The following is a 212,172-nucleotide window of genomic DNA, read 5'->3' on the forward strand; positions in this document are numbered from 1 at the left end:
GTGGGGAAGATGACCTTGTATAAGAAAAACCTTGATACAGTATGTTTATGTTATGATCTGACAAAACTTCTCCTTTCTGCCACCTGCTCCACTTAAGTCAATCTTATTAGCAACATAATGTTGCTAATAAGCTTCAACCCTGTCATTTTAATTTGCCTCATGTGCATGTCTCCTTTTCTTCAGTGCCAACAATGGCCATGTCAAATACAGAGGCGCGGTGGCACTAAAATTTGATTTAATTTGATCTGATTGGATTGATTGAAGGAAGGAAGTAATTGGATAATTATATAACTATTTACAATGACAGAGAGAAGAGCGAGAGAGGTAGACAGAGAGAGAGAGTGAGAATGACTCATCCTTGAACTGGGTTGGGATCGATTGTGTCAAACCGAGAGGAAAATGTGTTCTCCCTGAGGAGAAGTAAAAAGGAGTATAGGACGGAGAGGAGGCGGGAGGTGCAAGAAGGAGAAAGTAAAAGGATTCTCCCAAAAACAAAGCAAAAAAAAACATGCATACACACACAAAAAGGTGCCTACGAATGCACCTATTAAAACACATTCTGGTTTGAACACAAGTAGTGTGTGTGTACGCAGAGTATATATTGTGAGCAGTGAGGTAACACTTTCAACCCTCATGGCACCTTCTGTGCAAAAAGCTGAGACACGACCTCAGGTATGGCATTCAGGCAACAAGCAGCCTAGCTCATCTTTGTCTTCTTCAGATGCACTTCCTCTCTTTTTGAGAGTTGTCATCACCTGTGTGTTCACCTAGAGATCAGCTGTAGTGTTTTAATGTCCCCTCTGAGACTTCGAGCCGTTTCTGCACACTCACTGCTAGATTGCAATTATGCAGACTTTGCTTGAGGGAATTACCCACAATTTGTAGACTTCTAATTTTAAAAACGGTGATGATTGTGGAAGTTTAAAATCATTAAAAGGTCAAATAGCTGACTAGAACAAGTTTACACCTACACATAGCACTGTGTCTTTGTCAAATAAGGGCTTGAGCATTATTTGTTTCATCTGATGTGGTCGAACAAAATGCAAAACAGAGATTTCTCCCACTAATTACAGTATATTCTTATTAACTAAGCTCAACTGTTACTAATACTTTGGTTCTTCTTTAAAAAGGACCGGACGTGTTAATTTGCTTTTGGGAGGAATTTTCACCAGCAGTAATAAAGTTGTTTAATTAAACAGCACATGTCTGAACAACAATCACAAATTAGCTAACAACACATATCACCTCAAATTAAATATAACATCAAATGATCTCCTGTGACATGATGTGTGCAGCTTGAAGTTGAGGGTTGCCAGATCATCAGGTCGAGTATCTCACATATCCTGCTCCTTCACTCTTTATCATAATAGTGCACTTTTTTTGCAGAAAACACATAATCCTGGCAACTCTGCAGAGATCTTACTGTTAAAATTATGTGGAGTTAAAACAGCTAGACTGTTTGAGATTGTCACTTCCAATATTTTGACCAATGAAACAACACCTTTGGGTATGCATATCGTCCATACCCAAATCTACGCCCATGAAAGGACGTCAGACTTACTGATTACTGTTCTTTCAGTAATAAACAGCTTTGAATTGTCTGTTTCATATCTATCAGTCACATTCTGTGAGTCCCTGACGCTGCAGCAGATCTATAATCAGCATTGGAGTGGCAGTTATCAGGACAACAGGTGTTTTTCTTTGAAACTGTTGCTGTTAATTATTTTCAACACATTTCCTGGTTGATTACCACATATTTGACAGCTGAGATGAATGGCTGCGGTCTCGTCTTTATGACGTTGGAGTAAGCAGTTTCTATGGTGAATAAAATTCCTCACATCTCTCTGTGACATCCCTGCTGAGCCAGTGTATGTCTTGTTTTCATCATGGACTCCACACTCATCTTCCTCCCAGTGTACATGTATAGGCTGTGCTGCATTTAGCTGTGCCACACAGCAGCCGTAATCATACAGCTTCAGGTGGTGAAGATGATTTTGTTCATTTAAATTTCATCTCTTCATAGCTTTTAGGTGTTGGCAGAGACATTACACTACCTGTTTGGATTCAGGCATGACAAGCAGTGTAAAATATGTATTAGTTTGTGATGCTGTTTGTTTACTCGCCACACAGAGCTGTCGATTCATTTCAGCATAAGCAGCGTGTGTTGTTTCGTGTGCCGAACTGCACTGTAACAGTCACGTTTTAGAGCGCACCCTACTTTACTCTTCACATTTTTCTTTCTAAGCCAGATTGACTGTGATTCCTTCGCTTTATTTATTTTTTCCTGCCTGTTCTGATGATGCCTTCTTTTTGACATTTCCCTGCCGTAGCCCTTTAACTTTGTTTCCCTTATCTGACTATCTTCACATGCTTGTCTCTTTGACCAAATACAAACTGTTTTACCACACCACACAGTTTGCTCAATTTGCACTTGAGCACAGCTTTCTGAGTACGTCTTCAGTGCTGTATTTTTTTTCACAAAAAGGTATTTACAAATGCACCTATTAAAACACACAGAAACACACTCTGGTCTGAACACAAGCAGCGTGTGTGTGTGTGTGTACGCAGTGCATTTAGTGTGAGCAGTGAGGTAACACTTTTAACCCTCATGGCACCTTCTGTGCAAAAAGCTGAGACACGACCTCAGGTATGGCATTCAGGGAACAAGCAGACCGGCTCATTTTTGTCTTCTTCAGATGCACTTCCTCCCTTTTTTTTGAGAATTTGTTTTCAGTTGTCATCACCTGTGTGTTCACCTAGAGATCAGCTGTAGTGCTTTAATATCTCCTCTGAGACTTCGAGCAGTTTCTGCACACTCACTGTTAGATTGCAATTATGCAGATTTTGTTTGAGGAAATTACCCACAATTTGTAACCTTCTAATTTTAAAAATGGTGATGATTGTGGAAGTTTAAAATCATTAAAAAGTCAAAGAACTGGCTAGAACAAGTTTTACGCTCATACATAGCACTGTGTCGTTGTCAGCGAGGGCTTGAACACTGTTTCATCTGATGCTGTCGAACAATACCTATGTGTTCGGACAAAATGCGGAACAGTTTTTATGAGCAGCATGGTTACATACAAAGTCGATGCAAAGACGCTAGTGGACGCAAATTCACACTAAGATGCGTCCACGTGAGTTGAAAATGTTTCAAGCGAATTTAAATTAAATTTTATGAAACGCACCTGCACCTGAATCTTTTGAGTAACTGCTGAAAATACCAGAAGAAGAATAAATTGTGCACTTACGGAAGTGAGTTACAACAATAACATTTAGCTAGCTAGCAAAAAACTACCCATGTGTTAAAACAACCACATGGATGAATTGTACGTATGAACCACAAGCTTTAACTTATGCCGCGTCCTCAACCATACAGATCATTTAATGATTGAACTGATCAGGGATCGGATAAACACTATCAACAGCTTGGTACTCCTTCTGTATGACTGTATGTGTTGAAATCACTGGAGCTGCTTTCCTCTGTCATTTTAATGAATATTACATCTGAATTATGAATGAATAATAAAACAATTTTGCAGCTTTTATCTACTTTTTCCTCATAAGGTAAAAGATGTTTCTTTTCTTCCTCTTCTTATTTTCTGTTACAAACATGTCTTGGCTCATTCAGGAAATTCATACACTCCTATACATAACCACTCTGTCACAGTTATTATTATTATTATTATCTTTATAATATCAGCTTGAGTCTGAAAAGGACGTCAGACTTACTGTTCCCACGGTGTCTCACAAACTAATCAGACTATAGACATTTATTTGCAGCTGCTTTATTTCCTCCTCGCGTTCATTCTGTTCTTTCAGTAATAAACAGACTTGAATTGTCTGTTTCATATCTATCAGTCACATTCTGTGAGTCCCTGACGCTGCAGCAGATCTATAATCAGCATCGGAGCGGCAGTTATCAGGACAACAGGTGTTTTTCCTTGAAACTGTTGCTGTTAATTATTTTCAACATATTTGATAGTTGATTTCTACATATTTGACAGTTGAGATGAATAATTACAGCCTCTTCTATATGACGCTGGAGTAAGCGAGGATGTTTCTATGGTGAATAAAATTCCTCGCATCTCTCTGTGACATCCCTGCTGAGCCAGTATATGTCTTGTTTCCATCAAGGACTCATCTTCCTCCCATTTACTGCCTCTACTTAAGTCCGTTCGCCATGCATTTCCAAAATCTAATCTTTCATTCCACGTCTGCCGTCCCTCACCTGTCCTCTAGCTGCTGCTGCTAAGTTTCTCACTCCTGATCACCACCTGACCAATTAACCTGCCTGTTCAGCTGCTTCCTATATTAGTCGTTTGCCTCAGTGTACATGTATAGGCTGTGCTGCATTTAGCTGAGCCATAATCAAACAGCTTCAGGTGGTGAAGATGCTTTTATAAACTTTAATCTTTTCATAGCTTTTAGGTGTTGGCAGAGACATTATAGTACCTGTTTCCATATGGATTCAGGCATGACAAGCAGTGTAAAATATGTATTAGTTTGTGATGCTGTTTGTTTACTCGCCACACAGATCCGTCGATTCATTTCAGCATAAGCAGCGTGTGTTGTTTTGTGTGCCGAACTGCACTGTAACGGTCACGTTTTAGAGCGCACCCTACTTTACTCTTCACATTTTTCTTTCTAAGCCAGATTGACTGTGATTCCTTCGCTTTATTTATTTTTGCCTGCCTGTTCTGATGATGCCTTCTTTTTGACGTTTCCCTGCCGTAGCCCTTTAACTTTGTTTCCCTTATCTGACTATCTTCACATGCTTGTCTCTTTGACCAAATAAAAACCGTTTTACCACACCACACAGTTTGCTCAATTTGCACTTGAGCACAGCTTTCTGAGCACGTCTTCAGCACTATATATTCTTTTTGTTGTGAAGTGACCTATAAATAGCTTATAGGTAGGTTACCTCAGTTACAAGGACTAAAAACACCTCTTGTTAACTCAAGGTGAAACCGACTGGCCGGGACACAACTGTTAATGGAAACGCTTAAGGTCTTGCAGGGATCAAACATGTGACCTTTCACTTTTGGGACGTTGCTCCTGACATCGCTCCCTGCTGCAATAACCTCAGAGTGTAGTAGTTGAGGTATGAAGAGAGATAACTTTGGGCCTGGTGTTATTGATTGGCAGAGCGAGCATCTGGGTAATGCTGTTTGCCAGGTTCTGTTCTCTCCTTCAGGTGGAAGAGTAGAGTGAAATTGTTTGCCTACTACACATCTTCTGGGAGGTCTAAGGCTTTATTTATCCCCTGTTAAGCCTTTATCTGACTCTGCCTCTCTGTTTGCTTATTCAAACAAGGATTCTCATGACCCAGTCTGCGGCAGCGATGAGCAGGACAGCCGATATATAATTCACCGACGGCTCAAACACATTAACTGGACAGGACAGGGAGGAAGGTGGCTGGCCTCATGCAGTACTGATCCCCCCTATAAGCAATATGGAAGTCAGGTCGAGTGGGAAATCTCAAGGTAAAGCTCCCTTACCCTCTCCACTGGGTGCTGATCCACAACCATAATATTCAGAAGGAAGATTTCAATCCCTCAGGTACTCAAATGTGTTATTAAGAGGAATATTGAGAATATGAAGTCATCAGAAGGAAAGTAATCATATTCTTAGTGACCTAGAAGAAAAAAACATTAATGTGAAGCTAATATAAAACGTGACTGAATCTAATAAGCTGGGATGATTTCCATTAAAGTCAATACAACCTGAGTTAAATGAAAGATAAGATTTCCTCCTTGCCTACTAACCAGTGTTATAGAAGTAAGTCCGGTATGTCAGGGGAATTTGAAGAAAATTGAATATTTGTACACAAATTAGTAATTTACGCTCTCAAATCAAACATTTATATGTATGAATTAAAAGAACATAAAACATTTAACATTTTAACGCACAGTTGAGGGATGTCAAAGATCAATTTAACAGGCACAATCCAAAGTATATCAAGGTATCTCTGTCCAACATTAAAGGAAAACTGCATTAGAATCCATGAATGTGGTGAGGAAGCAGTATTATTATGAAGAAACAAAGGTACTATTTATAGTCACCTCAATAAAGAAACACAGCTGCTAGCCAACACTGTTGCTTCTCCCTGACTGAGCTGAGTAGCCACAACAACTTGTTATTAAGTTTCTGCTGAAAGAGTAACTTGAAACAGCAGGAATTGTGAATTTCTATGTCATGCACCTTAATTTTTTATTCCTTTTTTTCCTGAGACTCCGTAAAGTGCCGCTCAGAGGCATCGCATCAAGCACTGACGTAGGAGCGTAGATAGTTTTTCTTCTTAAGTTTCCTAGTAGAGTGACCTTTCAACAGAAATTGTAGGTTGGTAGATTCAACATCCTTCCTGTAACAAACAATAGCAATGACAGAGTGACTGAAATGTTCAGGTTTCCTGTAATACCCATCCAGGACTGGGATACCCATCATATGACCATCCTGGATGTGACTAGTAAGTCTAAAGATTTGTACCCCCAGAACTAATATGCATCCATTAGATAAAATGTACCTTTATGCATAATACCAAGCATGCAATATGCATATACAGTACATATTGTGTGTTGTACCATATTGTACCAATGAACAATGAACGTCAGCTAAGAGTGCACCTTTCAACTGTTGACATTTCTCAGTATTAACATGTTAATCATCTAAACTCAGAATAACCTTGAATCCGTCTTCGGTTCCTGATAATTCCACAAGGTCGCAGGTGAATAGAGCTTCTCTCAGCACGCACTAAGTAAAAGGAAGAGAAACATTATAATACTAGACAATCTTTCAGTTTTTCACTTCACCTGATTTGCATGTCTTTGGGCCGGGAACTAGAAAAACCTGCACAACCCCCCTGCACAAAAGGACCTGGACAATGATTCACACGCACAGCTTTGCCAACACTGCCGAAAAACGTTATTTTATGTTATTGTGTGGTGCCGGGTGCTCTTTATTGCTTCAACCTATTCTCTCAGTTATTTTCGGATCAAAAATTGTTCCATTTCTCTCACCCGGAATGAATAAGGAAAGAATTGCCCACTTCATGAATCACCATTGATGGCCCACAGGGGAAAAGAAATCACATTCATGCATGAATATATGACAGCTCCACAAAAGAAATCTGAAAAGGGTGAAATAGAAAAAAAAAAGAGTATTTCCCCAGCTTATTATTAATTTCAGGGCCTGGGGCAAGAAGTGCCCCAAGCCCTTATTAATTTCTAACCCTGATGTTAACCCCTACTAACATTTAATTGGCTGTGAGATGAAGAACCTGCAGATTCTGCAAGGAGAAGTTGAAGTGGTTTGAAGTTTTTCATCCTCCACACTTACAATTACACAACCGCACCTGGTGTGCTGCTCAGGAAAACACTCAAACCCTGTAAACGTGGAGAGAGAGCAATTTCTTGCCGCCTCTCTGAAAGCCTCTTACCTGTCACATATAGAAACAAGGAAATCAAATAGTCCCAGAGGGATGCTAGTGTCTCCGCAACCGTTCGAGTGAGGTTTATGTGGAAACGATATCCTGCTTGTAATTGAGCATGTCGGTAGTCTTATTCCTTAGACGCTGAATGAATAATCCAGCTCGGTTGTAACCTCTCCTTAATTGTTGCCATGGCAATCGAAGCAAATGTGTGCATTTTGGTTGCGTCATAGACTTTTGAAGTGGGGGGAAAAAGGCTATAGAAGAGCTCTTTGCTATTGTAAATTGTTGCTTAATTGGTTATGATGCTTTTGGAAACAACGGTCCGTGCATGAAGTGGAATTCATTTGCAGCTGCTCACGTTGTATAATGAAAAACCCCACTTTTCAGAGTATTTCCAGATTCCAGATACAATTCAGCACGCTTAAGCGTCCGGTTACCCAGCTTGTACAAAGAAAATTGAAACAGTCGAGAGCTGGAAACAGAGACAGCTCGCCTTCAAAGTAAAAGTTGCGCGTTTTGAAGCGTGTTGGCCGCAGCTCAGTTTCAGAAGAGCTGAACTAAATAAATAAAGATATAGCCTAAATAATGAACATAATTCATAACTTCTTTAACACACTTTGGAGATAAAAATATGTTTAAAAAAAAAACATAGTTGCTGCTCCAACCTTGGCTTTTGCACATCATTTGGATTATTTGCTGTGTGAAATGTCGACATATATGGGAGAAGTGAATTAAGTGGACCCTCTTCAGTCATATATGTAGGGATCAGGGGTGTTCTGACATGCATTATTAAGCTCACAAATGTTACCAGCAATGTGTTTGTGCATGCAGACTACAAAGTAGAGACATATAAATAATATAATAAATGTCATGTGTCCTATTTGACAGGTGTTGGACCTCCATTGGTATGCTGATGCATAAACTCATCCAGTGAGGATAACCTGGACACAGCCAGAGGAAACGAACAGCTGGTGAGTAGAGAGCAGCCATCATTCAGACAATGAGACATTTAAATTGTTTTGAATGAAAGTGATGACTTGGTTTTAAGTATTTTATTTTTTGTGTTTACATCCATATTGGGTGAACAATGAAGCAACTGTAGTCCACTTTTTTAGGTAGTCAGCCAACTGTAGGACAATGCAGGAGGAGGATGATCCTAAACATACAGCAAATGCAGCCGGGGAGTTTTTTATGACCCAGCAGTGGGATGTTCTCCACTGGCAGTGTCATTCACCTGACCTCAGTCCAGCTGAGCAGGTGTGTCACTCGCTGAAAATCAGACCAAAGGCAAAAGTCCAGTTTATAGTTCAGGTCTGACATAGAATCACCAGGAGAGATATAAGTGTCCTCTAGGATCACAGACTACAGACAGTCAATGACGTTAGACATCATGATAAAGTTTGTTTTAATTGGCAAAATGAAATCAATGAAATTACAACACAACTAACAAATATGTGTAATGGTGAAAATAGTCTTTCTTGAACAGTTTTAGCAGTCGTATTACAGTTCCCTTATTAAACTTTTGCTGGTGCACAACTTAGCATTACGTATGTGGCTCTACTGGAGTAGACAGACAACATGTTAGGACTTTTTCAGGGAATTTTGCCTCATTGTTTTTCAGGTCGACTCACTTGTGCCACCACACTGACTTCCTTTACTTTGTTCAGCTGTCACATGCTGGCAAGACGTACCAGCACTCAGATTCACACTGAATTTACTTTATTTATTTAAGACATTTGTTTTAAACTTAAAACATTTTCTTTTATTACAGAGTTCCCAGAGGACCAGAGCGGAGAGCTTGTGAGACACCAGGGAAGACGTCTGTTGATGGAGTGTCGCTCACCTTGAATGCTTTTACTGCGGTTTCATGTCTGCTGTCTGAGTTTCTAACTGTACCTTAAAGACTGGCTTTCACAGCCAAACATACACTCACCGAGCACTTTATTAGGAACACCTGTGCAATCTAATGCAATCCTGTACAACAGCTCTGCCATAATACTTCTACAAAGTCTGTACATATTCTGTCCAGCTTGATGCGGTAGACAAAATATTAGGAACTCTTTTCAGTGTAATGCACTCCAGCACACCACCACCCACTACAACCTCATGTAAACAAGCAGAATTATCACCTGTCTGACAATGTCAACAAAAACTGAAAATGAACTTAATTGAATTTAGGAACTTTAGGAACTTTAAACTATAATTTACAACCTTTGTTTGGATGTAAGACTTAATGTTTCCAAAACAGCGATGTCACTGAGTCACTACGGATTAGTCCTTCAGGTGAATGATGTGTTTATTGATAATGTCAGGTATTTTATGAAGTGATCTAATAATACTGGCAGTCTCACCCCGATTCTTCAAGATTCATAACATTAAGTTGTTCTGGTAGAAGGCCAAGTTTGGCAGAATTTAACTTACTGGAAGTGAAATGTGGTAAAAGAGAGTTCAGACTTGTTTAACCCTATCTGGGCTTCACCAGACCCATATATACTGTCAAGAGAATTATTGCAATTTCAAAGCCTTCATAATGGAGTATGAGTAGCATGTTCGGAGACAAATTTAACAGGCAGATCACACATTATTAAATGTATCATGGATCATACAGCAGGCCTCAAATGTTGCAAACATCCTTCATTTTCTAATGAATTCTTTCTCATCATCTCCACTGGAGAGGATCAACAAGAAGGGGCTAGTATAATACAACTGGACTAATGTTCACCACATTTACATAGAACTTTGAACCAGTTTGTCATATAAATCAATTAATCATTAATTCATAATCATCTTTTTTTTAACAGACTCTGTTGTTTAAATTCACAATAGTGGAAGGTCACAGTTCCCAGTGAAACATTCTACTGTACAACATGTTGGATTTTTATGTCATTAAGACTCAGTGAAGTGTTGAAACAATTCAATATATAAGTATACATCATACATATAGTAAGTGATACTATCAAACAATTTGGATGTTTTTTTTCCCCTTACATTGAAACAAGGTTAAATGTCCCTGTCAGTCCAAACCTCACTGACCTGCACTGAGACACTCAGCTGGTTGCATCTTCACAGTGAAATGAGATCAGAGTAACCGTCTCTCTCTTTACTCGACATACCAGACTCTCTGGGTCACACTGGACAGAATCTGTAACTAACACATTGTTCAAATTCATCACTTATTGTAATACGTTTAAAATACTTTAAATCTTACATCTGGTCATGTTCATTGGGTTGTATTTATATACCACCAATTTGATAAAATCTAAACAACTGATGACATGTGATACAAGGAATGCTGCTGTGACTGTGCTGTAAACTGAAGACCTAGATATGGTTTCATATTGTGAGCGTCGCCTCAAACTGAAACATTAGTATGCACATTGATAACCTAAAGTCCCTTAAGAGTTTCAAAATGCCGTAATGTGATACCGAGCTAATTTAGTGAAAATTACAAATTACAATGAATAATTTGCGTACTTACTGCAAATGTGTTGCATTTAATTACCACCCATGATTCATAACAATACACATCCTTTATTTGATTTTAAGGAGGAAAAATATCATTTAACACATTATTTCTTTAAGTTAGCGGGTATTTATAACTCTCAGACATTTAACAATTTATTTATTTGTTTGTTTATTTAACAGGGACAGTGCACATTAATAAACATTGCTGTAAATGCGCCAGAGTTAGCCAAGAGGCTATTTTTCATCTGTAGTCCCTGGACAGATGTTACAGAGTCACCCTGTAATATAGATGGGAACATAAAGATGGGAGAATGGCAGAAAGAAGGCACAATACACAAGTAAAATTAACTTTACTTCATTAATTGTCATTTTTTTACTGACAGAATTTGATCATGTTGTGTACATCATCACTGGTGAATAAAAATCCAACAAAACAATACCACAATGATTTATGATGAAGAATTCACTTTATGGGACCAGTATGAGCTACTGTACATGTTTCATGTGTTCACTGTACAAAGATTAACCATCTCTTCTAATCATCCACAGGAAAAAAATGTATTCAATACACTCAGGACTCAAAGTGTGTTGGATTTCTTACTTATTGTTAACAATTGTTTGTACTGATATCACATATCTTGTCATGCTTTGATAAGACATCTGGTGTTTAACCGTGTGGTGCCTCTGTTGATCGCTGTATTCTTTCAAACAGATGAATTAGGCCAGACTGTGTGTGTAATCACTAATTAATATACATTCATTTATTTTTAAATTTCCAATAACTGCAGCACCATGTGTGTCTTAGTCCTTTGCACTGAAAAGCAAACTGTGTTCGGCTGTGAAAGCCAGTCTTGGTAAGCACAGTGTGAGACTCAGACAGCAGACATGAAACCACAGTAAAAGCATTTGAGGTGAGTGACACTCCATCAACAGATGTCTTCCCTGGTGTCTCACAAGCTGTGGAAACTCTGTAATAAAAGAAAAACAGATGTCTTAAATAAATTAAGTAAATTTAGTGTGAATCTGTCAACTTAAACGTTTACTACACATCCCTCCATGCCCCTGAGTGCTGGTACGTCTTGCCAGCCTGTGACAGCTGAACAAAGTAAAGGAAGTCAGTGTGGTGGCGCGAGTGAGTCGACCTGGAAAACATTGAGGCAAAGTTTCCTGAAAAAGTCCCAACATGTTGTCTGTCTACTCCAGTAGAGCCACATATGTAATGTTAAGTTGTGCACCAGCAAAGGTTTAATAAGGGAACTGTAATACGACTGCTAAAACTGTTCAAGAAAGACTATTTTCACCATTACACATATTTGTTAGTTGTAATGAAACTGTGACTATGAGGTTAATCTTTCCTCTTTACCTTGATGGTGTTTACATCCACAGATGAACAGTGTAGGAATTGTAGCTTTAGTTTTTACTTGTAACTAAAGTCCTCCAGTTCTAGCAGACCAAAGATCATTTGACCAATTAAAACAAACTTTATCATGATGTCTAACATCATTGACTGTCTGAAGTTTGTGATCCTAGAGGACACTTCCCCCCTATCTCCCCTGGTGAGTCTATGTCAGACCTGAACTATAAACTGGACTTTTGCCTTTGGTCTGATTTTCACCTGCTCAGCTGGACTGAGGTCAGGTGAATGACACTGCCAGTGGAGAACATCCCACTGCTGGGTCATAAAAAACTCCCCGGCTGCATTTGCTGTATATTTAGGATCATCCTCCTCCTTCATAGTCCTATAGTTGGCAGACTACCTAAAAAAGGAGGCTACAGTTGCTTCATTGTTCACCCAATATGGATGTAAACACAAAAAATAAACTACTTCAGAAGTGGAGGTTGTGTGAATCGTGCAGCTGACGTTGGGACTTCTGGAGTACTGCTTGCAGTCACTCTAGCTGTTGGATGGTCAGTAAACCCCTCCAAACTGTATCCTGCCTGCTTGTCAAACCACAAACGTCTCATTTTCTATTTCTACATGTGTTAAATACAAAAGATGCAGCGTGTGGGTGTGGAGGGTTATGAATTATTGAAAGGCAACTTTGACAGAGCTGATGCCTGAATAAATAAAGTAAAGTAACACATTACTTTTGCAATGAGTAATGTTTAATCAGTAATTGATAACTTGACCAACACTGGTTTGCAGTAAACTGATTGCAGAAAAACAAAATTATACTGAATAACAGATCAAATATCACAAAACAGCTATAATAAAAAACTTACCTTCAGATAATGCTCCTGTGATTGCATTTGGAGAGCAGATAAAAGATGCCTGTTAATGTTGAGAATACTTTAAGTTGTAGCTTTAATCTGCAACTATTAAATATAACAGTTTTTCTTACAAAAGTACTAAACATTCTCTGGTTCCTGTTCTTCTAATCGGTGTTTATATAAATGTAACTTGCATATATTTTATTTTGGACTGTTGGTCAGACAAAACAAATAATTTTAAGCTACCACACATTTGGCATTACAGATATGTGATGAGCAGGTTCAGCAGTTTAATTGACAATAAAAATAATAGCAAGTTAGTTGCAGTGTTACTTTGAGTGCAGGTTTGTTGCTCTGCGTTGGTTATTTATTGGATTATGCTGTGAAGCCATAAATGCTTTCAGTTATACCAGAAACTTAATTTTAATTAAAAAAAATTGAATTATTTACTTTATTAGTATATATATGAAATGATAAAAACCTCATGAACATAATTTTGGTGATTTTATTAACAAGTTCTGATTGATTTTCTGTACAATAATAAAGAAAATTCAACAACTTTTACATTTATTAAAGCCTTTCAATGATAAACTGAAACATCCATTTGCTGCTTCTGTCAGTTACAGCACATTTCACCCAACAACACCAGACTGTGAGTCTGTCTATCTCCTCCGCTGCTCTTCTGTAATCACATGCCAGCACTCGCCAGAGGTCAAGGTGTCATCTTGTGCACTGGAGATTGGAGACCAAAGTGTGTGTATGTATGTGTGTGTGTGTGTATGTGGCGGTGGTAGATGTGGGTAATGGTGTGGATAAATGGATACTGATGCTTTTCCCGACTCAGCCACTCACTCATGGCGAAACAAGTCCCCTGGCAGGGCGAAAGAAAGAACCCGAGAAGGACATACAGAAAGAAAGAGAGCAGAAATAAACACAAACCAACTCCCTTTCATCTCACTCTGTCAATTTCACTCGTCTCCCTCAATGAGAGTTGATCAAAAAAACCTTTGATTGAAGGATTTTTAGTTCACCCTCGTCTCCTGTTGTTCTTTTTCCCTCGCTAGCCTTCCTTTGCTCCCCTGTTCAATCATCAATTTATCGGCCTGACAGCAAGAAACTCATCCAAATGGAACACCAAACACATTTCTTTTTGATCTCTTTGATGAAAGATGTCTTTGGTCAATCTCAGTTTGATGCCGGGCTGTTTTGATAAAGTGGTGTGTGAGACGATAGGATCCATACCCTAAGGAAGTGACTTGCATATTGACTTTTGCATCAGTGAGCTCAATGTTATATTATTTTTTTATATGGATATAAACATCTAAATCACTCAGAAATGATTCACTGTCTGTCCTTTTTTTTTAAAAAAAAGAAAAAGATATAAGATATAAAGAACTAGTTTTAGAAAAGGGTTTTTTTCTTTCTGATTTTGGTGCCATTTACAAAAAGTATGATACACATTGAAGAGGCAATAAAATCACTTTTTTTTCATATTTCTTAACATATTTTTTTCAAATATGGTCCCTAACAAAATATACTTCCCTCATAATCCCTGCTTTTCTGCTACATGTCCTCAATCCCTTCACTCCCGCCCACCTACAGAAACTTCTATATAAGTGTCGAACCATATATACATATATATATATATATATCCTGTTAAAGAGTGGAAAAGATTCAAGAGCTTTTATTTTCACATGCACAGCAACACAGAAGTCAACAGCATTGAAAGCAGTGAAATTTGTTCCTATTAAAGTATATAATATTTACAATTATTTAAAAAAGGAGAGAGAGGCGAGAATATTGCATGTTGGTGCATATGATCACCAATTTAAAACTGGTAAAAAAAAAAAAAAATCAGCTTTTTCAAACCTAAAAATAGATAAATAGCAGAAGCGTTTCATGCTACATTACTTTGTGGGGTTACAGGTTGTTTGAAAGCTCCGTCAACAATACACTGTGAAGTATTATCTCACAGTATGAAACCTGGTCCTGGATGCTACATAACGTTAGCGGCTATGTCTCGCTCTTTATTGGATTACACTCCAGAGTAACTCCGGAGATGGCGTTACGTTCTCGTACTTAAATCCATTTTCATTGTCATGTTAAAAATGAGACATGCTATTTGAAAACATACAATAAGAATACATCTAATTTGTCTTGCTTGTGCAGTTATGTACAAGCTAATAAGCATCCAAACAGTGTTATATTAGAATAAAATATGAGTCTGATTCCACTTTTTCCCCCCATTTTTCCATACTAGGATTAACTAGCTGACCGTAATACAAGAACAATAATGTTTCTTGTCTTCTACATGGATCATCAACAGGTCTAATGGTGACTTTTTGTCCGGGACATGCAGCGTTAGCGTCAGTCTTTTAGCACAATATCACGTATGTAGTCATAAAGTTTTATTTTAAGATCAGGATTCCCTTTTTAATACATGTCAGTTTGCCATATTTAAAAGTCAGGAGATGATGTTTTCAACCAACTCACGGAGTTACAGTTAGCTTAGTTAACTAGCTAACTGATAAAACCTGCTAGTGACAGTTAACATTTCAGACCCATTGTTTCAAAACTGAAAATATTTGAGTAGTAAATCCTTCCCTATTATCACTGTAAACTACATACATGCTGCAGGTGAATGAAGCAGCACTAAGAGGCTTAATGAACTGCCAATTCTTTTAAAAAGTCTGAAGGTAAAACTTAAATAAATAAGGAAATAAGCTGGTATTTTTTGTTGTTTGTTTTAAGACATAACTTATGTGATTTATATGTGACTTATCATCTAATATAAAGCCTGTGGTCAGAAACTTCGGAGTGATTTTTGACAGCGATCTGACTTTTGAGGGGCAGGAAAAGAGAGTCGTGCAGGTTTGCTTCCTTCAACTGAAGAATATATTAAAAGTCATTTTTTATCTCACACTGATTTAGAGAAGGTAATTCATGTTTTTATTTCATCTCACCTAGACTACTGCAACTCTTTTTATGCCTGCCTCAGTCAGAAATCACTCTCATGTCTCCTTCTTCTTCATAATACCACAGCTGGGAATGTAGAGACCATATTACCCCAGTCTCAGCACATCTGTACTGGTTACCAGTTAGATTTAGAATCGATGTTAAGATTTTATTGATAACTTTTAAAGCAAGGCAAGGTCTAGCTCCTACTGCTCACCTGTTAGCCCTTTATGAGTCAGAACGTAGTCTACGATCCTCAGGTGAGGTCCTTTCAGATGCTCCAGAGTCCAGCATCAAGACTAAAGGTGACTCTATTAAGGCACCTAGACTTTCCTGAGGAAGTTAGCCTAGCCTAACCAGTTTCATCTTTTAAATCCCTTCTAAAAAAACACACTTCAATGGACAGGTTTTTATGTGAATCACCTCTTAAGCACTGCTGTTCGGGAGTTCGGGGCCACTGAGGTCTTTGTGTTTTCCACGAAGTTTTATCTGTTTGTTTTTGGATCTTCTTATCTCTTGTATGACCTTTTTTCCTATTTTTATTAATACTAATATTGTTGTTGTTGTTTTTTTCTACTTTTCTATTATTCAGCTCTATTATTAATTTAATTGTGGTCATTTTACATCACTGTCTTCTTGGGTTTTATTGTATGCAAAGCTAAACAATGATGTTTTCCATTCTTGTCCTCTGTAATTGATCAAAGTAACTTTTTCACACTGAAGACAGGAAGTCCTGTTAATCCCGCCTTCCTGCCCTAACACTTGTCACTCATCTCGATGCTCTGAACATGACATCTCGCCCCGAGGCTGAGATGATCAGCGTCCATGAAGACACGCCAGCGAAAGCGGCAGGAGGAGCAGATGGTGAAAAGCAAAAAACATCTGCAGTACAATGTTCAATCCTGAATTAACTGGGACTTGTTTGCTGTATATTTAGATTTTTTTTTTTTTTTTTGGTTCTTCCTGCTGTCTGCCATTAGTTAGCTCCCAGTAACCCGACACAGTCTTCAATGTACATACACATCGCACACATCTCTTAACACAGAGAACATCAAAGAAATCTGGATTAATTTATCCACATGCATCTACAGTCTTATAATAAATCCTTCTTATATATTATTAATGTGGAAAAGTTGCATATTGTGGCTTTGATTTAAAAATAAGTCATTCTATAATTAATCCACGTAAGGCTTTGTTTTCTCACATTGCCTCTGCGCGTCTCCTCCACACATCCAGAACATATTTCCACCTCTGTGCAGTAAAGCAGCTCTTTCATATTGTACCTGAACTTATGCCGGGGGGGGGGGGCTTACAATGAAAACAAAGCCTGGCCCCTACATTCCTCTCAGTCTTTTCAGTACGGAAACAACAGCTTCTCACCTCCTGTGCCCTTTTCTGTTGGCTGTCCACCTATGCGGCACGCCTCTTTCAAAGCGCATATCTTCTGGGTAGCTGTAGAAATGACAAAGCTGCTAACAGTGTCAAACGGTCACGACACCCCTCTCATTACAGCACATGACCATCTTCACTTTTCAGCTCAATAGGCATGTGCACATGTGCAAAATTTAAAAAAAAACAAATGGGAAAGCTCAGAATACAGGCTTTTATAATAGACACTCATTAATACTGAGGTGACTGGATGAATAGTGCCAAGGCCGGCCTCTTGTTGCCGTGTTCACCTCGATTCAATCTCCATCTGCAGTCCTGCAATCTTTTCTTTTTCTGTTCTCGTACTTGTTGCCCTCTTGCCTGTTTCCCTGTCTGTCTGTCTGTCTCTCTGTCCTCCTCAGCTCGAGTCAATACACTTTAATGGCACGGCTCTTAACTGTTAATGAACAGTATTGGCGAAATGCCCAAAAGCCGCTGGAGATAATCTGATTAATTAACTGACCAGATGAATAAATATCTCACTAAATAGCTAAATAAAAACATCGCCCTCACTCTGCATCACATCGTGCCCATTTCATTTCCTCATGTGTCAAATAAATACAATACCCCCTTTACACATGCTATACATCCATTTAAACGACCATAATTGGAGCGACAATCAGTAAACATAAAAACAGCACATTTATCAGAAGGTTGCAGGCTTTTTTTCGAATCCATCTCATAACCTTCAGCTATCAAAACCACTTTGATGTGTTACACATGCTGAGGTAATGTTTGATAAGTGATTCAGAAGATCAGATTTAATTAATTCATACCACTTCATGGCACCACTTGACCTAGAAATGACAGGGATTGTGCCTGCTGTGGCTGCAGTCACGTTTTTATCCTCCGTCTCCATCTGTTTTAAATTGCCTGTATTCATTTTTATGCACTTTGTGGCTCAATTGTGACCACGATTGTGAGTTATGACTATAGAAGAAATCTAAAAAAAAAAAAAAAAAAAAAAGGTCCAGTTCTGGTTTTAATCAAATACTAGCAATGAATTGTTCAGGCACACTGGCAGAGCTTCAGGTAAAGCTAGAATTTTAATGAGAAGACATTTAATGAGATAAAAATCTTTTAAATCATGGAAACCAGCCAATGACATGTAAAAGTTAAAAAAAAAAAAGATTATATATGTTCCAATAATCAGTATTTTCAGATGAGATGTTGAGTCAGTTAATGAACTATGTAGCCAGTCAGTCAGTCAGTCAGCCAAATAATCAATACATTTATCAATGGCAGACATGTTTCAACGTAATCAAGCCTGACATTGATTATGTTTTCATCATTACTTAATACGAGCGAGCCTGCAGCCATCTTTCCTCCTTCCACCTCACCTCTTGACCATCAACCATAAAATTTCACACACGCAACACTCATCATATCTTTCTGAGTTATTGATCCAGGTTCCCTTTTAGCTGACCGGTAACAAGGTGCATCATCCCTGCAGGCTCCAGTCAGATTAGGCCGGAGGCGGTAGTGGTGGTGGTGGTGGTGGTGGTGGTGGTGGTGGTGGTGACTGACTGCATGGGGATGATTTTAGCTCAGCCGTTAAAGCGTAGCATCACCGAGCCAGACACCGTATAGCTTCGATTTAGTACTGAGCTGTTTGCAGCTTATCATAAAATATTGGCTTGTTTCACTTCATAATGTTTTTTTTTCCTAAAGTCTGCACAGCGTGTGTGTGTGTGTGTGTGTGTGTGTGTGTGTGCATAAATACACAGTTCAGTTAAAAAAATAAAAGGAGGGGAGAGTGAGATTCAATTTACTCCTGAATTGCCGGGGTTTACCTTTGTGGAGGGAGCTGAGGAGTCAGGCTGGAAGGTGAAACGAGGTTGGTTGTCACACTATGATTCCTTTGATTCTGACTTGCAAGTTTGAGCTTTGATGATTTTCTTTGAATGTCAACAAACCTCATGCTGACAGATTTCCTCATATCTCTCACTCACACACACACACACACACACATATGAACACATACAAACCTTTTACAAATAAACTAAATGCTTTTCATTTCTGTTTCCCTTCAAGAAATTCTTAAATGTTCCAAACTTTCTGAATTGATTTTTATTGCTGTGATGCTTTAAGTAATTAACTGTGTTCATTTCCTCTTTGGTCAATGGAGGGAATAAAAACTTCTATCTACAGTTTATCAGTAATCATTTGATGATTCTAATAAAGACAGCTATTTATTTATAACACGTATTCCTGAGGCTGATTTTGTGAGCGTATCAGCGGAAACAAAACATCATAGAAGTTAACATTTTCTGGCTTTATCCGTGTTAATAAAGGACAACCAGCCTGATTGTCAGAGTTATTTAGGACATCATGTCAGAGTGTCTTTGATGTTATAATGTCCTTCACTTTAAAAAAGTGGGAAATATCAATTTCACACCAAAACTTTCTATTTATTTATTTGTTTATTTGTAACTCTCACAAATCCACATGATGGCAAAAAGTAGGGATAATTTAGTACAAAGTTGTAAAAATACAATCAAAGCTGATCTTGTTGCATGAATCTGATTGTGTAGCTAAATGTGTAATAAAAACTATAGGAAAAGTACAAATTCCTTTTAATGTCAGGGACATCAATCCCTTGTGAGACAAAAGGGCCGGGAGTGAGTCCTATACTTAAGTTTTTATGAACACTGCTACATTTTTTATGAAGCAAATTTCATTAAATTCGCTCATTTTTGTTTAATTAATAATTCATTTCTCAACGGAGGTGCAAGAGGGCATCTTTGGGTAAGATTACATTTGAAATCAAAGGAAGAGTAAAAGAAACCCAGACATGAGGGATCGCTGGAGCAACACGTGTGTCTATGTGTGTATGTGTGTGTGTGTGTTTCAGTGCATTACCTGCATAATAAATATGCACGGCCTATCGTTTTATCTGGCTGTGCTCACGAGAAAATTATATCATAGTTGGCCCTTTGTTCAAATGCTTAGAAGACAAGTGACCTCGTGTTTGTGCAAATAATGCAGCCCAGTGTTCCTACAGGAATCATGTTCATATCCAACAATGCCGCACCTCATGTTGTATGTTATCAGAGGTCTTTGCATAAGCTTTTAGCTTCCTGCCTCTCCTGGCTGACTATATGTAGGTAAACGTGTCCTTTTATAATATGTAATATGTATGTATGTCCTTCTGTGCAATTAAATCATATTTGTTTTACAATAATGATAATAATAAAAATAATAAACGTGCCCACAATCAGTGCCAATGAGTAGTTTTCCTTTTTTATTAAACATAAATACAATCTTTCCCAAACCTTAACCATACCTTAGTTTCTATGTGCAGATATTGTAGCAAGAAATCATTTTAAAAGTGTTTTTACTGGATGTAAAAATAAAAATAAATGTGTTGGAACGTAACTCAGGGTTTGGCAGAATCACCCAAAATTGCTGTTCTTGTCTTGAATAATGTCTTCCCACCAACAGCCAATAATGTTAATATTGATTTCTTTGACCCATGACCACAAATGTTCCCTATAACCTTAACTAGGTGTTTTATTTTCATCAGAAAAAATCAATAAAAAACCTGAAAAGCAGATATTGAAAGTAAATGCTCATAGATGCTCGTTTCCTCATCGGGAGCTTCTCTCTCTGAGCTTTTGAGTCTTCAGCTCTGAAAATTAAATCATTTCAGAATCAGGACAAAGATTGAGCCTCTTTGTGTCAGGTCACATAGAGGTGAAATCACATTTTCAAGCATTAAATGTCAACAACCAACACTTTGAGACGCTCAGATGTGTTTCTGTCTTACAGCTTTTTGTTTTCATTTACATTATTGGCTTCATAAACATACAAATTCAGTCAGACATACAAATGGGAATAATTTTATGGGCAGACACAGAGACATGACACTCCAAAGCTAAATTCACAGGAAACATTGTGTTTCAAAGCAGAAAGTTGTGTTATGACCCCAGTAAAATAGAGAGAGAGTTGGTCAATGGACACCAGGGAGCAGAGGTCATATTTTGTTTCATGCTTCAGCAGAAAGTGTTCAGTGAATATTCATCGTGTCCTGGAGAAGAGTTGTTTTAATTTTTAATTTTGGTTGGTACCATGTTTTTAATCTTAATCAAATAATTAGTCCCTAGACTTAATAATAATAATAATAATATCTTTATTTATGTAGCCCTTTCAAAACAAATGTTACAAAATGCTTCACAAGGCAATAAAACAGACAGAACAGCACTAAGGAAGATCAAGAATAAATAAAATAATAGAATATTACAGAGATGAAACAAGGTGATAAAATCAAATGAAAACAATATAATAAACAGATAAAAACAAATACGTGCACACATGAATACATATCTACACAGAAACACACACATACATGACATTAGTACATCCTAAAAAAAGTAAGTTTTTAACTGTTTTTGAAATGTTGACACAGATGTTGACAGTCTGATGTTTATAGGAAGTGCGTTGCAGATGCTGATCCCCTCTGGTCACAACACTGAACCTGGAAACAATGAGGAGTTACTGATTAGATGATCATGTTCAGGCTCACAGAAGAGGTCTATTATATATTCTGGGGTCAGTCCAAGTTGGGCTTTAAAGGTAAGACATACATATTTAATATCATCTCTAAAATGTGAAGGGAGCCAATGCAATGATGCTAAAACAGGTGTAACGTGGCTCCTTTTCTTAATATCCATTAAAAGCCTGGCAGCTGAATAGTGAACCAGTTGTAGTTGTGACATTTGCTTCTGATTAAGGCAGGAGTGCAAAGAGCCGCGATATAGTCAAGTCTGGAAAAAGATAAAAGTGTGTACAACCTTCTCCAAATCACTGAAGGACAGAGAAGATTTCATTTTTGAGATGGTTCTTAATTGGACAACTTTCTTGACCTGCTCCTCAAAAGGTGAGATTAATATAACACCTACATATCTAGCAGAATGTGGGAGCCAAAGAGCTCAGCTGCTGCTGCTACAGTGTGGACCAATTAATAGTAGCTCTGTTTTTTTTTTTATTATTGTTTAGCTGCAGGTAGTTTTAATGCATCTACTCTTTGATTTCAGTTGAACAGTTTTGCAGGTGGGTTAGGCTATTTGTGGTCCTATAAAGGTTAAACTTAATTGAACCTTTAACCATAGAGGTGGCAGAGCAGAAAAAACATTCAGTTTGTATAAAACCCTCCGGTTTAAACCTGAATAACAACCAAGAACTCCCTTTGAAATGGTTCACTGTGTGTCTGTGCGCTCCTGTCAAACACACACACACACACACACAGAGAGAGAGAGAGAGAGAGAGAGAGAGAGAGAGAGAGAGAGAGAGAGAGAGAGAGAGAGAGGATAAGACAAGGACGTCAAGTAAGAATAAGAAAGAGCAGTGAGACAAACATGGCTACTTACACGGAGAGAAAGACAGGTTTTTAAGAGGCGGGCGATACCATTGATTCCCATGCTTTTGTCGGTTAATTAGACTTCCTGACCCCTTGACATCAAGCTGTGACCCAAACAGCCAATAAACCTATCTATCTATCTTGATAAAAATCTATCTTGAAATAATGATTAGCCTAGATAAGAGAATTTCATATAAGCAACGGAATAAACCAGTCCATGTCCCTCAGGATATAACATACTGATCTCTTGTCAGGCAGTGTATGGATTCCCTCCCAGACATGACAAATCGGTGATTTCTCTTAATTAAATGTATGTAGCTACACAAGTGTTTAGATCGATCACGCAGACGTTCACAGGATAATGTAAGAGAAACAGAGTCTGGGCTTGTAGACCTGCAGCACAGCTGTTGAATCATGTTTTCCCTTAATTTGCTGTGGGCTCCATCCAAATAAAACATCGCTGTGCAATGTTTTCATTGATGGTGCAGTTCTGGTTGATTGAGAGTATCATATGCATGCTCACAGATACACACACACACACATACACAAACACACACATATCTCCACCACCTTGTGTTGAGGGTTTCTGTCCCCCAGCGCGTTAAAAGGCGCTGTGGGTGATAAAAGCTCAGGCACACTTGGAGCTGAACCGCTGGCCGCGCATGAAAAGAAGCGCACCTCGCCGGACCCGGAGCGCACGGCGGAGGGGCGGATCTATCATGACACTGACATCTGCTCTCTGAAATCTCACTCATTCGCCAAGTAGCTCTCTTAGACAGGGGATCCCGGCGTTTTAGAAATTAATCCTCTTTTCATTAAAAGCTGATACATGTGCGCATGGTGCAGCAGAGGACTCCCCCGTGCGCCTTCGCTTCTCCAGATGGGTTGACTGAGTGAGAAGCACCGAGACCGGATGGTTCCGCCCCGCGGTGCAAACTTCGGGCTGGTCCAAACTTCGCGGCTCAGCCCGGTATGATCGTTTCCAACGTGAGCCTGAGCTGTGCGCACTGTCCCGGGGGAGGAGCCGGCGGCACGGCGGCGACGGCGACGGATGCGTACGAGGAGGTATCCGGTTCTCTGCCTCCTCCGTCCCTGAGCCCGACAGGGCACCTGGTGGTGGCGGTGTGCCTCGGCTTCATCGGCACCTTCGGGTTCCTCAGTAACTTCCTGGTACTCACGCTGTTCTGCCGGTACCGGGCTCTGCGCACGCCCATGAACCTCCTGCTGGTGAGCATCTCGGCGAGCGACCTGCTGGTCAGCATCCTGGGCACCCCGTTCAGCTTCGCGGCCAGCACCCAGGGGCGGTGGCTGATCGGACGCGCTGGGTGCGTCTGGTACGGGTTCGTTAACGCATGTTTGGGTAAGCCGGTTTTCATTCTTCTTTTTTTTTCTCTCTGGCATGTGTCAATGGAGATTTAATGACCCAAAGTAACACCTTTCCGCTCATTTAATCTAAATTAAATCTTATCTTTCTTTCTCTGTCTTATTGTTTCTCTTCTTCTCACCTCTAACAAGCGAAAAAGAGATTAAATATTGATTCTGCCTCTTAATTCCAGTGCCAGTCATAGTGGCTTTGCGTAATTTAGGATGTTATCCCATTAAGCTTTCTTTTATCAACATATGTAAGAAAAACTGTAAAGATCTTGTATCTTAAAAACGTTACGAACTCCTTACTTTTAATTTCTATACATCAGGCACATTTATTCTAAAAGATGTGATTTCAAGAGCATCAAGAGTCTCAACATGTCATCTTTAGATACATTTAAACATTTAAATTGGCAGAAATTTAAGGTTTTCAGGTGTAGCAGCATGTTCCTTTATAATATGATTGATTTGCCCTGTTACTGCATACATATACATACAGAATGTCATGAAGAAAATATGCATCTATCGCCTGCAGCGACATAAAACTCACTCAAATCATAACATGATTAAAACCCCGTTAACTCATTTCATTCTCCAGTTAATTTCAATTAACATCCTATTGCGTTGCGAAGGTGTAATGTGTTGCTCACTGCTGATTATATGCTCAGCTTGCAAACTGAGTTTTTTTTTTTTTTTTTTTAAACAGGAATAATATAAACTGCATTATGTCCCAGAGGTAACAATACACTTTGAGGAGGAAGATAGATGCAGAGGAAATGAACACTAAAAAAATCATAAAACATGGAAAAAGCATTTCTGATCATATTACATAATAAATCTGCTCTTGTTAGGCTCTTATCTAGATCCTCAGAGGTTCTGTGTCTTGTTCAAATTTGGACACGCAGGACTGTTGACAGAGCTCTTTGCCAGTGCTGGGAAATCTTTGACCTCTTTAGTTTGAGGACAATCACTGTGATTACTGCTAAGGATTGATTACTGTCACCCCCTCTGCTCAGAAACTAGGATCCTAATTTCTGAGTCATTGGAGATGATTATTGGGGGGTTGTGCTAGTTAGTGTTTTCATGCTCTTACTGAATTTAGACATTTTTACTTCTGCGGTTAAAGAACTCCATGATTGAGCGGAAAGGAACGCGAGTAATCAATCTGTTAATAGACTCTCGGTGCAGACCTGTCCTCGTCTTGACTCACCTTGTCATCATCTATCTCTGTCACTTTTACTGCTCTCTGGAGTTCACGTTGTTGCTCTTAAATCAGTTGTTTTCTCTGTGGAGTATGATGGACCTGCAGAAAGGTGTCTGCTCTTCTCTTTTCAACTTGTTTTCTCATCTTTTCCCATCAAAACGTAAGAATTCTGAGTAAATTCCTCCATAAGTCCACTATACAGCTACTGACGGGGTTACACAGCTGTCCAATACAATCCTAGATGCTACCAGCAACACCTTTCAACACGCTGGCAATTCACACTGTAATAAGACATGTACAATTTATATCTAATCTGCAGTTTATGCATGACCTGAAGAACTTTAGCTATTAATTTTGCAGTGTTTCACTGTGGAGCATGTTCAGGTGGACAGCCAAAGAATAAACAAGCAATAGCATTAAAACTGTATGTGAGAGGATCAAAAGGCTCAAAAGACCTGAATTAGATGTTTTAGAGATTGAATTCTGGTCTGGTCTGGTTATTAGCTCTCTAAGACTATTGGAGTGGACAGATGGGCACCCTGGCATCAATGATTGATGTGAGGACTTGGTGACTGATTGTCAATATTTTGGCAGAAGTGATGAGATAGTGGAAAAGCAAGGAGAATAATAACTTTTCCTGCCAAGTCAGGTTACATCCTTTTCTGTCCAATGGAAAGAATAATAATGTTTGGTATTTAAAGGGGATGTATCGCACACATTTCCAGGTCTATATTTTTGTTGAGGGGCTCTGCTGGGATATCTTTGCATGATTTATAGTTTAAAAAACTCCTTATTTATCTTATAATGGCTCTTATGCAGCCGCTCAGTTCAGCCTGAAACAAGCTGTTTTAGCTCCTGTCTCTTTAAGGCATCCCTATTTGAGCATGCTCTGTTCTGATTGGCCGGCTCCGGAGTCTACGTAAACAAACAGTGGTTTTCTCGCACTTTACTCAAAATGTTCAACTTCTCGAATACATCCGTACATGTTTGAGCCCAAATTCGATCCCAAATATGCGACAACGACAACTCAAACAACCTTAGAAACAAAGACAGCGGTTTGTGGGCAAGTTGGGGAAGTAGAGCAAACTTTGCTAACGCAGCGTTCAGAGCATGCTGATACCCTGACTTTTGACTTTCAGGGAGAATTTTACCTCAAGTTTCCGGTGCTTTTGACCATGTTTAACATAGACATCCAACATCAAAACAGTATAAAAATGACAGAAAATCACAAAAAGCATGTTAGGTCCCCTTTAAGTAGAGGTAAGAGTGAGTTTGAACTCTGCAGAGTTCACACTAGATTGTGTTTTAACTGGAAAAAAAATGCCACCTGAGGAGGAGATTTAGCTTAAATTGCATAGCCTCCTTAGAATGCCATCCTGTGTGTCTATTGGTCTTAAAGCACATTTAATTTTTGCAATAGTTGAGCAGTTTTTGCATTCAAGTGACTTCCCAGTATTTATTTGTTGGTATAGAAGTAGAAACTTTAGATAATGTAGCTAGGTGGGTAAAGCAATTAGGACGTTTATGGATAACCAAAGACATTTATAACATCTGATTAGAAGTGATTCCAACTGTGCTGAAGTGCAAGATTTCAGTATAGAAACTACAGAATTAAACAAAAATGTACTCCAAAAATGAGAACAGAAGCAACTGAGATAAATGTAATCAGCTACTTCCATCACTTATCAATATCTTACCAGCAGTCAGTCTAATAAGACTAATACTGTATCACCGCCAGGTCAACGAAAAAAGTAACATATGTACTCAGTTTGGCAGGAATAAAGTGCAAACAGCACCGAGACCTCTCATTTCACCTTCTGCCCATGAGAGAAAAGATATAATCCAGTCCGTTTGTTAATTTACTAATGAGACATTGTCCGCCCCACTGCAATTACCCAGACAACATCGGAGCTATTGTACCGTGCAGTCAGGCACTGTTGGGAAGCTGGTAATCAAGCCTCGGGTCACTCTCACTGGAATTAGATCTTCATGAGTCATTGAGGACGTTTTTTTTTTTTTTTTTTACCCCCTCCCTCCTACACTGTTATCCTCTCCCTCAAGCAGTCCACCATCATAATGCTATGATGGGGGGTAACAGGTGCAGGATAAAAGAGCACTTTTTAAACTGACTTCAGGGGAAACGGTGAGCATAAAGAGGAACACATAGAGTATGTTTACATGCACACATGAACCCAGGTGACTAGAAGAGATCATGTTATACAGCAGATTGGGCAATATGTTAACATACACTGTACCTGGATACTGTAAAATCCTTATATACAGTACAGGCAGGAGGTCAGTTACAAGATTTCTATCCTTATTTTTTAAGGGTATTAGTCATAAAAAACAGTCCATTATAAGTATTTTTTGATGTTGTTGTCAGACGATTTGGACTCACAGTGCAGAAAGAAGCACAAATTTTAGAAAAAGTCAACTTTTCAGCGGTAGATGTGGCTAGTTAGTATCATTTTAAGTGTTAGTTGGACTTTAAATACAATTATTTGAGGCTACTTTGCTACATTTATGTTGCTGTCACGGTGGTACTTTCCCTCTCTGAGGTTTTTTTGTCTTGCACATGCACCCATGTAAAAAAAAAAAAGAAACCTGGTTACATGTGTACACTCTCATGGATATCAGCTTTCTCTGGAAGAAATCTAACTGGGATATCAGGTCTTTCCAGTGGTTGAAGAAGTATTCAGATCCTTTAAAACATCCTGTAAAAATACAGTAGTCTACAAATACTCCATTACAAGTAAAAGTCCTGAATTCAAAATGTTATTGAAGTAAAAGTACAGAAGTATTATCAGCAAAATGTACTTAAAGGACCAGTATGTAGAATTTAGTGGCGTCCAGCGGAACGGACTTGGCAGAGATGGAATATAATATTCATAAGTATGTTTTAATTAGTGTAAAACCACCTGAAAATAAGAATTGTTGTGTTTTCGTTACCTTAGAATGAGCCCTTTATATCTACACTATTCTACACTTCTTTCACAGAGGCCGCAATATTGCACCAACATGTTTCTACAGCAGCCCAGAATGGACCCCTATAACTAGATATCACTAAATCCTACAAACTGCACCTTTAAACTATCAAAAGTGAAAGTACTCATTATACAGACTGGCTTCTTTTCTTTCTTTTTTTTTTTATCACTAACTAATACACAAAAGAACATTTTTAGGAACTTTTGGTAGATTGATAGTAATAGTACTGAATTATATTATATAAATGTATCATGTTTTTATAATGACAATAATAATAATAATAATAATAATGATAATACACTTTATTTATATGACACCTTTCACACACTAGTACAGCTCAAAGTGAATAACAAATATTTAAAAAAGGAAAAGAAAAGAGAAGACAATTTAAAAACAGTTAGAATATTAATCTGAAAGGTAACTAGTATCTATAAGTGACAAATAATAAATAAATAATAAATAAATATAGTGGAGTAGAAGTACAAAGTATAAAATGTAAATACTCAAGTAAAGTACCTCAAATTTGTACTTTAGTCCAGTACTTGAGTAAATGTACGTAGTTACTTTCCACTGCTGGGTCTTTCTAACTCTCTTCCCTGATTATGGAAACCAGGTTTCTCATTTACATGATGTTGAATACATCAAATTACTGTAGAAAACTGATAGTAACCTGGTTACCTGCAGTAAGTGCAAGTCAACACACTCTATTGTCCCGGAGGTCCAGCTGAGTGGACAACTGGGTAATACTCTAAGAAATTAATCAAAGAAATGGATGCGAAACAAATGAGAGAAAAAGAGATGGAAACAAGGAGGGAGGCAGAGGTAAAGTAGAAAGTAAAGAGGGACGCTGGGAGAAAGAACATGAGGGTAATAGAGAAAGACAGAGAGAGAGAGAGACTATAGAAAAGACAAGAAAGGAGAGGGAGAGAGAGAGAGAGCAAAAAGCAAGAGACAATGAAGGATGATTACCTCCTGTGCTGACTCAGGTCTGGGACATTGGGTCATTTGTTTTACCATAAATCTATTCTGCGCCACCCTGGAGTTGGGTGAAGAAGAATCAAGCCTCAGGTGAAAAACCCATTAAAATGCATGGTGGAGAATCAAAGTGGGCCATGTTTGAATCAAAGCCAACATTGGGGGCAGATATGCTCCCGAATCCCCACCAGGCTGAGAGTAGAGACTGTGCAATCATTACAGAAAATGAATAGAAAAACGGTTGCCGTTAAGAGAAGTTGGCCTGTTGCTGAGGTAGCAGACCATTCATATTAAAAAAAAAAAAAATCCACTTCAGAAAGCCGGAAAGGTCTTGGGTGTCATTAGCTTTAAGCTTTGTTTACCCAAGATTACTTTAGAGTAGACATAAATCAATCTCTGTTTGCTGATTACAGATAATAACACAATTATGTGAAGATCACAAGATCATTAAATCAATTATAGGGCAAGCAAACAAAACATTAAAGCTGCACTGATCAATATTTTTATGTTAGTAATGGATCAGACATATGTGTAACGTTAGAGGGGCCACTCAACCGTTGCAGTGTCTCTCAGCTCTGCACAGCATTTTAGCCTCTTTTAGCTCATTGTTTTGGATTTCAGGTGCACAAACTCTGCTCTCAACAGAGCGTTACCTTACGTTTTCAGCAAAACATCTCTAATATCCTACTGTGTGCTACCTGCTGAGCACCAAACTGCAAACAGACAAAGTTAGCAACTAGCTGGTGAACATAATGGATCATTTAGCAGCTAAAGAGCCAGATATTTTTCTCAGGAGTTGGAGGCGACCAAAACAGAGTTAAAGGGTAATGAATACTGAAGAGAAATAGGACTCCTTATGAATGCTAAATATCCTATTATTTGGTAACATGTTTGACATTTTTTAAGGGTTATAATATGTCAAATATTGTTTCAGTTTGTTCCAATGTCTCCAATTGGCCAATTAATGATTGAATGAAGCTTTAAAATAAGTACATTGCAGCGTTTTGTCTTTTCTTAAGCAGTTTGTTACAATTGGTTCATAACCTTTTCGGCTCATGACCCTTCGTAGCCAAGCAGTCTCCTCTTGCTCGGTTATGAAGATCTCGACACAGGTTGCATGATGTCTCAACAAGAGTGATGCTCCCATCTCAGATGTGTAGCCTGTGTAGGAATATTACAAGAAAATGCATACTTATAGTTGATTAAAAAGAAAAAACACAATACTATTTGATACATGCTAAAAACACATACTATAAATGAGCTTTTTCTTATTTCCAAACTTATTCATTATCCAGCAACTCTTCTGATTTATGCCATACAGGTGGTGATATTTTACTCACACTAATGTTGCTACCTCTATACCCTAATAATTTTGTTTTGTGATGTCTGTCCATCCTGGAAGAGGGATCCCTCTTCTGTTGCTCTCCTGAAGTTTCATCCACTTTTTCCCCATTAAAGGTGTTTTTCTTTATTTGAATCAAGGGTCTAAAGATAGAGGATGTTGTATTGCTGTACAGACTGTAAAGCCCCTTGAGGCAAGTTTGTGATTTGTGATACTGGGCGACAATATCACAAAACAAATACAAACAAAAATTGACTTGTTTTGAATTCATGTTGTATGTGCAGGGTTTAAAAAATTCCTGACTTTGCCGACTATTAATGGAAGTATCAAACACTGAAATGAACATTAACAAAGGTTTTTTCTCGCTGTAATCATTCTCACTGTTCTTAAAGGCCATTAAAAGATCCATTTTTAATGTGCTTTCAAAGTAAGTGATGAGGGGAAAAAATCCACAGTCCTCATTTTATGTAAAAAGATATTCAGAAGCTTATCTGAATCTAATATGAGGCCTCTGTCGTCCAAATTAGTCAAATGAAGTGGATGGTCCTGTCTTTGGGAGATAAAGGCCTGGATGAGCACAAATTTCCTCCAGTTAAACAGCAGCAAAACTGAAACTCTGCTCCACAGACACTGCACACCAGATTCAGTCATCTCCCGTACCTCATCTCACCTTTGAGGGCCAGGACATCCTCCTCAGTCACTAATCTGGGCGTTAGGTTTGACCCCCAGTTGACTTATGATGACCATATAAGACATCTATGCAAAACCTATTTCTACCATCTCAAAAACATCTGTCGCTCCTCTCTAACCCAGTCAGATGCAGAGAAACTTCATGCCTTTATCTCCCCAAGACTGGGCTACTGCAATGTGTTCTTCACAGGGATCCCTGGCAGGAGCATCCAGAAGCTCCGGTACATTCAGAACAGCGCTGCCAAGATCCTGATGAGAGTGCGAAAACACGAACAAATAACACCAATTCTGTTTTCATTACACCGGCTCTCTGTCTCCTTCAGGATTGACTACAAAGCCCTGCTGCTGTAGTGGAAAATTGCTTGATCACCCAAACACACACAAAGGGAGCATTGTCAGGTTTTGAAACAATACAATCAAACAATACAATCAGAAGAACAATGCATCATATTTCTGAGAGAGAGGAGATACCACTTAGATTTACCTTCTCTCTCTCTCTCTGGTGATTTGGCACTCATATAAGTTCTTCAGTACCCCTGTATAGGATCAAACATACCCATAGTTAACCCTAAAGGTTAGTGTACGACCCTCAGATAGAAACAAAGGTCAAGAGTTCAACTAGTCAAGGAGTAAGATTTCTTCTCAACCATATATGCCAGAATGACAGCACACAGGTGTGGACCAAAGCTGCATCTGATGACAAAGTGACACTAACACATTGACTTAAAGAACAAACAACAATGTCCTCTAAAAACTTGTCAGATCAACACATTAAAGAGACATAGAAATCTACATCTTACCACTGGCTCAGACAGAAGTACAACAACATAAACTATCTGTTAAACAGAGGCTAAATAACTTACATGTGGTCAGCTATCTCATTTTACACAGCAAGGAGCTAAGTTTAAAATAGACACAGTGTGTAGAACAGGTGCTGAATAACAAACTGACCACTTAGTTTGAGGAACAACCTTTATAAAATATATACATAATATATACAAGAAATACATCAAATGATAACCACTATTTAAATCTCTCTCACACTGCTTGCATACAAATCCATCAACAGACATATGCCTCCATACCTACAGGAACTGAACCACAAACCTCCACCCGCACCCTCAGATCTGGCAGCAGCTTGCTCCTCCAGGGCCCCCAGTACTAAGCTCCTCGCCATGGGGGATCGAGCCTTATGCTCTTGCTGCATCACGCTTGTGGAACAGCCTTCCTAACCATCTGAGCGCAGCAAAGACCCTACAGTCTCTTTTAAAAAAAGGCCTAAAAAAAAAATCTCTTTTTCATCTTAACTCTCATTACTATTTTCTTTATGTTGCGTGTACTATATTATTAATACTGCAGCACTTTGAGTTTCGCCAGTTTTGTACATATTTCCCTCTTTTTTTGTTATCATCTTTCCTCAACAGGGGACACAAAGAGGCACTTTTGTACTAAAAAAGACTTGAACTTTGGAAGACATCCACTTGATTTGACTAACACAGACAGCTGAAGCTTCATAAACTTCAGATAAACCTTTAGATACATCTTTTGCACAAATGATGGACGAATATCTATATATAAATATATATGAATATCGTTTTCAGACAGAGTTAAAAACAATATGAACCCATCCTTTAACACGGTATGTTAATTAAGAATCTATTTGACCCGTAAGGGTAGACCTGTAGAGTTTGCAGGCTTTATCTAACTAGAGTGCATCAGTAATGAATAGAGAGAGCTCTTATTCCCTCCTCATCCACCTGCAAACACGCTCACACACATATTCACAAAGCTTTTACACTGATATTCAACATGCACACACTTACTTATTACTTACTATTTGCTATTCAAAATGTTCAACACATTTCGCGCCCACGACCCCGGCCTACTGTCCAAACCAAACACGCTACGGTGTCAGCCAATTAGGGACCTCTGTTACGCATCAGCGGTGATTGTGTGTAATCAAAGTCTCTGTTCCCGGTAGACTCGGTGTGACAGAGGTAAAGTGCCCCTGAACCACCACTTTAGCCGGTATATGCTGATTAGCCTTGATTTAAGACTTAGTCACCTCAGCAACAATTCACTCCAATCGAACGCATTCAACAATTAGCAATTAATATGTAGAAAAAGATTGCACACGGCCGCGCTGCTGTCTGCCTCCGCTCCAATGCAAATCAGTGTTTCGGGGCATTTTTGTTTCATTGTTCATTCTTCAACAGGTAACATGGCCGCTGATGATTTAACAATCCATTAAGCTCACAATTCGAGTCAAATCACGCTACAGGGCTCAGAGTTTGATCCATTCACGATGCTTTTAATAAAGTTTAACTGAAATTTAATAATGTTTCATTGAAAATAAACGATTAAAGTAGAAAGTTTCTTACGTATTTTCATATAATGTGCTGCTATTATTTTTAGAATTGATTAATTGTGTCATTTTTCAAACAAAAGTGCCAAAAAAGTGAGAATTTGCTGCTTTTCATAGTCTTACAGAGTCTGGAGAGAAATACAAGTAACTGAAGTTTAGGGCTGCAACAAACAATTTATCTTAATTATCAATGGATGAATTGTTTTGTCTTAAAAATGTCAGAAAAAACAGCCAAAGGTAATGTATTCAAATTGCTCATTTTAAATCAACCAACAGCCCCAAACCCAAAGATTACAGTTTCCTTTCATATACAGCACCAGTCAAAAGTTTGGAGACACTTTCCCATTTCAGTGAATGGGAAAGTGTCTCCAAACTGACTCACTGGGCTCCAATTTTGAAAAAAGCTGCTGAATGGTGCTCCTTAAAGCCCCAATACTGGAAGGATTGAGTTGTTATTGTGGTTCAGCTCCTTTTTATCATGTGAAATATCATGCCATGATTTAACCTTGTATGTGTTAATTAATTCTCTGTATTTACCCTCCCCAGGCATTGTTTCCCTGATTTCCCTGGCCGTTCTGTCCTACGAGCGTTACTGCACCATGATGGCAACCACTATAGCCGACGGCAGAGACTTCCGCCCAGCGCTGGGAGGGATCTGCTTCTCCTGGCTCTACTCCGTGGCCTGGACTGTCCCTCCGCTGCTGGGCTGGAGCAAATACGGGCCCGAGGGTCCCGGCACCACCTGCTCGGTCGACTGGAAGACCCAGACACCAAACAATATCTCCTACATCGTTTGCCTGTTCACCTTCTGCCTGGTTCTGCCGTTCAGTGTCATCCTCTACTCGTACGGCAAGCTGCTGCACGCCATCAGACAGGTGCGATTCTGTAAATGTAAATGTTACATGAAGGAGTTTGTTCCAAAGTGAGAGAATTAGCCTTTGGGAAAAACATAATGCTGACTCTGTTATGAGTTATAAATCCCTGAGCAGTTTTGTTTTTTATTAAAACAAATTCCAGCTGTCTGGATTTGTGCCAGTAAAAGCACTTCAAGGCAGATTTGAGATACAGAAAAACACCAGAGAGAAAGTGTTATCATAAGTGCTTTGAATGCACACCAGTAGTGCACTCTTATCTATCACTGTCACTGTTATCTGTGACCTTAACTGTATCTGTAAAGCCTTCAGCCAGCCAAAAATGCTTTGAATCTGGGGCTGCAAAGTTGACAAGAAAAGGAGAGAATATTCGTTGATACATTTGAAACCTGAGAAAAAAAAAGAAGCCACACATCAGCTGACCATCATCTGGTCTCAGCAGTCCCAATGGGCTTTGACATCTCAACACGGTGATCTATTAGAGCTGCCGGCACCAATTTCTTCTCTTGTCCTCTGCACTATTTCTGACTGTCGGGGCCACTGTGAGATTTCTCTGAAGTTCCTGAAGCCATTAACCTGACGCGCCAGATGTTTTTTTTTTTTTTTTTTTTTTTTTTTTAAACAGAGAACCATCTGAGAAGTTGTCCTTGGAAACTGTTTGGAAAAGGGCAGGAGGCACTTTTTAAAAAAAAAAAACTTGGCATGTGATTGGATAAACCATCTGTCTATCACGGCTAACTTCAACCAATCAAATCAATGAACTGTATGATGTAGTAAGAGAGCGCCGAAGAGGAAACAACAAGCCGCAGTCTGAGGAACTTTGAAAGCTAGCAAGCAGGTCCGTGTAGCTAGCTATGTAGTTATATAACTACTCTCCAGTTCTGATATAACTGATGCTATAGCAGCATTTATGCTAACCTCTTCAGGAGCCGCCATTGTTGTTTTCGAATGACCAGTCACTTCCTGCTCTCATCACACCTAAACCCCACCTGTAGCTGCCAGTAGTTCCTCATAGGACGCTGATTGGTCTGAACACCAGTGGTTCGGCTACAAGCACTTGAATCCTGACCAGATGGATTCTCGTGTGATCTTGCGAATCCAGCCACCTCGCAAAGTAATAAAGCCACATCCTATTCGCAAGAACAGTTGACACACTGATAGATGAAATAGTTAAGACATGATCCAATTTGTGCATAACAGTCATACACAAACTACCCAGAAATTGCTCTCTGACAAGGTTTTTCTTCTCCTCCTACGTTTTCCCCAACAGGGATTTCTGCTCAGTATGCCATGCATAGATTTGAATCACCAGCAGCCTAACTTTAGCATTATCTCTGTGTTTAATGAAGTTTGAACTTGTGAGGTTGCAACAACCCCCCATTCCAAGTGTGCAGGAGAACCTACAGTGACCATGAAACTCACCAAAACCGCGAAAGGCCCTCTCTAGAGTCTGTGCTTGGTTTGTCTATTCTGGACTACTGTAGAAACATGGCGATGCAACATTGCGGGCTCCATGGAAGAGAAACTGCTCCATATGTAGATATAAAGGGCTCATTCTAAGGTAAAGAAAACGCAACAATTCTTATTTTGAGGTGATTATACACTTTTATATTATATTCCATTTCTGCAAAGTTTCTTCCACTAGATGCCACTAAATTCCACACATTGGACCTTTAAGCTACAATTAGTGGCTCGTTTGAAACTTTAATGTCAGGACTTGCATGATACAAACACAAAGGAGAAAGGGTGAAAGTTTGGGAGAAGGCACATAAGGTATGTCATTACAAGATGCAGTTTATTTGTGAGCACACATGCTTGCTTAGAAATAATGTATATTTTCGTTTCGGGTGTGAACTTTCTCCCCTCACTTGACTCATGAATAAAGTATTGCTTCGTACTTGAAACCAGGGATTTTGATTGAAAGAAAAGTACAGCAGAGAGAAACTAAACAGGAACTGAAACTATCAACCACAAAGTAATATTTGCAAAAACACGGCTACAGAGTTATCTTATATTAGGATAAATGGCAGCCTAATTTGAAAATGCACCTTTGGCTCATATATGTGAAAGTTACTTCTTGACCTTGGAAATAGTTAGAGATTCACTGTTCTATCTGCTCCAATATAGACCTCATTAAGCAGATTGGATATCGGCCAACCCCGACAGATCCACATTTAAATACTTTATTATTTTCCTGTTCTGCTATGCTCATTTGCTGCTGCGAGGTAATTTGGTTGCATTAAGCTGCTGCTATTACTCATCACTTCCTGCTTAACAATAAGTGCATTGTAGTGTGAAGGCAGTGTGGTGAGCATTTACTGTGAAACCACAAATGGTGACAGGGCCATTTGTGGTTAGCTAACATTACCAAACATCAGCTCAATATATCTTTTTCTAAAAGTACACAGAACAACAAAGCTTCAACTGGTGATTTATCACCTCGTGGTTTTTAAAAGTCGATATCTGTTCACAACACCAGTTATCCTAAAGCACAACTTGTGTGTGTTACATGTATTAGACAAGTGATCTGTCCTCAGGTCAGGTATACATTTAACTGAGGATTAGGGATTATAACGACGCACCCTCATCTAGGTCAGTGTAATTAAAATATGCACACGCCTGCATCTACATCTCCACTTACACTTAAGAACTTATGTTTTACACTCACAGCCTCATGATAAGTTGCATAAGAATGATCCCAATGAGATGTTATACAACACTGTGGATCAACTGTGTTGTGTTTAAAATGCTTGGTGAGAGGAATTAAATTTATTTAAGAGATTTGATGGATATCTGAATCGGTATTAGGAGAGAAAATCTCTATGATCTGTGGTCCACATTAGCTTTTGCCAGAGCTTTCAACCAGATCTCCTGGTTGTCGTCAGCAGAAGGAGTTTGCTCATATATTCTTTCTATAACACAGACGTGACCAGACTAATGTTATGGCATATTGTGTTAGTTCAGACAGAGCTCTGAAGTCGGACTTTCATATAGATGATTTGCATCAGCTGACTCAGTGGCTCATTCATCAGCCTGTTAGCTGACAGGTAACATCCAATCATAGTCATACAGGTGTAAAAGGCAGCCTTTATAACCTGTTACTTCTCACTATTACTGTGCTGATATGCTACCTCCCCCACCTTAACCTTCTTATATATTAAAAAGGGGACATATAATGCTTTTTGTAGGACCCAAATGCACACATAGACCAGGAGACGCAGGAATGGTTAAGGACAGTTTGTTGTAGCTTGAGTTGAAGATGGTTCTGATGGCTTAGCTGAGTGTTTTTTGGTTTTGGATGTGGCAAAGGGGCTGGGAATGGCAGAGCAGAGCAGGCAGAGGGGCTCAAGGCAAGGCAGAGCAAACAGGGGATCCACAATCCAAACTGGCAAACAGCAGCTGAAAATGAGGTTGACGTGGCAGGTGTACTGGGAGCTGGAGTGGTGAACCTGAGGCACAGGCAGAAAACAGAGTTAGCAGGTTAGCAGGAGGTCAGAGAAACAAACAAGTAGCTTACAAGAACCACATTGGTGACTGGGTGATCTGGCAAAGGCTGGAGAGATGAACCGGGGCTTTATACAGCTGTAGCTTGTGGAGTTGATTAGTAGATCAGTTGCAGGTGCTCAGGTTGAGTGGGAGAGGGAAACCAGCAGGCCAAGCCCAGCATACGTCCCCCCCCCCCAACACACACACCCACACACACAAACACAGAGAGAGACAGACTGGGCACAAACATGAAACACTAGGAAGGGAAAACCATGGGAAAACAAAGGGAAGGGGGGAGTATAACTGATCTCCTAACATTTTGTGATTTTCTGTCATTTTTATACTGTTAAACATAGTCAAGGTTCCAAATCTTGAGGTGAAACATGTAAAACTGCTCCCTGATAGTCAAAAGTCAGGGCTTCAGTCTGCTCTGAACACTTAGTATGAAAAGTTACCTCTACTTCCTCTTCGTGATGACATAAGATTGTTCGTGTATGCCCACAAATGGCCGTCCATTGGTAGACTATTTTACTAAATTTGTTCCACAGGTTGTTCATGTTGTCCTCACATGTTTCAAATTGGATTCGGGCTTGAACATGTACAGATGTCTTTGAAAAGTTTATATTTTGAGTAAAGAACAAGAAAAGGAAGTGAAGTTGTTTACCTCTGGAACAGGAAGCAGGAGGGGGACCTTATAGAGACAGGAGCTGTTTCAGACAGAGGCTGAACTGAGGAGCTGCATAAAGAGCCAGTATAAGATAAATAAGGAGTTTTTTTTAACTGTAAATCATGCAAAGATATTCCAGTAGAGCCCCAGAATAAAAATATAGACCTGGAAATATGCATAATACATCTCCTTTAAAGTTTTGTTGACTTTACAAAGATTTCAAGTTTATGTATGTGTTTGTTAGGGGGGATCAGTTCTCTCAGTAGATGCTCGTCGCCGCCCAGATTCTTTAAAAGCTCCCTTAAATTGCAGAGTCCCCCAAATATAAACATAAACATTTGCTATAAATGGCCGCTTGCCTGGCGTAAGTGCCTTCGATTGAAATGTTGCTTTTGTCGGCGACATGCTGCTAAAATTACAAGTAGTCAGATTTTGCAGGCTCAGTCTGAAATTACAAGATGAGATGAGTTGGGAAAAAAACAGGTAAGAGAAGGTCAGAAGAAAGTTGAGAGCAGCTGAGAGAATTTCAAAGACTCGAGTAAGAAAGCTGAAAGTAGTGATTAGGGATGGAAGTAGAGAGCAGCGCAGAGTTTCTGTCTGCAGGCTGGTGTTAATGACAGGATTACAGACGACTAATCACAGAAGACAAAAACTCATCATTTCATTTAACTGTGTTTGTCTGTGAACTGTATGCATGTGTGTGTGTGTATGTGTGTGTGTGCAGACCAGGGCTGTACAGTAGCTGCCACTGATGACACCGAGGGCGTGTCTTCATATTGTTTCTGGGGATGCAGAGGTTTTAATGACCCAAGGAGGAGTTTACATCCTACAGTTACACACAAATTATACGTGGTTGGTTTTGAAAGTTCATTGTAATAGTTTTTATACTCAATGTCTTTAACTTTTAAAGCAAAAATGATCATGTGTGGAAGGTTTTAAACAGGTTGACCATCATTTTAGGAGATGATATTGACAAAAAAACATATTTGACTTCAGTAATCTTAAATCCTGTGTGACACTTTTTGCCATCAGTCTGATTATACTATAAGTATTATCTCTCATGTCTCATATGTTAATATGTTTGTCAGCTACATGCATACAGAGCTCACTGTTTGCCTGTGTGTCACACATCTTCTCCTTACTTTGTGTGGGATGGTTAAATGTGTTTGTTCACAGGCCATAAACTGCACTCTGTTCATTTCTGTGAGCTCTGGGTGTTGATGTGTTGATGCTGTTTGCACAAGAATTTAATTTACCACACCATTTGCTGGTTCCTGCGCTATGCCTCTGTGGGTTTCTGTCATGCCTGCAATCACGTTGAAGTTTTCTTTGTGTCTTTGTTTTGTCGAGCAGGGTCTCCACAAAAGTATAATTTATAGTTTTATAAAAAAAAGTTAAAATTTCCTCAATATTGCAACTATTCTTGTATTCCTCGGAGGAAAGCATGAATCCACATCAGCTGTGCAAAAACGTATATTACTACTAAGAAAACTAATCATTTCTCTACAAACTCATTCTAGTTTTCAAGTGGATGGTTTATTATGTTACTCGTGGGAGTTCACTTTTTTTTTTTTTTCTTGTACTATTTTCAAGTTCATTTGAGATTTAAGTGACAGTCAGAATCCAAAATAAGAAATATGTTTAAATCACCTCAGGCTAACATGAAAATATTCATGTGACTCAAGGATGATTATGGAAGGAAAAAAAGCACAACGGTTCAGCCAGCGGTGATGAATTATGTTTAATCAGATATAAGTTTTGCACTTGAGTTTTAGTTTAAATCTCTTTATGCACAAGATGATTTCATATCAGACAGCATACCAGGCACCTGAAATTAATTTGGGCAATTTTCACTCAGAGGGGACGGCCTGCTCTTCGCAGCTTGGATTTGACCTTTAGACTGGTAGGATGGCTGCATTTCCTCATTTGGTGTAGTTTTCAGTGCGGCAGATGATTTCACATCTGCTGGAAGTCATTAAATGCTTTAAGATAGATGGAGGATTAGAGAGGGAGTTGAGACAGAGAAAGTGATGCTTCAAACTTGCTCGTTTAGCCGACGATGCCTTTTCAATTAATTAAACGGAGAAACCGAGGAAAACGGAGCCAGATGTAGTGAGAATTCTCTGTGTCTTCTTGCTTCCTGTCAGTTAGTTTAGGAGCAGATGGCAAGTATGTTGATGGACACTCATAGGTGTATAGAGGAGGAGAAATAAACACAGAAAAGTGAGATGGGATGGTTAAATTGAAGAGTTATGGCTGTGGTTTTCTAGTTTATCAGGTTGGCAGCCAGATCCTTTTATCATTATGTTTTTAACGATACAGGTGAGAATTGTAGACAATACACAAATATTCTGAGGTTTAGGTTCACTTTAGGTGTGGATGTGTATTTCTGTATTTGAGAAGACAATAGACTTTCTGCTAGAAATACTCTCCCAAACTGACCTAAAGATATTTTTCTGGTATTTTATTATATTCTCAGGACCTTTTGTGTGGCTGTAGGTGACTATAAATCTTCCACAGCTCATTTTACTCTCGGAGTACCTCAGGGATCAATCTTTGGCCCTTTACTAATCTCTGTGTACATGTTTACTTTTAGGTTAAAAAAAAAGCACCAAATCATTTTCCATTTCTATCCTGACGACTCCTAAATTACTCTATTTCATCTTTTAATTTTATTTGTTCAGTTTTATTTTATTTAATCATATTTGCTTATATTTAATTTAACTTGGATCTATGCATTTCTCAGTTCTCTGTTTTTTGTAAGAGTAGCACAGAGTAACTTAATTTTGAAAGTTATTTCTTTACAAAGAGTAGTGGGAAGAGAAGAGAGTGGGAAGTTACTTGTTTTTGCTTTTTGGGGGATTATTCTATATTTTTAATTTATTTGCCAACCACTCTATCTTTTTAAAGCTGCTGTGATAAATATTTTTATGGTAACAATATATCAAATGACTATGTGCAACAAGTGCAGCTCAGAACTGAAACTCATAGCCAACTCTGCAGTTCCTCTCAGCGCTATGTAGCGTTTTAGCATCTTTCAGCTCATTGTTTTGGTTTCACAGCCCACAACTTCACTGTTCTGGTTAACTCTCACTGCTCTCATCATTGTAATTACCAGGCTCAGCAGGGAGCTGTTTTTAGTGGGAAAAATTTTGATAAACCCTCTGTATGTTACCGTTCCAGCATCAACGGCAGGCACATAAAGATAGAGACTAGCTGGTGATCATTTTAGAGCATTTAGCAGCTAAAAAGTCAGATATTTATCTCAAGAGTTGGTGGGGACCAAACCAGAGCTAAAAAGAGAGTAAATATTGGACTCACATTCATCACGACTCCAAATCAATGAATTTGTTGCACCATGTCTGCTGGATATGTAAATAGGCAACTGTTTGCTAACACATTATCACCTTTATAAGGTAATAATATGTCAGTGTTGTATTTACCACTTATTGTGGTAATTTATGCAGATTTAAAGAAACCATATGGTGTGTTGTCATATCACTGCATAATGCAACACTATACTGGTGTGATTTCTTTGAGCTGGTCCAATTCAGTAGGTGAACCACTAACTTCTAAGCAAAACCAGTTCAGTCGCATTTTTGCTTCACCAAATTAACTGCTGAGTAAAATAAATAACTGAAAGCAGTGTGCAGTTTTAGTTTCACATACTAATGACATTGATGGGGAAGGTTGAGAAGGCTGTTTGTGATTTTGTTGTTTGATAAAACCCAGTTTTTGCAGAGTTGTCAGATAAGCGTCTTTGTCTCATGTATTTGTTTTGTGTTTGCGAGTGCCTCAGGTGCTTCAGGTTGATTGGAGTTGTATCCAGCACAGTTTAACAATTGATTTTAATCCTCAGTTCAAGTGGCAATCCACTCCAGGTTATTAAGCTATCATCCAAAAATTAACAAGTGATTCGACTCATTAAAAGAAACACGTTGCCAGAATCTGAAAACAAGAATTGTTCAGATAACTGCTTCAGGCAATGAACTGGCAATCATCCTAATCACTTTCACAGCTTTGTTATGATATGATGGTTTTATTATCTAATGTTGTGTGAGGATATTTGGGAAAATTGTTGAGCAACCACCATAAAAATCTGACTTTATGTGGAGGAAGACAAGAGAAAATGCTCAAGGTGATCCAGATTGGCATCAGGTGGTCTGCACACTGTATATACAGTATATTCATGGATTTGTGTGTGTTTCCGTTTGCATGTGTGTGTATTATTGTCTTTTGGCAGCCGAGGTGTAAGGTGACCTGAGGGAAAGATAATCCTCAGCTTACACAGCATGCATTTTTCTCACTTGCAGGGCACACACTAACATCTCCATACACAGAAAAACTCACCTGCAGAATCTCTTTCATTTCTCTCGTGCATGCATTTGGTGTGTGCATGTGTCCATCTGTGTGTGTATATCTGTCTGCAGCTAATCTCGCATACTACTGGACCCATCAGTCCAATATTTTTTTGTGCACATTTCTAGCTGTATGCTCAAGTACCTCTTGTGGTTGCGGTGATTCACAATTGTTGAAAAATCTATTTTATAATGCGTTTGACTCCTCACTCCTCTTTACTGGCCAGTGATCAACAACTGCAGCAAAAGGCATTTCTGGTGATCGGCTAGGCTAAAAACAAGCCTGTTGCAGGCCACATTTTGACCTTTTGTCGTGGCTCAAAAACTGACATTCATAGAAAAGTTTGGTCTCATATTGAACTGGAGCATCTGCAGATTAATTCCATACCGGATATGTTATGATCCACTAAAGTTAGGCATGATACGAGATGAATAAATCCATGTTTTTGTTAGCTTCGCAGCCATCTTGACTGTAAGGGAGTCTGGAGGGACATTTGAGTGAGATTCAACTCTTCTTGGTTTGGGAGGGGTTTTATTTTGTGTGGTGTGTTACAATAAAATGTTCTAAATAATAATAAAACTTTCTAAATAAATGATAATGTTTAAATTGAGAGGTTTGGACTTATCATCCCATTTATTGTGACCTTAATAACTTTATATAATTAGGTGAACCCAGGACGCTCGGTTACAATACCATTACACTATTCTATGCATCTTAAAGAAAATGACAGACACACCAGGAGGAGATCTGTATCCTACTGAGTGCAATCTTCTAGTCTTTTTATACTTTTGCAGATTGGAAGCAGAACATTTTGAGAATAATCCAAAATTGATCCAACCTTCGAACAGGCATCTCGTGACGGTCTGACATGCAACTAATAACTGTGAAATTTTACTTTTCTGACAATCTCACTACGTTACCGACTGACACCTTTCTATCCTGGGACCCCCTTCACTCCTATCTGTGTCTGTCCCTGTGATTTACACTAGTCTTGGTTATTGCTGATTCCAGCAACAACCATCGCTCTTTCCAATCTTATTCTCTCTCAGGCGGGCAGAGTCGGCTCATACATGTGTCTTTGTAAAATGAGAAAGAAGCTGCTTCATTTTCCAGGCTGTCCTTATACATTAAATATATTATAAATGACACACATAATAAAGAATAGGGAAGAAAATCACGACTTTGTGGGACTTTTACTGCCAACGCTTGCAGTTTGTATGGAGCTGGATCTACTCATGCACAGCAGGAAGTCATGGGCTCCCTGAAAACAGCTCAAACACAGCAGCTCTGACACATTAAATATCTATACTCCCTGCCATGTTTCAAGGCGCCTGTGCAGCCCCCGGGGCCCCTCAACGTTCTGCCTATGCTTGGCCAATTTAAGGGCTAGACTTAAGATTCATGGTGTACTTTCAGGCTTCTCCTCTGCACAGAACTGTACAAATTTTGTCCCCTTAGTCCTTTCCTTCAGTATGATGGACAATCAGGATGTAGACCTCCCACCTACTCAGGTTTTCTGCTGATGCGTAGTCTTGTTTTTTTTAAAATTGTATTATTATTACTAGGATTGAATTGAAATTTTGGTATGATTGGTGAAATGCACATGGTTTTACCATGAAGAACTGATCAAACTACATTTAGAAGGAATTGAAAAATTATTAAATAACGTGTACTAGAAGTTGTTATTTATATGTTGTATTATTGCAATCCCATGTGAGACGGATCATTTTTAATGGTATGACATGAAAATAAAAATGCATTCATTCATATTAAATTAGGAGATACATTTGGAGCTTCATATTTAAAGGAATAGTTAAACATTTTGGGAAATATGTTTACTTGCTTTCTTGCCAGGAGTTAGATTAGAAGCTCAACAGCAGAGAAGCTCGAGTTTCGATCTTCTCATTTAAATCTCTGCAAGAAAGCTTATAAGCGTATTTCACAAAGTATCAAACTACTCCTTTACAGGCTTGCCTGTCTCTAATTCACTTGGAAAGTTTTTTTCACACTTGTCAGAGCCATGTCTGCATGACAATCGATAGGCTACTAATTGCATGGATTGTAGCTTTTTCTGTTACCTATCATTCTTATTGACTCTTGGTACCCTGATAGTCCCAAGTGCAGCATCACTGATGTTTGGCAGACCAGCAAGATGATAGAACACGTCCTTGATAACGTGACAGTGCCTGGACCATTTTTGACCTGACACATGCCATATTATATATATATATATATTTTTTTTTTACATCTTCTGTACTCTGCCAGGCGGTGGTCTGAAATATTCTTAAAACATCCTTGACATCTTGCTGACACAGCACCTGTCACCAGGATGGAGAGAGTGCAGTTTGCGTAACGTTGGGTAACGTATGACGGATGACAGCTGTGTGATTTCATTCTGCAAATCATCGTTCAATAGATGGCAGCTCAACAACTGAGACCTTATGGGTTTTTTTTTTGCTGTGATAGAACCATACAGACATATCTTTGATCATACATCAATTCATTTCCATCAAGTGTCAAGTGGGATGCCAAACCGCAACCTTTTTAAATGACCACATTGATTTTATCCTTTTAACAATGTTTGCTTGTTTGATAGATTTATAATTGTATTATTTTTCAGCTCTGATGTTTGTTCAGACTTTCTGACAGTTTGTTGATTCCTTGATATGGGAGTTTTTCAATCAGCTGTTCATTTTGTCCACTTGCATAATTCAATTTGGATCAAACATGTACGGATGTTTTTGAGGGTGGCTTCTTGGAGTTAACCAATCAGAACAGAGTGGGCTCATTAGGAGGGGGGTCTTAACGAGACAGGAGCTAAAACGGCCTGTTTCAGACAGAGGCTGAACTGAGGGGCTGCATAAAGGGCCAGTATAACACAAATAAAGAGTAAATCATGCAATGATATTCCAGTAGATCCCCAAAATTAAAAAAATGTGTATGATATGTCTCCTCGTACTACAACAAAATTTGGCCTAAAAAAAGGTAAAGACAACACATTCTGCCCTTGATTAGCCATCCCACATTTCCAGTCTCTGTTATTGAAATTGTTTTTCATAGAATCCTGGAAAAGAAAGATAAAATATGTAACTAGAGGGCTAAAACATCAGTATGAACCCAGCCGAGAAATTGTCAGCAACAATAGCTGTTAGGCAAAGACACATTTGCAAATTTACTCAGAAACCACATACAGTGGGGTTATGTAAAGGTGGAAATTTGCATTCCTGGGCATTTATGGCATTTTTTTTTTTTTTATCTTGTTCTTCAACTCAACAAGAGCCAAGTTTATTTATGGGGCCACTGGGAAAACACATGCAGACACAGCTTTATATTAAGCTCTGCGTGTAAATGGAGAAGTCATGCATAAACAAAGCTGCACATGATATTTTTTTGACTGTTTGTGCAACCAATAGCTACTTCCCTCAGAGGAGAGTTGGCCTCAGTAGCGCTGGGTATGTCTCTACTTGTAACTCTTAGAAATGGTTACTGATGCGTGAGTCCAAAGGAAGCTGCACAGCCCAAAATCACAGCCCGAATCTTCTCCTTCAGTCTCTCGTCTGTTGACTCTTGACTTTAAAATGATATTGCTATACTTATGAATATTTAGGATTCCTGAATGAAATATTTATGTTGGCAGGATCTGATTGTTTGGGTTTAAATGTCAGTTAAGCCTTTGCAGCTCCTGCATTTCAATAGATGTAGTTAGCTTTTTCCACTGCCAAGCATCTGTCTGCCAATCTATTGATTGATCAATTGATCCTATGTCTCTCTTGCTCACACTCCAGTGCTCGCTATTGACAGGCAGCTGTTTCCAGAAGAAGCAACAAATGGGCGACTTACCCCTTTTCTACAAGGCTGTGACCATCTTTGTGGAAAGGATTTTGCCTCAGTGAGAATGAGAACTACGGCTCAAACTGTGTCTTAAATCCAGTTTTTGGAGGCTGGATGGTTAGAATAAAAAACAAGCAAACAAGGAAATACAGCAGGGATTCAGGCAGGGGGCATGTTCATGCTTGCAGGCTCCTTCTGTGAGACAGTGGGAGGTCCACTGCAGTAGAACCTGAAGGATGTCCCCCTTCGAGCTGGTGTAATTAGAGAAACTCTGGAGAAGGAGGATGTCAGTAGCGGCCATCAGATTTCAGGCACTGACACTATCAATACGTCTCTACTGTGACGTTTTGAAGGTTGGAGTTTGCCATGAGCTTTGTCAGTCACTGATTTAACCGACTGACTGGTTTCATAACTAATAAATGGAACGATAACTTTAAAAGTCAGCATCGATCATTTTTCAGAAGGAATTTAATATCAAAGGTTCAGCATATTGTGAAAAAAAAAGTAAAACACAAAAAACACAATTACTTTTCACTCACAGCCGTGAGGGGCTCTGTATTAAGTGTATAATAAGCAGGAAGCAGCCGTCACCATAGATACTGATAGACGCCTTGCTCACACGGTTGTTGAGTTACATTATGTGCTGTTTCTTTGTAAATGTGTAACATCCCCACAAAACATGCGCTATTGTTTCTGAAGTGACAATATTTTAAGAAAAAGTTGTAATATTCCAAGAAAAATATACATTTTAGGTGTTAAAATTACTATCTGAAGGTAGAAGAAACCTTTCATTACCTTTGATTTATCTTATACTACAATAACATGACAGTTACTCTCATATAGTCATTGCAGTTTGTTGATTAATCGATTAGGGAAAAAAAAAAAACAGACAGATACTGTAAATTGATAATGAATGTAATCGTTATTTGCAGCCCTACATTGCAGTATATCACGTGTCTTTTCATCATGTTCGGTTGTTGTCCATATTGTTTAGAAATAGTTGTTTTTAACAACTACGACCTGCAAAGAGAGAATTACGTGCAGACCAGGGTAGCAAAGCTAGCACCTATGCTAGCAAGTTAATCTGCTAGCTTGTTTTACTACGGCCTGGAAACTCTGCAAGCTGATATGTCGTCTTACAGTCCTGACTGTGGGTTTGCCGATGCTGATTTACAAACTTTTAATAAAAAATATTACAATTACACATTTTGGTTGGAATTTACTGTTAAAAATGACATTTGTTACGTTTTTATTTAATTGTTATTGAGGTTTGTCCTTGTTATTATCTGATATTTCTCTGATCAGAGTTGATAGAAGTCTTTTACTGGGTGACAGATCCACACATTAAACAATTTGATGGAAAATACTGTTAACAGAACTGTGAAAAGTAACAAAAGATCCTGACCTGAATGTAAAGGTTTGTTACACATCTGAAAAGTTGTCCTTGGAAACTGGCACTTTCAAAAAATACTTGGTAAGTGATTGGATGAACCATCAGTCTATCACTGTCTTATCTTGCAAGGCAGCTGGATTCACAAGATCATGCAAGAATCCTCATAGGACGCTGATTGTTCTGAACCACCGGTGGTTCAGACACAAGCGTGTAACTTGAAGCCTGACGAGATGGATTCTCCTGTGATCTCGTGAATTCAGCTGCCTCGCGAGGCTTTTCAAAATCTGATAAATTAGACATCATGTCCAGTTCTTCAATCACAATGTGTCCAAACTAAACAGAAGTGACAGAAGAAACACAGCAGGTTGATTAATAAACTTACTTTACCTCCAGTGACAGCTGTGTTTTGTTCCTCTTGACTGTTTCCCTTATAATACAGAACAACTAAGCTAGCAAAGCTAGCAAAAACTAGCCTACTAACGTCTTTCTCCGTCCGTCACGTGATCCTCTCCTTGCTGGTTGTAGTTGTGCGTTGAGAGTTTCCCATGTTAATATCTGATCCTGGGAAATTTTCAGTAAGGCAACTCTGAGAAAGTCACTTGACGCTCATTGTTAGTGAAAAGTTAAAAGTTGAAGAAGTCATAGCCGAAACATCTGTGCTAAAAATCTGCTAAATTTATATACAAACCCTTTTTTGTACATATTGGTCAGAATTATTCTCAAAATAATCTGCTAATACTTCATCATATGATGAATTGTGGGATGTGGGCAGTCGTTTCTGCTGGTAAGTTGAGACAATAAAGCCTGTGTTTTGAGGCAGGAAAACAAGTTCTTGAGAGTATTGTCCATAAACTGACCCCCCGGTAGAGTACACAATGACAGAGAAGAAGATTTGTCTCTTAAACTGTTGATTTTTCAGGCTGATGGGATCATATTTGTGTTAGTTTTTTTTAAATACTTAATTACAGGAGTGCATTTTATGTAGATTTACAGTTGCTTACATAGGATTGCATTCATACTTATAGCATTACATTACATTACAATATGTGTATATTTTATATTGAAAATAATGATAGTAATTTAAAAAAGAAAACAATAATAATACTAATTAAATAACATAAAAAGGTAGTATGATGGTGAGTCATGACAATGCATCAATAGTTTTTTCCCTCTTGCTGTCTCAGGTCCGCAGTGTGAGTTCGGTGGTGACCCGCCGCAGAGAGCAGCGAGTGCTGGTGATGGTCGTCACGATGGTGGTGTGCTACCTGGTCTGCTGGCTGCCTTACGGGGTGGCGGCTCTGCTCTCCACCTTTGGCCCCCGTGACCTTTTAACCCCGGAGGCTAGCATCACGCCCTCGCTGCTGGCCAAGTTCTCCACCGTCATCAACCCCTTTATCTACATCTTCATGAACAAACAGGTGAGGTGTTCTTTGTCACCGCGCTATCGCTCGAACAGCCGATACTCGAACAGAAGTCATATTTTTAGGGGAGCCGCAGATTAATTAACATTTGGCGCACTAGTTAGGGTTTGCAGTTCATGAGGGATCGACTCACAATAAACTACAGAACTTGAATTTATCATCAAGGTATACCAAACTTTTGCTACACACACATTACTTGTTAGTGGGATAATTTAACTGTTGCTTTTGGTCATTTCATTAGATTTTTTGACAATAAGAAAAACATTTAATATCACCACCAACTAAACTAAACTACACTTCTGTGTCTAACAAGAGATCGGGTCTAATTATCTGCTCTGCCTTGTAATTGAAGTCATATGAGATTCACATCCAGGGGAGGTTAATGTAGGTGCAAGCAGACCTCCATTCTCCATCTGCTTGCTCCTCATTTACGCCTTCAGATAGAAAAAAAAACTCACTCCCGTATCCCACTACAAAGCCAGAGATAAAATACAATGAGATTGAGGTGCGACATTATTATCACGGTGTCAAAGCCATAACGGCATCAACGTACCACAACCCTCGCCTCTCCACGTGAGGTTGCGACACACGTCACTGACATTCAAGGACACAGCACAGGGAGAAAAAACAAAAACACTAGTGACAAAGAAAGAGGAAGTAATCTGGTCAATGCCACCACTGGCCTTCTGAATTGACATTGACAGTCATTAGTAGATTAGTGTAATAACTGTAACCAAATATTAGCATCACAGAGAGTTATTTTACTCTGCTTGAAGCTTTTCCAGTTCAAAAAATGACTCAGAAGTATTATTTATCTTTATCTAATCATCTCTGAATATAATGTGATTATTACAAGTAATGTGACAGCTTCAGTAAAGACACAAACCCTTAAGTAATAGGCTGGATTATACTCAATAATAACTGTGTATGGCGTGTCATCAGGGTAAAAGTGTTCATGGTTTTTCTGACCAGCTGCACTTAACGGCGGGGTGAAAATCTCGCTGTTACAGAGAGGGGTGACGTGCAATAATGGTTTAAATACAGGGATGAGTCACACAACATACATCGTGTTGCACTCAGATGTACACGTGAGACGTGACGAAGTACTGAAGTTGTAATGACAATTAAAAAGAGAGCTTGAGAGATGAAGAAGACGTTCAAACCTGCATGAAGAGGGCCTGAGTGTCGTATTGTCTCCTCCAGACATGTTTTAAGATGTATATAAAACACTCTACTTTGAATAATTACAGTATTTGTGTCTAATATGGTTTTTACACACAAAAAAAGCTCAATTATATTGATAAAATCCCTACAATGACATATATACTATACTCCTCCCTCACATCACATCTGTGTAAGTTGAATACTGGCCCGTGATTGGCTCAAAACTACTTTTGTTAGCACAGAGAAACTTCAGCAGATGAACGTGAAAACAAAACTTTGCATATATATCATTCTGCACAGTGAAGCGCCAACACCCAACCGAAGGATCAAGAAGCAAAACACATTATGAGTGGAGGGGGGCTTTAAAGAAATTGGGGCAGTTTTAGACGTTGCTCAATCATCCGACAAGCACCTCGGTCGGAGCGTACCGGCACCGCGTCGGTGCTACTGAACAATTCATGACAGAGTATCAGAAAATAAAAGAAAAAGAGAAGAAGCAAGGACAAATTTTGGATGGAAAAACAGAATTTATTGAGGACAAAGGGGGACTCAATAATGAAAGAGAAGAAAAGAGATAAAAGGTAGTGAAAAGATGGCAGAAACAGGAGAGGAGAGAGATAGAGCAAACAGAAAGAAAGAAAAGAAAGTAAGATAGGAGGACTGCTCGAAGGAATTAAATTGGATAGAAATGGGGAAGACAGAGAGAAATGGATGGTAGGAGGAGGAGAGGAAAGGAGGATAAATAGCGAAAGGCTAAAAATAATTAAAATAAAGTCAAGCGATGGAAGAAAAAAGACAAGTAAAGAAAAAAAAGACACAATTCTAAGAAAGTTTTAATGAAAATGTGGCAGGAAGACGGGAGGGAAGAGGGATAGGCTTTCAGGAGAGAAGAAAGGAAAGAAAAGAAAAGGTAGTAAAAGTGGGAATAGATGAAAGAAAGGACTAAAGGAAGGACATGAAGATGAAAGACAGGTAAGAGAGAGAAAGGTGTTGGGCGGGGAGAGTAGAAAGAAAAGTTCTTTTTAATCTCCAGAAGCTAACGTAGCTTTGATTTTGATTAGCATGTGATGATACTATCAGGGAAGGACACACGGAGGCGGTGACCTTTCCTTCTTCTCTCACACATTCACACACACTCTTTTATCTGTCTCTGTCTCTTTTTATCTGCTTCTACCTCAGTCTGTCTCTCAGGGTTTGTTTTTTTTTTTTTTTTTCCTGTTGGTCTGCCTGTTTCTCTGTCACTTTTGAGCTTGCAAGACATTTAACTTTCTTTGATGATTGACTTGTTACGACGGCGCTCTGTCTGCCGGTGCTGTAGTGAAGTTTTTCGGCGTGTGGTGTGTGTGCGTGTGTGATGATTAAGCTACTAACTGAGCTTTCGGCGCCACAGAGGAACGCGTTGGAGGCCGCGCTGTGTGGCGCTTTCAGTCTTCAGTTCCTCCCAGCCCATAACTATGGCAGCAGTGTGTTGAGGCGAGTTGAAGACTTCAAGCGCTGCGCAGATTCACGCCCCGGACCCGAGCTGTCACCGAATAAATTACACCTTTACAGTTCTTAGCATATTTCTGCAAAAGGTGGCGATGTGGACGTCATGCTGTGAATGTAATTTTCCAGTATTTATAGATTTCAAATTGGTTATGTTTAATATTTTCACCTCATCTTTGGTTATGTTGCCATAAATGTTGCAGGAAATTTCTGAGATTTAAGCAATGTTTCCATCAACTGTGTTAACGTATTTATGTGGATTACATAATTAGTTTTACCAGGCAGTTTATTTATATGACACATTTAATACACATGGAAATTCAAAGTGTTTTAAAGATGCAAACTTTTCACCTTTTGGTGAAATTGGCTCAAAGTGAAATGAAAATGAAATTAGATGAAAATAAGTCACCTATGAAACTCATGTATTAGGGTTTGATCAGGTTAGATGTTCTTCACCTCAGAGTTGGTTCAAGTTGTTTAATGATGCAGTGTGTGTGTTGGTCAGCCGATCTCGTTTCGGACTTCCCGCTCCGTTAACGTTTAAGTCTCTGAGTGACAATAAACTTCACGTTCGTCTTGCAAAGGTAATTATTTAGTCATTAAAACTCTTGCAAGCGCTGTCTGTTTTGAAGATGAACTCTGGTGTGTGCGCGCTGTAGGGTGATGCACTGCCCTCACAGTTGAGTTCTGCCTTTTTTGTTTTTTAATTTTAATTATTTTTAATAATCAAATAAACTTTTTTTAAGCAAAAATGCCAGAAATGTGCTGGTTTCAGCTTCTAAAATATGTGTCAAATGTGAAAATTTGATGATTTTCTTTGACATACACTGTAGCAAACTGAATATTTTGGGGTTTTTGGACTGTTGGTTAGACAAACAAGGACATTTGAAGACATCATCTTTGTGAGAAACAGGCATTTTTTTTTGCTATTTACTGACATTTTATAGACTATCAATTAATGAATCAAGAGTAAAAAAAGCAACATCTGCTTAATGTTATTCAAAAACAGCTCCTCCGCTCCATTAGGAGCTGTAGAAGTTATCAGATGCATAAACTGTATCTGGTGAAATAATGGTAATGACCTATTTTCCATCTACATCTGCCAAAACACATTTGCATTTTTGAGTTCTTACAGTTTAAATGCAGATGTAGAGCAGGAAACTCTTTTTTTACAGATGAACCAAAGTGGCTTGACGCTATGGGCTGGAAAAGCGTGTGCGGCACTGAGCTGCAGATCAGTGTGTTGATTATTGATTCCTTTTATGTGTTTTATGTAGGGTAGTTTTACCCCGTAATGACTGTCGGAATTAGTTTTCAGGCAGATGCAAATATACTTAAAAGTAACTAGAAATGAGCATGTGAGCATGAAATGAGCAAATGAATATCTTTCAAAATTTTCCCCCTGGGAGACCATACCCCCGGACCCCCGTAGTGGTGGCAGGTTTTCTCTATCCACATGATGTTCACAACTTACCTGTTTGCATCCCTGTTACAAAATGCAAAAGAATATAAGAAAAGGAACAAAACCAGACTAAAAAGAGGCAAGTAAAATTAATAAAACAGTAAAATACAAAAAAATAGATGAAAGTAAAGTATTGAAAAGGAAACATAAAGGATAAAAATAACAAAGCGCAGCTTTAAAATGCAATTAACAGCCATGGTAAACAGATTTATCTTCAATTTAGATTTAAAGGACCATTCTGAAGCAATGCTGACAAAATATGTTTGGCTCAACAGAGTATCCTCACGTTGGCGTTTATCAGACAGAGCTTAAAGTGATATTAGTGTTGGTCTCGAGTCGGGCTCGGGCTGAAAAATTGCAGACTTTGTCAGGCTGGAGTTTTTTGGCCTGTGCAGGACTCTGTCTACAGCCAGTGTTTGGTTTGTCCGCTCTGGGCTACTGTAGAAACATGGTGGTGCAACATGGCGGCCTCCATAGAAGAGGACCTGCTCCCTATGTAGATATAAAGGGCTCATTCTAGGTTAATGAAAACACAAAAGTTCTTATTTTCATGTGGATTAAACACTAATGAAAACATGCGTATGAATATTATATTACATTTCTGCCAAGTCTGTTCTACTAGATGCCACTCAATCTTACACACTGCACCTTTAAGTAACCAGACCGGACTCATCCTCTGATGACAGGAAGGCTTTGTGTGGAAACACATCAGCAGATTCATCAGCCTGTAAATAAATCAAATGATTAAAAAAAGTGCATGAATAGATGGATGGAAACATTCATTCGTTCAAGAGATTTTACTGCAGATACATATGACACAAATGCATCACAGTACTGTCATGTGTGTGTGTTTGCTTTAAAGACACAAAGATTAAGAGTGACAGGTGAGGATTTGGACCCTCCTCAGTCTTAAGATCCCAATCTGTGCCTGATATCAGCTATAATCCCTGATGACGTCTGCTTGTCCTCCTGCTTCTTCTTCTTTTCTTTTTTTTCCCTATGTTCACCTCAAACATCCTTTTCTCCTTCACACTTCAACTTCACACTTTCCTGAAGGTTTTGCTTTTAAACCAACAGCTTCTTCTTCTTTACAAGTACAGTAGATTAATACACTGGGACGTTAGACACTAGAAGATTTAAAAAAACAGAGCGCTAATTTTGAAAGCCGCATAAGTTCCTCGGGGTAACAAAAAAATAATTGGCTCATATATGATGAATTGTCAGCCAAGTGCTTAAGTATCTCTGTTTAAAAAAAACCCACCACAAACTGGTCGGTCTCATTTTGCATATCAGTCACTGCACGTCACTTCTTTCAAAGGGTGGAATCATGCTGGAGGAAATTATTCACTATGATGATGTAATATGAGAGTTGTCATGTTTCATGCAAGCACGCCTGTTTGATCTGCGGCGCCCTGGGGAAATGTAGTAGACTTTAAGTATACGTGTGGAACCGGAGAGTATACTAAGTACACTACGTTTATCCAGGGGAGCACGCAGCCTGCTGGACTCCCAACACGGAGGGAAGAAGGATCTAAATGATAAATGATCTTCTCTTTATTTATGTCTTTATCTGTCTGTCGATCATTTATTTTCTAACAGAACTGTACTATTACATAATATGATATCATAATTAGTGTTATAATTACTACTGCTGTTACTTCTAAACTACTATTATTACAATGTCTATTAGTATTACTATAATTACTACTAGTTCTTCTACCTCTATCACTGTTACCACTAGTGCTACTATATTATCACACTATTATCATACTACAACTACTAGGTGTTGTGATACTATTTCATGTGCTGGTATTTGATTACTGCTATGTGTATTGTTAATATTTCTACCACTATAACTACAACTACAACTCTTAACTATCCCACTACTACTGCTTCTACTTCTATTTGTATTTCATACAGTGTTGCTTGTACTTTACCACTACTTCCACCTCCTCTTGCTACTACTAATAACCTACTTTTAAATGTTGTTACTAGTGCTAGTTTTGATTCTACTTCATATATGATATACTGCTAGATCAACAATTACTATTTCTACAACTACTACCACTTACTAGATCTACTACTAGTGTAGGTTTACTACTTTTTCTGCTACTAATACTACTACTGAACAACAACTATTACTTCTACTACAAGTACTTATAGTGCTACCATATACTTAACTTTCTATTGAAGTTTCTGTTACCTTGATACTACACTAATTAATACTTTAAGACTGCAGCTACTTGGTATAACTTTGTCCTCTGCTACTACAACTGCTGCTGTTATTACTACTTTCTATCACACCCACTACTACTTTTTCTACTAATACTATGACCTTGATATTACTAATATAACTTATATTGATATTAGGTAATATACTATTATCTGACTGCTACTATTACTTCTTTTTATTTTTCTAATATTGCCATTATTGCTATGACTATCCCGCCACTACTCTTCAACTACTTTTGTTAAAATTTTAAAGGCAGAAGGAGGATTTGTAGTTGTGTGTGATTTGTTGGTTGCGGTTAGTAAATACAAAATTCAAAGGTTGACGCCCAGAAATGTCCTAAACACAGAAAAATAAGAAAATACAGGTAGAGGGTTTCTGTAGATATATACACCGCCACACACGTCTAGGGAGTCAGTGATGATTGAGAGGATTATTTTTGTATGAGTCTATACATCCTTATCATTCTGCCTTTAAGTCCCCCTACTTATAATCAGTATATAAACAGTTAATACCATTGACTGTATATAAATATGGACGTCATGACAGCTCCCCAGAAATGAAGGTTGGCTGCAGTATAGGTCATAAGTCCCGCCCCCCTCCATGTTAGCGGATGGGACATGAGCCAAACTTAAAAAATCAAAGTACACATCAAATAAATTTTTCCCAAAGATGGTTTCTGTCATTTTCGGTCGTTCTTATCATGCTGATGTTTGTCCAAGTGCTCATTTTTCTGATAAGTTTGTTTTTAATTAGTTAATTTATGATGTAAAAAATTAAATAAATAATCTACAGTCTTGTTCACTTGTGGTGTCCTTTCTGATTGAACAGTAATTACATTTACAACCATATAATCACCACTACGAGTCGCTACTATTTACAACCTTTTAAAATAATGATACTAATCCTGCATATGTGTGTGTTTGTAGTTCTACAGGTGTTTCAGGGCGTTGGTCAGCTGCTCCACCCCCGAGCGAGGCTCCTCCTTAAAGACATTTTCGCGGGCGACCAAGACGCTCCGAACCGTCCGCCAAGAGAAGGAGCACCAAGTGTCCGCTGCCGCCCCCTGTTCAGTCATGCCCACTCCCAACTCCATCCACGGATCCTCACAGGGAGCAAACGACGTGACTCTGTCTCCATCGAATCCGGCCTCTGTCGCTTCCCACATCCGTGCTGCTGCTGCTGCTGCTAACAGCCCCAAACCCAAACTGATTCTGGTGGCTCACTACAGGGAGTAAGAGCTGGGAAACAACAACAACAACAACAACAACAGGGGACGAACATTTGCAGAAAGGAGAAGGAACAATGAGCGGGGGGCACAGGTCTCCAATTAACAAAAAAAAAAATCCTCATAATAGTGAAAAAAAGCAAGCTCGGTGGGAGTCTTAAATACAAACTGGGACATTTTATTCCCTTAACAGATTATCATTGTTCTGTGAAATCAGCAAACAGGGACACATGCAAAACGCCAGTCTCACCCTGCTTACCGGAGGCACTGTATACAAAGCAGGAGGTAGAAATGAAGACTAGGGCTAAACATAGTGCTTCGTGTTAAGATTACAGACTTCTGTCATTAGAATGTATCCGCTGTAATCACATCCATCACACAAGAGCACAAATGTTGCGTCGAAGCTCACTTACCTCTGCCGAAAAATTAAGCAAAAAGGGCCCAGAGGGAGGCATCCAGGATCACGAACATTTAACAAACTTGTGTAGTTTTGTCTTGGTGTAAAAGACGACGAAAGGGTGGCCGTTTGCTTCCGCACATCAAGACAAATAATTTTAGTTTGACGCGTGGGGGAAAAAAAGGTCAGGGGCTCGAGGTGTCAGAACGCAGCCTACGCAGAGCCAACATGAAGAGGCTGATTACAAAATGACATGTCCACTGTTTTGGAGGGGAAAAAAACGATGCCTGCTTTTACAAAATGCTTGAAAGAAAGTGACGTTGTGGGTTAGTACTGAAGTGATTTCTCACGCCGGGAGAGGTCCGCTTACAAAACTACATGTTTATAAGGACAGGAAGATACATTTGATGCAGCGAAGGTTTTGGAAATTAAGTGTTTTTTGGAATAAAACCCTTTATTTGTGAATTCAGATGTGTATATTTTTAGAAGATTTGTTAATGAATGTGAAGTGTGTAGCATCTTAAGGGGAGCGTGTTCACCGCGGGGCCGAGAATCATCACGTTTATCAGGCCCGGCGTTAGCACGTTAGCGATGGAACTAAGCACGATAGCACTTTACTGATTCAGAGGAACCAGATGGAGAGGAAGACGTGAAATTGCATTTGCCGCACCCCATTAATTCAATTACATACTCACACACACACATACAAAAAAAATAAATATCCACGTAAATAGGTCAAGCCTTTTGCTTGTATTGATGAAGTATATTTGTTACGTAACTAAATAATGTTCTCTCTTAATCTGAGAAATAATTCAGGAACATTTTGGAGAAGCATAGCGTTCTTTGGCGGAGATTTCATAAACTGTTTGGTGGTGAGGTTTTTTTGTAAACGGAGCAATGAGATATTTTGTCAGCTCAAGTGTGTAGCTACTGTTAGCAGGATTATTCTCCCTCTTTTTTTCCCGATGATAATTCGGTTGAAGAAGGGGGTAAAGCGTTTTCTCCTGACCCCGTTTCCATGGCTGATATTTAAAGATTTGATACAGAGTATTAAAGGTTTGTTAGCAGTGTAAAGCAACAATTTATGCAATTTAGAACTGTCAAGGTTTTTAATTATGCCTTTATTTACACTTTGCGGCGTACAGGCCATCTGTCATCGATGCGGGGATTGTTATGAAAGCCATTAAAAGGGACATTTCACAAGGTTATGAGGGACATGTAAAGAGATTTCACTGTTTTAAGTTGTCTAGATGTTTCTGAAGCTGCTGTTTAGTGGAAATGTGGTTTTGTGTTTGTGTGTCTCCTAATGTATTTTTCTTTGCTTATGTAACATAAATGAAATCATGTCACAAACAGATTTGGACGTCTCGATCTTTTTTCTGCTTACTTCATCCAAAGTGTGTGTCTTCCTTCAGAAAACTGGAGCGCACTGTCACTTTCTCTCATTCTTTTTTTTTCCTCTTAGTCATACTCAGATGTGTTGATTAATCCATCAATTATTAACGTGGGTATTATTTACGGAAGGGAAGCAGATTAATGTTCTAAATTACAGCCTTCGTCGCGGTGAGAAACAAGCAGCATCTGGAGAGTAAGATTGGAATATTAACTGACGGCCATGAATGAATAATGAGCCGAGGGCTGCAAATACACCTCAGCTGCTCAGAGTAAACCTTTAATCTGAGAGTAATACTCCACCCAAATGTGGTGTTTTGGGTTTTCAAGGCCTGTAGGGTATTAAAGATACCTGTGAAAAATTGTAGTTGGCTTTGTCATGTGTTGTGACAAACAGGGCGTCCACAGAAGAGTTTTAATTAAGTACTTGTATTTTAGTTGAGTATTTCCATTTGATGCTACTTTATACTTCCACTCTACTACATTTCAGAGGGAAATATTGTACTTTCTACTCCACTACATTTATTTGACAGCTTTAGTTACTTTTCAGATGAAGATTTGACACAATGGATAATATAACAAGCTTTTAAAATACAACACCTTGTTAAAGATGAAACCAGTGGTTTCCAACTTTTTTGGCTTCCAAAAAGCAGTGTGTAGTCAGGGTCACATTTCAGATGTCTATGAGTTGTTAACAGCTCCACCAAATAGTGATTTTTCCCTCTAAACTTCTCACATGGTTTCATTTCAATAAATGTTCAAATGATCCAATATTTCAGCAAAAATCAAAGATTTGAGAGAAAGTCCAAAAACTGAAAACAGATTTGTGTATCAGAACTTTGTTTCTTCTTCTTTCCTCTCCCATTAATCATCTCACGACCCCTCAGATTTATCTGGTGACCCTTTGGAGGGCCCGACCCCTAGGTTGGGAACCGCTGGACTAAACTAGCTAACTGTATATAAAGTAGTTGAAACTAGCTCCACCTCCAGCAGCTACAACAGTAACATGCTGCTCTAACACTGATGCTTCACTATTAATAATCTAATGATGTCATATATAATAATATATCAGTCAGAGGGACCAAACCACTACTTTTAATGCAATACTTTAAGTACATTTTGCTGCTAATACTTATGTACTTTTACTTAAGTAGGATTTTCATGCAGGACTTTTAGTTGTAATGAAGTATTTTTACATTGTTGTGTTGGTAAAGGATCTGAATACTTCTTCCACAGCTGGCCACAAGTCATGTGGTCATCTTGGATTCACAGTTGTGGATTTCAATATGTTTCCACAGCAGAAAAAAAACAACAACTTCAAACCAGCACCTGCATAATCTGCCTCGTTATATATCTCAACATAACTTGGAGGCCAACAGCTGACTGATTGAGTGCTAAAGGAAAGTCATTATGGGTAGACTTAATGCAGTGTTCTCACCAAATGAGATGAACAGTGTGGATACGACAGATTCCAATGTTTTGGACTCGTTCACATTATCAGACAGTTGTGTGATTGCAGAGTTGGTTGTTTGGGGTTAAAATATTGTGCATTGACAACTTAACACTAGATCCATGAAGTTTAATTACCTTGAACGACAGACTTTGTCCAATGTGAGGCATTTTCTTGATTTTTAGGAACTTCCAGAATAATTTGAATTATAAATCGTAATTACAACTTGGATGTTGGAAGATGTAGGAAATAGGAAAGTGGGTAACTACTCCAATGTAAGACACAAATTACCAAGCAGCACTGGAAATTTAAATTATTAAAAAGAGCGACAACATAAAACTCTGTTTCTTTGTAATTCGGATGAACTGTACAAATTGGCCCTCATCTTTCAGCATGAATATACCAAACAGCAGGCCTGCTTTGGGCCTCTGTGTGTGTGTGTGTGTTTGTGTGTGTTTCTATGTGTGCTTGAGTCTGTCTTTCTAGGATGCAATTATAAACACTAAAGGAGTGAACCAACCATGGCCTTATCACTTGCAGAGACACAGATTACATAATCAAACAGACTGATTATCACTTCCAGACATCTCAAGCTAGCTGCAGTGCCCTTTATATAATACTGTATTGTATATGGTTGCTCTGTTGTGATGGATTGTCAAGACACAGTACTCATGGCACGCCCTGATCGCCTACTGGTTAAGACGCTTGCCACATAACCTCAACGTCTGCGGTTCGATTCTGCCAGCGGACCTTTGTTGCATGTCACCATCTCTCTCTCCCCCTCATTTCCTGTCGACTCGCTCCACTGTTGCAAAACTGAAGCGATAAAATGTCCCCCACCACCCCCCCAAAAAAGACACAGTGCTCACATTTGAATCAAATTATACAGAGAAGTTGCAAGCAGTAAATGTTACAAATTGTGGTATAGGCATAACACTGCTCAGATCCAACTGGTTGTATAATATATTTTATGTGTTGATCATCCATTTGACTGATTAATGCTTAAGTTGAAACATGCACTTTTTGCATTGCGCTTTTCTTTGCACAGAGGAGACTCTTTCATTACATGTTCCAACAGTTCAAATTTGATCACAACACCACACAGAATGAATTAGTGTAATCTCATTTCTTGGTGTCACCCATATCCTCAAAAGACTGCTGGCTGTGTCCATATTTTTGGTTTGGTACATTCAAAATTATGTGTCCTTACTTGATTGTGAACGGCCAAGTATAATTTTAGCATGAAATGATTTGTCACCCATCCTTGGACCCCTTTCCGCCTGAGAGATCCAGCTGATGAACTAACACAAAGTTTGATAGGTTCGGTGCAGGATCATTATCAACGCCAAAAGTTTTCTGTGATAGCGGCACAGACCCTCAAAAGGATGCAGTCAAGCAATATATTGGTAAGTTTAATTTTAGAGTTACTGGATTATGATACCTGCCCCGTTAGCACAATTTAGCTAAAGTAGCTAACATTAGCCCAAGTGTGAACCACTCTGTGTTTTCAGTAAGCTAGCGTTCACTTCTGTCTGAGGTAGCAGGGCGTGTTTCCCGCACCCTTATTAGGAAGGTCCTAGCTTCAAACGGAAAAGATGGCGTTGACCATAAGCAGCACCTCCGGTTTTCAAACCGACTCCAATGAAACCAGCAGGTGACATCAGAGCTCGCCTCATCTATCTTTATATACAGTCTATGGTGAAAACATTGCACAGCTGTTTATAATAATATGAGACAGGATTTTACAACTATGGAAAGTGGCGACAACATTTCAACCTCGCTCTGTCATCATGAGCTAAATAGTGGAATTACTCTGTTCATGTTACAGTGTTACAGCACACAAATAGCTGTAACTTGCAAATTGCAGATACATTTATGAGTCTTTCAGGGCTCTTGCATGCTTGTGCCCCAAATATTTTGTCTGTTTTATGTGACTGAATCAAGTTGCAAATGTTGTGAAACAGGCCCCAGGCTCAACATTTTAGCCAGACAACATTGCATTTTTTAATTTGTTTGTTTGTGTTTTTGTTGGAGCCCTGAGCATTGGCACCTGTTATGCCTGCGCAGTGATGTTATTGAAGTGAATGAGGTGGCAGCTATTTTTTAATGCAGCTCTATTGTTGGTCTGAACACAGTTTGAGGAATTGACAAACATATTTAAACCAAAGCTGGATTACCAAGCAGGCAAATAAACCAATCAAATACAACATAAACTAACGCAGGTCCTGCATTATTACCTTTTAACCATGTTTTATAGAGGGGCTGTGTGTCAAAACTGAATTTTAAGATGTATTTTATGTGTTGCGTTAACATGGACAATTGTCCCCAATAAAGTTGTGTGTAAAATTACCACACGCTAATTGACACACAGACTCCTGGGGCCAGGTAGTATTATTCTGGTAGGTACTTGGTTCGTTGGTTTCAGGGTTTGTGGGGAAATAATGAAGCTGCAATGTATAGTCAGCTGTGTACAAGTGTGTGGTTATCTACACAAGAAAGGGGAAAAAAAACCCACAAAAGTTAATTAAGTACTGAAGCTCATCAATTTCTACATACAGTAAATATAACCAGTTTACTCTCCAGTTTACTCTCCTGTGTACTCTTGAGACGTCAAAATTATGAAGAAGCACAGATATGATGTTCCCTGTGAATGATATGAAAATTAAATGAACTGGTCTTTTACTTGGGAGTCCTCCAAGGACTATTAATTTTACCACAGCGATTACAAACAAATGTAGATAAACACTGGTCTGCACACAAACACACACACACACACACACACACTGAAGATGGATCAGAAAAGATAAATGAGCTCATTTCCAATGTCCTTTTGTTGCTAGAAAACACTTAGCAAAGCAGAAACAATAGGAAAACACCTCCATTATTAACAATTGATTATTTGACGTGTCCTTAACGTGTCCCCTCCTCTGACTCACTTGTAATTGGATTGAGCAGAAATGTCCTCACATCACAGCGCTATCTCATTTGGTACTGGACCAAATCCAACCCTACCAGGAGTCGTATTGGAAAAAGCGAGTACGTATCTCCGCTAAATCACTACATGCATCCTCATTAGTGGCTTGATAAAGAGAGCGAGTTTCAAATCGGTTTTATAATCACTACATTTTCAGGATGAATGTCCGTGTCAGTTTAAGTGAGTCAAACAGTTTGTAGGGAAGAAGATGCCAATAAAGCCCAGTGGTTAGAGACTTAAGTGAATTCCTTTTTACATCTTCTACTGTAATTCTTTATTGTCTTCAACTGAGGGATTACACGCCTATGCAGAAAATACTCGTTTAGAGAACTCTTAATCTACAGGTGTGAAGAACTGCTTCTACATCAATATACATGTCTTTTCTTCAGTAATAGGGTTAGTTATGTTAAATTTGCCAATCCCATTTTGATTTAAGGTTTAGATTTAGGTTTCTTGACAACATTTTGCAATATCAGAGTCCTAGATTTATTATTTCCAGACCATCAACCATTCAACAAGATGGAGTTCATTGTTTGACATGAAGAAACATCACAACACAAGCACCAAATGTAGAAAAATGAATCCCAAGAACAAGTAATCAAAAAGGTTTTTAGGATGTATTTTAAGATAAAAGGCAACATATACTCACATAACATCACATCATAAGAGACAACATATAGGACACTAGTTCAAAACGCAGTGATTAAAAGGTTAGAGATGAAAAACATATCAACATACCATCAGTCTATTCAGGAACTCTGTCTAGTAGCCATTATTTTGCCTTTGCGATGACACCTGAAGAAGTTAACTTCATCTGAGTTTTCTTGTGAAATAGGTGAAACTAGATGCTAGGTGATGTGGTGATGTGGTGACTGCTTAAGTGGTGAACTGCTGTAGCTTTTTATGCACTTGTCAGTTGTTCACACTTTGTATGTACATAGTGTTCTGTTAATAAAGTTCACACAGTCAATTGAAGAGGTGTTTTGTACTACCGACCCCTGTCTCATGACTGTCTTCAATTCATGCTTCTGTTGGGAGAGGAGGTTAAATTAAAGTGGACGGTGCAAAACAGCTAATAAGTTACGGTAGCTTCTCCTGTTTGGAATATCGAGCTCTCCAGTTCCCTCAAAGGTTGGCACTTCAGTACAGGTCAATGACACGCATTCATGTGTCGAATTTAAGTCGATTCCATTGAAATGAATTGGTTTCACCGTTTAAATGCTGCTGTGAGTGGGCCTGAAGTCATTTATTTTATTTTAATGAGACTTTCTGAATCCTTCTGTGTATGCTTTTGCTGAGAAAAAAAACAAACCAACTTAGGTTCCACTAATTAACTGAGGCCAGGTGAGCTGCAATGTAATCAACCAGGTGCTCAATGAGCAGCAGCTGCTGCTTGTTGGACTCTATCAAGTGGATTGAATTGGAAGAGAATTATAATGGGTGTTTTTTGCTCTATTTTCTTCCTTCGGTCATGAGCAGAGATGTAAGTAAATTAAATGTTCAAATCTTGTGAAAATGTGATCCATAATGAGGTTGAGCTGCTTCTCAAGTAGAGTTACATTTGCTTTTCTGTGAACTGAATCATCCCCGTTGCTGATGTTAATGGTACACTCCAAAAGTATTTAAACTCAGGGTTTGGACAGTGGCAGAGTTTTGACTGTGAGCAGAGACACACTCAACACGTTTATTTGGAGATATTGTTTGTGCTAAGATTGCTAGCACTGACATGGTTTCAGTAAAGAAAAGCACTTTGAAGTTCCTCCATTCACATAACATCCCAAAACCTAGTTTATCTCTGTGCATTCTTGGATATGAATCAAGAGAACTGGGATCACATTACAACCAGAGATGTATCACAAGAATGAAAACATATTCCTCATTGTACGGCAATGAGAGCTCAAGATCATAAAGATCCAGCATAGTCATATAGTGTAAAATAGGGCAACCGTAGAGTGTGGGAGCATTTTATTCTATAGTGACTAGATTCTTATTTCCAATATGAACCACCAACTAATGAGTTAAAAGGCTCCTTGTGTGCTTGTGAGTGAGTTACTGTGAAGTCTCTTCACAATTGAGACTTTCAAAGGTCCACTCAGTACCTTTTCTTGAGCTTTCAATCGTATTACACAATACTTCTCAGCAGATGGAATTTGCCCAGTTGCAAAGGAATAGCAGTGTTCACATTTCTTCTTTTTTTTTCTGAGCACTTAAAGGACCTTTCATCCATGTTGGTTTCTGAAAAGATTAAAAGAGTCACAATTGTCACAATCTGTTGGGGTTTTAAGTTCTCTAATAATATGCAGTTTTGTGTATTTATATGTCAGTAGGAGGCAAATGGTGGCCCTCCAGCAAAAATATTTGGCCCCCGGATGAAAGCTGAAGTTTCGACTTTCATAGTTCACATCGAAAACATATTTACATATTTTTTTCACGAATTTGCTGCATAACAAAGTTCATACAAGGCTTGAGTAAATCCCAATGAATAAAACCTTGTTTCATCTAATACTGCCACCACATGAGGAGCGTTATTAAAACATGGCTGTGCTGTCTAATGCTTAAAGTAAGTCTAAAACCTACCAGAAATTAAATATTATGTATATTATATATTATAACCAATAAAGTATATCTCCAGTCTCAAAGTGCAACACAGAATATATATTCACATTTGGGTCTTTTTTTCTTTTTCTTAGTCAAGTGAGTATTAAAATGAGCTATAACTCTGTCAACCCTCACTTACTAATGAATGACTGTCCTCAGATACGATCCTTAACAGTGTTTTAAATCAATTTTATTCTTAAATGAAGAAAGAAATGAAAATATATAGGCCTTTTGTTTCCACTTTGCAGGTCAGCCTCCCAATGAGAAATCCTGAAAGTGTTTGTGTAGGTGTGTTTACTGTAAAATCAATCTTTTAAATCAATTTTTTACATTAGTTTGCTGAACCACTCATGCATTTTGTTTGCATCCATCAAAAGAATTGTTTCGAAAAATGCAGGATGGAAATGATCGAAGGGTTACAATACATGTGGTTCTTCTGTAAAGCATTTAAAAAAATCCTTGACATGTACCGTTAATACAGCACATACAGCTGTAGAAATGGAAACTTTTAGAGTGTCTACCGTGTACTTTTATTCAGTCCATCTATGCTTCACTTTATTTAATCCCTTCTATGCTTTTTTTCACCTTGAAGAGGTTTTGTTGGCAGGGAGAGTCAGAACACCAGCCATGCTTTCAAATCGCACGGAGGGTTTTTACCTTAAGTTGCTGAGCGAAGGTTCACTTCTTAAATCATTAGTGCAGCATCACCTCTCTCACAAGGATAGAGACCTCCTACTAACAAATGACCCTCATACAGCACAGCACTCCACTCTACTCCTTGTCGATACGGAGAGGCTCTGGTGGAACGCCACCTGAGACAGACAACGAAAACACAGAGGGAACACTGATCACACACACTTCCAATAGCTGCTGATGGGGAATCCATCACAAAGCCACTGTTCAGTCAGACAGAACTGCAGTGAAAATTTATGGTTTATGTTGTCAGGGTGGAAAATTGATTTCTCCACCCTGAGCGCATTAGCTGTTGGTAGGGAAGTAGGATTATGGGTGCTGAAAATCTGCCAAAAGTAAATGACAAATAGGGCTATTTATGGTAAACAAATTTATATTTAAAAAAATGATACTAATACACATATTGGAGAGAGTGATGGGGAGAGAGGAGAGGAATGAATGAGAGAAGTTAAGAGAGCGAGAAAGGACAAAGATAAGAACAGAGAAACAGACATTAGGCAAATTACTTAGTTGGTTTAAGTAAGTTTTATATTTAATGAAGTCTCATTTGTGTCATACACTTCCAGGGGGTAGACCGACTTACCTCCCGCTTGTATCAGATTGATCATAGATTGCCATGGATAAGTGGCACCTGTGTGCCTTGGCAGGAGGGACTGCAACTGGGCTATCAGCTCCTGCAGGGTTCCTCCTGCTTCTCTCTGCAGAGCTCCTTGTGAAGGGGGGAGGCTGTTTGTTGCTGCAATATCCAGGAAGTGGAAGAACAATGTCCGGCACCAGCACATGCTCTTGTGGTGTACAGAGTAGTACTGGATCAGTTGGTCAGACAAATCTACCCCTCCCATTGTACTTGTTATATTCCATGATAGGTTTCGGGCATGGAATCGTCTGAGTTTTGATTCTCTTCTGCACAGTTGAATGCCTTGTGGATTGTAGAGCAGACAGTGACCTCACCTGTCGTTCTCAATGTCTTTCTCAGGATCACTCGTGGATGTTCCAAGATATCACCAGGTACCAGTCCCATGGCATGACATTGGCTGGAAATGGTGTTCTTTTTCCAGTAATCCTGGATTGTATCCAGTTTCACCAATGCAAAGAAGAAAGTCAGTCCCACATACTGGGAAAAACTCCTGGATATTGATAGTCCATTATGTTTTTTGGCTTTTGCAATGTTTTTAGCAGCTTGTTTATTTGTGTGTTGACAAAAACACTGATGCTGCAGTCTCTCCTACAGCCAGATACATCCCACCTAAATTTGTTGACGGGACAGCAGCATCAGGGGAGCTTCTGCCAGGTGAATGGAGGAGGCTGTTTACCGGAGACAGCAACAACTGCAAGGACAGCGTGGGCTGCAACTACAGTACGAAACGACCTGAATTTGTACTTCCAGACATCATAGGGTCTTGTGCCCTGGCAAGACACAGTCATTAGGAGAGGCTGTTTGAACTAGTGATGTGTTTTTTTGTTTGAGATCATGTTGTACAGAACCACAGGACTCGGGATTCTCAAGGTCCCATCTGAGTGCAATTCTTAGATCATGAGCTTCACAATGTGACTTAAATATACAAATACTGTGCTGTTTATATATATCAACTCATGTTTTTCTTATGTCTTTTTGACATTTTAATTGTTTATATGGAAAAGAAGCATGGCAACACCTTATCTTTTGAAAATGATGCTTCACAATAAAAGCATTTGAAACATAAACATATCAACTCACTAGCATAATTCCACATTCAAATGGTCATGAATATTTTGTATGTGTAAACATTCTTGGCCATTAAAGATTAGTCTGATTTATCTTTTAGGAAGTCAGCTCTGCCTCAAATAGCACCTGGTACACTTTAAATTTCATGTCCCGCTTACCTGCCGGGTGGATGTTTGCCAGCATGTCTATGATGACATCGGCAAACCAAACATCTGCACTGTCTTGTTCAGCCAATTTCTCCCTCATTTGGCCCAGGTGTGCCAGTCTCTCCAGAAGAAAATCATCTGTGGTGCCCTCCTCTCTCAGGCTGGGTGCTAAACTAAACTTATTTTCAGCTTCTCACACAGCCTCTGAAGGCTGTTCCAGCAGTCAGCACTGATGCAGCAGAATTTTGAATGAATTGCAGCTGATTAATTGAGTTCTTCATTAGACCATAAAGGAGAGTGTTACAATAGTCTAGCTATAGTAAATGGACTGCATTTATACATCACCTTTCTAGCCTTCTGATCACTCAAAGCACTTTACACTACATGTCAACATTCACCCATTCACACACACATTCATACACTGATGGCAGAGACAACCTGCTCATCAGGAGGAGTTTCTAATCATTCACACACCGATGGCACAGCCTTCGGGTTCAGTATCTTGCCCAGGGACACTTCAACATGCAGACTGGAGGAGCTGGGGATTAGTGGACAACCTGCTCTACCTCCTGAGCCACATCCACTCCATGAGTATGCATCAGTCTCTCAGCGTTGCTCAGAGAAATGGCCTCACTTTGGGGATGTTCTTCAAATGAGAAAACGTGGCAACCTGCACATGAGCCTTGAAATTAAAATCGGAATCAAAAATCACTAAAGATTTCTTGCTTCTTTGTTCGGGTGGAGTCCTAGTGTGTTTAGTTTGGAGGCCAGGTTCTCTCTGAGCCCCTGAACCAATGATCAGTACTTCTGTTTTATCCTGGTTGAGCTGTAAAAAAAATTCTGACATCCAGGCCTTTTTATATCTAAAATACAATTTAAAAAGTTAGTCATTGGCCCGGTGTCATCAGGAGACACAGACACATAGAGCTGAGTGTCATCAGCATAGCTGTGTAAAGAGATATTGTGCCTCCTGATGACACTGCCCAGGGGTAGCATGTACAAATTTAAAAAAGTAACGGTGCTAAAATTGATCCTTGTGGTACCCCACAGTTAACCTCCATAGTGTTTGGAAGAGTGGTCATCGATAGATACGAAAAAATGTTATGCCGCAAAGATAGGTAAACAGTTTTTAAAACAATTCCAGACAGGCCAACATGCTCGCTTAATCTAAAAGTATCTGGTGGTCCACCCAGGCAGACCAAAACTGAAGGATTGTTGCTGTCAAGATTTGTTTTGATATTGTTCACTACTTTTAGCAGGGCTGTCTCTGTGCTGTGATGTGTCCTAAAACCTGATTGAAACATTTCTAATTAATAAACTTGTGAAAAAAAAAAAAAAAGTCTTGATCATATAAAATTCAAGAAAAATGCAGGTGCTCTTGAAGATGAGGGTCATCACATAGAAGGGAAAAAACAAACTTCAGGCACTCATGCGTGGAGCAGGAATGGGAAAAACTCTGAGATTAAGTTAAAAAGCCTTTATTCAACATGGCTACTTACAATTTAAAAAAACCGACCGGTTTCGACCATAAAGGTCTTCATCAGGGTACTATACCCTGAAGTTTGTTTTTTTTCCTTCTATTTCTAATTAATGTTTGAGTTAAAAAGGCACTTAGCTGATTAAAAACTAGTTTCTCTAAAATTTTGCTTAAAAAAATGAAATTGGTCTAAAATTGCTGGGTGTTAAAATATCCAGGTTCCCTTTCTTTTAAAAGAGGTTTTCCTAAAGCAGTTTTAAGACCAGTGGGGGGGGGGGGGGGCACCAAGCTGTAGGGAGTGATTTACTATGGCAAGGATGTCTTCAGATACAGAATTAAATAGTTTTTAATAAGGGAGGTAGGAATTGGGTCAAGGGAACACGTGGAGGGCTTCAGTTCTGTTACTACTATTCAACCAGGTCAAAACGTTCCAACTCTAAATCACTCTGTACAGAGGATATAGGTAAAAGTACAGTCTGGTTGCTCTGCTGGCAGATATCAGATCTAATGTTGATTATTTATTTTCTCCCTGAAGTAGCCAGCAAACTTCACATTTAGATCCTGGAAGCTCAACACTGTAGTTGGTTGTGAGATTTACCAGAGAATCTATTGTACTAAAAAGCAGTCTGGGATTGTGAATGTTGGTGTTTATCAAGTTTGAGAAATATCCATGCTGTGAAGTTTTTTGGTGAGTATATTGTGATGTATTACAGTTTTGTTTTTTGCCATCTGTGCCCAGCAATTTTGCAGTCTCTTTTTGGCTCCATGGTTTGACTATTTTTCCATGGGGACAACCTTTTTTTTTTGTAATTATTTTTCTGGCTTCAATTGGAGCAACTGCGTCAAGCAAGGTTTTCATTTTATGGTTAAAATCATTGACTAAGTCTCACAGGCTGACAGTAAGATATTATTTTTGTAGGTTGCAATATTTGATGTGAGAGTTGTGGCTGCATCAGGGGTAATGCAGTGTTTTTCCGATAATACATTCAGTGGTACTTGGCAGAGACTGATCAAAACTGTTAAACACACAGTGGTGGTCAGACAGTCAGATCAGTGACAGAGGATATATTGATTTTAGACCATATGATATAATTAGATCCAAGGTGTGTCCATGTTTGTGAGTTGGTATGTTAACATGCTGTTTAAAAGACATTCTATGGCTCTGATATCTGCCAGATTATCAACATTTATGTTAAAACCACCGATTAAAATGCAGGTATCATAGCTTGTGTGAACAGATAGATAGGTCTGAGAATTCTGTTTAAAAAAAAAAAAAAAAAAAAAGGGGACAGAAAATTTAGATCTGTATACTGTCACTGCAAGGAAGTGAGGCTGAGAATTTTAAAAAGTAGCATTTTATTCAAAGGTATGAAATGTGCTCAGGTCCACATTCCTGCCCTGCAGTGTCTCTCTGTAGATTGCAGCTGTCCCTCTTCCCTTCTTTCACTCTCTGGATGAATAGGAAAAAGTGTAGCTGGGTGGACAGGCCTCAGTCAATGTGGCAGGTGCATCTGTTCCCAGCCAGGTTTTAGTAAGAAAAAGACAGTCCAGATTGTGATCATTGATGAGGTCATTGACATTGCAGTTGAAAATGAGTTTCTGTTCATGGGAACTAGAACCAAGTTATTTATGTTTCTCCCCTTCATAGTTCTGTTGGCAGTGTTGAGTTGAGATGATGGGTTTTATAAAGTAAACAGGGCTGGATGAGGTAGGTAGTCATGGTGAAATACATTGCACTATGTTGCGGCTGAGCACCTTAGAGCCCCTCTATTTGGGGTGCAATCTATCACGCTTAAAGAACACAGGGCGAGGCAAGTGACCTTAAATTTGTCACATGCTATTTTTAGCCATGAATTTAGTCAGAGCAGACCACTGAATTTTTTTTCTATGCCCCTTGTAAGTTGGTAGGGATCTTGAGATTGCAATGTTTGTTTTTTCCAATTGCTTTAAGGGTGTTGAGAAAAGTTTTAAAATGTTCCCCTAAAGTTTCGGACTCATGATGAGAAGTATCATTGCTGCCAATGTGTTGCCACCACAGTATTCAAGTTGGCGTGTTTTTCCAAGCATGGCTGGAAGCTGTGTGTTGAGGTCCAATTTATGGGCTCCAGGGAAACAGTGGACCACTGCAGCGGCTCTGTGGGAGAGGAGAGAGAGCCCCCGAATGATTGAATCACCGATCATCATGGTGGAAGCAAGCCATGGTGGAGGGGTGGGTGTGTGCAGTGGAGGGATGGCGGTTAGTGGCTCTTAGTTATGTCCATAAAGACCACGTTTTGTAGAAAATCCTAATATTCTGTGTAACTGTAATATTTAACATGTAGCTATGTATGTAGCTGTGAAACCATTTGGACTGTTAATTCAGCAGTTCAATTTCTTACATTCAGGGGTTGTATGATTTTATAAATGACAGTGCCTTTACATTAATTGTCTATGTTGGCTATACTTATTCAATGAACATGACTCCAAGGTCTAAAATCTGCCCAATCTTTCTCCAATTCTCTCCTCAATTATAACAGTGGCATTGTTAAACAAATAAAGTTGTGATTGACAAACTTGGACCACTGTGAAGAGTAATCCATTTTGTATGACCTCAAAACCTTAAACCTAAAAACTATCATCAATTCATTGGTACAAAGTTTGTATTTCTATTTGTTACATTTATTAGATTTAAATATTAAAAACAAACCACATCTCATATGCCCATTAAGATGATTAATACAATGGAAGTTATGTGCACAGTAGTCATTATTCTCTGAAGAAGAAAAATAAAGAAAAAATATTCACACCGAGTGAAAGTTTAGTTCTGATAAATGTATTGGTTATTTATTGGACAAATGCAGTGAAGCATAAAAAATACATTCTTGAATGCCATCATCAACAAAATAAGCAAAACACGCAACAGTAATCAATGTGATTAACACAATCTGTCAGTCGTAATGGGTTCCCACACAATAGGTATGCTCCATTTCCAGCAGGTGTGTGGCAAGAAAATCTTGTTATGCAATTGGGCATATAAGGCACCTGCAGAACCTGGTTTTGACCAGCACCAATTGATGAAGTCATAGTTGAGAGACGACAAACATGCCATCAAATTACACGTGAGCAGAGAAACTGCTGAAAGACTTGACAACTGGTGAGTAAAATAAGTATACCTTAATACCATTTTATAAATTTGAATGGCAGTTATTAAATGAGATCTGTTTTTACAGATAACAAGTGTGCCACCAGCATACTGGAGCAAATAAGAGCTGCAGGACACAATCAAGGTAATTTTCCTTTTTTATTATGCCAAACATGAATATTTAAATGCATATGGATAATTATTTTCAATTGTCTGTCTTTCTTTCTCTGCAGTAAACCCAAGCAGTGTTGTCACCCAGCCTCCTGTCTTCCCCACTCCTCAACCTCCAACATTCACCCAGAGCCCCACTCCTATTCCCCACCCCCGAGTTTCCACCATGCCCACTCAGGTTCGGACCCAGCCTGTAGCTACAATTACCCATTGCCCCACTCCTATTCCCCAGCTCATAGTTTCCCCCATTCAGGTTCTGACCCAATCTATAGCTACATTCTCCTGGTGCCTCACTCCTGAAAAAAAACATATTACCACAGCAGTCATCCTCTTCAGACTGCTTTGTCCCATGTCTATCCTGCCAGACAGAATGTCACAAATCCCAGACAGGCACAGTGATTGTTGAATCCTTAACAATACTGCAATGTTTTTACAGAATTCTGCTGACCAGGACATGCCAACACCTATACAACTGGAACAAAATAGCCTTTTTACAAGAAAATGGAGCAAGCCTTCATTGCTAAAGGACACACATTCACAAATGGAAGAAATGAGGAGAAAAAACTGGGCAACATGCTCACCACACACAAAAGGGCTAAAGACAGATCTCGGGCAACAAGAGAAGGCAAAATTACCTGAGAATATTACTCAGTATGTACTTGCTCTGTATATACACCTTAAATTTTAGTGGGACTTACTGAAGAGTATCAATCTTCCATTTTTCCTGTTCAGTATTTAGCCCCCCACTATTTAACTACTGGGCTTCATCAGTGCTTCATAGTTGCAACATTGGTAAAGGGGGGAAATTAACACAGCAAACAAATGTGAAAATACCAATTTGTACCAGTCTGATTTTGACTGAAACTCTGTGTCTTTTTACAGCAAATGGATGAATTATTTGGTGGCTCCAGGGTGGGGAGTGGACCACTGGGCACCATTATTTCCACACCACTCTTGCCCAGTCAGACTCCCCGGTCTTTATCTGTGAACAACCATGTGAAATTGAAGATCAACAGCCTGGTCCCTCAACTGTCATTCACACCTCACGAGTGACTGGTCAAAAAAGGGCAACAGCCGACCACCATTTACCAGTCCCATGCTGAGTGGAGGACAGCTGCTCTGGAGTCACTAGTGAGGCCGTAATTGGAAAGGTGGAGGAGGATTTGAAAAGAAAATGCTCATATACATGGGTCAAATATTGACCCAATTAAAAGGAGATTGGGAAGCAGCAACAAGAAATAACCGAGTTACTAAAAGAAAGCAACATGAAATAAAAATGTTAAACAGTATTATGTGTTTGTCTTTTTGATACATCTCATCAAGAAACTGAAAAACTCCACATAAGGGAGTAGTGGTTGGCTGGTTCACATTCACAGCTGTGACTGCCTCTTGGGACCACTGATACTCTGAGATCCCCTGCTGATTTCGCCTGAGTTCTTACCACCCAGTTTCCATGAGCTCCCACTTGGAGGCACGGCAGAAGGTCTTGACGATGTAGAGGCACTTTAATCAAAAGGTAATTAACTTAATGCCTAAGAGCTTTATCAAATATTACAAGGTGGTAGTAGTAGTTGATTTCCATGATAAACTTGGCATTTGACTTGAGGTGCACATGACCCTATGGCATACTGCACACCAGCTCACAAATATATTCAGAGGAAAAATGTAGTGAAAAGGTGTATACTATCTTTTAAATGTGGGCACAAATCATGTATCTGTACTCAGATGAATCTTGGTTGTTGGGGTGTGGATCATCAATGTCAATCAATGAGTTGATAAAGATGACCCTGCTCATCTTATCAAGTTGGTCACCTGGACCTAAACAATGTTGTGAAGAATGCAACATGCTGTGACTGTTGCACTGATATTTGGCACTTTTTTCATACGCAGAAACTTAAAGCATGCTCAGTGGTCACACAGGCTGCATTAAGCTTTTTGTTAAAGCATCCCTGCCTGGTGGTTAGATGCCCATTATCCTTGTAGGGCTTCATCAGTTGCAAACAATGTGCATTCCCTCTGGGACCAGGGCCTGGGGATCTTCTTCCAGTAGCCGTGCAACATCTCTGTTGTGAAATGCTTTGGAATCATGACAACTACCAGGGTGACCTACATTTATATGACAGAATCACTGTTCAAGGTCGGAGAATCCGGTGAGGATGACGGAATAAAATTGTTTTCTGTTATAATAGGCTATGGGATTGTTGCAATGTGGTTATACAATGGGAATGTGACATCCATCAACAGCACAGACTGGATTTGGAAATCTGAAACCTTAATTGCAATGTGCGAAGTGCTTCCTCTGTAGGCCACGAAATGTGATGGGACAGATGTATTGACCAGGGAATAAAAGTGATGTAGATGTGTTGACATTGTATATTGTAAGATGTTGAATCTGTCTGCTACACCCCTATATGACTCCTGGTTCAACAGAGTTCACAGACAGGCGAGAACAATGTAAGACACTGATAGAATGGTCCCAATGTGGTCATAAGGTCTCACTTAGCAAAGAAGAGAAAAATGATCACACTAACATGCAAATATCAGTGATATGAGCACTCTGAGTCTGATGACGACACAGTAATGTCGATATTAAAGGCCGCAAATGAATCAGTGTGCTCCAGTTCCTTCTGTTTTTTGAAGTCTGCTGTCCTCAGATGAATATACAGACTTATTTTTATAACGATTAGGCCTGTAGTAAACCAAAGAAAACCTTGGTCGACTGAAATTCTACCTACTCTTCAACCAGTCAATTTGTAGATGGGGCAAAAGTTACGTTCACATAATATGAACAAGCCAAGTTAGCCCTCCAAGCTAATGCGTGCTAACTACTTAGCAGGTGATATCAAACAAAAGCCAGAGAGTATATCATATTGAGTTGCTGTGAGCTGTAAATTCACCACTTCTTATCTTATGTCCTCTAAGATATAAGATAATGTTATCTCGAACCTCACAGGCCCCGGCAGGGCCTCTCTTCCTCCAGGCAGCTCTCCTGCTCCTGCCTCCGTCTCAGACTCACCTTTTGTCAGCAGGTGTCTCCTGGGTCTGCTGCTGGCTGTGCAGCACTATCTTCTTTTTTTCCATTTTATGGCAGTTGGCAACCAGCATCAAGGTGCATTACGCCAGCTATGTTAGAATGAATTAATTTTATATAAATACCAATATCAGCACCTTTTGTCCAGAAGCTTATTAATATTTCGGTATTGACCAGTCAGGAACCAGTACCAATTTAGTACCGGTTCTCGATACCCATCCCTATCTATGACAGTATTTTTATTCATTTATTTATTGAAACTTCCTCTTCGACTCCATCAGCCTGACAGCATTCAAGCCACAGCGTAACCTTTTACTCATTAGTGTTGTTTTCACATCATGGCCCATAAATTAAAAAAAATCATGAATATTGCTGATTCCACCATCGGTCTCAGGTCAGCAGTCATGTATTCATCCACTGCTCCGTTAATTTTGGCACTTTAATTATATCAAAACTGCTGGATCTGTCTGCATACTGTTTAGTAGTAATTATGCTTTAGAGTGAAATAGTCTCATTTTCATATTTTTATGCCTCGTCCTTTTTATGTCTCATTACACTCTATTAGCATGGAGATCTGATGCAAATGATTTACTAGTGACTTACATTTAATGTCTTTTTTATCCCCTCATTTCACCAGTAAGTTGACCAAGTAAGAACGTTTGTGTATACACTCCCAGTATACAACAGGAAAACGGGCCATAAGTTTTTGTTTTTTTTTCTGTCTCCCCTCATCTAACCCCTTTCGTCAGTGCCTGGGTTCACTGTTTATCTCTCACCTCCCTGTGTGATCATTAGCACATAGCACACTTCATTGCTCCTCACGCTTTACTTGCTCTTCACCGCATCTGTCTCTCTTACTGATAAATATCCCTACTTCCCCCTCATCACTTGTCTGTTGTGTTTTTTTTCTATCCTGCCGCTAAGTCTGTGTCCACACTAAGCTGGCTAAGTCTGATATTGCCATTTTTTATGTGTGAAAACAAGTAGTGTACACTTGCAAACACCCGAACAATATGAGAGCTGCTAAAGGCTGGGCTATGCTTGAAACAAATCAGTTAAAGGCAGAAGGTGAGGCAAAAAGCCTGCCATGTGACGTGATAATTAATCAAATGGGGATAACTGCGAATTAATCTCTGTTGTACACACAAAATGACAGAAGCAGTTGTGTGAAGAAAATGAAAACAAAACGGATTGAGAAATGAAAAATCCTTCCTACTTTCCCACCTCTGCATGCCTGGCCAGTAGCTGTGAGAGGTAGGTGTGCGTATCTGATGTTTTCAGAAAGTTACAAAAAAATGACGGACGTGGCTGCCTCAAAGTAGAAGAGGAAGGGGTTTGAGACACTGTTCAACAATCCAACAGGCACTTAATCTGAAGCATAGTAATGTGTTAAATCTCTTTATCCTCCTCCTTTTGGTCCACAAAGAAAACTATGCCCCACAGCCAACATCTGCTAAGGAGTGGGACAGACTTTGAGTCTCAGCTCACTTAAATCTCCGTTCTTCCCCTTCCTGCTCTCCATTATCACCTACAGTCCAGACAGTAAGTAGTAAGTATATTTTGTTCTTCAGGCTCTGTGCCTCAGCAATCATTTGAAATAAAATAATGGATACTACATTATAGTCTCAGCTTTAATATGAGTTGGTTTACATCAATATAGAAAGAACTGTGTGGGAGATCTAGCCCTTTTAACATAGTTCGACTTCATTGTCAGACAAAATAAATGTAAATCCAGGTTATTGTCACATTAAAATTAGTATGTCCTTGTCTGAAAAAAATGTGTCATCTACACTAAAAATGCAGCATTTTCAGATTCATCCACAAGCTTCTTTTTTGCGGTGTAAAAAATGTTGGAATGCCAAAACGAATTGAAGGGCATAACGGATAGAAAAACACCTGGTTTATTTGTATTTGCTCTTTTATCATTGCATCCATGGCGTAGATGAGCACTAAAAGGTGGTAAATGTGTTTGTTTTGTAATATCTTATCAGTGTTGACTCATTTTTCTGTCTCATTGTCCTTCCCTCTCTCTCTTTAATGTAGTGGCCATGTGCTGCTAGTCTTTTGGCACAGCTGTGACCAAATATGGTTTTGCTGTAAACAAGACTTTAAAGTACACATGCACATACATATTCATGCACGTTCATTACTCATTTTGTTTGTCTTTTCTTCTTAGGAGCTCTGAATGAACCTCCCAAAGGAAATGTCAAAGGGCATGTTGAATAATGAGAATGTTCATCACGCACAGACACACATATGGACTGTCTGATCCACACCTGGGCGCACACATGCAACACGAGCACAGAGCCACGTGACACTTGTTTATTTTCCTGCCATTCACTTCCATCCATCATCTCTCACCTTTTGTCCTTCTCTCCATCCAGCAGCTTATCACAAGGATGAAGACAAATGCTGCTGTTTATCCTCACCTCATAAAAAACATTCTCACCAATATCCTTGACCCCCCCTAGGTTCCGCCTGAATGAGGTTGTTGTGTCTCTCTTTGCCCTTTGCTGTTACTCTCTGACTCATCGTTTGTTAACCTTGCGTGAGAGTTACAACATAGTGTGTGGCTGGGATACACAAATGGTGTGGAAACAAAAGAGTTGGTGCTGCTCAAGAGGCAAAAAAACAACAACAACAAAGAAAAACCGGTAAGAAGGCTTCCAGGAATGCTAAAACATAAAGGCACAAAAATACAATAGATACAGAGCTGCTCAAAAGGCAAAATATAATGAATAATGAGAAAGAAAGAAATGAAAAAAAATATAAATATTTATCGGGTACCTTTGTTTGTTTGTGGCTATGTTTTTAGCTTTCCAGTAATTGTTTACATTTTTGCATTATTTGGGGCCATTGCATAAATTTCTCATTTATGGAAACTAAAACTATTGAACGAGTTTATCCCTACATAATATATGCTTACCAGCTGTGAGCATCATGGCAAACAAAAATGATGAACAAGACAAGGCAAGCAGCGCTCAGCTGACCTGTGATGGATCCTGTGGGGAAAATTGTCAGAGACTAATAGGGTTTTTCCATCGGCACTTTTGGCTGCGCTGAGTCAAACCATGCCATGTTGATTTGCGATTCCATTACTAGTTTTAACGTGGCCGAGATGGACCATCTCCGGAGTAGGCCAAAGCACACCTGACCTGCCTCCAAGCGGGTTGAGGTGACGTCTCGCCAACCACGGCCAACCCATGATGACCCCCCTTCTCCTGCATCTCCCCCTCAAAGAAGCTGTGTTGTGAAAGTTAATTTAACTATATTTTACCCATATCTGACAGCGCCCTCAGTTGTTGACTATTCTCACATGATAGCTGAGGTCAAGAGCTCTCTATAACAGTTGTTCCCATGTCTGCAGCCCCTTTTTGTTGCTGAATTATAAGCCTTCAAACATGCACTGAGATCAAGGTTCAAATGTCAGTATTTCAACGCAGGAGCCATTAAGAATCAGGCAGGTAGTTCTGGGTCTGAAAAGTGAAACCAATGTGAAGTGCCTCAAACCTGTATTCTCTCTAACGGCCATCAGGGGGCGACGCCACTAGCTCCAAAAAGAAGACCAATTGTATAGAAGTCTATGAGAAAATGACTCTTCTTCTCACTTGATTTATTACCTCAGTAAACAATTTCCTAATGAGTTTATGGTCTCAATCACTAGTTTTAAGTCTTCGTCAATACAACATGATGATCATTTTGTAAATTAAGGTCCCATTAATTTGAATTCGACGATAAAACAGGGTATGCTTTAGGCGTGGCAACATTGTGATTGACAAGTTGCTACCATGGCGACAACGTTGGTTAGGTAACGTAAATGTGGTGTAACCTCAGTTTCACAATGTTTTCAGAAAGTTAACTAACATTTTGGTCACCTACAAAGACCCTCTAAAGGGTCGGATGTTCAGTTTTTCCAGAAAGTACATTTTGTTTTAATGGTCTTAAGCCTGTTTTTCACCAGCAAAAATTAGCATTAGCATTATCACAGTTAACCATAGATTGTAAATGCACTGTTTTAACCAAGCTACAAGCTAGCATTGGGGTCATGGACACAAGCCACCTAGGCCTAGTTTCAGAGAGCAGAGAGCACTTTAAAGACCCGATATATAAAATTAAGCTTTTTGGTGGCTTGTTTTTTTCTTTTTTAGTGGAAATACAGACCAAAATGACTCACCTTCAGAGACAACAATACTGCTGACAATCTAGAGTAGGGATGCATAATGTTGGATTTTTTTGCCAATATCTGATATGCCGATATTTTCCAACTGATTTTGGTTGACTGCCAATATGCACATATTATTTTCCACCTGGCTGAGGAGACTATTACGCATGCAATCACAGATTGGTCTAAGTATGATCAAGAAAGACGTGTGAAGGAGGAACTTATGAAGACTGGAGTTCAGGAGCTCAGTATTAAACTTTGATGAACCTGCCAAGTGGGTCGAGCAGTAGAATTTTCTTTGTGTTTATTAGACAGATTAATGGGTAGGATTTAATCTGTGGTCCACACTCCAAAGCATAAGGTGGCAGTAATGCACCTAATATGCTGGCTGCCAACCGCCGTTAAAAAACAAAAAGAAGGAGAAGCTTTTTTTCAAACAGAGCGGTACATCCTGTCAGCAGAGGTGTTCCATATCTGTACAGCAGCTCCTCCTCGGTTCACCCTGCTGCTTCCTCAGCTGGCTTCACATCACTCAGCCGCTCGACAGACTTCTTCCCACTTTAAGCCGGAGCTAGCTCGGAGGCTAGCATGGCCAGAGGGAAGCACAGCTAGCTAGCCTCTCTTGGCCTCCCAGCTGACGTGGACGCAGGCCAATAGAAAAGAATAGGCAAAAAAAAAAAACAGAACAAAACAAAAAACGTAGGCATCTCACAATTTTTGAGCCATTATTGTGAAACTAATATGATTTGCACTATGGATTAACGTAGCCATTACATACTCTGATATGTCACTGGGTTGGGAAAATACACGCGTAAACACTGTGTTGATTAAAAATGGAAGCATATCTTTTCTGTGCGTGAGACAGAGGACTGAGAGACATGTAGATATGGCGTCAGGGAAAAGTCAGGACTCTCAACTCTTATTGAAAATATTTATCAGATGTTTAATAAATAAAGACCAGAAGATAAACCGATCGATGAAACCGATCTGAAGGTTCGTGTACATGAGCACATAAAAAAAACTATAAATTTATTATTTTTTCCCATTTTGTCAGAATGGTGTATTAGATCGATTTATGGCAAATTAAGAGAATTTCAAATGATGTCAATAACACATCAAAATGTGGAAAATGTAAAGAGGTGAACTCTCCGTGAAGACATTATTTAACAACGCCACTTCTTCATTTCCAGCGGGAATCACAGGGACACGAGGCTGAATATATCAGGACAATTTTTCATGCTCACTCTCTCCCCTTCTTACTAGAAACATGCATGTTTCAATAAACCTTGCATCAAACAAACTCATGTAAAACAGAAGCAGTTCAACAACAACCTAATCAAAAGCACATCAGCTCTTTTCCTTTATAGAAAAGGGTGACATTGCTGTGGTTGTGTTCATGTAGACCTGTTTTAATATACTAAAACTTGCACATTCAAACACTTTGTTTTCAGTGTTCCTTCACGAGTTCCCGTCTCGTCCCTGAAGTCTTTCTCTCACCGTGTTTTCCTGCTGAATCATGAACTTTGTGATGATTGTTATCTGAACTCAGCTCATGTTGGACCAAATCTGAATACAAGAGGGAAGAAGTGTGAGAGAGAAAAACATCTCTTCTCCCAAACACCTTTATTGGTTTCTACATTTCTCCCTCCATGAAAAATGTATTTCAAAATTCATCTTTTTTTTTTTAAACCTAAAGACATTTTCGAGGTCTACTGGAAGTTGAAGAACTTCACATTCATAAATAGACAAAAAACAACCTTCGCCTGTCTAGTCTAGCAGATTATAACTAACAAATCCACATTATTAAGCCCACAGATCTAATGAATATTCTGTGTACATTAAACTTCACTACATCAATTAGCTTATACAACAAAATTTTTTTAAAAAAAAGCAAAAGCCATCAAAGTAAATATTTAACATTTGTCTATTATGACAATATTTATTGTTTTTAAATTATTGATATTCTTTTACATCATCACTTCCGTATTGCTGTGGCTAATTTTCCGAGCGAAGTCCAGTCTGACACTCACAGATTTCCCAGGAAGGCAAGTCCGAGTCTGCAGTGACGTTTGGACATTTGTGTGTCACTTCCTCCATGTTGGATTGGTTCTTTCTTTTTCCTCACAGGTTGGCACTATGAAGACAGTCTGCAACAAGTCATAGTCAAACAAATTTACTTCGCATTGCAGTTATTCCATAGTGATGACATTAAAAGCCTATTGGTCTAAAATTTTCCAGTTTATAAATACAAGTGAGACTGAAATTTTGGCATAAACCATGGGATTTTATTTAGCAACTGACTGAATTATTTCAAATTAAATTTAGGCCTTAAGAGTGTTTTAATAAAAGGATTTGATTATTTTAAAATGCTGCCCAATTTGCCACCTTACATCATCTTAAACAACAATTACCTTTTCCTCCCTCTCCTCCGCTTCCTCTCTTCCGTCAAGGGTTAAACGTGAAGGGCCTCAGGAGAGAGGAGGAGGAGGAGGAGGAGCCATCTGTTGCTGTTAAACAGCTGCTCTCCACTTCAAATGTCCACACACACACACACACACACACACACACACACACACACACACACACACACAAACCTGAGGCACGGCTCCAGATGGCACAGCTTCATGGCCAAACATGGAAAGTCTGGAAAATGTACACAGAGACACTCCAACATTAATACAGAGACACACACATACACACATACTTACATATTCAGATCAGTTTTATTAGAATGGATTTTGTCATGGCCGGCAAATAGCTGCTCTGCTTTCATGGCCCTTCAGATTTAATTTTCGGAGCATTACTTTGTTTTAATTAAATGTGGAAAAAGGAGACACACACACGCACACACAGCAGAGCAAATGTTATTACTTTCCACTGCTAGATGGAGCAAGTTTGGATAACAGTCATTACCAAACTGGACTTGCAAAAAAAAAAAAAACCCAAGACAAACGCACACTTTTGTACATGAACACACATGCCTGGCAGTCTTTTTAAAAAGTTATTAATATTTAATCAGACGTGCTGGTAGCGAGGGATGTGCGCCCTTTGATGAATGAGTGCTCATGGCGAAGGATAGCAAGATAAACACCAGAGCATCCCCCAAGACGTCAGCGGAAGGTGGGAACATCTATCACGCCAAGGTTGCAACCTGTCGGCGGTTGTCGCCAGGCGACCGCTGCGAGCCGTGGCCCTCAAGCGACACGTTGCAACGGATCCAACTAATCACCGAGTTATACAGCGGCGAGAGGAGGAAACAAAAGCAGGGCAAACTCTTTCCTTTCTGGGTTTGTTTTTCCAATTGCCAACAACCAGATGAACCACTCTTGTACGCCTCAGACGGGGGAACAGAAACAAAATTACATTTACATAATAATGTCTGCATGCGGATCGTATAATTGTTTCCAACATACCTAATATCTCTAAGTAATTAATAGTAATATTCATGTAAATTTGGTATGAAATTAGTTCATGGCTTTTTGTCTCTGAGCGACCCTGCTTCACAATGATAAGAAAAGCCAACCGCATCTCTCTCTCTCTCTCTCTGTATCTCTTTCTTCTTTCTCCCCAGTTTTCTTTCCCCCCGTCCTTGTTAGAACACTTTCTCGGTTTCCCCGGGGAACAAGAAGAACATTAACGACTGAACTAGAGAGAGAAACGACCCAGCGTCTTCGGTAATAAATGCCCACACTGCAAAAAATCCCCATCTGAATATAGTGTAAGCAAAATTTTCTGTAATCTTGAGACATTTTCTCTACTAGATTTATTTCACTGATGGTTTTTGTCCAAAGTGGTTTACAATAGGTGCTTTTAACTTCAACCTCCAGAGGAAGAAGAGCTAGACATCATGCATCCCTATTAAGCAGCCTGTTCAGTGTTTTTAAGGGGTTTTTGTAGGTTTTTGTTAGATGGCGTAGTCAGAAAAAGTGGGTTTTCAGCCTGCAATGGGAGGTAAACCAGTCCAAAATGTCAGTGGGTCCACCGCTGTGGGGTCAGAACAGAGAAGAGGTTTGCCAGGTCAGAGGGTGGCCAAACGTCCAGAGGAGCACGATGGTCGTGTTGGTGTGTAGGGTTTGACCAATGGCTTAGAGGCAGGAAGAAGCTGCTGTTCACTGCTCTGTAGGCTGGCACCAGAGCCAGCGTAGTGAACAGAGAAGAAGAGAGGTGAAGGAGAACTTGGAGAGGCTCAGCACTAGATGGTCAGCATCATTCTGGACCAGCTTCAGAGGCAAATCTGTCTCCTAGAAATTATGTTTTCTGTTTTGAAGGAAACATAATGCCGGGCAAATTACATTTTCTGTCAACATAATGAGAAAATATTGAACGTTTTGGTAGATTCACAGGTCGGTCTCTAAACACTTCACTCATAGAGACTGAGAACAATCTCCCAGGTTTTGTTATTAAACTGAGTGAAACAATTAGAAAGTTTTATAAAAAAAAACCTGCATTGCAGAACCAATCCAAAGTCTTTAGGGCTGCCCTTCATACTGGGGCGGACACATGCAGTTCACTATGGAGGAGAATGTGTGGGGGGGGCATCATTCCCGGTAAGACATGTCCTTGACTAAATGTAAGGGGCGTTCCCACCTTTCAAGCAACCAGTGTGCATTTAGAAATCCACAGACTTTGGCAGGTGGAGTTCTTCGATGTCTTGTATCACAAGACCAACATTTTGGCAAGTTGCGAAAATGTTGGTACTGAAGATAAGAGTAAAACTTTCAATGCCAAAAAATTTGATCTTGCATCACCACAGTGTTGCATTAAACATGCTCAGTCTTGTCCAGGTTGAGCTTTAGGACTCCAAGATGTCTGTCAGGCAAGCAGTGATGCACGTCTGTACTGATGTGTCAGATGGGGAGGTACACTGAAAATATTTCAAATAATTTTAACAATTTATTCTTTACTTTTTCACGAAGTTCTAATCTAATATAGTATATAATAGAGTACTTAAATGCTCTTTTACTTACTGTTTTTGTGACACATGATGTGATATCTGATGTTGGTTGTCATGCAAGCTGAAGACAAATTTCCACCTTTGTGCAACAAAGGTGGACAATAAAGTTGTTGTGATTTTAATTCTTGAAACTAGTGTTAAAATTAAGCAACAACGACACACTCTCTGACCTTGAAAATATTTTAAAATACACATTTGTTTTTTCAGTTCAATTCAGCTGATTTTAGGAGTTACAATTCCTTAAGACATGAACTCTTCTCCTTACACCTGATATAAAAGACGCCTTTTTAGATGAGAGGCGAAACATCCCGTTGCCCTTGACTCAGCCCCTCTGGATTTTTTTTGCAGTGCAACATAATTAAGAGAGCAGAAGCTTACTGTACATGCCTCTCAGCTTCACTGGCATCAATCGTTTCGCTGCAATGAAAGTAAAGTGTATTTAGTGTTAAAAAATGATCTGTACTCTTGAGTGTGTGACCTTGACCAAGAACAAAAGGAAAGTCAAGCTACTAGAAAAGTTAGTGAAAGAGAGGGACAATAAATTAAAAATACTGAATAATATGGAAGGTAAAAGTTTCCCTCAGATCCCCTCATATTAATATTGTGGACTATTCTTCAGTCTAATCCTGCAGATACAGAGCCTGTGTAAATCTGTCTCTGAAAACTGCTGACTCGGTGTTCCTCTGACCTCCTGATTGTGAGCCAGATGAATCTACACACAGTGATGTATGCATGAGGCTCTCACATATCCCAGACTCGTAAAGTACACACAGTATTTTCTGCTGTGTCCTCCTACTTTAGATCTTTGCTTAGACAAAATGTAAACACTACAAAAAACATTTGTATTTACAAGTTATTAAGTCTCATATTCAGACTTCATGAATAACTTTTTGTCCAAACAAGAAAACAAATATTTTCACTTGTTGGAGTTGCTCTTGTTTGAAGATCTTTTCATGGTGAATCTCAGTGAGTTTTAATATGACAGATTTCAATCCTGAAAGACCAAATTTCTATCACAAACAGATAAAATCGGAGCGCCATGGTAACCAAATAGTTACAGTGCGTGCCACATAACCACAACATCCCAGGTTCATCTCCACCTGGGGACCCTTGTTGCATCACGTGCCCCTCTCTTTCTCCTCCTTGTTTCCCGCCTGTTTCTCTACTATCAACTGTCAAATAAAGGCAAAAATGCCCCAAAAACACAACTTTAAATAATAATAAAAAAATAAACTTCACTGTAGGTGGTTTTCACTTGTTCCTTGACAATAACGTGAAATGATTTAAAATAAGAGTGATGTAATTTGGACAATTAACACTGAGTTCTTGAGTAAAAAAGTCACCTTTGTGCTGACATGAAACATGCTGCAGTAACTGACCAAATATGCCGCTATAAAGCTTATATTGATATAGTGATGTTTTGTGTACATTAAGATTAAGACTTTTTTCTTTCTTATGTGTAAAGCATCTTTGAGTACCTTGAAAAGCGCTCTATAAATAAATGTATAATTAAGACAAGAATTGACAACAGACTTGGTAGCAGGAGCTGTACTGCTATGTATGTCACTCATAAACATGTTACTTTTTAATACAGAAATGATGTTTTGCTATTTATTTAATTTGCTACTTTAAACCATCATTAACCTTTAACCCCAGTTGGCTGCTGTGGCTCAGGAGGTAAAGCGGGTCGTCCACTAATCAGAAGATCGGCAGTTCGATCCCCGGCTCCTCCAGTCTGCATGTTGAAGTGTTCTTGGGCAAGATATTGAACCCCAAATTGCTCCTGATGGCCGTGCCAGCGGGTGTGTGTGAGAGTGTGTGTGACTGTGGATTATATTAAATCCTGGTGAGCAGGTTGGCACCTTGCATGGCATTGTCTGTCGAATGTGTGAATGTTGACATGTAGTGTAAAACACTCTGAGTGGTCTGAAGACTAGAAAAGCACTATATAAGTGCAGTACATTTACCATTTACAGGGTTAATAAAGTTTTATTTCATGCCAAACTAAACTATTTTCGATTGGTGCACCCATGTGTTGAAGTTGGATATAAAGTTTTAAAAGGGATTTATTATATCGTTGGACTTCCAGATTGCTTTTGAAGGAAGAGGTTTTAGATTTATAGTTTTAGTTTTATTTATATTCTCAACACTGTGCAGTTTATCTAGATTATATTTACCTGCTTTTAACGCCACTTTTGTAGTTTATTTACTTAAATGTCCATTTACTTTATGTTGGTCAGACAAAATGTAATCTAAAACTTTATGAACATAAATATTCTATTCTGAATCATGATGATAAGTTTCCTGTAGAGAGACATTATGAAAGTATTCAGAAAGGTTATTACAGAGAGAGTGTTTTTAGATTTATCTTCATAATAATCTTAACTTTAATATTTTATTTTAACATTAATAACAACTGGCTGGAATGAAGGTTCCTCATCGTCCTTCTTTTTGTAAAATGACTTGGTGAGATTTGTTTTTGTTCCTTCTTTTAATGAGTGTTGTTTATAATATGAGTCCTATTGACTATTGCACTTCATTATAATATTCACATTCATATTCATACAGCTCACCTGTGCTTAGTCGTGACACTGTTGCCATTTTGCACACTGAGGAAAACATCAGTGCGATGCCTGAATAAACAACTTAAGCGGAAAGCTTTCCTACTAATTTTTGCCTTTGAGGATTCAGCATCTAAACACGCTGAGGATGGGCACGTTGATTCATTAGCTTAATTTTTTTCAACCGGGTATTCTTTTTAAAAAACGACCACAATTTCATAAAAGATGAGTGAGAACTGAAGTAACTTTAATGCAAGTCACTGTAAAATGATTTACAATTGAAATATATTAAGTCTCTCTGAGGGAGATTAAACTGATACCAAAAAAAAAAGAGTCTTGAGGAACTTTCATTGTTTTAAAAGGGCATTTATCCATCATGTGTGACCTTTATCGACCCTCCACCGCTGACCACAAAAAGAACATCACTTCTTCTCTTCCCGCTGACCAAGTCGCCGCTAACATGCCCAGATAATACAGCGCGGTACGTTTCTGTGTGACACATATTATATTCCTCTCTGACTTAGAGAAAGGGGGGAAAGTGGATAATTCAATACCCAAAACCATTTCTCCTCTTCACATCATGACGTCTTATAATCACTGACGTGTGCTGGAATATTCTTGCACAACGACACACTCTGTGAACTCTGCCTTTTAGCGAGACGCCTGCTGTGTGTATCTCTTTCACACCCTTTTTCTTTCCTCCCCTCCCTTTTCTCCTCTCTCTCCCCCTGCACTCACCATCTTCCTTTGTGTATCTTTACCCTCTATCAACCAGTGTCTTCCCCTTTTTTTTTTTGCTCATTCTTGCTTTACTGGACTCAAGATCAGTATTTTGTAATTGGAAATAAGAGCAGAGGTGGATCCCCCTTCCCTCTCCCCCACCGAGGCTTCATCACTCCTGGTACTGGATGCCAGCTCTGAATAAAAAAAGGTGACAGAAGTTGCACCTTATTTTAGGTGATGCATCATGCTGACATACCATTACAGCTTGTGATTCATATCTTGCTGTCCATCATGAGGATGACCTGGTCTGATGTGATTTTTCTCAAATTCTATTTTATTTTTAAGTGGCTAAAATTAAAGCTGCGCAAATCATATCAGTCCGACGTCGTTATCAGCTCCACAGATGTCCGGTTTGACAGACAGAAGAGTTCTGACAGGCTGGAAACCATCGGAGCTATCCGTCCGTTTAGCCAGTAGAAATGGGGAGACTTTTGTTGGTTTTTTTTCTTTATTTCACTTTAAACGTTTCCGTCCACGCTGCTGCATTCTTATCACAAAAAGAAATTAAGTGATTCAAGAACAAAACAAAAAAAAACATTCTGTCTAATTTCTGTCAGATCAGAGATGGATCAGTGTGGCTGCAGACATGGATCACACGATGAAGGGATACGCAGCCCTGCTCTGACCCTGTATTTGCCCAAATTAAATTCTGGTTTTAACTTTGATCACTGGCAGGATAAACAGCAGAGAAAGCTGAACTCGTCCATATTAGATCTTCTACCGCTTATCCCTTTGGTATTCTTCAAAGTTACGTGATCAAAACCGACCGGGTTGAAAGTGATGTTTTTGTTCGAGCTTGTTGCTATAAAAGCCAGAATTCAAATAAAGACAATTAGTGAGCAAGAAAAGTGTTTTGTCTATGTAAGACGAGCTCCGAGCAACAAAGTGGTGAGAGTAGCGTGGCTTTATTGTTGTTATGATGGAAGTTGATGCAGTAGAAACGTCCAATATCCTGAATTTATGGACGTGTTAAGTTTTCATCAACAGCGAATTAAAACACAAGCACACAGTTTTCTTATGATTTAAAAAAAAAAATAAAAGCCTGTTTCAAACAAAGACCTGGTTCTGGCTGCACTTGACCGCTATTTCAAAATAGGGCTGCAAGTGAATCGACTATTTTCTTCATTAATTGATTAAAAAAATGCCATTCACCATTTCAAAGAGCCCACACTGATGTCTTTTGTTTATCTAACAGTCCAAAACCTTTATAAGATATTCAATTTTCTCTCATATGACAAAGAAAACCAGCAAATCATCACATTTTAGAAGCTGAAACCAAACAACAGTTGGCATTTTTGCTTGAAAAATGATTGAAACAATTAATCAATTATCAAAATAGTTAATAACAAAGTTACAAAGTGCTTTATATGATTAAAAGATTTACTACAATAAGGTTAATGGCCAATTTTCTTTTGACTAATCAATTAATCAACCAATCATTGCAACTATGTTTGCAAATTTATGGTAAAACTAAATGTCTTGTGTGAATAAAAGTCAACAGCTAATAAGGGGACAGCGGTGCAGACGACGTACAGTAATTAGTTTGACAGTGTGATCTATTGTTAGTCTTCAACAAGTAATCAGCTTTTGAGTGTTGTTGACAGTGGCAGCAGTGACTGACATTCACCTCGTCTCCTCCCGAACATCAGCAGCCACAAGAGGGAGTCCCGTGTTTAATGCACCGTGTGTGTGTGTGTGTGTGTGTGTGTGTGTGTGTGTGTGTGTGTGTGTCAGACAGTGCAGGGGGTATGACTTTGTCAGCAGCTGGAGGCAGACTGACTCAGATATATTTAGGGGTGAGGATTTCTTTCTGTCAAACACACACACACACACACACATACAAACACATACACACACAAACAGATGAGACACATGCCATCACTCACTTCTACATCCACTTGGATGGAGATCGTCTCATGCTGTCTTCTCTTTGATTTACTCCTTTTTTACTGTCTTGTGCCCTGCAGGAGTCTTGAACACAGAGGTAAAAATGGAGCCCCCCCTTCAACCCCCCCCTCCTCCCCGAGCTTTTTCTTTTTACAGCGCTGTGCTTTATCCATTTTTCTCTGCCCTCTCCTCTGAAGCAAACACAAGCCTGCACCATTAGTGTCAATACACGCTACAACTGCAAACACACATTTAATGTGATGACCACCATTAGTGTCACTGAATATATCTTTATATTATATGTTGTGCTTTCCGAGGTAGTTGCAGCAGCCTGGTCGAATTACAGAATCATTAACCATTCTTCTCTGTATGTTTATATATTATTTTCCTTTTAAGGTCGCAATAGATTTACACCTCAACTAAAGGGGTTTCAGCCAAAATAGGGTTAGCCTTAGGGGTTAGTTAATCATTAGGATTTTACCAATACTACTACTCTTATCAATACTCCTTATTAAAAATATATTAGTTAAAAAATTATAAATTCAGAACAGGATTATAATTTAATATTCTAAACATAATGAGATATCATTTCTAGAAGAGCAACATAAAGTTTTTATGAGTCTTTGCCTCATAAAGTCTATATAAACTCAATAATATTTCATTGGAAACAAATCTAAAATGTCGATAAAATAACTAAAATCCCTGACATCAAAATACTGAGTGGAGTTTGGAAAGAGGACCTGCCTGGTGGAGAGGAGCGGCTGGTTCTCAGCTGAGGTTACAAGAATTTGCCACATTTTAATATATGTGGCAAATGAAGGTAAACAGTTCGGCCACATGCAGACAGTTTTCGTTTTAGCTTGTTTTATAATAAATTAAGTTTATAGATTTATAAACGAGATTCGGGAACAGAGACCACGCCGAGTACACATCCCACTTCCGCACAACAAAGTATTTAGGCACACCCCCTCCGTTCTTCTCCCCTCGTCTCGGTTGCAAGTCCCTCCCACCCTAACCCCTCTCTTTTCATCAATCATGCTCTCTCCTCTGTTTTAACACAGGAACGGGGGGCTCTAACCAGGAGATAGACTGGAGAGACAGTTCCCCCGCTCAGAGTCTCAACCTCTCCCCCCTGTTCCCTCCCACCTCCCTACTGTCGGCAGTGGTCGTCCAGTCGACATACCATTATTCATCCATCATCGTCCCACAACCCTCCAATCTATGTTCCTCGACTCTCACATCTCACCCCTTTCCTCCCCCCATCGCTTCATCCGTCCATCCCTAATCCTTCATCATGTTCTCCAACCCATCCATCAACATATCAGCTCTCTTTTATTATCTTAATTAAACTATTGAAATCTAATGTTCTCAGAGTGGTCTCGGTTAGTGAATTATCTATTAGCTTAACCAGCATGCTGTGGTTGTGTGAAACATGCCAGCGGTGGATAGAAGACAGCAGGTGAAAATATCTTTCCACGTTTATGCTCGTTGAACAGGTGATTTGATAAACTACCCTAATTGGCTTTTTACTGGCAAAGGTTTTATGGCAGTTACAGTAATGAGTTGTTGTTGTTAACTCGTGTATAACTTTATCTTCACTTCACCCGCCCTCAGTCAAACCGACACACAGACGGAGAGAAGCTGCCTACAGTTACACCAAACATTTCAGAACCAGGTTTTGGGGGGCATCCCTAGTCATATGTAGGTTAAACCTGCAGTGCAGAACTTTTTTTTTGTTGGGGATGTTGGTGAACACTTCTGCCAGTTGATCAGCGCACACCATGAGAGCCCGGCCTGGTATACCGTCCAGCCCTGGAGCTCTGTGGTGGTTGACCCTTTTGAAGGACCGTCTCATGTTGGCTCTTTCTAGGGTGAACGTGGCAGCTTCATCGTGTGTCGTCCACATCGAACCAAACATAAAAGATGTTGAGCTCGTCTGGGAATGATGGTGGGCTGAATAATGTTCCTGTTTTTTGTTTTTTTATGATGCAACATATGCGTCTGGGATCAGAGCTGTGGTAGTTGGACTCCACTTTGTCCCTGAAGGCCCTCTTGGCATCCCTGACGGACTTCCGGAGGTCATAACTAGCTGCCTTGTAGGCGTCAGAGTCCCCCGAGTTGAACGAGGCTGTCCGAGGCTGTCCTGGCTTTGAGTTTAGCGCAGATCTCCCAGTTGACCCAGTGTTTCCGGTTGGGGAAGGTTCATGTATTCATGTAGCTTATGACAGTCTGTGTATAGGCTGCGTCCTCAAACATCTGCCAGTCAATTGTCTCAAAGCAGTCACTTTCTTACATTTTCAAGATGAACTGCAGGCACTCTCAGGCATTTTCAGATATTATCAGAAATTTAATTTCATAAAGACGCAATATCCTTTAGAGCAAAAAATTAGATAAAAGAAAGAGAAGAACAGAGACAATAACCAGCCCTGTGAACAGAAAGGAGATAAATCAATAATGTGCCGTCATGAGTTCACTTGCAGTAGAAATTCTGTCAGACCAAATTTACAGTAACTCCTTGGCATGAGGGGCTTTCCTACAAGAGAAAAAAAAACAACAAAAAAACACCGGGAAAACAGGGCAACACTTAGATCCAGGATGAAAAAATGACCAGAGACATAATTACAAGTTTGAAACAAGAGCTACATTTGGTTTCTGCTCTTGCAGGTGTACGATGAAAGAGTGAAGGGGGGGAGGGGGCAGGATATACACCGATATAAACAATGACTCCACATTTTATGGGCTTCATGGCCACCGCATATATCGGCAGACCACTGACCATAAACCTTTTAACTAAGTTTACCCCAACCAGACCTGCTCTTCTTTTTATTTGCCTTCCTGGAACTCCCTCCGCCTTTACATTGATTCTTAATGTAAGTTATTACCTGACAACATTTATCTTTTCCAGCAAGATGTTGAGTATTTTGTATCAAGAAAATGCTAAAATTACACAATTTAGTGTACACAAATGAAAGAGACCATAGGTGTGGTCCATATGTTTTTATTCGCATTTTCAATTCGTGCATGAAAAAATATCACAATGTTTTTTATGCTGTGAAAAAGTGCAATTCAAACAGATTCGGTGAATAAATCATTACATACATGAAACGTGACTTGAACGTCCAGTATGAAGCGTTCAGGATAAATACATGAAACAAACTATAGATATCATATTTCCATCATATGACAGTCATCTTGTTGCGCCTTCTTCTTCTTCTTCTTCTTCTTCTGCAATGCTTTAACGGTCCTGTCTGGAAAAATAACACCACAAGTTGTTTATCTTGATGAATTGTCTGATTTGTAATTTCTGCTGTGTCACTGTGTCCAATACTTGTTTTTTTCCTCATGTTTTTCAGTTGCTTTCAGTAAAAACTTCAAAGACCAACTCCTCGTCTTTGATTTTTATTAGAAGTATGTTTACCACTAACATCCGAAGTGAAGGCAGAAGACTGTGAAGACTATGAGTGATGTGACGAGATAAGACAAACAAAGAAACACTGACATAAAGGATCGAATACATCCTAAAAAACTAAATTCAGTTAACAATACCACAAGCTACAGCCTCACAAAAGGTGGTTGGAGTTTCATTTTGGACATTAAAAGTATGCTGAAGAGACCATTTACTCTTTATGATCTCAATAAAAGCACCATAAATCTACAGCCCCTTTTTTACTGTAATCAGCATTACAGTATCACTTCCTGCTGTGATTATTCTTTATAGAGGTCTGCTTTATAAAGGGTGAGGAGCCCCTGAAGGTTTTTATCAGACAACTGAAAAAGTAAAAGTTCCCTTTCAAGGACTTGTCTTTGCCTGGACACCAACGGTATTGAGGTCTTTTGAACTCATCTCCTAAAGGAAACTGCCTCCAAAAAGAATTTATTGTTCCCATTAACTTTTGTTTTTACCGTTTTACCCGTTTTTATTACCTGTCTAGGTGTGAGAATGCTTCTTTGTTGTTACAAACAAACGCTGGTTCTGTCTTTCAAGACACTAAAGAAAAGTTGGACCCTAGAATTAAAAAATAAAAAACACTATAGTTATTATCAGTTGTTTAAAATCTCTTTTTGTGTGTGTGTGTGTGTGTCAGATTTGACTTTTTTTGAATTTCATTATCTAAACCGCGTTAAAGGTTGTGCTGGCATTTCACAAATTCTATCAGATAATGTAATAGAGTAAAAACGTTTAGGTTAGGTGTTCTAAAGAACAAGACAAGTAGGAACAAATAAAGTTTGTCCATCAAGACAGAAATAGGCCTTTTTTTTTTTCTTTTTTTTTTTTAAACAGATGACATTTTGATTAAATTACGTAAATCTATCTTTAGCAAAAATTCAAGCTATGACAGGTGTGGAATTGGTTACCGTTTTTATCCTGCTTGGCAGAGTCCAATTTGATTATTAACTGTATCCTTCAATAGGATTTTGAACAGTGGTGACATTAATTAAACTGTGGTGAGCACATTGACTGTCAAGCAGGTTACTGCTCAGAATATTTAGCTCTTTACACACAGCCCTCTAAAAAAATGTCTGTTATAATATTTAGAGAAAAGTACCACACCTTACTTTATCTTCCCTTGTCTGTTTTCATTTAATACTGGTATATTCAAAAACCAATAAACAGTTTAACATAATAAAAAGTTAAAAAGCTCAGCTTATCTTTGGCAGAAATTACATTTTTTGTTTTTTATCTTCCCTGCTGAGTCCCTCTCTTTTATCTTCTCTTTAACACTAATATGTAATGACACGAGGAGTCTGAGGACATTTGAAACCAGCCAACTGTCCATCTATCAATGAAGAGACTTTTATTTATTTATTTTACACATTGCAGAATTCAATGGAGACGGGAAATATTGACATAATCGAAAGACATATGTAGGCTTCCTTTTACGACCCAAAAATGAAACCTGAGGTAAATTACCCAACTAAATAAACAAAACTAAACAAAACCATAACCCATCTTAATCCCCAGTCCCTTCTCACCTGTGCACCACATCATCACATTAATGTTTTTAGGTTAGGTTAGTTTTAAAACTTGTGTCTGCTTGAATTGGACTGAGTTCGTTTTCCTTCTTGGTACGATTCATTCGGGCAGATCTGAACACAGCAGCCCAAAACAACCACACTAAGACCCTTTAGATGACTGGTTTGTTTCTGGTGGGAAGGTGATCAGACCTCAATATGACCTGCATACTAGGATACAAATTCAACACTTGCTAGCAGCCAGCGATCCAGGTCTGATCTGGTTTTTAAAGAAAGCTAAAGTCTGAAGTTTTCAGTAACTGTCCAAACACACTACAAGAGCTTCCCTGCGGATGCCTGAATAGCTGGTGCTGTTAATGTGTCTGAGAGCTCTTGGATCAATAAGGTCGAGCCCCTGTTCTCTGGGACCCTCCTCACGCTGTGTATTTGTAGCTGACTGAGAGAGCCGACAGAGCTGAGGGTGAAGTCAGAGGAGAGCGGAGAGGCAGAGAAACCCCTTTTAAAAGAAACACGTCGCGGACCTGTCTGTTGAAGTTCAAGACTTGGCTGACAGGTCAAGCCTGAAAATCTACTTGTTCCTGACATCACAATGTAAGAACTTACAATGTAAGAGGTTGAACCTTAATACTGAATGGAGAGGAAGAGTCTCCTTCCAACTACTACCTGCCAAGAAAAAAGGAACATAACCCCCTGCAAAATAGCAAATTGTTGTTTTTTTTATGCACATTTCAAGCAGGTGGGGTACTACATGTTAATGTTATCTATGGAGGTGCTGGTGGGCAGATTTTTGTTTTACCTTTGGACAAAGGCAGGTTAACTGTTTCCATGCTAAGATAACCGGTTGCTGGCTGTAGTCTTAGAGAGTAGTATTGATCTTCTCATTTAATTCTTCACCAGAGTGAATAAGCAAATTTTATTCCTATAAGGACAAGTGCATTAACCAGGTAGGGAAGGTCTATGAAAACACATGTTGATGGTTGCATAATAGGAAAGGTATTTGGAATTTGATCCATACTAAAAGTGTCTCTTGTAAATCCCCCTAATAGGTATAATACCAAACCGCTGGATCTTTAATTACTGTCTTGTGGCAAGTTTACTTCAACCTACATCTGTCATTAATCCCGTGTTGCCTCAGTGTGGTTGTAGTGCCAAGATGTCAAGATTCAAAAGAACATGAAATGCAAAAACAGCTTCCTAGAGCTTTTTATTAGAACATCCAAAATGAAAAAAAAAAAAAAATCTTTACATAATCCGTCACTGACAAAAAGCAAAACAAACAAATACAAATGGGAGATGCATAGATACAGAAGCAAAGCTGAGCATTTAGAAGTCATTACACATTCGAGTGGTTTGAGGTGGAAACTGGAAAGCAATAGGCCAAAGCAACAGGTCTAAAGCAGCTAAAGAGATGAAAACATTGCTGGAACACCCTCTGCTTTGTAAGCGTGCTCCTACAGCTGGAAGCGACGTGTAGAGGTGTAGGTGGAGAATTTTAAAGACGTCCTCTGTGACTCGCTCACTGGGTCCATAGACTTCTTACGTGTGTCCCATATCCGGTCCAGTTAGGACTTTCTGTGCGCTGCGTGAGACGGTCAAGGGCTAAGCTACGAGAACGCACGGGACTGTGTATTCATGTCCATCTGCATGCATGTATGTTAGTGTGTTTATTTCTTGCGGTAGTCTTCTGCATAAGATCTGTGATCATCCTGCTCAGGGAACTGGTCTCCGTAGCGCCTCAGTATGTCCTGGAGGCTGGGCATACCCTGTGAGAGTGGCGGGTAGGACATGTGAGGCTCCTCCTGGCCGCTCTGGAAGGGCTCCGTCTCGTACTGCTCCTGCTCCGGCTGCTGCTCGCTGTGTCCTGCCCCCTGGTTGTGATCCTCCTCGGCGTGATGCTCGGGCTGGGCCTCGGCGTGGCCCTGCTCAGGCTCGTAGCGACGCAGGCGGCAGTCGGGGTCGTACTCGGGGTCGCAGTGTGGGTTGGAAGGCTCGAGGACTCCGTTGCGGGTGCCGTCAGCACTCACGTGGGGCTCGTAGGCCTCTGCGGGGAAAGGTATGCGGCGTTGAACTCCGGAGCGAGGCTCGGTGGGCTTCACTGGGTAGCATTCACGATCGTAACCGATGAAGCAGTCATAGCCCTCCTTGGTTTTACCTGGGGGGCCCAGAGGGTGGCGCTCTTCCTGGGCAGGCTCCTCATAATTCGGCTGGGCAAACGGAAACTGCTGCCTGGGGGTGGGAGGACCGCGGCGTTGCATGGCGGCCGCAGCCTCACGGATTGCAGAGAAAGGATCATTGGGGTTAGACTCTGGAGCAGCCTCCATGCGTGGAGCATATGGGTCATTAACTTGAGCTTGGGACATGTATTGGCGCAGCATGGCATATGGATCATTAGCTGGAGGAGAAGCTGGGGCGCTAGCTTGGCGGTACATAGCGTAAGGATCAGTAACTCTGTTAGCGTTAGCATAAGCATCCCTAAACATGGCATAGGGGTCATTGTACTGCTCAGCATCTGAAGGGGCAGCACGAATGGCAGCGGCCTCCTCTTTTTCCTCATTTTTGTACGCCTCTGGGGGAGTGGCGAATCTGGTGGCGGTAAGAGGGTTGCAGTTATCCTCAAACAGAGGGTTGCAAGATCCAGGGCCAGCAGGGGCAGGGGGGTTAGGGGCACGGGGTGCCTGTAGGGACAAATTGAAAGATAAAGTCATGATAATCACGCCATAGATTCAAAATGACAATTTGTCTATATAATAAATAAATCATACCACGAGGGAGGCAGCATAGGCACAGAAGGGATCACGAGGATCGCAGTTGGGGTACTGCAGGTAGAGACCAGAGGGGGCTTTCTGCACCAGTTTGGGTTTGCAGTTGGGGTCTTTCTTTGGGTCACAGCCGAGGTGGGCGTAGGAAGGGAGGGACCCAGCGGAGGGTACGTACCCGTAGGCAGCTCTCAGATGGTACTGCAGACACTCGACGTCCTCAGCGGAGCAGATACGCAGCAGCTCTGCCTTCTGCTCCTGAAACAGATTCAGATGTGGTTCCACGGGGTTATTAAGGCTAGAAACACAACTTTGTCTTGCAGTTTAAAGACACTTATTTGAGACACATCTATCCTCCTGGAAGCAGCGGACACTGTGCCTCAACAAATTATGATAAATTATAATACAGTACATTATAAATCAATACTGTCTGATTGCGTACCTTGGAAAGGAAAGGTGCTGCAGATGGAGCGTAGTAGTAATACCCTGACTTTGGATCCTTTGCTGGAGCAGCAGAGCGGACGTACAGAGGGGCTGGGGCCTTGGCTGGTGCAGGGGCGGGGGTGGCAACTGGGAGAACCAGGGGCAGGTACGGGCTCTTGCCCTGGACCAAAGCGGCATACAGGCAGTAAGGATCCTTGGTTGGGTCACAGGTTTTCACTGGTGCAAGTTTGGGTGGCTCAGGTTTAGGTTTGGGCCTGCTAGTGTAGGATGACACGCAGTTGGGGTCATCAGAATCTGCGCAGGACTTGTAGATTTCCCCCAGGTGGCGCAAGTAAGCCTTGTAGGAGCGACGTCCCTCAGCACGGTTCTTGTTCTGGAGGTAGGCCAGGTAGATGCGGTCCATCTCCTGAACCTGAGTTGTGGGAGTTTATTGGTGAGCCAGTCAGATGATGAATGGGAACATTTTGGAAACAAACAACAGAGCAAAGACACCCCACCCAAATTCTGTTTTCGTATCAAATATCCGTTTGTTGGCTTGAAAGGAGGTTGTTAAATGTGTTTTTCTTTATGACGCACTGCAGCTGCTCTCAGCTTGAATTCAGAGCTGTTAGTTGACTCTAATGATAAGTTTGAACAGCAGCATAAACATTAAAACATCCATAGAAACATATCATGAAATCCCTGCAGCAACAAAGCCACAGAAAGGCTAAAATACACCGCTTATCTTGTCATAGACAATATTGTAGTGATGAATTTGGGACACAAAATATAGATGCTGGTTTTTGGAAGTTCTATGGATTTTACACCTGCATTAATTGATTTTTTGGCCAACGTCTGACAGTGATGAGTGTGTTGAGAGTGAACCAAAACAGTAATATTGCAGGCCGTAAAAACAAAACAAATCAGCTTAAAGTTGCAAAGTTTGGTGATAATTCTGTTGGTTTGTCACATAAACATATAAAAGCATTGATTACATCAGCTTGAAAGCTTATGAAAGCTTATTATTGGGATCTATTGTAACCTCTTTGAAAGGGGAAACTGTTACTAGCAGCTTTCAAACCAACATGGGTGAGTGTTTGATACTATAAAGACAGACTTGAGTGTCTCTTTAAGACTTTCATTAGGCAAAGTAAGTAGTAAGTTTAGTATAAAGTGAAAAAAAACCCCAAAGATAATAATGTTTACTCACTGCTTCCTGGTTGCCATTGTCAGTGAAGTACTTGTACCAGCCCCAGAAGTCAGAGTGCTGTTTGTACCAGCTGATGTTCCTGCGGTTGCGGATCAGCCTCCTGTGTGACGCTGCAACTGCCGCCCTCTCCTGGATACTCTCTCCCGCTGATGGCAGCAAAATAAAGAGAAGACACATGTTCAAGGACTTTCCAGTGACTTTGAAAGTTTATAGCATCATATTCAAGGAGTCAAACTTGTTATATTTCGGGGGTCAAACCTTATTAAGCCTTCTTTTTTCTTTTTTTTTTCTTACTTGTCAAGAAAATTGCTGTTATATCTATCATAGGGTTGAGTGTTGATGCTACATAGAAGCAAGGTGAAGTGCAGTGATGAATGTGGGTGTTACTCTTTTAATCAAAAAGTACTTTCATGGCCGTTCACACTCATTTTTCAACGATTCAGCCGTGGCACTGTGTACCAAACAAACATGTGAGTACATGCTCAGGTACAAATCACATATTTACCATCTCCTTTGGCCCTTTGCGCGATCGGTCCAGCAGACAAGAACGCTACAAAAAACAAGACGGAGAAAAGCAAAAACAGATGTGAAATCTAAGTTGCTGAAGTCGAGGAAAAAAATCCTGGAAATTGCTTACTGACTATTCTGACTTTTTAAACGTGTCTGTAATATACAAGTGATAATATGACATTAAACCTCAAACACTTTTTTTAGGCAGATATCATTCATTAAATAGGGCAGGGGTAATTGGCTCTGCCTGAAGGGCCGGCGACTGCAGCTCTTTGTAGATTTTATAGGAGCCTGTAACATCAAACCTCATGCTGCGTTTTCAAAGAGCTGTGTTTGCACTTGTGTGTGCGTGTGTGTGTGTGTGCGCGCACATACGTATGTATGTGTACTGTTTGACCCCCATGCGCTTGAGGGAACAGTGAATTCAGCTCTGCTCCCGGTTTCTTTCATCTCCACAGGGAAAAGGTGTTAATGCTTTACAGAAGGAGAGGAAGAGGAGAGGGGGGGGGGAGGAAGAGAAGGAGGAAGAATAAGAAGGGGAACAGACGACAGGTTTAAAAAGAGAGATCCAGAGGGGATAATTCAGGGTTACGTGGCGCGTGTTGGAAGTGGGGGGAAAAAAAAAAACATCAATCTCCTGATGTAAAAAAAAAAGAAAAAAGAGTTTTGATAAGCTTTGATGGAGTAATCAGAGAGACGCCGGGCGCAATGTAGCATGTAAGGTCACAGAGGAAGGGTAACAGGCAAAGGTATGAATTTGTAGGGAAAGACAGAATTTTTTTTAAAAAGAAGCAGGAGAAGTGAAGGTGACCCACGGTGATGGAGTGATGCGAAGGAGGAGGAGGAGGAGGAGGAGGAGGGTGGGCTAAATGATGCTGTCTCAGTGTATCCGCTGTATTGGTTTTTACGAGCCTGTAAAGAAAAACTAGCTGGCACATCTGGAAACAGCAGAGCTTTAAGAGGGCAGAGGAGGAGGAGGTGATGCTGACAGGTACTAATTTTTTTACAGAACCAGGAATGATGAAAGAAACTCCTCCTCCTCCTCCTTATTTTTCCCCCCACTAAGTGTCGTTTTAAAAATTTTTAAAGGTAAAGATGAGGCTTCCCTCCTTTTGTAAATATGCCAATCACGTCTTAAGCAAACTAGAGCCAGGTGGCGGAGGAGCAACCTGTCTTCACGTCGTATTCAGATGATATATGACCATCACGGGCTGTGTCAGAAAGCCACATCATGATAATATATGGAGCACATTTGAGTTACGGCCACCTTTTAGCAAGTGCTGCAATGACGCGAGTCTGTGTCCATGAACTGAGAACAGTGTAGCTCACCTTTTAGCCTTAACAAACAAACCTTGAAAATGACTGTGAGGCTATAACTCAAAGTTAAATTTATTTGAAAAAAGCTTTTTAAAGAAGCAGAGAGCCGACAGAGGAAGAAAAAGCAGACTGTGAAACAAACAAATAAAACGGCTGCTTGTATGTTAAGTGAAAAATTTGGGGGGAAGATGGGAAAGAAAAGTAACAGTGTGTGTAAGAGAAGTTTGATTATGTGAAGGTATTATAGGGTTTATTAGCCTCCTAGATCTATACAGTGCATCTTTGAGAAATGAGACATTCATGAATAGCTTCATCAACAGTTGCCGTCGACCAGTTTTGAATGATGTTTAATTACTGTTACATGAGCTCTTTCATCATTATCATTTTGCCATTTTATCAAATTGTGTCCATGTTGTCTTGGAGTAAAAGCACTAAATTATAACCATTAAAAAGACCATTAAAAAGAAGAAAATCACTGCTGTGTCTGTTTAAAAGGGGACATTTTTCATCAGTGCATCAGTGCGTAATAAGCAGGACTTATATGATTCACAGTCGGACGAAGTAAAGTGAGATAATTTGGTATATTTCTCAACTACTCTATGAGTCATTCTCCATTCATTATCATCAAAACCTGAACAGAATTTATCTTCTTTTCTGATTTTTTTTTTTTTATTTTGTTTCGCAACAACTTACATCATTAGCTGCACTTTGATGAAATGGTTTGTATTCCACCACGGTGACCGTCTGGATCTCGTAGTGACATAGTTAAAGAAATGACCTCGGTTATGTGACTGTATGTGATGTATGATCCCGCTACAGAGTCCCACTGTGTACTCACCAGGCAGCAACATCACAGCCAGCAGAGCGGTGACCATCACACCGGAGAAACCGGCTCTCCTTCGTCCAGCCATGACTTCACCTCCTCTTCTTCTCCTGTCAACACCGAAAACTGGTGTCAAAATGGCTTAAAATTATAAAACACATCTTTGTCTTCAAACATTATGACTTTAAAGATGTACTGTAGACACATTCTTTGATTACTGCTGCAAAGAAATCAAACCACGCAGGGTAAGAAAGTGACATTTTTATCTACCGCTGTGACTAAATCACCACCTATTTTGTCAATTTTACCATACAGCTGCATTTTAGAATTGGATGCTCTCTCCAAAATAGTTCATTACCTGCAAGAAGCTCAGCAATCCAGAGGAAAAAAAACAGTTACAAGGTGTTAAATTTTCACTCCGATCACAACCTGAGACACCAGACTTGTGCTAGTTTTCACCTGGAGAGCAGGACGTGACCCCTGCAGCTTGGAAAACTCTTGATTTGGAGGCTTTAAACAAACATGTTGCCACAAGGCTTCCAGCTGTGTTGCAGCTACTGGTTTGTCATCATAAAAAAAAACAGAACCAGGTGTTTTTCCGGCAGTCAAACTTGACTTCAAACCTGAACTTGAATCCTTTGGTAAGTACCTAAATCTACCAAGCTAAACATGCAGCAGCACAGACGTCACTCCTCTTGTGTTTTCTGGTTTCTTACCTGTGGTTAGTTAATCGGCGTGTCTGTCTGCGGATCCAGATGTGGAATCTACACAAGTGTCTGTGTTTGTTTGTGTGTGTGTGTGTGTGTGTGTGTGTGTTGTATAAAAGAGACTCCTGGTGCACCCTGTCCCTGCGGCCCTTCTGACAGACTGCCCTGATGAAGGGATCGGTCGAGGGTTTTAAACGGAGCCCGTCATCTCTAACACACACACAAAAAACACACCCAGCAAGTATTCATTAACGCTACACGTAGAAAAACGCACACAGGGACACAGGGGGACTACCTGAGGGGGGTCAAGGGCCAACTCAACAAGACGCCTGATTGGTTGAAAGTTTCTGAGAGATCGGACCAATCGGAGGCACCGTAATTAAAGGCAGGAAGAGAGGGAAGGTGGGAGGGCTCGAGGTAAAGAGATGGAAACGTGGAGAAACGGGGTGAAGGCAGTTTTTTTTAATTTGAGAAATTGAATGATTAGTAATTTATGCTTCAAAATACAGGTTTTAAAGTTCTGTGTCTGTTTTTGTGGATGCAACAATAACTCCTGAGCAAGTAAAACAAAGACAAAGAGGGAAAGATGAAGTGAAACAGAAGGAAATAATGAGGGGGAGCTGAGGTGCCACATAAGCACTTCTCAGAGACCTCAATGAGGGCCAAACCACAGCTTCTGTCTTAACGTGAAAACACACACACACACACACACACACACACACATAAAGGGACAGCTGGTCTACACATGAGGAATTTGATAATCTACAGTTTCCTCCTCAGTTTAACTGTGTTCAGGCATGCCAGCCTCCTCAGACACACACACACACACACACACACACATAGACATGGACAGCGGTTTCAGCCAGTTTCTGAAGAAGCCGTATAGCTGTGATACATGATGCAATATCAGTACATCTGTTTGTCTGTAGTCTTATGAAATTCATGTCCAGGCTCCACTTCTGAGGAGGTTTTACTAGTTTATGCAGAAAGTGAGATTTTGACTTTGAAAAACATCCGTTTTTATGCACCAAAAGTGATTTAACCCGAAATAAATCATGATTTTTTGGGGGGGGAAATTGCCTTTTAAAAATCAGACTTGTGTTGCAGTTTAAAAAAACACATTTATTTTATTATTTTTGGATGTATTGAATTTTGGGAAATAACTGCCACTGATTAACCTTCTTTATGGACTTTTTAAAAGTGAGACACGGTTTTTAAGTATAGTTAACATACTTTATGTACTTTTAGCAATATTTTTCATAGTTTGGCCCCTGAAAACATGATTTTCAAATCTTTTTCTTAGTTTCACTTTAAAACATAAAGGTTTTTGTGGCAGCCGTTCTTATTTTATGTTCAAAACTGGAAGAATCCCTGTTAGTTGATTATGAAGGAAAACTTCCTCAGTATTAATGTATCAACAGTTTAAGTCAAACACTCAGCTCATCTGCTGCATCAGGACCATGAGCAGGTGCAGTCTGATCATATCTGACTGACATCAGATTCTGATTCAAATATTGCTCAGATTTTAAGAGGTGCACATATCAACTTCTTTCCAATGAAGCCACATCTACTTCCAGTCAGTGAGAAGAGCACAGAGAAAAACACTAAACACTATGAAACAACCACAACTGTTCTAACTTGGGAAGAAAATTCTCTCCTCATGTAGACTCCGGCTCTCTGGCTTCTGCTGCAAATTATTATAAAATGTGCTTTCAACTTTTAGACTCTTTCCTGTTTCAGTGTGAAATTGCACAAGTTGCTTATGTCGCACATCCAACACCTTTTGAGATGAAGATCGATTGCTCATCCCCCCAACATCAGCGCCTGACTTTACTGATGCTAAAGCCATAAAACGTAAACTCTGTCACTCTGTGGTAAATGTTCCTGTGATATGTAGGCGGTATGTATGTCTAAATGTGTTAAGTTTTCTGCAGGGTGTTACAAATATTTCATTTTTGCAGTCATGTAGCTGGTTTATGTGGGTCTGCATCATATAACAGAAAATCAAAAATGAATACAATTAAACTTTTAAACATTTCATACAACAAACATTTGAGTTGTTATAAATGAACAGTAACATGTTTATAAGATCTGACTCCATCTCTACAGACTTTAGCTCAATTACTGTTGACCTGACAACGAACCGTTTTACTACCCAAACGTGAACGCTTCATTTACTGTTGTTTTTTTTTTAAGTATTTCCACATTTTTGCAGCCCCTCTTTTCCTGTCTCATCGTGCCCCAAACTGAACATTTAGTGGTCATGTTAACACTGTATCTCGTATGTAATTACGTTTGCTAACAGGTGTTTCGTAGAGCTCTCAAACCTACAATCCAGTCGGGAGCAGATTCAAACACGAACGACGCCAAAACCATACTCATAATTTTCTCCAAAGCTGGAATGTAAGTGATTCTCAGAATTCACAGACACCTGGTTCACCATGATGGCTTTTTTTTTTTTTTTTTTGTAAAAACAAAAAGGCTTTATTTCAACATGGTGGTGAGTGACATGTAGGAGGGAGGAGGGAGAGGAGGGAGGAGAGGAGGGGGCTGTACAATAAAGAGAGAACTTGTAGTCAGAATACAGTGCCAGTTTTTATATGTACATGTTCACAGAAACATTTGCAGGTGTTTCGCTGTTGTTGTCGTCACTGCAGGTCGTCGTCATCAAACAGATCCTCGAAGTCTGCAGATAGGAAAGATAGAGGAAAGAAAAGAGACAAAAAGAGGGAGATAAAAACAGGGAAATCATTAGCTCAGCTGTTATTTCTCTTCCTTGTTTTTAAGCTGCTGAGTTTGGCTGATTAGTGTCAGTAGCATGTTTATGTGATTATTCAGTGTGTAGATATAAAAAGATAAGTGGCTAAGCCCCATTAGAGGGCTCTGTGATGATGCAGAAGAGTAAAACAACATTAAGTTGTATTATTTTGGACACACACTGTATGTTTTTTTGACTATGTGTACCAGCTGTGCTCCACATTGCACGGTTTTATTAGCATGAAGAGCGTTTGTGGATCTCAAATCCTTGTTAGTGCCATGAGCGAGGACATGCTGGATGTGAGAGTCGCTCTGCTCGAGAACTTAGAGGGAATTCACTGCCTGTCAGTGTGAGCGGTGTTAACAACCTTAAGTGATCTAAATGTGTGTGTGTGTGTGTGTGTTTAAAGCAGCTGACTGGCGAGGTGTCCCGCTGCGTTTCCGTCTGACAGCAGCTATAAACTCACTTTACCATCCTCTTCTCTCCTCTCTTTCTTTTTTTCTTCTTTCATTCCCCTCTTTTTAACAATCAGCTCTTTTTTTTTTTTTTTTTTTTTCTAGGTCATGTGCTGCTGAGCCAAAATTGTTTTTGCCTGAAGCCGACGCTGCAAGACGGAAAACAGATTAGCTTTTTTTTTTTTTTTGCGAGCGTCCTCAGTATACGTGTTCACGTGTACATAAACCGGTGTTTACAGAGAGACAACAGAGGATTTATGAGGGTTAATGTGAGGAGATGATGTGGTTGATGTAAGAAACAGTAAAACTCTTCTCCTCCACATCATTCATGGTACTCAAACAATATGTTTTATGTGTATTTAAGTTCATTTGATTCCACAAGAAACCTTCCTAAAGATACTGAAGATAAGATGCTGCCACTTTAACAGATGTTTTTTTTAAAGTTGGAGCGTTTGGACTGACAACACCGTGAGAAGACAGGCTCTCAATTTAAGTTGGTGTTTAATTAAAGGCTAAACAACCAAGTAATCAGGTTTCTCTAGCAGGACTTATCCTTTGATCATTAAGGGGAACTGGGTTATTTAAGTGAGGTTGCAGATATCAGGTTAAAGGAATGTTCAGCTCACGTAATGTAAGCAAGTAAACACAGCTGTTCATGACTAAAATCCCCCGTGTCTTCCTACAAGCAAGTGGGAAGATGGAAACAAATCGAGACACAGGAGGGTTTTTACGTCTTCCCCTCACACGTCTCTATCTGACGGGATCATTAAACTGACAACGTAGTGTTTAATATCCTCTTGACTCTGCACACATTACAGAAAGGTATAGGAAAGAAAAAGAGGAAGACCACCTCACCGTTAAAGAAATCAGAGTGCACTGCTTTTTCATTTGCTGCCAGGTCCATCAACAGGCCGCTGCTGCCTCCTGCCTGTCAACACACAGAGGTACAACCAGTTTAATGGCACCAGCAGAGAATACACACATACACAAACACAGTACTTTACATTCCAATAAATGATTCAGGATAGAGACGTAATTATGGGAGCAAATAATAAAAGAAAGATGGGAAAAAGGATAGTTATTTATCATTTATTTTCATAAAGGACAGGTTCACATTTCTTCATCTGTCTTAAAACAGGCAGGAGCTCATATGAAAACTGAAAGAGGTCTTCACTGGAAATAAGAAGGAAAGTAAAGGATCCATAAATAAAGTGTTGCCTTTCATTTAGTTATAATTTGACCATATTATTGTAACATAAAGGACGATAAAGAGAGTCATCATTTTGTTGAAAGCTAAAGTCCACTATTAACCAACGCACAGTCAGTTCATGTAGGCCTAACTATATTTCAGCTTTTCAGAGTGATGAAAGACTCTTCTTCATGTGGTCTGATGAGGCTGACAATAATGATATCTAGAGCGGCAATGATTAGTTGATTAATCCATCGACAGAAAATTAATTGGCAACAATTTTGATGATCAAATAATCGTTTTAGTCATTTATTTAAGCAAAAATGACAAACATTTGCCGGTTGCAGCTTCTCAAATGTGAGGATTTGAAGCTTTTCTGTGTCATACATGATAGAAAACTGAATATCTTTTGGTTTTTGACTGTCGATCAGAGAAAACAAGACATTTGAAGATGTCACTCTCTGCTCAAAGAAGTTATAAATAGACAAAACGATCATTTGATTAATTGAGAAAATAATCGTCTGATAAGTCAGTAATGAGAATTCATTGCAGCCCTAATGATATCCTAATTGATGTAGTTCTTTACAGCAAAGCAGAGTGTACGAATTAGGGCTGCAACTGACTATTTCGATATGGATTTCGATTTGGTATCGGTTACTATTGATTATTTTATCAAGAAATCAGTTAGTTGTCTAGTAGAGCAAAATGTAACCAGCTGGAATCCGAGAATTCGTTTTTTTTACTGAAAACAATAAATTGATTATCAAAATAGTTGGCAATTAGTTTAATAGTTTGCAACTAATTGATCAAAAACGAAAACAGCCCCCGAATAACTAAATATAAGCCTATTACTTACTGGCTAGAAAAATGTGAACATAAATTAAATTAGAAAACCCAAACAAAACTGACATTTAATGACTGCAGTTCGGTCATTTCAGAGTATTTACAGCGTTTGAATTGTTAGTAACGGTAACTGTTAACGTAAATACATTTTAAACACATTTTTTTGTCATAATGCTACATTTTAACGTTAGGTTAGCTAGCTTGTTAGCATAAACCAGGATTTTAATAATTGAATATTGCTATTTTTTACTACAAATCCGTCAACCAACCTCGTCCAGATCCACATAGGGACCAGCTCCTTCAGGAAACATCTCATCCACCGCAGGTTTCATGTTGTTTTAGTTTCAGCTCAACAGCAGTTAGCTTAAAAGATGCTTTCGTTTGTGGCTAGCTGAGTTAGCAGTGCTCGTCTTGTAAACAAAACAGTGTGTGCAACACTACACTGTACCCGGATAGCCAAATGTTGTTGTTTTTTCCTAGGACGGCGAAGTCATGGCCCGCCCTACTCTGCCTCTGATTGGCTGGTAGTTTAGGCATGAGGAGTGCGATTGGTTAGAGTTAAGGGAAGAATATCAGAGTAAGCCAATCAGAGGCGGAGTAGGGCGCTTTATGACTTCGCCATCCTAGGAAAAAATATCGCTCCCAGGCAGCTTCTTCTTCGTTGGTTTTTAAAGGCGGTTTGTATCCAAAATGTTGCATTACCGCCTTCTACTGGATTGAAAATACAACTCAATTCTCCTATCCAATCTAAATTATTATGTATAAAATAAATTGAAATGAAAATAAAAATATCAAAAATAAGTAAATAAAGTTCTTCCTTACCTCTCATTTCATTCCCTAATATAGCTTCTCAATTTAGTCTCGGAGAAGCCCTGAAAGCCTCCAAAATCCACAAGCCTCCTTCTGTGCAAAAATGTATTAAAAGTTTATTTGAAACTAAAATGAACTTTCAGCCGCCCAGATGAATCAAATCAAGTTGACATCTTTCAACGTTACAGTCTTTTTAGTGCCAAAGTCCCTCCTTCTGTTACTATACTTCCACCGCAGCTCAACAGAGAAACACTGTCTGAGGAAACACAAAGAGGGAATTTGATGCTTAAAAGACTGTAAATGTGGCAGATATCCACTTGATATGACTTTTAAATACATTTTTGCACAAAATGACTGTGTGGACACACTGTGGATTTTGGCCCCCATCACTTATATTGAAAGCACATTTGAAGGGGATCTTTTAATAGTCAGTATGAACAGGAGAAATGATTACAGCAAGGAAAACCACTTTCAGTATTCGTATGAACACCTGACTGTTACTTTACCCATGCATACAGTTACTTTAGTGTAGACTGTATACATGGGCTTTACAGTGTAATATTGGTAGTTTTGTTAAATAATGAAATCATTTTATAGACATCATTGCATATTTGAAACATGTTTGATTTATTTGTTGTACATTACATGAAGATATCATACATTCCTACAAAAAAAGCTACCTTTATATATGTGTGGCTATGCTATAATAACACACACAGTGTTATGCTTGGAGAATAATTTGCTATCTTTCCTTTATTTAATTTTCTGCTATTTTCTAAATTTTAACTTCCTTCTTTCTTAATGGTCTCCTCTTTCTCACAGCATAAGACATTTATTTACTTTGAAAATCTCTCCCTCAGCCCTTTTCCTCCCTCTCCCGGCTCCTTTCACCCCCCCTTCAGTGTTCATGTCCCATGTTGGTCTCGTATCCCAGGGTGTCTCCAAGGTGCTGGTGGGCGAAGAAAGCCCGGGCCATCTCGTTGATGTGGTTGTAGGCGCCGATGGATTTGAAGTATTCAACGTAGTTCCAGAAGTCAGAGGTGGAGTAAGGCCAGTAGGGAACAGCCGGTGGTTGATCGTATGGCACTAAATACACAGCGGTGAAGGGAAGGGCACGTTAAACCCACATTCCAACACTAGCACACTGTATTAGTATGACCTATCATCGAGCTGTGAGCTTCAGCAGATTCTACCTGCAATTTACGGATGATGTGTTACAATTTTTGCTGCGCTTATTTTCTCTAAATCTACATCTGCTGCTTCTTGTTAATCAGCCTGTTGAATATTTTCCAGACGGTCTTTACACAAGCTTCAGTGAAGAGGCGTGAACTTGTAGTTTATACAGGTGAAAAGAGATTAAGAGCAAGTTTTTCCACTCAAGAGAATGAGAGTCACACCTGCAGTTAAAAACACAAAATGTCCTGTGACTGCAGCACATACAGGTCTACTGAAACCTCTGCTGAAGTATCTCTGTAATGAATTTCTTGATATTTTTCGTTTTTGGGCCCCTTACGGCTTGTGTTTTAAATCACTAAAAGCCTTGTTTGCTGCTGTATCTGCAGTGAAAAAAACCTTAATCTACATTTTGAAAGTTAAACACAATAATAAGAAAAATAAAATGTGCACCCTTTAAACTTTTTATGATATTATACTGCTTAATGGCAAAATAATACTCTTAAATTAGCTTTGGGAACAATTTTGACTGTATCATTATATCCAAAAAAAGTATCCTGAATTCACAAAACAACTTTTAACTTTAAGTTTGGTACATTATGCATGTACTCACCGCTGATTAAGATCATTTTCTGCATGTAACCAGTATATTTAAAACATGTTTTTTGCAGTAGCAGAAATTAATGACTGAGCTAATGAATTTTAAGTGTTTTAAGTCATTTTTTCAATGAAAGGAGATTCTGCTTTAAGGGTAGAATGACTAAGGAATTGTCAAAAATTGTGCAACAGCAAAATAACTATTTGTGAAGCATCTTTGGTTTTCTTGCAAAATATGAAGGTGTCTAAAAGGGGACTGTACCTCCTTCTGGGATGACTCTGGCCTCTGTGAGGAGGAAGAAGGGGGAGAGAGGAAGAGAGAGAGAAAAAAAAATTAACATTCCCAAGCATTCCAAGGCTTTCCACGTACAAAGACGGGATTCAGGTCCGGAAAACTCAGCTTTCTGCCAGAGGATCGCAGGATACCTGCTCGCTGCTCAAAATATTATTGCTGACCATTCACAAGAGCACGTACACACACACACACACACACACACACACACACACACATACACACACATACACACACACAGCAGAAGGAATTCATCATCGGACAGAGTCCCCTTTGTACACATGCAGTGGCCAAAAACAAATGCAGCACTGTCCCATCTGTGAGAATCAGACATGATTCACAGCTATTTTGATAAGCATGCACATATCAAACTGGGTTATATTACTTCACCCCTACAGGTTTTTACTGCACAAACATCAATTAAAACGCATCAGCTGTTCCATTCAAGAAAATATTTCAACTAAAATATGATTTACAGATTTTTTTTTTTTTAAAAAAAGAGAAACTCACCACTGAGATGACAAGCAAAGAGGCAAAGAAGAATACTGAGCCAGACCAAACACTTCATCTTGCCCTCCTAAACAAACAAAACCACTCATAATGCTCTAGATTTTAGTTCCAATATTAGTACAATCTCCAGGTTTATGCAATATAATATATAATATATAATGATTCGTCCTAAAAAAATGGTTTTCTTTGTAGCTTATAATGAATTTGTGAGAGTAAAATTACATGAAAACAACTGAAATTTGCAATTTTGTTTACCTGTAAATGGTTTGTGCAGTCTTGCAGAGATGCTTCTGTTCATCTGCTGGTTCACTGTGGTCTGTGGTGTGACGGGCTCAGTGGAGGGAGAGCCAGTGGACCTCCAGCATACACACACACACGCATACACACACACACACACACACACACATACACACACACACACACACACACACACACACACACACACACACACACACGACCAAGCTCAGCCAAGCCTTGCCCAGTTTATACTGTATCAATACAGGAAGGTCCTTCCTTAATATAGAGTTTAATTTCCGGGTGGTATAAAGTTATTTTTTACGTCTGAGGTAAAAAAAAATTTAAAATTCTATAGCTGCATATAGACGTACTTCTCTCAGTGCCTTAAACAACAAATTTGCTTTTCTCTTCATAATGAAATTGCATAGATTTGCACTTTAAGGCTCAATAAAGGATCATTAAAAGGTTTGATTTGTGACATATATTTTATTGTGAAGCTTAAATTGAGTGTATACGCTTAAGCAAACAAATATTGGTCCACGTGTTTGTCATCAGAGAAGATTTCACATCAAAAATCTGATTTTTTTAAATGTATTTTTTACGTTGCTGAGTACACTTTAGTCCCTGTTTGTGAGGAGCTTCTACTTGAGGATGTGTGCCTTGCTCCAGAGCACCTGGCACATAAAACATTATGGCCAAAACTCATTTTACAGAGACATTTATGACCTCATGTGTTCCCGTAGTTAAAGCTGTTGCCTAAAATGCTAACTATTATCTTTTACTGATGATAAAGTATTATGTCTTATATGGTTTTACTCCTACTATTGAAACTGACCTTTAAACACAACATGTCTTTAAAGTGCATCTTATTTGTGCACACAGACAATCACTTAAGCATTCAAACAGCCTCCTGTCTTTGTTCTTCTTTATTCCTCAATGAACAACGTTCACCACATAAACACAGTTAAACCATTAATGAAAACAGCTTTAATTGACATACTGTAGAACCCACCTCCATGTTTTTTCAATCACCAAGAATATGACGTTTAACTGCAACATTATCCACCACGTTATTTTACATTAGGTAAAATGTGGTATAAGAATATGAAAAAAAGAAAATATTACATACCGTAATTGCAATATGTATTATTATATAACAACAAATTTAACTGAGCACTTGTCTTGATGTAGTTTTGACAAATTCAGTTCCCCTTTTAAAGCACAGAGCAGCTACTGCAGAGATAAAATAGAAAAATATATCAAAACAATGAGTGAACTTGTTTTTTGTGAATATATTAGCCTGTCAGAGATATGAGAGACAGTTATAATATACAGATATTTAGATTATACTGTAAAAATTAAAGTAAATCATACTGAGATTTGGTTGCTAATGTAATTGCGATATGAGCTGCAGTATTGATTTAATACAAAAAAACACATTTTTATATCAAATAATCAAATATTCAATGTGTATATGTTATTAAGTTACTGAATATATTTTTCTCTTCCCATAATTTATTTTTTAGCATCCCAAAAATACAAAAAATCAAATTTTGGTGAGATCCAATAGAAATTTAAATAACTGAATATGAGTAAAGATTCTGCAGGTCAGTATCTTGCTCTCTGACCCAAATCTGCATCTTCTCATAATAATATGAGGAGTCCAGTATGTTTATGATACACAGTATAATCCCTGTAGGTGGAAGTCTCCAGGACTCCCTAGTTGTCCTTGCAGCCTTTCTGATCCGTAGCTTTCATCCTGAACAGGTCGATTCCTTCGTTGATCATCAGCTCTTTGGCGTAGCTCACGGTCTCGTAGGGCAGGAAGCGTGAGCGGCTGAGGATCCAGGCGTAGTCGATGTGGAACAGGCGGAGGATGTCGATGCAGGAGTACACGACGGCCATGCTGGTGTAGTCGGTGGTCAGAACCCAGTATGGGCTGTAGGGAGTAACTGGGAGCACAGAGAATACATTAGAATATTTTACCATACATCTTTTTGTAAAGAAGAGTTATAAAACTGACTTACGAAATATATCAACACAGCACAATTCAGATACAGAAAAAGAGGCATTAAAATGAAAAAAATTGGAAAATTAGACTTACATAAAACTACTTTATAATTAATAAAAGATGATGGATCACACTCAATTGGATAACTTGATCTTGATCTGATTGTATTCAGGTAAAACATTCAAAATGCTCCATGATTTTATAATGATCCACCCACTGATTTAAAATATTTTACAGTAAATGTGTGTTTTGTGCTTTAAAGGGGACGTACTGTACATTAATACGATCATTTCCAGGACTGCCTTTATGTTCTGAGGCTCAACTGGAATATCTTTCATTTGGAGGGGACAGATACAATATACATAGAGAATTGCAGAGTAATTATCCAACGCAATGCATCACAACATTTATAGCTACTGTTAATGTCCAATGTCCGTCCCTAGAAGAGCCTTTAAAAATCATATTCACATGATTTACAGTTACAGTCCTTATTGACATTATACTGGCTCTTTGTTAGCTTATGTAAACAAGTTGGATTTAACTTTTTTTTACCTTTGTCTATGTTTAACATAGACGTCCGACATTATAACAGTATATAAATGACAAGAAATCACAAAAAGCATGTCTCCTTTGTTTTCATCTTTGACTTTTGAATGGAAATTCGATTTCAACTCAACTGTCAACTGTTTATACTGTAAATACTGACGGTGTTTTTAGGGGTATTTTAGATCTGAGTCTTAGTCTCATTGAGTTGTTTCAGATATTTGTTGTTTATTTGACTTATTTTTCTCTAGACAGGCAGCAGTTGGGTCGCTTATAAGAAATCTTAAGTTGTCTTGAGGATGTAATACTTGAAATGACTTAATGAGAAATTTCATTCCTGATTTACACTGCAGCGTTTTCACTCTGACACTGTGATGTAGTTTTGAGACGTATATTTCTGCTTTATGTTGTTTGTCTCTCACTCATCGTTGTTGCTTCCCGTTACGGCTCAAGTCTGTTACGGAGGACAGAAACTTCTACTGAGATGTACGAACACCAGAATAAATTATAATGATGATTCAAGGCTTCCACAGACAGACAGACTCATTGTTATAGACATTACAAATGCAGTGAGGCTGCTGCATCATGTGTCAGCTGTTATCTTCATCATTCACAAGGTATGTGTGCTCTCAGATAAGCTCAGTGATGAGTGAAACGGCTGCTATGTACGAAGCAAAAGTACATGTTGCTTTTCTGTCCGATTTCTGTCTTAATTCAACACTTTCTACAATGCAGTAAGGAACTACGTTATATAATGATTCTAGTATTATAATTATTGATATTAAATGCTTGATTCCAACTCATTTTAACAATAACAACCATAAGCACAAGAGGGCTACAAAGGAAAATAAAGAACAAGAAGAAGAGAAGTGAAGAACTCGAAGGAGGCGACGACAAAAACAAAGACTTACAATAAGAGAAGCTGACGCCAAGTTTGGCCGGTTCTCTTGGGTCATGAACCACTGCTGTCCCCTCTGCCTTCCTCAGCTTGTCTTTACTGAGAGACAAAGACAAAGAATACAAAAATTTAAACATCCTTTATTGAATTGCTACAAGGGAAACAACATATCAGCAGATGTACATGCTGACTTCTGCAAGTGAGGAGCAAAGTCAAGGTAACTGCTGAGGTAAATGCTGATTCAAGACTCCAGCAAACCCAGTAAGACACTATCACTGTAAGGACTGAATTAAGTGTCTGTCTTCTCCCAGAACATATGAACATTTTACCTCCTGGTAGAATCCAAAAACAAATAGTTAAAACCCTTTGTGTCTATTCATGGTTATCACACCTTGTACAATCCTCCATCTGAGGTCAATAGAAAACTTGTGCAGGAGCTTTGATATTTGCTAGTGAGCATTGATTTAAAGGAATAGTTTGACACGCTTTTTCACTTTCTTGCCGATAGTTGCATAAGAAGATTGATACCGCTTTTACGTCTATACAGTAAATATACAGCCAGCAGCTGGTTAGCTTAGCTTATCTTATCTTGGCAGAAAGACTGGAAACAGGGAAACAGCTATCCAGCCTCTGTCTAAAGGTAACAAAATACACCAACTAGCACCTCTAACTAATTAACATGTTACATCTAATTTGTTTAATCCCTACAAAAAGTGCGGTTTTAGAAGAAGTTTTAGAAGAAGTTGCAATTAAAAAAAATCCCTCAATACTCACTAGAACTGAGTGTTCAGCACCTGGATGGTACCATCTCTCCTTATGCCGTAGTTGGCCTCAATGCACTTTCCCCTCTCGAAGGAAGCAGGAAGCTTCTCAATCTCGTACCACCTGCCCAGGTACTGTCAGAAAGGTTGAATAATGCAGAGAGGTCAGGGGTGGATAGACAACTGCCTGGGACCCCCAACTAAAGGGCCCCCAACAGCTGTAGTTTTATTATGATGTTTAGATATGAAAGATATTGAATTATGTTACTATTCTAACTCATTGCACCTCGAAATAACTTACAAAAGGCCCCCAAAGCACTTTAAAAAACTGTATACTTCTACTTCAGAGGAAAACACTGTACTACTACATTTACCTGACAGATAAATGTTACTGGTTACGAAGCAGATTCAGATTTTACTCATAAAATATAACAATTAAAATAGAATTAAAAGCTCTACGTTGAACAGATGTTAAGTAAATATAAGTAATAATACTTCTCTTTTATTCTTCACTTTTAAATAAAAAATTGAATGCAGGACTTTTACAGTACTTTACTGTGTGGTATTAATAGTTTTACTATTGATAGTTAATAGTTTTACTTTAGAAGAAGGTTTTCGGTACTTCTTCTATCACTGCCAATACCAACATTCCCAGTTAGAGGAAGGGTGTATATTCAAGCAAGACATGTTTGCCTGGAGCCCCTTAATCACTAAATCTGCCCCTGAAAGAGGTAACATGATGTCTGAATTGTGTAGTGTGTGTGTTTATGTTCATGTGTCACCTGCTGAAGGTTGAAGCCGGGCTGCACCTTCGGAGTGGGACAGGGACCCCAGTGATAGGTCTGCGCTGAGACCAGAGGGAGCAGCAGGAGGAGGAGGTAGACAGTAGACATCGCTCCTTCAGGAGTGGAGGGGAGATTATAAAAGCTAAAAATGACAGAAATTATGTGGCTGAACCTGTGAGGCAAATTAATGGATATAACAACCTTAAATCCATCTCTGTGTAACCCCGGTGTCTGAGGTAAGAGAGTGGAATGGACAATAATTTAGTTTTTAAATAAATTTAGATGTAAATAGTTGAGTGTGGGATTAAAATTTATGAGTAAAATTGCTGGTTTTAAGTCCTCTCCACTCAAAAATATGTTTTTTTTCTTGATGGTGGAAAGTTTCTCTGTGCTGACCTTTAATCTCAGTTTGAGCTGCGTACCCACTAGCATGATATGTGACATCACAACTAGCTTGCAGCCAATCGTGGTCCAGTATGCAGCTTATAAAAGTGTGATGTGGAACCTTGAACCTTCAGTGCACTGAGAACGGACTTCTCATTGATGTAGGAATCATCTTGTGCCCAGTAGTCAAACTTTTTACTACTAATTACTCTACTAATGTAATATTTAGATATTCTGGACTTTTCTAAAGGAGAAGGAGGAGATGTAGTTTTAAGAATGTTTCACAACACTATTGGACTTTTTTTTTTTTTGTGGGAGAAAAATGCTCCAATTACATCAGATACAATTGATTATTACAAGCAGATGATTTTTATTTATTCATATATTTATTAATGTCTGTTGACATGAGGGGATTCTTGTAAAATGTTTTGTATTGTGAAGATTTTCCCGAGAAATTAATTTTGGGTTATTTTGTGAAGTTAACTTTGAGATTTTGGGTTTAAGTTTGAGATTTATTCATGTGCTTTTTGCTGGAACCAAATGAATCATTGCACATCTACACTGGTAGGATTATTGATATTTTTAGGTGTTTTATTACATTTTCAAAAGGGTCAAATTTCAGATAACAGGACAACAAAATACCACCTGTCTGTCACAATCAAGCTTCAGTTTAAGGGTTACTGTTTTTTTTCTAAATGTAAAGTATGACTGTGTGTGAACAGGCCTGACTATGGGGTGTGTTTGTTCACTTTGGAGGGTTAAACCTAAAACATCATTCTTATCTAACTTAAGTCCATACTGGGTGCTGATGTTCTCCATCTACATACCTGAAAGCATTTACATTTGATCTTCTATTGTTACCCAGAGAGATGTAAAGTGCTCGACTGGGCGTAAACGGTTTTACACAACAAGATAATAGTGGAAACACATGCCAGAAGAATTTCTATCTGTTAGTGGTTAAGCACAGCTTCATCCTCTTATTGTCTCTTCACACAACATCACATGTCGCCACACTTGTTCTGCAGGTTTCACATAACACTCTGCACCTGAACTCACATGTCAGTAGACTTCTTTACATTATTGTATAATAACAAAACAAACATTAGCCTTCATAGATTTGTTATTTGTCACAATATTTCAGCATAATGACAAGGAGACAAGCTGTAGTTGAAATATTATAAAATATTATATAATAAAAATACAAATTTAGGATCACAGAGGATAAACCCAACACGTAAATCTCCTTAAAAACAGTATCATTTAAATATCATATAGCAATAAAACTAAAACTAAAACAACATTTACCCCTTAACTATGCAGTTTAGTATAATTCCCATCAACCTTCACTCCAAACACCTACCTCAGGTGTGTACAGATGTCGGGCGGAAGACGTCTTCACTCTGTCCTGCAGCTGTAGAGAGAAACTGGCTGCGCTTCTAAAGCTCTGCAGTCAAAATACAGGTTGGGAGCTCGTTCACGTTACGTCACAACGACAGCACGAGGCAGCTCATTAGCCAAATTGTCATCATGTGCACATTCCCACACACACACACACACACACACACACACACACACACATTTTGGAGTGCTTTATTGGATGACGTGGCTCAATATTAATTGAGGAAAACTCTATGTTTTAAGAATAATGATATTAATTCTTGAATATATTATGGATATTAAATATATATTACATTTTTATTTAGTTTTAATTACAATTATGATCTATCTATCGATCTATAATACATCCAGGGGCCTCTATTGAGATTCTTTTGTTTTACAACGACATTTCTTACGCAAAATCCTTAATCAAATAATTGTATATTAATTGCTTTCACATGGAAATAATAATAATAGTCAATTAAAATAATGACAATATTCATGTTTAGTATGCAATATGCACACAATAACCAAACCTATTCTGGTTATGTGAGGATATATAACATGTTTGACCCTCAGGTGACCTCACAGAGCAAACAGGCTATTTAACTGGCTGCCTTCACTTTATTGTCTGAGGACCTTCAGTTGTGAGGTTACACTTTTATAAACATCTGGAACACAATATGTACAATTAAGATTCTATAAGCAACATATTATATTTATCTGTAATCTCGCAATACGAGAATTCACAGTCATACTACATACGTAACCAATAACTGTAAGTAAACAGTATGACTGAGTATTTGTGCACGAATTTTACTTTTATTATGTATTATAATAAACTTTATTATTGCACTGATGGTTTATGTTTATCTCCTCTCAGCTGTTACTGTGTTCAATAATTAATAATAATAATAATAATAATAATCAGAGTTGTCTCCAGGCTTTGAGCTTCACTTCCATCAGAATGAACCTGAGAGCAAAAACAAACATTACTTTTGTATGATTTTTTTTTTTTTTTTTTTTTTTTAAAACATGGACTTACTTTAAAAACTCCAGAAAAGTGTTTGAATGTTCGGGTCAAAGGTCAAACTGTTTCCTTATACCACCGTGGAGATGTCGACACTGCTACACTGTGAAACTCCAAAACTATTCCAAACCTTCAACACACTATCAAAAACATTCTCTATAACTATCCTAATCTTCCTCAAACTATCAAAAACATTCTCCAAAACTATTCCAAACCTTCTCCAAACTATCAAAAAAATTCTCTAAAACTCTCCTAATCTTCTCAAAAAATATCCTACTAACCTAATCTACTCAGAACTATCAAAAACATTCTCCAAAAATATCTTACTATCCTGATCTTCTCCAAATGATCAAAAACATGCTCCAAAACTATTCCAAACCTTCAACATCAAAACATTCTCTGAAAGTATCCTAATCGTTTTCAAACTATCAAAAACATTCTCCAAAACTATTCCAAACCTTCTCCAGACTATTCCAAACCCCAGTCATTTCACTGGATTTGCTGATTGTGATTGAAATCTCTACGTATCATGACATGAATATATTTACAGTGAACTCTGAAAAAAGGTGAAATATTTGTATGAAGTCTGGTGAAAGAATGTAAAAGATTAGTGAGGCTGCAGCTGAATCAGAGGAGGATTTCTCTGTAAATCAGTGAAAACATGTTGTTGTGTCTGTAATCTCATTACTTATGATACTTTTTGGACTTTTAGAGCAATTTAAGAAATGAGAGAATATCTTTTTGAAATGGTGTCTAACATGGCAGTCCGAAATCTCCCATAGGTGTTCAGTTGGGTTGAGATCTGGTGACTGTGAAGGTCACAGCATATGATTCACATCATCTTCATCCTAATCAAACTGTTCAGTGACCCCTCGTGCCCTGTGGATGGGGCCATCGTCATCCTGGAAGAGAAACTCCCATCAGGATAGAAATGTTTCATCCTATCCAATACAACTTTGTATTGATTAGTAGTGATCCTTCCCTCTGAGGGGACAAGTGGATCCAAATCATGCCAGTAAAATTCCCCCCAAAGCATAACAGAGCCACCAGATCCCCTCACTGTAGGGGTCAAGCATTCAGAAACCTGGACCAGTTTTTCCTTTGATTTGTCACCTGTCTGTACCAAATGTTATTCATTAAATGTTTAATTCTTACATACTGTTCTCTTCACAGTATCTCCTCATAATTAGTCAGAGAGTTCAGAGAGAGTACTCTTTATGTTTTACACTATTTGTTTATGGAGGAAAAAACATTATGGTTGTATATTACCTAAAACAGGAAAACTGAATTTTAAAAGTTTTAAATAAATACAAGTCCAATTTAACCTGGAAAACTCTCTTTATGTATCAGCTGCACAAACAAAGTTGAAATATTTCCATTTTTGCATATTTCTGTGTGGGAAAAGTTGTAAAATTCAGGCTAAACAAATTATGTTTTGGATATTTTTACTGCTCTTAAATGTAAACAAAAAGGGTCAAGTTTGACCTGAACAGTATGTAAATGTTAATGTGTTGTTTTATAGACCAGTAATTAGTTTGTGTCATTGATGTTTAAACTACTGCCATCTAAGGTCGTTGACTAGTATATTATTATTATTACAATGTATTATTAAATCAACAGGAAGGAATACTACAAGACCTTAACAGATGTATTACGTTTGTTAATTAGTGCTCCAGTAAAAGCAGCAATACTACAATGTAAAAAATACTTATTCAAAAGTAACAATCTGAATATTCAAAGTTTACTTCAGCACCAGGTCATACAACTGTCAAATTATGGTCAAACGTTGTTTTTTTTTACATTTCCAGATGTCACAAGCAGCTGTCAGCTTTCAGACATGTTTACTCCACTGCAGCTTTCTAATCTTTAATTTATTTGCATTTTAATTTGAGTTACTGTAGCAAATTTACAGATTGACTGTTATAATGTGGCTTTATTAGTAAAAAGGGGAAGATATGTAATAAATTCTTTTGTATTTTGGCATTAATTAGGAATAAATCATTTCCATGTCTATTATTCTTTCCAGCTGTTGTTAGTGATATGAAACAATGAGACCAAACAGACACGACAATCTAATAAAGATTATTTATTTCCAGTGTTTGTTGAGGGAGGGCATTGCACCCATGATCTGCTGTACACAGGCGAGATGTTCACTGTTCAGAAAACGTTGTCTCATGCAGTTTCAAAGACAAAGTTTTTTTCTCCCAGGTTTTAAGCGCCCATGCATTTTACTGCACTTGAAAAATACAGATGGGGGGGGGGGGGGGGGGGGGGGGGGGGGGTAAAAATGAAGTAAAACTACAATAAAACACAGACATTGATGTAAATTTCAATGCTGATGTCGCGGTGAGAAACTAAAAAACAGAAAGGAAAACAAAACAAAAATCTCTGGAATGCCTGTGAGATTATGCTCTTCTAAAAATTTATTTTTTTTAAAAAATTTCCTTCTTGTCTTGACAACTGTTGGTAAAAACAGTTTAAAAAAAAAAAAAAAAAAAAAAGAGGCACTTTTTTTTTGAGATAAAAACAATTCACACATATGTAAAAACTTACTTTTTGGACTATAAATGGACACAGTTTGGAAATAAAAACTACTGTACCAAGCATTACATACTCTAGTATCAGCATTTCATTATGTTTTTCAGTCTTTATTTGATAAAACTATAATAATCCTCCAGTCCCTCAAGCTAATATCTGGCTGTTGTGACTGTGCTGTGAAAAAACAAAACAAAAAAACAAAAAACAAAAAACAAACTTCCCACAGCACCCAGCTCAGAAAGCAGCCCTCGATTATATCAACATACTTCAAGTACAGGCAAAAAAAAACAAAAAACCCAAAACACATACATATTATTTTGAAAATGACGATACTGTCACAAGCAACTAGTGTTAGTCCAAATACGAAAAGAGTTATACATTCTTCATACCGCTTATAATAGGAAGAACTGAATGATTCCTTAAAAAAAAAAAAAAAAAAAAAAAAAAAAGGCTTCCTCCTGCAGAGTCGCTAACGGATTCTTCAGTAATAGTCAATTCATTAGTGCTGTAAAACATTCCACAGAGTTCATGTCTGTCCTATTAACATCGTCACATATCGACAGCGAAGTCACATTCTTGCGTTAAAGGAGGAAGTCCCGTGTTCTTTCCGTGTCTGTTCCAGTACGGCCAACGAGTCAGTGGAATTACATAAAACATCTCTTCAGCATTATTCCAGTAACAATCATGTTGTGAGCCTATACACAGTATGTACAGTAGATACATAAAGTATACTTTGTAGAAAAAATATTGTGCAGTAACCTTAGCTAAAATACCCACATTCGTACAATTACGCATTCATTCTCTCATGTTTTTTTTTTTTAAACCCCTCCCCCTCTTTCGCAGACACACTAGACAAGACCGCTCTTGCCGTTTCACAGATACTGGTAGAACCGTGAGCGGACGACTTGTGCTCCAGAGAGTTTGTGTGGGTGCGCGTCTGCTGCCCCGATGGAGGCTTTGCTTTTGTTTGCCAGCCCGCTACCGTTAACGTGCTCCCCCGTTAGCGGCTGCGCGCCCGGAGACGCGGGAGGAGGCGGTCTTTCGGGAGCTACGTCCGTCTGGGCTTCTGTGTTGTCGTCCTCGGGGACGGCTTTGGGCGCGACCACCTCGACGCTGAACTCCGAGCCTCCGCCCCTGCACCGCTCTCTGGTGATCCAGTCCCGGATGGATAAGTCCTGAGAGGAGCATTTGGGCTTGAGTCGGTCCAGGGCCGACAGTTCGGCGGCCTGGTCCACTCCGCCCTGCTCCCTCCAGTCGTTGATGACCGCCAGCTCTGCGAAGTCTCTCTGCCCGCCCATGGTGTGCCTCCGCCGGATGTTCTTCTTCTTGCCGCGAGCGTCGGGAGTGCGGTTCTTCTGGGTGAACATGTCATCGGCGGACGTGCGTAACCTGAACTTGAGCCGCTCGGTGATCTTAAGGTGCCAGGCCGGTTCGGGACGCTCCGACTCGCTACGTGAAGACGAGCTGAGGCTGCTGGTGGACCGCCCCTTCTTCATCACCTCCAGGACTCGGGACAGCCGCGTGGAAGACTCCGCCCTACCCTCACTGCGCTCTCCGCTGCCCGCAACACCTTCCACCGATGATTCACTGTCGGTTTTCTGTCTTAGGGACCACCGTCTGGAGAGGGTGTCGCACTCGATCATCTTGTGCGAGGGGAAGAGGCGCCGTGCTTCCAGTTTCGGTGTGGTGCTCCCTTCGGCTGCTCCGCCTTTTACTTCAGTCTTTTCCTGACTCTGCTCTGGGCAGGGCGTGGACTGGCTGTTGCCGCCTCCCGGAGCGAAAACCGGGAAGTCGCTCTCGCTGTCTGTCTCCATGGGTCGTCCCTCGCTGATGAGCTCGCTGCGTTCGTCGTCCGCCTCCTCCCCACCCTGCAGCTCCGGGCTGAGCGCACTCGACTCTGCTCCGGTCAAGAACGTGATGGAAGAAGTGGTGGAGTAGTCCGAGGTGATGGAGCTCACCTCCGCACCGGCCGACGCCCCCGCACCTGCTCCCAACCCGGTGCACGCTCCCGCTGGCAGGTCGGGGGACGTTCCTCCGGTCCACTTTTTCGGCCGTGACCGCTGCACCGACGCTCCGGAGCTCATGGTCCCGAGGTCGGAGGTGTTTTCATCCAGCTGGGACGGGGGATCCGACATGGAGGATTTCCCTCCGGCGACCGTTTGGTAGCTGATGTTGGGAGAGCCGGAGATTTTTGGGGACGGGGAGGGGGAAGGTGAGGGGTGTCTGGGTGGAGTCTTCTCCTTCAGGAATGAGGAGTTTCGATGCTCTCTCTTGGCTTTAGGTGTCAGCTCCACAGTTCTCCCGTTCTCTTTCCTCTCCTCCGCCCGTACTTGTTGCTTGGCGTTGGGTTTCGTGTTGGGGCTAGGGCGGGTCTCGCTCTGCGTCTCGGTCTGGAGGCTGTGGTGGTTCGGCTTCTGGCCAGGGATTTCCTTCTTGGGGAAAACTGCATCCAGATCGTCATCTGAACTGCTAGGCTGCGGCTTCTCCTTTGACTTCTTTCTTTTGCGGCTGGCTGCAGCAAAGATTGAGGAGACCAGGAGCTCTCTGCTGCACTGGTCCTTCCCTGAACCCCAGGAACCCTGCAGAAAGGAAGGGACAGGAAGAGAGAGAGCAGAAAAAAACAAAAAACAAAATGAGGATTTATGAAGCTGAGAACCAAGAGGAGGCACATCACAGAGAAAAAAGAACCCTTCACCGCTGTCTGAAAACTTAAGTCTGTACTCCACCTGCTCCCGTGAAGCGCCACAAACCAGAAAAATGGGACAGAGAGAGGAACATTAAGAGGCGTCATTGACAGGGAGCACATTATTGATTCCATGCCAGCTTTAAAGCAGAAGCAAGAGAAGCAGCAGCACAGCGTGAACTGATGCAACCCCCTGCAGGAGCCCTGAGGAGCTCTGAGGAAAAGCAGCCAGATAGCAGCGGTGCAGCGATGAGATTTACTCGGATTTATTTTTTTCCCATTTATCTCATCACAAGCGACTGTATAATCCCGAGCTTCTCAGCCACAAGTATTGAGTTTAATGTGTCACGAAGCGGGACTTTCATGACAGATTGTAGCGTTTTAAAGGCGTTAGCGACCTTTTGACATGAAAGACTGTGGCTCACTGGACGTACAGTAGGTTTTCGTCTGGTCAGTTCTCATAGACTATTCACAGCATAACCTCAGTTCACCCACATTACAAAGCAACACAATGTCTCATTTAACTCCAGTGCTTCATAGTCATGCAGATAGTTTTATTCCTCTGGGAGATTTCTGCTTCCACCTTAATACAACAGGTGTTGATTTTTTGTTTGTGGCTCACAGCAATGATAAAAAAAAAATCCCTTTCTTAAATTACAATTAAACACAATTACCTCTTTCCAGAAATAACTGTTAGTTTGGATAATCAACAGTTTTCAGAGGGACAGTTTCTTCTATGGGCAGTAATTTCAATAAACACTGTTTACACTGAGGTTAGTGTGTTATTTTGGAGTAACTACACACTGTGCAATAACAGTTTAAGCTATGTTGAATTGTGTAATTATATGACTATGATATAAAAAGAAAAAAAAAAAGTGGATTGGTAAGGAAATTGATGCCATGTCTCTGTTGCATCACTCTCATGTTTTGAAAGTTCAGTAAAAACCACTGTTTTTTCAAAAAAGTTTATGACAGTGTATCCTGTGTCATTTCATGCCGAATTTTGATGAAGATGTGGGTTGTGGTAGCAATCACTGTGGGAATTTGTTCCTCGGACACTCAGGTTATCTTTGGGAGATTCAGGATAACGGTTTTGGTTTGAAAACTTGAGATTGAGATTTTGTCTCCCCATTCAGTCAACTTTTATCTGGTAAAGCCTAAAATCACATAGTGTATAGAGGGCTTTCCTGGAACATTGTTTCTAGAGAGAGTATTGCTGCTGATTTTCTTAACGTTGTACCTTATCAATGTTGTGAGTAGCACAATTCTCCTCCATTGTTTTGAGATGGAAACAGACATCTAAAAGCTGGACACATGTAACCATCTGACCATTTACAGTGTAGACACCACTAGAGGTAAATGAAGAATGTGTTTAATTTTGTTTTTAGGGTGAAACTGCCTTTTAACTGCGCTGCGATAAGTCTATTTGATGCTGATCTCGACTGGAGGCTTCACCTACCTCCTGTCATCCTACACTAGCAGTGGCCTGAGAAGGTTCACACTGGGCACACACACACTCACCTTTGACTTAGCTGAGTCACTAGTCGGTGAATCTGTAGGTAAAAGAGAAAACAGAAAGACATGTTAGATGATTTGAAAACTGCACATCTACTGTAGGACATGGGAAAATGAATTGGGGAGGGAAAAAAGGAAAAGAGAACCACGTTGATGAAGAGGATCATGTAGAGTGAAAACACAGAGCAGACAAGACTGGCGACACATGTGAGATACACACACATACAGTACATGAGCAGACGACAGGCCATGCTGCACACACAGGACAGATGAGCTCTACGTTACACTCAGGTCCACATCTACATCATGACAAGCAGCGTTCTTTCCCAACCCTGACACTAACCAAAACATCCAGCGTCCAAGTCAAATAAAAACAGAAACTGTGTGGTCACAAAATCCACAGAGATATCGTTTCTTAAAAGCTATTTGACACAGAAGATGTTATCAACAGAGTGATACTGAGTGCAACTTTGGCGATGAACATACAGATGTGTTTAACAGCAACGGAACAACAGAGTGAGTTGTGTGCCATGCAAAACGAGAATGATGACTGATTTTGTTTATGGATAAGGCTGCTGATATTCTAGGATTTTCATATTGTCAACAAATCTCATGCAGAGCCAAGTGAGTAAAGTGTGTGCATCCAAAACCTGATATAGCTTATTCTTCTGTGCCATGGACCTCCATTGTGGCCCAAAAACTATTAAAAACCTGTCAATGAGCCACACTGCTCCACTGGGTGACATGTTCCTTCACCACAAAGTGTTTTGGGCATGTTAGTTTGTTTAGAAATGGCTCTTAAGACTAATAACAATCTAAAAAGAACTTCAGTGCTAATTCAAGAGGTTGTGTTATGTAGCACAACAAGCCTTACACAGAACTACTCTCTGGAGAATGAAAATGTGATCACTGTTATTATTCTTTGGAGCCGTTTTTAAACCAACTACTGTAACCGTTAATCTCCATGGTGAAGAAACACGTCACCTAGTGTAATGTTGTGACTCACTAACGTGTTTTTAATAGTTTTTGGCCAACAAAGGAGGTCTACGGAACAGAGGAATATGATATATCAGGCTTTGGATACACACACAATACTTGTAAGAGTGTTTAGTATTTTCTCATTTATACATGACCAATACAAATGTAGTAACATCTATATATAAAATAGAAAAGGCTGAATTGGCTGTTTTTAATCTTTTTTATACAACTGTCAGTATGATGCCTCAGTTTTGTTACCAAAGACATACAATCAGTCGCACAAAAACTCTGAAATAAAACTGTCTAAAACATCTTTTTTTAAAATTTAAATCAGGAACTATCTGATTGAAGACATTTCCGTCTGCACCAGAAAAGCACTGAGGTTTGATATCAAGCTCCACAGATTGAGCTCCTTATGTCTGACGATGCTGCTCAGCTGAGCTGACGAAGCAATGGCGACGTTGCGGTATGTGGTGACATGAGTTGCCATGACAACAGTGACACGGTGATGACAGAGGCGGCTATGGAGGAAACCAAAAAAAACAAAAAGAGAAGTGACAGGGGAGTCACAGAGGGGCTAGCTATATGAAAAGAGAGGACACTACATGAGAAAGAGAAAAAAACTATAATCAGTCCTCACCTCCTCATCCTCCGTTTTTCTAGCTAAAATTTGTTTTTGTGTGACATAGCCGAGCCCCCCTATACACCCCTTACAATACAGATGATGGCACGATATGCAAGTGCACACTGACTGGTGACGTAGAAACCATACCATGCTATCTCTCCTGTTGGCAAGCTTGCGAGACAGTGAGGAGAGACAGCGGAGAGCCTTTCAGACAGTAGCACCGGCCTGCGTAAGGTATGTTCTGATAGAAAAACCCACAACACCGGACACCGTACAGTACCGTGTAGCCGCTTCGCTTCCCCTTTTCGTCACGGTTTTCTTTGTTTTAATGCTTTTTTTTTCTTTTTCCTTTCTTTCTCTTTGGCATTTCTTGCGCTTAAAAGACCTGCGGGTTCCTGCAGACTAGGCAGCTACACTGGGGGCAACAATCCTCCTTCTTCCTACAGTTCCAGCTGTCCATCACGGACATTATAGAGTCCATCAGTGACATCACGGTGTGATAGACTCCTCCCACTTGGCCTGTGTCAAGATCAGTATGTGTGAATGCTGGGAAAGCCTTTAGGACACCCGACAGAGCCTCACTAGAGAGAGGAATCAGAGGTCGCCTTTCACTGTAAAAACATCTATTTTCTGACGTGGGAAAGAACGTATTAGTGCAACAGTAGGCAAGATAAGAGGGAGAGTTCGATCAAAAGGATGTATTAAAGTGGCAGAGGGATGGTTAAAAAGGGAAAAGGGGCATCTAAGTTTAGTAAGAGTCTGTTTAAAAGATTAACAAATACCGAGGGAGGGTAGATCTATTAAAGCAAATGGAGAAGCGTCACAATTTATTGCATCCCTTCAAGTTTCGGGGATGCAGATAAATTGCCCACTGAAACCCACACAGGCGTTTGGAGTCATGGTTAGCCATAGACATTCCTATCTGATGGCAACAGCCAAAGAAGCAAAAAGGGGAAGCTTGGCCTAGGGAAGAAGCAGCGTTATCATCAACATTTGTTTCTAGTTCACACACGCCGGCCCCTCCTTGATCACAGTGCTCAGCAGTGAAAAGGTTAGAGAAAGGTTAACCCACCACAGAGTCGGTCTGCCAAAGGCAGCGTGTTACCTGATACTTCACCCTGCGATGTGCCTGTGCGACCGATGTTGGTGAGCAGGTGGTCGATGTTGGGGACAGGCTGAGACTCCACCGCGCTCTCCTCATGGGACACGGTCTGGAGGAGCACAATGATAACAGAATCACTGAGACTGCTGTTTGAACACTTTAATCTCTATTTGTAGACTTTTCTTGAATTTAATACTGAGCTAAAGTCTACAAACGTCTTTTGACACCTTGAAAAAAACAACATACTGCCCTGGAAAAGCTCAAAAATGTGTTCTGACTTATTGTAACGTCACGTGGATTTTTGACCTTCAGTGTGCAGAATGATATATTTGCAGAGTCGCGCCCTTTAGACGAGCCAGATAATAACATCTTAGTCAGAATATGTGTCAGATATCAATCGGAGGCTGTCAGACTGTGCTCGTAATGCACAGTGAATCATTCATTTGCGGAAAGTTTCTCTGCGCTCACCGTAAATCTGAGTTTAAGGCGTGTACCAACAGGCATGATTTGTGACATCACATCTAGTTTGGAGCCAATCAGGGTCCAATACGCAACTTACACAAGTGTTATGTGAAAACCTGAAACCTCCAGTGCACGTACACTGAGAGTGGACTTCTTAATATTGTGTTTAATATTTAAAATTTCATAGATTCTGGATTTTTCTGTGAGGGAAAAGAAGTAGATGTAATTTTAAGAATTTTAAACTAAGTAATTCAACTTTTTTGTAGAAAAGCCATATCAGATACAAGCTATTATTCTGACAAGACTAACTTTCTATGTCTTAAAACCTGTCTGGAGGGAATCTTTAAGGTCAAATATAAGACAGGAGAGAGACAGAGGTAAAGAATCTCATGGCAGTGATGCCTGAACCCACCACTGGATCTCCGTTTCCATCTTCAGTGAAAAACCAGTCATACTGGAATTAAAAAAGACAACAAAACAAATTAAGTTTTGTATTTTACATGTGAGAATTTGGTTTAATTGAAAAAAAAAAAATCCATGAAGGGAACACTTAAAATCTGTTACTCACATTTTGAATGAGGGTCTCTACTATCTTGTACTGGTCTGGCATGTGAGTCACCATATGGGTCATGTTGTCCTCTGTGGTGCGCACCAGAGTGGGACCAAACACGATGGCCAAGTTCCTCGGTTCCATCTAACACACAAGAAAACCAAGTTTTTATTGTACATTTTGCAAATAAACTAAACCAAAGTCAGTTTAAAAGAAAAAAAAGTCACATGCCTTATTCTTCTCTGAGTTTTCAGCAACAGTTTTTAGATGAGCTGAGAGGAACTTGAGGGTTTCATAATGATGATCAGGTAACTCATGAAGCTGTAAGGAAACAGACATTATACCACAACTGTAGACATGAAGGTTGGATCAGAATGAAACAGAAAATGGCAAAACAACTCACCAGCCTCTTGAGCACTTTAAGTCTCTCCACTGGGTCCTCTATTCTGTTGGCCTCTATGAAGTCTGTGTACTTATCTGCAAATACCAATTAACAATTTAAAGCAAAGGAAGGAGGTAAAACACAGTCAACATGCTGCAAGGTTGTAGTTCTCATTTATGGCCAGTAGATGGGGTGCAGAACCTTTAAAAAAAAACTACTTACCGTTTGTGAACAACGGCTCTGGAAGCTTTCTGAAGAAGGATTTAAGTAAACTGCTGATCACGTTGAGATCCCTCCATTTCTGTAAAACATGATATTAGGGAATGATGGGAAACTGTGCAAAGAAAAACTGGACTTCTACTCAACATGTATAATGATTCTGGGCTCACAGGAACATTTTGTCACATTTGGAAGGACACAAGCTCTGAAATATGGATATAAAACTATAAAACACAGCTAAATGACACATTACTGGCAAGTATACAGTGTGGAGAATGTCAAAACACTGGCATGAAAACATCACTTATTCTGCGGGCTTGAAAAATCTTTCAGCTGTGCACACAGCTGCGTTTGTCCCGAACACATGAAAGGACAACACTTGAGAATGTGAAACTCCATTTCATAGTTTAATTAAAGCAACGGCGGATCGATTAAGTGGCACTCACATCGTCCTGGATATCGATGTCGTTCATGCCCTTGTTATTGAGCTCCTCCTGCATGTTGGAGATGGCTGCGTTGTTTCCAGGGACTCTGTAGATGCCTGTGTACTCCAATCCTCTGTCCTCCACCAGCTTACAACAAACCTCCACGATCAGAGGCACGAACTAAAACACACGGAAATACAAAAATGTTTAGCTCTAAATCGGCAACATACATGAAAACCCTGCTGGATTTTATATTTTATCTGCAGCCTTGTTACCTTGTTAGTCTGTGCGGGAGGACAGTCATCCAGTCTCACTCCGAACGTGACTCCAGGAGACGGCTTCTTCTCGAAAGGTTTCCTCATCAGCCCCGGGATGCCCTTCCTCCACGTCCCTTTATCCTTGGGAGGGCTGGTGTCATCTGGTGTCAGAGTGCAACAAACCAGGAGAATATATAAGATAGAAACAATGCAACTCTTTACGCTCAGATAACTTTTTTTCTTTAGACACCAAGAGCTTTGACAGAACAAAACTGTATCATATACACATTTTTATTCTTTCCTACCTTTGTGCATGTTCTTTCTCTCCTGCTCCGGTTTGGGCGAGTGTGGACTCTGTGCTTTGGTCTCTCCTTTACCTCCCAGCAGCGTCTGTCTGATGCTCAGCGACTGGCGTGACGGTTTGGGTGACGGCTCTGTCTTGCTGCCTGTCGGGCTGGGAAAGACGCAGAAGTAAACGCGAAATGAACTCGGGTTGGAAGATATCCACTCACATCTGACTACTACACAGCACTGTGTGAAGTTCTCCACAAGTGTGAGGACCTCCCTCCTCCCTCCTCTTCCTCTTACCCCTTACCTCATCAAGGTGTTGTACTCCTTGATCTTCCGGCTGATGAGGTCATGGCTGGTAAAGGCCGCGTTCTAAAAAAAGAAAGGAAGGAAGGAAAGGGGAGCAGACGACACAAAAGATGGTGGTTAAAGTATAAGATGCAACAACTCCCCTCACCCCCCCCAAACAGGCTATAACGGATCTTTATATAACCTGCTGCTATCAGGTGACACAGGTAAGACCATTGGAATGTCGTAGTAAGGACAGTGTGGTTAGGCCCTCAAAAGAGAGGAAAGACGGGATTAAATTTCTAATGGTGGGAGACCCGCCTATAATAAGACACAGTGGAGAAAGCATACTGCTGATAATGATATACCCAATACATTCACTCATTATATGCTCAATAACGTTACATTTATGAAAGGTCTTATTGTTAGAAACGCTAATCAACAGCAAATAAACTAAATCTACACACTCCTTTCAATTTTATGAATGCATGAGGAGGTTTATTTGCAAGATCAACACCCTTAAAGTGCTATATAAGATAAGCTATAATCTGTTCTGCTCCATTCGTGGATAAGTGTCCTCCATAGAAAAACATTACCAAAAAGTAAACAGAAGAACGTTAAACTGCGGAGCTTCGAGTCCTGCTGTTGGAAGTCAGCAGGTTTAGCAGTGCCAGCAGTCGTATTAGTGGACTCAAAACAATTAGAAAATATTAGTATTTCAGCTGCCAACGACTTGTCATCAGAGCAGTGCTGTACTGTGATAGAAATAAGGTGGAAATGATTCAACATGAAGTTGAAAAAACATCCCAGTGAAGCAAAGTGGGCCATGACTTAAACGTGAGGAGGCCAAGAGGACACGACCGTCAGTTAAATGGACAATAGACTGTTATATAGTAGGTGATGGGGCTCAATGTCTTGTGCCTTCTAACCTCCTCATCCAGGTTGCTGTTCTCCTGTATGACTCTGATCCAGGCCAGCATGTCCTCTCGGTCCTCAGCCTGGAACAGATACTCGCAGTCCGACGTCGTGAGCCGCAGCACGTTCTTTCGCTTGGTGTCGCTGTAGGAGATGTCGATCAGACAGGCCTTGATGCTGATTGGCAGGGGTTCGTCTACCGCTTGACAGTTGGCGTGAGCCTGCCCCTCCTTTTTGTCTTTATACAGGCAGAGGTAGTGGCCTCGCAACACGGCGTACATCTGTTTCCAGGGGCGCATACCGCCTCCGACACGCTGCGGAAAATAGGTCACGAGAAAGGAGGTGAGTTTTGCAAAACAAAAATAGAAGGAATTAACTCTTTTTTTTTCTCAGTCAGGTCAGAAACGTTTTCTATTGTTGCCATCATAACACATAATCACTGCCTCGGGGACGATAGAAGACCTCGTACAACAAGGTCAGACTGGTCACACAAGTGAAACATTCAGGAGGAAATAAAACAAATGTAAGTGGATACACTCTGCAAAACAAGGGCAGCCCTGCTAATGTTTAGAAACCAAGTTAGACAGTAGGTCACATAATGCTTCCTTATTTATGTGAGTGAAATAGAGCTCGACTGATAAATCTGCTGATATTATAGCTCTTTGTATTGTATTGGTGTATGTGTTGGCTAATAAGTAACAAGGAATTACTGGACATGAATGCCAAATTAGATTTCAGGACATTTAAAAACAGTGTCACCATTATTAAGTTTGCAAAAACACAAATCAAAGGGATCCGAATCAAGATTGTTGTTCATATCAAAATAATTAATATCGGCCCCTATATCGTTATCGTTTTATCATTAACTTCCAAATGTCAAGGTTGGTATCTGCCTCATAAATACAGTATCTGTCAGGCTACGGGGGATACAAACATGTTTACGTGTGTGCATGTTTGAGTTATATGATGTTTTTTAGACACTACACACCTTGCCCTTGTCTGTGTTAAGCTGCTTGAAATGCAGCAAACCTTCCTTGGTGGCGTCGCAGAAGACATCCGATGAAGAATCTCTCCTGGACCCTGAATCTTCTGACGACCTGTCAACAGCCTGTGGTGCATCAGAAAATGACATGAAGCTTAGAAAACACTTAGAAACCTAAAAGAGTTTCCTAAATACATGGTGAGATCTGTGACTATTGGCGCAGTAGGAGAGCTAATTATGCAAACTACACCCTAAAAATCAATCATTAACCAAAAAAGACTGATTTTGTCTGTTAAAATATAAGTTGTTCCTTTTACAGCTGTTTGAATTTTCCATAATATATTCAAACGTCAATAGGAGGACTTTTATCTTCTGGGTGTGAACTAATGAGCTGATAAACCTCAAAGCAGGAAATGCAGATAAACCAGTCATATAGCAGGTGTGCACAGCTGGCATTGAGCTGGCAAGCATACTCATGTTTGATTACAGATGCAGATAGTACTCACCTTCTGGAGACTTTTCAGACCAGGTATTAAGGACCTCCTGAAGGAAAGAGACAAAAATATTACAGTACTGAAAGAGAGAGAGCAAAAAGGAGCTGATATATCCATTATTTTATCCCAAAAAACGGGTATAAAGGGTTTTATTTGCTTGTTTTTTTGCCCTGAGCAGTCTTTTATACTTCCACTGCGATGACACCGTTGTGGGTACAACCTACCCTCTGCTTTCTTCCCGGTAGTTATCCAGACCTTCGTCGTAGGACTTGGACCGCTCAGTTTTAGTACCAGAATCTGACTCAACAATTGTGAGACGGAGAGAATCTATTAAGAGAGGGTCATATAATTATTTGAAACTGTCCATCACCTGTAATGTTAAATTCAGTAATTGACTTTGGTCTAATTTATCTGCTATAATATGAAAAAAAAACCAAACCTTGGTCATGAGACAGCTGGCGTCGGATGAGAGGGGACGGAGAAGGGGGGCTGGGTGGGCTGGTGGTGATGATGGGTGCTCCAGATATCACAGCTGAGGCAGGAATGTGTGCGCTCTCCTGGTCAGTACCGGGACTAGATGGTTCATCTGAGGACAGAAACAGAAGAATTTAGGTACAAAGTAGGAGAACGCTTTATATTTTGGGTTAGAATTGTGATTAAAGGATGAGAGGAGGAATAACTTTAGCCTTAAAAAGGTACGTATCATACACATTTCCAGGTCTGTATTTTTATTCTGGGGCACTACTGGAATATCTTTGCATTATTTACAGTTAAAAGAAACACCTTATTTATCTTATACTGTCTGAAAAAGGCTGTTTTAAGTTCCTGTCTCTTTAAGGCCCCCGTTGAGCCAACTCTGGGCCGACTTCTGGCGGCTCGGGAGGCTGCGTAAATAAACTATAGTAGTAGGCTTTCACTTCTTTTTCTTATTCTTTACTCAAACTGGAAACTTCTCACATACATCCATACATGTTCAAGCCCAAATCCGATCTGAAATATTGAGCGGACAGCCATTTACGGGCAAGCTTGAGCAATCTGACATCATCAGGAAGTAGAAGTAACATCGCAAACAGGATGCAGCCCAGGCTTATGACTTGCAGGAAGTGTTTTTACACACATTTTTAACAGACATCCGACATTATAACGGTATATAAATGACAGAAAAATCACAAAGAGCATGTCATGTCCCCTTTAAGTCAGCTGTTAACAAATATCACATTGTAAATGTAAGAATCAAAAACAACGCCCAATTCATCGCCGCTATCTTTACTTGGATAAACATTTCAGCAGAAAGCAATAAAAGGCTTCGATAACAGCTGATGGGGCGAAAGAAAAGTGATGCAGACAGAGACGCAGTCAGCCAGTCGATAGGTTCTTCTGTTCTCATAACTTGCTACACACCTTTCCTTTTAAATAAACATACGTAGAACAGTCATCTAGCTAACATTACATCATCGCAGACGAGCTTGTGTCGTAACGTCTGATATGCAATATCAGCGCAGAAGGCGAGCCCTAAAAACAAATGAAGAGAGGCGTGCGATGAATCATATCTGCGACTGTGATGATGCAGGTGCACAGGTGAGACCAAATGTGGCACTAGTTAACACAGTGTCCCTGAATAAAGTAGAGCGAGAGCTGAACGCGGTACTTCGTTCTTGTTGTTGTGCGATGCAATACCTTCTTTGTATTATGGTTTTACAAATTAATCTCAGGAAATATTTACTTAACTTTATGAAAAACCCCACATTCACTTTCATTTCCAAGTACAGGGCCAAAAGAATAAAAGGGAAAAAGATCGAAAAGATTAAATTCCTCAAGATGCCAAAGCACTGATGCAAAACCTTTTCTCTCAATGGCACAACTTAATATGAAACATCTGACCTGCTTGTTAGTTGTGTACAAAGTACCCCCCCCCCCTCCTCAAAAACCTCAAAAACAAAATGTTGCCGAGCCAGGCTGAGTCCTATTTCTTTTAATCATTTTTTTGTAACACTCCATCGCTGTTGCTGGGAAAACTGTCTGACACCACAACTATACTGGAAATACACTTAATCACCCATTTGATGTTGAAGATTGCATTCTGACCCATATAAAACTTCAGCTATCATACATAATCAATATGAAAAAAGGACAGAAAAGATTACTGGCCTTAACCACAGATTAATGGGAAGTGGTAAGATCTAAATCTAATCTAACCTACATTTAGATACAGATAAACAAAAAGTGAGAGCTGAGGAGGGTGTGTGTGTGTGTATATACTGGAAAGCAGTGCCGGAAAAGTTTATCCAATAGAGGTTCTGGGGAACTGAGAAACACAAAAGCTGCTCTGATTGGTTAGTAATGAGTCACCAGTGAAGACATCAACGAGGATGTACGGTCGAGTTCAAGCTTGTTAGGTTTATGTCAGCTGATAAGTCGGCTCAGATGTGGAAAAAAACAAAAAAAAAGCCACTTAAAAAATGCAAGAATTCCTCCTCATCATAAAGACGGGACGTGACATCTTGCATGTACTTCAACTATGCCAGTTGTGTTCTCTTCCCAGTATAAAATGTTTGGCAGACACTTAATGTACAGCAGTTGTTCCACTTATTGTTTGGAACTGTAATATGAAATCTAATTGAAGCAGATTTCTGCAGGAATGCTCTTATTTTTTTTCTGTTATGTCACAGTCCATTAGGACAATGTTCTTAAGTTTCTCTTGCTGTACAGCTCTGAACACTGGGGGATATATGAGACATTTGAGGGAGGGGTGGGGGGGGTGGGGGGGCAGTGGGGGTATTGAGTTGGAGAGCAGCTCTGTGTGAATGTGCGTGTATCTAATGACTGTATGTTTCTGTGGGTTAAATACGTCATGGTTGCCTACAGTACAATGTCACGTAATCACACACCTGACACGATGTCATCCTAGAGTTCAAAATGTCACCAGGAACTAATACAGTTTAAATATCTCTGTAACTTGTGTCATGTACAGTACGTATTAAATGACCTTGAACAAGCCGTTTCATAGCATGTTGATTTTTTATTCTAATAAGTGTCTTCGTCATATTTTCTCAGGGAAATACCCAGACAGATGACACCATCGTTACCTCTGATGATCCACAGTATATTCATGAATAGATCCCCTTGTAGTTTGATTAGCAGGGCAACAATGGACGTGCTTACACTTGATTTTCAATGCATTTTTATGATTGAATGCACAAGTGCCAGAAGGGGAAAGATGCTTTTATTTTGTTAAAGGGGCACTCCAGCAAATTAGCATTGCACTTCTATAACGTAGGGAGACTTAAAAGCAGCTGATCATACAAAGAATGGTCAAAATAAAAGCAGCAGAGGGTAAGATATCCTGACTTTAGTCAAACTCCAGACACTGGATCCTACATTTCCCATAGTGCAACCACTAGCATATTTCATTAGACCCTCCCTACCTGGTGCTCATGTGTTTCAAACTCTAGGATCCGAGTTCACAACACAAGCTGAAATATCCATTAAAATTTAATTTATTTTCAAGCCCAGGTTGAGTTTTTTTCCCCCCACTTGACAGAACTCCTCCAGAGCCACAGAAGACATTATACAACTGTTTAAAATCTGTGAAATGCCCCTTTAAGTGTCCACAGATCAGGAGGACATCCCACACGTCCCCTACATACTGTATGTAATACTAGATGATGGATGATTGGATGTCTAACTGCCTCCAACATGCTATACATACAGTACACACAGACACACACACCCGCCTTTGCAATTTGAGTTACTCTCTCATATGCTAAAGCTATTAGAGCATGTAAAACCCCTCAATAGAATTTCATGATGGAAATAATATTTAACAATTGGAAATAACACCCACTGGTCATGTACATTCACTGTATATAGAACTGGATATCTTATGGGAAACTTCAATACTGGTGCCACTAGGATACTCTTTTCTTTTTAATGTATTAGTTTGAGGAATATAAATGTTTTCATTTAAAATTTCTCAATGCATCAGCAGTTATTGTTATCTAAGCACAAGAAGCTATAAACGGGGAATTTCCCTAAATAAAATACACAAAGTATTTCCTGATGTAGATAAGAAAATCAGATGAAGAATCTATGCAAGTATTTAATGCCAACCTTTGTTATCAGAGTTTATGGTACTGCTGTATTTGATACCAAGCCCCAACTGTATGTCAAAACATTCATATCCAGCCACAGTAAATTTGCATTAAGGTGCAAATGTTTATCTCAATGCCTAAAGAGACAACAATGCTTTCATGCATAAACATGCTTTATCCCCTCACACAACAACATTTTTCACAGGACCCTCCCCTGTTATTGCTATAGAAACAGGAAAAGGTTCAAAGGTCGTGCAGAGATTAGTCTTACCTATGAAGGGGATGGAATCCAGGGAGTCATCCAAGTTGTCGGAGCCAGATTTTTGCCGTGTGTCTCCCAGCCTCTTTAGATGCACGTCTCTACAGCTGTCATTCGATATCCAGCACATCGCTCCGTCTGCGGAGCCTGCCTTCACCAACGGTGGTGACATATGAGTCACTCCTCCTTGGTTGTCATTGACGGCTAGAACGTATGAAGGAGGGCGAACGTGAAGGGATGCAGAGTTTTTATCCCTTCTTAGGACCACTACTGTTGCATCAGGTCCTTCTACGCCATCTGCATGACCCCCATTAGTCCGTACTGGGGTGTTGGCGGAAATGGAGGTTTCTTTGACTTTTGGCTTTTGGGTCGTAGCTCCGTTAGTGGTGGAGGAACCAGAAGGAGAGGGAGCAACTCCGCTTTGTAGTTGTCTCTGCACGGGCAGTTTAGAGGAGGGGCCAGAGCAAGAAGAGGACCTGGCTGCCAACCCAGCCTCCGACCTGCTCTCCATTTTCAGACTGTCAGCTCTGCCCCTGAGCTGCAGATGCAGAGGAGAGGCGTAGCCCAGGTGGTTGCCGATGATGTTAGCTCTTTGGTCTTTAAGAGGGTCTGTGGTTTTAGTGGTGGATAAGGCAGGTGAGGGGTCTGAGATGGAGTTTTTGACGGGCAGACGTGAGGGTCTCACAATGACACCATCTGTCCTTAATGGTTGTGCAGAATCTGTCGTACCTTTAGTAAACACAGGAGCAGCTAAAGGTGAGTTAGACATTCCTCGCCCTTCTTCCCCCTGTCCAGTGAGACTCCTGTTCAGATGAGGTAAAGCTCTCAGGCCTGATCCCTGCCTGCTGGCTCTAGCTTCCTCTCCCCGGCACAGCATCAGGCTGTCTTCCAACCCTACCCTGTCTCCAGGGACGACACCACCCAGCTCTCCAGGATGGTGGCCCAGGTAGTCGCAAGACCGCGCCCGAGGTTTGGCGATCCCTGTAGGGGTGGAGAAAGGCAGAGCATCCTGGGAAGCACTCCGAGGCCAGTTCCTGGTTGGTATCGTCCTCTCCGCCCCACCTCCGAGCCTCTCCTGAGAGGCACTTCGTAATGGAGTTATCGCGGCAATATCCTGGCTAAGCGCATCCACCCCACGGTCATTGGAGGAGCTCCTCCGTCTGACCTGAGAGCCCAGCACTCCTCTCTGACTGGTACTAGGAGGAGGCGTTGTACGTTGCTGGGTGTAGGCAGAACTGGAACTGGCGGCGGCACGCAAGCTGTCCAAGCGCTCCTGGATGGTGCGGCAGCCGTAAGTGTGCAGCCTCTTGGCGTCTATGTAGTCCTTATAGGTGGTGTAGTTTCTCCAGTCAATGTTCTGGTGTGGAGAGGTGGAGGGAGCTGTTGGGGAGGGTGAGTAGTGGTTGGCGTTGGGGGAGACGGCAGTAGAGAATGTGTCCGGTGAGGCAGGGGTGAGAGGTGTCCGTACAGGTGGGGTTAAGGTGTCGGGATAGATTGGGCCGGGTCTAGAAGTTGAGGAAGGGGAGTACACAGGGGTCTCTGTGGTGCGGGAAGAGGGATACTGCAACTGTGCGCCCCCAGGTACTGAGGGAATAAGGGGTCTGGGTCTAGCTGATCCTGGGTCCGCTTGAGGACTGTGCCGGTTCTCCTCTGTCCTGTGGCTGGGGCCAGCCCGAGCCAAGCGGGACCCCCTGTCAACTGGATCAGGGGGCATGGCTACTGTCCTCACATTGTCATTACAGACGCACACCACTGTCTGAGACTTTGACGTCTGTTGGGGTGGAGGAGACGGTGGAACAGGGATTTCCACCCGGTAGCTCTTTTCTGTCACCCCCCCACGTCTTCCTGGTCCCTGAGCCGGCCCTCGGGGGGTCTCACTGACTGTGGCGGGCTCTGATGCCTGGGCCATGCCCGCGGCCTTGACTTCTATCCGAGGGTAGCATATGGGAGGGGGCTCTGGGATGTTCTGGGCATTTCCGCTGTATGCCTCATTTCCTTTGAGGTATGCATCCTGGGAATACGCCTGCAAGAGATTATAGGATATTATGTCACTTCATTTGCTCAGAGGTTGGCGCGCTAAAATAGATCACAATAAACCCCGCGAGAGCATCACACGCAACCAGGGACAAAGTACATTTCGAAAAAGACATGTATGGAACAGGCAGCGCTTCAGAGCTACTGTGAAATTTCATGTCAGACTTCAACAATAAAAACAACTGCTGCAAATGCAATCCTGAAAATAGCAAGGAAGAAGACGACTATTTAGATAACCATGTATCACTGTAAATGGATAAATACAGTATACATGTACTGCCTCCACCATTACAACTATCACTCTTATGATACTGAAAAACCTCAACTGCATTGTGGCAATATGGTTTTGAAAGTAGTGAAACAGTGCTAATCTCTGGTGTCCTTCATTGACAAGTCTTTGTGTGAGCTGATGAGATTATCAGCAAGACAAATACTGTCACTGCATTCCCTCAAAGAACTGTAAATGACAGATGAGCAGCTGGAATCAGCCTGCATATAACAATAAAACAACAGAATGCTAAAAGTAGACACAGTGTTCCAGTATGATTTCCCAAAACTAAACACAACTCTATTAACAATCTTTTCCAAGGAAACGGCAAACAAATATTACAATTACGACATGATTCAACAGGAGAGGGGAAAAAAGGGACAAGCAGGGAGGCAAATAAAGTAGAGAGAGAAGGTTGGAAAGTCCAGAATAAACCCGTGGAGCCAGGAGTGAGGATTAAACTGGCAGGGGTTTACCCACCTTTGGTACCGGAGAGTGTGCCCTGAGGCATGAAGACAGGGTGAACGGGGGACGCCTCTGTCTGCCGTTGGCAACTAACGCTACTTCTGTCAGCATGGCTCCAAAACTCCACTGTTACTGTCGCAACTATGATATTTTCCTTGATTAAAAACCTGGTAGAAAAACACTTATCTTAGCTAGTAATAACCCTACTCGCTCTCCAGTGAAGGATCCACACGGACGGCTTCACAGAAAACTCCTGGTTGCATATTGACCGCCCTGTGTTTCCTCATCCTTTCAGCACACAAGCTCTTGAGAAAATGAAAAGGAGAGAGTTGTGGTGTTGGACTTAAATCGATAGCGCTCTACCTAAGGTGTCAGGTTACAACTGCACTAGCAGCAGCAGCAGCAGCAGCAGCAGCAGCAGCAGCAGCAGCGGCAGGTCTGCTGATTGGCGCCTCCCTCTTGATTTGCATAAGGCATACAGCTAAATAGAAACTGTACTGGAAAGTACAGACCAACAACTTTTAAGTACCTTCTAAGCTTTTCCACCCCATGTGTACAGTCATCTTCCCATCCACCCACCAATAAGGAAAAAATAAAACATATGACTTGCATACGGCAAACCGCAAAGGAAGTAACTATGTTTGGGGATTTAAGGGATTTGCCAACTTCAAGATGTGCAAAAATAACTTTGATGCGTCACAATGATGCCGACAAGAAACAGAATGTAAAAGGAAAGAGATTAGTTAGTATAGTTTCCCTTCTTACCAGAGCAGTGATATCCCTGGAAAACTGCAGTCCACATGTTAAAGAAGGGCAAGCAGAGAGAGAAAAAACAGGGAATAAAGACAAGTAAAACAGGTGAGAATAAAGAAATGAGACGTACAACGCCACCGATGTAGGTGAGACAGGCAACTTCTCTCACTTTAGCACAGGCTAAAAATACATCCCGCTGTGGGAACGCTGAACAGAGGCATCACAGAAGTCGGAATAGAGGGAATAAAAGAAAGAACAGAGGAGAACTTCAGCAGCGTCCTTCTAAGAGCTGAACAGCTTCCTGTGTTGCTGCTCATCATGATTTCCTCCTCTTCCTCCTCATCTACATCTAGCTACGCCCCAGCTGCTGTCAGAACACATTGTCAAATGTATACTGCTGGCTTTCTCTCTCTCTCTCTCTCTCTCTACATAGTCAGCATTTCTCTCCTTCGCTCTGTCACTCTCACCTGTTGATTTTGGTACCTCCCCCTCTCTGGTTTCTCAAGCATTTCAATAACACTTGCACACTCCTCTCTGTCAGCGTTGCCCTCATCTGTGTCAAACGCTGCTCTATCTTATGTTCACTTTAGAGTGAGCATAACAGCACGCTCGCCTGATCTGCACAAGCTTCCTCCCTCGCTTGCTCCTGTAAATATACAGTGTACTGAGAGCAGTCAGCTGACTGCAGCTGCACTCCCTCTGGTCGTTTGTGGGTTCGATGTCTCCCGAAGCAAAAAAAACAACAACACACAAACATGAACACATGTACAGAAACTGAAACACTGTGTTTATGACGGTGTCACCGCATGCCTCCGTTCACTCTTATCAACCAATATTAATAAAAGTGTTTCATTTTGAACTCTGCAGTAATAATTTCATTTGTTTGAACATTCTCAAGGGAGAATGAGCAGTAAAACCAAAATATTCTCACTTTTCTTCATCTATGAAGCGGATAAAAAAAGATAATTGTGTATAAAAATGTTCAAACAGCAGGAATCTGGGTTTTTGACAGATATGGATTATGTGACACAACATTTGTCAGTGAAATCACATCTCTACTATCCTCAATTCTACTTTGATGCACATATTCAGACACGTATTGCATCACGGAATAGTTTGAACCCATGAATCTGTCTCGCAGCCAGTCAGATTCTTAACAACTGTAAAACAAAAAAACAATCTCCAGCTGGAAAATCTAACTGAAATCAACTTTGGGGAAGGAAGAGCTAATTGCTGCTTTTGAAAGCCGTCAGCCTTGTGAGCACTCAAGACTCATTCCAAAATGCCAAAAGCAAGTTTCTGTGGTTTTTCGTGAGCTGCAGCCCCAGCGAACTAGCTATGTGTGGAATTTAGCAACACAGTGGGATCTGACTCACTTCTCTGCTTCGGCAGAGAATTTCCAAACAGAGGTGAATAACGTGTGGCAACTGGTTTTGACGTGGTCTGGCGCTGTTTTATCGTCTGTGGAGCTCTGGACCCTGACTGATGGCGTGGGCCGGTTGTTTGCATCGCTGAGCTCATCGGTGTGACAGACAGAGGGGCTGTGGAGCTGTGGCATGAAGTCTGGGTCTGTGCCTCGGTTATTTTCACTGCCTGTAGAAGTTCACATTTTTGGCAGTGAGCCCCCCCCACACACTAGTTTAGATGATCAAGGCCAGTTTCAATAGTCAGGATTAGAAAAAAAAGGACTTGACAGCCTTTGTATCCATTAGTCATGTTGAGACTTTGTTTCAGATCTTAATGATTAAGGAGGTGTCTGCTGTTTTCTAAGCCCAATGAACTGTTTATGATTCACACAGACTAGTCCGTGAGCAGCTCATCTGCAAAGTGAAGCAACACTTTTTCTCCGTCTCTGTTAAGGAGGCAGACTAGGAAGTTGTCTGGCCTACTAGGGGAAAAAAATAGTTCCACACTTGGGCAAATATGTTTATTTGCTTTCTTTCCAAGAGCGTGTTCAGAAAATAAACCTCAATCAAGCTCATATCTAGGGGCTGCAACCGACGTTTATTTTCATTATCGATTCATCTGCCGACGATTTCCTCGATTAATTATTTGGTCTATGAAATTTCAGAAAATAGTGAAAAATAACTCGAAGGTGACGCCTTCAGAGGACTTGTTTTGACCAACAGTCTCAGTTCAGTTTCCTATCGTGTATTACAAAAGAAAAACACAATATTATTACATCTGAGGGGCTGAAACCAGCAAATATTTGTTATTTTTGCTTTAAAAAATGACTAAAACGATTACTCCATTATCAAAATAGTTGCATATTAACTTTCTGTCAATCGACTGATTGATTAATTGACTAGGCTCTACTCATGTCTGTGAAATAAGAGCAAAACTGGACTCATGATGTGTTGTGTTTAGCTTAGCTTAGCATAAAGACTGGAAACAGCTAGCCTGGCTCTGTCTGACATCACTAAAGCTGATAAACTAACATGCTGCACCTTGTTTGTTTAACCTGTCCATAAAGAGAAGTGTAAAAGTGTGAATTTGTGGGTTTTAGGTGGCGTCGCGTGCAGCCGGGTGCAGTGACTGAACACAGCATCCTCAAGTCTTCACAGTGAAGTTGCTAGATTTGTTTACACGGGAGAAAACTGAAACCTGTGCTCACCAAGCATATCTGACAACCTGCAGTACAGCCAGAAACACTGTGAGGATAAACTGATGTTCACAGAGAAAACTCCCCCTAAAAAACACAATTTATTAATTTTCCAATCGCCTACTCACATGTGGGTTAAATAAACAAGATACAGCCCTAGATAAGCCATTTTTGGCTACGTTGATAAAAGACATTATTAATTCCGATAAGACTTAAAAGGCTACTCCTCCACTATTAAAACCAAAAATGACTGCGTGGTTTGCTTTGAAGAATAATAATAAAAAAAAAAAAATGCATTTTTGAGAGCGCTTGCAATATTTACTGACAAATGAATGCTTACCAGCTGCAAAATGTCCTCATCCTTTGGCATCACACAGAGTTCCAGTGAGGCATCACTAATGGATAAAACGGTGGCAGAGAAGAAGAGAGAGAGAGAGAAAGAGAAACTGTTGGTAACACTGGACCTTTACTGTATAAAATATCATCAGAACACTAAATAGCTGCGGTGTAATGGAGCGTGAAATACTGTTACATGTGTGCTCGTCACTGATAAGGAAACTGAATGTGTTTGCTCCTAAAGAGTTTCACAATGGCTCACACTCCTCTAATGACTCTGTCTCCATTACGGTGTTATTAGGAGAGTCGGCAGGGAAGAGATTAGATGAAATCTCGGGGCATTCGGGTCTAAATCAGTTAGGACTTTTTGCACCCCACCCCTTTAGCATATTTTTCTAAAAATGAAGCATGAAATTAAAAACGTGGAAAGCTGGCGGGGTCTCACCTGTTTTGGATCAAGGCTATGACCTGCGAGTAGGTCTTTCCGATGATGCTCTCTCCGTTGACCTTCACTATCCGATCCCCTGCGCAGAATAAGAGAATAAAAAACACACACCTCTGTTGTTAACTTCTAACAGCGACATGACAAATCAACTCTGCACGACTGTGTTTCTGCACCCAGCTGTACCAAAAAGAAAGGGAATCTGGAGTCCAGTCAATAAGTTTATTGACCAAGAAAACCACTTTGGAGCTTCCAGCACAAACACATATCTGTGTTTAGATCAAAGTGGAATAAGTAATACCAATACTTGTTTATTTGAAAGGCCCCGTGTAGGCGTCTTCATTCAAGTTTTCCCGAATAACTTACAGGAAGAGAGGCGAGGTGAGTTTAGGAGAGAAACTAGATAATTGTGGGAAAACAGTGTACGGTCTTGTCCCAGGAGAGGAGCGAGAACAGATAAAAGGAGACAGCTTAGAGGGCTTGTCCAGGCCACTTAACATTTCCTGTAATACAGAGCGCTAACCTGGCAATAATGCTGACAGTACGTTGCATAAAAAGCTTCGGTTTTCACCTCAGTTTCAGGGAAATTCACAAGAGGCAGGTTGGTTTTTTCACCAGGTGGGAGTTTGTTCCAAGTATTTTTATCCTTGCTGCTTTAAAATTAGAAATGATTCACATACTAATAAGTAAAGAAACAAAGAGGGAGACTTGGAAAAACAGAATCACGGGCAGGTTGGAATAACAGTGTGCATATTACACTTTGTTCAACCTCCCACAAAGGAGCCATCTGTTATTTTGTAACTTGTATCTGTTTTGCCTGGCGTGTTACAAGGAAGTGGAATTACCTACAGACGTGAAGAAATCTTGGCATCGGATGTGGCTTTTTAAAGGTCAGATGTGAGACAGGCAGAGTTAATCATAAGATCTATCGGTTTATCAGAAGGGGTGCAGCGGTCTTATCTGTGTGTGTGTGTCACGTGTGTGTTTGTGTGTGTGTGTGTGTGTGTACCTGTACAGAGTCCAGCTCCGTGGGCGGGGCCTCCCTCCTTCACTTGCTTGACGAAAATGGTGTCCATTGGCTCCAGACGGTTCCTCTGTCTCCCTGGCAACGAGAGAGAGCGCGCATGCACACAGGCGATTGGTCACACGGTGAGGAAGAGCAAGAATGAGGCTGTATTGCACTAGAACGGCTGAGACAATATAAATGCTGCAATGTTGCAGTATATTTTAACTGTGATATGTATGAGACTGTACGGGGATGTTTCTCACTTTGATGTATATTGATTAAAGGATTTTCTTGGCTTTGAATAACAAAAAAACAGGCAACTTGAGGCTGAAATATGAAGTCTTATTTACATGCTGTATCTACAGAAAACAGTTGTATGTATAGTAAAGTAAAGCTGCAATCGATTAGTTGTTTGGTCTATAAAATGTCAGTAAATGGTGAAAAGTCGATCACTGTTTCCCAGAGCTCAAGGTGACCTCCTCAATTGTCTTGTTTTGTCCCGACCAACAGTCCACAACACAAAGATACTCAGTTTACTGTCATAAGGGACTAAAAAAAGCAGAAAATATTAACATGAGAAGCTGGAATCAGAAACATTAAAACACCGACTATGTGCAGGTTTCACTCTCGTTCTCTCTCAGCCTGACCACTCAAGGCAGATGGCCGCCCAACTAGAGTCCGGTTCTGCTTGAGCTTTCTTCCCGGGGACTTCCAGGGGAGTTTTTCCTGCTGATGTCGCCCAGTGCTGCTCATGAGGGAGTGTTGATTCCACTGACTCAAATATGAGGATTTTATCGTACATGATAGTAAATTATAGCTATTTAAAGAGATCACTTTGGGTTCTGGGAAGTTGTGAAAGGCCTTTTTCACTTCTTTTTGACATTTCATGGACTAAACAATTCACTGAGAAAATAATCTGCAGATTAATTGATCATGAAATGAATTGTTAATAATCGCTGCAGCTCTAATACATAGCTATGCCTCTCTGAACACATGTAGAAATACATTCACTTATATGGGCAAGAAGAATAAAGCACATGGGAAAAGTCATTATTTGTTCTTCCAGTACATGAAAAAATGCTGAAAAAATAGAAAAAAAAAATAGAAATCATTTACATGCAGCTAGAACTAGAGTTTGCATGTGCTCCCATTCACAATCATAACAAGTAGACTTACTACACAAAGGATTTCTACTTCTCACATTTAATTTACACTGTTTTTTTCAGTAGTTTGGTTATTAAAAGACAAAAACTGGTGTTTATGAAACAGGTGACACGAGAAAACGAATCCTTCCTCTTCCCAAAACACATCCATACATCCCCTGAACCATGGATCAGTCTTTTCCTCCCTCTCTCTCTCCTATCTCGTCCCCTGTCCCTCCTGTCTCATCCTTCAACTGACTCTACTCTGCTGTCAGATGTGTCCTGAGCTCCAGAGCAGCGAGGAGAGGTCACAGTGTGCTGACAGAGCGACACGCAGGTGAACCACGAGGGGCTTTGGTTTCATGTGGCGGAAAAAGAGACGGCACGCGCCATGTTGTGTGAAATACACGGGGTGAGCTGGAGAAAATCCGACAAACTGAGACTATATAAAGCTTCTTTAAAATGCATAAAATGTGTGTTTAAAAACAGTGATTATGTGTAGCGACTGAGTCTGACTGAGACAGTGAGAGAGAGCAAAATTGCAACATCAGAGCATCATTACTGCTGTTTTGTGTGGGGGGATGCAGACGCAGGGTCTTCCCATGAATCCCCAATCTTACGTTTACACAGCAGACACAAGCACTTATGACGCAGAGTTGCTGCTAGTTCTGGAGAATCCTGAACAGCTGGACTGCTGGAGCAGACGTGGCTTCATTGTGTTTAATCATCACTTTACTCAACGTTTACTAGGAATATTATAATCCTGAACTATTTTCTCTAAAAATCTGGACTATTTCCTGCCTGTCGCTGCTTTGAAGTAAAAAAAAAAAAACAAACTCTGTGCTTTTAAATTCAATTAAACTATCACTGATCATTCTTCCAAAAAATCTCATTTGAGCTCCTATTGACAGAAAACATCCCAGTGTTTCCAGTATGGGCTGTTGTACAGTAAGCATGTCACTTCAGATATCCTTTTCCTTCTCCAGCCTGTCTATTCAACACTCTGCTAGCTCCCTCCTGTGGCTGAAAATGTTATTGCAAAGGATTAACATTTGTAAAGGTACAATGTTTTAATTTACAGATTAACTGTATAATAGGATATAACAGCAACACAATCTCTAAAGGGTGTTTAAAAGATAAGTGACTGATAGATGTCCAACACTCTGGTTCTCTTATTCAAACCTTTCAGAAACACTGTAATTACCACCAAAAACTGTCTGAAAATCTATTCTGAAAACTGAGGTTTGATCCCTTTAACGGCAAATCTGTGCTTTTAAACCTGCTGATTCATTGTTAAACCCACTGTGGAGTCAGCTGAGATGTCAACAAGGACTTGTAGGCTTGTTTTTGATCCAGCAGAAGGCAGCAAAGCACATCAAATGTCTGTTATCTCTCTCACTGGGAAACAGTGTGAGATTTGTGAAGGGCAACACTGTATTTCCATTCATGCTCTCGCTGGTTATGATCTAACTGGGAAGCCCGGGTGGTCGATCACATGACAAAAAAAACATGACATATAAAAACTGGCTCTACTGCAACCCCTTTTCACATTTATTACATAACATGTTGAGAAACTGGACCGATGCATTCATGCGCGACAATGTTAACACAGTATACAGATGTCAACAAATGACCCCCCACATCTATGCCTTTCCTCAGTATGTGTGTGTGATTGTGTGTGTGTGTGTGTGTGTGTGTGTGTGTGGGTACTGGGCAGATTCCCAATCCAGAGCCAATCTCGCAGAGCTCCAACTCTACAGCACAAATTGGATACTGGAAGTTTCCGTGCCCTGCCTGCAGCTGGATGAGCAGGATTAAATGTGGAAATCTAAAGCTTTGGATATTTTTAATGCTCCCAACTGTCTTACCAAAGCATAAACGACTACGTGGATTAATGAAATACATCAGTCCGCTTCAAAATGACTTTCGGCCGTTTCCAAAACACAGAGTTAAGAGTTGAGTAACCGCAGCTTCTCTTGGGTGGTACTGAGGGCAACGTTTTACTAGTGGACGAAACACTCAATACTGCATGTTTATATGGTTTTACACTACGAGAACGCTTGTGCAACTAGTAAGCGAGAGCGTGTTTGAGGCAGAACTTGGCCTTAAAGTACATTGTGTTCAAACTACATGTGGCTCAATATTATGGTTAACAAAAACTATGTTGTGGTTGTTTCAGCCAGTTACATGAACTCATGTGGTGAATTTTATCCCCTTCAGCACCTAAAATAAACCAGAATAATTTATTCTGGCCCTAATCTAACGTTTTAATGATTGTAATGATTATTTTCAGAACCAATTTATCTGCCGATTATTTTGTCGTTGACTTTTTTGTTTTATAAATGTCAGAAAATATATCATAATATACCACAGCCAAAAGCTAATGTTCCTAAATGTCTTGTTTCCTGCAACCATTAGTCCAAAACTCCTTGATTCTCAGATTATATATTGCAAAGAAAACAACATCTGAGTGAATGTTTTGAACGTTTTTGCATGAAAGACTGAAAGAACATCAAAATAGTTGCAGTTGAGGTTTTTCTGCTTATCAACAACATGATTCATTGACTATTCATTGCAGCTTTAACTACAACCCACATAACTCCTCATATTTAATCAAAAATCTAAATATTGATCATGGAGCTGCAACCATTAATCACCAACTATTTGGACTGATGAATCATCATTTTAGTCATTTTTTAAGCTAAAATGATTTAAGCTTTTCTGTCATATTAAACTGAATATCTTTAGATGTTGGATTGTTGGCATTTTTCACTATTTTCTGACAATTTATAGACAGATAATGGAAATAATAGTTAGCTGCAGCCCTAATTGATAACTGTGCAATTCCAAAAACTTTGTCTATCTTCAGAGTTTGAAATTTGAGTCTAAAAATATAAAGTTTGTTGGCTTCTCCCACATTTTTTGAATTTTCAGGCACAGAAAAGCAGAAAAATGTCTCAACTCATGTCTAGTTATACAAGACATTTCTACTCCTTACTGCAGATTTTATACAACCCTATCTGATCCGATCTAGCGGTGTACAGCGAATGACCATCTACCTCCGTGGCTGGGTGTCAGCGCTGCTCTCTGGCCTGGACGAGCTCTGGTTTGGCTGTGGTCCCTGACTGCACAGCTGGGCCTGGTTGTGTGGGCCAGATCCCCGCTCTCCCGTTGTTTTGGGTTAGATAATGTTATTCTACAGAGGGCTGGGCCCGCTGCCCACTGACTGCATTAACCCTGGCGTAATACCTCTCCGTCCAAACTCGCTGTTCTTTACCGTTTGTATCACTCTCACATTTACAAGTACCGCGCCCACACGGACAAGTACGAGTATACAAAAACACACAAAAACCTATGCAGATGTGTCGCTTGTTCTTGGTTCTCACACAGAGGAAGAGGTGTTTTTCTCCAACTTTCCCAACACTTCAAACACCATGTGTGTGTGTGTGTGTTTAGATGGTTATCTATGTCAGGTCTGCTCCAGAGGAGAAATATGAAAATGGGAGGCACATGATCCTGGCACAAGAAGGTCCCCCCAGAGTGTGGGAGGGTCAGAACACAAGTCCATTTCGCCTAAATCCCTAAACTCCAAACTTCCTTCAAGAGCACAGCATGTTATATTGTCAAACTTCTGCTCAAAGAAAAAGAATTGCTTGAACACGGCAGATGAAAATAAATACTGTAACTCTGTCTGTTTCTCCCCGTCCTATGAAGAACCACCGACTGCGTACAGGTTCACACACAAACTACTTCCAAGCACAACTTTACTTTGAAAACTTAAAACTCTGCTGAAACACCTGCGTACCTCCGTCCTGACCGCCGCCAGACACTTTTACAAACCCACATCCTTACAAACTGTGTCAGATGGCGAAACCATTTGTACGAAGGTGCCGGTTTCAGACGGACGGGTCTCGTTTCAGTAATCGCTGCGCTTTGCAAACAGCCGCGGCTTTATGTCAGAAGCCTGAGCACACACCGGAGAGAGGGTATGTCAATACACCTTAAAGCTCCTGTCATCTCCAACAGTGTCAAGTTAGAAGTTAGTCCTTGCATGTAAGTAAATATTTCATGCAACGCTTTACTAAACAGTTATTACAAAGTGTTTCACAGAATGAAGAAGCCTATCTGATACTGGACTTTTGAGGCCAAAGTGATAACAATGAAACCTTTTACTACAAACCTGCTTTGATTGCATATGTTTCCCCATTTATTATACGACAAGGGCTGCAACTAATGGTTAGTTTCATTATTCGTTTGGCATATAAAATGTATGAAAATAGTGTGAAATGCACATCACACTGTCCTAAAGCTCAAGCTCACGTCTTCAAATTGGTTGTTTTGTCTGACCAACAGTTTAAAACCCCCAAAATATTCTGTTTACTATCACATACGACAAAGAAAAGCAGCAAGTTAAGATGTAACATCATTATAAACTACCCTAACCCTAACCCTGAGCTATAATAAACTATTCTAAATCGAGCATGAACTTCCGAAACAAAAAAAATCTGAACTCTTAGCTTTTTTTTTTACTGCATTTTCGACTGTATCTCCAGTCTGTCTCAGCGGATGTTGAGTTAACTCAGTTGTCCTCATGTGACCCATGAATGAAACTTCCATTCATAACTGATGCCAAAGACTGTTTCTGAACAAAGACAAGCATCCAATACAATCTCCACCCACACCACCACCTGTGATTGAAATTCCACACTTGGGTCACGTGACGACAACCGAGCAAACTTTTTCTCCCCGAGGAGGAGATGTGGTTAAAAGCTTCGGACCTGAAGGTAAAAAAATCTATTGTTTTTCATTCCTGTACTACAGTGTCTTGTTCTTTACAGGCTACCATGTTCACAGATAGTGATATAAATGTAGTAAGACAGATCAGGCTCTACAGAGGAAATAATAGAGACAGATAAAACATAAAAACACGGACAGAAGGTGTACAAACTGCAAAAAAATGTCATGTGCGACCAAATATGTGCTTGTAACACCCAGCGGGGTTAAATCTCGGAAGGCCTGGGATCATTTCAAAGTCACTTCCAACACATGCCTGTCACCGCTGCTACATCTGTCCACTCATCTGACCGCTCGTCACTGCAACACACAAACACAAAAAGACACACACACACACACATCTGGTGTTTTTTCCACCACAGAACAGGAAGGTGGTGTAGTACTTTCCATCACTTTTTTTTTTTTTTTCTCTAGGAATTTCAAATACCAAAATCCACCCAGGGGAAAGAGGATATGTACTGACATTACTCTGACCACACAGCAAAAAAAAAAAAAAAAAATCTTATGTTTTGTTTTCTTTCTGTAAAACAAGCCAAACATTCTCCCAGGGGGGGGTTTAAAGGGAAATTTTGGGATTGTTCAACCTGGACCCTATGTTCCCATCGTTTGTGAAATTGGTCCTGAGTGAGAACGCTTCAGCCAGCGGCCGCAAAAACAGCCTTCAGGGTAATTGCAATCCCGTCAGTGCACGTCCGCTAAAAGTGCTCGTTGTTGCCATTGACGACCTCGCATCGTTATCAAAAGTTTCTGATTGAAATCTTGTGAGAGTGGAGTTGCTGCTGTAGGACGACGGTGGAAACATGAGTGAGTGTTAGAGAGAGGAGTGCAGGGAAGATTTTGTTATGTATCTCAGTGTTATCTGAAATGTTATTTAGCCGTCTTCCTGCAACAAACCAACTCTCACAAGATTTCAGAGTGATACTTCTCCTCCAGCGAGTCTCGATTAGACACGATAACAAACAGACCGGATCGACTGAAAGGTAAAGAAAAAAAAAAGGTTTTTCTCTCTGTAGAGATCCTTTCCATAATGTTGTCAGACACTTATAAATCTGGACATCTGGAAACAGATGGGCTGACTTTATCCTAAAACACTGTCTCTTGCTTCTATAAATTTGTTTAAAGCCAAATGTAATTGGATATTTGCTTAAAGGGGACGTATTATGCACATTTCCAGGTCTATATTTTTTTATTCTGAGGCTCTACTGGAATATGTTTGCATGATTTACAGTTCAGAAAACAACATATTTATCTTATACTGGCTCCTGTCTGTTTAAGGCCCCCCCACTCTGTTCTGATTATCCTGTTCTGGAGGCTACATCAATAAACAGAAGTGGTAAGATTTCACTTCTTTTTCTTGTTCTTTACTCAAAATGAAAACTTCTCAAATATATCCGCACATGTTCGAACCCGGATCCGATCCAAAGTGTGAGTGGACAACGTGAAAACCTGTAGAACAACCTTATCAACAAAGGTAATCAATAAACAGCCATTTTTGGAACTTTAACAGTTGTTTAACATGGACATCCGGTATTATAACAGCATAAAAATAACAGAAAATTGTAAAAAGCATGATATGTCCCCTTTAAAAACAGGTGTTAAGACTTGATACTTAATGATAATGATAACCTAGATGGGTGGATGTATGTCATAGCAAATAAACAAGTTGTCAGATTTACGATTACACAGAAGATAACTATTCTGTATACAAGACACCAGAATGAGACAAAAGGAAAATATTTAAACAACTAGATCTGGTGAGTTTAGTTTAAGGCCTGATAGAAACAAACATAATGGAATAGTAGACATCACACAAAAGCAATCTTAGACAGAACAGGGAGACGAGTTCTATAACAAGCCTTTATTTGGTCGGGCATATTGGTAAAAACAGCGATGGTTTCGATCTCACAAGGTCTTCATCGGGTCAGAGACAGTTTGTGCCGGAAGAAGGTTTTCTTTTCTGTAACTAGTTTTTTCATCTTCAAGGTTTTTTGGACTCGCTGTCTCTCAGAGAATTAGGTGAGAACATTGAAACCACTCTCATATTTGTAAATATGAAGCTACAACTAGTAGCCAGTTAGCTTAGCTTAGCATGCAGACTAGAAACAAGGGGAAACAGCTGGCCTGGCTCTGTCTAAAAGTAACATAATCCTCCTAACAGCATCTCTGAAGGTAATTAATAAACATGTTATACCTCATTTGTTTAATCTGAACAAAAACCAAAGTGCGACAGCAAAATGTGGATTCAGGCACTGGAGGGTTATGTTAGGGGACTGTTCTTGGCTGGACACAGTAACTTCCTGGAGTTTCCTCACTTACCTTTAGACAGAGCCAAGCTAGTACTAGTTCTTCATGTTTCCAGCCTTTATACAAAGCTAAGCTGCTGCTAGCTGTGTCCTTAATGAACTGATATGAGAGTGATATCGATCTTCTTATCTAGCTCTTTCTCTTTTCTCAAAATGTCCAACTGTTGCTTTGAGAAGTCAGAAAGTTGTAGTGGGGAAAGAGAAAGAGGTGGACAGGGAGAGGAAGAATGTGAATACAAGAAAAGAAAGACAAGAGGGGGAAAAAAGAGAAAACAAACACTAATATTTAGTGCACAGCTTTGTTAAAGAAGGTGGGGTATTAAAAAGGCAGCTGGAGCATAAAGGGGAATTCTGTTTGCTAGAGCTTCCTTCCCTCTGCAGAATTCATGGGAACAAACCAAAATCTGAACAAAAAAAAAAAGAAAAGAAGAGTTGGAGAAATAAAGCTGGTATCTGCAGAGAAAAGTGTTTCACGTTGAATGAAAAATAAATATTTGAACAGATGGAAACATTTTTATGTTGCTTCTCTTGCTGCTCTGAGGTATCACAGCTTCATAAGCGTAGCGCAAAACGCTTCGCTCGGGTTTTACCCTTCGACAATTTGCTAAAATACACGACTGAAGAGAGAGACGGGACATACAGGAAAAAAAAAATGGAGACAGAAGAGGGAGGGAGGAAGAAGAGGAAGTGAGATAGAGAGGAAGATTTGGGATAAAAGCTGCTTGGTATGTACACAACCGCTGTGAAAGGAAATAAACAGATCCATACTTGAGACGCACGCTGAGTAAGCAACATCATCATGTTTCCACGATGCACCTACATACTGTGCGTTTGTTTATCTGTGTATCTACGTCAGTGCGTGCGGGACCGTCTGTGTATTTTCTGGAGGTTTGAAGTGTTTCCAGCGGCAACACCCAGCTAGTCAACATGCGGTCGACATGCCCCCCCCGCCCCATCCCCCACCCCCTCCTCTCTCCCTCTCTCTTTCTCCAAACACCAACAGCCTCATCACACACTGGCCTGGAGTCAAGCAAATAAACTGCAGTGCAGCGCGCTGGGGAGGCTGCAGTGAACATCACAGACCTGACTGGGGCAGAGAAAACCGGAGAAAACTGCAGAATGCGACTTTTTTTTTTTTTTCCCTTTCCACATTAAAATAACTCGACACATGGGATGTATTATCTGTCTGTGTCGGTGCGAGAACGACGATGTTACGGATGTTTTTTGGGGCGTGTGCCCCTTCGCTACAGTGTGCTGGAGAGCTGCAGTGAGCTTGGTCGTCACATAGCAACGTTAACAATTTGTAGACATCAGTGAGGAATGTTGAATGTTAAAACACAGCTCCGATCTCTTTAACGCCTGGTTGTTAGTTCCCCTCAGTGTCTGGCTACGTGTTATGTCATGACAGCATCTTCTCTCTCCTACAATTTTATTTGTTAATTTGTCTTTCATTATTATATTAATATTGCAAGAACGCTAGAAATATAAATACCATCATATCTAACTGAAATGTAGATCTACCTTGTGCATTCTTGCAATTAATTACGTATCAATAAAAGATAATGAAAGCCAGAAACAAACAAAAAAAAAAGCAAATATGGATGCCTTCAAAAGGAGAAAAACTAATAATTTGGTACTTTCTTCCAGTAAAAAGGCTGCTTTTCATCAGCTGCATGTCTGGTCATGAAAGGAGGATGTTAACACAGAGAGACCAGGGAGGATGATTACTAAATGCACATGTGCTTCTGCTTATGCTTGAGTGAAAAATCCTACAGTAGTTCCAAGAAAATGTTAAATATCCAGCAGATACAAAAAAATTTCTGACTATTTAGCTCACCTCTAATAACTAGAGTCACTAAATACTTGTTTTTATACCTCATGCATGGTTCCCAACTGCAAAATACACTTCAATATTTGCAATAGTGCTTATTAATATCATAAATGTTTTGTGGCCCTTGTTCTGACGTGGCCTTACAAGGAAATTCTTGTCGTTCCTGATATCCGTTTCTGACTGATGCCCTGCTACCTGTCAGCGTCGTCGCCGCTGCTGCGTTTCCGAGCATGCTGGGAAGCAAAGAAGGATTTATGATCAGCTGGAGGCGAGCCAAGTGACTTCCTGTGGCAGAGGAGGTGGGTGTGGGGGCTCTCCAGACACCTTCTATTGAGTTTGGAGATGAATGCTCGTCATGCACTCACCGCATACTATTTTATGACATCAGCACGCACCGGTTTTACGTGACTCCTTTCAGGAAGGGTCGCGTTAAGGAATTAAAAAAAAAAAAAATAATGCCATGCAAGAATGTGTAGCCACGCAAATCTCCCTGAAGGGGTTTTCTCTTGCCACAGCGGGACCCTATGTGTGTTGTTTTATGTTTTTGAGGCCTGTGTTGAATGAGGCGGGAGGACATGGAGGGGTTAAAAATGGTTAAGGGTGTGGGGGGTAGGGGGGGTAGCGTGAGGAATGTGACACCAAGGGCCAAGAGGGATGATGAGGGACACTTACAGGAATCTCTCAATTTCCCGTTGAGAGCTGTTTAAGAGTCAGATTTATCACAAAAGGGGGAGTGGGATTTATCATCCCCCACCCCCCCCACACACCCACACCCCCCTTAAACCCAGGATGCTTCCCTTTCACTGCCCACTCATGCCATAACAATTCCCTGAATCACACCTAGTAGAGCTTTGGATGCATTTCAAGCCAAACTAACAGCTGATGATGATAATCCCCCCCCCCGTTTATTTCAAACAAAAAACTGCTGTTTCTGCCAGAAATGTATCAAGCGGTTTTTGCTTTTTCAGAGAAAGATCTATGAGACACTTTGCTTAAACGAGCAAATAAAAATGCCTGCATAAACTGGCGCCACATCACTTGAATACACAAAAAGTGTATCTGTTTAAATAAAACAGATTTTCCAGGACTGTGCTGTTGCTGTTTCAGTTGAGATACAAGGAAGGTGTTGTTGTGTTATGATTGCGAGAGTCTCAGTGCCACACGGACATGTGATGATGGGCTGTTCGAGAAGGCTGCTGATGAAGCGCAGCAGAGCGATCCTCCTGCATTCACGCTGGGCTGCAGACGTGAGCGGAATACTGAGGGACTGGAACGACGAGCCGGATGCTCTGAGGAATGCTGAGGCTCTGCCAAGCTAACAGCACAGCGCTGACTGCCACTCCGAAGAGCAGCAAAAGACTACGGCTTAAAAACGCAACAGACACTGCCCGTCTGCCTGCCTGACAGCCTGCAGAAAAAGACAACTTCACCTGCAACATATTGTTTGTACTGGCTGTTGCACCGATCCTGGGGTGAATCAGTGCATTTAAAAAAAACACTATCAATGGGATTGGATCAAGCTGAGCAAATTAAGCTAATGAGACACAGATCCAGACACAAAGAATCATCAAAATGCATCTATTTCATTCTATAAGGAGTCAGAATACATTAGAGTAATGGACTGTCAATCCTAATTTGATCTCTGGTTTTCTGTGCCGCAGTCTTTTTACTATGCTCATCACAACACCTGAGGTCTCAGCTCACAGTGCACAACACATGCAGCAGTTAAAAAAAAACAAAACAGTATATCTTTCCACGCTTACCTCGGCTGCCGTTCTCTTCATCCTAGAGGAAAAAAAAGAGAGACGGTAAATGTCAGATGTTTTGTTTCTTTAGATCGTCTCTTTACTGGTTTTGCATGATGATATTCACAGGTAGATGCAAAACAGTTCATTTGAATGTACCGTGTCAATATATGTTGAAAGACTAGTGTTACATCATACTTTAAAAACACATCATTTTCATTGTCTAATCCCTAAAACCGTCCCGCCATCTACCCATCCCAATCTCCAAAACCCTCCAAATGTAAGGATTTGCTGCTTTTTCCCTTTTTTTAAAATAATCATTATAAATGGAATATTTGGGGGGGTTTTTTGGACCTGCACTGGCAAGCTTTATTGCCGCTTCAAGGATTGTTCTCTGCCATTAGAAGAGCCAGACAAAAACCAGATTTAGCTGAATAGTTCAAATTGATGACAGACGGTTGCTTCTTGTGAATCTCTAATAGCGAGGACTAATAATTACTAAGAGACGTTTTATGAAGTTTGATCTAATTGATGTTTATAAAGGAAGGAACCTAACAGGAAGCAAATATTTCTACAATTTATTAAATTGAAGGAAAATGTGCTACGCTATTTAATGAATATTAGGATTGTGGACTGCTTTTGGCAAGTTTAAGATCACCTTGGGCTTTGAGAACTTGTGCTTGGAATTTTTAAAGCGTTTTCTTTGCCATATTATTCTTTATTGTTTCCAAGAAAACCAAACAAAACCATGAAGCAGAAAAGGCACAATCGAGTCACAACAAATAAGAAAAGACCAAATAAAGACACTCGACCCTACAACTTATTCCAACATTTCATAGACTAATCAATTAATCGAGTCATCAAAACAAAAACAAACTGTTAGGTGCAGTCCTAAAATCATCTCTGAGCATTGAAGGAGGGACGAGATGATCCATAGAGACAAACAGAGGCCTCATTATCATTAAACACATCTACATAATTGGAGCGGTTGTGTGGCAGAGGACAGATGGGGACAAGAGCGGTCCAGAGCCATCCATATGCCAGTTTGGACATAAAAAAAAAGCCACTTCATAGCTCATGTTTGTGTTTTTTTCCCCCCCTGTTTCCTCAACACATAAAACCTTCATTTCCATCAGAGCCCCCCCCCCGTTTAAAATCCATACTCCCGCTTTAATCCACCTCCCCCTCAGTGACACATACTGTATCCTTTAAGACTCCCCTGCTCTCCCACGGCTTTCCTTAAGACAGCCTGACCCTCTTCAAGCTAACCCCAATATCCTCAAACTGTGATTAGTCAAGAGCTCCCATCCAAGACCTTAAAAGTAATTACAATTGAATGTGATGAATGTACAAGGATGAGGATTTTTTTTTTTTTCCCTCTCCCCTTGCTTGCTGCGGTTATGTAATGGGAGAACTGGTTAGGATCTACAGTGACTGTGACCTGACTGATTTAAATCCAAGGTTTTGAAATATTTCCCAGAATCATGTCTTATGATAAGAAGGCTGCAGAAAGACTGAAGACAGCTACAAGCCAGACACATCTTGCTGAGCAACAGCTTGTTTTAGTTGTGTAATTCTGTATACCGATGCCAGCTGCTAATGGCTAATGGATGCTAAACGGACCTACCAGTTTATTAAAATGGATTTACTGCTTTAATTTTGTTTGGTATGCATCTTAAACCGCTGAGTTAGGGGTTTTTAAGATAACAAACTTGTCTACAAAACCTTCAAATCAAATTATTAAGTTACAGAGAGATCACAGAAGCACATAGTGGCCCCGGATTGTACTTAAAAAGTGTCCAAAACAACATTGTGATAACCAAGAAGGCCTCTGGGAGAAACTGTCTCTCTCTTTGATTACACAAATGTCTGAAAATTCAAACTGCTGTGCCATAGTTTCTCTTTCAACACGCGGAACCGAAGCCAAAGGCTATAAACACAACATACTATGCTAACGTTGTAGGAAATCCTTCTGTGCAAACTGAAGAGGTTGTCAAAATACACTTCAGAGAAAAGTAAACTGAACTTATCATGAATTATCACCTACAAAAACTAATACGGGGGAGGTCATGATAAGCTTTCAGATAGCCGACTCCGAACGCCAGCACATTTTCCCGTTAAAAGTGTGATGTGGTATTTACCTAAAGCCCTTTAGTGTGTGCTACTCTGTGCCCATTAGGAGGCGGAAGTGCTGTAACGTCAGGATTAATACCAAAGGGCAGATTGGTGCTGATGTTATCCAGAGGATGGCTGGCAGACTTCCCAGGTTGGGATCATCACCCCGTTGTTGTAATAAAATTACTGTTACACTGCTACAGAGCGCTACGCTTTAATGTCAGTGATGGTCAGAAGTGTCAATAATGACTCATAAGTACAGATATTTGAAAATTGATTCCTATTTTCTAACAAAATGACTATAAAAATCTCAACTTCAAAGAGATTTGAACAGATCAAATATTGATTTTATTTCCAAGTGCTTACATAATGTTTACAACAGTTACCAGTGAGATAAAACTAACCTTCCTCCCAGTTCCATGCAGGTTTTAGTGAGTAAACACACTGAGTAGAACTATTTTGATTATAGATCTTTGATGCTGTTTTTTAAGCAGAAATGGAACATTATGCTGGTTCCAACTTACAATTTACAAATTCATTTAGCAGCTTTTATCCAATGTGACGTATATCTGAGAGCAACACAAGCAGGGATCCAGTCAGGACAGAACGACGTCATAAAGCTGAGCTCAAGTCAGACAGGAAGTAGGTGCCAGCAGGCAGTGCACAGAGGCATAGAGTGCATGGTGCATATTTTTCAGTCAGCTCAGGAGTTTGGTAACTTGTTCCACCGCCGGGGAACTAGAGAAGAGAAGAGTCTGGCTCTGTTGTGGTGGCAGAACCAGACGCCTTTCGTTGGCAGAGCGTAGACCTGAATGAGGGAGTTCAGGTAGGCGGGAGCTGTTTTTGTTGCTGTTTTATAAGCAGGCGTCAAGGTTTTGAATTTGATGCGGGCAGTGACTGGGAGCCAGCGGAGGGATATAAACAGTCGGGTGACGTGTGCTGTTTTGGGCTGGTTGAAGATCAGACGTGCCGCTGTGTTCTGGATCATCTGAACGTACATGTGGGGAGGTCTGCCAGTAAGGAGTTGCAGTAGTCAATGTGTGATAACTTCTCAAGTCTGAATATTAACAATTTTTCTATGATAGTAAACTGAATATTTGGGGGTTTTAGACAGTTAATCAGACCCAAGAAGACATTTTAAGATGTTACAGTGGACTCTGGGAACTTCTGATCTGCTGACATTTTACAAATTTCACAATTAATCGAGAAAATAATCTGTAGATTAAGCCAAAAATGAAAACAATGGTTAGTTCCAGCCCTGATGAACAGTACTGTCCAGTTTATTGCACAAAGGATACTGAGGAGCTGCTCACAGCTGGAGAAAATTAAAACAGATTGTTGATCGTGACAAAATAACTCTCAAGAAGATATTTTGGAAAAAAAAAGCTTTTTCTTTGTAAAGTTTAATTAGCAGTGGCTTTCCAAAGCTGCAGTTTGATCAACATCCATCAGCACACATATTGTGTTGCATGATTTCCAGTTAGTACAAAACAAAGTACATTGATTCCTTGTATACTGTCAGCTAAAACAGTATAGTATGAAAACTTATTGTATGTGATTAGTAAACAGTATGGAACTGTGGCACAACTCTAATGTCCCGACTGCACTGAATGCACCGGTGTTTGTCTAGGGCCGTGTTCAAACAGCAGCTGAGAATCATAATTTTGATGATGTTTTTCCCTCGTGTCACACAAATCTGATGTTTTCTAATCATTGTGGACACTAAAAAGCTAAATAGAGTCACATTTTATGATTACAATCTGGAACGCTGACCAGTAGTTATAATTTCTGGGCTCTTGACAGCGAGGCCAGAGTTAGCGTGGAGGACAAGAATCAACAAAAGGAGAGAAAGCAAAACAGTCAAAGTGGTGTTTGGAGAAAGGCCTCGATTCAGTCCGAATTCAAGAGCACACGCAGTAATAAAAAAAAAAAAATCTAAAAAATACTTCACGGCTCTCTTTGTAAAGTTCTGCTATCAATGTGATACAGAGGCATAAGGCCAGCTATGTGATAATGCATTTCAGTCCCCAAAAATTGTCAAAAACATGTTTCATTTCCTAAAATAAATGTAAAAACCTGCCAGTGCTCTGAGATTATTTCATCTGTTTCTAATATAATGTCCCAGTTGACACAGATTTTTATGACAGTGTCTTAAATTAAAGTAGATCCTCCTACTTGCCTCCGGCTTATATCACTTGATTCAACAAAAGTTTATTTACTTTGGAAACACGAGTATATTTCCTTACCCCGAGTGTCAGGATCTTTTTTTTTTGCTTATTTAAAAAAATTATTCAGCTCTAAATTTGATTAGACGTGTTTTTGTTTATTTAGGTTCTAGCGTAGTTGGGGAAATGATCGAATGAATCGGCGTTCTACCTTCAGAGAGTTGTGGACGGCAGACTCGGGCGGGTAGACGATGAAGTGTCGTAGCGTGAAGCCGAAGCCCTGAGAGGTCCGGCGCAGGTGGAGCGTTTTGGGCCCCGGCCAGGAGAAAGGCTCCTCCTCTGCCCCCGGAGAAGCCGTAGCCGACGCCTCGCTCTGATCGCGCCCATCCTTCTGCTTGGCCTGATAGGGAGACAAATAAACAAAAACGTCAGTAGTGATTTTTTGAAATATACACAGTAAGTAGAGCATATACAGTTTGTTGACACGGAAAGAAACAGGAAAGGATGGTTACATTATTAAAGGGGATATACGTGCACATTTCCAGGTCAATATTTATATTCTGGGGCTCTACAGGAATATCTTTACATGATTTACAGTTCAAAAAACTCTTCCACCAGCTTCAGAGGCTACAAAAACAAACAGCAGTAGTCGGATTTTAATTCTTTTCTAGGAATATAAACTTCTCAAATACATCCGTACATGTTCAAGTCGAAATCCGAGAGTGGGCGACGCGAACAACCTGCAGAACAACCTTAGCATCAACTTTAGCAGTGACGGCTACAGAACGGACGGCTGTTTGAGGGCCTGTGCGAACAATCTGATGTCATCACAAGGAGGAAGTGAAGGCAGCGTTCAGAGCAGGTTGAAGCCCTGACTTTTGACTTGAAGGCACCATTTTTTTTTTACATATGTTTACATCATGTTTTGTCCTGTTTAAGAAAGCTTGCACCATATGTACTTGGTTAACCAGATTACTCAATCTCATACAAAACAACAGCACCAGATTAATAGTTCCCACACTCTTTTTTTGGGTTGTGACATCTTAAAATAATGTCTACTTGTGACCCCTCGTTACAGATCATGACTTTAGTGTGCGCATGAGACGTGAGCAGTTTCATTTGAAACGAAAAAAGGCCTAACAAAGTGATATTAACAAGAAAACAAAAGCAAAAGCTTGACAAATGTTAGAAAAATACACATAATATTGTGCAACGGGAATATTTTTTTCCCTCCTTTTCCCTTAAATCATCATCATCATCATTCCCCTCAGGTTTATCTTTTGGGGGGTCTCAACACCCAGGTTGGGGACCCTTTGCTTTAAATGATGCACAATGAAGAAATCTAAAAAGCATTCAGTCACTCGGTTCGCCTCACCCCTGGTAATTACGTAAAGCAAAAGGGTTTTTTTTTTTCTAAAACAAAGAAAAGTGTGTTTTCACAGATGAAACAGCCCGTGGCTAAGCATAGATATTATAAATCAACCTGATTTAAAAACACAAGAAATCCCCTGTTGGTGATTCTTCACAGTTACCAGAGTTGGACTGCTTGTTTCTGCTGAATAACAAGGTGTCGTTTTTTTGTGGTGAAGGTCTGTGTTTTCAGGAACAAGAGGACAAAGTAAACAAGAAGGCTCACTGTTAAAAGATAGGTTTGTAGGGGTTGTGCGCTGTTGAGTAATACTACATAAATAATTCAACGTTTCGGTTCTTGACTACGACTTGAAGAAAAGGCTAAAACGTTTTTGTTTGAACGTTCTTTTTTTTTTTAAAGGAAAGTGCTCGGCTGCTTTTAGAGCTCTCCAACTAAAATTCACTTCAACGTTTCATGTTTCTTTTTTCTGTCAGCACAAATAATATGGCAGGTTGCGTTTGTACCGGTGTTATCAGTGGAGGATTTACAAGTGTTGAAGTAGCACTGAGGCCTCCTCAAGAACAGAGAAGCTGTTTCCTTTCTGCAATCACACAAACTCACAACACTTGTACATCATATCAAATGTCTTATTTTGTCCAAAAACAGCCCCAAAACCCCAAAATATTACATTTATGGTGATGTAAGACCAAGAAAAACAATTCATTTTCACATTTGTAAGTGTTCAAACAAGCAAATATTTTGCATTTTTGCTTGAAAAATTACTTAAATGATTATTAAATTATAATAGAGCAAAACTGCCAAAACTTAGATGGCTCTAGATTCTAAATTATGAGGATTTGCTGCTTGTTTTTGTATCATATATGATATTAAATTAAATATTTTGAGGTTTTTGGGACTCTTGGTCCAACAAAACAAGCAATTTAAGGACTTTGGGCTCTGGGTAATTTTGACATTTTTCACTTCTTTTTGACTTTTCAGGGTCTAAACAATGAATCGAGAAAATAATCTGCAGATTAATTGATAATGCAAAGTCCAATTGAACTCCTCTGCTACTGTGATGTCTCTCAACAGTGAGGATTATATCACATCCACTAGAAACTGTTTATTAAGCCATCAGATGAGCGTCACGTACCTTACATTGGGGTTTTTATTCATATCTACAGTAAAGCTTGTCAGCAAATACAGAAACACTTCATTACACTTGAAAAAAACACAGTCATATAATTGAGTTTTTGAATTATAGTTGACGTCAATGATTATAATATCTGTCAAAATAATCAGGATTGTCATTTAAGTCATATTTGTACTGCCCCGAGCTTCACACAACTGTACATATGGCTTCAGTTATTGCACATTTGGGGCTTTGCAAGGCTATTTGGCGTGTTTGCATGATGACAGACTTATCTTCTACACTCCTACTGTGACTAACGCAGGATAAAAACAACCCTTAAACGCTGACAGCTTTAGCTTGTGTAACATTACGTTTATGCCTACATAACACAACACATGCTCCACATCGGCCGTGAGGCTCGGGGGGTTTGAAATGTTCTACAACAAAAGCTGTTTATGAAAAGTGTTTTCGCTGACTCGGTCTCAAACGGCAAGCGGGAGATAAAGTGAGTCGATCCGGTCTGTGATAATGATTCTCCGAAGAAAAAACAAGCAAACACAAACATACAGAAGGAGCGTGAGTGGTCACGTCTCAGATCTACCGGGGAGGTTGCGTTGTGATGAAAGAATGATCAACATAACGTGATTTGTGTGACATAAATCGTGTTTTTTGTCGGTCGGTGTTAGTAAACATAGCATTCAAAGTTAGCCCCTCCTCCCCTGGCTCGACCGGGGCGAGCTGAGAGCAGAGAGAGAGAGAGCAGCGGCGGTCGAGCGAGCTAGAGAATGAATGAAGAGAGCGAGCAGTGCTAGCGAGAACAAAGCCGTTTCTAGTTCTGAAATGAACCAAGAAAAATAAGCAGCATATTAACCAATAATGACAATTAGAGCTGAAAGATTAGTTGATTAATTGACAACTACTTTAATAATCGATTAATCATTTTTCTTGTTTCTTCTTTGGATTGTTGACTGTTGGCTGGAACAAAACAAGACATTTGAGGATGTCTCTCTGGGCTTTGGGAAACATGTAACGACATATCAATTCATTGTGAAAATAGTCAACAGATTATTTGATAATGAGTATAATGATTGCAGAATAATTGCAGCCTTAATGACAATAATTGTTCATTTCAGCCCTACAAACTATAGGCTAATATTTTCTTTAAAGTAATTATTTTTTGTGTTTAGAGTCCAAACATGCAGTAGATGATAACATCATCACTCATAACACATAATTCAGGACTTTAATTGCATTCTAAATCTCATTCTCAGATTGTTTTAATTCAAAGCCTTTCCAAAACCCACAGCCCTTTCCTGGACTGCAAGCTATGCTGAGAGTTATGCCGGATGGGGTTTTTATAACCCTGGCAGTTGCAACCGAACCGGACAGGTCAAGGTGAGGAGGCGGTCCCCGGTACTCCCCGGTTGGGCATGAGGTTAACTACCCCACCCTGGAAAATTTGTGAGTTACAGAAACTCTGACAAGTGAAAACCAAAATCACACACATGGTTGAAGAAGGTGCCCCAGTGAGAGGGACTATGACGCTTCCCAGTCACACCTGCAAGGGAAGCCGACACACCTTCTGACGCCAAAGAAATCCATCCCTGCGGGGACATGGAACATCAGAGCCATGCTCCAGGCTGGCAAGGCTGCCATGATTGCCAAAGAAATGGTGTGCTAGGCCCTCGGGAGAAGCACCCAAAAACACAAGGAGTGAACAAAACCAGAAACCCTCGACACCATCCAACAGAGGAAAGAGTTCAAAGAAAAAGTGAACTCATCAACAGACATGCTCTACGGCTTCTTTGGGAGAATTTGGGTAGAGAAAAAGACACCTAGAATGGGCAGAGGGACACATTGTGAAACTGCCAAAGAAAGGTGACCTAAGAAAATGTAACAACTACCGAGGGATCACCCTACTTACTGTACCCAGTGAAATTCTCAACCAGGTCATCCTCAGCCTTCAGGAAGAGGCTCTGGGACCAGCAAGCAGGATTCAGGAAAGATCACATAGCAACACTAGGAATCATCATTGAACAGTCTATTGAATGGGACACGTCCCTGTACATCAACTTCATCGACTATGAGAAAGTGTTTGACAGCTTAGACAGGACAACACTGTGGCGCCTAATAAATATGTAATTCCCACCAAGATCATAAACTTAATGAGGAACTCGTATGATGGGCCCTCATGCAAGTCATGCATGTAGGCCAGCTCTCCCAGAGCTTTAATGTCAAGACGGGTGTCAATCAGGGATGTCTACTGTCACCATTCCTGTTCCTCCTGGTGATTGACTGGATCATGAGTGAAACAACTGAAGGGAAAAGAAATAGGATACAGTGGACAATGTGGGAGCAGCTAGATGACCTTGACCTTCGGATGACATAGCTCTCCTTTCACACATAGATACAAGTGCAGGAGAAAACAGACAGACTCTCACAAACTGCGACAAAATTTCACCCAATACAGCAAAGACACATGAGATGAATATCCACTCCAAAATCAGCAACCTTATCCTCATGCACAGCACTGCCCTAGAGGAGGTAGAAACATTCACATACCTTGGCAGTGTTGCGAACACCACCGGAGGGACAGATGCCAACATAAAAAACAGGATCAATAAGGCTAAGGTGGTGTTTAATATGCTCAGGAAGATCTGGAGCTCGAAACACATCTCATTCAATATGGACCTGTGGAAAAGAACAAGCCAGGATCTCACTGATTTCCAAATTTGAAGGAAAAAGTGGAGTTGGATTGGAAAACCTGCCACAAATATCACCTGACAGGCCCTGAAATGGTCTCCCAAGGAACAGAGGGAGAAGAGATGTCCAGGCGGAAATGTCTGGGAGATCTCGAAAGAACCGCCAACAACCCAATGAGGTGGAAGACATTTATCAATGGCCTATGTTCCGTAGAGGAGCAAAGAGCTTAAGTCAAAGTAAAACAGACAGCAGGAAATATTCTCTGTTGAGATAGCAACTCTGCTCTCTCCTGCCGCTGTGAACCGTCTGAGCAGTGAGACTTCTGTCACATCCATCATCAAAGTCATGATGGAGCTGAACCACTGCACCACAGGGCGTGCGTTAGCGGTTAATACTAACACTACCATAGATGAATCCAGGCTACGAGAGCCTGCAAAAAAAGAGTCTCAGCCTCGACTCAGATCTCTCCGCAGGCTCTTCTCCTAAAAAAATACATCTTAGGTATGGATCCAAAACAAAGACTCCACCACCCCTCTCTGTCTTTATCCTCCAGGCTTCTCTATCCACACTTCTCCTCTTCTTGCCTGTCTGGGAGCAGCAGATGTAGAGGCCTCCAGAGAGAGAGAGAGAGAGAGAGGGATGGGTGTGGGCTTAATGGTATGACTGGTGAAATCACCACCAATACCCAGTGGTATGGGCCTGGAAGTGAGCAACAGTTCACGATGTAACAGAGAGCAGAGAGGAGGGGAGCTGACACAGTCCAACTCAGCTGTTTGTTTTGATTTCATGCTTAAAATCTAATGTATTATGCAATAGCTAAGCCATTTGGCACCAATGTCCTATGACTGAGACGCACACTCATTTTCCATCTCTCTCTCTCTTTCTATATATATATAGCATGTTGAATTATCCAGTAAGAGAAGCAGCAGTATAGTACACTGCTGCTATCGGTTCCCACAATGCCTCACAGTCATATTCAAAAAAGATACAATACTGTAAATTTGATCCACACTAGCTCACACAATTACTTGATAAATACTACTCACTTATGCATGCAATCTGCTCATCAAAACAGTCACCATTATGTGCACAGAGGGTTTGATCTGTGTGCTGCCATATGGTGCCATAGCCTGCAGGATGGTGCGTTTGCATGCCTGTTCCTGCTTCTTTATGCATATGAGATCAGAGTGAATTTGAATGACATTACTTGTTGACTCAGCTTTTCTCCACGGTGTTATTTTTATTTATTTTTTTTTTTTTGTGTTCATTTGTGAGTAACGAGTCACTCCTGGGTGACTGACCTCATAGATCTTTCACTCCCTCCTCTCTCGCTTTTTCTTTCCAAATCCTTTCTCCCTGTCTGACCACAGGCTTTAACATTAGTCACCCTTATTCCCTTAAACATAGGAAAATATGCCTTTAACTCCCTAGTTTGGTCCGGCACTGAACAATGACTGACTTCATCTGCTTCAGTCTCCGCACTACACAGACAGTGAAGGATTGTGGTGATATTTCTTTTTTTTATTTGAGGCCACACCATATGGACTGTCGCGTACGTACAGCTGGAAAAAACAACGATATCGTCGTCTGACAGCATACTGCAAAGTGTCATTCTGAGACTACCGTAGGGGCCAACAATAAACGAAACCTAAAACTCCAACGCACAAAGACACACTCACATTACAAAAGATATCGGTCAGTGAAACAGGACTACCCTGTCGCTGGAGAGCAGGATGACGCACACAAAATTCCTCAGACAGCACAACAAAGTGTAGCCGCCCTTAACCTCTTCTCCCCTCTCAGATGCTTCCTATGTAAACCTATATGCCTCTGCCAGACACTGATAGCGAGTCAGAGTATTACTAAAAGCCTCTAAACTGCCACGCTTGTCCAGGAAGTTGCCTAGCACCTCCCCAAAAAATGTCAAAAATCACATGGATGCTCTCCATTTTTCTCATACATAACTGTTCTTACCCTAGATCGGACACAGTTCTTTCTGGAGGCTTCTCGTAGCCGAGCCCAGGACACGCTGCGGTTGGGACTGGTGAGTCCAAGTTCCACTTCTCCCCAGTAGGCTCTGGCCAAAAGCTGGAACCAAAGACAGTACGGCTCTGACAAACAGCCATCCACCCCGGCCAGTCGAGCCCAGGGGCAACCTCCAGATGACGGGGAAGGAGACAGGGTGCAGCACCCTTCAGCGCTCACGTCCACATCCCGCAAGTCAGGGTGGTCCTTCAGAGGAACCGGCTTACAGCCTGGAGGTAGCCCGTTCCTCTGGGCTAGCATGGCATAGCCAAGTCTGAGGTGGTAGGACCAGATGGCAGAACAGATGAAAACTATCCTCAAAACCCGTCCACTTTCTGTGTCTTTCGGTCTCTCTTTTCTTCACCAACTCCAAGTAGTCTACTATAACTTTCTGGTCGAGTCCATCTTGCTCCCTCTTTCTCCCTCAGTCCGCCTTTTACTGTCTGTTCTAGTCTCGGCTCGGAGAAACAGGGCTGTTCCTCTGGGCGTCCCACAGACACATGATGTTTCCACTCAGCCGAGAGGAGAGCACAGCGGCTGAGTGCGCTGCAGAGAGCCCAGGCCGACTGACTGACGCACCCACCCACTCACCACACAAAACTCTCTCTGAAGTATGCGCACACACACCAGGCAGCCTTAAGTGAATTCTCTTTCTCCCTTTCCTGTCTCCTCCATCGCCCTCTCTCTCTCTCTCTCTCTCTCTCCTTCTCTCTCTTGCTCCCCTCTTCCGCTGCCAGCCGTTAAAAGCTCCCCAACACACACGCTCTCACTGACAGACTCACGTGTCGGGGCTAATCAATAAAAAATGAGAACAAATGAAAAGGAGAAGACAAGACGCACACACAAGTCAAAGTTAAATATAAGGAATATTTGAAAAGTTTTTAACATAGAAAGCACAGGCGTGTTATCTGCCAGGAGACGGGAATAACCTGGATTGTTTTCACTGCTGGTAGAAGAAGTCAAGTGGGGCTCATGCAGATAAGGAAGCATATGGGTTCTGTAAAATCTATAAGGCACAAAAATGTACCACCGACCCACCCACCTCCGCATGCCTGCAGCTCATCTGGCACCTTCAAAAGAACTAATGCTCGGATGGCAGACGTGGTAGTCGGCGAGAATACCAGCAGTTACATAAATGTATCCTAACTGTTGTCCAATATAACAGATATGACAAATCAAAAGACAGATGTTGGAAAAAAAAAAAAAAAAGATGATAAAACTACTATTTCATGGATGACTTCCTTTGTCAGAAGATAAAACATAGTAAAGTGCAAAAATTATATAATGAAAACAGTGACGTGGCGTTACAGAGTATTGTTTTTACAAGAGGGTTATTTATATAATTTTGCTGATTTGGCGGCGGTACAGTCCATGTCATGTGACAACAAAAGCATGGAAAACAGAAGACTGCTAGCAAGCAAACATGTACTTAAATGAAAGATTTTAGATATCAAAAAAAAAGATCTCTCTGTAAATGTTTTATGAGAATTGAAATGCACTTCAGGGACACACACAATGAGTCTTGGTGAGTAACACTAAAAGTAAACATAACCATTTATACTGATATTATCTCTACCTTTAATATGTTTCAGGCCATCAATGATTCAACTGCTTCCAGGAATTATTGGTTTTATAAGATTTCTACATAAATGTGATGAAGCAGTCACAATGTTAATGATTTCACAAAATATGTTGGTATTATAAAATGATTTCTATGGAACATTTTTCTTGGGGTGGACTAAAACGACTGTACTGAGACCATTTGAGGATGTGGTCTTGGTTTGTTGGTAGGAATGTGATCCGACCTCGAGCCAACCCGACTACAAGGCGTTTTCTGCGAGTTTGAACTAAACAGCTCTTGTAGACAGTTGTGCTTTGTATACTGGGAGGCAGATGAGTGAAATCAACAGTTGCTAGCAGCTAGCCGGTGAATGAATCCTGGTCCAACTAGCGAAGAACACTGTATTTGGCCAGAAGACCTTCCTTGGGACTTCCCGATGGACTAACCAATGAGCAGAGAGAACGTTCTCTGACTTGTAGTGATGCATTTTGGTTCCCTTGGATTTTTCTCTGTATGAACAGAAACTTATCCACTGATTTTTAACCAGAGCAAATAAACTATAGGTTTGAAAACGCCCTTGATACTGCTCACACCTACTCTTACTCATACAGGTGTTGTCACTAACGTTGCCTGATTAGACCTTGTTTTAAGTTTGACTGGCAGCTCCCTCAATCTTATGGTTTTGTTGCACCTGTCAGGGCAGGACAATTAACCATATTATTATTGTTATTAGTTCATAGTTAATACTTATGCCCAAACATGGCTCCACCCGACTTCAACTTCATTTGAGCTCTTATCAGTCAGAGTGAAAATGAAATTGAAAATGCCTTTGCAGGTGTGGCTGTGCAGGGCCTTAAAGCACAGCCAAATAACACAAAAATTAGAAAAAACATCATAATAATCTACTTTCAGAAGTCTGAAAACGATTTACTTTCTTTTCTTCTGTGATAAACAAGCTCTGACATATTCTGACTGTGTTAAGACACCAACAGGAATCATGTAAAAGAGAGTTGAAGTCTACTGGTGCAAACCTTAAGACAAACTCTAGTATGTGTCAGCGTGATACCTTACCTTCAACCCTCAGGACAATGTGCTCTGAATTAGAGCCTAAGCAAACATGCGAATCCAAACAGTGAAACCACCTGCAACCAACCTATTCTCCCTTCACACTCACTGCGGTGTGTTACATAAGAGGGCCGGCCAGGCCACAAGGGAATACCTCCTCAATCTTTAAAAAGGTAAACAAACTCCAAAGAGGCTTGGCAACTGCCTTTATTCCAGGACCGGTGAGATGATTGGGAGCCAGATGGGTTCAGCCCTGATACCTTTTTTTTTCTCTCTCTCTCTCTGGTAGACAGCAGGGCCAAAATATCAATTTAATATTTAATCATATTTTCATCTCAGAGCTCTCTGGAGCGTTTGTGCTGCTCCAACAGCAACAGCAGGGATTTGTGCTGTTACATGGCCCCGTCACTAAATGTTGAATAAGTCACAATGGATCCGTCTTTAGTTCATTCTGAATTTAAACAGCTCACTATACCTCCAGGAAGTTGGACAGATTGTCCCGTAATCATAAGTGTACTGGTTCGCCGCCGGCATCAGCTAATGCATGTCCGTCAACAGCCGGTGTGGTTTGTAAAAGTCGCTCCGGATCAGGTCGTCTGCTAAATGGCGAAAACGTAAATACCGGTCTATTTTGATTCTGAGGATTATTTGCCATCCGAGACAGCAGCGACCATGAAAACAACATCAGGAACCCAGTCGTGGAATGTTCCCTCTCAGCATTTGGTTATGAGCATCTTGTTACCACATTCACTCAGCTCAATATAGCATGTGGTATTCCGTATGGAAAAGATGGCAGAAATAGAAGCCCAGTTGAGACACTTGACAAGCAGAAGCCAAAACAAGGATTAAATGTTACAAGAATGGTTATATTTGAGAAGCGTACGTGGGTCGACTGCGTTATAGAAAGTGAATCTGTGTGTTGCTTCCGTCTTTATAAAAGCATTACAGGTACAGTTACCAGCTAAACAATACATCTTACCTCCACTCATGCATTTCAGACTGTTATAGTGTTTCAAAACACATCATATATGTCTCGAAATTCCTGTAAATCTAAAACACATGATAAGGAAAAAAAAAAAAAAAAAAAAAAGATCCTGAGGCAGGAAACTTGAATGGAATTCCTGTTGGCTAGGAAGTGGATTTGGTGCCATGCAGACACAAAAACTAGACATGCCGCCCAGAAATATTATGCCGTCGTCGTGGCAACAAACCTGACCACAACAATGTTAGCCACTGGACTGGGGTGTTCTCTGTGGTCGCTCATGTGATTTCATGGTTTGTGTGTGTGTGTGTGTGTGTGTGTGTGTGTGTGTGTGTGTGTGTGTATCAGTGTATATAGTGTGAAGGAGGTGATTCGACTTCCTCTGACTTCCTCTGATCTGAGAGAACACCGTTATCCTGTCAGATTTGCCACACGTTGGAGTTCCTGATATGGCTCGATGTGCAAATACAGAGAAGAAAAAAAAGTGAAAGGAAGGATTTGTGTGTGTGTGTGTGTGTGTGTGTGTGTGTGTGTTCTGGATTTAGCTGTGCGCTCTGTTTGTTTTACTAGCGGCAAAACTGGGTCGTGTTTTAATGTTTGGGAAGGATTGATAAAGCTTTAAAGGATAAGTCAGGTCATGTCAGGTATTGAAGTTGCAGAGCGAGAGCGAGGCGAGCGGAGGGGTCACGTTCTGGTGTGTTCATGAAGGAATTCACCTGTTTACAGAGACAGACATCAGAAGGCTTATAATATACAAGACTGCAGCTAAAATTGATCTTCTATTACTGATTATACTTTTGTTTAACAATTATAAGTTAATCCTTAAAGGGGACATGCACATTTCCAGGTCTATATTTTTATTCTGGGGCTCTACTGGGACTGATTTATAGTTAAAAAACTCCTTATTTAACTCATACTGGCCCTTTATGCAGCCCCTCAGTTGAGCCTCTGTCTTTTTCTGGTTCTTTACTCAAAATATAAACTTCTCAAATACATCCGTACATGTTCGAGCAGAAATCCGATCTTAAATACGGACAAAATATAGTCAACGCCAACAATATTAGAGACAAAGGCTACAGGAGGGACGGCTGATTGCGGGCGTGCGTTAACAATCTGACATCAGTTTGATGGAAAAGTAGAGGTAAGTTTGCAAACAGAGCATCCAGAGCAGACTGAATCCTGGCTTTTGACTTTCAGGGATCATTTTACATAAGTTCACCTCAAGTTTTGGATCTTTGAACATGTTTAACATAGACATCCGACATTATAACAATACATAAATGACAGAAAATCAAAAGAGCATGTTACACCCGTCACAATTTCCCAGAGCCCAAGGTGATGTTCTCAAATCACTTGTTTCGAAATCCAAATGTATTCAATTTACTCTCATATGAAACAGAGACAAGCAGAAACAGGTTAATGGGATGATGTTCAAACACAGATCTTTAACACCAGCGAGGAAAATGCTTTGAAGAACTTTATGAGATAACATACAGGTGTAAATTGTAAACATCGCTGTCTATCCCCCCCAAAAAAACCCAGCAATAACATAAAACCAGTGTGATCCAGTTGATAAATACACTGGAGTGTGGCCACAGACGCCTGAGACATTCTACCGCTGGGTGTGGAGGGTGGTGCTATGAATAACTGACCAGTAGACAGAGAGATGGTTTACTTGACTATGTGTTGTAACATTTAGGAGGTCTTTGTTGCTACACTTGTTGTTACCGCTGGTGGCTGGACCCTACACAGTGCAATTTGGTCTTGGAATCCCGTCCCCCCCCCCCCTGCTGATAATTCTGCAAATGGCCTTGTGGCTTCACACAACATCTCATGCAGGGCCAAAGACAACATCCAAACTGCGGCTGTGGTGAAATAAAGACAAGGATGGAGAGATCGGCGAGTTTTTTTAAAGGGAATGGAGCGGTGCTTTTTAGACCGCTCGTGAGTGTTTAAGCTGAAATCACATTAGCGGCAGACACAAGTCCAGTTTGCGGGTTTGGAAAGGCGAGGGTAGCAAAACTGGTTAGAGGAAAAAGTTCAGTGTTTTACATTTACATTTCAAGCGGTATGCCAACACTCGCCACAGAAAAAAAAAAAAATCCTTAAAATCCCAAAAGCTAACAGCCAAAGTCGTGTCGCCCTGAGTTGTGAAACTTGTTTCAGATGTTTACATTTCTGGTGAAACACAACACAATGAAAACCAGGTTGTTTCATGATGCCGTTTCATTTTAATCCACTCAAAATCTTGGAGTCTAGGATTTATTAGATGATTATCTGCAGCTCTGATTTGTGTAACAATGGGGGGAAAAAAGGCCCGCGGTCTGTAAGCAGCTGACAGGATCTCTGGATGGGGATTAAAGACACAAGGCACCGACAGGGCTCTAAAAACTACAATAAGTAATTTTGAAGTCTCCGATCGGTGCTCGTGTGTGACTAACTTTATGTATCTGCGGCTGTGAATGGGTGTGTGTGTGTGTGTGTGTGTGTGGTGCGGAGAGCGAGAAAGAAGAAAAGAAAAAAAAAAGTCTTGCAGGAGGATTAGGCTCGATTCATGGGTGGCTTTTCAGGACTCCTGGCGGGTGTAAGATCTAATCTGGACATGCTGCATCTGGGCTCCGCGAGGTATGGCTTACTGTAACAAAGGACTGGCTAATGAGGGCCGAGGGAACAGACTGCTCCCACTACGCGCCCACACCGCTGCACACCCATAAAGCCCTTCTTCATACGGCCCTCGGGGGGTACCGAGGGGTATGAACCCCACAGTCGACTACGTTGGGGTAGGTAAGCAGGCTGCCCGGCGCTGATTGAGGCAGATACTGAAGCTTGTTTCAGACACTGAAACGCCTCAATCTGAGTCCAGGAGGCATTGATGGAGGCAGGTTCTGTATCTGAGGAGGCCTATAATATAATTTTACCGCACTCTCATCTGCCAGTACGTTAGAAGGGGATGAAGGGAGCGTGTTTTGGTGCGCGAAGCCAAGAGTTTCTTTCCTGGAGGGAAGAAAAATAAGACAGTAAAGGAGGAAAAATAAAAGTGAATGAGAAAAGCTGTTTGCATCTGGGATTATTATAAACAGTCTGCTTAAAACAATGAAGAAATAGAAAATCTGAAACAGGCTGCACGACAAAACTAAACTGAAAAAATTGTATTGGTAATTTCTTAGAAGCCACGTCTTCCAGGTCAGGCCAGGTCTTCAATTTACTTGTTTTGGTCTGACTAATGTTCTCAAATAAGAGATTCACTTCACCAGAAACTGTTTGGTATTTCTGCTGAAAAACGACTGAAAATGATTATATGATTATTAAACAAGTTGCCAGTTCATTTTCTGTCCTTCAACTTATCATTGCAGCCATTCAAACATGCATTTAACAGCTGAAAAACTTATAATAACTGACTAATAAATTCATTAAACATACAGTCAAAATGTAGGAACTTTAATTCCCAGTTTCCCTCTCTATCTATCTATCTATCTATCTATCTATCTATCTATCTATCTATCAGGTGCAACAAATGTCAAGCTCCCATTAAAAGGCTTCAAGATTAAAATCCACTAACGATACAATGACAGTCTTTCGTCATGCTTTTGGAGGACAATGTTGGCGCCAGCTTTGTTTTCATTTTAAAAAACTCAATCAGCAACTCCGAAAGCTACCAGCTTAACTCCCTGTGACTCATGCCCACGACATACAGTATTTATGAGCCAGCGCGTCGCTTCTATTCCACTGGCAAAAACAACAATCAAAATTCACAGTTTGCTATGGAGACCATCTGTGTAGTGCAGAGAAGAAATACACCGCCAAACTTCCAGGAGAGAAAAAAAAAAAAAAAAAATAGAGGGGATTTCCTTCAAGAAGGAGCTGTGGCCAGAGTGAGGAGAGGCTGTGGGTTAGACTCTCACCCAGAAACTAACGGGGAATACAAAGGAGGAGGGAGGTGTGTGTGTGTGTGTGTGTGGTGGGGTGGGGGGGGGGGGGGGTTTGCATGAGCTTGGTGTATTAGCGAGATCCCCCAGTAAAGGAGCCCTGCTTGATCTGGACAATTGTCTCCAAAGGTCCCTAGACACTTCTAGACAAATGCCTGTGCCAATCAAGCATTCAGTAGCCGGCTCATTCACTCCTCAGCAGCTGCTCTCAGACAGCAGAAAAAGGAGCAAATATGTTTCTGATGACAGCCGTACCCCCCACTCTCAACTCAAACATCTAGTGAAGAAAGAAAAAAAACCCTCTCTGCTGATGCTTAATTATTGCATCTCTCCTCCTCGCCCAGACAGTTTCCCCTCAGGGAGAAAGCACATGGTTAAGGAGAGGTGATAGGAGGAAAGAGCATGGCAGCTTTTCTCTGCTTCGAATCATCAGAAAGCGTTAATGAAGACGCGGTTATACAGCTTTCAGACTGACAGAGTGACGTGAGATGAATCTCAAAAGGTCAACATGTATTATGTGACCTTGCTTTGCAACCCTGCTCCGATACAATGCAGGTCTAACACTGCTTGGTTTAGGTATAAAAGGGTAAACATGTATTTTTGATCAATTAATTGACATTATTAAAGGATTGGTGTTAATGTTGATACATTTTTAAAGTCATTTATCAATCAGAACTGCAAACTATTTACTGTTCCTACTTTAAAAATGCAGCAATTTGCTTCTTTTCCTCTTTTTTTATATAATTGTAACATGATTGTTTGGATTTTAGACTGTTGGTCGGACAAAACAAGCTCTACAAAATTATGACAAACAAAAATCAAACAATTGATTATTATTTACTGGAAGCATCAACCTCAGAAACACTTGAGCCTGATTTAGCGTGTTACTTCAACTCTTCATAAGGTCCATTTGCTATGATTTATCTCTTAAATAATACTTAGGCAACCACTTTTAAAAAAACTTGACCATTCTGTTTAGCAAATGTATTTATATCAGGCGTAGTATGATCATATGTTTAGCGGCGGTTTGAGTTACAGTAGCAGTAGCAGGTGTTGTGTGAATGACCAGGGGTTAACCTGTGAGAGCGGTGTGGTATGGACGGCTCGTGTTTAACATGTCTGACACAGGGTATATATGTGTGTTAAAAGTGGTTTGGTTAAACCTCCAGAGAGAGAAAAAAACTCAACTAAAGCAGGATTCACCCTACATAAAAGACACCTCTATTCATCCAGAACCAACCTAGCGCCACAAACCACCCATGTCTGGAAACTCGGCGAAGACATCATCAATCAGATACTGAGACATGCGGACAAACACCTGATTCAACAAGCCGGGCTACTGAGCAGCGAGAATAAGAATATAGACTAACGTGTACCGCCCTGAATGTAAACTCAGGCTTTCCAGGCCTCTGAAAGACTTCTTTAAGAGACTGTGACACTACTGTTGGCCGACGTGTGCTCCATAAAGAGCCCATATAGCAGCGGTGTAAGATGATCTTGGAATTCCCTCAGCTGAGGTTTGAGGTTGGACTGCTGTAGGCTCGGAGGGTGGACGGGGGGTGGAGGGTCCGCTTATACGACCATGCATGCCTGATGGATGCATAATTACGGTGTAATGGGTGACAACACGTGTGGACATACTGGATGCATGCTGTGGTGTTCAGCATGATGAGATCTCAGTCGTTAAGATGTTGATTTAGTAAAATAAGGATGAAATAGTCCAGGTTTAAATGATTAATGAATGCAAACAGAGTGGTATGATGAAAAGTAAACCACGTTGGTTTAATGACGGGTGACGGCGTTAGCTCCTGTCTCTTCAAGACCCCCCCACCCCCCCCTTGATGAGCCCACTCTGTTCTGATTGGTCAGCTTTCCAACAACAGTAGAAGGATTTCATTTATTTTTCTTGTTCTTTACTCAAAATAGAAACTTCTCAAATGCATCCCAACATGTTTGAGCCTGAACCCAATCCAAAGTATGCAAATGGACAATGTGAACAATCCATAGACCAACCTTAGCAACAAAGGCTACCAATGGACAGCTGTTTGTAGGCAAACTATCCAACGTCATCACGATGAGGAAGTAGAGATAACATGCAGGTTAAAGCCCTGGCTTCTGACTTGCAGGGAGCATTTTACATACGTGATCTCAAGTTTTGGAACTTTGACCATGTTTAACATTGACATCCAACATCATAACCGTATAAAACTGACAGAAAATCACAAAAAGCATTATATATATATGTCCCCTTTAAGGCACTGTTGTGTTTATTTGATATTATGATACTATAGAAAGGTAACACAGGGAAAGAGATGAGGTGATGACATGCGACAAAGCTCCCCGGCCAAAATCAAATCTGGAACGTCACAATTACATATAGTATGTGTCTTAAACCACATGTCTCATCCACTAGGAACCCCCCAATATCTCTGTTACATCATTATAAACTGAACAACTGTGTTGGGCTGATAAAACAAGCAACTTGAACTCGCAAAGGACATTTTTAAACTATTTCTAACAGAGCAAACAATGAATTACTTTAAAAAGAATGTATCGATTAATCAATTAAGAAAATAATCCTCATCAACCCCACAAACAGGCTAAAACTAGGAAGGAGAAGTGCGCGAGCTTCTAAGACCGCATCCACTCAGGAAATACCAAACATGTCAACTCTTCAGCTTCGGCTCAACTATTCTGGTCGACTTGTAAAATATTCATAACGTCCATTTAAAATTCATAAGTGACTGGAGAGATGCTCCTTAACTCTAAAAATACTCTTTACAGCATACGGGAATATGAAATATTCATCATGATATGAACCCTTTCGCCATGTCTGGCAATCCCGTGTTTACCTCTCTCATGTGCGGAGGCTGTAAGCATGTGTGCGAGCCGCTGAACAACGCAGCCAAAGCAGCAGCTGCTATTTCTCTTGATAGCAATTATTGCTATTCAGAGTCATCCCAAATAATAGAGGGTTGACACAAACCTCCACAGAGTAAGGATGGGTCTGCATGCAAGACTGGCCTCGCCACTTTTAAAGCTTTTGGATATCTGATGTGAGTCTTTTCATGGTTTTCTCTTGTACTGAAACCATAGGTCAATAAGTCAACCGACAGAAATTTATGCATGCTGTATAAATGTGTTATTCTAAAAATGGTGTATTTGAATATTTCTGCATACTGCGGTCCCTAAACAGTCTTGGAATTGCATAAATTGGGTGTGGCATCATGTGTGATGGTTAATCCCCATATTCCATTGTAGTGAGACCATTTTTTAAAACTTGACATCACCGTATAAAATGAGCTATTGTGATCTTGAGGATAATCACAGCCTCATGAAACTTTACAACCACAAACTAGAGACAGAAGGCGTTCAGAGGATGTGTGGCTTTCCCTAGGTATATTGACAATAAAAGGGGTTTCTGAGCCAATCAAATGACAGCATGAATTTCTCTGTGGTGTTTCTGAAGGTTTTGGTGTCTTAATGTGGTATTTTGGAGGGATTTTAACCATTTTTATCAACTCTCAAGTGGTCAAAAATGGTTAAATTTTGCACCAAATCTGTGTAACAAATCATATCAACCCAAAAATTGCTGCAACAACTTATGAGACATAACTGAGTGCGGGAATGACCATCATGTACTTCCATCATAATGTTCTAAGCCCTTATACACTCTAAACTTTCAATATTAAACTGGTGCCTGACTAAAACACAGTGTTTTTTACAGATTTATGACTAGAAAAACTTGACACATAGTGCGGCATCTCAAACTAATCTTCAAGTTCCCAGCTTTCAGATGATGTATACCATCCCCTGCCCCGCCCACCCCTAAAAAAAGACAGAAATGGGTCTATGGTAGGGAGTGTGGGGGGGATGGAAGAGGTTAAAATTAAATTAATTCTTGATTAATCATTTAGTCAATGAAATGCTAAAAAAAATAGTGAAAAAAAATGGCATTCAAAATTTCACAGAGCCCACAGAGATGGCTTCAATTTGCCTGTTTTGTCTGTTTAACAGTCCAAAACCAAACCCAAAGATATTCAATTTACTGTCATATTTAACAAAGAAAAAACCACAAATCATCACATTAGAGAAACTGGAACCATACACGTTTGGCATTTTTGCTTGAAAAAAAAAAGGCTGAAACCATCATTCGACTGTCAAAATAGTTGTAAATTAATTTTATTTTGATGGAGTATTAATCGTTGCAGCTCTACATTATAAATCTGCAACATTAGCGCCGTTGCGTTATTGTAAAGGCATTCGGTGGACTGTAACAGATTTGGTATGGGACAGATCTGGTATTGGTTATGGAGGAGAGGCGCTCTGCACTGGAGCCAACACTGATGAGAGCTGCGGGACACGCCCTTTAAACAACACACACACACACACACACACACATAACATACACAGCCCCGTCCTGACCAAGAGCTGTAAATTACACAGCTATTATGATCCAGCAAGAGGGAGTGGGAGGAAGAATGGAGAGAAAGAGAGAGAGAGAGAGAGAGAGAGAGAGAGAGAGGACAGAACGAGACAAACAGACAGAGAGAGTGAGAGGTTAGAGTTTAAGATAATTGAGTCATTGTGGATGCCCGGAGTGTCTGAGAGAGGAATGATGGTCCTTGGAAAACACCGTGGTGCTTTCCCTGTGTACACATGGTCCGAGCTGGAGCACATACAGTACTGTAGAGCTGCCCCCCCCCCCCCCCCCCCCCCCCCCCCCCCCGCCCGCCACCCACCACCCCCTTCTTTCTCTGCTTCCCTTCATCCTTCACTTTCCTGCCAGTGGGTGTGTCTTCTCCCCCCCCTCCCTCCCTCCTCCTCCCTCGTCCTCCTCCTCCTCTTCTTTTTCAGGCACTCTGCTGCACTTCATCAGACCATCTGAGTTTAGCCGCAGTGGCTTCATCAATTAAGACGTTGACATGCGCCCAGAAACTCAGTCGGTGACATCATGTTACATTTCATCAAAAGGACCACAGTGGTGTGTGGTTGTTGTATGGTTGAGATCCTCTTTCTGCAGATAAGCCGACGTGTCAGCTGTGATGTGGCAAGTAAAAAAAAAACAAAACTAAAATGTCAGGACCGAGGAAACGAGATTCCCCGAGAAAGGATCACAGTTTGATTTCAGATCCATGGGTAGAAATTTATTGACATGTCAGATGCTTTTGTGTTGCTGCCGGTGAAGGCGTTGCTTCTGAGCTCATTTGGCAGCATCCGGGAGAAGATGCGGGTCTGATTTATGGACCGCGTAATTCTGTGGATCAGCTCGACTGTAATCAGAGGGTAAGAGTCGCTGTGAGAGCAGGAGGGTCTGAGGCTCGGCTGCATACGGTTATCACTCGGGTTGGGTACCAAACTCGGGACTTTTAAGGGTACTGACCAAATTATATCAGGACTACTCACCTTAGATCAATCGGTGCCAAATTTGGGCGCTGATTGGTCAGACATTTCTCTCATTTACTGCTTTGTTCTCTTTACCGCTGCTCCCTCTCCTCGCTCTGTCTCTGTCTCTCTCTCTCTGTCAGCTCACTGGCGCTATCTCTCCCTTTTTTCTCGTCTTTTTTAAAATGAGTCATCAAGCCAACAAAGCCTTTACTTTAAACGTTATCGAACAAAGAGAAATGTCCTCCCGTTGTCCTAAATCGATACTAGAGTACTTCCTTGTTTTATGAATGAAGCAGTACACAAGTTGTAGCAGCCATGCTGTGTGTGTTTGACCAATCAACGACGGTCATGCCTGCAAACCCCCGCCCCCATTAAGGTGGTGCTATCTGCAGTGGAAAACGAAATCCAGAAAAGTACCTGTGAGTACTGAGTTGAGTAGAGTCAAGCCAAGCAGGTACTATGTAGTGGAAACATACTTTCTTGTTACTGCGTATGGTCAATAGCACTGGAGCTGCCGGTGGGAACAAAAATAGGGGATAAGATCATGAGGTAAGCAGCTGGGAATAGAGACAAGAATGGAGCAGAAATGAGAAGCTGAGGGTTAGTGTCCTCAGAAGAAGAGGGGGTGCCAAGAGAAGTGAGTGAGATAAGGGCGTTTGAGGGTGAAATAATGGAATAAAGATAAACTGTGAGCCCCAAGAGACGACGGACTCAGTGGGAAAAGACGATGGGACGGTTCCTGGCTGCTGCTGACGTCAAGACGGGACTGCTGTTTAGGGTGGGGTTCAAGAGAGTTCATGTGACCTGCTGCAGACATACAGACAGACATGGGATTTATACAGGGCGGGGCAGGTGTGACCGAACAGTAATGTCCTGTATTAGCTGAGCAGACAAGAATGTCGTCTTTCAGCTGAGCGCTAACATCACTTAGTGGGAGAAGAGATCTACGGTTGATGTTATGGTCCAGAGATATTTGTGCGAGACTCCCCCTGTTTGATGTCTGTCTGCATGCTAACGAGAAGCCAGCCACATGTGATTTATTGACAGAAATCTTACATCCTGAGTGAATCTCGTTTCATTCAATAGAGTCCGTCGCATAAATATCAATCTGGATCAAAGCATTCTTTCGGCGCAGACTGTTTACCCGAGCAGCATCTCCTTTTAACAGCTGACATCAGAGGCTCTTTACAGCTACAACATGTCTTTGCTTTTCTTAGGCCTGTTCTCCGTGTGTCTGTCCAACAAAAGCCAGTTATGTAATAAGGACCTGGACCAGATGAGCTGAAGAAAAGGCTATTTAGCTCTCCACCTCTCTCCCTGCAGCGCGGAGCAGCTCAGCCATTATTCACTGGAATGTTTTCCTCCCATGTTTGTCCAGGGGGGCTGAGACCCCGAAGCCGCGAGGGCTGACGAATCAGCTCTCTGTGTTAGTTTGTGTTTGTCTGCCTGTCTGTTGGTATTTTCTTCAACTGTGCTAAACGAGTTAACTGATGAGTAACCGTTTAGAGAAACCACTTAAGAATAAACGTGTAACTAAAGAATACAATGTTAATTTCCCTGTTACACACACACACCCTTTACTTGGCTGTTAAAGAGCCAAAGCACCACTGTTGCATCATGGGCCACATCTTTCCTCGCTTGTTTTTTTGAAGGTAAGCAGATGTAGATAGTTGGATCTAGACAAATAATCGATTTAGTGCAGACAGCAATGACTGTCTACAACTGAGCTGCCAAGAAAAACTAGTGAACCAACTACAGATAATAGAGACCACGCCTCAAGTTACATTCTTCTACTTGTCCATCAGTTATTATATGTCCAGCTTGAGTGTCCTTAAACATGACAGTTAGCTCCAACTTTCTAAGTCACTGTCATTTCAGATTAATGCAACAACTCAATGCCTAAAGTGTGACCGTAAATGCTTTCAAAACTTTTATTATGGGCTTCCCCCTGAGGACATCCTGTAAAGATGCACCTCAACACTACTGGAGGGCAATAATACGTCAATAATATGGCCATCAATCATGTCATAGGCTCAGCGTCAATAAACTCTACCAAATCAACCAGCCCAGACTGTTACCAACCTGATTGTAATTACTGCATGTTCCTAAAGACAAGAACTCCCAGCAACTTGAAAAATGATCACAAAAAGGAACAGAATGATAGGAGCAGAAGAAAACTGGCCGTCGCTACGCTGCACAGCTGATCATTTGCATTTCCTCCCGTCGTCGAGTCGCTGACGTCCGTCTACTGAACGTCGCTCTGACGTCTAAAGCAAATCTTGTCTCCCAGAACTCATTTGAAATGAATGAGTACTTGTCACTTTGCATGTTGTTGTCATGCTGGTGTGAACACACGGTCGGTGTGGTTTAGAGACTCTGACCTCAAGGGGGGAAAAAAGTGCAAAAAGGCCCAGATATTAACAATTTATGAGGCTATTTCAAAAAAAAAAAATCACGTAGGTACTTCATGTTGGAGGAGGGAGGGGGCCGGACATGTAGAGATGGACACTCGTTTCTCTTTGGGTGTTATGGACAAGCTCCTTCCAGAAGGTGTTGAAAGAAAGGGAAATCATGCACTGTGAAGGATTTCAGGTCCTCTTCAATGCACTTTTCTGTCTAGTTTGGGACTTCCCGTATTTTTGCTACGTTGTCATAATCAACAGTGAGACTGATACACAAACATTTTCTGCTGACATGAAAACTAATTTCTAAGAGAGGCTCAACAAACACCCCAAATTTTTACTCATTAACCAGAAAAGAAGGAAAAACAACTACATCAGCTCATCATACATAATCAGACTCCTGTTGTTTTTATTGTGCAATCAGAGCAAGCACCAACCAGTCAGTAATTCAGCTGGTGCATCCTTAAAAGATCGCTGAATAACGCCCATTTCATGCACCGATGCAATTACATCCTTGTAGCAACCATTAAAAACACAACATGTACCAGTTGAACAAAAGTTGACTCAGCAGCTGTTGTTTATGCCGAGATGTGACACGTGTGTGTTTATATGTTACTGTAAGATGGAGAGAGAGAGAAAAAAAAAGGGCTGTTGGTGGTACTGCAAGCCCAGATTGAGGGCCAGATGGCTTCACCAGCGAACTCCCCTGACTGCCACTCGCTGGTGTGGGAGGGAGGAGGGGCAGGAGTGTGTGTGTGTGTGTGTATGTGTGTCATGTAGGAGAAGAAGTTAGTGATGGTGCTGAGCTAGAGTAGTGATGAAGTCAATGGCGGGGCTGAGCTAGAGCAACTGATTAAGCATTAAATCTAATCTGTTGGTGGGAGAGTGGATGATTTCTACTGGGGACAGAGAGTACTCTTACATCGCGTCCAGATAGAATGATGCTAACCAGAAAACAGTGGCGGTAAACACTGACATATGTGCACACACACACACACACACACACAAATACACACACACACATGAACACACATTGAGCTTTCACTGGCAAGTTTAAAAGGAATTAGGTTTCAAGGTTAGGGCTAAAGGTCAGGGGTTACGTGTGAGTAGCACTAGACAAGACACTTAGCCTTAATGGAGACTTGGACAGATGAAGCCGTCGGCTCTTTATGTTATGTTGCACTGACTCAGACCAGGTGGGTGGATGTCTGCAGGCTCAGCAAACACCCCTTTTATTTCAGAAACCTGCAGTGTTTCTGCTACTACTTGGGCAACTTGGCGAAAAAAGAAAATACTGCATGTCATAAATCTACAAACAGGCTCAAACCACAAATGTGCTTTTTATATCATGTCTGGCTTTCTACAACTTTCAGAACTCACTGGCTCTATCCTAAGCATCAAACAGACAGGACTTCTTTCTAGCTATAAATGCATCCTTCCCAGAATAGGTAGTATTACATCACAGTAAAGAGCTTCTTGCCTTTAACCTGTCTGATTCTCTAGCCAAGGAAATGGTTATAGAGTTGGAGGCAGTAAAGAGAGCGGTTAGAATAATTTAACAGTTTCAAATCCTATCAATGGTATGTGGATCGTCTCTGAAGTGGACGTAAGCCTGCCAAGTGGCACCAGTGAGAGGGCTGGGGATTGTTGACAGGGCAACAAGTCAAGTGATTAAATGGCTAGCAAGGTGAAAGTGTAAGGAGACACAAGAGACAAAGTCACAGGGAGTGAGGTAAATCCAGAGCTCATTAGTTGAGCACCGTGCCAGTCTAAATTTGCAAGGACAAAACCCAAGTGTGTGGATGAGATTGCAGGTGAGTGCGGGGCAGCTTGGCTGACGTACAGTCACAACTTTAAGCTACCTTGGCAGCCATCAAGGGATGCCCAGCGTCTACCCTATAGGTACAACCACTCTAATCCTTTTAGCACAGCCGAGATCAGTTTCTAAACTGAGCAAACCTTACTCAGTCAATCCCATTGACAGGACTGTTCCCTCATGGCGTCAGGAATAGTGGCAAGTGTCACTCTATATCCCTGCTCTGCTGCCTGCGGCCTTCACCACAGTGAATTGATTGCAAATACTCAAGTGATATCTTTGCAACCAAAAGGCCAAAACAGGTGTTCATAACTTTGCTTTTCACAGGGCTGTCCCCGACTCAGGGTGTTCAGTCGACTCAGAGTTGGCACTTCAGCTCAATGCATCAACTCAGAAGGGGGGGGGGGGGACTTTGCAACTACCTCCCAAAGTTTACGAGAAATGTTATTCATGCCTTTGCCCAATTACAGTACAATCTGCAAAGCAGCCGCCCCACACTAAACTCCTAATAGCCTACATGAGCCTCATGTTTGTTCATCATCTGTGATGTGAAACATCAGATTTCCACTTAATCAGAGAAATAAAAAGTGTTCCTCTTGGTATTTAGTTATAAAATCTCTCCTGCCTGGCTGCTGACAGCGCTGTCAGCAGAAGAGTCTGTCACGCTGGACGGTAGAGGAGGTTGTACAAGCATCTGCTTCAGAAGTAGTTCAGCCGACTTCGCTAACATTCAGCACTGAAGCCGAGAGCGTCAGAGTCCGGAAATGTGGTCACTCGGCTCCGCGTCGCGCTGTCCTCCGTTTCTATCACAGTAATGTATTTAGGTAATTTTAAGACAAACTCTAAAAGTTTACAGCCTGTCTTGCTGTCACTCTGGATTACTCTGCCTTTTGAAAATTTATATTACGCAGTGATTCGACTGCCAAACTGTGAGTCGACTCATGAGGCTTCTCAACTGATGCATCGAACCATTGACATTTAGAGGGCAGCCCTAGCTTTTCCCCCATATAGCCTAACTGGCAAGTCTCTCCCTTGTCAGTGTTTCCACTCCTTTCTCTTCTTCTTCTTCTGTCTTACTCTGCCTGCCAACCAGGCATGAGGGGGCAGCTGATGAGCTGCACGTCATGCCATATTTTGGGAATCTAAACCACACACTCGACAAGGGGGAATACAGAATAAGACACCACAGCGGTGGGGATGAGCTCTGAGGAACAACTCAGGACTATGTCCAGTCCGATTCCGCTCAGAATATGTGAGACTATCCCAGACGTTTCCTGTAGCGCGGATGTGTTGTGACCTTCACCCAGGGCGTGCGCCCTGCGAGTATTAACCCGATAGGCCTGCTCTGAGAATGAGGCAACGTCAGCCCCTGTAATGTGAGACCACAGCAGCGAGGGGGAGAGGTGATGAGGGGAGAGAGGAAAGGGGAGATTAGTACTACGGTATCCAGGTAACAGTCGTAAACACTGTCAAAGCAAGACTGAACACGGAGCGAATCAAAGCATGAGACTGTATAATGACAAGCTGACAAAGACCAGCTATTGTGGTATGAAAACAACTGAGGGGATGAAATTACTCTGCAATGTTGTTGTTTTGGCTACTCTGCAAGAAAGTAAGTGAATACTACACGTGCCAACAGATTCCTTGCCATTACAGTCTCTTGGTCTGGATGCATTTTCACATTAAGAGACATCTTTGCAATATCTCCTCCTTCTCCCACAATTTCCTCCTCTTTCCTAGTAATAACTAGATAAGACGTGTGGGATGCAGATTAGACTGATGCTGGCACTTCCACGAGGGCTGATACACACCGTGCTGAGAGACTCCATACACATTCTGCACATATTTTGCCTTATGGCCCACATGTCCAAAAATCAAGACGCTCTGTACTCGGTGAACTCAACGTTACAGACATCTGAGGAAAACAAATTACCTCAGGTTTCTTACTAAATTGCATGTACACCTACATCTTTCTTCAGACTGTAAAAGCACATCCTGCGATGACGCTCTCCAAAAGCACACAGTGCTCTTTTCAAAACACTTGGAGCATGCAGTCTGACGATGGAAAATGTTAGCTAGTAAAACACTGGAAAAGTGAGAGCCTTAGAAATGCATGCGCCGAATACGGCAGGGCCAGTGTAGCGCGAGCCGTCCAGCACGGGTCTCTGAGGAGGGTGACGCAATACAGGACGCGAGGGGAGGCTGAGAGGATGGAGGAGAGAGAGAGAGAGAGAGAGAGGGGGCACAAATATGTTGACTATTTCGAGCTCAAGCCCCCTCCTCCTCCTCGTCCTCCTCCTCCTCCTCCTCCTCCTCCTCCTCCACCACGTCCGCGGCAGTCCCACCCAACGCTGAGGCCCATCTGGAGCGCCTCGTGACCCAACTGATTAAAAGCAGTTGGGGCCTTCGGTGAGATACGGCCAGTGGAATGTTGAGACTGTGGAAAGGCCCAGAATAAGTGTGTCTAAGAGGTGTGTGAATTTCCACAATGTGTATGTGATACTCAAGCGAGCTGATGCTGTGTGTCTGTGTCCGTGCATCCGTGTGTGTGTGTGTGTGTGTGTCTTTGTATCACGTGTGTGTGTGTGTGTGTGCAGCCACATGTCCGTTAGTGGCAGTAATCAGTGATCAATCAAATCTAAGAAGAAAAAGCCCTGAGCGCGGTTGATGGATGCCCCCGCTGGGACTGATGGGATGGCTGGACGGGAGCATCTCCGCACCTGAACCAAAGCTCTAGACCTTCCTTGACCCTGTTAGCCTGCGCACAACAGCACACACTGATGTAGAGTTCAGGATTACAGCTATCAGCGTTTACAATAATCACAACCAGTAGAAACCAAATGTCTCCTCCACTCAGGCTGATATTTCTTTTTTCTGGCTCTATCTTTCCTTTTCTACTAACCCATCCCTGTTTCTTCCAACCCCCAGACCTAGCAGCTCTTGCAGTCGCCCCACTCCAAACCAGAAGGTATTTACTAGGTGCACCCGTTGAGCGGCATCATCCTCTTTCAGCGGTGGTCCAAATGGAAACCAGTCTGAGAGCCTCATCTCTGCTGATGGAGCATGATACAAGAGCCCACGGTTGATCTTTACTGCTCTCGTCCCAATAGGGGATCCTCGGTGCAGTTAACGTTTAAGCCTAACATGTGTTTACCGCTTAATTGAATAATGAAGCGATGAGAGAAGAGGAAAAACCACATGACCCAGGACTGCACCGAAACGCTGCCAGGGGGAGGATTGTGCGGTTAAAAGCAGAATACTTTGGTTTTAAAGCGGCGTTTTTATAAGCGCTGTGGCTACATGTCTGTCAGCGGCACTTTCATTATCTTTCATATATGCCAAAACTAAATCCCGCCAAGAGTTGAAAAAAAAAAAAAAAAAACACAAAAAAAAAAAACTGACCACCCCAACTCTCTTTGTCACACTCTATCCATCAAAGTGATCGCAAAAGCAACTGTTTTAAGTGTAGCATTATGTTTTGTAATTGAATCCATGCTGCATAATTTAGTTTAGCTAATATAAGCCAATTCGAGCCATGTTAACTGGCGTTTTCACTAATGTAGCCTTTTCACAGTCCATCTGGCTGCCTGTTTTCTTCCCGTAACTGTTTGGTTGTTTGGCTGCGGTGCTCGAGACGTCTTTGTTGCTTTTTCCATCCTATTTGTGTTGAATTGCATTCAAAATGTGGTGCAACACAATAACAGGGAATGTCTGCATACAAAATGAAAATATTCATTAATTTCCACAAAAAAAAAATCAGAGGCTTATTTTCTCATTTGCAAAAAAATCTGTCATAGCGATAGTTGTCATAGAGAGAGACAACAGAGAGGAGGATGATATGGATTTATAACAGCTTGGATATAAAGTACTGATGAAGTTAAACCGGTGCCACCCTACCTCAGCTGTTCATCAACAGAAAATAAAACATGTCAGAAACTGCTAGTAGTCACAGCAAACACTAAAAAACTGAGCAACTGTCGAGTTTGATTTACAGGATTCCACTTGTTGGGTATCTTAATAGTTTTATAGATCATCCTGTAATGGAAATGGTGCTGTTTTGATTCCTGCAGCAGCTGATGCATATCCTGCAGCCCTAACACCGCCGCTGCGTACTCACAATCTGCCCAGAGATCCTCCAAATGTAAATAATATCAATGTGAAATACTGAAATAATCACACACACCAAAACAATTATATCACCATTAAGTCGAACACGTGCGGGACCATTTGCGAAAACAAAACACACAGAGAAGCCATTTGGCAGATGGGTCAGAGACTGCGAAGGAGGACTCGGAGCAGAACTGAACACAGCAGGTCTCCAGGCCATGATGACCACACCCGGGCCCAGCTGGAAACAATAAAAAACACATACTCTTCATCTCTTCCTCTTTCGCTCCATCTCCTGTCCCCTCTTCTTACTCCTTCTCGCTACACTTTAAATCTTTATCGTCAAAACTTTAGGATCTCAATTTATTGTCTCTTTCACCTTCTCCTCCTCTCCTCTTTGCACCCATCTTCCGTTTGTCTGGGTCTATCAGACTGTTTTCTAATCATCCTTGGGCCCCATATAACACAGAGGGAGTGTCCACTGCATTCTCCATCACCACAATAAACACTCAGTGAGCCATTCTCTCTGGCATGCACGCACAGGCCCCTTTAAAAAACTAAAAGCCAAAGGAAAACAGCGAGGGAGAAAACAGATGGATGTCATTTGTGTTATAAAGACGCACGATGGCAACAGAATAGATTTCCTCGGGCTGGCGGAGAGGTATACGGTTTTTGCAAAAAAAATAGCAAATTTGGCACCGTCTTCCTCCGGTGACCTCTCCTCTGACACTGTCAGATTGCTTTCGCTTGCAATTCATCACTGTTGATTAGAAGAAGAAGCACTTTATTGATCCCCATGGGGGAAAATGGGGATGGCCCGATTGATCCTCTGCGTTTGACCCATACTATACACACACGCTAAGAGCAGCGGGCAGCCGAAATGCGGCGCCCGAGGATTAACACCAGTTCTTTAGCCAGTGCGGAGGAAACCGGAGCACCCGGCGGAAACCTACGCAAACTCTGGGAGAACATGCAAACTTTCACGCAGGACCTTCTTGCTGTGAGCCACCATGCTGCCCCATTAGAAAATCAGAGCTCAGCCCATCTCAGTCACGCTGTCAGAGGTGCGGAGGTGCTCTGAATGCAAACGCGGTGTCATCTCATCAGCATGGGAACAAAGCTGCGTGTGCACGCTGACTGACAGAGGACAGAGGGCATCATTATCACCGTCTGTGCCGCTGTGAAGCCTGTAGAGCCTGGCCAATCACGTGCTCTGGCACTGAACGGGCAGCCAATTAACGCCTTTTTTACTGGGACGCCTCGGGGCTGTGTGAGGAAAACAGGAAAATATGCCGTGCTCACCGTTTTATTGAAGAGCTGGAGGGAGAGGAGAAGGGCATGGTGGAGTTTTTTTTATGTTTGGGGTTGTCAGGATCGGGGATATTGCGAGCAAACTATTCTCTTAAAGTCACTGAGCCGTCTATCTGGGCTAAATGAGACTGCGAGGGACAGGTCTGATAGCGGGAGCGGAGAGGGTCGGAGTACAGAGAGGGTGACCGACACACACCAGTGATCTATGGATTCTCTGTCAGAGCTCTGCAGAGGGATTATTCATGACCCCCCCCCCCCCCCCCCCGCCTCCCTCCCTCCACCCTCTGACTGTCTTGCATGACGTAACTGCTCTTAGTAGGTTGATCGAGTTTAGATGCACCGAGAGCGGCGATTCTATCATTCAAACAACAAGAAAAAAAAAAATCACCATAGCAACCCTTTTCTCTTACAGCGTGCCGGTGATATTTACAACATCCACTTGAGAGAGCCTGAAGGTGGGGGGGGGGGGAGTGGGAGTTGGGGGCAAAAGAACCAATGTGTAAACACTTAAAGATGAAAACAAAACAACATCTCCCCGACAAACACGGTCGCCCGTGCTCTCTTGAACGCACATTTGCATGCACGTACTGGTGTAAGCTCCTCCCAGCCCTGTCTGCATTGCACCAAAGCGAGCTGCATCTTTTTCCGAGACAGTTTTTCATCATCCTCGCCAAGGAGACTCAGCAGCATCCAGCTACTTCTTATTCACATCCTCTGCTGTCTTCTCTCACTCTCCCCCCCCCCTCTTTTTTTTTTTCTCTTGTGGCTTAGAAGAGTAACCTACTTGAAAAATGATAAAAGAAAGACGTCTTTATATGCCGGCTTTTTTCTGTGTTGCCAAGGTTACGCTCCAAGGACAAGGTGTTTCTTGGTTTTGCTGAGCCAAGCCTCTGGAGACTCAGCTTGTTTTTATGTAATTTTGCCTTATACAGACTAAACTACACAAGCAGCATCACTGTACGTGTACTGCAGCGCTGTGCACATATGTCGGAGGGATTATGCGTGTGCGTAGATGGGCGGGGAGGAGGGGGAGGGAGAGAGAGGGGTTACTGTGACAGTATGAGGTGAATCAGCATTCTGTTCACGCCGCTTTTCACTACAAGCTGAGCCAAAACGCTGAGGGCTACGGTACGTCTCGAATTTACAACCGCGGGCAGACGTATCAAGAGTCTACACTGAAGAAAAACCCTCATAGTCTGCAGCAGCTGTACCGAGCGACAATGACACAGCAACAGTTTTGAAAGGAGAAACTCAAATGTGACCTACTTTTGTAGGCGAGTAACAAAACGACACGCTGATTCATCAAAAGGTGTTCAGCACGATCATCGTTTTCATAACTTTATTGATATTTTTCCACTCAAATTTTTGCTCTTTCAGTGCTTGTTCGTCCCACATTGCAGGTTTAGCTGCTTCCTGTGTCCTGCTACTTTAAATACAAATTAAACAAACTAATACCAATAAGCACCGACTGGCTGCTTGAAACAAGATCCTGTCAATATGCATGCAGACGCAAAGTCAGAGGTTCAGGTGTCTGAAGATAATCTACTATGTCACGGGGCTTAAAACTGCCCTGTGTGTGTAAACATTAACCTGTCCCAGCGGGAGGTATTACTTCATGCTTTAATGCCTCAGTACATCCTTGCTCACTGAGACAACATGCGTTTTACAGCTTGTTATGCTGAGCTGTATGAAAATGCTTCTTTTCCTCTCTCTCACAACTCTACCTTCACTTCCTTTCTCTGACCGCTCATCATACGTGCCAAATATAGCCGATCATATGATACAAATATTGTCATTGATCTATTTATATTTATGTTTTCAGACACCGTCATTATCAAAACAGACAAATATGTCTGAACCAGAAGTCCTAAATCACATCATAAAACAGGAGGACAGTTTAAAGTGCGTGCTGAGACTCAGCAGAGTAACCAGGTCAGTCCCGCTGCTTCCAAATGATGAAAGGAATGCAAAATTTGTTTTTGTTTTTTACCACCATGAAAGGAAGATGAGCTATAGCTGTTTTTCCATTTTGTTTTTGTTTTTTATGTTTCAGTGAGGACGACATAATTCAGAAAAAGAAAAAAGGCCTGTAAATATCATGTGGATTCAGGCCTCGTTTGGGACCACATTAAGTTCTCAAGACAGCGAAGCAAATCCTTTAGATTGATTGATTTTATGCCGGCGACTGAAAAGAAAAGCTTGTCAATATTCACTGACATCAGGCGTAACAGTTCCACTTTAAACAATGTCCATGAATAAAACCTCAGGAATAAAGTGGAGAAGAAGACTGACTTAAAATAGAGAATAAATAACTTTGATAAGGGGAAATATCCGCCACATAGCTGCATGTTCTAGCATGAGACTGATTAAAGTTCTGATGTCTGCTTGGGACTGATTTTGGAAGTTTTATGACTCTCCTTCCCTCCCTTTTTCCCGCCTCGCTCACTGCCCCTCGGCTGCTTTCATATGCTAATGGACGAGCAATTGTGCGGGCCAACAGCCTGGAATTCCTCTCCACAAAGGAGAAATGGAGATGGAAGGAGAGAGAGAGAGAGAGAGAGAGAGAGAGAGAGAGAGAGAGAGAGAAAGGGACAGACAGACAGAGAGCAGACGACACTGGGCCGATGCACATCAGAGGCCCAAATGACTGTCCAGAGAGGGGTTTGCTAGCATAAGCAAGAGCATCAAAAGCCCAAGAACGGCTTTGTGTTGGAGCGTATGTTAGTGTAGGGCGGTTTAGGGCTGCCACTTTATTAAATTATCCATTACTCAGTCTATAAAATGTGAGAAAGTAGTAAAATTGATTATTTCCCAAAGACCAAGATTTCATATTCAAAATGATTTGTGTGACTAACAGTCAAAAACCCAAAAGATATTCAATTTACTGTCATAGAAGACTGAGAAAAACAGCTAATAAAATAAAATATTACGTTTACGATTGACTGATTATAAGAATTGTTGCTGATTAATTATCTGACTGGTCAATTCTTCATCAGGTGTTTTACCTGATGAAGGTCTAAGGACCAAAACATTATATCTCTAATAAGGTTTAGTGCAAGTAAAAGGACAGTGTGCAGGAGTTCTCTCTTCTCTTGCCTGTGGACATTTCCTCCTACACACCCGCTTAAAAGAGCCTTTAAAGTCACGATACAGAATAATACTGAAACATTAAATCTATGAATTCATCGGCTAGAGCTGCAATGATTAGTCGCCAACTATTAAATTAATCGCCAACTATTTTGATAATTGATCAAGTTTCTTTTGTCTTCTGGGATTTTAAATCTGATTATCTCTGGGTTGTGGACAAAACAAGACATGTGAAGATGTCATGTTGGGCTCTGGGAAGACATTACTAAACATTTTACATCATTTTATGGACCAAACAACAAATGAATTAATCCAGAAAAGAATCTACAGATTAATCGATAATGAAAATAATCGTTAGTTGCAGCCCTACATCAGTCAAGAGCATTTTATAGATCAAACAATTAATTGATAAGTCAAAGAAATAATCTACAAATTAAAAGATAATGAGAATAATATGTAGATACAGCCTTGTTATATAATTTTTCATCATTCTTGCATGCCTCATTGTCTCTTAACCTAAAAAAAAGCAATGGTGGGCACACAGGGAGCCCTCCCCTCTGTGCTGGGTGTGGTCCGTTACCACACGGATGTCGGCCGAGGTGGCTACCAGCACGCCGCTGAGGAAGCCATCCCCCCACGTTACAAGGCTCATCCGAACAAAGAAAAGACACACCGCCCCTACATCCAGCCAGCCACCTCGGCCAACCCTTCAGGGAGTGAGAGCAGGTGGGCCAATTAGAGTCCCCGGAGTCCCTCCCCACCCAGATGCGAGCAAAGGCCTGTATAATTGGTTTCCTCATCTATGAATTATTAATCCTGGTTGCTCTTTGAGGTTTTTGACAGAGTAGGGTCATGACAGTGCGCCCTCTGACACACACACACTCCTGTTTAACCCCCCAGTGCCGTGTTAAAACTCCTCAGAACAAAGTGGAGAGACTCAGACGCGTCGGAGAACGCACATGACAACCAGAGGTGAACTGATTCTCTCTGAGCTTCTGTTATCTCCATGGATGAGAAGATACAGGAAGTTAACGTGACATTATCTTACTTTACACCTGTTAGCGCAAAACGATGAAACCATCTAAGCTACACTGTTTTAACTGGTTGTTTTGTTGTTCATTTCCCGGAGACATGAATGACCGCTATTGTTCACGAGGATGCTAAAGATCAAACAACAATAAACCAAATATTTTCAACGGGCCAACATATTAATAGAGTTGTGGCCTTGCTGTGTTGTTGTAGTTCCCTGGCTCCTCTCTCTCTGTCTCACACCAGGTGTTAGCCTGTAAATATTTCATGAGGCCTCGACGCTGTGCTACTGGCTCACACAAAGGCCGTTTTCAGCGGGCCTCGGACAGCGGAGGCTCTCTGGAAAACAGAGGCCTATCAGTTCGACTTGGGACACAAACAATTTTCAGCACTGCTAAAATTAAATTAGGGGAAGGGGCAGGCCATAGAGCAGCGCCGCCGCATTGCTCGACACGGCGAGGCTTCTTTACTCCTCACATCAGGCATTCCATGGCGAAATGAAAAAAGGGGAGAGGAGGGGAGGAAAAAAAAAAGAAAGAAGAGAGAAACAATGAGCTGTCTGTGTGAGTTTTCAGTGAAGTGAAGGCATGTCAGAGATATGAGTGTTAGTAAGGGTGCCAAGTTGACTTGTGTGAATATAGAGACAAATGCACCACAAAGAGCGCTGTATGTCCGTGTTAATATGCTCAGATGCACACACACATACGTCATTCTCTCAGCATAGACAGGCTGCGACCTTTGCGCCCTTGTACTTAACATCCAACCCATATTAAAAGTGCAAAGCTTCAACTGGATGTTTACCAGTCAGCCTAATCTGAGACTACAAGGAAATGTAGTTTGGATTATTTCACCAGTTTCCACTCGCATTTGCAAGATTTTTCTTCTTCTTCTTCAAAAAAGTAACAATATCTTAAGATGATAACTTCTCTTGTATTGAGATAAAATCATTGATTTTCGATTGAGGTCAAGAGACTCCCAAGAATCACTTATTTAATAACTCGATAAGACAGATTTCCTAAAATCAAATTTAGTGTCGAGCCACCTGAGGCTGCATGAGGCACTCTGTCTGCATGAGCAGGGACACTCAGAGGTCAGCATGCCAAGCACTCCACAGTCTCCAGTTCCACACTGCACTACTGAATGAATGCTGGCTATTAATACTTGAGATGTCAGGGATGCCTTTCCTGGAAAACTCCAGAGAGCAATAGGGGACAGAGGAAGACAAGCTTATAAAAAAAAAAAAAAAAAAGGCTGAGCAAAATCTACAAAATTAACAAAACTGACCTGACTGTTCCAGGCGCAGTACAGATTGCAGATCAGATTCCAGTTGTTATTAATCATACAGTCGAGAACTTTGAGATGAGCCATTTTGAGCTGCTCTGAGGAAATACAAGCTGCCCAGACACCTGCCCTCAGCTGTGTGTACCGAACCCTGCCGTGCCCGGCGGCGCCCTGCTGGCAGCGACGCTCCTCGATGCCACCTTGACACGGAGGAGAGTGCGAGGAGGCGAGAGGGAACCATCAGCAGAAGGCGAAGGGTGCATCTCCGTGCCCATCTGCGAGCCCAGCGGGCGTCCTGTCAGCTGTGGCCATCGCCCAAGTCACGCTTCATTAACAATATGTTAATGATTCATGCCGCGCAAATACTCGAGGGATTATCTAGACATAACATTAAAAAGAAAAAAAAAAAAACAGCCTTCCTGTGAGAGGGAAGCAGCAGAAAAGAGTTATCAGCGGTCCGGAGGAAAAAAAGTCCACCTGATTATCAGCATGCAAGAGAGGCGTCACCATGGTTACGCCGCAGACCGGCGGAGGAGAAGCCTGCTGTACTTTTTCCTTGTCGTCGTCTGCCGTTGCGTTTTGGGAGCCCCTGCTTTTTATTTCTCTCTTTCAGTGACGGAGTCTCGCCCCGGCTGGCTGTGCCTCCCTGTGCTCGTCTCCGCGGCGGTGCCAGGCTGAGGCAGCAGCAAAGCCTCGCTCTAAATCATCATGCATCAGGCCGCATTGCAGGACTCAGAATGATTTCTCTCTTCTCTCACCAGACTCCTCTGGACAGAGCAAAGGAAAGGTTTCATTCGGACCTTTCTCCGCTTGTGACACCTCAACAACACCTACAAAGACGGCTCACTGCCTCTGCCGCCAATTCCAAACCTGACTGATTCTGCATTTTGCCGGCAATGCAGGATCCTGTGCAGCCTTATTTATTTCATTACTCTGCAAAAAAAAAAAATCTTCCCTCTACTTTGCAGGAGGAAGACTCTCTTGCAAAAAAAAAAAGAAGAGGAGTGCCGCAGCCCCCACCACTGCAGAGCAAATTCCCACATCGGAAGTCAGCTCTATTAAGTAAAATGAACATCAAGTTAAAGACTTCCTCTGTAGTCTCCATCTCGCCATGGGATGTCAGAGACATCAAGCTATTGAGAGAGGGAAACATGCCGGAAATTCATTTTCGCATGCGAGAAGAGAGAATTAGCAAACTACTGGATGCCAGTAAATAGTTGTCTGGGATTGTTTATGTTCCTTCCACCCTTTGATGCTGTATGACGTCCAGATGGTTGTGATTGTGACATTAGCTGTGAGGCGGCTTCATCACTGAGATGCTCTGAGCTTACTTCAAATGAGAAACGCCATAACCAATTAGCAGTCAGGAGTAGCCTGAGGTGGGGTTTAAGATATTCATACATTTTTAAAAAACGCTTTAGTGCTACATGTCACTCTGATCTTGGCTTTTTCGTCTCTTCGGGGTTTCCCCTATAATTGTACGATGAGAACCTCCGCCAGCCCAGAAAAATATACTTTTTACTCCAAAAATAACATCAAATATCCATTAATTCATGAATCAATAGCGTTTGGGAGCCAAGTCGACCTCTGTGCCCGGTTGAGAGAGTGCGAGCAGCAGAATAGTGACGGTGAACGCCAGCGCAGCAGAGGAAAAAGTTAGCAGGAAGTTGTCAGTCGGGCAGTAAATGTACAGTACAGACTACAGTGTGTCTGTTAATAAATGCTGCAGCTTCTCAAGAGAAAGAAAAGTCTCGTCTGTTGTTTTCCTCAACTGCTGGAAGGGGGTTAGCGCTGAAGTTAGCAACAATGGGTTAGCCTAACCTGTCCAGGCTCACTTTCTGCTCTTTCTCTAAATTACAGGGACACTGACCACAAAGACTGAATGCCCAATGTGGATATGTCCAGCAAAAACCAGTATACCACTGTGACAACTCTAGTAATAGTACAGCTGCAGCAACATGTGATCATTACTTACATTAAGTCACTGTTAGCTTTCATTTATTTGCCGTCATACAGAGACAAATGAAAAAGGACGCTAACGGTAGCACTAGTAGTCTTTTTGTGCACCACTTCTTGTTTATCTGCTGTAAAATACATAAAATACATAAAAAAAAGGAAAAGACAGGGTGAGTGATAACGCAGACACTAGAGTCTGAGTCAGGTCACGAGGCTACACACACGGTAGGGTGAGAAAGGTCAGCCAAGTCCCACAGGCCAAACTTGGTGACCAGACATGGCAACCCCGGGCCCCACAACACACAAACAACAAACCAGTTGGGGTAATGATCACTCAGTGCTCTGCTTTACATGCCCCCCCCCCTCCTAACTTTTACACCGCCTTGAGCTCACCCATTATCAACACTCTTCCTTAACTCAGGAGACCAAGCTCCCAGCGGGTAAATCCACTGAAAAAGGTGCTTATTCTCATACTGAAGTTCAAAAAATAATGTCAGCGAGACGGATTAAAAACCTCGCTTTTGTTTTTGCTTTCATCACATCAGGGGAAAAACACGTGAGACAAGCTCTAAGAGACGCAAGACTGAAACTGTGATGTCAGTCCAACCCGCCCAGCTGTCTCAAACATTGCTAGTCTGCCTCTGGCACAATGAAATCCATCAAAGTCCCAGTTTCACCATCTAACACTTAAAACAAAACATGACAAATGCTTTACAAGTCAAGGGGATTAATAAAAGCAAATCTGCTGCAGAGCTCTGCAACAACAACGTACTGGTCCCAATATGCTGCATATATATATATAGACCAGAAAAATCTAACAAAATCTAACAAAACAACACCTAAATGCAGGACAAGTGATAAGCCTTATCTAAATGTTACCATTAAATCTATAAAATACTCATGATGAAGAGCAAAAAAGTGTGTAAAACACTCAAAATTGTGCAGATATTTGGGAATTGTAGACATCACCTGAGTTCAAATTATTTCATGTCGGAATAATTTCAAACTTCAAATGTTGAATAAAGAAATAAGATACAACTGTCTGAATAATATCTGCACAGTGAATTGCTGTGACATCATGCATCAACATGTGTACAAGCTGTGGCTGAAACCCCCCCCCGCCCCACATCACAAGCCAGAAATAGACCCAGTAAAGAGTAAAAGCATGTGCCCTGCCCCCACACTGAAGCCAATATAATCCAATCAATTGTGATCTTATGGATCTCGTGGCGCGCACACACATATACACACACACATTCAGTGCCACACACGCCCTCCGATTCAAAACAACAGTGAGCGCATGCAGGATGTTGAGGTTTCTCTGACAGGAAACAGGGCAGAATTTATTAAGCCTGCAGTGCGTCCATCAGCTGTCAATGGCATCACACTTATGATCTTGAAGGCTTCGACTGAACATTATTTTTTATTATTGATTGATCTGCCGATTAACATCTTCATGTGATGATTGTTTTGTCTACAGAGGAGTCCAAAAAATATAAAAAAATATCCATCAAAAGTTCCCAGAAAATGTTTTTTCCAACCAATGTCCTAAAACAAAAAAATTAATAAATATAAAAGAAATTCCATTGATGCAAATCCTCATGTTTGAGAGCCAGGAACAAGTGAATGTTTGACATTTTTACTTGATTGTTGTTTATTTTTTATGTCAAAAACAATAATTGATAGATTGGCAATTTGTTTCACTAGTAGTAATAAATCCAGCTGATGTAAAAGGTATTCCTGCGACACACAGTGTTGATTTTAGGAATAAAACTCTGTTCTCAGTGCTGAATGTGTCTTTTTTTTCACACTATTACTTATCCAACACACACTGAATCCACTTGTTAGCTTTTAAAATGATTCACATTTACATGTTCAAGGCTCTGTAGAAAAATAATATTTTCCAAAACTCGACATTCATTCGTTTTCACTGACAGCTCTTTGGCCTTTTCTTTAGATGACTTAAATCCAGCGGCTTTTCCACTACCGACTGCTACTCCACAATTAAGCAGTTGTGGTCAATTTAGGCGTATTATATTTACTGTCTGGGAGCACTTTTTACATCCAGTCCTTCCATGCCCCATTGCAGAGAAGCACTTGCTCCTGAAACACGTTGGCTTCTCTGCCATCCGTTCATCATGAGATCATTCCTACATCAAAGTGCTCTTGTTCATTTCCACTGCTGACGCTGACAGGAAATAATGCGGTTACCTGCCGAGACCTCAAAGCCCACACTAACACCGCAGGTTAAGATACGTCCTGATAACGCCTTGTTACGTAAGGTTCGATTGAAAACAAACACTGCCTCAGACGCACGTGGTTACGTGCAGCTTCACATACAGAATGTAAAAGAAAAGTGAAAGCGCCCCCAGGAAAAAAAACCCTGCTTCTTACAGGAAGAAGAGGCAGATATTCCTCTCCACTCACACAGTTATCTGAAATGTTTCTGATGCCTGCAGTCTATATAGTCATTATCCACCAGCCGCTACACAGTGCATTACATAATCTGTGGCTTATGAAGCCCGTAGGGTGTAAAATGACAGGATGGAGGGAGGAGTGTGAATACCGCCATAAGAAATTAGCTATGCAGATAAACTGAGCGCTTTATGCACTTCACACACACACACACAGACTTGTGTGTGTCATGTCTCGGAGCCAAAGATAGAGCCAGATAGGGGGCAAGTGTTGAAGGAGACGCCTTGGGCATGTGTAATGGATAGCGTCTCAGCCTCACTGAGCATTAGACTGGTTCTGCTCTGCTCTGCCTGTCTGTCTGTCTGTCTGCCTGCGTCTGCAACCCTCCCCCCCCCCCTCCTCTAAACTCCAACCTCTCACCGTCTTCTTTCTGTCCTCCCTTTATCTTACGGAGGGACAAGGGGCGGTGACATTGAGCCAATTTGCAATAGAGATGAACAAAAAAAGATGAGAAGAAAAAGAAAAAGGGTGGCATTTCAACCCCCCCCCCCGGTGGTTAAACCCTCGTCTGCCTTGACACTCCCTTGCCCTCCTCCTGCTCCCTCCCTTCCTCTCTCCATCTCTCCATCCATCAATCATTCATCCATGCTTGTAGCCGGCAGAATGGCGTCTAGTGTGACTGTGGCCAGTCTGGGCTTTTAGCAGACTGAGGGACGACATGCTCGGGGAGCCATGCTGAGCATGAACGTCAACCCTCCACGAGAGGAAATGATAAGGTAGCCTGCCGACACACACGCACACATATTTTGGATGACCTTGAGTCCGACGCAGCACGCGTACAGATTTCCCTTTTCGTCTTTTCCAGGAAAAAAATAGCAAATGGCTGGGAAGTTTAATTCCGATACTAATGCCAAAACACACACTTCATTTCCAAAGGGGTTTTTTTTTTTGGTAATGACGGTAAACTGTGAGGCAGATCTGGTGTTTCCAAACTGGGGAAACCCTTCGGAGAGCGTACTCCTTGTGATTCCCATGACACTCACTCTGTGTTGAGTGTATGTGCTAAGACAGAAGTCAGGTCACGTCCGGGTCACTGTCTTGTTTGCTGAATATGAAAGAAGCACGATGTGCTGCACGAGGCGCATTTGCTTTTCAAATGTATGCAAATCAAAATGGTTTTGTCGCCGCTCTGATTGATGAACTGCCGCGACTCTAAACACTGATAAATCAGGAGGTCGTTTCCTTTTGGAGGAACTGTAATCTGTTCTGTGAGGTTTTTCTTATCCTTACAATGACTAAAATAAACCATCAGGCTTTAAAAAAAAACATGAGATCATAGTGAGATTAATTAGGGGCTGGGATGTGACACTGGAAATTTAAGTTGTCTTTTGACACAAAGTGTGTCCAGCTGGGTACGTGTGTGGAAAAACTGAAGAGATCGAGATTGGGTCTTCCTTGTTTCCACAGAAAAAAAAAAAAAAAATCAGCTCTCACATGGCACAAACTGACCACTGTCGCATTCCCCGACCCCTAAAATTATACCGTCCTGACCGACGTTCACATACTGACGGCTTGTAGCTGCGTTCAGCAGAAAAAAAAAACAGTGATTCCAGTACAGTGATTCCATTTTTCCCTCTTTCCACGGGTTAAATATAGCATCACTAAAAAACACGCGGGAATAGAGGACGGGTGAAAGACAAGCATGTGGATGGTGGAGAGAGAGGAAAAAAAAAAAAGAGCAGGGGGTTTATAGAGTAGGGAGGGGCTATATTTAGAGCAAAGCAGAGCATCACCAGCACTCTGAGCGCCGCCATGGGTCTCATCCAGCATGAATGAGGGAGCTGATCAATACACGCTGAGGGGAAAGGTTCAGCGTGGTGTGTTTGGGTTGTTTTGTCCATTCTTTTTCTTTTTTTTTATGCCTCGGCAGCATTTATTTTAAATTAGTGTCCAAAAAGCTAAATGAAACTGAAAACTGAACACTGAAATCGCATGAAGACGAGAGAAAGAGGAAGAGAAGCACCAAGTGTTTATAGTGGCAGATATTGACTCCTATTTAGAACTGCAACTAATGATTATTTTAACGATTAGCCTGCTTATTGTTTTTTCCTATTGATCGATTAATCATTTTGCCTGTCAAATGTCTTGTTTTGTCCCATCAACAGTCCCAAATCCAAAAACATTCACTTTATGATTATGTAAAACACAGAAAAGCAGCACATTTGAGAAGCTGGAGCCAGAGATTTTTGGAATTTCTGCTTAAAAATGAATTCAACAGCTGATTGATGTTGGCAGCCAATATGCTAACAACAAAATAGCTTCTTTTTTTTTTTTAAATCATCTTTTTCTATGGGCCTCAGCTGTTTCACAGCTAACCAGCTAATACGAGTGTGACAGCAGGTCGAGTGAGGTGGGGAGTGTGACCGAGGCCAAGACAGAGAGAGACAAGCAGACGTTATACACGTGGGGTGTTTTTCTCTTCGTGACTGGGGCAGCTGTGCCTAAATTACCCTGGCGTTGCTATCATAGCTTTGGCGGTGGCGTGTGTTAGTTGGGAGGAGGAGGAGGAGGAGGAGGAGGAGGAGGAGGGAGGAGGGTGGTGGTGGTGATGGTGAGGGGGGTCTTAGAGAAGACGCCCCTTGCAATCTCCCTCATTAGCGAGGGAAGATGATGCAAGGGAGAGGGAGAGGGGAGCCTGGGGTCTCAACTCTCATTAGATCTCAGGGAGGAAAGCAGTTCATAAGCAGTGAAGCTTGAAAATTGAGAGAGATTTGTGTGTGTGTGTTTGTGTTGAAGAAGGCATCAGGTAAGATAAAAAAAGACCCGCCTCGTTCTCACGTCGAGCCCCGGGCTTCAAACAAATCAGGCTAAACATCGGCACTGACTCACAGGTGACTCGCATCTCCTGCAGCGATGCAGAGGTGTGAAGCAAGATCGTTCTGGTCTCACGTTTATTCAGAAACAGATGAAATCATATCTTATTTTATCAGGGCATCCTGCTAACTCAGCAGGCAACCATGCACCTGCAACTCCCTGTTTTTTTTACATCTGTTGTGCTTCAGCATCCTCATCTATCCTGTGCTTATTTTCTACTGCAAAGCTGAAATGCCTCAGCTGTGAGTCTCCGCTGATTTAAAGCTGACTAAAGCTCAAGAGTATCAGAGTCTGAGAAGTTAGCGGACAAGAGGCTTGTGTTGTAAAGTAGTTGATGTATTTTTAATGCGTCTGCTGGCCAGCTGGGAGTTCGCTAGGCTGTGGTGGTTGTAGTTAAGTGATGTTACAGAAAACACTTATTATTATATTGTAGAAACTCAAAATGCGAGGAAAAACCGCAACCGCACGCTGACACGTAACGCGGCCAGAGAGAGGAAAGGAAAAAAGTTTTATCTTTTCATATCGACCGCTCTCCGCTGTCTCTCTTTATCTCAAGAGATTCCTGTCTCACTTCCTCAGATAACTCGCTCAGGCAGTACATACGACCCTGAGAGGAAAGCGGTGCAATTACCAGACGTCCAGAAACAACCGCTTTCAATGACGCTGATGTGTTGCTTACTTGCCTCTTTTAATCCTGCTCAGACTTCTCATTAAGATTTATTTGAAACAAACAGCGGTAGCAGACACCTGCGCCCTACGCTTCCTCTTCTTACTCCATCGACCGTTTCGTAAACTCCCTGCCTGCCTCACCCCATTCCCAAAGATTTATGTTGTCCATCCTCAGCTAGTTCTGACATACTAAGAGGATTACACACACACACACACACACACACACACACACAAACAGAGCACTGTTGCCATTTCCTGATGGATTAATCCAAAACATGCCACCGCTGCAATGCTGTTATGACATGCATGAAGCCTAGCTGGACTCTGATAATGATTAGGATGATGTAACCGCTGAAGCTACCGTGCATAAGAGGAAAAGGATGAACTCTACAATGTGCCATTTATCAGAGTTTGGCATGCAGACCAACAAAAGACCCAGTAAGATTAGCGCTGCAGATATAAAACTCTCTTTGTGTGCTGTTTGCACTTAAACAGTTGTCAGAGTGGGGAAAAAAATGAACCCTGTCACCCCGAACACTGGCAGATGTGATGGTGCTGTGCGCCGCAACACTTAGCTCACACTCACTCCTCTCTCTCTCTCTCTCTCTCTCTCTCTCCGACACACTCAGTAACTTGTGCGGCATGATCACGAGTTTTCTGAAAGTGATGATACCTTTGAAACACCGCTGATAAAGTTACAGTCCCTTTAAAGTAGTCTGATGGTTTTCATGGATGCCTCGCATGCATCCAGCTGACAGAGCGGATCCTCATGCGAGTGTTTTGCAATCTGTAGTAGAGAGCTCGCCTTGTCTCAAAAATGAATGATGCATACAAATTTTTTGGCGAATAATTTCAGTGTTATTGTCCGCCTTATTGCCACTGCCAGAACGTCATATGAAACAAATGAGACGGTGACCAGCAAAACAAGAAGAACTGCACAAGCATGCACATTTAAAAATAAAAAAATATGCTTTGACAGGCACATTCTAGGGTCCACTCAGACACATCTCTCTCCAAGGTCCTACCTCGCAAGACGGAGTTATGGCTCTGTGTTTACTCTCTTCATTGTCCTGTGGTGAATCACTCCAACGTGCTGCCATCATTTCATTTCAAACCGCTGAAGAGGAAGAAGTCCTTTAGAGCCCACATTGAGGTGAGGAGGGTGAAGCCCCAAACAAAAACAAAAAAAAAACAAAAAAAAACAAAAAGAAAAAGGAAAAAGATCCTAATCCACACCGTCCTCCTTCTTCATGTCAGTGGCGGAAATCTAAACAACAAATTACACAGGTTAGTGAGATAAAACTGCAGGTTACATAGCCACAATCATGTGGAGGGACACTCAAGCCACGGTGTATCTCTTTATTTTGATTCTGACTGATGATGTCTGCACAATGTAGATGAAAATATACTGAAATGCATTGTTGGAAGATGGCCAATTAAGTCCCTGAATTTATGATAAGCCTGGTCATCTAAGGGCAGCCTTGCATCTTCACTGTCCTTACTCTAAATGAAGATATTACGTCAAAAGTATAACTTTCCTAACCTTAAATCCTTATTTATCTACAGATATCATAATAATATCAACGCTGCTTTAAAATAAAGCACACTGCAGTCAATACAGAGACCTAACAATGATGTTAAAGTGACGTTTTTTTAGGCAAAATTAACGGTAAATATTTACCTAATAGTCTATTTCTGTCCAATTAATGGAGCGTGTATTTGGCTCTAAGTGAGTAATAGCAAGTGGAAAAGAGGTTTTTTGTTTGTTATTTTTGATTAAAAATGCCTGACGACACCTGTGTAATAGTATGTGAACACCATGGGGAGGTAGGGAGGGGAAAGAAAACGAGACATGCATGTCAAATAAAGCGGAATTCATGAGTCTCTATGGGGAGAAAGTGCACAACAAGACATTAAGGATTGCCGTGTAAAAAGCGCCACACCAGCCATCATGAATCAAGCCACACGCTAAATATAAACAGCGAGGACAGGCTACTAAATGCTCTCTCTTAGGACACTGACACACATACAGCATTAACGACCCGTTTTCTTTATTTTTTCCAGTCGCTATTTAAGCAAGAAAAATGCCCCTGTGGTTCCCACTACGCGTTGCTGTTGAGAAATAACTGGCTAACCAGGCGGACGACAGGTTGTTGCTGTGTAGCTGTAATTGCGAACAACACCAAAAAAAAAAAAAAAAAAACCTACCTGTTACAAATTCAGAAAACTACTCCGAAAAGACAACACATTGTCCATATTTCTGGGAGAGAGAGAGAGGTGGGGGGTTGTTGTGTTTCTTGAAAGCCTCGGTGGATCCGAAGAGGAGTTAAAAAAGGCTGTCAAAGAGATTACAAAGCGGGATATTCAGTCTCCTTTTAGAGCTACACTGACTGACCGTTGAAGCTCACTACCTGTTAGTGAAAACACACTGGAAAAAACATGGTAAACGCCCTTCAGTGTGCATTTCTTCGCCAGACAGACCCGACGAAAATTATACCTCTGGTGTCCATTCATTTCCCTTCATTTCAGAGCTTCAATTCGATGCAAAATTAGTCAAAATAGACACAAAAAAAAGTAACGTGTACTCCTACGTGGTCCCGGTTGGCGGCGCGACAATCTGTATATAGATTGACGATTCTCCCGACTCTGCTTGAGGCCCCGCCCCTCCGCTCGCCCTCTCTGAGGGCGTCGTCCAATCAGATCGTCAGTTTAAATTTGGAATTTTAAAGCGAGCCAATTGGAGATGTTGTTACATAACATTTCCAATAAAGAGTGGAAGCTGGTCGGCACTGGTCACTGGCTGAAAAATCACCATAGTACTCTCATATTATTTCATGTAGTAACTTGGTCTTTTATGAGGTATTCAGCTGAAAACAATGGTAGAAAGTATATATTCATGATACTTAAACCTTACTTTCCATTTTATGCTGCTTTATACTTATACATTTCTACTACAGATGAACATGTAATTGTTTGATACACTATATTTATTTGTCAGCCATAGTAACTAGTTACTTTACAGATACAAAAAATTCACACAAAATATGATCATTATATATAATATGATGAAAATGTGCAACACTATATAAAGTACTTCAAATTTTCTCATGCTTGACAGGTTGAAAATGCTGGTTTCATAATAATAATCCAATAATATAATATAGCTCAATCAATCGTTTTGTCTGTAAAATGTTGGAAAACAGTGAAAATGCACTTTATAATTTCCTAGAGTCAAAAGGGATGTTATCAAAATAATTGCAGATAAATTTTCTGTCAATCAACTGATCAATTAATTGACTATTCATTGCAGTTCTATAATATATGAAATAATATCAACCTCTGAAAGGTACCATTCTGCATGATGAGTGCTATTACTTTTGATGGTTTACATATTTGCTGGTTGAACGTTAATATGTATTTATTTGGTTTGTAACTAGTTAGTTACTCTGTAGATTCAGGTTTTAGATCTACTCAACATTATATAAAGCAGGTAAAAGTTAGCTCCACCTCAACCAGCTACAACAGCATCTGCTTACATGTTAACACATCAGTAATTACTATATAATAATATATACAGTGTATGTAATTAACAAGTATATGTATATATTTATATAATACTCAGAAACTGCACATTCTGCATAACAAGAACTTTTATTTTTGATACATTTCTGTTAATACTTCTTTATTTTTACTTGAGTAAGATTTTAAATCCACAAATTACTTGTAACAGAGTATTTTTACATAAAAGTATTGCTACTTTTACTCAAGAAAAAAGATCTGAATACTCCCTCTTCTGCTACCACAGAGGCAAACTCACACAATACATTTAAATAAACACTTTATTCCCACTCTCAGTCATTAAGACCTTTCAGGCCTTTAAAGTGAGCAAATGAAATCACAGGGACATCATTGTAGACTGCGAGGAAAGCCCTGAGGCCCGCACATATGCTGAGCTCTCCAATTTCCTAACGTTCAACTGGTGAAACATATTTGCCTATCCATTATCAACTGTAACAGCAGTGTCCTTAACTTTATTATGGTGACATGTAGGGCATGGCAGCCACATGGGACTCTGCAGAGCATGAAAAAAAAAAAAAAAAGGGTTGCACAGCTGATCCGGGCAAAGACAAAGGCTGACAGTGTTCTGTTTGCAGGCTACTCCAGCAGCACAATAGAAGATAGGACAATAGGACTCTTTTGACCCATACTGTGGCGAGGTTTCCCTGGTTTCAGAGTGGAGCTATTGTCTAAAGAGCTGGTGCACCCTCATCCAGACAATGGAGAACTTAAACTGATGTAAATTGGACTCTGCATTATGTGTTGGTAAACATCAGGTTCATATTCATTTAATGCAATTTGTTTATTGAACCCATACCACATTTTTAATGCAGCGAGAGGATCGTATTGATTTGACATAACGCGTGATTGTGCATCAGAGACATAATGACAACTCCACAGTTAAGCATTTAGCATGATAGCATATGGGGTAGACTTCTGTTTTCCCACACAAACAGCTCACAATCTGTATTTCTCAGGATTAAATGTGTGTATAAAGAATAGCAAGCAACCTATAAAAATGTTTTTACTGGTTCACGAAGTTAAGAGCCAACTGTGATTGTTTCTGTGGTACTTTCCCAAAAAAAGCACTTGGCCTACTTCAGTTACTACAACTCTCCTGTGTGAAGAACACAGCTTAAGGCACGCATGCAGCTCGGTGTTGTTTTTATGAATGTCAAACTGAAGACAGATGATGTCAGATGAATGAATGAGATTGTAGTCAGTCTGTAGTCTGCTTTAATGACTGGATCCATGTCTACTGTGCGGTTGTTTCTACATTTCATGGTCCCTTGTTCTTTCCCCAGATTTTTTTCAAAATAATTTCTGTACGTTCTGCTCACATGAACTCTGTATGAACATTCACTGCTGATCGCTTTGTGCCAAATGCTTATAGCTGCAGAGTCAGAGTGATTTAAACATTGAGGAGAAGAGAGATTACGAGCTCTCTCGTGGCAGTAAAATGTTTGGCTGGATTAGGACATCACATGAAGCCCAAGTTCAAAGCCCAGCGAGCGTCAGGATTAGGACAGGTAGAGATGACTCTGCAGCACAGCATGCAGAGTCTCAGGTTTTCAACACTCCTACGTGCGCAAACACTCATCAGGTAAAACACAACGTATATATTTCATTCATTCAAGGGGTTTTGTAAGCTGCAGTTGAGAGTTTAAGAGGATGAGGATCACTCCCCACTACAGGTTGTATAAGTGGATCTGGCACTGAGTTTGATGACTGGATGAAACCCAGCAGCAGTCAATCTATCAAGCCCTCTGGCCAGCCAGTCCCTAATTGGAACACAATGAACACTGGCGAGGATGTTCTTTCTATTTGTGTACCGAAATGCGTCATTGAAGCAGTATTTATTAAGTTCCAAACTGGGAATGAAGAACATAATCTTTTAGTGTCTGGTGGCTCATTTCTAGTCAAATAAACTTTCAAATAAAGGAGGTTTTATTCATCTTAAAAGTGCAACAGAAGCACACATAAAAGCTGTAAAAGTGATGTGGCTTTGTCAATGAAGTGGTCTAACCTTAGAAGAAATAGTTTGACAGTGTGGGAAATATGCTTGTTTGCTTTCTTACTGAGGGTGAGATGAGCCTTTTAAGAGTGGTATTAATCTTCTCATCTGACTATTTCCCAAAATGTTGAACTGTTCCTTTAAAGACAGCACAATGAAATAGATTTCAGGAGTAAACATGTTTTGTCTGTTGTGCCGTTGATGTGAAATCAAATCCTAC

At 40.7% G+C, this 212,172-nt stretch overlaps 6 protein-coding genes and 3 long non-coding RNA genes across 13 annotated transcripts; 4 read left to right on the plus strand and 5 right to left on the minus strand.

The window, feature by feature from the left end:
• The first annotated feature begins 22,926 nt into the window (after positions 1-22,926).
• tmtopsb (teleost multiple tissue opsin b) lies at positions 22,927-59,314 on the plus strand. The gene is made up of 4 exons (XM_067578222.1): positions 22,927-24,207; positions 34,320-34,648; positions 49,566-49,799; positions 57,073-59,314. Exons 1-4 carry the CDS (start codon positions 23,820-23,822, stop codon positions 57,379-57,381), a joined length of 1,260 nt encoding a protein of 419 aa, XP_067434323.1. The 5' UTR covers positions 22,927-23,819; the 3' UTR covers positions 57,382-59,314.
• A 5,763-nt stretch (positions 59,315-65,077) lies between these two features.
• On the plus strand, positions 65,078-68,459 carry LOC137173625 (uncharacterized). Its single transcript, XR_010925220.1, has 2 exons — positions 65,078-67,883; positions 68,107-68,459. It is a non-coding gene; the product is annotated as an uncharacterized lncRNA (long non-coding RNA).
• A 3,085-nt stretch (positions 68,460-71,544) lies between these two features.
• On the plus strand, positions 71,545-74,992 carry LOC137173205 (uncharacterized). 2 transcript variants are annotated; one of them, XR_010925128.1, is made up of 5 exons: positions 71,545-73,336; positions 73,413-73,469; positions 73,558-73,673; positions 73,932-74,146; positions 74,378-74,992. It is a non-coding gene; the product is annotated as an uncharacterized lncRNA (long non-coding RNA). The 2 variants fall into 2 exon arrangements; XR_010925129.1 differs by having other exon boundaries at positions 73,571-73,673.
• Positions 74,993-97,032: 22,040 nt separating this feature from the next.
• Positions 97,033-104,756, minus strand: and1 (actinodin1). Its single transcript, XM_067578466.1, has 7 exons — positions 103,603-104,756; positions 102,902-102,996; positions 100,742-100,786; positions 100,237-100,382; positions 99,046-99,459; positions 98,610-98,861; positions 97,033-98,522 (listed from the first exon to the last, which is right to left on the minus strand). Exons 2-7 carry the CDS (start codon positions 102,972-102,974, stop codon positions 97,512-97,514), a joined length of 1,941 nt encoding a protein of 646 aa, XP_067434567.1. The 5' UTR covers positions 102,975-102,996; positions 103,603-104,756; the 3' UTR covers positions 97,033-97,511.
• Positions 104,757-106,169: 1,413 nt separating this feature from the next.
• cops9 (COP9 signalosome subunit 9) lies at positions 106,170-109,290 on the minus strand. The gene is made up of 3 exons (XM_067578394.1): positions 109,108-109,290; positions 107,662-107,734; positions 106,170-106,279 (listed from the first exon to the last, which is right to left on the minus strand). The coding sequence occupies exons 1-3, from the start codon at positions 109,168-109,170 to the stop codon at positions 106,242-106,244; spliced, it is 174 nt and encodes a 57-aa protein (XP_067434495.1). The 5' UTR covers positions 109,171-109,290; the 3' UTR covers positions 106,170-106,241.
• A 961-nt stretch (positions 109,291-110,251) lies between these two features.
• otos (otospiralin) lies at positions 110,252-112,632 on the minus strand. Its single transcript, XM_067577931.1, has 4 exons — positions 112,476-112,632; positions 112,221-112,287; positions 111,681-111,704; positions 110,252-110,734 (listed from the first exon to the last, which is right to left on the minus strand). Exons 2-4 carry the CDS (start codon positions 112,276-112,278, stop codon positions 110,547-110,549), a joined length of 270 nt encoding a protein of 89 aa, XP_067434032.1. The 5' UTR covers positions 112,279-112,287; positions 112,476-112,632; the 3' UTR covers positions 110,252-110,546.
• A 789-nt stretch (positions 112,633-113,421) lies between these two features.
• Positions 113,422-119,294, minus strand: apodb (apolipoprotein Db). 2 transcript variants are annotated; one of them, XM_067577896.1, is made up of 5 exons: positions 119,200-119,294; positions 117,453-117,597; positions 116,684-116,805; positions 115,923-116,008; positions 113,422-114,409 (listed from the first exon to the last, which is right to left on the minus strand). In XM_067577896.1, the coding sequence occupies exons 2-5, from the start codon at positions 117,561-117,563 to the stop codon at positions 114,177-114,179; spliced, it is 552 nt and encodes a 183-aa protein (XP_067433997.1). In that variant the 5' UTR covers positions 117,564-117,597; positions 119,200-119,294; the 3' UTR covers positions 113,422-114,176. The 2 variants fall into 2 exon arrangements, with proteins under 2 accessions (XP_067433997.1, XP_067433998.1); XM_067577897.1 differs by having other exon boundaries at positions 117,453-117,568; positions 119,200-119,255.
• A 3,023-nt stretch (positions 119,295-122,317) lies between these two features.
• Positions 122,318-209,010, minus strand: LOC137173773 (rho GTPase-activating protein 21-like). 3 transcript variants are annotated; one of them, XM_067578849.1, is made up of 25 exons: positions 208,589-209,010; positions 207,406-207,647; positions 163,512-163,700; positions 159,039-159,060; positions 147,209-147,301; positions 146,203-146,281; positions 145,762-145,816; positions 139,312-141,322; positions 135,389-135,535; positions 135,174-135,276; positions 134,962-134,998; positions 134,462-134,581; positions 133,488-133,787; positions 132,578-132,642; positions 132,288-132,436; positions 132,001-132,143; positions 131,747-131,905; positions 131,304-131,382; positions 131,103-131,176; positions 130,931-131,020; positions 130,718-130,843; positions 130,562-130,603; positions 129,691-129,796; positions 126,989-127,020; positions 122,318-125,363 (listed from the first exon to the last, which is right to left on the minus strand). In XM_067578849.1, exons 2-25 carry the CDS (start codon positions 207,481-207,483, stop codon positions 123,657-123,659), a joined length of 6,006 nt encoding a protein of 2,001 aa, XP_067434950.1. In that variant the 5' UTR covers positions 207,484-207,647; positions 208,589-209,010; the 3' UTR covers positions 122,318-123,656. The 3 variants fall into 3 exon arrangements, with proteins under 3 accessions (XP_067434950.1, XP_067434948.1, XP_067434951.1); XM_067578847.1 differs by lacking the exons at positions 207,406-207,647; positions 208,589-209,010 and adding an exon at positions 170,461-171,945; XM_067578850.1 differs by lacking the exons at positions 145,762-145,816; positions 146,203-146,281; positions 147,209-147,301; ... (2 more) ...; positions 207,406-207,647; positions 208,589-209,010 and adding an exon at positions 142,082-142,366.
• On the plus strand, positions 127,937-128,247 carry LOC137173774 (uncharacterized). The gene is made up of 2 exons (XR_010925238.1): positions 127,937-128,024; positions 128,056-128,247. It is a non-coding gene; the product is annotated as an uncharacterized lncRNA (long non-coding RNA).
• Positions 209,011-212,172: the final 3,162 nt, after the last annotated feature.

The sequence above is a fragment of the Thunnus thynnus genome, chromosome 21 (genome assembly GCF_963924715.1).
Source record: "Thunnus thynnus chromosome 21, fThuThy2.1, whole genome shotgun sequence".
NCBI classification, from domain to species: domain Eukaryota; kingdom Metazoa; phylum Chordata; class Actinopteri; order Scombriformes; family Scombridae; genus Thunnus; species Thunnus thynnus.

Coding starts and splice junctions, on each gene's coding strand:
- LOC137173773 (XM_067578847.1), bottom strand. CDS start 170,772: ATGCTAGCCCAGAGGAACGGGCTACCTCCAGGCTGTAAGCCGGTTCCT. Junction 145,817..146,202: donor ATAGCCTTGATCCAAAACAG/GTGAGACCCCGC, acceptor TTTATCCATTAG/TGATGCCTCACTGGAACTCT. Junction 132,643..133,487: donor ACAGCAACCTGGATGAGGAG/GTTAGAAGGCAC, acceptor TTCTTTTTTTAG/AACGCGGCCTTTACCAGCCA.
- cops9 (XM_067578394.1), bottom strand. CDS start 109,170: ATGAAACCTGCGGTGGATGAGATGTTTCCTGAAGGAGCTGGTCCCTAT. Junction 107,735..109,107: donor CCTATGTGGATCTGGACGAG/GTTGGTTGACGG, acceptor GTGTGTTGACAG/GCAGGAGGCAGCAGCGGCCT. Junction 106,280..107,661: donor GCACTCTGATTTCTTTAACG/GTGAGGTGGTCT, acceptor TCCTATCTGCAG/ACTTCGAGGATCTGTTTGAT.
- tmtopsb (XM_067578222.1), top strand. CDS start 23,820: ATGATCGTTTCCAACGTGAGCCTGAGCTGTGCGCACTGTCCCGGGGGA. Junction 24,208..34,319: donor GTTCGTTAACGCATGTTTGG/GTAAGCCGGTTT, acceptor TACCCTCCCCAG/GCATTGTTTCCCTGATTTCC. Junction 49,800..57,072: donor ACATCTTCATGAACAAACAG/GTGAGGTGTTCT, acceptor GTGTGTTTGTAG/TTCTACAGGTGTTTCAGGGC.
- otos (XM_067577931.1), bottom strand. CDS start 112,278: ATGAAGTGTTTGGTCTGGCTCAGTATTCTTCTTTGCCTCTTTGCTTGT. Junction 111,705..112,220: donor CTTTGCTTGTCATCTCAGTG/GTGAGTTTCTCT, acceptor TCCTCCTCACAG/AGGCCAGAGTCATCCCAGAA. Junction 110,735..111,680: donor CAGAGTCATCCCAGAAGGAG/GTACAGTCCCCT, acceptor CTGTGTATTTAG/TGCCATACGATCAACCACCG.
- and1 (XM_067578466.1), bottom strand. CDS start 102,974: ATGGCTGGACGAAGGAGAGCCGGTTTCTCCGGTGTGATGGTCACCGCT. Junction 99,460..100,236: donor ACAATGGCAACCAGGAAGCA/GTGAGTAAACAT, acceptor CCCACAACTCAG/GTTCAGGAGATGGACCGCAT. Junction 98,523..98,609: donor CCTATGCTGCCTCCCTCGTG/GTATGATTTATT, acceptor TTGTCCCTACAG/GCACCCCGTGCCCCTAACCC.
- apodb (XM_067577896.1), bottom strand. CDS start 117,563: ATGTCTACTGTCTACCTCCTCCTCCTGCTGCTCCCTCTGGTCTCAGCG. Junction 116,009..116,683: donor GTGCTGAACACTCAGTTCTA/GTGAGTATTGAG, acceptor TTTGTCTCTCAG/TAAAGACAAGCTGAGGAAGG. Junction 114,410..115,922: donor TGGCGTCAGCTTCTCTTATT/GTAAGTCTTTGT, acceptor CTGTGCTCCCAG/TTACTCCCTACAGCCCATAC.